General features: G+C 41.5%; 47 protein-coding genes, 1 non-coding gene and 1 pseudogene across 64 annotated transcripts; 28 read left to right on the forward strand and 21 right to left on the reverse strand.

Moving 5' to 3' along the window:
• The first annotated feature begins 15,686 nt into the window (after nucleotides 1-15,686).
• LOC122611996 lies at nucleotides 15,687-15,868 on the forward strand (annotated as a pseudogene).
• Nucleotides 15,869-16,064: 196 nt separating this feature from the next.
• On the reverse strand, nucleotides 16,065-19,671 carry LOC122618635 (actin-binding protein IPP-like). The gene is made up of 5 exons (XM_043795219.1): nucleotides 18,797-19,671; nucleotides 18,539-18,730; nucleotides 17,466-18,310; nucleotides 17,148-17,403; nucleotides 16,065-17,061 (listed from the first exon to the last, which is right to left on the reverse strand). The coding sequence occupies exons 1-5, from the start codon at nucleotides 19,259-19,261 to the stop codon at nucleotides 16,927-16,929; spliced, it is 1,893 nt and encodes a 630-aa protein (XP_043651154.1). The 5' UTR covers nucleotides 19,262-19,671; the 3' UTR covers nucleotides 16,065-16,926.
• A 236-nt stretch (nucleotides 19,672-19,907) lies between these two features.
• LOC122625989 (peptide chain release factor 1-like, mitochondrial) lies at nucleotides 19,908-21,268 on the forward strand. Its single transcript, XM_043806079.1, has one exon. It carries the CDS (start codon nucleotides 19,973-19,975, stop codon nucleotides 21,149-21,151), a length of 1,179 nt encoding a protein of 392 aa, XP_043662014.1. The 5' UTR covers nucleotides 19,908-19,972; the 3' UTR covers nucleotides 21,152-21,268.
• Nucleotides 21,269-21,332: 64 nt separating this feature from the next.
• Nucleotides 21,333-22,178, reverse strand: LOC122626200 (exosome complex component RRP41-like). The gene has a single exon (XM_043806369.1). The coding sequence runs from the start codon at nucleotides 22,097-22,099 to the stop codon at nucleotides 21,359-21,361; it is 741 nt and encodes a 246-aa protein (XP_043662304.1). The 5' UTR covers nucleotides 22,100-22,178; the 3' UTR covers nucleotides 21,333-21,358.
• Nucleotides 22,179-22,449: 271 nt separating this feature from the next.
• LOC122625873 lies at nucleotides 22,450-24,332 on the forward strand. Its single transcript, XM_043805919.1, has 4 exons — nucleotides 22,450-22,614; nucleotides 22,737-23,153; nucleotides 23,207-23,797; nucleotides 23,856-24,332. Exons 1-4 carry the CDS (start codon nucleotides 22,596-22,598, stop codon nucleotides 24,200-24,202), a joined length of 1,374 nt encoding a protein of 457 aa, XP_043661854.1. The 5' UTR covers nucleotides 22,450-22,595; the 3' UTR covers nucleotides 24,203-24,332.
• A 319-nt stretch (nucleotides 24,333-24,651) lies between these two features.
• Nucleotides 24,652-25,146, reverse strand: LOC122611452. The gene has a single exon (XM_043784556.1). The coding sequence runs from the start codon at nucleotides 25,144-25,146 to the stop codon at nucleotides 24,652-24,654; it is 495 nt and encodes a 164-aa protein (XP_043640491.1).
• A 2,647-nt stretch (nucleotides 25,147-27,793) lies between these two features.
• On the forward strand, nucleotides 27,794-28,348 carry LOC122611419 (protein lag-3-like). The gene has a single exon (XM_043784477.1). It carries the CDS (start codon nucleotides 27,794-27,796, stop codon nucleotides 28,346-28,348), a length of 555 nt encoding a protein of 184 aa, XP_043640412.1.
• A 1,135-nt stretch (nucleotides 28,349-29,483) lies between these two features.
• Nucleotides 29,484-30,513, forward strand: LOC122621366 (protein Mabiki-like). Its single transcript, XM_043799243.1, has 2 exons — nucleotides 29,484-29,544; nucleotides 29,744-30,513. The coding sequence occupies exons 1-2, from the start codon at nucleotides 29,484-29,486 to the stop codon at nucleotides 30,511-30,513; spliced, it is 831 nt and encodes a 276-aa protein (XP_043655178.1).
• Nucleotides 30,514-32,037: 1,524 nt separating this feature from the next.
• On the forward strand, nucleotides 32,038-33,056 carry LOC122623715 (proteasome subunit alpha type-1). The gene has a single exon (XM_043803029.1). The coding sequence runs from the start codon at nucleotides 32,107-32,109 to the stop codon at nucleotides 32,974-32,976; it is 870 nt and encodes a 289-aa protein (XP_043658964.1). The 5' UTR covers nucleotides 32,038-32,106; the 3' UTR covers nucleotides 32,977-33,056.
• Nucleotides 33,057-34,358: 1,302 nt separating this feature from the next.
• LOC122626403 (protein Mabiki) lies at nucleotides 34,359-36,285 on the reverse strand. Its single transcript, XM_043806651.1, has 2 exons — nucleotides 36,152-36,285; nucleotides 34,359-35,995 (listed from the first exon to the last, which is right to left on the reverse strand). The coding sequence occupies exon 2, from the start codon at nucleotides 34,977-34,979 to the stop codon at nucleotides 34,359-34,361; it is 621 nt and encodes a 206-aa protein (XP_043662586.1). The 5' UTR covers nucleotides 34,980-35,995; nucleotides 36,152-36,285.
• Nucleotides 36,286-36,981: 696 nt separating this feature from the next.
• LOC122623349 lies at nucleotides 36,982-39,735 on the forward strand. Its single transcript, XM_043802458.1, has 4 exons — nucleotides 36,982-37,220; nucleotides 38,743-39,123; nucleotides 39,269-39,415; nucleotides 39,475-39,735. The coding sequence occupies exons 1-4, from the start codon at nucleotides 37,115-37,117 to the stop codon at nucleotides 39,627-39,629; spliced, it is 789 nt and encodes a 262-aa protein (XP_043658393.1). The 5' UTR covers nucleotides 36,982-37,114; the 3' UTR covers nucleotides 39,630-39,735.
• An 883-nt stretch (nucleotides 39,736-40,618) lies between these two features.
• LOC122626099 (circadian clock-controlled protein daywake) lies at nucleotides 40,619-42,183 on the forward strand. The gene is made up of 4 exons (XM_043806224.1): nucleotides 40,619-40,777; nucleotides 40,831-41,205; nucleotides 41,260-41,406; nucleotides 41,947-42,183. The coding sequence occupies exons 1-4, from the start codon at nucleotides 40,699-40,701 to the stop codon at nucleotides 42,096-42,098; spliced, it is 753 nt and encodes a 250-aa protein (XP_043662159.1). The 5' UTR covers nucleotides 40,619-40,698; the 3' UTR covers nucleotides 42,099-42,183.
• A 961-nt stretch (nucleotides 42,184-43,144) lies between these two features.
• LOC122612000 lies at nucleotides 43,145-43,265 on the forward strand. Its single transcript, XR_006325573.1, has one exon. It is a non-coding gene; the product is annotated as a U5 spliceosomal RNA (small nuclear RNA).
• A 1,290-nt stretch (nucleotides 43,266-44,555) lies between these two features.
• LOC122626129 lies at nucleotides 44,556-48,745 on the forward strand. Its single transcript, XM_043806275.1, has 4 exons — nucleotides 44,556-45,207; nucleotides 47,673-48,089; nucleotides 48,154-48,303; nucleotides 48,362-48,745. Exons 1-4 carry the CDS (start codon nucleotides 44,991-44,993, stop codon nucleotides 48,511-48,513), a joined length of 936 nt encoding a protein of 311 aa, XP_043662210.1. The 5' UTR covers nucleotides 44,556-44,990; the 3' UTR covers nucleotides 48,514-48,745.
• A 2,014-nt stretch (nucleotides 48,746-50,759) lies between these two features.
• LOC122626419 (transmembrane protease serine 9) lies at nucleotides 50,760-56,256 on the forward strand. The gene is made up of 5 exons (XM_043806675.1): nucleotides 50,760-50,970; nucleotides 54,331-55,459; nucleotides 55,515-55,650; nucleotides 55,745-56,041; nucleotides 56,101-56,256. Exons 1-5 carry the CDS (start codon nucleotides 50,760-50,762, stop codon nucleotides 56,254-56,256), a joined length of 1,929 nt encoding a protein of 642 aa, XP_043662610.1.
• Nucleotides 56,257-56,381: 125 nt separating this feature from the next.
• On the forward strand, nucleotides 56,382-57,539 carry LOC122626427 (N-alpha-acetyltransferase 20). 2 transcript variants are annotated; one of them, XM_043806685.1, is made up of 2 exons: nucleotides 56,382-56,434; nucleotides 56,511-57,539. In XM_043806685.1, exon 2 carries the CDS (start codon nucleotides 56,617-56,619, stop codon nucleotides 57,229-57,231), a length of 615 nt encoding a protein of 204 aa, XP_043662620.1. In that variant the 5' UTR covers nucleotides 56,382-56,434; nucleotides 56,511-56,616; the 3' UTR covers nucleotides 57,232-57,539. The 2 variants fall into 2 exon arrangements, with proteins under 2 accessions (XP_043662620.1, XP_043662621.1); XM_043806686.1 differs by having other exon boundaries at nucleotides 56,395-56,523; nucleotides 56,587-57,539.
• A 363-nt stretch (nucleotides 57,540-57,902) lies between these two features.
• On the reverse strand, nucleotides 57,903-58,643 carry LOC122626500 (N-alpha-acetyltransferase 20). Of its 2 annotated transcripts, XM_043806784.1 has the most exons (2): nucleotides 58,549-58,643; nucleotides 57,903-58,486 (listed from the first exon to the last, which is right to left on the reverse strand). In XM_043806784.1, the coding sequence occupies exon 2, from the start codon at nucleotides 58,374-58,376 to the stop codon at nucleotides 58,053-58,055; it is 324 nt and encodes a 107-aa protein (XP_043662719.1). In that variant the 5' UTR covers nucleotides 58,377-58,486; nucleotides 58,549-58,643; the 3' UTR covers nucleotides 57,903-58,052. The 2 variants fall into 2 exon arrangements, with proteins under 2 accessions (XP_043662719.1, XP_043662718.1); XM_043806783.1 differs by having other exon boundaries at nucleotides 57,903-58,592.
• Nucleotides 58,644-59,987: 1,344 nt separating this feature from the next.
• On the forward strand, nucleotides 59,988-83,335 carry LOC122611566 (polyglutamine-repeat protein pqn-41). 6 transcript variants are annotated; one of them, XM_043784740.1, is made up of 11 exons: nucleotides 59,988-60,141; nucleotides 60,475-60,665; nucleotides 70,511-71,178; nucleotides 71,441-72,243; nucleotides 72,846-73,340; nucleotides 73,649-73,715; nucleotides 73,979-74,186; nucleotides 74,989-75,278; nucleotides 75,645-75,689; nucleotides 75,794-75,928; nucleotides 82,753-83,330. In XM_043784740.1, exons 2-11 carry the CDS (start codon nucleotides 60,655-60,657, stop codon nucleotides 82,773-82,775), a joined length of 2,745 nt encoding a protein of 914 aa, XP_043640675.1. In that variant the 5' UTR covers nucleotides 59,988-60,141; nucleotides 60,475-60,654; the 3' UTR covers nucleotides 82,776-83,330. The 6 variants fall into 6 exon arrangements, with proteins under 6 accessions (XP_043640675.1, XP_043640677.1, XP_043640672.1 ...); XM_043784742.1 differs by lacking the exons at nucleotides 59,988-60,141; nucleotides 60,475-60,665; nucleotides 82,753-83,330 and adding exons at nucleotides 66,733-67,183; nucleotides 76,438-81,754 and having other exon boundaries at nucleotides 74,027-74,186; XM_043784737.1 differs by lacking the exons at nucleotides 59,988-60,141; nucleotides 60,475-60,665 and adding an exon at nucleotides 66,849-67,183 and having other exon boundaries at nucleotides 82,753-83,334.
• On the reverse strand, nucleotides 64,227-65,140 carry LOC122611568. The gene is made up of 2 exons (XM_043784744.1): nucleotides 65,004-65,140; nucleotides 64,227-64,946 (listed from the first exon to the last, which is right to left on the reverse strand). The coding sequence occupies exons 1-2, from the start codon at nucleotides 65,004-65,006 to the stop codon at nucleotides 64,311-64,313; spliced, it is 639 nt and encodes a 212-aa protein (XP_043640679.1). The 5' UTR covers nucleotides 65,007-65,140; the 3' UTR covers nucleotides 64,227-64,310.
• A 202-nt stretch (nucleotides 83,336-83,537) lies between the features above and the next one.
• Nucleotides 83,538-85,882, reverse strand: LOC122611567 (DNA fragmentation factor subunit beta). The gene is made up of 3 exons (XM_043784743.1): nucleotides 85,553-85,882; nucleotides 85,084-85,207; nucleotides 83,538-85,029 (listed from the first exon to the last, which is right to left on the reverse strand). Exons 1-3 carry the CDS (start codon nucleotides 85,790-85,792, stop codon nucleotides 84,041-84,043), a joined length of 1,353 nt encoding a protein of 450 aa, XP_043640678.1. The 5' UTR covers nucleotides 85,793-85,882; the 3' UTR covers nucleotides 83,538-84,040.
• A 305-nt stretch (nucleotides 85,883-86,187) lies between these two features.
• On the forward strand, nucleotides 86,188-88,973 carry LOC122619263 (UV radiation resistance-associated gene protein). 3 transcript variants are annotated; one of them, XM_043796091.1, is made up of 6 exons: nucleotides 86,188-86,213; nucleotides 86,265-86,707; nucleotides 86,766-87,633; nucleotides 87,696-88,018; nucleotides 88,072-88,482; nucleotides 88,600-88,973. In XM_043796091.1, the coding sequence occupies exons 2-6, from the start codon at nucleotides 86,334-86,336 to the stop codon at nucleotides 88,712-88,714; spliced, it is 2,091 nt and encodes a 696-aa protein (XP_043652026.1). In that variant the 5' UTR covers nucleotides 86,188-86,213; nucleotides 86,265-86,333; the 3' UTR covers nucleotides 88,715-88,973. The 3 variants fall into 3 exon arrangements, with proteins under 3 accessions (XP_043652026.1, XP_043652035.1, XP_043652017.1); XM_043796100.1 differs by having other exon boundaries at nucleotides 86,189-86,707; nucleotides 86,769-87,633; XM_043796082.1 differs by having other exon boundaries at nucleotides 86,190-86,707.
• A 461-nt stretch (nucleotides 88,974-89,434) lies between these two features.
• Nucleotides 89,435-108,635, forward strand: LOC122611880 (probable phospholipid-transporting ATPase IIB). 2 transcript variants are annotated; one of them, XM_043785256.1, is made up of 6 exons: nucleotides 89,435-90,708; nucleotides 104,618-105,455; nucleotides 105,533-106,307; nucleotides 106,368-107,712; nucleotides 107,776-107,849; nucleotides 107,905-108,635. In XM_043785256.1, the coding sequence occupies exons 1-6, from the start codon at nucleotides 90,104-90,106 to the stop codon at nucleotides 108,036-108,038; spliced, it is 3,771 nt and encodes a 1,256-aa protein (XP_043641191.1). In that variant the 5' UTR covers nucleotides 89,435-90,103; the 3' UTR covers nucleotides 108,039-108,635. The 2 variants fall into 2 exon arrangements, with proteins under 2 accessions (XP_043641191.1, XP_043641192.1); XM_043785257.1 differs by lacking the exon at nucleotides 89,435-90,708 and adding an exon at nucleotides 95,964-96,335.
• On the forward strand, nucleotides 92,469-92,902 carry LOC122611881 (translation machinery-associated protein 7 homolog). The gene has a single exon (XM_043785258.1). It carries the CDS (start codon nucleotides 92,570-92,572, stop codon nucleotides 92,762-92,764), a length of 195 nt encoding a protein of 64 aa, XP_043641193.1. The 5' UTR covers nucleotides 92,469-92,569; the 3' UTR covers nucleotides 92,765-92,902.
• Nucleotides 108,636-108,763: 128 nt separating the features above from the next.
• On the reverse strand, nucleotides 108,764-148,895 carry LOC122621461. The gene is made up of 6 exons (XM_043799358.1): nucleotides 148,806-148,895; nucleotides 116,755-117,227; nucleotides 115,497-116,649; nucleotides 115,037-115,400; nucleotides 112,664-112,844; nucleotides 108,764-112,598 (listed from the first exon to the last, which is right to left on the reverse strand). Exons 1-6 carry the CDS (start codon nucleotides 148,893-148,895, stop codon nucleotides 111,881-111,883), a joined length of 2,979 nt encoding a protein of 992 aa, XP_043655293.1. The 3' UTR covers nucleotides 108,764-111,880.
• LOC122625940 lies at nucleotides 113,022-113,878 on the reverse strand. Its single transcript, XM_043806001.1, has one exon. The coding sequence runs from the start codon at nucleotides 113,876-113,878 to the stop codon at nucleotides 113,102-113,104; it is 777 nt and encodes a 258-aa protein (XP_043661936.1). The 3' UTR covers nucleotides 113,022-113,101.
• On the forward strand, nucleotides 113,964-114,926 carry LOC122625939. The gene has a single exon (XM_043806000.1). It carries the CDS (start codon nucleotides 113,964-113,966, stop codon nucleotides 114,807-114,809), a length of 846 nt encoding a protein of 281 aa, XP_043661935.1. The 3' UTR covers nucleotides 114,810-114,926.
• Nucleotides 148,896-156,097: 7,202 nt separating the features above from the next.
• LOC122622512 lies at nucleotides 156,098-157,232 on the forward strand. The gene has a single exon (XM_043800997.1). It carries the CDS (start codon nucleotides 156,123-156,125, stop codon nucleotides 157,146-157,148), a length of 1,026 nt encoding a protein of 341 aa, XP_043656932.1. The 5' UTR covers nucleotides 156,098-156,122; the 3' UTR covers nucleotides 157,149-157,232.
• Nucleotides 157,233-159,055: 1,823 nt separating this feature from the next.
• Nucleotides 159,056-163,674, reverse strand: LOC122625884. The gene is made up of 8 exons (XM_043805932.1): nucleotides 163,303-163,674; nucleotides 162,890-163,009; nucleotides 162,451-162,538; nucleotides 161,943-162,346; nucleotides 161,058-161,761; nucleotides 160,817-160,987; nucleotides 160,600-160,753; nucleotides 159,056-160,537 (listed from the first exon to the last, which is right to left on the reverse strand). Exons 1-8 carry the CDS (start codon nucleotides 163,672-163,674, stop codon nucleotides 159,986-159,988), a joined length of 2,565 nt encoding a protein of 854 aa, XP_043661867.1. The 3' UTR covers nucleotides 159,056-159,985.
• A 5,666-nt stretch (nucleotides 163,675-169,340) lies between these two features.
• Nucleotides 169,341-171,035, reverse strand: LOC122626007 (phenoloxidase-activating factor 2). Its single transcript, XM_043806103.1, has 2 exons — nucleotides 170,784-171,035; nucleotides 169,341-170,324 (listed from the first exon to the last, which is right to left on the reverse strand). Exons 1-2 carry the CDS (start codon nucleotides 170,997-170,999, stop codon nucleotides 169,473-169,475), a joined length of 1,068 nt encoding a protein of 355 aa, XP_043662038.1. The 5' UTR covers nucleotides 171,000-171,035; the 3' UTR covers nucleotides 169,341-169,472.
• A 2,899-nt stretch (nucleotides 171,036-173,934) lies between these two features.
• Nucleotides 173,935-176,686, reverse strand: LOC122611569 (ribosomal RNA processing protein 1 homolog). Its single transcript, XM_043784749.1, has one exon. It carries the CDS (start codon nucleotides 176,555-176,557, stop codon nucleotides 174,467-174,469), a length of 2,091 nt encoding a protein of 696 aa, XP_043640684.1. The 5' UTR covers nucleotides 176,558-176,686; the 3' UTR covers nucleotides 173,935-174,466.
• A 218-nt stretch (nucleotides 176,687-176,904) lies between these two features.
• On the forward strand, nucleotides 176,905-177,880 carry LOC122611576 (glutaredoxin 3). The gene is made up of 3 exons (XM_043784760.1): nucleotides 176,905-177,208; nucleotides 177,271-177,533; nucleotides 177,594-177,880. Exons 1-3 carry the CDS (start codon nucleotides 176,999-177,001, stop codon nucleotides 177,769-177,771), a joined length of 651 nt encoding a protein of 216 aa, XP_043640695.1. The 5' UTR covers nucleotides 176,905-176,998; the 3' UTR covers nucleotides 177,772-177,880.
• Nucleotides 177,881-178,026: 146 nt separating this feature from the next.
• On the forward strand, nucleotides 178,027-179,387 carry LOC122625779 (immunoglobulin-binding protein 1). The gene is made up of 2 exons (XM_043805833.1): nucleotides 178,027-178,253; nucleotides 178,317-179,387. The coding sequence occupies exons 1-2, from the start codon at nucleotides 178,131-178,133 to the stop codon at nucleotides 179,334-179,336; spliced, it is 1,143 nt and encodes a 380-aa protein (XP_043661768.1). The 5' UTR covers nucleotides 178,027-178,130; the 3' UTR covers nucleotides 179,337-179,387.
• A 301-nt stretch (nucleotides 179,388-179,688) lies between these two features.
• Nucleotides 179,689-180,386, forward strand: LOC122622044 (DET1- and DDB1-associated protein 1). Of its 2 annotated transcripts, none has more exons than XM_043800172.1 (2): nucleotides 179,689-179,847; nucleotides 179,911-180,386. In XM_043800172.1, exon 2 carries the CDS (start codon nucleotides 179,926-179,928, stop codon nucleotides 180,253-180,255), a length of 330 nt encoding a protein of 109 aa, XP_043656107.1. In that variant the 5' UTR covers nucleotides 179,689-179,847; nucleotides 179,911-179,925; the 3' UTR covers nucleotides 180,256-180,386. The 2 variants fall into 2 exon arrangements, with proteins under 2 accessions (XP_043656107.1, XP_043656114.1); XM_043800179.1 differs by having other exon boundaries at nucleotides 179,702-179,842.
• Nucleotides 180,387-180,795: 409 nt separating this feature from the next.
• Nucleotides 180,796-181,546, reverse strand: LOC122622039 (NADH dehydrogenase [ubiquinone] 1 beta subcomplex subunit 9). The gene is made up of 3 exons (XM_043800159.1): nucleotides 181,334-181,546; nucleotides 181,116-181,255; nucleotides 180,796-181,059 (listed from the first exon to the last, which is right to left on the reverse strand). The coding sequence occupies exons 1-3, from the start codon at nucleotides 181,429-181,431 to the stop codon at nucleotides 180,863-180,865; spliced, it is 435 nt and encodes a 144-aa protein (XP_043656094.1). The 5' UTR covers nucleotides 181,432-181,546; the 3' UTR covers nucleotides 180,796-180,862.
• Nucleotides 181,547-181,844: 298 nt separating this feature from the next.
• LOC122620668 (transcription factor TFIIIB component B'' homolog) lies at nucleotides 181,845-184,295 on the reverse strand. The gene is made up of 3 exons (XM_043798256.1): nucleotides 183,171-184,295; nucleotides 182,784-183,112; nucleotides 181,845-182,729 (listed from the first exon to the last, which is right to left on the reverse strand). Exons 1-3 carry the CDS (start codon nucleotides 184,171-184,173, stop codon nucleotides 181,974-181,976), a joined length of 2,088 nt encoding a protein of 695 aa, XP_043654191.1. The 5' UTR covers nucleotides 184,174-184,295; the 3' UTR covers nucleotides 181,845-181,973.
• A 253-nt stretch (nucleotides 184,296-184,548) lies between these two features.
• Nucleotides 184,549-186,630, forward strand: LOC122611916 (stAR-related lipid transfer protein 7, mitochondrial). The gene is made up of 2 exons (XM_043785375.1): nucleotides 184,549-185,671; nucleotides 185,734-186,630. The coding sequence occupies exons 1-2, from the start codon at nucleotides 185,024-185,026 to the stop codon at nucleotides 186,361-186,363; spliced, it is 1,278 nt and encodes a 425-aa protein (XP_043641310.1). The 5' UTR covers nucleotides 184,549-185,023; the 3' UTR covers nucleotides 186,364-186,630.
• A 442-nt stretch (nucleotides 186,631-187,072) lies between these two features.
• On the reverse strand, nucleotides 187,073-189,079 carry LOC122611854 (protein disulfide-isomerase A5). The gene is made up of 3 exons (XM_043785249.1): nucleotides 188,256-189,079; nucleotides 187,588-188,199; nucleotides 187,073-187,533 (listed from the first exon to the last, which is right to left on the reverse strand). The coding sequence occupies exons 1-3, from the start codon at nucleotides 188,911-188,913 to the stop codon at nucleotides 187,271-187,273; spliced, it is 1,533 nt and encodes a 510-aa protein (XP_043641184.1). The 5' UTR covers nucleotides 188,914-189,079; the 3' UTR covers nucleotides 187,073-187,270.
• A 402-nt stretch (nucleotides 189,080-189,481) lies between these two features.
• On the forward strand, nucleotides 189,482-192,961 carry LOC122613187 (coatomer subunit beta'). The gene is made up of 4 exons (XM_043787240.1): nucleotides 189,482-189,950; nucleotides 190,072-190,691; nucleotides 190,755-191,337; nucleotides 191,563-192,961. The coding sequence occupies exons 1-4, from the start codon at nucleotides 189,596-189,598 to the stop codon at nucleotides 192,747-192,749; spliced, it is 2,745 nt and encodes a 914-aa protein (XP_043643175.1). The 5' UTR covers nucleotides 189,482-189,595; the 3' UTR covers nucleotides 192,750-192,961.
• A 483-nt stretch (nucleotides 192,962-193,444) lies between these two features.
• Nucleotides 193,445-196,666, forward strand: LOC122611623 (interferon-inducible double-stranded RNA-dependent protein kinase activator A homolog). Of its 5 annotated transcripts, none has more exons than XM_043784840.1 (5): nucleotides 193,445-193,604; nucleotides 193,722-194,490; nucleotides 194,556-194,841; nucleotides 195,619-195,756; nucleotides 196,044-196,666. In XM_043784840.1, exons 2-5 carry the CDS (start codon nucleotides 193,766-193,768, stop codon nucleotides 196,290-196,292), a joined length of 1,398 nt encoding a protein of 465 aa, XP_043640775.1. In that variant the 5' UTR covers nucleotides 193,445-193,604; nucleotides 193,722-193,765; the 3' UTR covers nucleotides 196,293-196,666. The 5 variants fall into 5 exon arrangements, with proteins under 5 accessions (XP_043640775.1, XP_043640783.1, XP_043640793.1 ...); XM_043784848.1 differs by having other exon boundaries at nucleotides 196,047-196,666; XM_043784858.1 differs by lacking the exon at nucleotides 195,619-195,756.
• Nucleotides 196,667-196,952: 286 nt separating this feature from the next.
• Nucleotides 196,953-198,430, reverse strand: LOC122626075 (inhibitor of growth protein 5). 2 transcript variants are annotated; one of them, XM_043806197.1, is made up of 5 exons: nucleotides 198,277-198,430; nucleotides 197,857-198,213; nucleotides 197,631-197,791; nucleotides 197,199-197,357; nucleotides 196,953-197,134 (listed from the first exon to the last, which is right to left on the reverse strand). In XM_043806197.1, the coding sequence occupies exons 1-5, from the start codon at nucleotides 198,311-198,313 to the stop codon at nucleotides 197,033-197,035; spliced, it is 816 nt and encodes a 271-aa protein (XP_043662132.1). In that variant the 5' UTR covers nucleotides 198,314-198,430; the 3' UTR covers nucleotides 196,953-197,032. The 2 variants fall into 2 exon arrangements, with proteins under 2 accessions (XP_043662132.1, XP_043662131.1); XM_043806196.1 differs by having other exon boundaries at nucleotides 197,589-197,791.
• Nucleotides 198,431-198,694: 264 nt separating this feature from the next.
• Nucleotides 198,695-204,905, forward strand: LOC122618900 (general transcription factor 3C polypeptide 1). The gene is made up of 7 exons (XM_043795529.1): nucleotides 198,695-198,831; nucleotides 198,890-199,442; nucleotides 199,497-200,232; nucleotides 200,297-201,316; nucleotides 201,375-202,376; nucleotides 202,435-203,801; nucleotides 203,868-204,905. The coding sequence occupies exons 1-7, from the start codon at nucleotides 198,747-198,749 to the stop codon at nucleotides 204,823-204,825; spliced, it is 5,721 nt and encodes a 1,906-aa protein (XP_043651464.1). The 5' UTR covers nucleotides 198,695-198,746; the 3' UTR covers nucleotides 204,826-204,905.
• Nucleotides 204,906-205,227: 322 nt separating this feature from the next.
• LOC122620158 (60S ribosomal protein L24) lies at nucleotides 205,228-206,243 on the reverse strand. The gene is made up of 3 exons (XM_043797492.1): nucleotides 206,165-206,243; nucleotides 205,974-206,049; nucleotides 205,228-205,908 (listed from the first exon to the last, which is right to left on the reverse strand). Exons 1-3 carry the CDS (start codon nucleotides 206,167-206,169, stop codon nucleotides 205,522-205,524), a joined length of 468 nt encoding a protein of 155 aa, XP_043653427.1. The 5' UTR covers nucleotides 206,170-206,243; the 3' UTR covers nucleotides 205,228-205,521.
• Nucleotides 206,244-206,563: 320 nt separating this feature from the next.
• On the reverse strand, nucleotides 206,564-207,355 carry LOC122626422 (membrane-associated progesterone receptor component 1). Its single transcript, XM_043806678.1, has one exon. The coding sequence runs from the start codon at nucleotides 207,255-207,257 to the stop codon at nucleotides 206,646-206,648; it is 612 nt and encodes a 203-aa protein (XP_043662613.1). The 5' UTR covers nucleotides 207,258-207,355; the 3' UTR covers nucleotides 206,564-206,645.
• Nucleotides 207,356-207,546: 191 nt separating this feature from the next.
• Nucleotides 207,547-209,753, reverse strand: LOC122625630 (dynein intermediate chain 3, ciliary). Its single transcript, XM_043805729.1, has 2 exons — nucleotides 208,055-209,753; nucleotides 207,547-207,991 (listed from the first exon to the last, which is right to left on the reverse strand). Exons 1-2 carry the CDS (start codon nucleotides 209,600-209,602, stop codon nucleotides 207,650-207,652), a joined length of 1,890 nt encoding a protein of 629 aa, XP_043661664.1. The 5' UTR covers nucleotides 209,603-209,753; the 3' UTR covers nucleotides 207,547-207,649.
• A 433-nt stretch (nucleotides 209,754-210,186) lies between these two features.
• On the forward strand, nucleotides 210,187-217,411 carry LOC122613938. Its single transcript, XM_043788370.1, has 7 exons — nucleotides 210,187-210,326; nucleotides 210,403-210,860; nucleotides 214,502-214,633; nucleotides 214,753-215,168; nucleotides 215,230-215,302; nucleotides 215,697-216,989; nucleotides 217,052-217,411. The coding sequence occupies exons 2-7, from the start codon at nucleotides 210,405-210,407 to the stop codon at nucleotides 217,178-217,180; spliced, it is 2,499 nt and encodes an 832-aa protein (XP_043644305.1). The 5' UTR covers nucleotides 210,187-210,326; nucleotides 210,403-210,404; the 3' UTR covers nucleotides 217,181-217,411.
• A 348-nt stretch (nucleotides 217,412-217,759) lies between these two features.
• Nucleotides 217,760-218,268, reverse strand: LOC122626192 (vitelline membrane protein Vm34Ca). Its single transcript, XM_043806356.1, has one exon. The coding sequence runs from the start codon at nucleotides 218,205-218,207 to the stop codon at nucleotides 217,848-217,850; it is 360 nt and encodes a 119-aa protein (XP_043662291.1). The 5' UTR covers nucleotides 218,208-218,268; the 3' UTR covers nucleotides 217,760-217,847.
• A 1,044-nt stretch (nucleotides 218,269-219,312) lies between these two features.
• LOC122624691 (FAD synthase) lies at nucleotides 219,313-220,445 on the forward strand. The gene has a single exon (XM_043804368.1). It carries the CDS (start codon nucleotides 219,408-219,410, stop codon nucleotides 220,176-220,178), a length of 771 nt encoding a protein of 256 aa, XP_043660303.1. The 5' UTR covers nucleotides 219,313-219,407; the 3' UTR covers nucleotides 220,179-220,445.
• A 254-nt stretch (nucleotides 220,446-220,699) lies between these two features.
• Nucleotides 220,700-221,692, reverse strand: LOC122624701. Its single transcript, XM_043804379.1, has 2 exons — nucleotides 221,406-221,692; nucleotides 220,700-221,349 (listed from the first exon to the last, which is right to left on the reverse strand). The coding sequence occupies exons 1-2, from the start codon at nucleotides 221,498-221,500 to the stop codon at nucleotides 220,809-220,811; spliced, it is 636 nt and encodes a 211-aa protein (XP_043660314.1). The 5' UTR covers nucleotides 221,501-221,692; the 3' UTR covers nucleotides 220,700-220,808.
• A 5,896-nt stretch (nucleotides 221,693-227,588) lies between these two features.
• On the forward strand, nucleotides 227,589-230,279 carry LOC122626743. The gene is made up of 2 exons (XM_043807115.1): nucleotides 227,589-227,936; nucleotides 230,161-230,279. The coding sequence occupies exon 1, from the start codon at nucleotides 227,589-227,591 to the stop codon at nucleotides 227,817-227,819; it is 231 nt and encodes a 76-aa protein (XP_043663050.1). The 3' UTR covers nucleotides 227,820-227,936; nucleotides 230,161-230,279.
• Nucleotides 230,280-241,646: the final 11,367 nt, after the last annotated feature.

The following is a 241,646-nucleotide window of genomic DNA, read 5'->3' on the forward strand; positions in this document are numbered from 1 at the left end:
TAAAAATAAAATTCATTTTTTTTTGTAAACACAGTTTGATTGGAAATTTAATTACGAATTTAACGAGATATGACATTCCATATTTGGACCCATATTTCGAATGTTTTGATCAAAATACTGATATTTAAATCGCAAAAAAACGGAAAATCGATTTTCGGACAAAATCCAAAAATCATCATCAAAAATTGGAAAAAATTAAAAAAAAATAATTTTTTTTTTGGTAAACACAGTTTGATTGAAATTTAATTTCGAATTCAACGAGATAGACATTCCATATTTGACCCATATTTCGAATGTTCTGATCAAATACTGATATTTAAATCGCAAAAAAACAGAAAATCGATTTTGGACAAAATCCAAAAATCATCATCAAAAATTGAAAAAATTAAAAAAAAATGATTTTTTTTTGTAAACACAGTTTGATTGGAAATTTAATTACGAATTCAACGAGATATGACATTCCATATTTGGACATATATTTCGAATGTTCTGATCAAAATACTGAAATTTAAATCGCAAAAAAACAGAAAATCGATTTTCGGACAAAATCCAAAAATCATCATCAAAAATTGGAAAAAATTAAAAAAAAAAATTTTTTTTTTTTTAAACACAGTTTGATTGGAAATTTAATTACGAATTCAACGAGATATGACATTCCATATTTGGACCCATATTTCGAATGTTCTGATCAAAATACTGATATTTAAATCGCAAAAAAACAGAAAATCGATTTTCGGACAAAATCCAAAAATCATCATCAAAAATTGGAAAAAATTAAAAAAAAATTAATTTTTTTTTTGTAATCACAGTTCAATTGGAAATTTAATTACGAATTCAACCAGATATGACATTCCATATTTGGAACAATATTTCGAATGTTCTGATCTAAATACTGATATTTAAATCGCAAAAAAACGGAAAATCAATTTTCGGTCAAAATTCAAAAATCATCATCAAAAATTGGAAAAAATTTGAAAAAAAAAAATTTTTTTTGTAAACATTTTTGAATTTAATTCGAATTCAGAGATATCAATAATATTCGAATGTTCTGATCAAAATACTGATATTTAAATCGCAAAAAAAAGAAAATCGATTTTTGGACAAAATCCAAAAATCATCATCAAAAATTGGAAAAAATTAAAAAAAAATTAATTTTTTTTTGTTAACACAGTTTGATTGGAAATTTAATTACGAATTCAACGAGATATGACATTCCATATTTGGACCCATATTTCGAATGTTCTGATCAAAATACTGATATTTAAATCGGAAAAAAACAGAAAATCGATTTTTGGACAAAATCCAAAAATCATCATCAAAAATTGGAAAAAATTAAAAAAAAAAAATGGATTTTTTTTTTGTAAACACAGTTTGATTGGAAATTTAATTACGAATTCAACGAGATATGACATTCCATATTTGGACCCATATTTCGAATGTTCTGATCAAAATACTGATATTTAAATCGCATAAAAACAGAAAATCGATTTTTGGACAAAATCCAACAATCATCATCAAAAATTGGAAAAAATTGAAATAAAAATAATTTTTTTTTTGTAAACACAGTTTTATTCGAAATTTAATTTCGAATTCAACGAGATATGACATTCCATATTTGGACCCATATTTCGAATGTTCTGATCAAAATACTGATATTTAAATCGCAAAAAACAGAAAATCGATTTTTGGACAAAATCCAAAAATCATCATCAAAAATTGGAAAAAATTAAAAAAAAAAAATCTTTTTTTTTTGTAAACACAGTTTGATTAGAAATTTAATTTCGAATTCAACGAGATATGACATTCCATATTTGGACCCATATTTCGAATGTTCTGATCAAAATACTGATATTTAAATCGCAAAAAAACAGAAAATCGATTTTTGGACAAAATCCAAAAATCATCATCAAAAATTGGAAAAAATTAAAAAAAAATTAATTTTTTTTTGTAAACACAGTTTTATTCGAAATTTAATTTCGAATTCAACGAGATATGACATTCCATATTTGGACCCATATTTCGAATGTTCTGATCAAAATACTGATATTTAAATCGCATAAAAACAGAAAATCGATTTTTGGACAAAATCCAAAAATCATCATCAAAAATTGGAAAAAATTAAAAAAAAATTAATTTTTTTTTGTAAACACAGTTTGATTGGAAATTTAATTACGAATTCAACGAGATATGACATTCCATATTTGGACCCATATTTCGAATGTTCTGATCAAAATACTGATATTTAAATCGCAAAAAAACAGAAAATCGATTTTCGGACAAAATCCAAAAATCATCATCAAAAATTGGAAAAAATTAAAAAAAAAATTTTTTTTGTAAACACAGTTTATTGAAATTTAATTACGAATTCAACAGATATGACATCCATATTGGACCCATATTTCGAATGTTCTGATCAAAATACTGATATTTAAATCGCAAAAAAACAGAAAATCGATTTTTGGACAAAATCCAAAAATCATCATCAAAAATTGGAAAAAATTAAAAAAAAAATTTTTTTTTTTGAAACACAGTTTGATTGAAATTTAATTACGAATTCAACGAGATATGACATTCCATATTTGGACCCATATTTCGAATGTTCTGATCAAATACTGATATTTAAATCGCAAAAAAACAGAAAATCGATTTTCGGACAAAATCCAAAAATCATCATCAAAAATTGGAAAAAATTAAAAAAAAAAATTTTTTTTGTAAACACAGTTTGATTCGAAATTTAATTCGAATTCAACGAGATATGACATTCCATATTTGGACCCATATTTCGAATGTTCTGATCAAAATACTGATATTTAAATCGCAAAAAACAGAAAATCGATTTTTGGACAAAATCCAAAAATCATCATCAAAAATTGGAAAAAATTAAAAAAAAAATCTTTTTTTTTGTAAACACAGTTTGATTGAAATTTAATTACGAATTCAACGAGATATGACATTCCATATTTGGACCCATATTCGAATGTTCTGATCAAAATACTGATATTTAAATCGCAAAAAACAGAAAATCGATTTTTGGACAAAATCCAAAAATCATCATCAAAAATTGGAAAAAATTAAAAAAAAAATTTTTTTTTTGTAAACACAGTTTGATTGAAATTTAATTACGAATTCAACGAGATATGACATTCCATATTTGGACCCATATTTCGAATGTTCTGATCAAAATACTGATATTTAAATCGCAAAAAACAGAAAATCGATTTTGGACAAAATCCAAAAATCATCATCAAAAATTGGAAAAAATTAAAAAAAAAAATTTTTTTTTGTAAACACAGTTTGATTGGAAATTTAATTACGAATTCAACGAATATGACATTCCATATTGGACCCATATTTCGAATGTTCTGATCAAAATACTGATATTTAAATCGCAAAAAACAGAAAATCGATTTTTGGACAAAATCCAAAATCATCATCAAAAATTGGAAAAAATTAAAAAAAAAATTTTTTTTTTGTAAACACAGTTTGATTGAAATTTAATTACGAATTCAACGAGATATGACATTCCATATTTGGACCATATTTCGAATGTTCTGATCAAAATACTGATATTTAAATCGCAAAAAACAGAAAATCGATTTTCGGACAAAATCCAAAAATCATCATCAAAAATTGGAAAAAATTAAAAAAAAAAATTTTTTTTTGTAAACACAGTTTGATTGAAATTTAATTACGAATTCAACGAGATATGACATTCCATATTTGGACCCATATTTCGAATGTTCTGATCAAAATACTGATATTTAAATCGCAAAAAAACAGAAAATCGATTTTCGGACAAAATCCAAAAATCATCATCAAAAATTGGAAAAAATTAAAAAAAAAAATTTTTTTTTGGTAAACACAGTTTGATTCGAAATTTAATTCGAATTCAACGAGATATGACATTCCATATTTGGACCCATATTTCGAATGTTCTGATCAAAATACTGATATTTAAATCGCAAAAAAACAGAAAATCGATTTTCGGACAAAATCCAAAAATCATCATCAAAAATTGGAAAAAATTTAAAAAAAAAACATTTTTTTTGGTAAACACAGTTTGATTGAAATTTAATTTCGAATTCAACGAGATATGACATTCCATATTTGGACCATATTTCGAATGTTCTGATCAAAATACTGATATTTAAATCGCAAAAAAACAGAAAATCGATTTTCGGACAAAATCCAAAAATCATCATCAAAAATTGGAAAAAATTAAAAAAAAAATTTTTTTTTTGTAAACACAGTTTGATTGAAATTTAATTACGAATTCAACGAGATATAACATTCCATATTTGGACCCATATTTCGAATTTTCTGATCAAAATACTGATATTTAAATCGCATAAAAAAAGAAAATCGATTTTTGGACAAAATCCAAAAATCATCATCAAAAATTGGAAAAAAATAAAAAAAAAAATTGAATTTTTTTTTGTAAACACAGTTTGATTGGAAATTTAATTACGAATTCAACGAGATATGACATTCCATATTTGGACCCATATTTCGAATGTTCTGATCAAAATACTGATATTTAAATCGCAAAAAAACAGAAAATCGATTTTTGGAAAAAATCCAAAAATCATCATCAAAAATTGGAAAAAATTAAAAAAAAATGGATTTTTTTTTGTAAACACAGTTTGATTGGAATTTAATTACGAATTCAACGAGATATGACATTCCATATTTGGACCCATATTTCGAATGTTCTGATCAAAATACTGATATTTAAATCGCAAAAAAACAGAAAATCGATTTTCGGACAAAATCCAAAAATCATCATCAAAAATTGGAAAAAATTAAAAAAAAAACATTTTTTTTGGTAAACACAGTTTGATTGAAATTTAATTCGAATTCAACGAGATATGACATTCCATATTTGGACCCATATTTCGAATGTTCTGATCAAAATACTGATATTTAAATCGCAAAAAAACAGAAAATCGATTTTCGGACAAAATCCAAAAATCATCATCAAAAATTGGAAAAAATTAAAAAAAAAATTTTTTTTTGGTAAACACAGTTTGATTGAAATTTAATTACGAATTCAACGAGATATGACATTCCATATTTGGACCCATATTTCGAATGTTCTGATCAAAATACTGATATTTAAATCGCAAAAAAACAGAAAATCGATTTTCGGACAAAATCCAAAATCATCATCAAAAATTGGAAAAAATTAAAAAAAAAAATTTTTTTTGTAAACACAGTTTGATTGAAATTTAATTCGAATTCAACGAGATATGACATTCCATATTTGGACATATTTCGAATGTTCTGATCAAATACTGATTTTAAATCGCAAAAAAACAGAAAATCGATTTTCGGACAAAATCCAAAAATCATCATCAAAAATTGGAAAAAATTTAAAAAAAAAATTTTTTTTGTAAACAAGTTTGATTCGAAATTTAATTTCGAATTCAACGAGATATGACATTCCATATTGGACCCATATTTCGAATGTTCTGATCAAAATACTGATATTTAAATCGCAAAAAACAGAAAATCGATTTTGGACAAAATCCAAAAATCATCATCAAAAATTGGAAAAAATTAAAAAAAAAATTTTTTTTTTGTAAACACAGTTTGATTAGAAATTAATTACGAATTCAACGAGATATGACATTCCATATTTGGACCCATATTTCGAATGTTCTGATCAAAATACTGATATTTAAATCGCAAAAAAACAGAAAATCGATTTTGGACAAAATCCAAAAATCATCATCAAAAATTGGAAAAAATTAAAAAAAAATCTTTTTTTTTGTAAACACAGTTTGATTGAAATTTAATTACGAATTCAACGAGATATGACATTCCATATTTGGACCCATATTTCGAATGTTCTGATCAAAATACTGATATTTAAATCGCAAAAAAACAGAAAATCGATTTTCGGACAAAATCCAAAAATCATCATCAAAAATTGGAAAAAATTAAAAAAAAAACATTTTTTTTTGGTAAACACAGTTTGATTGAAATTTAATTTCGAATTCAACGAGATATGACATTCCATATTTGGACCCATATTTCGAATGTTCTGATCAAAATACTGATATTTAAATCGCAAAAAACAGAAAATCGATTTTGGACAAAATCCAAAAATCATCATCAAAAATTGGAAAAAATTAAAAAAAAAAATTTTTTTTTTGTAAACACAGTTTGATTGAAATTAATACGAATTCAACGAGATATGACATTCCATATTTGGACCCATATTTCGAATGTTCTGATCAAAATACTGATATTTAAATCGCAAAAAACAGAAAATCGATTTTTGGACAAAATCCAAAAATCATCATCAAAAATTGGAAAAAATTAAAAAAAATAATTTTTTTTTGTAAACACAGTTTGATTGAAATTAATTACGAATTCAACGAGATATGACATTCCATATTTGGACCCATATTTCGAATGTTCTGATCAAAATACTGATATTTAAATCGCAAAAAAACAGAAAATCGATTTTTGGACAAAATCCAAAAATCATCATCAAAAATTGGAAAAAATTAATAAAAAAAATTTTTTTTTTGTAAAACACAGTTTGATTGAAATTTAATTACGAATTCAACGAGATATGACATTCCATATTTGGACCCATATTTCGAATGTTCTGATCAAAATACTGATATTTAAATCGCAAAAAAACAGAAAATCGATTTTCGGACAAAATCCAAAAATCATCATCAAAAATTGGAAAAAATTAAAAAAAAAACATTTTTTTTGTAAACACAGTTTGATTCGAAATTTAATTCGAATTCAACGAGATATGACATTCCATATTTGGACCCATATTTCGAATGTTCTGATCAAAATACTGATATTTAAATCGCAAAAAACAGAAAATCGATTTTTGGACAAAATCCAAAAATCATCATCAAAAATTGGAAAAAATTAAAAAAAAAATTTTTTTTTTGTAAACACAGTTTGATTAGAAATTAATACGAATTCAACGAGATATGACATTCCATATTTGGACCCATATTTCGAATGTTCTGATCAAAATACTGATATTTAAATCGCAAAAAACAGAAAATCGATTTTCGGACAAAATCCAAAAATCATCATCAAAAATTGGAAAAAATTAAAAAAAAAATCTTTTTTTTTTGTAAACACAGTTTGATTAGAAATTAATTAGGAATTCAACGAGATATGACATTCCATATTTGGACCCATATTTCGAATGTTCTGATCAAAATACTGATATTTAAATCGCAAAAAAACAGAAAATCGATTTTTGGACCAAATCCAAAAATCATCATCAAAAATTGGAAAAAATTAAAAAAAAAAAATCTTTTTTTTTTGTAAACACAGTTTGATTAGAAATTTAATTGCGAATTCAACGAGATATGACATTCCATATTTGGACCCATATTTCGAATGTTCTGATCAAAATACTGATATTTAAATCGCAAAAAAACAGAAAACCAATTTTCGGACAAAATCCAAAAATCATCATCAAAAATTGGAAAAAATTGAAATAAAAATAATTTTTTTTTTGTAAACACAGTTTTATTCGAAATTTAATTTCGAATTCAACGAGATATGACATTCCATATTTGGACCCATATTTCGAATGTTCTGATCAAAATACTGATATTTAAATCGCAAAAAACAGAAAATCGATTTTTGGACAAAATCCAAAAATCATCATCAAAAATTGGAAAAAATTAATAAAAAAAAATCTTTTTTTTTGTAAACACAGTTTGATTAGAAATTTAATTACGAATTCAACGAGATATGACATTCCATATTTGGACCCATATTTCGAATGTTCTGATCAAAATACTGATATTTAAATCGGAAAAAAACAGAAAATCGATTTTTGGACAAAATCCAAAAATCATCATCAAAAATTGGAAAAAATTAAAAAAAAATTAATTTTTTTTTTGTAAACACAGTTTGATTGGAAATTTAATTGCGAATTCAACGAGATATGACATTCCATATTTGGACCCATATTTCGAATGTTCTGATCAAAATACTGATATTTAAATCGGAAAAAACAGAAAATCGATTTTTGGACAAAATCCAAAAATCATCATCAAAAATTGGAAAAAATTAAAAAAAAAATTTTTTTGTAAACACAGTTTGATTGAAATTTAATTACGAATTCAACGAGATATGACATTCCATATTTGGACCATATTTCGAATGTTCTGATCAAAATACTGATATTTAAATCGCAAAAAAACAGAAAATCGATTTTGGACAAAATCCAAAAATCATCATCAAAAATTGGAAAAAATTAAAAAAAAAATCTTTTTTTTTGTAAACACAGTTTGATTGAAATTTAATTCGAATTCAACGAGATATGACATTCCATATTTGGACCCATATTTCGAATGTTCTGATCAAAATACTGATATTTAAATCGCAAAAAAACAGAAAATCGATTTTGGACAAAATCCAAAAATCATCATCAAAAATTGGAAAAAATTAAAAAAAAAATTTTTTTTGGTAAACACAGTTTGATTAGAAATTTAATTGCGAATTCAACGAGATATGACATTCCATATTTGGACCCATATTTCGAATGTTCTGATTAAAATACTGATATTTAAATCGCAAAAAAACAGAAAATCGATTTTTAGACAAAATCCAAAAATCATCATCAAAAATTGGAAAACATTAATAACGAGATTCAACGAGATATGACATTCCATATTTGGACCCATATTTCGAATGTTCTGATCAAAATACTGATATTTAAATGGGAAAAAAACAGAAAATCGATTTTTGGACAAAATCCAAAAGTCATCATCAAAAATTGGAAAAAATTAATTTTTTTTTTGTAAACACAGTTTGATTGGAAATTTAATTACGAATTCAACGAGATATGACATTCCATATTTGGACCCATATTTCGAATGTTCTGATCAAAATACTGATATTTAAATCGGAAAAAAACAGAAAATCGAGTTTGGACAAAATCCAAAAATCATCATCAAAAATTGGAAAAAATTAAAAAAAAAATTTTTTTTTGTAAACACAGTTTGATTAGAAATTTAATTCGAATTCAACGAGATATGACATTCCATATTTGGACCCATATTTCGAATGTTCTGATCAAAATACTGATATTTAAATCGGAAAAAAACAGAAAATCGAGTTTGGACAAAATCCAAAAATCATCATCAAAAATTGGAAAAAATTAAAAAAAAAAATAAATTTTTTTTTGTAAACACAGTTTGATTAGAAATTTAATTACGAATTCAACGAGATATAACATTCCATATTTGGACCCATATTTCAAATGTTCTGGTCAAAATACTAATATTTAAATCGCACAAAAACAGAAAATCGATTTTCGGACAAAATCATCCTCAAAAATTGGAAAAAATTAAAAAAAAAATTCTTTTTTTTTTTGTAAACACAGTTTGATTGGAAATTTAATTACGAATTCAACGAGATATGACATTCCATATTTGGACCCATATTTCGAATGTTCTGATCAAAATACTGATATTTAAATCGCAAAAAAACAGAAAATCGATTTTTGGACAAAATCCAAAAATCATCCTCAAAAATTGGAAAAAATTAAAAAAAAAATTCTTTTTTTTTTTGTAAACACAGTTTGATTGGAAATTTAATTACGAATTCAACGAGATATGACATTCCATATTTGGACCCATATTTCGAATGTTCTGATCAAAATACTGATATTTAAATCGGAAAAAACAGAAAATCGATTTTTGGACAAAATCCAAAAATCATCATCAAAAATTGGAAAAAATTAAAAAAAAATTAATTTTTTTTTTGTAAACACAGTTTGATTGGAAATTTAATTACGAATTCAACGAGATATGACATTCCATATTTGGACCCATATTTCGAATGTTCTGATCAAAATACTGATATTTAAATCGGAAAAAAACAGAAAATCGATATTTGGACAAAATCCAAAAATCATCATCAAAAATTGGAAAAAATTAAAAAAAAATTTTTTTTTTGTAAACACAGTTTGATTGAAATTTAATTACGAATTCAACGAGATATGACATTCCATATTTGGACCCATATTTCGAATGTTCTGATCAAAATACTGATATTTAAATCGCAAAAAAACAGAAAATCGATTTTGGACAAAATCCAAAATCATCATCAAAAATTGGAAAAAATTAAAAAAAAAAATTTTTTTTTGTAACACAGTTTGATTGGAAATTTAATTACGAATTCAACGAGATATGACATTCCATATTTGGACCCATATTTCGAATGTTCTGATCAAAATACTGATATTTAAATCGCAAAAAAACAGAAAATCGATTTTCGGACAAAATCCAAAATCATCATCAAAATTGGAAAAAATTAAAAAAAAAATTTTTTTTGGTAAACACAGTTTGATTGGAAATTTAATTACGAATTCAACGAGATATGACATTCCATATTTGGATCCATATTTCGAATGTTCTTATCAAAATACTGATATTTAAATCGCAAAAAAACAGAAAATCGATTTTCGGACAAAATCCAAAAATCATCATCAAAAATTGGAAAAAATTAAAAAAAAAATGCAATTTTTTTTTGGTAAACACAGTTTGATTGGAAATTTAATTACGAATTCAACGAGATATGACATTCCATATTTGGATCCATATTTCGAATGTTCTTATCAAAATACTGATATTTAAATCGCAAAAAAACAGAAAATCGATTTTCGGACAAAATCCAAAAATCATCATCAAAAATTGGAAAAAATTAAAAAAAAAATGCAATTTTTTTTTGGTAAACACAGTTTGATTGGAAATTTAATTACGAATTCAACGAGATATGACATTCCATATTTGGATCCATATTTCGAATGTTCTTATCAAAATACTGATATTTAAATCGCAAAAAAAAGAAAATCGATTTTGGACAAAATCCAAAAATCATCATCAAAAATTGGAAAAAATTAAAAAAAAAATCATTTTTTTTGTAAACACAGTTTGATTGGAAATTTAATTACGAATTCAACGAGATATGACATTCCATATTTGGACCCATATTTCGAATGTTCTGATCAAAATACTGATATTTAAATCGCAAAAAACAGAAAATCGATTTTGGACAAAATCCAAAAATCATCATCAAAAATTGGAAAAAATTAAAAAAAATTATTTTTTTTTGTAAACACAGTTTGATTGGAAATTTAATTACGAATTCAACGAGATATGACATTCCATATTTGGACCATATTTCGAATGTTCTGATCAAAATACTGATATTTAAATCGCAAAAAAAAAAAAATCGATTTTTGGACAAAATCCAAAAATCATCATCAAAAATTGGAAAAAATTAAAAAAAAAATTTTTTTTTTTTTAAACACAGTTTGATTGGAAATTTAATTACGAATTCAACGAGATATGACATTCCATATTTGGACTCATATTTCGAATGTTCTTATCAAAATACTGATATTTAAATCGCAAAAAACAAAAATCGATTTTGGACAAAATCCAAAATCATCATCAAAAATTGGAAAAAATTAAAAAAAAATTTTTTTTGTAAACAGTTTGATTGGAAATTTAATTACGAATTCACGAGATATGACATTCCATATTGGACCCATATTTCGAATGTTCTGATCAAATACTGATATTTAAATCGCAAAAAACAGAAAATCGATTTTTGGACAAAATCCAAAATCATCATCAAAAATTGGAAAAAAATAAAAAAAATAATTTTTTTTTTGTAAACACAGTTTGATTGGAAATTTAATTACGAATTCAACGAGATATGACATTCCATATTTGGACCATATTTCGAATGTTCTGATCAAAATACTGATATTTAAATCGCAAAAAAACAGAAAATCGATTTTCGGACAAAATCCAAAAATCATCATCAAAAATTGGAAAAAATTAAAAAAAATATTTTTTTTGTAAACACAGTTTGATTGGAAATTTAATTACGAATTCAACGAGATATGACATTCCATATTTGGACCATATTTCGAATGTTCTGATCAAAATACTGATATTTAAATCGCAAAAAAACAGAAAATCGATTTTTGGACAAAATCCAAAAATCATCATCAAAATTGGAAAAAATTAAAAAAAAATTAATTTTTTTTTGTAAACACAGTTCGATTGGAAATTTAATTACGAATTCAACGAGATATGACATTCCATATTTGGAACCATATTTCGAATGTTCTGATCAAAATACTGATATTTAAATCGCAAAAAAACAAAAAATCGATTTTGGACAAAATCCAAAATCATCATCAAAAATTGGAAAAAAATTAAAAAAAAATTTTTTTTTGTAAACACAGTTTGATTGGAAATTTAATTACGAATTCAACGAGATATGACATTCCATATTTGGACCCATATTTCGAATGTTCTGATCAAAATACTGATTTTAAATCGCAAAAAAACAGAAAATCGATTTTCGGACAAAATCCAAAATCATCATCAAAAATTGGAAAAAAAAAAAAAAAATTTTTTTTGTAAACACAGTTTGATTGAAATTTAATTCGAATTCAACGAGATATGACATTCCATATTTGACCATATTTCGAATGTTCTGATCAAAATACTGATATTTAAATCGCAAAAAACAAAAATCGATTTTGGACCAAAATCCAAAAATCATCATCAAAAAATGGAAAAAATTAAAAAAAAAATTTTTTTTTTTTGAAACACAGTTTGATTGGAAATTTAATTACGAATTCAACGAGATATGACATTCCATATTTGACCCATATTTCGAATGTTCTGATCAAAATACTGATATTTAAATCGCAAAAAACAGAAAATCATTTTGGACAAATCCAAAAATCATCATCAAAAATTGGAAAAAAATTAAAAAAAAATTTTTTTTTGTAAACACAGTTTGATTGGAAATTTAATTACGAATTCAACGAGATATGACATTCCATATTTGGACCATATTTCGAATGTTCTGATCAAAATACTGATATTTAAATCGCAAAAAACAAAAATCGATTTTGGCAATCAAAATCATCAAAAATTGGAAAAATTAAAAAAAATATTTTTTTTGTAAACACAGTTTGATTGGAAATTTAATTACGAATTCAACGAGATATGACATTCCATATTTGGACCCATATTTCGAATGTTCTGATCAAAATACTGATATTTAAATCGCAAAAAAACAGAAAATCGATTTTGGACAAAATCCAAAATCATCATCAAAAATTGGAAAAATTAAAAAAAAATTTTTTTTTTTTAAACACAGTTGATTGGAAATTAATTACGAATTCAACGAGATATGACATTCCATATTTGGACCATATTTCGAATGTTCTGAACAAAATACTATATTAAATGAAAAAAAAAAAAAAATCAATTTAAATCCAAAATATGCATATAAAGTTCGAAAAAATATTGGTAAACACAGTTTGATTGGAAATTTAATCAATTAACGAGATATACATTCCATATTTGGACCATATTCGAATGTTCTGATCAAATACTATATAAATCGCAAAAACAGAAAATCGATTTTGGACAAAATCCAAAAATCATCATCAAAAATTGGAAAAAATAAAAAAAAAAATTATTTTTTTTTTGTAAACACAGTTTGATTGGAATTTAATTACGAATTCAACGAGATATGACATTCCATATTTGGACCATATTTCGAATGTTCTGATCAAAATACTGATATTTAAATCGCAAAAAAACAGAAAATCGATTTTCGGACAAAATCCAAAAATCATCATCAAAATTGGAAAAATTAAAAAATCATTTTTTTTGTAAACACAGTTGATTGGAAATTTAATTACGAATTCAACGAGATATGACATTCCATATTTGGACCATATTTCGAATGTTCTGATCAAATACTGATATTTAATCGCAAAAAAACAGAAAATCTTTTTCGGCCAAATCAAAATCATCAGCAAAAATTGAAAAAAAAAATTCATTTTTTTGGTAACACAGTTTGATTGAATTTAATTACGAATTCACGAGATATGACATTCCATATTGGACCCATATTTCGAATGTTCTGATCAAAATACTGATATTAATCGAAAAAAACAGAAATCAATTTCGGACAAATCCAAAAATCATCATCAAAATTGGAATAAATTTAAAAAAAATAATTTTTTTTGGTAAACACAGTTCGTTGGAATGAATTGATTCACGAGTATGATTCCATAGAACATATTGCATGTTCAAAATACTGATATTTAATCGCAAAACGGAAATAATTTTGGCAATCCTTCATAATCAAAAATGGAAAATTAAATTATTTTTTTCCGATACAATCCGGATTGACTCTATTCCGAATTACAGTATCGACGATTCCAGATTTGGCAATATCTCAATAGTTTCTGGCCATCAAAATACTGATATTAATCGACCAAATGAAAACGAAATATCGGACGAAGGTCGGTCCAAATCAATACGCTAATTCCAGTCCAGTGAACGACATTCATCCTGAACCAGTAGTGAAATAACATTGATACACAGCCGCATAGCACATGACTGGCGGTTTATCCACAGAGCCCGACTGGGAGTCCTCCCAGTTAACGGAGCGATCCGATGGGGCAGCGGCGACAAGCGCTGCCGGATCTGTGGATATCAGCTGAAGAGCATTCCACACGTGTTGTGCCACTGCATGCACCACTGAAACGCAATGCAGCAGAGGCACAGCGCGGTGATGGAACGCCTCGCCAAGGCTGGTTCACGGCCGGGGACCCCCAGGGTGAACCTCAGGCCGGACCTGGTATGGCGCGACGAACGGAGCAGAAAAATCGTCATAGTTAACGTGACTGTTCCGTTCGAGAACGGGGCTGAAGCGTTTGATAACGCGAGGGGCGAGAAGGGAGAAAAATACCGCCCCCTAGCTGAAGCCCTGCGCGCCTGGCATACCATGTAAAACTGGAGGCATTCATTGACGGAGCCTTAGGCTCGTGAGACCCCAGGAACGAAAGGGTCCATAAGACTTTGGGTGTCTCCAAGTTTTATGTTGGCCTGATGCGCAGACTGATGATGGCCGACACCATCAGGTGGTCCCGGGACATTTATGTGGAGCCTGTATCCGGGTTCAGGCAGCTGCCATGGCTCCCTCATTAGCCAAAAATACTTAAGATGGAGTCCCTACCAATTAAGCAACAATTGAATAAATACTGTACAACAAGCAATGACAAATTTCAACATTCATAAGTGTGGCCGTGGCAGCTTTTGCGGTTTGTGGGCGTTAGGGTGGGCGTGGCATAAATATTTTTTGGCAAACCGATGAAATTAAGGAGACTAACCAAAAATGAAAATATCCAAACATTTTTCAAAAGTGTGGCGTGGCAGTTTTAGGCGGTTGTGGCGTTAGAGGTGGCGGCAACAGATCGACAACTTGCGCTGCCTTCTCGGAGACTGAGCTAATCTCAACTTTATTGTAGTTCCTGAATCTCGACGTTATGACGGACGACGACGGACGGACAGACCGCCAGCAGATCGACTCGGCTACTGATACCTGATCAAGATATTATACTTTATATGGTCGGAACGCTTCCTTCTGCTGTTACATACTTTTCAACGAATCTAGTATTCCCCTAACTAAGAATAATAAGAATATATGAATAAAACACCAATATAATAAATATAATAAAATTTAAAAAAAAAGTTGAAACAATAGTAAGCAAATTAAGACCTTGAAACAAGAATAAAAGTTGACAAAAAAATTAATTAACAAAAAAACACTAAACGCTCACCCGGCCTGCCCCAAACATTCATTGGCCGTATTATGGCTCATTTCCTATATCTGTTCTTATCAGATTAACATCTGAGAGTTCCTCCATTGGAGGACAACAAATGTTTTGGAATCAGACGGAGTGCTAGGAGCTTGCTCCACCTCTGTCGCGGGTTGTCCCGGTATTGCAGTACCGCCGGGATTCGGCCCAACTGAATAATACATCTAAACATCTTATAATGAACAGAAATAGGCTAAACAGTTATTAAAAACAACTTTAAATTAGTTTGTAGTAACCGGCATTCCGACTATAAGTAGTCAAGTCTCAGGCATGGAATAATTTTGTCTAAAATATAAACACTTTTGTTAAGAACAAATATTTCCTATTAAAGCTGTTCCGAGGAAAAATGTCGTTTTTGGTTGTTAGTTAATAATTCGTATATTTATTTCGATAATACACCTATTATGAATACAGTTCGCATCTTTGAATGTTTGTATTAATTTGCTTTGGTACAGTTAGGGACACTTTCTTATCTTTAAGCCATTTTATTAAAAGTAACGAAAAACTTGTTACGATAATTTAGATTTTGGTAAAACAATAATTAATTAGAAACAACTTTAAAACAGTAATAATCACTGACACATACGTTCTATAAAATTGCATTCATATAAATATTCGAGCATTAGGGATAAAATACTGTTGGGATGGAATTAGTCGAATTAACATCCAGATAAGGAAACGTCCCTAATGTCTATACTTAATACAAAGTTCAGTGGAGATTTCGCTCTTTTCAAGGGCGCCTCAAACATTGTTCCTAACACTCTGGTCAGCATTCAACAATTAAAGTAGATAATTCATTTGAAAATAAACAAATAATTGATTCAAATAATGTTCAGCAATTACGATACGTTAAATTTGTTGTTTTCAAAGTGAATGCTTTGGTTTTCGGTGTTTGGTTTCGCTTTTATAAAGGACAACTCCAACTACGGAACAATCTGAGGCTGGCTGCTTCCATCGTGGCTAACTATTAGCATGTGTACTAACTGGTGAATAGCTGCGCTATGCTCCCACATACAACATCAACCGTAACAACGCGCTCACATATCTTTGGCAAGTGACCACTACGTTCAATTGAATCGAAAAAAGGGAAGAGATTTGTGATGTGTGTAACGTATACAATGTCAAAGAGCTACAGTTAAAGAGTGTTTTTCGCGCGTGTTTTCTTAAAACGACGACAGATTTCGTGTTTGACCATCTCGAACCAGTCCGAGGTCCTAAACAACCACTGCTCCGGCCTCCGAACGACTAACTGGTAGATCGGGACAGTTCTTCCAGGTGTCCGAAAGCGGATCATAACACTCGACAGCATTGATAGTCACTTGGGCTCGGTAAAAGTTAACCTCACAGGGCTGCAATACGGCGCAGAAATAATGATTATGAACGAAATAATTAGAAAAACTGGCTCCAATTGAATTATATGTATATATCTCGTTACCTGATCACCGCCAGCTACATAGAGTAGGCCATCGGCGGCGGCCACGGCAGGAATGGCTCTGGGCACGTTTAGTGCACAAACTGTAGTCCACTTATCCTCGTCAAAGCTGTAGCGTTCCACGGAGCTGAGAATGTCCTGGCTGATGCTACTGCCTCCTACCACATACAAGTACCGATCCAGAACGGCCACACCCATTTGACAGCGTGCTGTTTGCATGCGGGCCAGCTCGGTCCACTCTTTTGTCACTGGATTGAAGCTGCAATGGATTTTTATAAAGTATATTACTACGAATATACATATATATATATGGTTAAATACCTGATTAAATCCGGCAGATGACGGGTTGTAGTTGTGCAGCCACCCACAATGTAAATGAGACCCTCGAAACTGACCACACCCATGCTGAATCTGGGCTGCGGCATGCTGCCCATTAATTTCCAGAGATCCTGCTCCGGATCATAGCACTCCATGGAGCCACCGATGTCGTCGCCAATCCAACCGCCCACGGCAAAAAGATTTCCGCCCATGGTGCACAGACCGAACTCGCAGCGCGGCACAATCATCGGTGCAATCGGTTGCCAAACATCGTTCTGTGGATCATAGACCTCTCCATTGGCCAGAATCTGCGACCCGCGCTCTCCTCCTACTACATAGATCTTGCCATTCAATGCGGATACACCTGGCAGGATGCGTCCCACCTCCATGGGCGCCGTTTCAGTCCACTCGCGCCGGAATATATCGAATTTGGCCACCGTCTCGAAGATGCAGTCGGCCGAGTTCCAGGTTCGTGGCGTGTCCCGGTGAGATCCACCAATGATATATATATTTTTCTTGGCCAGCTGGCGTGGACAGACCCGTAGCGGCACCAATTGTCCGCGCTTTGACGCAATGTCCCGGCAAATGGAGCGCAGGGCTATCTTCACCGACATGTCGCGACAGTCGTCCTTAAGAGCCTTGTCGATCACCTTCACCGGAACAAGGGCCATGCGCACGTGGGACAGGACATCGAAGACGTAGCAGCGACGCTGCGTCACGTCGTGCTTAATCCAGCGAAGTGCCGCCTGGAACACCTGCGACTCGGAGTCCACACGCAACAGCTCCGAATTCAGTAGCTGCGAAAGTAGGGTCTGTGGCGTTTCTAGGAACTCATCCTCAAGCGTTATCTATAAGAATAAAAGAATTTATTCAATTAATATAGGAATTTACATTTTCGGCTATTATATATGTATATAATTATAGTTATTATAAGAATATTTTTATAATTTTTCTATTTGAATATTTTTGAGTGGTTGCCATTAAAATATAAACATGTTCAAATGCTGATTCTATGACCTCCTTTTCATTTGGGCGGTACACCTACAAATCAAGCCTTTCAAGTGCCTCAAACTCACCGCTGGGAAATTGGCGTGGACAAAGTTCAGTGCACTCTTGGCCAACGACTCGCAGTTGTGGGCCTCGGCGAAGCGTAAAATGCCCAGGGCATTGGAGGCGTGCAGCTCGCGGCAGAGGAACTCGCAGCACCCGTCGACCACCTCGTTCAGCTGCAGCATGTCGGCGGCGGCCAGAAGCTCCTGGACATTGGACTGAAGCAACAAAGGGGGGATTAGGAATTGGGGGCGAATGAGCTTCGACAAAGAATATGGGCTTACCTGGGTGATTTCGCAGCGACCCGTGTAGATGAAGTCAAGCAGGATGTGCAGGATATCGCCGTCGATTGTGTGCAGCACCACGGATTTTTGCTTGACCTCATTTAACCCGAGCTCGGGTCGAAACATGGCCTCGAAGTAGGCACTGGCTGCACTCAGGACAGCCCGGTGGGCACTCAATGTGGCCATTCCGGCGATGATCTCCACGTCGCAGAAACGCGACTGCTCGCGCAGTTGATTGAGATTGGAGAGCACCTTGAACGGATACTGGGCGTTGCAGTAGGAGGGCAGGTTTGTGCGATGGCTGGCCGCTGTGGCTCCCAGACCCGATCCAGATCCCAGATTTTGGCCAAAGAAGTCACCATCGCTGCCGCCGGTGGGGTTCTGATTGGCGTTCTGATTGGTATTTGCATTCGGACTGGGATTGCCATTGTATTCGTGTATCTGGTATGTTTTCAACGGTGGCATTTCGTCAACTGTTAGGTTTTTACTTCCCGGCGATCTTGAATCGGATATCGCCTTAATAAATGCACTTTTCGGGGGCGACAGCACAGCTCAGACTCTTCGCAGTCAATTGTTTGGCTTAATTAAACTTAATTGCTGCACTCTGCGCTCACTTCACCCTTTTTTGTTGCTGCTGTTGTTGTTGTCGCAGTCCGTTCATTTTTCTCCAATCAGAAGGCGAGCACACACACACACCCACCATGCAATACAAATGACTGCAGGCAAATGGTTAGCATTTCACAAATTAAAACAACCGAAGTCCGCTACTAAGACACCTAATTCTCCATTAAGATGAACTAGTAGTTTTAATATTTACAAACTGGCATATTTCTTTTAACTTTTCAATGCACTTTTGTATGTAGCTGGAACTTAAATCGATGTTTTTACGTACTATCGATGTTGATAGCAATTGGGCCAGCTCACCTATCGATAAGTTGTAACAGTTTTTTGAAAAACACAAAATATTCATAGGCTAATTTCTTATTAAGAAAGTGAATATTTCGGAAACTTTTTAATATGCTGACTTTATTCTAGATTCATATACAAACTTCTAAATATAACAAACATTTATCGATAATAATCGCTGCTTTAATCTTTGGTCCACCTCTTGTTGTTATTCAATTATTTGTTTTTTTTTCCAATATTTTCAATAATTTTCAATGAAAAACTGACAAAATGATGTCTCGTAAACTGCTAAACTTCCGCCTGGGATATCTGGCACGTCGCTGGGCCAGCACAGATCCGCTGAGCATTCAGAACGAGAAGCTACAGGCGTATTTGGAGTCCCTCCGCCAGGAATACTACGCCGTGCGAGTCAACGCCGCCGGAAACAGTAAATCCTACGCCCGTCTCGCCCAGCTGGAGGGCGTTGTCAGTGCCCTGGAGCAGCGACGCGTCCTGGAGCGCCACATTACCAGCGCCAAGGACATGGAAGCGGAGAAGGACGAGGATATGCGGGAGCTGATGCGTGAGGAGAACGAAGTCTATGTGGATCTACTGGGCAAGCAGGATCAGGCCTTACTGCAGGAGCTGCTTACGCTCTCTGATGATGAGCAGTATCCGGCTCTCATCTTCGGGCTGAATGCCGGCGCAGGTGGCCAGGAGGCAATGCTATTTGCCCAGGAATTGTACGAAATGTATACCGGCTACTTTGAGCACATGGGCTGGGATTGGGAGGAGTTTGCCAGCGAGAGCACGGACATCGGTGGTCTGCGGCACGCCAGTCTGATGGTGATCGGTGAAGATGCCTTCCGTTGGTTGCGCTTTGAGGCTGGAGTTCATCGCGTGCAGCGGGTGCCGGCCACCGAAAAGTCTGGTCGCATGCACACCAGCACCGCCTCGATTACCGTGATTCCCCGGCCCGCCGACATCCAAGTGCACATCGCTGAGAAGGATCTGAAGATCGAGACGAAGCGAGCGAGTGGAGCTGGTGGACAGCACGTGAACACCACCGACTCGGCTGTGCGAATTGTCCATCTGCCCACAGGTCTTGCTGTGGAGGCGCAATCGGAGCGCTCCCAGCTCAAGAACCGGGAGCTGGCCATGAAGCGTCTGCGGTCGCGGCTTGTGCAACAGCAGTTGGAGAGCGTTGAGGCTAGCAAGATGGCCACCAAGAAGGCGCAACAGGGGAGTCTCAACCGCAATGAGAAGATCCGTACCTACAATTTCGTCCAGGATCGGATCACGGATCATCGAATTCAAGGCGGCACGCTGCACAACCTCGATGGCTTCCTGAAGGGTGGCGATCAACTGAGTGGACTCATAGAGAAGTTGCAACTGGAACATCGGAAGGAACGACTAAAGGAGCTTTTGGAAACGTGGGAGCCTCCAAAGGAAGCCATTAAGGAAAACTAGAGCTATGTACTGTCGCTTGTTACTACATCTATACGACTGTTTTAGAAGTTAATTGTAATTGTCGCAACTAAAAGGAATTAAAAAAACACTTTGCCTAAGAGCAGGGTTGAAACACTATTTGATTTCTAACTTCTGGTTCTATTTTACTATAAAGGTTGTAATTTAATTGAAAAACTCCATGTTTGGAATAGACACGATTACTTTATTTCAACAAACTTTCGCAAAGTCAGAGGCACTACCCATGTGCAGAAGGTGCTCCTTGACTGCCGCCTCCAGAATGTCCCGGATCTCGCGGCAACCGGCCATAGCAGTCTCGATGACGGTTTCCAAATGGTCGATGTGGAACCGCTCGCTCATCTCCAGAAAGGCGATCTTCTCGGCGGTGGGCAAGGCAGCCACGGTTAGCTTCGGACCGCCGGATACCTCCTCAAAGTGCGAGATGTCTGTGAGCGGGATGTTCGATTTGCTCAGGGAGGCGGTGCAGGCGACAATGAACTCGTTGAGGCAGATTCCAGCATCAATTAGCGCCAGAGTGGCTGCATTCAGAGCCACCGCATAGTTGGCTCCGTCGGCCTGGAGCACCTCCACGTAGATGTCTATCTGGGAGCGGGGATACAGCTCCGATTTAATGGCGGCACTTAGCGCCTGTTGCAGGAACATCTTGAACTCCAGGGATTTGCGATCCCCGCGCGGTCTATTCTTGCGCTCCGCTGTGGAGAAGGTGGCCTGACTGTACTGGCAGTTGATGATGGACTCCGTCTGCTTGCCCTTGGCCTGGTGTGGTCCGTAGACGGCAGCCAGAACCTTGGTGTTTCCCTGCTCCATGTAAGCACTTCCATCCGGTTGCTCGAAGACCCCCAGTTTACACTTGATGCGGCGCAGTTCATGTGGACGTCGTCCGTCCAGACGGAGACCCTGCTCACTGAGCAGCTCGTATTTGCCAGCCATATTTTATAACTTTTAAAATACGATTATGTTGAATATAAATAAATATCACACGTGCGGTGCGCTTTGTTTACAATTTTAACAGCAGTGTAAAAGTACAAAAAATACCGACAGTGTTAGAAAATATACCAATATATCAACTCGATTAAAATTTGACATTGTAAATATGTAAGAGTGATTTCATAAAAAGTAAAATTTTTCCAAATTTTACTACATTATGGCTCGATATACAAATTTAATAGCCATTTTTTGTTTAAATTGTATTTTAATTGTGCTTTGATTACCCCTTCTACAAACTTTTCACACTTAACAACACTGACATATGCTTTAATCGATATATCCGATAACACCGTACCGATAGTTGGTAGGAAAAAGTGGTAACCCTAAAATATATAAATAGCTGCGAGTGCAAAAAAAACTGAATTTATGGGAATAAAATAGATAAATATTAGCTGAATCGTGTACGAAACCGTGCTTGCCAGCACCAAAAATAAGAACAATGTCCAAGTCAAGCGCAGGTGGGTCTAAAACACCGCGAAAACTGCAAAAACTGAACAGACGCTTCCGGGTGCAAAACAAAAATAGCGACCCAAAATATCACACACTTTTAAAATAATCGACTTACTACCGGAATTTACAGCACGCTGGGTAAAATTCTTCAATGCGGCGGGCATCCCATCTCCTGCGGCCGCCGGCTACGCCCACGTCTTCGTGGAGAACCGCATCCAGGACGACATGCTGTTGGATCTTAACAAGGAGTATCTCCGGGAAATGGGCATTACCTTGATGGGTGATATAATTGCCATCCTGCGGCACTCAAAGACCGTCTGCGAACAGAATGCCCGAGATCAGGTTCTTACCACGGATGTGGTTCAACCAGCTGCCCGTCCGGTATCGCCAAAACCCAAAACGCCGGTTGCAACTCCCAAAGCAAAGGTATCACCGCCTGCAAAACCGGCAAGACGGGTGCTTCCGGAGCACGAGGGCAAGTACAAGGTGACACTGCCATCTGGAACCACCGAGCGCAGCAAACAGATCTTGGCCAAGCGGGAGAAGCGTAAGATCATGAATCTCCAAACAAGCTCAAAATTGTAATATTTCTTCTTTTAGTTTACTCCGATCGCGTGAGCAGCTCCAAAAAGTCTGATTTATTTTCGCGCCTGCATGCCGACGACGAGGCCCAGGAGGGCATTGTCTCCAGTTCTGGCGAGAGCAGCGTCCGCGTGCACATCAGCGGCGTATCAAAGACAGCGGCCACCTCCAGCAACAATTCGGTCTTCGCCCGACTCGGTGGCAAGCAGGGCGCTCTTTCGGGGGATTTCACCACGACCAGGGAAATTAAATCGATACTTAAAAACACACACCGTTCGGTAGGAGGAGGCGGAGGAGATGTTACCAAGAACTCGCCCATTGTGAAGGCCAAGAAGGTGGCCGCTGTGCCGCAGCAAAAAGTCATGCTTGTTCACAAAGTGCCTCTTAAAAAAGGCGACGATGACGACGACAGCATGGACGATCTCGGCAGCGACGAGGAGGACTACACGACTAGCGATGGTGAAGGGGAAGACTTCGATATGGGAGCCGGTGAAAAGATTGTTAAGTTCGCCTCCACAGCGGAGGTTCGGGAAATCGCTCCCGAAGCGGCCTACAAAAATAGGCACGGCAAAAATTTTGCGAATAACATCAAATCGAGGCTTGGAATTGGTATTTTTGCGTCAAAGACTTTGTGCCACAGTCAATTAACTTATATCATGTATTTTAGTATCCAAACTTCATGCCACCAAGAAGACCTACAACCTAAAGGCATCGCCTGCAAAGAAGCCACAGGCTCGTCTCAGCCCTGTTAAGGGCAAAACCATACGGATGCGTAGCGACGAGCTGTTGACCCGGCAGGACATGATGCCCGTTCACAAAAGGCTTGGAAATAACTCGACCTCCGCTCCTCTAAGAGCACCACCAGCTCCACCACATCGACAGCAGCGTCCTGAGCCGCAAAAGAAGAAATATGTTCCGCCAAGGCGCCATAACAGCATGAATGCTGGTCATAGCAAGCAGCGAGATCAATCCGGCTCTGTATTTGACCGCCTTGGCTTCAATAACTCTATGTAAAGTATAAGTAATGTGTCCCTCAGAAATTGTTTTAAGTTCAATTAACTTTGCCAGTAAATGTTTGAATTCAAATAGAAATTGGCTTAAACTGTATGAAATGTGCAAGAAATGGAAGGCTTGTTGATCATAATTGAACTCAAATTCTATCAGGTGAGCTCTTCAACAGTAAGCATTCGATTCGATTTAACGCACGAAATGTTATTGGAAGAGCTGCTGAAAGAGGTTTTCGGGAATTCTAGACTAGCATCCACCTTCAGAACACAAAACAAATTGATTAGCTTTATGATGAAAAACATATTTATTTCGATTAAAAGTAATTTTATCTACAATTACGCTACGATTTCGCTTCGGTTTATATTGTACAATTTATCCGCGGTCACTTAAAGGTCTATATCACTGGTTGCTAGGCAAATCACTCCGTTTTGAATGTATTTATGTGCGCATCAAGCTTATTGCTGCAGCAGAGCCTGGAGGGCCTGGCGCCATTCCAGTGGCCAGGTGTTGGCATCCGGATTGATGTTGAGCAGTTGGCGCATCTGGAGCACGGCGCGTTGCTTTTGAAGCATGTAGGCGTATGCCTGGTGATTGATGACCGGTGAATGGGTGACCGGAACCTGGGTGACAGGAACTTGGGAGACAGGAAGCGGATGTTGCTGGAGCTGGGGTGGTGTGGTGGGTGGCGTGGGAGGCAATGAGTGATAATGGTGCAATGGTTGCTGCTGCTGGAGAACCTCCCGCTCCGTCTCCTGGCGCCGCTTGCGTGGTGTATTTTCGCTTAGGGCGTATGGCCGGAAAAGGGGCGTGGCGTTAGCTGTGGGGACGATATCCTTGGAGCTCTTCTTGCCGAACTTCTTGTGCGTATATCCCGCGGTTTTGAACTTCTTGTGGGTGTAGCTCTCGCCGACTTCCGACTCGTTGTGGTAATCCATGTTCGAAGGTGCCATGATTGGAGTTTCAAGATCTGGTGGTTTTAGTTGTGCTGCTTATAGAGGTGTTTTCACGACGGCTGTTAAGGCTCGACTATGCTCCTGCTGCTGCGCAATCTGGCTTTTATACTCCCGGGATCAGGAGTCCTACCTGAAAATACTATCATTAAGAGCGAGCATGCGCCCTGTTTATGGGAAAATCTTCGTTGACAAAAGGTTGGCATTGTCGTAAGGAGAAGAAAAGGATTTCGGCAACACCCATACTACCTGTGTCCATTGCCGACTACCTGCTCATCCGAAAGTCCTTTGTAATTAATTTTTCATTTGCTGCAGCGCGCTGCTCGCACCTTCTATTGTGTCTGCCTAGTCCGTTCGGTTTTTCTAGGAAATTTTCCTGAAGTCTTTCACGAGAACCGTCGTCTACCTCTGAATCTGGCCAGCGCCTGCGCTTGCCACTCTTTGATGCTGGCCAAGTTGGCTGGACGCTTCAGAATCTGGATTCTTATCTCGCTTACCGCTAATCTGCCTCATTAAGTTCTCGTCCAGGGTATCCGGGGATACCTTTACCTTCGGAAAAATGCCAGCCGTTGCTTAGTCACAATGGTTATTGAATGGAAATTTATTGGGATTTTCCCGAATCGATGGATGCGCGGCCGTCCTAGTCTGTTCATGGAATTTCTTGCGCATTCTTAGATTCTTTTTAGAGTACTCTCAAGACTTAAGAAGTTGCATACCACTTATTTACTTAGAGATCATTCACGGCGATATAGTATTGCGCAGATCAGTTTTGTCTTTTTGTTAATAGTTGAGTCATATTCATGGAAACACAACCGATTTTAATCATGGACCGGGTTTTAATGGTTCCGGGTTTTAATGGTTTAATAGTGATAAAACCATTGATAAATTATTAAATTAATATAACTAATTTTAATTACGGTACGGTTTAATAATGTTTATGAAACATTTCTATGATTATTATTTAAGTGTTACACTATTTCAATGTAGACAACAAAGATTGCTAAATTGTTGAACTTAAAGAAATTAATTAACCTTTAAATTAAACAACCAATCTTACCCAAATGTCATTAAAAAGTTTATGATATATGTATGTACATCATTTATATACATATATATTTTAATGTTTCGAACTTTGAGAAAAAGTTATTTGATGTAATTCGCACTTTCTTTAATTTAATAGTATATTATGCTAGTTATACCTTAAAATAAATACAAATAGTTATGTGGGGTTTAAAAATATATGTATGTATATACCTAATTTATCGTGTTTGCTTATATACAGTACATTTTTGCAATAATTTGGGATTTAATTTATTCTCCTAAAATTATCGGTAAAATAGTGTATCTATGCAAAAGATTGAAACGTTACTATCATACAAAGTTAAAGGTATTCCGGCTCATACAAATTTTAATAATCTATTAAGGCATTTCTTGATATTTTACAGGAAAAAGAAAACTCTTTATGGCTAAAATTTCCCATCGCTGAACAGATACGCCTCAGAGTGATATATGGGAATCTATTTTCCCATGCACCATCCTGTTAATTCAATATTATATAAGGTAACATTTAATTGTGTCATTGGTGAAAGCACTTCCTGGTAGGATATTATAGCTCTTTCTAAGGTCATTCCCCTTCAAAGAATGAACAACACCTTCGAGGAGCCAATGCAATCGATTCTCCTCGTTCCAGAACAGATGAAAATTGATCAATATAATAAAAGGAAACAATCAAACAATACGACAATCTTTCACTGTAATACTTCAGCCGAACAAATAACCAACTCCCACTCCGCTGCCGCTTATTGACTTTGGGATTCCTTGAGGGCTGGTCTCAAGCCCACCTGAAATAAATCCGCTTAGGCGGAGGAACAGTGAAATGTGAGAACTATCCCTATATATAGGAGTATATACATACGAGTATATTCGTTCCCTGACTGCATAAATCAATGGACAAAGGGCCATTGAATGAAACGGAAAAATCCGACATAATGCCACAGACACGAAACCAGAGAGCAGAAGGAGCATTCAGTAATTGCCGGTTTTCTAGGATCTGTGCCGGGAGATCCAGAAACTGCGAGATGGTTTTTCAGCTGGCCAAGCTGAAAGTCATAAATGCTTGTTTTTCGGATCGAGCATTGAAAACTGCTGCATGTCTGCTATTCAGGTGCTACAAAGAAGGCCGAAACAAAAGCGGGTCGGCAGACAGCCTGGACGAATTGAGCGCCAGGATTAGAGATTACAAAGATCCTACACAGAGATCCCTTCTCTGGCCCGGCCCGACAACAGGTAATTCCGTCGAAAATCGTCGGCCATGTAAACAGACTAGGCAAGGACAACAACTGGTTTATGACACCCTCGAGAGGATTGCCAGCCTGCGGATTAGGGACTCCCTGTTCCCGATTCAGGTAACAGCAACCGATTAGTTCTGGTCTCGTTTTTAGCGAATGAATGAAATGCGTTGGGGAAATACCTGATCCGTTATCGATCCCCAGGTACGTGATGGGAAAATCTTGGGCATTTGGCTGCGCCGTTTTGTGGGAGGCTCTGCAATTACCTAATGTTGCATAAAACGGATGACCAGGAGGAGGGGCAGCACAGTCGTCCCAAAGACAGCAAAGCGAACACCACTCCTTGATAGCAATCTAAAATGGATAGCTACAACCACAAGAAATTCACTGGCGCTCTGAAGCGAAAGCGCAGCATGGATGCGGACTCCGATGACGATGTGGTCTTCATCATGGAGCAGCCGGTCCAACGCACTCCAGAGCAGCCACAGCCCAAGCGACGCTTCTTCCGCCCCTGGACGGATGAGTCCCCGGAAAAGGAGCAGCCACAGCCGCCCCGTAAGATTGTGGCTGCATCCACACCTCCGCCACCGCAAGTGGATGCCACCTACCACGCCAACATGGTGCGCAACCACCACAAGCGCCGCCAGCGCAGTCCGCAGGAGCAACTGCGTCGGGATCGCAACACCTTGGCCAGCCTGCGCCACCGCCGCTCCCAGCAGCAACAGCAGCAGCTCATCGAACAGCAGTACCTGACCAGTCGCATCCAGCACGAGGCCAATCTGCAGCAGCAGATCCGCCTCAGCCTATACTACGTGCGCTTCCTGCAGCAGGCGATGGCCTCCACGGAGCCACTGCCTCCCACGCAGCCACGGCACATGATGCCCCGCCAACAGACCACCACCCAGCATCCTTGAGGGGTGGACATGGTGCTTAGACTTGGCGCTGCTCCAAGCGCTCTAAATTATTGTAAACGCTGAATAGCCTTGTGATTACTTTTAAAGTTTAATTTATTTATCTGGTTGACTAAACAATAAACACAAAAATTGTTATCGAAATAACTTGTTCTATACATTCATTGGGACTAGAGGAATTTTACTCCAGATTTTGGAAATTCCTGACTTTTCAGTTTGGGTCTAACTGATCAAATCCCTATCTATATGTTGGGTTTTTTCCTAAGTAGTATCATTCGCTTTCGTTTGATGTGCTAAAATAATGAAACGATTGATCTGAAAACAATGGATTGTATGCATTGAATCTTAAGTGGCAGTGTGATTTTACTTTTCCGTCGTTTAACATCGTGAGCATTTATTCTAGACCAAAATTTAGCGGAAGCATCATCTGATAAAGTTACCGCATTAGGTTTTTCTGCCATTACATTACATTAAATACATTTTATGTAATTAATTTCTTGGGACTTCAATTTGCATTGCTAATTTAAGTGTGAAGTAATTCTAGTGATTCATGCCCAGACTAAAGTGAGGATTGAATCGATATGGCACGAGTGACATATTGTGGGAAACACGGAATAAAATTACGATTTATTTCAGGTGGATTTAATTATTTAATTTATAAACAAATCCGCATAACGAACGAACTAAGTGCTTGGAAAATAATTAAAACATGGTGACAATAAGATCCGCCTTTATATTTAAATAAAATGAAATCATCATCATTGCTACTGAAATAGTACGAGAAAAAGTCATAAAATACTATTTAAATTCTACATTATTTCTAGGACAGTTTTTTAAACAAATTTATTATATATAGATATGTATGTACTATATAAAGCCCATGTAGATCAATTTAGTAATACCATTGTTGTTAAAATATAATTCATTTAATGAAATAATAGAACATTTACCTCTCAAGACTTCCATTAATGTAATTCCTCCTCCATAAACATAAATCGCATCTGGCAGCAGACTTAAAAAATCCATGACATATTCTTCTAACCGCCAAGCAGGTCATTTAATGCACTGTCATTCTACAGGAAAAGTGTTTGGAAAAGGACCCTCGAGAATTTCCAGGGAATTAAAACAAAGTGTGCTGATGAACCAGGAGCCAAAGGCCCTGGACCACACACGCTGGCACAACAAATTGTGTCATGCAGGTCAATAAAAAATATATATTGTCTGCATAACAGTTGTTCGGTCCACAATTTTCCTGTTCCGGTGGCCACATTTGTGCGATAGTACAGGTAATCCACAAAAAAGGATAACGAGGCAATCCTGCGATGGCAATTAGCGCTGTGATAGAGCAGGTCATAAAATATGCAGCTTAATCCAGGACGACGATTACCTAATGCGGAGTGGATGCGCTAATCCCTTTGTTGACAGACCCAAAACAAATGGATTTCCCTATGTGGCTACCTGTGTCGCCTACCTACTGTGCATATAACCAGGATATCAATCTGGAAGCCAATCATTCAGCAAGCGATCGTCCAACGAGTCACATCATCACCACCACATCTCTATTGGAGTCATATCAGCCAAATAAAACCATGGAGAACTCAGCTATCTACACCCACAAGAAGTTTGCCGTCAGCAAGCGGAAACGGGATGTGGACCACGACAAGGAGAACCTAACTCAGGAGTCGGAGCAGCCGATCTTGAAGCGCCGCCAGACACAGGGCTTCTTCCGACCCTGGTTGGATAATGAGCAAAACCAGCAGAGGGAGAAGGAGACGACACCGATGGCCAAACCCAGTGGCCCAGGATCCTCGGTCAGCCAGTACCGCGCCAACATGGTGCGCCGCAGTCAGACCCATCGCCAGCGAAGCCCCAAGGAGCAGATGCGTCGGGATCGAAACACCCTGGCCTGCCTCCTCAGCCGGCGGGCCAAGCAGGCCCAGGAGGAGCAAGTGGGTCAGCAGTACGAGCAGTACCGGAGCCACCATGCCGCCATGCTGGAGCAGCAGGTGCGCCTGAGCCTCTACTACCGCCACATCCTCCAGCAGGCGGTGTTCCAGCGCGCCATCAATCCCGCACCAGGTCACATCCTGCCGCAGCAGCAACAGCAGTTCCTCCAGCAGATGGCCCTCTCCCAGCAGATGCTCATCTTTGGTGGCCAGCACTGCTGAGCTGCCTATTATCATAATCAGCGACTATGGATAGCCCAATCATGTGATTTAGTTTATTAAGCCCTAATTATTAATATTTATTGTTGACCTTGAAATAAATCAAAAATGATACATTTAACTTAAATTACCAGTTTTGTTGTGGGGGTTATCACTTGGAAACTTCGCAATTTAATCGTAAATTTTTATTGAACCTATTAATAGGTCAGGGGATCGCAGCTATGAATTATATATAATTCTATTTTATACTTGAACAAGAATCAGTTTTAATGTGCAAGTTGAAGAACTTTTATTTACCCCTTGAATTGAAAAACCATTATTGGATAATAAAACCATTACAATTTATATTTGAATAATATTATTATTACTTGAATAATAATATTATTATTACTCTTCTGATTAAACATCAAACCAAATTGGGATTAATTTAGATATAATTATAGATTAAATACCAAAAGAACTACTACATAAATTATGATATCTGCTATCCTATAACCTTTTTGGTAGAAGGGGCTGTACTGAAAGCACATTCTGCAATTTTTTGGTTGGCTGACCACTGAGTGAATGACTCATCGAAGCATTGACAGATTTTTCCTAGAAACAATTTACCCAAAGCCACTACCCAGCAAAGTTCAACTAATTGTAGTCTCGCTAAATTTCATGGCGTTCTCATTTTGAGGCGGCTTCGTCAAGGTTCAGGCCCGCCACAAAGAACCATATTTTGGACTGGCCAAGCTTTTGGCAGCGCCTTCAACGCGGTTGGTTAATATTGACAGAGATCGGATGTGGGAATACGGAGATATAGTCAAAGTCCAAGCAAAGCTTCAAGTTCAATTGGCCAGTGAGACTGGGTGTTGCAAGCGCACAAAGTTTTGCTCAAAGCGCAGAAATGCAATTTTCAATGTTAGGCCAGTTGGAAAACAGCAAAAGGCAGCCACAAAAACTCGACAATTAACTGAAATTGATGTTTGGCTGCATGGTACAAGTGCAAAGTGGTTTACTGGGTTGTTGGAGCCGCGACGGAAATATGTTCACCACTTGCAAGCACTTTGCGCCATAGGAAGTCGGACCACCACAGCCGCTACACACAGCCAAGTACTATCAATGAAAATTAAAAGTAATTAACTGCGCTCGCAGCGATTGCGCAAGCGCCAAAGAGCTAATTATGTGCAGGGGACTTCCCCGGCAGCATGAATACTCGACTTAATCAAAGCTCTTATTTCTCACTCACAGCCCGATGCAGTTGGCTGCTTTTCAGGCGGGTGTACTCAATGACGAGCATCAGCTCGTCCATGCCTCTTTGTTTTCTCCATCTGATCAATTGAACTTCCTCATAAACCGTTGATTTTCTACTTGGTTAGGCATTATGCAAGTTTAGTAGAGTGAAAGCATGTTGAGTTTGCAATTGCCTTTTCTTGGGTATCCATTAAAGCCCTTTTATGGTGACCTAATTCTTTAAAATGAATTATAAATAAAATAGGTACTTTTATTGCATCGAAAGTGAGATCAGTTTTCCAAATACTTTTAACTCAAGCTAGATAAATTTCCAAACAATTTTACTTAAATAATTCAAGGAATTTGTTCACACTTTTAGCCATGTTCCGGAATCAGTACGACAGCGACACGACCACGTGGAGTCCGCAGGGTCGCCTCTTCCAGGTGGAGTACGCCATGGAGGCCGTGAAACAGGGAGCAGCCACCGTGGGACTGAAGAGCAGCGACTACGCCGTGCTGGCCGCCCTGTGCCGCACCTCCAAGGAGACGGACACGCTCCAGCGAAAGATCATGCCGGTGGACGGGCACGTGGGCATGTCCATAGCAGGACTCACTGCGGATGCCCGCGTGGTGTGCCAGTACTTGAGGACGGAGTGCATGGCATACCGGCACTCCTACGATGCGGAGTTTCCGATCCGCCGCTTGGTGGCCAATCTGGGTAACAAGCTGCAGGCCACCACCCAGCGGTATGATCGGCGTCCCTATGGCGTGGGCATGCTGGTGGCTGGCTATGATGAGCAGGGACCGCACATCTTCCAGGTGATGCCCACGGCCAATGTGCTCAACTGCAAGGCCATGGCCATTGGATCCCGTTCGCAGAGTGCCCGCACCTATTTGGAGCGCAATATGGAGAGCTTTGCGGGCTGTGACAAGGATGAACTCATATGTCATGCGATTCAGGCCATTCGGGGATCCTTGGGACACGATGATACCGAAAACCTTACCACAAATGTGGCCATTGTGGGCAAGGATTTGCCGTTCAAAATGTTTACGGATGCCGAGAACCAGTACTATCTGAACATCGTCAAGGCTCTGGACCCGCCTTTGGAGGCGGAGCAGGAAGCTCTATCCGAGGAGGGAATGAGCGATGACGACATGATGGACCACGGACCGAGTGGCAGTGGAGTGCCGGCCAATGATGCAACTGACGTGAACACCAATGCGTCCACAGGTGGCAATGATGCACGCTAATGGAAGCGGGCACTCCCACATAGTATACCAAATTTGTTGTTTCGTTAATAATGTTATTAAAGTTTATATTGTGTTTTATATTACTGCTGTTTCGTATTATATTCTGAATTAGTTATAGTAGTGTGTATAGCCTATATGTATATAGTGATTTTGCCTGTAGCTTTAAATTACCTAATCGGATTTAGGTAATAGGAGCACTATATCACTTGCCATTCCTATTAATACATTAAAATTTTCCACAGGGGTTAGGGGTTATGCAAGTGAAAGCCTTTAGCGTGACCAATTCGATTACTATGGATTGGAAAATGTCGTAGCCGCGACTAGCTAAAGTGTTTAGCTTAACTTTAAGTGCGACAATGACAGGTGAGTGATAGACGGGAATAGGAGTAGTTAACTTTTAAGCCCACGTTCCCGTAGCTGCGGTTTCGATCGGTTCACTGCTGCGCTGCCAGTGGTTTGACCAGGGTGCAGGGTTAATACCCAGTGAACTTTATCCGACTGGCTGCCCAGTCCGTCGATATCTCACATTGCTCAATGGGGCAATTGTCCATAGGGTTACCAATAACGATTGGCCCAAGAACCGGCTAATTGCCCATGACACTTAGCGAACGGCCTTTGCAAAAAAGTTTTTATTGGCCAGTTCCGATGACTCCGCGGCGAAATAGGTACGGAAAGTCATATCAACGTCATTGTCGGCTACCGATAAGCATTCAATCCCAAGACTGCCGATCTTATCCGGATAATGTATTAAAACAGTGCTGATACCCACATTTAACCAATTTCAAATTGAAATTGATTTTATAGTTTTAAATTTTGGAAAAGGAAATAATTTTAAAGCTAACATTTTCTTGATTTCAGTAGAAAGCCGAGCACAATATGATGGTGAGACTAAAATCCATTTAACATCCATTCTTTTTTCCTTTGATGGATGAGCAATTAGTGGTTGATCCAAATGATAAGTAATGATTGCTCTTAAAGACTGTGACTGTAATTATAACTTAATCTTTATGCGATTATTTGAAGGAAGATTCAAAATCATGCAAAGCAAAAGGAGAAGCGTTTTTCTTTGCAAAAATTATGGTCATTGACTTTGAGCATTGCACTTTCTTTAAAAAACTATTTTAAAAGACAGCTGAAGAAAAGTTATGAGATGAAGGATGTTTGAGTTGCCCACGATACAAAATCGATTAACGTTAAAAATTAAATATTGCCAATTTTATTTATTAAGAAGTTCCTGCTTAACCTTTAAAAGCTTAACCTTATGCTATATGATACATTTCCTAGCATTACAAGTTCTTAAAGAAGCTTAACCACTTACTAGAATAACAGCATTAAACTAATACTTAACTATATAGTACAATCCACAAAAGAGGTAGGCGTGTCTACGCATTCTCCTGCTTAATGCCGCCGATCAGGTAGTCGATGCTAAAGTTCCTTTTGGTATTCTCCTCCGGAGCTCTCCTGGAGGAGACCAGCGGGTGGTCTTCCTGCTTGACCAGCTGCTTGAGGTGATTCAGATAGACCCTGGCGCGCAGACTCTGCTCGGCGATCTTGAGGTGCTCCACGGAGCACTCCTTGTACTGCTGTTCGATCTGCAGGTCATCGAACTTCTTCTTCCGCCGACTCATCCTGCAGGCAATGGTGTTCTTGTTGCGGCGCTCCTGATCCTTCGGCGAGCGCTCCTTCTTGGGGAATTTCCGCACCATGTTGACGTGGTACTTGAAGATGTCTTGGATGGCCTCGGTTATGATGGGACTGGCTGAGTGGTAGGACACGCTGGAGGATGAGGATCCCAAACGACGGCGCTTCGGCAGCGGAGGAAAGTCAGCATCCTGGTCGCTGAATCCCAAACTGAGGGACTGGTTTGCCTCATCGAACGGACTCCGACTGGTGCAGGGTGTGCCGCTCCGCGAGATTAGCTCCTCCTTGAGGAGCAAATCGCAATTCTCGGTCTTGCGAGCCATGTCGAACTTTTTGTGGCGGTAGATGTGATGGTGCTCCATTGTATGATGCGGTATGGTATGGTTTGGTGAGTGTGTTCTTCTCGAAGTCTCTCGATTGAGTGCTGTCCTGTGGCCTGGCACACTAGCTTATATGGCGAAAGCCTTATCTGCCGCTTCTCGTAATCCCCCCCAAGTTTTATAACTTTGTTTACACAAATCGACGCGGAATTTTCTTTTTGCAAAACGAAAACAAGATCATAAACCCGCAAGATTTGCCTGCGCACGCTTTCATGCCACCCAATCCCAATCCCAAACTCAAATCCAAACCCAACCCATCCCATCCCAGCCCACTTACCTACTCGTAAGCCCGCCCGTTGGGCATCCCTATCTGCTGGTCATGTTTATTCTTGCGTGCGTTCTGCTGGCATCTTTAGAATTTCAGATACAATACAATCCGAGTTTTTCCGGATCAGTAGGTGGCGAAACGCGCGCCCATCGATTGTCTGGTTCATTCAATTCGTGTTTGTTCCTCTTTGAAATCTATTATCTGCTGTGTTTTTCAATGTCGCCGCCTTTTGTAAAAGTCATACATGTGTTTTTGGGCTACTCTTGTTCAATTCAATTTTTGCTCTATTCCAAAAGTGTTTTGCGGCCTCATTTGTCCAACTCCTTTGGTGCCCTGCTGCTGATAAGGTGTGTGTGGCACTGATCTTTTGTTCTCCAATTGTTTCTTTTTTTTTAGATATCGGTTCTTGGAACTCGGAGTGCCATTTTTGGGTTTGCGCTTTAATGCCGGAGATGACGATAAGATGACGTCTATTTGGGGTTGCAAAAGGGCACATTCTTGTAGACAGTCTACGTCTGCTGATAAGGCGCGTTTATCTCTTTTGTGCCAGGTCACTTGATAGATCTTAAAACGCTCCTGGAGATTTTCTATTCGAACATTGGCCTACGCTAAATAAGCTACTTATTTGATTGTCAATTTAGAACTGAGGTTTTTCGTCTGACTCATTTCCAGCCCTTTAAGCTTTGACGCACGTGACTAAGTATTTGCTAATCAAGCACTGCAAATATTGCTGAAAGGTGCAAAAAAGAGAATTAGCATCACAGCTGTTAACACGGCCACGCTTGACATCTATTGCTTGATTTATACTATCATTACTTTGTAAAGACGAGTGTGAGGGAAATGGGCAGTAAAAGGCTTTGCGTTTTCATTTTTAAGGCATACATACCCATTGTATATTTTACTAGGCCACGACATGTGAGCAAGTTGAATGAAAACTCAGTTAAATATAATAGGTTCTCACTTATCAAAGTGAATGTTTAGGCTTGGAAGCACAGCAAGAATGGTTTTCATTTGAGCATTCATAGCCTATAAATTGATACAATAAAGAATAGTTTTTATTATTATAGCCTTATAAATTGATACAGTAATCTTTGAAAGAATTTAAAAGCCTTTCATTTTCTAAAATCTTAGTTGTGTAATATCGCACGATATGGCAACAAACCCAAGCGCCCGAGACAGCTAATTAAGTGGTACCTTTTAATTAGCCGCCTGGGACCAAGATCTCCACAAGCATCTCCACAACCATATCCATCACCAAGTCGAGGAAGCATCCAAAGCGAGTCGGATCGCCTGGGACAGCTGCCGGTAGTTGGTAGGCGGTTATGTGATGGGTAAGTCGGGTCGCACTGGGGTCGCGATAAGTCAAATCGGATGGCTGGGTGGCTTCCCCTTCACGACTTTACGGGGGAATTTAATAATGTCGTTTGTATTTCACTACTGTCTGCTGTATACTGTCTACTGTCGACTGTCTATTGACTTTTGCATTTGCTTTGTTTTCTACAGCTGCGACGGCGATTAGTTCCAAGCTATTTTTGCTATCCACCCACCGCCCACCGCCCGCCTACCGCTCCGCCCCCAAATCCCTATCATTTGCTAATGCCGAGCATCTGTGTTTGTGCCTCTTTTTTATTTTGCGTTTGCCTTTGCAATTTCGATTTGATTGGATTTGTTTTGTTTTCTTCCCATAAATAAAAGCCAGCCACCCATCGTAGCTCTCAGACGTTGATTCGCATTTGCATCGGTCAGGCAGGGCTATCTATCGGTTGTTGAATAACTTCACCGAACGAAAAGTCAATTGAACCATCATTTGATCCAACTTAACAAATTATATATTAAACAAACTATCCAAATGGCTCGTATCCTTGGCGCTGTTGCTCTAATTCTGATGGCGGGCTCGTGTTTGGCAGCGGATATAGAATTGCCACCAGTTGAGTTCAAGCCAGTTCGAGAAATACGTGAGTGTCATTATAAGTGAAAAATAAAACTCGATAATTAAATTAAGAAATAAGGAAAACACAATAATTGCATGGAAATTAAAAACTTGCATTTAAAGTGCATTTAAACAAAATACGTGTTAAAGTAAAAGAGGAACAACATACATTAATTTCAAACCCATATTCTAGAAAAACCTTTTATTAAGGTACTACCAAAAGTGGTAAAGATTTCTTTCACAATTTTTAATATAGATTTGAGTTGCTCATTTATAATTAAAAATTAGAATTATAATTAAGTTCTACAAAATATTTCAAATTTGCTTCCAACAATTTAAAATGTACAAATTGTTAGTTCGACACTTTAGTAAACTCTTGCTATGCAGTCGTTTGGTGATTGGTGATTATCAGTTAAATAGAAAATTCGAAACATACAAATTGACTTCGTGATAGCAATAATCATGTGAAGCACGCAACTGTGTGTGAATTTTATAACAAAGCAATTCAAGCATCTGACAGTCAAAGTTTGAACCCAGATATTCCTAAAACAATAGCATTGCACAACGTTAGATGATACATTGCCTATATATTGCATTGCCTTAAAAACCAAAATCCTCTTCTTTTCACTAAATGATAATAAGACATTTAATAGCTTGGCAGACCATTTTAAGGATTTTTTTATTGATCATGAAGCCTGTTTCGTAAAACTCAATATGGAAATGAGATAGATAAAATTAAATTTTTATTCTCCGCATCGCAACAGAATAATAAACGGAATATTATATAGAAAAGACTTTGCTAAAGAAATATAACCTATGCCAAAGTAACACGTGATGTGCAGAAATTATGAAATGAAGTGAGCTTTAATTCTCAAGACATTTTTTATGAATTCAACAAAAAAACTATATCTAAATATAGTTCTTTGGCATACTGACTTCAGCGCAGACAGACCATGACAAACATAAAATGTAGATTGTCATGCTGATAGGTATTGTCTTCAAACAGTTTTGGCCAGAAATAAACACATAGCCATTTGAATTACCTCAGGCCACAATTGCACATGTGATTTTTATACGATATTGCCGACCGCGTCACTTGCTGTTGTAGATTTAAATATTGCTTTTTTATGGGAGAAGTTAAAAATATACGACAAGTTCGCCGCTTAAGTCTTTTGTCCGGACTTGTAACTTCCGCCGGCAGAATACACTTCGCCCAAGGTAGACCAATAGGGAAATTGCCGAGACGAACTTGAAACTCGAAAACAGACAGAACAAAACTCTTTAATTATATGCAGGAATTTTCACTCAACCCGCTGACAAAATCAAATCTAATCAACAAATTAATTGCGCATGACGTTGACAATTATGTGAGCAGCGAAACGTTTAAGCGAACTGAAAATTCTCGGCTAGGAAAATGTCACGTTCTGATCATAGGCACATCGATCGTACGCGATATGGCTAACGTGTTTTATGCTGAACTAAATATGTCAAGGTCCATGCTCACCAATTAACTTTTGTTTGTTTGCTTGGCATTCGGCACTCGGCAGCCGGGGATATTCCGACCTGTCGCGAGGGTGATATCAACATCAGCGAGTGCATCAAGCAGGGCCTCCAGCAGATAACGCCACGTATGAAGTACGGCATCAGCGAGCTGAACATCCCGCCCCTCGATCCCTTCGAGATGGGGAAGAGCTCCTACAGCTACACCTCCGGCCTGCTCCAGGGACGGATCTCCATGAAGGACGTCGTGGTCCACGGCCTCAGCGAGAACATCGTGGACAAGGTCAACTTCCGGCTGAAGGATGGGCGCGTGCGCATGGAGATCCTCTCGCACGTGCCCCAAATGTTCGTCGAGGGCTTCTACAAGGCGGACATCAAGCTCAACGACCTCAAGCTGAACCCAAAGGGCGCCTTCAACATTACCATGAGTGAGTAACTCAGAAGAACACATGTAGCTGCACCAAAGTGGTGACTTGTAAATAATTATAAAGTCATGTAAAGATTGGCCAGACACATTGTTGTTAATATTATTTAATTATTATTTTGTTTTTGCTTGGCTTATTTCTTCCGCAGCTGATGTCGCGATGAGGGCGAGACCCGTTGGCGAGCTCTACGAGCGTGATGGCCACACCTATCTGCGCCTGACCAAACTGGAGACTGAGCCCAAGGTGGGTGACCTGAAATTCTACGCCAATGGACTAGTGCCCGATCCCGTGCTGAGTAAGTAATAGTCAACCAGCTATGTTATAATACTTACTAACTGCTATGCTATTGTTCAGACGATGTCATCCTGGACTTTATCAATCAGTACTGGCGCCAGCTCTATGAGGCCATGCTTCCCGAGACATTGGCCACCTGGCAGCCCCTGATCTTGAAGTCCACCAATGACTTCTTTGCTGCACTACCATTTGATATGCTTGTTACCAAGAATTGAGATACCTAACTTTAATATTGATTTACTATTTATATCCTGCGGATTCATCTGTTCTACTCAAGGTGTTAACATAGTTCGTACCGAAATAAAGATACTATTACCTAAATATGCAGTTTATAATTTGCTAGTTTATAACTGATCAAATATTTAAAGAAGTTTCTGATTCTTTTTTATGTTTGCCCTTTTATTTAATTCTCTTGTTTTTATAGAAATATTTGCTTGAGTTATGTGAAAGGTCGTACTCACTCTAAACAATAAATCATGCATCAATTTACATGTCATGATCAATTAAACAGGGCTTGAGTTGCAGACTGAAAGTAGGGTTGCTATACTAGTCACATTAAAAGTAATAAATTGAAATGTTTTATTAGTTTATAGGTAGTTGGAAATCGAACTATCGAACTCCCAATGGATGGAAACCTATTGGATCGAATAATCGTAATGACTGAGTAATTATCCTACAGGCAATAACTCAAGACACTAATGGTTTTAATTGTATAACTCTTCACACGGCATTCAATGGCTTTAAAAAATGAATTTAACTTAAAGCTTTTCAGAATATAATAGATCTTATTTTACTTTCTAGCTATAATGTATTGCGAAGTTCATAGCACAACTAACTTCAAATATGACTAACTTAATGACGAAACTTCTTTAAGCTCAATTCAGCAGCCCTTCAATGTCAATGTCACCAATAAATAGCCAAAATCGGCAGCCCATTATTAGTATACGTACTAGGCAATTAGTAAATAAATTTATGGCAAATCATCGTTGCCATTTACTGTAGTACCTTCAATATATTTTTCCATTTAATAATACGACATTATAAATCAGGCAGACCGAGCCGGTTTGGCATTCAGTCAAAGTCTAGCTGCTTGCCGACTAATGTTTCTGATTTACAAGTAAAATATACTAAGCTAGATTCTAACTTGCATTGTGTCGTAGTCTGCTGATTTGGAGAATAAAATAGCTCGACTTGCAGTCTGGGAGCTTCAGTTGTAGTTTAACGTTCTAGCAGTAGGTTGAAAGTCAGATTCGAGTCCCAAAAAGGATATAGTTTAGTAGTAGAATGTATTATATTATTGGATTGCTCAGCCTGCTGGCCTTGGGAGCGAGTGCGGCTCCTACGGATAAAAACTACTTTGCTGGTAGGAATATCATATATTATTATGCGCTTTTTCTAAAACATTTCGCCTTGAAGATTTGCCAAAGTGCTCGACTGAGGAGAATCAGCTGGGGGAGTGCGTCAAGCAGATATTTAACACACTGACTCCGCGCCTCAAAGACGGCAATCCAGAGCTGAGAATCGAGCCCTACGAACCTTTGCACCTCAACCGAACCAGCTTCCAATACACCAGTGGCAATGTTAATGGTCGGATCACCATTCGGAATGCCAATATCTACGGCTTCTCCGCCAATCGGGCCAAAGAGGTGTCCGTGAAACTCAATGGCGACAAGGTGAAACTCCGTCTGGTCACCGAAATGCCCAAGTTGAACATTGTGGGCAGCTATAAGGCCGACATGCAGGTGAATCAGCTGCAGCTGAAGCCCAAGGGTGAATTCAACGTAACGCTCAGTAAGTAAATTAGTGTGTCTCTTTTTTGGTGATTACTTATCAATCCGCTTGCAGTGGATGTGGAGGCCACAACGTTGACCGATGGTGAGATCTACGAGAAGGATGGCCATCGGTATTTCCGAATGAAGAATATCGAAACGAAGCCAAAGATTCGGGATCTGGTCATCAAGGCAAACGGAATATTTGCAGATCCAGAACTGGGTGAGTTTAAATTTGTTGTTTAAGGCAAAAAATGATTAATACTTAACTAAATACGGTGGCTACACATGGGTCATTTGTAAATGTAACTTTTAAAGTGTTTTAGAACATGTTGAATAGTACAGAAAACGATGCCTTATTGTTTACTCGTGCATACATAAATAGTTAATTACTGTAAATACGTAAGCACTTCGCATTAGTTATAAGTCCTACGTCAATGAAAGTAGCAATTGATTCCGCATTAATACAATTACCGCTTAATTAACTAGAATATATATTAAAAGATCTACAAAGCAATAGTAAAACTTTAAAAGGTACATTCCAAACCTTTTTGTTAGTTGCCGTATTTATGTATTTAATCAAGCTAACTTCATTTTCGTGTATGACTTATGTGCATACATACATATGTATATACAGATACAGTACAGATTGACATTAAGTCTAACCTATTAAACTAAAGGCAAACCAGTTTAAATGCTATACGCACTGTTTTCTGTGTACTCAACACACTTTTTTTAAGCTGGTGATTATTTTTCGTTACAGATCAAATAGCTCTGAATGTGGCTAATCAGTATTGGCGCGATATCTACGGCATAATGCTGCCTGAGACCCGACAGTATTGGCAACCCCTTTTGTTGCGAATGTTCAACGAGGCATTCGAACTGGTTCCCATCGACCAGTTTCTCAAGGAGTAGCTCAATTAGCCGATGGATTCAACTTGTGATGATTGTTGTTTAATAGAAAATAAATTGTTCCATTAGGTGCTATTAAATGATAAAATTTGTTTAAATTGAAAAACATTTATTCTAGGCGCCAGTTTGAATTCCTCATTGTGAGCTACAATAATTAAGCGCGGTTTTATTGAATTTTTCATGCCCTAGTTGAGCGCAAGTGTAACACATTTTTTACCGCTGTGTGGCCCAATGATAATGGCGTTAATAGGTTAAGTGCGCACCCCGACCTTTGACCTTGGCTTCAATTGTGGAGTAGCCACTGCGCGGTGCAATTGAGCAAGACCCAAGCGCCACTGGCCACTATCTGTGAACTTGAATTTAGTGGGAAATTTGAAATTTATTATTCAGTTGGGCCGAAATCCCGGCGGTACTGCAATACGGGGCCAGCGACAGAGGTGGACCAAACACCCAGGGCAGCGATAAACGGGAACATCGCCAAGATAGAAGCTTGACTTCGTGCTACGAAGAGGTGCCACCTTGCGGGCCCCGCTGCGTCATCTGGATACAGTCATAAAAAAACACATTAAAAAATGGCTGTATCTGCCGCAGAGGGCGAGCGCGGAGGTAGTATACACCCCGCTGAAGAAAGGTGGAGCGGGCATACTACCTTCATCTATCTTGGCTGATATTCTAACCATCGCCCAGGCTCACCGCATGATGTCCTGCCCTGGTGAGGTCGTCTCCCCTTTGATCTTAGCCATAAGGCCGAGAAGCGATAAATTCAATCGCAAAACGCACAGCGTTTCCATGAGCAAACAGCCAGAACCGAATGGGAATTATAAATGTGAAAGTATAAAGTAATCATACTTTCTATTGCCTATTTTAGGGGTTTGGGGTTCGTTACTACCTACAGGTAGTCCCGTTTCAGGTAGTCGCTTAAGATCGAATGAGGAAAGTCCCTACCATAAACATACTTTAGGGGTTGTTTCGTTTAACAAATAGCGTTATGATTCCCAACATGTTCAAGCACGTTCTGAATGGTAATGTAGGTAATTGGAGGTGAAAAGTCACTCTGGTTTCTCTTCAATTGTCGAATAAATCTTTCGCCTTTTACTAAAGATTTCCGTGGAGAGGAACACTCTAATGAGTCTAAAATAATTTTTTGTAGTGCCCGGTGACTTCGGTTGCTGGGCCATATGTAATACATTATAAAAGTACAAAACCTGTTAGTATGGACTTCTCTACTAAGGTTACCAAAAATGTGATGAAATTTTACTCGACTCAAGTTTGTACCGTAGACGGCGCTAAATGTGCCATAAATCAGCTTATTATATTGCAGTCAATTATATATTCTTAATGTCTATGGTGACTGGATTGTTTCGTGATGTGCATGCAAAACAGAAGCCAAATGTATAGAAAAAATCAACACGCGACTGTCGTCTGTCCAAAAACAAGACCATCATATTAAGTGGGTGGGTGTTTTTATATTTTAATTGTATACATTTGGAATAGAATTTGTGCAAAACTCGGAACATTGCTTCCGTAGCAAAGTTCATCATTGCAGAGTTCTGATTGTAGGCAAAATCTAGGCAGTCTCGTACTTGCACAGCTAAATTTTCGAAGATGTCACGTACTAGACTACCTTGAACATCGATTTGTACACCCACAAAGTCGCAGGTTCATGAATAATTTTATGTGGCATAAAGCTGCAAAGATTTACAACTGACCCACATTTTACATGAACACCTCAGAGGGCCTCACTGCCAAACAGCGACTCAAACTTAATACGTGCCTTGCACTTTGACTGAAAACAGGGATTGGAGACTCTGGAATGGGAAAACGTCTTGTCAGTTTCCTCATTGTTGGCTGTATTTGACAGATTTGTGGGAACAATCAGGTGGATGCATTCAAATGGTATGGTGAGTGGTTCCTCTATAAAGTATGCATGAATTATAACCCTTGCAAAAAACTTTGTCTATAAAAATCGTACATCATTTAGCAAAAAAAAAGGAAGAATTAAAAGAAAAAAAACAACTAAAAAAATTAATTTAAAATGTATAGGTTTTTTAATTTGCAAATAAAGCTTACCACGTATAAATACAATACAGAAATAAAAATAAATAAATAATAAGATTTAAAAGAAAATTAAATACCGCTTAAAAAATACGTGTTTCAAGTAGACCTTCTAAAATACTTTTTTTCAAAAGGCAGTCAATAAAAACATCGTAATTGTGGCTCTCAAACTGCGTTTTTGTGGTTCTTTTAAAAAAGCTTTTTTTGGCCGAGATGAGCTTTTGAGTTCGGCTTTCGATTTGGCTTCGGCAGAGACGGCCTAAAGCCTTCAAAACGACCGATTTTGTTGGGGCTTACAGCTGCATGTTGTTGCTGTTTGCTTTGGCTTCGGCAGCGGCTTGGAAAAACTTTTGAACGAGCACAAAATTCGGGCAGCTTGAAAACTATAAATAAACGTGCGATTTATGCAGCGCTCATTTCAAGATTTGCAAGCCACGGGCCGTCAGCTCAAAAAATTCGTTAGTCCATTTTCTGCGGATAAGTTTGGCAATTAGCTGGCTGAGATTGTGTGCATTTCAGTGCCCGTGTGTGCAGCAATTGCAGCAACAATTGCAGTTAACCGAGAAAACCGAAAAGCCAACAAAAAAGCAACTGTAAAAAGCGCTCGTGAAGAAATAAAAGTGAAGCCGGTTTGCAAAAATTACGCAAATAAAAAATCCAAAAACCAAAAAAGGAAAAACGGAGACAAGAAAATTACCGTCTGTACCGTATTCGTGTGTTAAATCAAGTCACACGAAAATAGTCAAATAGAAAGACTCAGTCCAGTAATCAATCGAAACGAGTTTGCATCGCCCCATTGTGCAGAGGAAATCGGAAAGCAACAGCCAGCCAGTCCCAAAAATGCAATTGCCTTGCATCTCGCTCACTATTTTGGCCGCCTTGGCACTCGGAAGTGGCTATGCGGCCACGCTGCCAACCTCCGCACCCAGTGTTTTCAGCTCCGATCCCAAACTGAATTCAAATTCCAACCCCGTCGAGGAGTTGGCGGCGGAGTCTTCGAGCTTTTCCAGCAGCGATGTGGCTTTGCCCTCCAGTTCAATCGATTTTTCCGATGCAGGTAAAGTTACTTATGCAAGCGTACAAAGGAACTTGATAGTCAAACAAAAAGTCACTCCCTTCCCACGCCCTCAAATAGATAGGCACGTAATTAATGCAGCTTAAGTCAACGAGTTCGTTGTCTAAGTCTTTCGTTTGCTAAATGCAATTTGCCGTCGTCGACTGCAGTGTGTTGTCCAAACAAAATATCATGGTGCATATTATCATCATGAAACCTTGCATATCGCATTTTTTATGTGTACTGTGATCGAGGTAAAAATGTTCAAATATTGTTTTTTACGACATTTTGCCTATCATATTGCAAATGTATTGCCTTTATTTTAATAATTCTAAATAATTTACACTTGTGACATATATAAAAAAAAGACATAAGCCAAAAATGTTTGCTCAATTAATTTTATAACGTCAAAGTTTGGCCACTAGACAGGCAATATATTGCTAAGAAATTCGGATTAAAATGTGTTTACAATATGTGTTAGCCAAATACCTAAAAGTACAAAACTTTGTTTGCAAATGAGTTCTGAAATCTTTCTGTAATATCTAACTTCCTGTTTTCAAAAGGTTATTCATTAGCTTTCTTTACTTCACGGACAATATGATTTTTTATTTTAAATTCAGCACAGACCGTGTCCGGTGTGCCTTCCATGCCAATCTGTGGCGATTACTCATTGTAAAAAGTTTACCTTCTTGAAATGTTTACCTGTATTGCGCATACACTCGACACCATGTTTATAGGCCTGTGACCTTCAAAATTAGGAAAAGTACTGCCATCGTAAAAGATGTTTTAATGGGCTTTGCAAAGAGCGAAGTCCAGGCTATGGAAATGAAATTGCAATAGAAATTAGCAAGTGTATTTGCAGTAAAATCTTTTTATTTATTTCGCCTTTTAACGCTTTTGAAATGGCAAGTGGAATATGTAAAATAAAGCGACAAGCAAGTCATCGCCTGTGCCACTTGAACTTGACACACTTACACATGATTTTTGTGGTAAAAGTTATCAAGCTGAGGCGCAAATCATTAGGTAAATAGAAATTGTGACGCAAGTTGGTCCGAGTTATAAATGCAGAATAAACACGAGATAATGCAGGCTATGAAATATTGCCAATTACATTAATTTAATCAAGCACGAGGTGTTGGCTACTGCATGTGAGTGTGTATCTGTGTGTGTTGTTTGCGCTCTTGCGAAAAGAGTTCAGCGTCAACAAAAGCAAAAACGAGGCTTAAATCCGATCCGAAACCGGCTGCCGTCTACCGCCGAGCTGACATAAAGCGAAAAGCTGAAAAACTGACCTACATCAATGCGTAAGCGGCGCTGCTGGGCTTGTGCCAAACTGAAAGCTGTAATTGTAACTTGTCTCTAATTGCGCAAAGAAAACCGCCAGCAGCGGGTACTAAAAACTCGGCGAGCGCAAATTTATTGACATTTGCCTGAGCAAACAAAGGACTTAGGCAACGAACTTGAGTTCGACCCAACCCTTTTCTGCCACCTCTTGTTTTCGACATTTCGGGTTCGGATTTGCTTTATGCCATAACAGCTCACCTTTGACATTGAACTTGTCAGGCGAAACTGGGGAAAAATGTTTAAAACAAAACAGTGGGAAATTTCGGAGCACTCAAGCCAAATGACTTAATTGGGCTGTTCACGTGCGTAATTTGACTTTAAATTAACCAAAGCTTGTCTCATTCTTCAAATTCTTAATTACACGTCTTCAATTCGTGTTCATATATTTTGGATTTATACTTGCCTTGCCAAAAAACATTAAAATAATTGCTTTCCGCTTGTCGTTAGAAGGAGAAGATAAAAACAATTACTGGCGTGACTAAATATCGTTCCAAGTAAAATTTAATTTTAACAACTCGTTGTTAAACTTCCTTAGCTTCATTAAGATAAAGCATTTAAGTCTAAGTGTAGCTTAAAGGTGGATTTGCATCTTAGGTATTTTATATGTTTTCCTAAATTATACTCACACTAAAAAAAAGGGCTTGCATAATAACGCCCCAAATGGAGAACTCTTTAAGTTAAGTTTCTAATATTAACTAGTGAAATGCTTTATTGCTTGGCATCGGACCACAAATAATAATCGTTTCTCATCCTTCCTTTAGTTGTTTATCTTGTTAGTTAAAGAAAGAATATTGAGATGCACATTTCTGACTTACAAGAGCAAAAAGTTCATAAATGATTTATTTTTTATTTAATTGCTTATAAAACCCTAAAATGCGTTTTCTTATCAGAGAGGTCAGTGTCACCATGACACAAACCCCATTCGTATATGACTCGTGGCGACAGGGACACGTGAACTTCGTCACGCCTTGCTGGCATTAAAAGCGAAAACTTTAGTAAATAATAATAGTTATTATTTCCCCTGTGGTCAGATACTTTTGCTATGGCTCGACGAACTTTACAACCTAAGTTAACAATGACTTAACCGACTAGTGAACTAATCTCGCATCACTTTCGCCTTCCAGTTGCACCAGCGGTGGCTACTCTGTCCAGTGGCTCGAATGAGGTGACACCCTGTAGCTTGAGCTCTTCGGATCTGAACGAGTGCATTCGAGGCTTGATCCAGTCATTTGCGCCCAGGTTGAGATATCAGGGAGTGCCGGAGTTCAATATGGACTCGATTGATCCGTATTTCTACAAGCGGGGCATCTTTCGGTACACCAACGATGGCATCCAGGGCGGACTCCTGATCAAGAACATGGAGATCTACGGCATCAGCCAGTTGCAGGTGAACAGTGTTGCAGCCAATTTCACCGAGAACGGCTTCATAATTAAGTTGGGCGTTGAACTGCCGCAACTGAAGGCCGGTGGACACTTCAAGGCGGACGTGAAGTTCGGAGGACTGCGTCTGGTGCCCAAGGGGCCCTTCAACATCACCATAGGTGAGTGCCGGTTTGAAAAGTAAGTTCAGTGGAGCATGTGTCTGATACTTTCGCATTCCCCCAGACAACATCAAGGCCACCATTCTGACCGATGGCCACATCGAACAGCTGCCCAGTGGTCAGCAGCGTCTCAGCTTACATCGCCTGAATGCCAATGTCAATATCGGCGATGCCAAGGTGGTGGCCAATGGCATCTTCTCCGATCGCAACCTGAGTAAGACCTCTACTTTCCCTTTATCATCATTAAGCTGATAGAATTTGTAAACTCCTAGATGCCATGATTCTCAATCTGGTCAACGAGAATCTGCCGGAGATCACTCGCGTCGGAATTCCCGCCACCCGCGAACAATGGGCTCCCATTCTGATTGCCCACATCAACGAGTTCTTCGCCAAGGTACCCATCGAAAAATTCCTGGTTCAATGATGCACTGGGCGCGTCCTAAAGGAACACTTAGCTCCTAGTTAGTTTAAGCCTAATGTTAGCGACTACAAATTTATCTTAAGCGCTGTTTCCAAATAATTTTCTATGCACAAACGATTTGGCCAATCATTTGGAATGATTTGAAACATAACCAATTTGTATTTATTTATGTCATCCATTCTGAACAAAGATAGAAGTTATGTGAAAATTTTAAAATAAATGCTCTTTACAAAAATATGTCCTTTCTATAATTATTTGGATATCCCGAACTTTAGCTGTTTTTATAATTAATAAATTTTATAAAGCTTTTGCAAGTTATTTTTACCCGGTTTATCTTATCGACCCTGAAAGTATACTCTTTGCGATTATCCGCGTTTTTACTTACATTTGACAGGTAAATTTTATGTATTTTACCTGCAGATCTACTTATTAAGTAAGTTATATTTGACATGTGTTTCTTAAAACTTCGTTATTATTGACGTGATTTGTTATAAATATTTATTCTAAAAAAATGGGGTATTTTCTTTTGCTTTATTGCAAATACAGGGAAGTGAAGAAATAACTTTTAAATTTATAGCAACCAAAAATATACTTTGCCAAAAAATAAAACTAAGCTAATTAATAAAGTATGAACAGCTCCAATTGCAAAGAGGGTCATTGAACATTGAGTGGCCGATGTTCCCTTGTCAGAACATCCAATTGTATGTGACTGAAGATGCTGAGAAATGCACACTCGACCGATACCAATCCCACTGGAGAGCCTTTCAAAAACAATATTCAACAGTCCCACTTGTCGATCAATCAAAGGTGCGAATGTGCCTCAAGGCTTCCAATTACCGACAGTTAGTTGGCAAAATATTGAAACACAATTATCCCGCAAAGGTCCAGGCCGTGACACTTAACTTTCCATCGATCAATATATGGAGCTTGGGTCGAGTGCTTTTTTATTAAAAAGATCTGGCTGATTCTTAGGAAACAATTGACTTAATTTGTGATGCTTCTAACACCTAAGGCGCCGCCCAAACTCAGCGCTAATAATAAGATGAAAACCAATACCTGATCAGTGCTGATTATTTTTAAATCCTGAGACAAGAGGTATCCTCCGTACAACCGGTAAAATGCTCGCTAAACGTCGTAAACTTTGCTATGTTATATACTAAAAACACTTACATCAGTCGACGAATTCAAACGGGTCTACTTCTCACCTGGTGGAAAATGAAGATCCCGATGCATTATGCACCTTGGAATTTAAATGGAAACTTAATCCAGTCATGCAGTGAGAGATTAAAATGGTATGTTATCTAAATTGTTATGGAAAATCTTGTTTCAATTATAGAATATGTTGTTCATAAATTTGAAAATAATAAAAAGACAAATAATTATAATTCTTATGCTGGTAATCAAAAGAAACAAATCAATGATACAAACATTATAACATTTTATTATTATTAGTCCTATATTATGGATTTTGTTGATACTGTTAAATTTTTTTTCATGCATATTAATGGCCAACTGAGCCAGAACGAGAAGATGCAACCGCATCTGGATTTTTCTTTTAATAGTATGCAGTCGCGCAACTTCCCGGCGGCTGTTCAGTCTGATTTGGTGTGTGTTCCGGATTGGATTCGGGATCGGGATCGGTATCGGGATCGGAACCGGGTTAGAAGACAGACTGCCTGGTGGGCAATGGAAATGGAGGCGTTGCTGGAACTAGTTTACTCGTAGTTTGGTGACCAGCGTCGCGTGTGCATTAGAAGGCGGCCCAATAAGTCGGCCAAAAGTGATCCGGCGAAAGAAACGCGTTCATAATTGACATTTCTGCTGCTCCGGCCACAACATTTCTGCCGACGTCGCTGCCTCCGTCGTCGTTTTGGCAACGGAGCTGTTAACCAATCCCCAGAACCTCTGTTGGCTCAGAAGCGATCGGACCTTCGAGCCAAAAAGACGGTCCTGTCCGTCTAACGCACGAGTACTTCAAGTCAAGAATCGAGTATCGAGTACCGAGTACCGCGATCCAGAGCAAGTCCGAGTCCAACTCCGAGAATTTCGTCTTCGGGATCGTAGTCGTGGTCAGGTGAATGCCATCGGGGCAACGTGCCTGGCATTCCAGAAGAGATATATATTCTGAGTCGCGATTCGTGTTGGCGGTTCTTAATACAATATAGCAGTCAATTTATATATGGTCTGCTCCGTTCAAAACGAAAACAAATTGGGAAGATATAACCGCAGCGAAAGCAACAAATATCAAAATGTTTGCATTTTTGCCAGTTTTATTACTTTGTGTGCATTTGCTGCATTTTAAAATCATCTCGGGAGCAGATCTCCCATCCGTTTCGGGAGGGGCACTAGCTCCAGCTCCTGTGTGGCCAAATGGTGAAATAAACGCGGCGCCCGAGGCAGGATTCTTTAAAGCCAATGCCAATGCCACAGCTGAGGAAAATCTAGGGGGAACGGTGGTGGGTAAGTGATATGACTGGATTCAAGGAATGCGAACAGAAGCACAAGTCGGTTGAAATGTAATCGAAAGACTTAAGACACAAACGTTGAATCTTTTGTATTGCTAACGCTCCAAAAAAATGTGTTTACCAGTAATATATATTTATATATATTTGTATAAACATAACAATTTTTTCAAATTATAAAGTTTTGAAAACAGATACAACCTACAAATCTTTTTCTTCGCTTTTACAAATGTTGAACAATAGGAACTATGCAATTTCTATAACCCTTAAATTTTTTAATTTTCTGTGTAAACCGGATAATATCTTTTTAAGAACATTAAGTCCTTATTTCGTATTTCGTATTCCCTAATCCCTAATTTGTTGTATTACATTTCGTTTAATAGCCTAAAAATTATTATTGGAATAGAATATATAGTTTCAATATATATAGTCACTCTTCGAAATACGTCACTATTATAAAATGAGGTTCAACGACACCGAAATAACACTTTTCTGATTCGACAGTAGAATTTATGCGCGGCACGCACCAAGCATTACTTGTATGACCTTCAGAAATCTATAAATCGCTTAAGGTTTGAGGGGAAAATGCGACATTTGGCTCTACGAGTGAGTGTACTCAACTTTTTTTCCTTTATCCCCACATAGATGGCTTGTCGCTGGGCCCTCCCTTTTAGGCCAGGTAAAAAAATTTTTCTATTGAAAAAACAACGGGAACTCATGGGGGAGTGAATATTGAGATCAGCTTCGTCGTTTGTCGATCGTGTTCAGTCGCCTGTCAATGCCCCCGCCAATCTATTCTCGTTTATTTACGGCCAACAATTAGACAATTAGACAGCACTTTTGATGGAGAGGCGTGATCTGTGGTGATGTCTTTTCGGGGCGACGACATAAGCCTATTAATTGGGATGCCCCGCAGATTGGGCCATAAACGAATGCCATATAAAAGGCAATAAGCCGACACCTTTCGCGGACTCAACAAGCCATATTCATTAAAAATTAATTTTATTTGCATTTCGTTCACATTGCTCGATTGGAATCGCGATAAATATTCTTTATATGACCGTTGGTCACATAAAATTTACAGCCTCCATAAAGTAGAACTCCAGCTCGACTTCTCTGGCATCCTGCGTCGGAATTCAGGTTTTCAGTAGCACATGAGCTGTAACGGTCTCGCAGACCTTGAACTTGTAACTTGCCCCTGATTCTTAGTTAACGCTTTGCAAGTCTTTTGCATCAAGTGTTAACGATTTGCACCGAAAACCAGTTGAACTTCGGTTTGGGTGTGTTTCGAGGATCATTCAAGTTATAAGAACTTGAAAGAAGCAGTCAGGTGTTACTTATGTAGCTAGGTTAAAGTAATAATAAATTACTGTTCTTCAAAACTTCAACAGTTAGCTTGGTCTAATATATTCCTAAATAAATGTAATATTGTAAAAAAATGCAAAACCTAATCTGCCTTCTTAATAATTTCATAAAACATATCTAGTTACTCATTTGCTTCAATTGGTACATCTCACTTCGCTAAATTTTCTTGTATATAAAGTGTAAGTCCTACATAAACTGCTCTAGTTCTTTTTAAAAAAATATGCAATTCTTTTTGCGCAACATTTATGTATATTTAATTATTTTTATAAGAAGTATAAACATTCTCAGATTTTTCAGACGTGATAAGTGTGTCGAATTCAAAGCAGGACCTCCGATCAATCAAAGGGGATTTGTTGCCTCTGACAGCTTGTCATAACAATTAAAAAAGAATCAAAGTAATGTCGAGTAAGCTATAAACAAAAAAACACCAATTTTTAACGATATTTGGGGCAAATGAGTAATATTTTGGTGACTTTCTTTGGGGATCCACACAAACATAGGCTTCATTTTACAATTCCTTTTAAGTGAGTCACGACTGGCTTAGCACTTTTGGCTGGTTGTAGGATTTATATTGTTAAATGAAACCATTTTTCAGAAAACCAAAAATATATGCATATTCATTACCGATGCGTATCACGACCTGAACGTATTCTTCATTACGACTTGTGTCAGTAAAGCAAGAGCCACGTGCAGATTTCTTAGACTTTCCAGTGACAAATTGCTTTTATGCTCGATTTAGAATCAATAAAACTTACACCCCAACGAAAGCATTAAGGTTTTTTAAAGCCTGTCAACAAGATCGTTTAAATTAATCGCCACAAAAGCAAATAGCTCGTTAGGAATAAAGTCCCAAGATAAGCTGAGCATACCGCTTATTTAGTCAAATTTTATGCGCTGCCGAGCCATTCGAAGTTCGAACTATATTTGTGGGCCAGAAGCTGACCAAAACATGCGTAATAAATTAAAAATATGGCAAATTCATGCTAAATAGCAACAACAATCTCTCTACGATAAAATCAGAGAATAGCCGGCGACCTGAACAAAGGCCTAGACCAATTTTAAGAAGCCGCCAACGAACATGACAAATATATGACAATTGACAGTAGAAAGTTGCCGCAGTGGGGGGCAAGTTCAGCATCTGTGAAATGGCACAGCAATTGTCATTCCGTGTGGAAAGAGCTTAAGTTTATTGTCAATATTCTGGCCAGCGAAATATGTCAAAATATTGAGTAATCACTCTCGACTGGCGGAGAAGCGTGGTGGACCCAAAACTCGAAACGTGAACGAATGTTAAGCAAATATTGGCTTGGTCTTTTCTCCACTCATATCTGTTTTTTGTTATTTGGGTGCTTTGTCAATAGCGCGACAGATTGGCCAAAAAATGGGTTGTAAAGTACCATAGTTTTGGTTAGACAATTGCGTATGTAGCTCAAATCTTTTCAGGGGTCAACAAACTCTGATCTCGAGTGCCCCTAGAAACGATCAGCAGTTCGCCAAGTGCCACATTTATTTTCCAAATATAGAACGATTACTTCATTTATGTTACACCCGAAACTTACACATTTATTTAGGTCAAGCACAAATTATAAATTATTTTATAAGTAAATTAATTTAAAATGCATTTAGTAAAAATGTGATATATTTTTTAAAATTATGACATTAATATATTACGACTTTAGAGGTTAACGTTTTTCATATATTATTCACGACTTAAATTGGAAAATTTCCGTTTAGATATTTATAGCCTCGCTACTAATTACGTTTTTGTAATTTGAGAAATTTCCTTTAGTTACCAAAAATGGAATACGTTATTAGTACATATGTATGTACATATATTATATATAAAATATTTAGAAAACTCTAAGGTTTCTACGTTCTTGAGTTTTTAAATTCTTTTTCTATGCATTAAATTTCGTATTTTTTTTTAGATTCTTTTAATCATTTATAATCTTATTTTATGTATTGCATTTCTGAACCCTCTTTTTTCCTGCAGATCTTGATCCTGCCTCATCGCCAAATCTTAATCGCCAGCGACGCCAGTTCTTCTTCGATCCGAACATTTTGCTATGGCAAGGAGCTCTCGGAGCCTCGGGCGTTTCTGGTGGCTGGGGTCCTGGCGAGGGATCCAAGTGCTTGACATCCCGAGGCCAACCAGGTGTGTGTGTGCGCATCGATGGGTGTCGCCAGTACTACAGGCTGGCCCGTCAGTTATCCTTCTTCACCCTGCGGCAGTGGCCACAGTCGAATGGCCTTGGCCTGAACGGCAATATGTGCAACTTCTTCGATCTGCTGGGAAGGGTTAACAATGGCATTTGCTGCACGGATATTGATGCCAACAGTTTTGGGGTGTTTCCACTGCCTGGAACGACGACCACGACTACGGAGAAGCCTTCAGTGGTGGCTGACGAGGAGGACAGGGAACATCTGATTCCCGAGGGAGAAGTGGAGGGTGAATATCCTGCGGATGCTCCTCGACCGGAGGAGCCCATTGACAATGGGAACAGTGTGGAGGATATGCCGGACTTCCAGGACGTCAACACGATTGAGGGTAATCCCCCAGAAGCAGATCCAAAACCAGAAGCAGAACCGGCAGTGGAACCAGTGGAGCAGCCTGTTCCCACCCAGCCAGCGTCTACCATTAATCCCTACCAGTGGCCCTTTGGCTCCTTTGCGGGCGGCCAGTGGCCACCAGCGCTGCCAACCCATCCACCCACAACGGGGGGTTGGCCACCGCCGCTGCCCACCCATCCGCCGAACCACCATTATCCCACGCACCCCACCACAGGCGGCGTTCCAAGCACCAAGCGCACCACTCCAAGGCCCACAAGCCCCACCAGACCGACAACCACCAGGCGACCCACTTATCCTGGTTATCCCTCGCCGGTTACAACCACGACAACTACGAGGCGTCCTGTGAGCGGAACTAGTCCGGAGGGACTCCCGCTGCAGTGCGGCAATAAGAACCCAGTGACGCCCGACCAGGAGCGGATTGTTGGCGGCATCAATGCCGGTCCACACGAATTTCCCTGGATAGCTGTGCTCTTCAAGTCGGGAAAGCAGTTCTGCGGCGGCAGTCTTATTACCAATAGCCACATCCTCACCGCAGCTCACTGTGTGGCACGGTGAGAAAAAGTCAGAGTCCTTAAAGAATATCATTGAAACCTTTTGCTGTTTCAGCATGACCTCGTGGGATGTGGCGGCCTTGACAGCCAATCTGGGTGACTACAACATCGGCACGGACTTTGAGGTGCAGCATGTGTCGCGCAGGATCAAGCGTCTTGTGCGCCACAAGGGTTTCGAATTCAGCACCTTGGTAAGTGAACCTACTCTATCTTACTAATCTATCCTCTGAGTTTAGTAATGATCTACATTGAATTCAAATGACAAACGGGTTAACTCTTTCCCAGCACAACGACGTGGCCGTACTGACGCTGAGTGAACCGGTGCCCTTCACCAGGGAGATCCAACCGATCTGTCTGCCCACCTCGCCCTCGCAGCAATCCCGATCGTACAGTGGCCAAGTGGCCACCGTGGCCGGCTGGGGAAGTCTTCGGGAGAATGGTCCTCAGCCCTCCATCCTGCAGAAGGTGGACATTCCCATCTGGACAAATTCCGAGTGTGCCAGAAAGTATGGACGTGCCGCACCTGGTGGAATCATTGAGTCGATGATATGCGCTGGTCAGGCAGCCAAGGATTCCTGCAGTGTAAGTGAAGACATATATCACATTAGTCAGCAGGATTCTCCGACTGATTATATATACAGGGCGACTCTGGCGGACCCATGGTCATCAATGATGGTGGACGATACACGCAGGTGGGAATCGTGTCCTGGGGCATTGGCTGCGGCAAGGGTCAATATCCTGGCGTCTACACTCGTGTCACTTCGCTGCTGCCCTGGATCTACAAGAACATTAAATAAATATAGGATTCCGATTAGTCTAAGACGTGATATGCTGCAATATATTAAGAGCGACCGATTTAATAAAATGTCAACATTATTGTAGACCTAGACTTTTGAAATGCCTAAAAGTATGCCGGGTTTTTGTGTCAAGTTGTCTTCTTTTCAAGAGCAATAAGAAGAAATAGTGTAAAAGCTCGTAAGTTGTCGGCGATTTCAAGATCTTTCAGAATCTCCAAGATACTCACGAGTTTGAATTGTATTTTATACAATAGGGCTAGTGTATTGGTACATAAATTGTAAGTGAGAGATATACATTGCACATTAACAAAGTAATTTTAATCAAAAAAGGAACATCATTTTATTAAATATCTGCGAGTCATGACTGCTTCGCGACTGTTTGTTCTCGAAGATATGTTCAAGTTTAACCATATTGTGATGGACCCCTTGGTGGAAGTGTACTCCTTGCCGTTCCTAATTCCCAAGATTCTGGAGTCTCCCGAACTGGTTATTGCGGCAGAGGCTCCTGGCAACCGTCTCATCGGCTTCATCCTGGGGACACGGGTCGAGGATGCGGCTGAATTTTTAAGAGACGGAAAGCATATGAGCTGGAGTCATGGACACATCTCTGCTCTGGCTGTGGCCCATGATTATCGAAAACAGGGATTGGCCACTCGGCTCTTAGCAACTGTTAGGGATTTGATGGATCGTCAGAGGGGCTTTTATGTAGATCTATTTGTGCGGGAGAAGAATACGAATGCCATTGGGCTCTACGAGTCCCTGGGCTATGTGAAATATCGCTGGATGCCTCAGTTTTATGCCGACGACCATGGATATGAAATGCGACTGCCCCTGTCCCGCGATGTGGATAGGAAGTCCCTAGAGGGAATTATGATTAACAAACTCTTCAGTTTCGGCAATAAGCTGTACTATCTACTGATGCTGTACATATTCGGAATTGCCAGTATAATTATTGGGGCCAAAATGGTGGAATAGGCAATGGTAGCTGCACAAAACTATTCAACTTTATTTGGCATCAAAATATATACATAAATTAAACCATTTAGGAAACATCCAGAAAAAGTTCATTGCACTCGCCCGCCATCATTCAACTAAAAGTTTGACCAAATCGCTGAAAGTAAAAAATGAAGACCAGAAAATGTATGTCAGAAAGCATATGGAAACAAGATTTGTTTATATGACAACATTGAACCAGAATTTTCAAATGCTCTGCGTTTCAAGTTGCGCAAAATGGCAAATTGTGAGAATCATTGCGCGTGTTTCAGACACATGCCCCAGCCAGACTACACTTTATATTTAAATATATACATTTTCTAATTTGTTTGCTTTTGAGAAATGTAGCTAATAAAAAAGACAACAACGAAAGCCTTGACCATCTCGAAACGGAAATTTGCAATTGAATTTGGTTGGCAAACGACACGAACATCAATGCGTTTGGGTTAAAGAACATATATATGTACATATATGCATTGCCAACATTAGAGTGGACCTTAGCTAACAGTGGGGAATGAAGTTTTTTATTTAATTAACTTAACGAGATGCTAAAAAAATATTTGTCTAACCTCGTAGTAGCAACGTAATATGGCGTATGAGTGATAACCGAAAGAGTCATTCTATGTACTATGTATTCTATGGACTGATGTCCACCCTACTTAACATTTTTCTCTATTTCGACCTATAGTTCGGCTCTGTGCGTCAACGGAAATTGATCTTCCTTTCAAAAAATCCACCTCAATGGATGTTCTTTAATTAGCTTTGCAATCCAAAAAAAACTTTTAATTTATTCTGAAGGCGCCCTATTGAACCTCCATAGGGCGGCGAACGTACTTTCTCAATTCGTAGGCACTTTCCGGCATCGGGTCATCCGGATAATAGTCCGCGAATGTTTGCCGATGAGCATAGCCCATGGAGGTGTACAACTGATAGGCAGCCTGATTGCTGGTTCGCATAAAGAGGTTGACGTAGGAAGCTCCTTTGAGGTCTGAGACCATAAAGAAGTAATCCATGAGAGCTGTGGCCAGTCCAAGGCGTCGATACTCGGGTGACACAGTCAGTGCTGCCACATGACCATAGGGTTCCTGGGTTTTCTTGACCTGATACTGGCCGAATATGTAGCCCATGGGTCTGCCATCAGGACCTGGAGCTTCGGCCACCTGGGAAAGTCCTGGAAACTGCGAGAGGTGCTTCACAAAGAAGGTCAGGCTGTAGACCTCGGTGAGAGCATCGAAAACTAAGGAGTTAATTTTGAACAAATCATCAAATCGCATTTCCCGAAAGCTAGTCATCACTTACAACAAATTTGATCATACACAGAATGTAGTTTTACTCTTTTTTAGATAACTTATAAATTGACAAACTAGTGGCCTGCTTCATCTCTTTACTATATCCATTCATTGCCAGGGTTATTCGTTGGGGTTATGGACCACACCCGATAAACATAATCAAGCCGGACAGTCGAAAGTCTTCGCACACGAGAATCGAAAATTATTTCTCGATCTTCTAATGAATGAGGTTAATGTTCGAGGCACTCGTTGGTTGACTCAGCGCCCTGTGCGCTTTTCAAAGATCTATTTATACGATTTAATGGCGCATTTTGCACAAAAATAAATAAAAGTACAAACCGATATTTGTCTTTATACTATGTATGCCTACATTTATATGCAAGCCCACATTATCTTGGTAAAGAGGCACGGTCTATTTATAATCGAGAGGCATCATCCCAGTTTGTTATGCTTTTCCATTTCCCCTGGACAGGTGGTCCAGTCGGGAACTTGTAAATATAAATGTAAAATGCTAGCGCTAAAAATGAAAATCGTCTAAACGTCTGAAGAAAAATGATTTGCTAATTCCCCAGCATCGCTCTTTTCCCTTGTTTAGAATACATACATTAACATCTACACACTGGCTCGTTTCGTTCAGCGGTCTTTTTGTGTTATTTATTTTTCAAGCATATGTGATTTATAATGATTTATCATAAGATTTGGCTAGCAGACGCGACCAGAACGAACAAATGGAATCATTCACATTGCGTAGCGGCTCTTTTGTTTGTTTTTTCCGAGCCAACTCTTTATGGGTGGAATATTGAAATTTCAGATTGCAGTTTCTTATTTTCTGCTCTATCACTCAATAAATTTATAGAAGGTCTATAGGTTGATTTATGTCTAAAAATAGACAAACTTTATAAAATTTAAATTTCAATCAATATTTAACAAGTGGAATTTCTATACCTTGCCAAAACATTACAAAACTATGGACATTGTTTAAGAAATTGTTCCTAATTCAATCAATAAAAGTGCACTGCCGATCAAAATCTTAGAGTCAGTCAAGTGTGATGTGTGGGAGTATCAGTAATTTATTTAAGTGCATTGCGCATTAACTCGCCGATGATCGGCCCTGGGTGTAAATACATTATTAGAATTATTGTGTGGATCGGAAAAGAGGAAAACAATAAGTACAAACGTCCGCGGGCTTTCTCAACTTTTAGGTTTCTTTCATTTAAATAAACTCAAAATTCATCGAATTTTCCGAGCAGACGCACTTTACACATGCTCACAAGTACGCACACAATCGCACTGTGACCACTACAAGCACACGAAAATAGACACGGACATGACCGATGGTCGAATAGAATATGTACTGAATAAGAAGGAGCATTTATTTCGAAATGTGAAATGTGCTTTTCGACTTTTCGGCCGAGAAAATTTCGTGTGCGAATTCAGTGCGACTTGGGCTGCTAACTTGAACGCGTTGCAAACGAGAAAACCATCCGAAATAAAGAAATTTTCAACTAGAAACTAACACATAGATATATCTATACCATCTAGCTGGGCTGTCTATATATACGAATATATATAGATATAGATACGAGTATTTTCTCTGGCAAAAGTGAGCAATGCGTCGTGCCGCGTTTTATAAATAGCAAATTACAAAATATCGAAAAGAACGTTGGTGAAAAGGGTTTCATAGTTTTGAAACAGTGCAAAACCCAAAACTCGTAGCCATACTAACTAGTTTCTATGCATATATGTACATATGATAATCGACACGATATTGAACACATATATTATATGCATATGTATGTACTTATGGGAAAAACTATTTCCGAGTGGATCGCTTGTGTCCGTGCCGCAAATTATATAAGAACGCGTGATTTTTAATGCAAAATCATTTTCGATTTAATATTCATAATTTAATAATAATTTTCCATACATTTTTCAGTGTTTTTGTGTGCATAGGCGTCGTTTGCAAAATCTTTTCGTAGAACTTGCGTGCGTTTGGCGAAAACCAACGCCTACGACCAAATCTAAATATCGCGATTTCTTCCGACTGGCGGCTGTGTGTAGGCGTGGTGTAAAAGTGTTTTGAAGTTGAACTTGAAATACAGAAAAAGCGGCTGAAATGAGTTCTGGGTAAGTTTAAAATGTGGTGCAAGTTAAAGTTACTTTAGTGCTAAGAGAAAGCAGAAAACATTGTTGCAGTATCGAATATTTTTAAAAAGCAACAAAAAACGGACTTATTTTATAACTATTTACCATAATATTTCTATATTTTCTCAAAAACTAATAAAAAGTACGCCCGATTTTTGCCGGGGAAAATCCAATGGGCACCACAATACATAAAACAGATGTAGATATTTAAAGCAGAATTCAAAATATTAGTGCTGACTTGGGAAAAAAAAGTTAAAACTAAAATTTCGCTCGTTTCAATATTTTATTTTCCCACTCACTTTTAAAGACAAACTAAGCATTATGTTTAAATTATTGGAGATATTTAAAATCTTTTCAAATACATTTGTGGGCTTGTGTTTTTACAACCGTTGGCTTTGTGAGTCTTTTAGGCACTTTGCCCACCACTATTATTCTGACCACAGCTGTATGGGCCTATACTTATCTATAGTCTGAACATCTTTATGATCTCCGCTACAATTAAGGTTCACACATGAGTTTTGAAGGCCATCGATGGCCTACGCCCACGCCCACACTCGAATCTCTTTATAATTCTTTTTTTTTTTGGCTGGCCCCATGTTGCACGCGCTTTTTGGCAGGCGACACTTTCGGTGTTTTTCCCTGCTGTTCTTAGCGAATTAATTAATTAAATTTCCCATTTTTCTACAACATCTCACTCGGACCCTGTGCTTTTGCACAGTTTTGTGTTTTAGACTCGGCAGCAGCTGTCTTTTGGCTTTGTCTAGAAGCATTTGGCACACGTGTTGGGTATTTGGACGGCTGACGGCATTCACCGGAAGTTTCCTTCGGAGCCACGCACATCATAAAACACATTCACAAGAACCTTTCAAAACAAAAAGCTAGGAATTTGGCATAAAATGCATTTGTTTTATTTTTTGCTCGTTCCTCAGACAGCAGATTTTTTTGCATTTCGCTGTTGACGTTGATGTGTGGCGCATAAATTTTCGGCACCCACGGAAATCCGCGATAATATATTGACAAAATTGGGTCAAGCATCAAGAAAAAATAAGAAGCACTAGGACCTCTATATGAATATTAAATTTCGGACTTTCTTAATTTTCATTGTTTATATTTTCCTCTCTGAAGTTTTGGTCTTAAATGAATTACGTATTGTCTTATAACAAGCTGCCTAGACGAAAGGCAATTTTCCACCGCCTGACTTTTGTCAAAACATCAAGTATACGCCACGTTTAACATATAAATGAAATTTATATCTTGTAAGACAGCCATTCAAAGACTATACGTACTTACAAATTTTACGTGTGAACTTGGAATAAATATTGACCATGTACACGTATTTAAAGTGTTAATGTTTATTTTAGTTTAAATTTTTTTTCGCATTATAATGCCTGAGACTGTGATGCATTACCAGACATGACTTTGATTTTTGTCAACGACAATTATTTTCACACTTCTTTGTCGGTTTATTTTTCACTTTTGTTGATTGCGTAAATCAGGTGTGAGTTTATTTATTTTATACATTTTTGCATTTGTAAAATTCGTAAACAGATTTCTTGTCCCAAGTTCAAGTTGGTCGCAGTTGACCGTGAAATTTGTATGCGGAATAGGGTACTAAACTCAAAGGAAGATTCCCAAGTGGATAAGGCACAAGAAATAAAACCACACCCATATGACAGTTCAACAGCATTGGGAATTGATTATTGGACAGCGATGTGAATGTACCTAGATCGTTCCCATGATAGTTGACTCAATGATTCACTTTGCCTTTATGACTCTGAATAAAAATTGATTGATGGGATAATCACAATAAATGTGCAGACGTATGTAGCTCACTAAAGACGCCTTTTCATAGACCAAATATTTTTTTAAGACCTCAGAACATTGGCTATTTTTAAGATATGTGTACTTAAAATATTCCCAATTTATAATTATATTAAAAATTGTTTCCAGGAATTTTGTAAGAACTAAATCCATTTCTAAACTTAATGCTCAGATTTTTCCAGGATTTTTATTATTTATTTGTTTTCACGGAAAATGGTTTAGATGTGCGTGATTTATTTCTTCACACTTTCTCCACAAACAAAAATCGATTTTCATGGCTGGTTTATTTTTTGAATTTTTACAAATCAATAACATGGCAATTTTTCAGCCAGCACCAATTCGAGCTGCAGGAAAATTTTGAAAAATCGAAAAAAGGCGCTGGCTGGATTTTGCTGCCTATCTGACCAAAAACGAGCGACGATGAATGACGACATGTGGTCATGTCGTTATAGGAAAAATATACAGAAATTCGCGTTTGTATGCGCATATACTCGTATGTACATACATATATTCCGCAAGACAACTGAATGAGAAATATTACCGCCAACGATTGTGCAACGGGCTTTTGGGGCAGAGTCTGCGTTTCGCTTTCACCTGGGATCGCTGACGTTGACCCAGGCCAGATTAATATAAATAATTGCGAGTACCGACCAGACCCAAGCCAAAACCCAAACTCCAACCCAATCGCAAACCCAACGGCTCCCTGTCTGATGTGCTCATGTCATGCAATCAACGCAGCTAAATGACAAATGCAAAACGAGTTGCACACTCAAGTGGCCGTAGAAAGTGATGAATGGCTTCCCTGATTGCGTTTGTTTTTCTTTCATTTTTTTCTCGTACGTAAATTTTTTTTCCCGTCGTTCAGATAGTTTTTCAAGGTCAGATACAACAAAAAAGCCAGAAATATCATAGTTTTACACACGCTCGTGCCTTCGGTGGTGGGTGCTGATGGGGAAAAGCTACTTTATTAGATTATCCATCTTTGTTTTTCCTTTTACTTTTCCCGAGCGATCGTTTTGTATTTAATGGGGTATAAATTTTGTTCGTTTTATGTTCGCAAAATTAAGTTTCTTATAAATAGCATCGCATCTTTGTATTTGTTTTTTGCGTCTCTTTAATTTCACTATAGTTTGGGCTAATTTATGAGATTGTTCACCAGACCAACAGGCGTTGATCTAAGCATTTGCAGTTGAATATAGTATTTAATTATTTAATGATTTTTTTTTTAAATATATTTTAATGATTTCAAATAATTATTTATCCAAATCGAAGCTCCTGAAACAGCAATAACATAATTTAACAAGTGAAAAAATTTAAATGAAACTGAAACACAAAATTCGTTTAATAATAAGGGTATATTGTTTACAAACCGAATGAGTTTTGAATCGCGGTTGCATTTAAGGAAAATCTGACAAGTGGGTCACTGTATGAAACGAAAGTGAAAAGAGAAAATAAAACGAAATTGTTCTTCGAAAAGAGCACGGCAACATTTAACACATAATTAAAAATCCCATTCTTCACGGTCAGAAGAAATGACTCTAGTATTTTCCACCATCAGAGGCCTGTGGCTAACTAATTAGATGCCCTCATGATTGATGTCTGCACAAAACCAAATATCTCTGTCTGACCCAGTTTCTGGGCAGCCAAAGCAAAAATATTGAATGAATAGGGAAACCAATTTTACTGTCAGTTCTTTGAGGAAAGAATATTATTGACAGCCACTCGAATTTCAAGTGTGCGTCAATTGGCGGCGCAGCACTTAAGTGTTTATTGAACCAAATGAGTCACTCAATCGGACACCTTTTGCTAGGCGTCCACTTCGAAGAGGTCGGGTTCACCGTGTAGGACGATCTTGACGAAGATCCTCCGCTGCTTTCCGGAGAGGCATAGCTCCCGGATGTCCGTGGCCGTGTAGAGGAGGTAGTCCGTGTTGCAATACAGCCGATCCTCGCTGTCCTTCAATGGGCTGTCCAGGGAATTGCGCAGGCAACGCAATCCGTGCTTCTCGTGGGCGTGGGACCCGTCGAGGAGGGTTACATGGGCACTCACCAGCCGGGAGGCCACGGGACTCACCAGGTAGAATATGTAGGCCTGTTCCGTGTTCAGGACAGGAGGACTCACATAAAGCATCAGTATAATGGGCAATTGGTGGACAATCTGCAGATCCGGAGTAACCGCAAAACTGAGACCCGTCTTCGGGGATCCGCCATAGGCTATGACTCCCATTGAATGATTCCGACCCGGTGTCAATTTATCCAGCTCCACTTCGTACTGCTTCGGCACGTCTTCGCCGATCTCGATCATCGAGTCCTGCGGATTGTGCCGCATCAGCAGATGGGCCAGCATCTCGAGTGGCGACATCTGCGACTGGCACTTGGTCACTGGACACATCAGCGGGATTCCGTAGAGCGCCTCCAGATTCAAATGGGCGAACCGGTTGTTCTTGTTGGGATTGTAAGGAATGATTAAGCTGCTTTCCATGCTGTTGTTTTAACTTACCATATTTGCGGAGCTGTATACGTTATATGTCACTAAGTTATATTTAGGAAATGGAACTGGGAAATCAATGATGTCTCGATTGTAAAATCTAGGGAATGCCAGTGACTTGAAATTAAACTTTTGTCTAATGAATGTAAAACTTTTCTACATTTATAATAATAATTTACTTAAAATGTATCCAATATATACATATTTAAAGTCAACTATTCGAAATTCCCAAATGTGTACATATATGATTCACTTGACAAATTAAAGCTACAGCTCGGACATGGCTAAAACTATATAATGGGATGAAATGAAAGTAGATGACCAGAACTATCCACAATAATCGTTTGCCGATGTTGTCTCTTGACTTTCCCCTTCTTTGTGGCATTTTAAGTTTTTTACTTCGTACAAATTGTGGATGTCGAGCGGCAAAAGAAAATTATTTTAGCCCAGTCATTCCGCGTTTTAAATTCCTTAACGCTTTCTTGCCAATTATTATTTAACTGAGCAACTACAACAAAGCAGTCGCAATAAATAAAAATAAAACTGGAAAAAACAGCAGAGGAGATAAAAACTTATTTGTCTGTCAAGGCTAGTGGGCCACATTTCCGCAGATGCTTGTTCAAATGAGTTAATTAGAGCAAACCGAGTGCGCAGATTCGATAAAGAAATCCCCCGAACTAAAGATAATGCCGAAGTGGAAGATACCCGTTCTTTCGATTTGTTTTAATCGTGAAAAGCGACAGAAGTAATAAGCAGACGACATGACAGTAGAGTGAAAACAATTAGCAGCACGATAACAGATGTAGATACAGCCGAAAGATACGAGCCACAGATAAACGAAAGCGTCGCAAAGTCTTTTCGGCGTTTAGCTGGAAATTTGTCGCCATCATCGAACTGCATTGACAGACAAATAAATTGCTCTACAGTCCGCGTGCCAGTCGGCCGTTTGTCAAGCGATCGGTTTTCCTTTTGAGGCACCACCAATACCACCAATACCAGCAAACCCACTGGAAATGTATCTGCAACAAGTTGCCGAACAACCCGACTCAGATGTGCCGTCCAACCTCTGGCGAATCGAACCCGACTTCAATGCGCCTCGAGAGTCCGCTGCGATCAGTCGCCCAGTGCGCTCCTCAGATACAGCTTCACAGATACAGATACAAGCGAACCTACGAGATACTTTTTGTGCGCAGCGCGTGTGTTTTCAATTTAATACTTAGTGAGTGAGTGATTAAAGTCGGATATTATCAGAAAGGCCAGGCAAATGCCATCCTAATTTGGAGCAACTTTATCTCATGCCTAAAAATAATTCAACTGCGTAAGCGTATCTCTGCGAGACGGAAAACAGCTGGTCCACATAGTGATTCTGCTATAGGTTCCCCCAAAAATTTCAGTGATTCTTCTGCGCCGAAGTGAGTCAGCAGGCCATTTGCCGGCTGTCCCTTGTCAAAAAAGGTTAAATTCAATTCCCACAATCGATCGTTGAGTCATTCGACCACCTAGGCTCCAATGCAGCACCTTTGTTTGCATGTCCGCTGATCGGCCAAATGTAAATCGCTTGTACAACCCATTGTACTTGGCTGCTTGAATTGTAACTCTTTGTTCGTACTGATAAGGGCACTTGTAACCTGGCAAATGGGTTGCAAATATTTTCATTGCAATTGTTTAACTTCTAATGCGACTCAAAACAGATCTAGACAGCAAAGAAAGCAGAGGGGAAAAAATAAATAACTATTTTGTATCTATAAATGAAGAGCTGATGTGGATTAGCCTTTCTTAAAACCGATTTGTCTGGACACATTCGCAGATAGAGCTCCATTTGAATGAGAGTCGACTCATTTCCGCGCTATGCAAGTGTAATTCAAAGGCCAAATTCAGATAAAATAGTGAACAACAAAATAAAGTAAAGTAAAAGTATAAAAACAAGTAAATAAGAGTCCGCGAGCAATGGCCACCTCAACGCTGCAATCTCCGTCGCCGTCGCCATCAACCGCCTCCGTCTCGGCCAAGAATCCGCAGCTGAAGCGCGTCGTCTACTCCAAGTACCGGGAACTACTCGGTTCTTATAATGATAAGGCCAATGCCATCATCGACACTCTGCCCGCATATATGGTTCGTCAGGATCGCGGATTTCAGCTAAGTTCGGAGCTGCCCGTGAACGGGGATGCCAATCGGAACGGCCTGGAATCGTCGTAAGTCCGCTATATCTATATATACATATATATAGATAAATATGGCTAACTTGGCTAAAGCTAAAATGCCAAGGCAAGAGGCATTTCCAAGTAAATATTTATCGCTAGATTAGCTCAACTGCGGAATGTGGGCGGCTGGACGGAGCACCCTGTACTCCCGATCTGCCGATCTGCGACTTCAGGTCCCAGCTATTTATAGCCAAGACGGGCGGACAATGACTATCATTATGTCATGTTGCATGTGGCAGCTTTCAAGTTCTTACCTCTTCTTCTACTTCTGCTGGCTGCCCTTGATCTTGAAATATGCGCGGCCAGCTGCAACTGCAGATTCTTCTAGGCAACGAGTTGGCTTTTACTACAGGGTAGTAGGGGATATGATGGAACTAGACCAAAAAATATCAAAAATATTTTATATATATTCAAAATGCAGCAAATGCATGTTATAAATGAAAATGACCATTTGAAAAAAAGTATTTTTGGAAAGAATGTCACATATTGTGATTGGGTGAAATTATACAAAAGCAGTCATATTCCAAAAGATAACTTACTTAGCAATAAGATCATATACGATATATAACCATATAAGGGATACCAACGAGTCCATCAGTCAGATTTCCAGTGCTTTTCAGAAGACATCACCCGTATCTTGTGGATCCACCCGGTTCCCAGTTAGTTGCAAATGCCTTCAGATACATTTTTGCACGCTCATTTGCATGCGAAAAGGCAAAATTAAAGTCAAACACACTACAGCAAATTAGAAAAGTGAAAATGCGAATCGCACAGATGTTTTTCCCTCATTTAAATTTGAAATTTTGATTTTTTTGTTAACATCGCATGTTTTTAACTCACGCATGAACAGCTGCGAGTAGAGGATTTCTGCTATTTTACATTTATTTTTGGCAAATCATAAAGCCCAGTCATTAGTCAGTAAAATGGATTTACATTTATTTATAGAAATGTATGTTTATTTAAGGCAAAGTGCGAGTGCATCGTATTTGCATATGATTCACAGAGAATATAAGTAAACTTGTGCCAGTTAATTAGTCATGTTGCATTATGATCACAGACGAACCTTGTATGCTAGTTGTTTGGTTGTGTACTTGGTTATTTCTTCCCGGTTCCTCTAAAGTTTTTCCTGGTGCTCTGACATTTTAATTGCCAAATCTGTCAGCGGCTAGCAAACAGTTGGTGGTCTTGTCTTGTGGTCAATTGCTTCTTACCCGCATCCCCAAGTACCAAGTACTGACGCCATGTACCCGCCAATTGACGTCACCAGGCGACATCTGTGATTTTAGCGCGTGTATCTTTAAGTTTTTAACGATTCTTTTGTTTTCAAAAATTTTGGCAACCAATTTTTTAGTTCATTGTGCGTGACGATCATTGAAATCGAGTGAAATGAATGGGAATTTACATTGCTTTGGGGTTCAGGAAATGTTTAGTACATTAAACTGACATTTTTCCAGGCTTGTCACGGCGTTTAATAACTTTTTTAAGCCAGCCCAATATGGCAGCGCGCTAATGTTTAATACAGAAAAACAGTTAACAAAACGGTTGTGTAAGCTGCATTTCCTACTCGGCCATAAACACCCCGATCGAGTCAATAAACGGCGAATAGACCGATCTGAACTGAACGACCTCTCAATTTTGGGCACGCCTCGACAATTATGGAAGCAGTTGATGCTATTAATTCGCACATAATCAATGGCAAGTTCAACAAAAAGTGTCCCAACCTGACTGGGCATTTGTATCCATAGTTTTGTTTTCCACCATGCCGTCTATAAGGAGCTGACGGCATTTCTTCGACCATCCCAAATATGGGGGTAATTAAAGATTTATTTTGTTTCGATTCGATTCGATTTAAATGCGATTTTCTGTCAGTAACCGCAGGAAGTTACGTCATTTGCATTTGACTTTGATGCACGCGCTCCAATTTGCATGTAAGCCAGTTGTGGGTGAGTTTCGCAACCGTTTTCCCACACAACTTGGCCTTCGCATTTGCGGTTTCCAGGGTAGGGTGCTTTGTTTAGTGGGTTTATTTCTTTATAATTTGGCGAGACCGCAGACTTTTGGCCGTGTCAACTTTATGGAACAACTGCCAGGCATCACCAGACATCACCTGTTCCTGTTCGCCTGACCCACTTGGATGCCAATCGGCGACATCATCCACGCACACCAAGCCCATGTCAAACGAGCCTGACAACTTTTCAGAACCCGATCCCGAACTCCATCACTTTCTTTCGGCATAAACGGGCTTTCTGGTCGAGCCACCGTTAACGAGAACGTATGTTGTCGCCGAACATCTTCGATTTTCGCTTTTAATTAGCGAATTGTAAACGTTTAACGCATTTCAAATAAGCAAATTATGCGGAGAAAATTCGCAGCTGACTGGGAAGTGGGATGCTCGTACATGAAGACATACTCAACGGGACTGGGAAAGTGCAAATGAGAAATTTTCACAAGTCTAAGTAGGCATTAAGTAGGCAGTAGTTGCGATAAAAATTAATAATAAAAACGATAATAAAAACATATCCGTAGATCTGTTATTAAAAGGGATTAAGCTACTCTAATTGTTTGTTTGTCTTACGAATTTATTATATTGAAACTAATTCAGCCAATTCAATAGACCTCTCAATGGCTGTGATACCACAATAACTTCTCACTTTCAACCTTTCAAATTTGGCACTTCATCGGTCGTCTCACCTTTTATGGTCGGTCGTCCGTAACAACTTGAACTCACTTTCCCCCTTGATCGTTAAAAAATCAAAACATTGGCTCGTTGAACTATCGATGAGCGACTAATGAGTCGCAGCAGCGGCAAAGAAAGGAAAACAATACAAGAGCGAAACAATAAATTAGAAAGATTTAACAAAAATTATGATAAATAGCCCCAACAAATTGGAGAGGAAGTCAGATTAGCATGACTGCTGGGTTGCGAAAAAATAATACAACGTTACCTAAAAGATTAAAGTATTGTTAATGCATATACCTTTATGAAAGCTTTTGGATTGTGTTTATTAAAAATTACCATAATCCAACGGACTTATCGTTATCAGAAATATCGTATTTCCTTTTTCTTTGTTATAATTAATAAGATTATGAAGATTAATAGTGTGTACAGAATATATCTTACTAACAAATATTAAAAAAAATATTATGTTTTCGAAACGAAGATAATCTTGATTAATTAATCTTTTTTAATCAACAAATATTGCAGAGATATCTTTCAATTTTCGAGGCACTGGCTGAAGAATAATAATCTAGGTTATTTTTAAACATATATTGAAATATCAAGTGGTTCACAGAGATTTGAACATTGTTTTCCTGCAGGTATGGACAGCGCGGAGGAGGCGGATCCGGAAACGGAGGCTACGAGGCGCCCGCATGCGTGCAGAACGCGATGATGACAAAAGACAAGAAGCCCTTCACCTACACGCCCGGCGGCATCGATCTCTCCCAGATCCGCTCGGAGCGGATGGCCAAGCGGTTGGCGCGCAATGCCCAATCGGAAGGAGCCACCGGAGCCGCCCAACAGAACAGACCCGCCCAGCCACAGTCGCCAGGTGGTGCAGCCAGTTCGATCGGAGCCGCTGCCATGGGCATGCCGTTCCAGGTGCTGCCGCCGCCACCACCGCCGCCGCAACCACAGTCGGGTAAGAATGGCACCCAAGGTGCTAGCGCCGCACCCCCACCACCACCCCCACAACAACCCAGCACATTAGCGCCACCCACTGGCCGCCTGAGTGCCCCCGGCTCCCCGGCTACGGCGCGCAAGTCGCCAACTCCACAGCGTTTTGAGCCGCCGCCACTGGGATTCCGGCCGGAGATCAAGATACCGCCCAATCCCATGGCTGCTCTCCGCAAGGTGGCGCCGCCCGTGGAGAAGAACACGTTCTGGAAGGACGAGTACATTAAGGACCGCTCCAAGAGCCCCCTGCCCGAGGTGGCAACTGGCGCGAATGGAGGATATAGCAGCACGTCGTCCGATGCCGTTGATGGTGAGCAGAGCCCCCAAGGATTTGGCTCGCTTTACTTTTTGGGTGGTTTTGGTTCTGCTACTGATCCCGATACGACTCATCACACATCGCCAGCTCTTACTAAGCGGTTGAGGTTGCTTCTTCTAAAAGCCCCATTCGACTAACCAGACATCCAAAAGGCCTTACAAATAGGCTTACAATCCTCCCACTAACTGCACTAATACACTGATGGCATTTATAGGGACGTGTGGTTAACGAATTCTATTTCTTCTGTTAAATTTAGGTCCAAGACCATCGGCAGCTAGCGTTGAGAGCAGCTATAGTCCTTACACACCGACGCAGCAAGTGCCGCCCGTGGCCAAGAGTCCACCGGTGCAATATCAACAGCCAACGCCACCGGCAACACCGCCGCAACAGCAGCAGCAGCTGCAGCAGCAGCAACTGCCACAGCCGGAGCAGCCATCTGCAACACGTTCGGAGTTCCGCAGTGTGGCCATGCCCACATCGCCAGCGGTGAACGTCTACACACGTCAGACGGACAGTCCGAGATCGCCTTTCGAGCCGCAGCAGCAGCAACTGCAGCAGCAACCACAGCGATCCACTGAGAGCCCCTTCCGGTTTGCACAGCAGCAACTGCAACAGCAACAGTCACCGCAACAACGTCCACCAGCAGCGATATCGCCGCTGGCTCAGGTGCAGCAGCAACAGCAACAGCAGCAGCAACAGCTCCAGCAACTGCAGCAACAGCAGTTCCAGCAGCAACAACTGCAGCAGCAGCTCCAGCAGCAACAGCAACAGCAGCAGCAATTGCAGCAACAACAGCTCCAGCAGCAACAACTGCAGCAGCAGCAGCAACAGGCAGCTCAATCAGTACCATGGCGCACTCAACGCGCTCAGCCTGGAGCACAACAGCAACAGGAATCGCATCCGCAACCCATCTACAACAATGTTCAGCAGCAACAAAGATCTCGCGATGTCTTCAGTCCGGCAAGGAATGAAACACCGGCAGCAAACACGTTCAATTCACAGCAGCAACAGCAGAACTTTGGCACTCAGCAAAACCAATTTGGCGGAGCAGCAAAGCCGGTGAGTGATCTATCAAATATTATATGATTATTTATTTTACTCTTTTTAAAAGCGGCTGCTCTAGATCTGCAAAGCAACTTTTCTTAACATTTAAATTGACCCACTTATGTTTGTGTTATTTCCATATCGAATTGACCTTTAACTATATTACTCATACGCCATTGAGCATCATTGTGCAAGCCTATGAGTGGCCTATGAGTAATTCCTAAGTATACCGGACGCTGCTAATTTGGCAAATACCAATATACATGTTAAGTAATATTAAATATATTCACGCTGATACAATGCAAATAAATGGAACGCCTAAAATCACTGGTAATCTCTTTTCGCGGAAGCACATTAGGATATTTTTAAACCAAAATCTTTGAGAGAGAATGCGCGAATCACGCATGAAAATGAGCATTGAATGCATTTACCAAGTGCAGCGTCTAAAATTAGGCACAAGCAAAGGCCAAACACGAATTTTGAACTTGAGGAAACTGGCGAGCGCGAAATGTAATGGGGAAATATATAAACCAGATAAAACATGTTAAGAAAGTATTAGTGATTAACAAATGCTAACTAAATGATTTATTATTTTTCCCCTGATTCTGAATGTATAGACCAACGTTGGATCGCTTTACATAGCTCCATTGGCTCAGCCCACTGAACCGCAGGCCCAACGAATCCTTTTGCAACAGCAGCAGCAGTCATCTGCTCGGGATTCTCCGATGCTCCAGCTTCCACAGCAGCAGCAGCAGCAGCCACAGAACAACCAACCGATGCGATGGCTCAGCTCACAGCCGGCCAGCAAGGAGCAGGCTCCTTGGGCTCGTCCCGAGGAGAACGGCAACGTCCTGCCCTCCACCTTGCGTCAGACCACCCCGGCACCGCAGCCCCAAGTCGTACCTCAATCGCAGCCACAGCAGCAGCAGCAGACATCCTTCTACCAGCCGCAGTTGGTCCAAGGTAATGGCTACGGACCAACGCCGATTACTGCCGCTCCCATCAGTCTGCAGAACTTCGGATCAAATCCACAGCCTGGAGGACTGCGTTTGCAGATCAACTTAAACACCAATGGCAACAGCAGCAATAACACAAATCAAAGTGCTCCACGGGTGAGTTTAATACCAAAAAATTTTGGTAAATAATTAAAAGGGCTTAATAAACAAGTTGAGATCAAGCTGCATATATAGTTTGGTTTTTTGATATTGATACTGATTATGTTGGAGAAGCCAGAGGCTTATCAAGACGTGCCCTGCATCCGACGAGCTCATGCAGGCACATGGTGTATTGCAATCATATATCACTCGATAATGTTGCTAGAAATGTATGGGAAAAGTAAACAGTGCACAAGTAGAAAAAACTAAGCCGCTTTTATATGTTCAGTTTGTTTAATTTTATATATAATTACATTTATTTTTAGGAGCGTATCATACCGATAACTCTTGAGCAGACGCCGACGTATGCCGCAGCCCAGCCCAACTTTGGTGGTAAGTGTTCAAGACAGCATTTTGCTTTAATGTTTTGTACAATATGTGTGGCGCTTTCCTAAAACCCGTAAATGTTTGTGACTAATACCCTACGTAGTTTATTCCCACCCCAAACCCTCCGAAACTCCCGTGCACTCTCCACTCCAAAGGAATGACTTTCACCCGTGTATGATTTTCCCAAACCCCCGCTCTCGTCCAAATGTGTAACTCTCCAACTTTTACATCAACGTGTGTCTATGTATACTCTTTCTTTCCCACGAAAGCGCCTGCAGGTCACATAATACGCTCAGCTAATCAATTTGTCGATCAAGGTTACCAGAACTACCCACCTCAAGCCCAGCGAGTCCTGTCGCCCAGTCAGCCATCGAGTACGAGTATCAACACCAATGGGAATGCCACCCGGCTAATCCCGATAGCCATCGAGGGAGGACGCGGTGGTCCAGTTTCCCAGTCGCCAGTGCTGCTGCAAAAGTAAGTCAGCTTTTGTTTGCGGAGGATTTTCCCTTCCGTCGGCTATCCTTGTGCTTTACCAACACCAAACAATTGGCCCGCACTAATGCGATTTAATTCTGTGCTTTTCTACCAACTAAAACAACCAACAACTACTTAGTGGCAATTACAATTTGTATGTGCACCAGTGTCCGCTCGAGGCGGAGATCCTCTACAGAAAGAATCGGCTCAGGTAGTACGAGAGCACTGTGCCCACCAGAGTATATTGAACCACATCAATACCTCATGCCATGCATTCTTCTATATGTTATAATCCCAAGTCGAAACTAAACGATTTTTTATATATTGATATATTAAACATAGGAAGAGATTCTGTTGCACTTTCCCTAAGAATATCAGTATCTTTGTGCCCAGTAGAAGCGATGTTTTTAAAAAGTTAATTCTTAAAGGTATCATCAAAGTTTAAAGTTTTTAAAATAAATGTCTTAATGAATTTTCCTTTAGAACTAAAGCGAATTAATTTCGTATCACAGCAATATGTATAAGTAGATTAAAAGTAAAATTGAGTAGCTATTTTCGCATCGTAGTAAACCTCATACATTACATTCGCTTTTCGCTTATAGTACAGTTCCGTACATTTATGCAAAATTTTACAAAAATTGGTTTCGTTACGTACCAATCATAAATCCAAGCCAAACCTAACCAATAATTCAAACGTTTCGTTCGCACCAAACAAAATTGTTGTAATTTGGTTAATTTCAGACATTTTCGATGGCATGCTAACCAACAACCTAACCTTACACACGCCTATATCTACTTGCAGCGATCCACGCTCACCGCCCATCCAATCGAAATCGTTTAGAATTTTGCAAAAGATAACCGACACCGTGGACGACGGCAGCGGGAATGGCGATTTGCGGCAGGACTCGCGGCCGGACCTGCAGCAGACGCCCCAGGAGGCGGAGCTGCAGCGGCCGCAGTTCGCCCGCCAGATGAGCGCCCAGCAGGCCAGGAATAGTCCGACCATCGAGCAGATGCGACGCCTGCAAATCGGACAGGATCAGCCGAATAACAATCAGCAGTCGGGTACGCCACTCACTTGGTCCCCGCAAGGTGAGATCCGATAGGTTGTCCTCCTCATTGCTCCTCGCCCATCCTCAGATATCACATATTATACATAATACCGTATATATCGGTGGGTAAGAGTGTAGTTGTGGTGAAAGTTCGTAATCCTTGGGGAGTGTCCTTGGGTTCTTGGGAAACCTTCTACTAACACCTAAAACCTAAAACAGCTTTTAGCCACAGAAAACCTTCTGGTTTATAGAAACTAACCAGCTTACTGTGTCTGTCCTGACTAGATTCGCTAGAACTGGTGCTACGCCAAAATTAAGCAGCACTACTAAGTAGAAACCTAACTATAATATCGAATAATTCCTTCAATTAGTCGGCTTTAGTTTATAAAGTAAATGTTTATTTCAGGTAACGGCGTGTCAGCTCAAAACCGATTTACGCAACAACGATATGGTAAGAATTGAGTATGGTTACTTTTCAACACGATGAAAACACGCACACTTTAATACTTTAAGTAAAAACGAAAAAACCCAGATTAATTTATTGTTTTCCTATAGATACCCCCCAACAACAACAGCAATATGTGCCGCCAAGTGAACAGCAAGCTCCGGAACCCAAAAAATACACAGGCAGCGCTATACCCAGTCGATCATTCAAAATTCTACAGGCAATGACAACACCTGAAAATGCCGGTAAGTACAGATGTGCCAAGAAGCCAATGTGCCGACTGATACACTTGGAAAGATAAATCGTTTTCTGAAACTAAGTTACAAGTTACATTTAAAACCAATACATACATCAGACAAAAATCATGGCTGTATATATACTCAGAATCCATCGAGCATCACTAATCCCACTGATCACACGTTCACTCAGAAACAAGCACATGGAGCATTGCACCAAGGATCGTAATTTTTATAAAACCTTTTTTGAGAGATTTCACCTTTTTTGCTGAATGGTGTCCAGACACTAGATTGACCTAATCCCAATGGCTTTTGATATTAATTTTGAGCATCCCACACCATTTTGCTTATACTCATGCGCCATTTACTTGTACATAGCTCGCTTTACCATTTAACCAATCAGTTATTCAGATCGCAATTGATCGGATCAACCAACATTTTGTTCGCACTCTCACCGTGTCTATTTCTCTTTTTCTTCTTTTATATTTGATAACCGTGTACCACAAAACCGACCTCAGACCATAAAATTCACACCGAGCTGGACTCGGATTTGGAAAATGTTGAACTGAACGAATCCCCAAACAATAATAATAATAATAACAGTAACAACGGAAGTACTGAAAATAATAATAATCATAATAAGATTAACAGTAAAACCAATAAACGTCATAGCTACACATCATCCACATCCACCACCACACCCTCACCATCAACCTGCACAGATCCCACCACACATTCATCAAACTCATCTCTTAGTTCGGATAGCTCTTGTCCCCCACAGCCACCCCGATCGCAATCGGTTCCACCCCAGTACCCCTATGCCTTCGGGTATCCGTATCCATGGTACATGCCACCACCTCCACCAGTCAATGGTGAGGGAGCTCCCTGGCCATATCCCTATTCATATCCACCGCCACCACCACCACAATCGATGGATGGCAAGCAGGCAGAAGGATTTCCACCATATCCCTATTACTACCCATATTATCCGCCTCCCATGCCACCCTATGGACAACAACCTGGTGAGGTTCAAATACCACCCGGCTATCCTCAGTTTCATGCCATGCCACCATATGGTCACCCGTATCCCTATCCAGTGGCTCCCAGTTACAGCCAGAGCTCCACCGAAGAGAGCAGAGCCAGCAGTGTTCTACCGGATATAATCATCACTCCCAGCACCGATGATATACCCTCGCAGGTCATTATGAAGCATCACATCCGAGTGGAGCCACGAGAGCCACCAAAACGGGCGCACTCTGTGGAGATAGAGGAGCTGGTCAGCAAACCGAAGGCCCGAAATATTTGCACCAACAATCACGAGGTCATCGATGTGCTGAGCCAACGATTGGCCAATATCAACAAAATTGCCAGTGGAAACACCCAGGCCAATCTCTCCAAGCAGCTGCAGAAAAACTATGCAGGTGAGCAGGCCAAGGAACTGGGTGAGAGATCCCCCAGCGAAAATGCCTCCAACTCGGATAGCGAATCGGAGGAAGAGAGCAGCGATGACGAGGAGGATACCCCTAAGATGGGAGCTCGTCCCGCTCCCTTGCAGTCCATTAAGTCAGTGACAAATGTACAGGTGTACAAAGGTAAAACCCTGGAACAGCATTTGGACTCCGAGAGCAGCGATGATGAAGATGATGTGACTACAGCGGATGAAATGTACGATGAAGAGGAACAGATCGAGGAGGAGCAAGAAGGATTGGTCGAGGAAATGGAAGATGATTACATTGTAGAGGAGGACCTAAGTGTTATATACGAGGAAGAGAGCGAACTAGAACGCAGCAGTGAATATGCCAAGACAGTCATTCGAAAGGATGACTCCCGATCCACCATAGTTGATGATATTGAAAAGCAAATCGAAGAAAATGATGATGATGACGATGAGGACGAGGAGTCCAACTCGGTAACAGTTCGTTTGCCACTCCGCTTCTCCTTCAGTCGCAGTTCTAACGATGAAAACATTGCCACTGTGGAAGTCGGTAATACAACACAGATCGAAGAAAAGCAACCCAACATCGTAAGCTCGTTCAGTGTGGCCAAGGTCGAGAGTGATGATGAGGATGATGACTGTGAGGTCAGTGTGACCATCAGTTTGTCAAACTCTTCGCGCTCCAATTCGGTGGAGAAGGTTGCTCAACCCTATCGGCCCTCCAATGCATATCCTGTGGAGGATATAAGTACGCCCATCAAAACTAGTGAAGAAGACGTCTCCACTTCGTTCTCTCTTGGAATGCGAAACAAATTTATGGGTGAAACAATTGCCAATGATGTAACTAATAATATAGCCCCGGATCAAGCAAAACCAAAGAACGATGTTCCGGAAGTTGATAGCTCCCCAAAAGAGGAATTCGACTTCTTTGCCACTTTGATGGCCACGAAAATGCAGGCTCAGAAAATGATGGAGCAGTCCAAGAACTTTTGGAAAACCCCTGACTCTAAGCTAGTAGAAACGGAAGCTGAGAAGCCGAAACTTCGACCCAAGGAGAATATTCCTGAGGCCAAACCACCAAGACCCATTTCTGGTGACATGTCCAAGACTCAGGCTTCGCTGGAGGCAGCCAAGAATAGCTTCTGGTCCACCTTCGCTACGACATCAAAGGAAACCGAGACCAAAGCAGAGCCAGAAGATGCAGCTGAGGAAGTCGACTTCTGGGCAAGCATAGAAAAAAAGGAAACCACTGATAAGGAAGAAAAACAGTGGACCAAGAAAAAGAAGACCGTAACCTATACCCCTTTGAAAAAAGAGGCTGTAACTAGGGTGGAGCACTGGACAACAACGTTTAGGGCTCAGTTGGAATCGTTACCTATGCCCCAAAAAGCCGAGATACATTTTGTAGTTGAGGAAAGGCAAAAGGAAATCGAACAACCGCAAGAGGAGACTCAGGGAGAAGAAACGGATTTCTGGGGATTAGTAAATCAAGATAAGATGGAAAACACAGTCAGTGCAGCCTGGGAACGTACAGAATACAATTCCGAACCTCCTCAGGGAGTGACAGAACAACCCAACCAACCAGATGGAGACGTTGACTTCTGGGCCAACATGGAAACATCTAGTACTTACGAAGATGCAGAAAAGCCCAATGACATCACCTATGAACCCACAAAGTATCCTGCAGAGCCCCGCGAGGTGGACACTGATGAGGAGATTGACTTCTGGGCCGAGATAGAAGCCAGACGCAACCCAGCAGAAGATGACGACGAAGATGTCACTTTCCATAGGTCAGCTACTTTCTGGGCTCGCAAGGAACGACAAAATTCTATAGAGGAAACCCCTTACAAACCTGTGGAAATCAAAGCCTTCAGAGCAAAGTTACCCGATGAAGCAGCGGTTGAAATTGATGTATGGGCCACCCTAGAAGCAGCCAGAGGTCACGAGCCCGAAATTGTTGATCCCGCGGTGGAAGAGGAAAAGGTTCTTGCCGAGCAATTTGAGGAACTTGAACACGAGAGCTCAGAGGAGGAGGAGGAGGACGACTCGGAGGAAGAAAAGGAGGTGGAGCAGAAGCCTCGGGAAGAAGTCCAGGAAAGCAATCTCAGCCATATGGACACCATGTCCCTGGCCTCGATGCACGAGCCAGCAACAGTCTACACATGGGCCCCACCACCACAGGAAGCTGATGATAATGGGGATGAAACCGATTTCTGGGCGGACATGGAAAAGGAACGATCGAACAAAGAACAGTTCGAGGAGGCCGAACAGAAACGACACAACTACCGACAGGCCATGGCCTTCTTCAACACCTCGATCGATGGCCAGCAGTCGCCTCCGCAACAAAATGCCAGTCCCAATCGCAGCAGTGTTATCCTGGAAGTTGAAGAGCCACAAGAAGTTAACCTGGGACCACCTGGTGAGTACCAGTTAGTAGGCGAGGATGGCGTCATCGTAGAGGAGCATAAGCCGGCAATAACCGAATCCGAGGAAGAGGAGCGAGGTGCTGCAACTCCAACCAACATGGAGCCCCAACTACCAGAGGTCTATGTGGAGCCCGAGCCGGAAGTGAAGCGCCTTGTCAACGGACTTCCTGATCTTGCCGTGGAGAAGTTTAGCGAAACACCCAAGATATCGGTGCGTGACAGGATCAGTGCCTTTGAGGTGATTCCCTCGGCAACAAGCGATGGCGCCAAGGGATTAACCAAGCAATCCCTATCAGTGGATAGTGCCTATGGTAAGGGAACCCTCTCGCGAAACAGCAGCACTCAGCGTTCTGAGTCGGAGATCGAGGAAGACGACTCCGGGGTAACGGACATGAATCGTCATCTGTCTGAGACGGACACAGAGTCCGAGAGTTTTCCGGAGCTGCGCAAGATGACCAGCTACCAGCGGGCAGCCACACATTCCAGGCTCTTCAAGCTGTTGCAGGACGAAAACGATGTTCCGGAAGCGGGAGTGCAGCCCGCCGATGAATTTCAGTTTAAGCCCAGTCGCAGGAAGATTGTCCACAATGTGTCCATTACCAGGCGCCAAAATCCAGGAGCTCTGAATGATGCGGAGACCATGACGCAGCGCAGAGAACGACTTTCGCTGCCGCTTCGTAAGAATACGAGCATCGATGCGGACAATCCCTCGACCCCAAATAGTCCTGCCTCCCCCATTATGGGGCCGTCGACCAAGAACCAACGCGTGGTTAGCGATAAGTTGGTAAATGAATTGGTCCAGAGCCTGCTCCTCAAAAGCGACAGTTCGCACTTGAGAAATCTGCCCATGGAACGCCTTCAGGCGGCCGCCAAACAAGCCCTCGCTGAGGAAATGGACTCGGCGCAGGAGATCAGTTCGCTGGACAGCACGCCAGCTCCCACGCCCAAGCATGACAAGGAGTATTCCGACTACTACAACAGCTGGTGCGAGGCCAGTGGCAGTGGCGACGAGGTGTTGCCCTCCAAGAGCTTCCGTGCCCTGCAAGATCCACGACGCAGTCCTTGGACGGTGCGGTGTCCGCGAGTTCTCAGCTCCAAGACGATAAACCGGGACTTGGCCCGGGTTACAGAGTCACCGGAAATAGCCAATGGACGGGGCAGCAAAAGTCCCGAATGCTTTCGTCAGAACTCACACTCTCAGTCTCGGGAACGATCCGTGAGCAGTTGGCGAAGAGTTTAAGATACGGCAACGAATTGCCTTTTGTATATAACAGGGCGGGTCTATAGTCTTTAGCAGGGATGTGAGACCGGCTCAAATGGGAAATAGAATCTCTGGAAGGGAATCTAAGAATCGAACGAAATATTAAGCGAACTTAAATCGAAGCAGGGGATGTTTTTTAGCAACTCATTTCCTATTTCTGGTTACATATTCCAGTACCTAGGAAGTTAGGCTAAAAGCTAATCTCCAGAGCCGGATTTCACTCCCGAACTTCTCGTAAACTAAGAAACTTCTGCATTTGGCCGAAAGAGTCACTGCCTCTGGGAATGTGTGATATAAAAGAGCCAGCTTTGCATTTCTCATCTCAACATCATCCAACTACCATACACATTGTACATTATGAATATCGAATACACACAACACATTAATAAACTAAATCTAATTAAACATGTAAATAAACCAATTGAAACCAATGAAAGGAAATCGTTCATTCGTTCGTTCGTTTGTTACCTCAGTAAAGCGCAAAACCAAAAACCAACCAAAATCATTTTCTAAACTTACATGAGTATTTTAAAGTTTGTAAACCGTAACTCATGAAATCGAACCAAATAACAACCAGCATATAAAACTGAAAAAAAAACCTGAAAATCTATCAAGCGCCACAATAAACAACAATATAAAAACCAATTTCATCTCAACTCAATGATTTTGTAAAACTCGTTCAAAATCCTAAGGTACCTAAAATTGCAATTATTAAAAAATTACCCAAAACCAAGTTTTAACTAATTGAATGTTTTCATAATATTCCAAAAGTTGTCCTCTTTCTATACTATGTATTTACTTTTATTTTCGCCGCTGTTTGAATTTAATTTTGTGTGCCGTATTCTTTTTAATTTGTCTATAAAAATATTTGCGATCCTTGCGATTGAAGTCGAACAAATTAACTCAGGTTTGTATGCGCAAATAAAAACCAAATAATTGAAAGTAAATATTATGAGTAAACACATTACCCATTTCCCATTTATTATTGTTTAATGAACGCCAAATATTTTTGAAAATCCCTTTAATATCGCAAATATTTTTATTACACTATTGTAGTTCCTTCCCCAAATGCTTCCTAAAAACTTGAGCTTGGAGAGCAAACTCCACCTTGCAAAGAACAACGAATGAAGATTACCTTATTTGTTGTTGAGACCATAAATAAATATTATCGAAATAATGGAGTGGAAAAATATAAAGTGAAAAATTGTACAATATGACTTGTCGAAAACTCGTTCGTTACATTAACCATTCATGAGTTTACAAATGCATAATTAAATGTTTCTTTCTCTTATACTCGATTAACTTGTTTTATACACACAATAAGAAATAAATATTTTTAACAAACATTAATCGTTAACTTTAATAATGACAAGAATGGCTTTTACCCCAAAACTTAAATTGAATTGAACTGAATTGAATGAATAATACAAACAAAAGTTTAAAAAAAAAGGTGAAGTTTTCTCTCAAAATTGTTTTGGCTGCCTAGCACTTGCACTTCCTCAGTTGCTGCTTCAATATTTCTTATTTATTTTATATATTTTTTTTTATTTACTTTTGACGTTTACTTTATATGTAAGTCTGAACCTGAATAAGTGTTCATGGCCAAGTCAAGACTGGAAAGTTTTCACAATTTAGTGTTAGCTTTATTTGTTTGTCTCTACCACTTAAAATCATTTTGAGCTAACACTCTTCTTGGTTTAATCTTTTTCAGGACCTGGTCAATCGGATCTATAATTATTTCTCAACGCCATAGAAATCAATTATAGCAACTCAACAGCATCATACAGAAATCGAAACGAAACTGAAAATTAATCAGATTGCTTGTTATAGTTATCTAGTTAAAGTACCAGACACTCTAAGGATCGCCACAATCAAATAACTTGGGAACGGGAACAAGTTTTTAGTAAAATTTCTTTACACTAACAAACATCATTGTAACTGAAGAGAAGAGTTTTTTTTGTTGAACGCGATTTGGTAGCAGCACTAAAACCAAACAAAACACTTCTAACCCAACTACGAAGCAAATAGCGAAAGCGAATATATACTAATCCTAATAGTTAAGATGAACAATGCAGGTGCAATGAGGTAACAACGAAACGAAACAAAATACAAGAAATCGACTATGCTGATATGTATCCGGATAACACGAAAGCGCACATCAAACACGACTAATAATATATTAAACATTTTTGTTACTTGCGAACATTATTATTTCATTTATGAATATTCTCTTTTGTTTGTCATCAATATTTATTCTTTTACTCGGTTCGTATGCATACGAACTCTTTTCACATTTATTTGAATATTTTTATTTGATACTTAAATAAAATATATTTTGTGTTGTACAATTTTATATGCAGTAAACACTTTTAGTAAATAAAGAAGTAAAATCAAGAAACTTGTATTTGTCTGTATACAATATCGATGGAAATCAAACCGACGATTTGGCTCTTAAGTACATTGTCTATAAAATAAATAAATCACTATAAGAGGTGCAGAGAAGCCAAGTGTAGCAAAACCTTTTCATACTGTTACGTTTTAGTTTAAATTCGTTACACGAGTATACATACTTCATATATATTTTCATAATATTTTCATGTATTATAGTTTGGACTTGCTGATCGATGTGACGCCAACTCTAAATTCTCAGCTACTAGCGTTACAATCAACTAACTTTTAAATCTAGATTATATACCGATATTGCATAGTCACATAATTCTAATAGTTTGAAAAGCTATATCAACATTAAATGCATATAAGTATGTTAATAGTTTACGTATTAATATGTAAAAACCTTCAATAGTAGGTTTTTATAGTTGGCATCGAGATTATTTCCATTTGTACAACTTATCCCATATGAGATCAGCAATATAAAACGTTCAAAAACTGAATATACAGTATTTAAAAAAAGAGCAACCAAACTTGTAGATACATTTTGTAAAGTTATTGTGTACAATATTGCTTGGCTAGGTAACTTTTTAATATTTTTGACATACCATTTAAGAGGTTAAACTGTCCACTTGAACTTCCATCAGCTCTTGCACTATGCGATACTCATGACAGTCGGAGCACAGAAGGCGACCGTTTGAACGGTTTGAGCGCTGCACTTTTTCATGACACACAATGTGAACTAGTTTAAGGTTCTTTAGAGAGAATATTTCCAGAAAATACTCCAGTACTGAGATATCGACCACTTGCTTCTTATGAAGTGAACACTTTATCTGCGGATGACTCACAAGTTCTTCCACATTTGCCACAAGAGCGGGAAGTATTGTGCGGCCCAGTTCAATTTGATGGTCCAGATTCCAGACCTGAAACAAAATGAGATTCTCCCGCGAGGCGTACGGATTAATAGTGTGCTGCTTTGAGCAGCTGTTGCCATTCTCCGAGTAGGAACCCTGGCAATAGAAGTCACCCAAGTCGGAGCACAATGAAGTGGACCACTCGTCGAGGATGCAGTTTTCCTTTGTGTACTCCTTAATTACCTGCCTCAGTCTCTTGCTGGGTATTCTGACCGCGTCTGTTTCCTCCTCGCCCAAGTGCTGCTGCAGAAATTCATGCTTTTGCTGACAATTCCTGTCAAACATCATGGAGAAAAAGTCGCAACCGATGAGGAGGTATCGAAACTTCTCCAGCACAGCGTTTATCACTTGTCGGGCCTTGGCATTTTGGCGGTACAAGGGATTACGGGTCAGTTCCTCCTTGGCCTTATAGTAGTAGCCGCGCACACGTGTCTGGGCGCGCATGGCCATGGCTTCTTCCTTCGAGTGGAACCGCTCCTCGCCGCCTGCGAACCATTCCACGTGCTCGGCCTTCAAGCTGAGGTGGGCCTTGCTGTTATCCAGGACGCGACGTTGCTTTTGGTGTTCGTACTCCATTATCATGCGGCGGAACTTTTCCGGATGCTGTTCGATAAAGTCGTAAAAAATGTCGGCCACCTTCAGCAAAGGCGATTGCTGTCGCATCTTCTCAAACTCAAAATCGGCATCTAAAGGAAGACACATTAATTTGGGATGAGTTAAATATTTAAGGTGTAGCTCACCTGTTGTAATAACTGCATCCGGTCCAGAAACTATAAACAGCGTCTGGGCGGGTAGGCTTTTTAAATACTCATCGTCGGACACCTCGAATCCGTCAGAAGCCAAATATAAATGTAACTCGAGAAGCTAAAAGGTAGGAACGAATTATTTTTAATGCCCTTGACATGGCCCAATTATAACGAGGCCAGGTCGCTGGAGTGTGTTGCCCAATTTCTGGTTCAGTGGCCTTCAGATTGTTTTTGTTTTTTTGGTTTTGCCACGCAAGGACGCTCCACCAACAGGTGGTTAGGTCTACTAGATAGGACATGCGCATTGGCAGGTACTGTGGCATTGAAAGAGAGCAAACAAACGCGGAAGCCACTGCCAGGGACATGGCCTTGAAAATAACCAGGGCCAAGAACTTTCTTCCCCTACGTGGGTGGGTGTATATTTCGCGCTTCTACGCAGGGGATTTTCCTGGTTTTTCCTTACCGGGAACTTTCCGTTTGCCTTAGCTATCAGCATTTCCAGAGAATTGGCTCCGATTCCGTATTTTCTCGTCCGCTCGTTATCAGTAACCTTGTAGCCACGCATTTGAGTACCTTCTGTTCCATTGGATTCAGATGAGCTCACATCCTTGAGAGCTTCGCCTGCTGGCTGGCTGTTTTTCTTGTTACTGGAGCTGCTGCGTGTTGTCGGTGACATGATTGCACCTCTAATGTAGTTGAGCATCGTTGTGGCTCATAATATAATCAACTTTGGAATGTAGTAGTCCTCGCAGCAAGTTTCCTTTTCGGCGGACAAAGCAAAATAAACCATCAGAACCAGGCACCTTTCGCGCTTCTCAACACTAGATTCTCATTGAAAGATGTGTTTATCTGTGCTGCTATTGTAGCTATAAATAGCCAAATTGTAAAATATTAAGCTGTACAGTTTAAGGACTAATTGTTTGACGTGTTTTGTAATTTATGAAATAATTTTATTTATATTGATTATTTCATTTATTTATCGTTAAATTAAATTACATGTTAATTGGGTATAAAATAGAAAAAAGCCAAATTAGTAAAAAAAAAAGTTAAACAGTGTATTTGTCACCACTATTGTATGCCTTAGATGTTTTGCAGCACTTGTGCATCAAAAAACAGCTGTTCGGGTAATAATTTTTTTGTTAAAAGTTTCTGTGGAAAAACTATAACAAACTCAGTCTTAGTGTACCATGATCTGGGCTACCGGTTTCGCGTAATCCGCAGCTTGTCCGGATCCGCGTATAACGATGAATCTACGGCCGCGATGCCGCAAGTGGCTGCCACTGGCCACTCAGCAACTTCGACTGCGGAACCTCAACCGAATTCAAGGATTCAATATTGAGTTTGGACCGCAGGAAAAGTCGCTGGAGCTGGCGGAGCCGGATGATGTGCTCCTCTACTACACACTGCACACGGAAAGGGCCAGCGAGGCGTTCTACACCAGCGAGAAGCTGCCGCAGCGTCACCAACAGCAAAAGTGGGCGGAGATTTGTACGGACGACGAGGCCTGGCGGAAAACCAATGCGCAGTGTGTGTGCATCAAGGTGTGGAAGCACTATCCAGCGGAAAGAAGAGATGGCCAACCGCCTGAGGTTGAGCTTAGGAATAAGGAAGTGTGCGGGTAAATAGAAGACTGCTTGCAAATAAAACTGAGCTATCAACACACAATCTATTTTCAGAAGATCCCAGTTAACGCCCAGCAGGCTGCCACGCCCTCCCGAATTACTGTTCAGCTGGGGCGTCTACTTCTCCGGCCTTATACCTTTGTCACCCCTCACCCTGTCCCAGTGCGGACGAAATTGCTTAGTCTTTCAGTTGAATGGCGAGCAGTTTGCCTCCCCGTCGATGATAAGCGAGCAGGGTTTGCAGTCGCAGCTGCATTTGCACTACCAAAAGTATGCGGAGGAAGAGGAACTAGAAGAGCCGCAAGATGAGGGCATAAACTCGCCGGCTGTCAGTCGCAGTTCAAGTCCCGTGCTGCGAATGAGTACGATGCGCTATGCACAGCTGAAGTGCCAACGGCAGGAGATTCGGCGCAGCAACAATCTGGAAAAGCTTCTTACGCTACAACGTCTGCAACGATTGCATCAGCAGAAGAGGCGTCAAATGGCCGAGGTTTGCCGGGAAATTGCCCGCCTCAGTGTGCACTGTGTGACCAGAAACGAGCTGCGTTTGAAGCCGCGCACCACATCCTTGTCCGGCGACCACTCCGCCCATCAATACCATTCCATGGGCCGCGCCCTGAGCGTGTTGCTCGCCGAGCAGCAGCAGATAGCGCCCCTCACGCTTTATAACGCCCAGCAGCTAACGAGAAGGATCGAAGCGCTAAGCAGTCAACAACGACTACTGAAAGCGGAGCGGGAAACATTTCGCCAACGAAACGAGCGAGCCCGTCAACGTCTGGAGGAGATGAGAGAACAGCGGGAGGCACTGCAAAAGCAGCTCCATAGCCAGCGACATCGACTGGAAAAGGAACGCTTAGAGCTACGAACCTTGGCACCTCAACATCTGGAGCAGCGCGATCAAAGAAGACAAATAGTACGACAGGTGGGGGACTCGGAGTCTAATAACAATTAACAAGTATTAATTAACCTTTTTACCATTCTAAGGTGGAACGCCGAATGTCCACACTGGTGTTGGAGCTACAGGAGATCTACAACATCCAGAGCGTGGGCGGTCGCCAATTTAGCATCTGCGGCATCGCCTTCCCTCACATGGAGCAATACACGAGCGAGTCCCGTCAGGCGGCCAATGCACAGTTGCTGGATAACGTCTCGCCGCTGGCAGTGAGTGCGGCACTGGGCTATGTTGCCCATTTGGTGCAGATGCTAGCCATCATTATGGATCGACCGCTGAGGAACCGTATTCTGTACGAGCCATCGAAAGCAAGGATTGTGGATGATATCAAGGAGTTAACGTACACAACCAGGGAGTAAGTACTTCGACTAAATATTGCCCTTCGGTATCTTATTTGTTCCATTTCAGATTTCCTCTGTACACGCGCTCCATTTTGCCATCGCAGCAAACAAAGTATGCCATCTACCTTTTGCGCCAGAACGTTTCCCAGCTGTGCTTCGACATCACGGGCCAGTGCGATCTGCGAAACACCTTTGGCAATCTGCTGGAGCTATTCAGCACTCTTCGCTACATCGAACGAACGCAAAGGGATGAGGTCGACGAACGGGATGGAACTGCAGTTGGAGCTAGCGGTGGAGAAGCGCGCTTGGCAAATGGGTTGACTGCTCCGCACCTGTCGCAATCGCACTCTTCGGTCGACATGAATCATGTGCCACTGCCGACTGGCGTCAATGCGGTCAAGGATGCCCTGCTCCAGCAGCTGTTGCCGCCAGGCGTGAGTCAGGCACTGGCTATTGAAGGCTATGCGTCAACTCAACGGTAATATATTATATATATGTATATACATTTGGAGCCAAGCAGAAAAATTTACTGGAATCATATATTTATTAAATGGTATACAAACTGTAATAATAATATATTGTCATTTTCTTCCAGCATTTGCCGTTCGGTGGGCTCCTATTCAGATGGCGAGGATGAGTTTCGACCTCGACTGGAACATAACTATTCCAATTCGGACTCTAATATAACCCTGCAAACTGAGCGCAGCTGAGCTAGTGCAACCAAAAGTGTTATATTTCAAGCGTTTATATCCAACATCCAAGATAGCATGGTTTAGCGGCTCCACCTCATCGGGTATTTTGTATTGGTCGCGTATTGTATAATTTTAAATTATAAAAGTCAATGGTAAAGTATATGTCAGCGGCAGTCCATTGCGGTAATATTATTTTTAGTTGTTTAAGATCTCTGTGTAAATTCCCTTTTATTGTTTGTTTGCTAATATAAGCTACGAATAAACATTAAATATTTTATACACGCCAAAAACCTATTTAATGTGGATGCCAAATGTTACAAATACTTGGATAAGGATAAAGTTGAACAATGTCCAACCGCACAAAAAAAAATGGTTCCTATGCCATCTACCATTCTTTTTCGTATTTGTATAAAGCTGTGCCTAAAAATAAGTTATTAATTTTTTTAGCTTGAAAAGGATTTTTAAAATTATTAATGAATGTTTGAATGAAGCGCCAATTAGTGTTGCAAAGTGTGAAAAGCTGTTGCTGCTTTATCTTATAAAGCTTATAACTTTGGTATATGTTACTTACTTCATGCTGATGCATATTATGTGTATATAAATATGTTTAGTTTAATACAAAATGAAGTTATTTTTGCTTTAAACCCTTATTTATTAGTTTATAATAATACAACCAAGGCTGCGCTAGTGCTGCATAACGTTCCGTTCCCTTAACAGTAGTCTGTAAAGCCAGCTGATTACCATTTGGCCAAACTTATTTCGCTGGCAACTTGCTTCCGGGATTTGAATGTTTTTCGGGCTACATCCGGGCTATTAATAAATAAAAAATGTGCTGTCAAAGACCCAAATTAGGTCCAAACGAAGTGCGATAATCGATTTAATAATTCAGAACGCGAATAGCCTGCAATTCAACGTGCTAAATGTGGTGCATATGCATGTGTGTGTGTGGCCCGGGCCTTGGCCTTTTATTTATCGAATTCGTATCAATTAAATTAAAACGCTGAGCAATAGCAGGCAATTGGCATTTACGGTGACGATTTGGTAGCCGGCAACTGTAGCCACTGATAAGCGGACGACGGGGAATGCCTGTGATTTACGCGTATATAGTGTTTACCCTACATGTTTACCGCTCAAACAAAAAATAAAAGAATAAAACGCGGGTGTGATAAGGAGCAGCCGTCGTTTACACCTGAAAATTGCTCAATGGAAACGTGGCAATAAGACTAACTGAGTACCCAGCATTTAATTTATCTGAGATAATATCAGCTGATAGTGAGAGTAAACTGCATTTCTGGTGCTAATTAGTTCAATTCAGGCGCCAAAACTCTTCTTAACAGCTCTCTTAATCAAGACTTACTACTTTAAGCTGACTACGCTTGCTCTCTCTTAACCGCTCTTTGTTTGAAAATGGCTGAGAGCAATGTACCGCTACGAGACTTCGACGAAGAGAGCGAAACGGATTCGGAGACCGAATTGCTCATACGCCGCGATGTACCGAGCGGTAAACAGAACAACAACATTAGGGGGCGACGCAAAACCTCCATGGGCTACAGCGGCGTCGACGCCGACGCTGGCAGCTCTGCCGCCGGCGGCGGAGGCAGCTTTCTGGGCAATCTCTTCGGATCCAACAGTTTTGGCTCTGCCGCCGGCCAGATACGTTATAGAAATGAGCGGAGTCGCGAGCGCGCCAAACACTCAAACGGTAGCTACAGCAGCATTTCGAAACTGGCGCAATTAACGCACACGTCATCGGGCGTCGCGGGGGCGGGATCGATCGGTGGCGGTGGGGGTGGTAGCGGTAGCGGTAGTGGCACCGGCATTGGAGTAACCACCGCCGATGGTACTGCAGCAGCATCTGGAGGACCTGCAGCCACGGGGGATCTCAGCAATGGCGGTACGCACAGCACCACCATCGATCCGGAAAATGGCTCCTCCACGGTCTTCTACCAGCACAATCGGCGGAAAAGCAAGAGTCGCAGTCTCGGCAACGTCTGCAAGCTGTGCCTCTGCAGGTGAGTCTGCATTCGGTGCGATCCAGTCGTCACCCTCCGCCAACGCTGCGTATGCGCAATATTTCCATTTCACTGCTGCAAGAGTTGGCGGCGGGAATAATGCGAGAGTATATGGCGTTGCAACAGCTGTTCACTGGCCAGCAAAGCATCGGTAACTCCAGTGTTGCCACTAGGGAAAATGTTTAAATATTTCATATTTTAATAAATGTTTAAGATAGTGTCTGACATCTTTTTGTTATTACCAAAAAACAATGATATATAAAAAAATATATATAGAAATAAACGGTATTGTTTAATCTGTCACAATTAGACCTCGAATAAGGCCTTCAATTGTCAAATAAATTTGACTACTTTGTAGAAATATTATCTCTTAATACGAAATCTTTATTGCTTCGTGTGAATTTTTGCAATCTGTGTTTCCGTAATCCCCAATGAACTCAATAAATATATTTTTCAATTGTTGCCTTAGAAATTTCTCATAAAAGTCCGACAACAATAGGCATACAACAGTATGCCTCAAACTTCTATTAATAATTTCAATGTTTTTATTTTAAATATTTGGCATGAAGAAACGTTGTCCTTTCTATCTTTCTAAACATTCTTTCACTTTCGCAATTCAACAGTTTTATGGCCAACAAGTTGTTGTTTTGTTCCTGCCACTTGAAATATTTGTTTATTATTATTTGGCATGAGCCAAATCTTTGTAAGGTTTTTCGAACTGAGCAGCAGTGCGTCAAATTACGTTGCCTTGCAATTTGATGTTCTTTTTAATTTAGAACTTTTACGAAACACATTTCCAAGAAAATAAATTCTAGCTGAATGAAGATGTGTGCGCCACATACATACATATGTGTGACATACACACAATGAATGCAACTGTATATAAAAAATACATACATATATAACAGACATAGCATTTATAGCGATTCCAAGATATATTTTTAATTTACCTAATTAGAGAGGAAGCACGAGAGAACTTTTGAGAAAGGCCGCACATGCGAACAAGCAGCCACGTCTGTAAGTGGATCGTAGAAAGAAAATTAAAAACATTTCGGTTTCTGCGCGGCGACGGACTGTGCAAATCGATAAACGTGACGACTTCCAAGTCTGGGGGAAAGATTTCAACGAACGGAAAATAATAACAAAAACACGGCTATAAATAGTGGCCAAGACGAGCGACTTGGTTGGGTGACAAGGCATAAACGAAACGCAAACATTGCTATCCGTGCCCCCTACATTTGCTCCACACCCACTGAGCGTTTTTCTTGTTATTTTTTGTTTTGTTTTGGAGTACAAACTCTTGTTGCCGCAAAACTTTGGCCAAAAATATCACACACAACTCCACCCGTTAGCTGTGCATTTTTAATCGATGTTTGCCGTGTGACTTGGAACCCGATTGGTGGGCGCTTAAAAAGCGACTCAAGAAGTCAGAAGAAATGCTAAAAATTCGAAAACCAGTTTCTCAGCTGGTTTCGGCCCAACAATGTTGTATTCAAGGTTTCTAAAAAATACAAACGAGTTGCACAGAAGAAGTGAGTCGCTTTAGGGCTTTTATTTTGACTTTTTGGTCAGACACAAAAATTGAAAGTTTCTCTGCCGCGGCCTTTTTGTGGCTTATCAGAATCGGTCAATTTCAAATGATTGCTCGATAGATCCGCACAGGGATATGGTATTTTACATTTTTAAATGTTTTCTATGGCAATTCTTGATACATATGTATGTACATATACTCTCCAATTTTGACAAAGCGTACCCTTATGTGAAAATAGTTTTGTCACTTGAATGTCGGAAAAGTAAACATAGACAGACAGATACTGATATAGAAATCGACGAACGTGGGAAAAGCCAATAGCAAGTCAGAATGTCTGGTCGCGAGGGCGGTAAGAAGAAGCCTCTAAAGGCGCCAAAGAAGGACTCGAAGAATCTAGACGAGGAGGACATGGCCTTCAAGCAGAAGCAGAAGGAGCAGCAGAAGGCTCTGGAGGCAGCCAAGGCTGGTGCCTCCAAGAAGGGACCACTTGTTGGCGGCGGAATCAAAAAGTCGGGCAAAAAGTGATCATAGCCACGCCTTCATCTTCCTTCATATTCCTTAACTTGCTGGATCACTCCGTTTTATTGAAATCGCACCCAAGTGGATTAAAATCTACTAATTGTAACCTCAAAGAAATCAATATCATGTAATTGTCTTGCTGAATTACTTTCACATTATTGTACAGCATACAGCTTTCAATGTATTTATGAAATAATGTACAACTTTGGTGTATACTTGTCATCTCCACATTCAATGCTTCAATGTCATTTGCTGCTTTTTAAGTGCGTCTTTAACTCGTTATCGCCCTCTGACCACGAAAATATTTTGAGGCCTTTACAGATTCAACTTCGCTTCAAGGTTTTCTTACTCAAAGCCTAGCTTTTTCGGGGTGCTCGAAACTTTTCTCGGGTCTCTCGTTACATTTTGTTTGACGCTCAACTCCAATTGCCGTTTCGGTTATATGAGGCTCAAAGATTTCGACAGGCCGATTAGAATTGCAAAGTGAGGCGCCAGCGGTTCAGTTTGTTGGTGTTGTTGTTGTTGCCACGGTGGCCACTGTGGTGGAACCAGCTCGCCGCTTATTTTTCCCCTATTTACCAAAATATTCCATTACTCTATCAAGTAAAAGAGCTACTGATAACACTACGTTTTTGCGCTTTACATGAAAAGTTTTAGATTTACTTGGAAACGCTTATATGAATAAAATATTGGAAACTCTTTTAGAGTTCAGTGAGATTTGAACCTGTTCAATAACTCGCTAAAGACTCGAATCAATCACACTTAAGCTAATTGTAATTGCCACAACCGAAGCCATTACCAGCTGACAAAAAACTTTTCCCAAGCTTTTTTCACTTAGCCGCATGCAAATTAGTGCGCCACGCCCCCAACCCCCATGACCGCCCCCGTGGACGCCACGAACTGTCAATGGTAACGCCTAATGTTATTATTTTCTAGTCGCCGTTAGTTGTTTATCTAGTTGCGAATGCAAATGGCTGGGAACAGAAAAAGCCACGGCAAAAGGGGGCTTGAGCGGTGAAATGCCACAACGATTGACGCCCGCAACTTGGCCTGGCATTGTTTTCCACCCACCGGCAATGTGGGTTAATAACCAAAAGCCAGAAGGCAGAAGGCAGCGCAAGTCACACTATTCATGGCTCACCTCATTCCAATCCGGTTACCCGTGAAAGGGTATTGTACACGTGTAAACGTTCCACTCCCTCCCGAATAACCATATTTGCCTTTTTCCGCAATCGCTATACATATGTGCATATGGTATTTGTCTGCTGTTCAAAAATAATAATTATTTATCGCTGGATAAAGTTTCCATTCGTTTAAAGTTTCTTAAAATTTCCGGCATGTAAGCTCAAGATACTGGAACAAAATAATGAATGTTTCTGTTCAGTTTATCTAAAGCAACCGCTTGATTTAGAGAAAGAATACTTTTCAATATTTAAGGTTCCCAAGGCCTGATAAATACATCAAATCACAAGTATCAAGTAGCTGTAGGCAACTGTAACATTTTTTAAACACATTTCTGAGCCCTCAATGACTTACTTTTGAAAATGACTTACTTTCTAAACTATTTTCTTTGTGACTCACAACCGTTAAATGAAAATGGTTAAAGAAGTTTGAAGGAATGAGCAATGAGTAAAAGATAGGTTATGCATAAATTACACAAAACATATACTCAAGTACTTTGTTCAAAAGCCCACTGGAAATAACTATATCAGTGAAAAATGAAATTCCCCTTGACGGTTTCGTTACTTTTTATGCGTGGTAAATGTTTTATTTTTGGTAAATGTATTAATAAGACCTTGGACATGATCAACATGATTAATATTTTATGTAAAGTTTTGTTTCTTTTGTACTTGTATAATTTATCAGCTCCTACCAACCAAAGTATTATTTAGCAAATCTTTTATGGGTCAATGATAGCAAACTGCTATCAAGCGACAGACAACTGAACTGATAAAAAGACTTATCTAATACCTTCGTTTGAGGGATTTTCATTTGATGTACATAAAGGGTAAAAATAATTTGTCACGTGTAACCTATCTGGAAAAAGGTTATTCATAGCTCTACTAATTTTGTATGTCATAATAAAACGTTCGTAATTCAACTGTTTTCCAAAAAAAATCAAACTTAATTTGAAATGAAAGCAGTCTATTTTTATTTAGTTAAAGTATTGGTACAGAAAAATTACATTTTTAAACTGCTCAGTTGTAAAACTAAAACGGAAACATGGAATTTTGAAATTTAAAGAGCAGGAAAAGTGCACACTTGCACAAATCTCGATATTGGCAGCTGTTAAAATATATACATACTTAATAGGAAAGGCGGAAAACAATATTTGCTTGAGCAATACCGTGGAATCCAATGTGCCGAGGTCTACAAATCGTTTTGAAATTTCCAGTTAATTACTGAGAACGAGACGAATTGCGGCAATTGTTTGTTATGGCCACTGCAATTGTTGACGATTGCATTTCAATTTAGTGAGTATACAGGATGAGAGACCTCAGCTGAATCGCAGTTCGACAGATAAGCGACCCTCTATAAGGGAAAAATACATTAAAAACGCATCTAGGCGTATTTAACTAGCGTGACACACTTCGGGAATATGGCGGAACCCGAAGGCTCGGACAGTAAAAGCGCTGACTTTGAAGTGCAGCATGAGTCACACAGGTGAGCTAATTCTGCTGGCTCTTTTGTTATGTCTTTGGCTGCAGACTGGTCGTTGAACTTTCCCTTCAGCATTTTTGGCAACTTTTTCTTATGAGATCATGACATGAAATCGTCTGGCCAACGAATGTGTGTGTTATATTGACAAAACTTTGAAGCGCGCTTCTATTCGCACACGTCTAGCGCAAGCAGCCAAATAGAATGGTCATAAAGAAAAAAAAAACGTAGAAAAACCAGTTCGCTCGTGGGCAAACAAATAAGAGGAGCAGCACATCGCTAGTGCTGATCTAAGCAGCTGAAGCGTAGACGACTTGCAAGAGCTTATTTAATTAACATCCGAGTGCTAACGAAAGCGACGAGAAGACCTGTTGAGTGAGCAATAAATGTGTCATAAAGATCCCCACCCGTCAAACGGCTCATTTGAATTTGCCGCCCAAAGTACGCGCGTTGCCAGATTCGGGTAGCAAACACTAATGGCAGCTCTGGCAAATGACAACCATATAGTTGTCCCATTCCCCCTTATTGATTTCTGTAGAATCACAGAAACAGGGTTGTTAAACGCGCAGACGACGCAGTTTTCATACGGAATTTTCACTTTTGCATTTGTTTTGTGCATAAGAATTTTGCATAACGCACTTTTATTATTCGGAGTGCTTTCTGAATGCGTGTGCCATGAGCCGCGCCTGTGATAATGTGAAAAGGGTCGAAGGAAAACATCGAATTGAAGTGGCAGCTGCAACTGCTGAGAACAAAAGCTGCACAAGACTACATAAATAATTTCGGGAAAAACAAATAAGTGCGAATCTCGGACAGCAAAAATGGATGATGCTACCTCCCAAAACTCGGCTGCAACGCCCATGACGCGCGAGAACATTCCGTTGCTGAATCGCCAGCGAAATCGCTGGTATCTTTTTAGGTGTGAATCATAGACTTAATTGCCACAGTTTGCGGGGGATTTTGTTCCACTTTCTTATCTTTTTGTTACTGTGTACTTATTATTCATACTAAACATGCAGTATGAATATACATACATGACCTAAACTACAGTTAATCTCTTTCTAACCCAAAGCCAGGCTTTCCATCTCCCCTCGCACACTCTCTCCCACTCACTAACACCCACACTCGCATCTGCACACAAATTCATATACACCATAAGCGTTTATTGTTGTCTGAATTTTCACTTTTCTTTATTTTTCGAGTTTTTATTATCGATTTTCCACCCAAGGTCGTCTCCCGTATGAACGTGTATGTCTGTGGCTCACAGACTTTGTGATTGAAATTTTAATTCGCTGGGCAAAGCACTTGCCACCAAATAGGGATTTCCCATCAGAATATGAATATTATAGATTTAATAACTGTTAGGAGCGCCTTAAAAGGTTAACTGTTCGTGGGAATTCATCAAAATATGGAAATCAATGGCTAAAAAATTCAAATATATATAATTAAATACTCGCAATATTCATAAGTAAAAAAAATATAAATTTATTTTCACTGAATAATTACAATATTATTTTATGAGAAGAACACCGACCGATTTGAATTAGGTCTCAAACTGAACTCTAATAATTACTCTAATTTGATTGACGTTCAAGCCTCGGTGTCGAGCTTTTCTAATATGGACTTTAGACTTTAGGGTTCTGATCAAATGAAGAGAGAGCTTTTAAGTTGCTGACTTTAATTGTCTTTGCATTTCTCTTGGATTCAAGTGCATTCGCTCTTGGATACAAGTGCTCTTAGATTCTTATAATTTTGTTTATTGCAATCTAATACTTCTGTTTTTCGGGATTGCGAGTCCGAGCTTTGAACGTGGGAACGTGACGATGGTGCAAGGGCTTAAGCAAGGAATGTTTAAACTAGGGAACGGATGTTTAGTCTACCAGTGGGTGACTTATCAGGAGTTTGGGTTTTTCCACTCATGAGGATCATATGACAAACTTATTCTTATCTGGTATCTGTTGAGTAAATCCAGAGTAGTGTAGGGTGTGTTTGGGTGTACATGTTGTATGTGTGTTGTGTAGGCATGTGCTTAAGTCTTAGGGACTTATGGATATGTCACTCCCCCAATCATTGAATTTGGCCTGTCCTCAGGTCGTTAAATTTGGGTATATCGTAATATTGTTTTCTTGTTGAATTATTTCTTTGACATTAGTTTCAAGGTGCGGATGTTCTTCTTTTTGTTTACAATATTTAACAATGATTTTCTTAGGTATATTTTTAAACTTATATGCTAAATACAAAGTCAAACTAATTATCATGATGACAAAAGTTGTAATGCATATAATTTGGAAAAAGCTGTAATGTTTTACATGGAATTTTATCATTTCTCTTGTTTGTAAGTGATCTATTGGTTCTAAACGTGTTACATTGTTGGTGATATAAATCGTTTGTGTAAAATCTGCTAGATTATTAGAAATTAGGAATTCATCTATTTGCATGGTACAATTTTTAATTTTAATGATGTTGTTTCCTGATATTAATATTTTGTTGTTTGTACAATCTTGATGGACAATTGTTTCAGGAATATTCCATGTTAAAAGTATATTTGGCTCTATATAATTTATTTGGAAATTTCTATGGGTTTTAATGTATTTGCACTGAGTTTGCTCTTGTTTGATAAGTCCAACAATACATTTGTCGAATATTAATTTATCCGTATCTTTATGAAATACTTGGTTATTGAATATATAGAATTTATCAAATATTTGCTCGGTTAGAATATAATTATGTTCATCTGGGTACGGAACTATTTGAAATATCGGAACTTTAGTGACCTCGCTAGGAACGTGGGATATAATCAAAATTTCGTTCGTGTCTGTCTTGAGCCAAGTTGATGTTTTTATCTTTAGCATTTTCTCCGAATTTACGTGTTTCAAATAATCATGTTTTAGTAATTTTGGGTTAAAGATTCCTAATCTGGTTAATTGCATACCTAACTCGATATCTTCTATGTATTCTGTAGACTGCTGTAGGTTAAATATCAGTATCGCAATTTGTTGGTTCTGTTCTTTCTCCACCTTTAGCTTATTAATTATGTCTATACCGCTGTTGATTACATCGATAACCATGTTTAGATCATGGGTTTTCACGGAGTCTTCTGACATGTTATTAATTTTTTCCTCTAGCTCTTCCCTGTCGTCTTCATCTAATGTACCAAATAAGTATTTATATGCCTTCCCTACTACATTCAAAAGACCTCTTTTGTTTCGGCTAATAATTCTTAATCCATTTATTTCCCGTTTTAGTTTATCTACTAAATATGGTATCTGAGGTACATTGGGATAGTCGTTTGCTTCGGTTACTAGATTTTCGAAAATAAGCATTGTCTTTGTTATGTTTATACTCAAATAGTGGTATTCGTAGCTGGTTGGAATTTCCATCGCTCCGGTTTGGAATATAAGATATCCATTCTTCGCACTTATTGGGTTTACCTCGATATTGCTGCATTTGACCATGGTGATGAGTGGTAACATGCAACTAAGCATTATTAGAAATATGTTGTGTACTTGGTCTGGAATTATCGTATTTGCTCTTATTAATCTTTTTTTGTTTCTTAAATTTAGATTTATAATGAACGATTTTCCTGCCGCGGTTTGTTTCCTCAAAATGTTTACTGTCCACTTGTTCAATTGTTCCTGTCTTTTTAAATGGATTGGTGATTTTACTCTTTACGAGTGGAGCCTGTCTATATTTTATATCAACTTCAAAATCATGCCTATTCTTATTGAGATAATCGATCTTATCGATTTTGTTTTGTTGAACATTAAAGTCTGGACTGCCTGCATACAGAAAAATGTCTGCCGGAGATCGTTTGGTACTATTATGTTTAGTTTTATGATTATAGACGTATAAGATTGTTTCGAATCTCGTATACCTATCTTCAATATTTTGTTCACTACCGATGATTCTCAGCTTTTCATTTACGGTCTTGTGAAATCTTTCTATATCAGATACACCATTTTTGCTGGTTGTTACAGAAATTTGTACGCCTTCGGATCTTATCCAGTTTTGCAAAGCTATGCACATAAAAGCTGAATCTTTGTCCGCTTTAATTTCCTGAGGCTTTCCCATATCATTGAATATTTTAGTAATGGCTCTTTTCGCTTCTAGCCAATCTCTACTTTTTACTTCAACTAGTGAGGCAAATTTTGAATAAATATCAATACAAGATAAGAAGATCTGGTTTCCCGTGAGATAAAAATCTATCACGTATTTTTCCCTTGTGTTAAATATTTCTGGTGTTGTTTCATATGTCAATTTTGTGTCTCGATGTTCTGTTTTTGCCAGATTGCAGATTTCACATTCATTGATAATATTTTGAATTAGCTTTTGACTATCCGGGTAATAGTATTTTTCTTTAAACCAATTAATGGTTTTTTCTATACCTGGATGTAAAACTTCCTTATGTTTCTTTAAGATTAAATCCTTAAATTCCGCATAAGTTAATATATCAATTAGCTTCGTGGTACATCTCAATAGTTTTGTGAAATTGTTAGGGCTTATGATTTCGGTAAATGCCCTCTGGAAGATCAGAAAATCCTTATCATTAGGGAAGTAAATTGCGCTTTTCTTGGTGCACACATATTCCTTAATGAGAGTTTTGGCGAGTTCAAGTGTCATTTCTTTATAGATTATTTTAACCTTTAGTTTTTGAAAGAAGTGGCTTACACTTGTTGTATCACTGTCGCCTTTTTCTATCTCTATTTGTCTAGAGAAGAAATTGATTGGTCTCTCCGTTATGGATATATAATTTAAATTATCTTCATTAGCACTATGTATAGTTGCGTCTGCGCTGTTTGCGACTTCGCCAACCATGACTTCTTCTATCTTTGTGCGGGAAAGAGCATCCGCGACATAATTTTCTTTGCCTGGAAGATATTTTATTTTATAATCGAATTCATTAAGTTTGATTTTCCACCTTTGTAATTTCATGTTCGGCTCTTTGATATTATTGAGCCATACCAATGGCTTGTGATCACTCATTATTTCAAATGGCCTGCCGAATAGATATGACCTGAAATATTTTGTCGCCCAAACTATAGCTAACAATTCTTTTTCAATAGTAGCATAGTTGATTTCGTGTTCGTTCAGCGTTCTGCTGGCATAACAAACGGGCTTATGGTTCTGTGATAGCACTGCACCAATAGCTACATTACTCGCGTCAGTTGTTAGAGAAAAGGGCTTTGAAAAATCAGGGTAGATTAATATCGGATCTGAAGTTATCAAAACCTTTAGTCTTTCGAATGATTCGATGTAGTCTTTACATTTGATATCTATTACAGCACCTTTCTTTAGTTTGAGGGTCATGGGTTTGACTATCTTGGCAAAGTTAGGAATGAACTTGCGATAGAATCCACATAATCCCAAAAATGATTTTATCTGTTTAGGTGTCTTAGGTAACGGAAAATTTGTGATTGCATTAGTTTTGTTTGGGTTTGGTTTAATGCCATTTGTTGTGACTATATGTCCCAGGAATTCAGTTTCTTTTTTCATGAATTCACATTTGTCTAGCTGTAACTTCAAGTTGGCGTCTCTCAGTTTCTCAAAGACTTTCTTTAGAGATAAAATATGTTCCTCCAATGAAGTGGAGTAAATAATAATATCGTCCAAATAGACTAAACAATCTTTGTAGATCAAATCTTCCAAAAGATTATTCATACATCTCTGAAAAGTAGCTGGAGCATTTTTTAGTCCAAAAGGCATACGTGTATACTCATAATGCCCATGCTTAGTTGAAAAAGCAGTTTTTGCAATAGAATTTTCATCCATCTGGATTTGGTGAAAACCCTTAGCTAGATCAATGGTCGTAAAATATTGGCATCTACCCAATTTATCCAATATCTCATCCATTCGAGGAATGGGAAATTTGTCATTAACAGTTATCTCGTTGAGATTCCTGTAATCAACTACCAACCTAAATTTTTGTTTCCCAGAGGCGTCTGCCTTCTTGGGGACCACCCAAATAGGAGAACAATAAGGGGACTTCGATTTGCGAACGATTCCTTGTTCTATCATTTCTTTGATTTGTTTGTTGACTTCTTGGTCAACACTTTGGGGGTACTTATAAGGTTTACGGTATACTGGGTCCTCATGCTGAGTCTGGATGACATGTTTAATTGTACTTGTGAAGGTCAAATTTTCGCCTTCCTTGTACTGAATGTCTCTAAATTCGTATAGAACCTTCTTTAAACATTCAATTTCCTCCACATTTAGATGCTCGAGTCTATACTCATTACATTCGCGTAACTCATTGTTGATCGCGAAGTTGACTATATCGTTGTCAACGGACATGGGATCGAGATGTGTTACATCATTGTCCACTGTGTCACTAACAACTTTTGAAATGAGGCATTTTAGTAATGCGGTCTCCTTCTTCTGTTGTTGATGCTTTGGTTTAAGGCACTTAGGTGTGGTCTTAACCTTTTGCATATTTGGATTGATTTCCTCCACTGGAGCAGAATCATCCTTTTGCTGTGGGTCGAGGCATTTAGATGCGGTCTCGCCCTTCTTTTCTCCATACAAAAACTTAAAAATTCTTGAACCTAGAGTTACCGTCTCGTTATCATAATCGATCTTAGCTTTCGTATCTTCTAGATATTTTCGACCTAACAGGAAATCATAATTGTCGGAAAATTTGTGGATATAGAATTTCTGAACAGACGGACATACTGAAGTGGGCTTCATTATTATGCTTTTCTTTAATTTTATTGCCCCTTTAATGGTATACACTGTTAAATCTTCTTTTTGTTCTTCTAAATTTTCAAAATTTTCTCTTATGATATTGATTGATGAGCCTGTGTCGATCATTTTTTGTTATGATAACTTATTCGCACATGGGGACTGCTACGTCCTCCTGTGTTGCTTGAGTGTCCGAGGCAGTTTGATGAAAATTTACATCCATTCTGCTTTGGCCACTTTGACTCTCGCGTTGCCTTTTTATCGGCCGCTGACTGTTAGTATTATTTGAGGTTGAAGCTTGGAAATTAAGGGAATTGTTAAAAGGATTGTTTTGTTGGGCTTGTGTTAACTCCCTTCTAAACGTATTATAATTTCCCCTTTGACTAACCGGTATTAGATGAGTGGAATACTGATTTTGATTATTCGTAGGTTGATTCGGATTTCGAGGTTGCGTATTATTATTCTGATTCATTCCAGGATAATAATTGCTGTAATTGTGATTTCTATTATTGTAATATCTTTGATTATTGCTTTGACTATGATTTCCCCTGTTCCTGCGTCTGTTCCCTTCTGATCTATTAGAACGCTGATTTTCTGGACTGGCGTCATAGAGGCCAAGCTCCATTGAAGCTTGTTTTAATTTATAAATAGTATCGATATCTTTGCGTGCCAATGACATATAAATTCTATCCGGCAATTTTTGATCTATTACGGATTTAACAGTTCTTTTTAACATTTCAGTGTAATTTGATTTATCGACAGGGTCGCTTTCTAATTCTAGCTTATCAAACATAATCCAATATTGTGATTCGAGCTTCTCGATGAACTTACAGATGCTTCCGGGGTATGATGTATCCTCCAGTTGTCTTATTAGTGTTATGTAGGGCCTGTGGTCCTTGAATGCCATCGCCAGGGCCGTCTTTGTATCCAGCCATGTATTTACTCTTTCTTGGGTCACGACCTCCAATGCTGCATCCACTAGTAAGCGTTTTACTGCTCCGTAGATAACATGTGCCTGCCTGGCATCTTGGGTAAGGTATAGGTTAAGTAGCTGCTCAACCTGGTTGACAAACACAGACAGTTTGCCAGGTGTGCCATCGTAGTAGTTCAGTTCTTTAATTTGATTCAGTAATTGATTTAGGTGGGTTTCCGACAGTTGTGGAACTGCCATGGTGTATTTGTATAGGTTTCTTGATACACGGGGTTTATTTTAAATTTGGTTTTAAATTACGGAATTAAAAATTTGTAATTAATTTTGTTTCCGACCGCACGGGATTTTTTTAAAATTGTTTTGCAGATGTTACTGACCACACGGGATTTTTCTTGAATACTACTTTCACGTAGATTCTTTTGCGGATCTCAAAATAATTTTAGAATCACTGTGCTTAATTCGCCGATCCTGGATAGCTAGTTGTATAGCGTATCCTTCAATGGATCAGTACCGTACTAAAAGGACTCTTTATTTAACAGATCCTACCGACTGCGCCAATTAAATACTCGCAATATTCATAAGTAAAAAAAATATAAATTTATTTTCACTGAATAATTACAATATTATTTTATGAGAAGAACACCGACCGATTTGAATTAGGTCTCAAACTGAACTCTAATAATTACTCTAATTTGATTGACGTTCAAGCCTCGGTGTCGAGCTTTTCTAATATGGACTTTAGACTTTAGGGATCTGATCAAATGAAGAGAGAGCTTTTAAGTTGCTGACTTTAATTGTCTTTGCATTTCTCTTGGATTCAAGTGCATTCGCTCTTGGATACAAGTGCTCTTAGATTCTTATAATTTTGTTTATTGCAATCTAATACTTCTGTTTTTCGGGATTGCGAGTCCGAGCTTTGAACGTGGGAACGTGACGATGGTGCAAGGGCTTAAGCAAGGAATGTTTAAACTAGGGAACGGATGTTTAGTCTACCAGTGGGTGACTTATCAGGAGTTTGGGTTTTTCCACTCATGAGGATCATATGACAAACTTATTCTTATCTGGTATCTGTTGAGTAAATCCAGAGTAGTGTAGGGTGTGTTTGGGTGTACATGTTGTATGTGTGTTGTGTAGGCATGTGCTTAAGTCTTAGGGACTTATGGATATGTCACTATATATACAAATATATACATATATGTCTTTTAGATAATCAAAATTGTTATTAAAATATTTTTTGTATGACGTGACACATCATCATTTGGGATTTAAGTTCTATAGATTTAATTTAAATTACTAGAGTGATCTTTAGTGTTATAAAAACATTTGAATTAAATTTTTAGGGTTTGACTACGAAAGAATACTTTCGATTCGATTCTTCTTTTCGTTATGTTTCGAAGTATAAACAAAATTCTTTGTAAACCAATAAAGATCGAATGACTGACGCTTGAACCTCGTAGGCCCTGCTCGTTCTATAATTTTCGATAGTGAAATTAAGAGGGTGTATGATGACTGGAAATATTGGCCGGAAGGATGTTTCTGGCTCACACTCTTACCGAAGGCGGCGTGATACTGATCCTCGTCTGTCTTTACAGCTGCTGGCGAAAATGGTTCCGGCCACGGGAGCTGAGGGCCCGCACCGTAAATCTGGGACGGGTCAACACGGAGAAGTTCCCACCGAACGAGATCCGGAACCAGAAGTACAACTTCATCACCTTCCTGCCGCTGGTGCTGTTCGAGCAGTTTCGCTTCTTCCTCAACCTGTACTTCCTGCTGATGGCGCTGTCGCAGTTCATTCCGGACATCCGGATAGGCTACCCGTACACCTACTGGGGTCCGCTGGGCTTTGTCCTAATGGTCACCATTTGCCGAGAGGCGGTCGACGACCTGCGTCGCCATCAGCGGGATCACGAGGTCAACTCGCAGAAGTACAAGCGACTGTCGGCCACCAACGGCAGCGGCTACGAGATGGTACCAAGCTCCAAGCTGAAGGTCGGTGACGTTATAATCGTGGAAAAAAACGAGCGCGTGCCAGCGGATCTGATCCTGCTGCGCACCAGCGATCGCAGCGGATCGGTCTTCGTTCGTACGGACCAACTGGATGGCGAGACGGACTGGAAACCACGTCTCGCCGTTCCGTATACTCAGAAACTCAGTCGAGACTCGGAGCTACACAGCATCGATGCCAGTTTTTACGTAGAGAAGCCACAAAACGACATACACAGCTTCATCGCCACGTTCTGCATGGCAGATGGCAGCGAAGACACCGGTCTCAGTGTGGAGAACACCCTGTGGGCCAACACCGTCGTAGCCGCAGGAACAGCCACCGGAATTGTCATATACACTGGCTGCGAAACGCGCAGCGTGATGAATAACTCACAGCCAAGGTCCAAAGTGGGACTGCTAGACATGGAGATCAACGGACTGACTAAGGTGAGAACCAAATTACATTATTAATATTATCAAAAATGGAACGATTATTAAATTCCCAACTTATTTGTTTTTTACAGGTTTTGTTCTGCGCCGTGCTAGGACTGTCGCTAGTCATGATGATGCTTAAGGGTTTCGGCGGACCCTGGTACCGATACATGTTCCGCTTCGTTCTGCTCTTCTCTTACATCATTCCAATCAGTCTGCGTGTCAATTTGGACATGGGAAAGGCCTTCTACTCGTGGCAAATGCAAAACGACTCAAACATTCAGGGAACTGTAGTGAGATCGACCACCATACCCGAGGAATTGGGCCGCATCTCTTACGTATTGACCGACAAGACAGGCACACTCACACAAAACGAGATGGTTTTCAAGAAGATCCACTTGGGTATTGTATCGCACGATGCAGACACTTTCCATCACATTGGGCAGATGATACAGAAACTATCGGGAAACATTCTGCAGCAGCAGCAGGGTAGTTTATCCAGCTCAAGCAGCGGCGGAGACTCGACCAAGCCTATGATGTTTGGCAACAGGATGCGTCGCCCGGAGGGATGGAGGGAATGGGAGGCGGTGCGAGCACTGGCCCTATGCCACAATGTTACACCGGTGAGCGATGACGAGGACAACCGATCCGTGTCCACGGCATCGACCGTTACCGGCGGTAACAACTCGCCAACCAAGTCTGTGATAAACATCGAGGCACCTGGCAGTACGGACACAGAGCACCAGTATCAGGCTGCTTCTCCAGACGAGATTGCCCTAGTAAAGTGGACTGAGCAGGTGGGCTTAACCCTTATTGCCAGGGATCTCAACACGATGACGTTGCAGGTTAAGACCCCCAGCGAAGACAGTAAGTATTTCTATTAAACAAACATAATTAGAGGCTTATTTTGATCCTCCCTTTTTACAGATGACATTCTTCTGCACTATCAAATTTTGCAGCTTTTCCCCTTTACCAGCGAGAGCAAGCGCATGGGGATTATAGTGCGTGAGAGCAAAACGGGCCAGATAACGTTCTACCTGAAAGGTGCTGACGTGGTTATGTCTAGCATTGTGCAGTACAACGATTGGCTTAGCGAGGAGTCAGGGAACATGGCTAGGGAAGGTCTTCGCACTCTTGTTGTGGCTAAGAAGGTTCTCACCGAGGAACAGTATTCTGACTTTGAGACTCGCTACAATGCTGCACGACTCAGCATTACCGATCGTGTCGCAAAAGTGGCGGCAGTCACTGAATCCCTTGAGCGTGAGCTGGAACTGCTCTGTTTAACAGGAGTAGAGGATCGTCTGCAGGAGAACGTACGACCAACGCTGGAGCTGCTGCGCAATGCCGGAGTTCGCGTTTGGATGCTGACGGGCGACAAGCTGGAGACTGCGTGCTGTATAGCCAAGTCCTCACAGCTGATTGGCCGGAACCAGGGACTCCATGTTTTGCGTTCCGTTAAGACGCGTACCGATGCTCACCAGGAGCTGAACAGCTTCCGGCGTAAGCAGGGTCATGCATTGGTCATCTCAGGCGAATCCCTCGAGGTTTGCCTGCAGTATTACAGACCAGAGTTCCTGGAGCTGGCTACGGCCTCACCGGCCGTCGTCTGCTGCCGCTGCTCGCCAACCCAGAAAGCACAGGTGGTGGCCCTCATCCAAAAGCACACAGGCAAACGAACCTGTGCCGTGGGTGACGGTGGCAACGATGTTAGCATGATTCAGCAGGCGGACGCTGGAGTTGGAATTGAAGGACGCGAGGGAAGACAGGCCTCGCTGGCCGGCGATTTCAGCATTCCGCAGTTTTCGCACATTGCCAAGCTCCTGCTTATCCACGGTCGCAGGAGCTACAAGCGTTCGGCGGCCCTATCCCAGTTCGTTATCCACCGCGGCTTGATCATAACCACATTGCAGGCGGTCTTCTCAGCGGTTTTCTACCTCAGCTCGGTGGCCTTGTACCAGGGCTTTCTCATGGTCGGTTACTCGACGCTGTACACTATGTTCCCGGTGTTCTCATTGGTGCTGGATCAGGATATCACATCGGAGACAGCCGTCACATACCCGGAGCTTTACAAGGACTTGTCAAAAGGACGCAGTCTTAGTTACAAGACCTTCTTTATATGGGTACTCATCAGCATATACCAAGGCGGCGTTATTATGTACGGAGCACTAATACTCTTTGTGGACGAGTTTATCCACATTGTGGCGATCAGTTTCTCAGCATTAATCATGACGGAGCTCATCATGGTTGCTCTCACCGTGCGTACTTGGCATAGGTGAGTTTTGACAACCTTTTTTAAACTTTTCGTGTGTCATTAACGTTGCCCCTTTGTGCACAGGTTAATGGTGCTAGCGGAACTATTCAGTTTAGCGCTCTATCTCATTTCACTGGCCGTGTTACATGAGTATTTCGGTATGTAAAGCGTAATTTTTGCCATTCGTTTCATATAACATTATGTTCTTTTCAGACTGGGAGTTCATTTGGTCGTATGATTTTCTTTGGAAGGTTTCTCTCATAACGCTGGTCTCCTGCTTACCATTGTACATAATCAAGTTCTTGCGCAAGAAATGTTCGCCGCCCTCTTACTTGAAGCTCTCTTAGATGGCGGCCTGGCAAATGAATTAGAAATTACAAATTATCCTGACTATAATTTCCATTTAGTTCTGTTCACAATTGAAACTTCCTTTATTATTTACCAATTGATGCGTTGTTATTTTAACTTGGCAGCCATCCCACAACTGTTCTTTTTTTTGCCAATACCCGCACCAATCCCAAATATACGTGATATCAGGTTAAACTCCCCATCTTCGACACTACACTAATGGTATTTTTGTTTAATTCTTAAAGTTACACAAAATACAAAAGAAGAAGTGGTTCGATTATTGTAATTTAAATCAAACCGATTCTTATTTGTAAGCGTGAGGCGTAAAAGTTTTAATATGTCCTTCAGTTTTGTATACCTGTGTGTATTTGATTAATATTTAAGTCGCAAAAACCAAATTATGTTACTAATTATTTAAAGATAAAATAAATTAATAATAACTGTAACTATGACTAATAATGAAATCAATTACCATGGTATAAGAATTAAAACAAATTGTAAAACAAAAAATATAGATTTTGTATAAGGATTTAGAAATTGCATTGCATTGTGTAATAATAATTATAAATAAATATACATATATTAATTAATTAAAAGGGAAATTTGGTCCTTATTACTGGGGAGTTAACTTACAAGGAGGTCGTTTTTGAGATACGGTAAGAAAATCAAACAGCAAGCAGATATTTTTTGTATTGTACATTTTTTATTTACCATTTTGCTTGACATTTTGTTTCTGTTTATTACTAATTCACAATTCTTTGCTTGAAATACATAATAATTTTAATAATATATTTTATTATGCATGTACGCACATACAAACATACTTACGTACGTAAGTTAATGAATTTTGTGTTGTCTTTTGTCGGTAATATAATAGTTTAGCTTTTGCTATGCTCTTAAAATGCATGACATCCATTAGCGTTTACACTTTCATGGTTTTTCTAACAATTAATTATTTTCTTGTTTCGTTACTTGGTTGTTAATTGCTTAGCAAAACTTCGACTCATTATAGGTTGAAATGATGAAGCATTGGTTTACGATTTTGCTTAAATGCGCAGAAATACTTTTGAAGTAAACAATTTGGTTTGTATTTTATTTCCTCAAATTTCACAACATTGAAATTTTATTTCTTCATCAACACATGTAGTTTTTTAAGATTTATTCTTGGTGTGCTTTGTTATAACATTTTGATTTTCTTTGTATACTCGCAGCAACTTACTTGCCTTCCGCCAATACTGAATTCTGTTGAGCCTTTCGTGTACTACCTGGTGAGCAAACTCCTTGCCAAGAACTCAATTGAGCCGTTTAGTTCAACTTTTATGTCGGTGTATAAAAGTGTCGTCCATTCATTTTGGTTTCTTAAAGCTTTTCCATTTCCTCATTTGTTCAATCAACAATTTCAACTCTAATTCTCAACTTGGGTACAGAGAGCTGAGCTACATTTTGAAGGGTATGGGGATGTATATATTTGGGATAAATATTTTTGTAGACATATGCGCGTGTGTTGAAATCGGTTCTCATAATCTTTCACTTCTAATTTACTAAAAATCTACAAAATATAATATTTGAATTTTTCCTCTGTTAAATATATTCTGCATATACATACGTTATAGTGATTGTTTAACATTTTTACATTTTTTTATGCAAGTTTTACTTTCTTACTGTGGTTTAAATGTGTGGTTCTTGATGAGGTCAACTTTGATTTGTTTTATTTGAAACTTTTGCTTTTCATCTCTTTGAATATCTTTATATTTAGAATGATCTTCTCTAATTGTTGATATGTGTTTACTGTTCTATGTTGTGGCTAATATGAAATCTTGCGTTTTTCGTTTTATATTTTTACAATTCCAAAAAGATTTAACCGCTTCCTTTTACATGTTAATTCGGTTATATACTTTGTTATTCTGTTTTTTTTTTTTTGCTTTTTAATAATATTCAGTCTATATAAACATTCATTTATACATTTATGCTAAATTTTTGGAAAACAATTTGGGAAAAGCGTGCGAAACTGACATTTTGCAGTCCCTCAACCAAAACTGGTAAAACTTCTCTAAAAAGAAATTGGGTTAAAACAATGTGGAAATAAAAATACCTGAATACCTTGTGGATGATCTGTTTTATTTAGGAGAAAGTGTTTAATTTATGTAAATCTATCAAAAATTAATGGTTGTTTACTTTACCTCGCTATTATGTCTTACATCTTTATTCAATAATGTAGGTATAGTTTGGGCATGCTATTTGCTCTGCATTCGCTTCTGTATATTTATTTAAATATATTTGTTTATATTTGTTTTCTTGTTTTGCTTTAGCTTGTTAACACATTCCTCTTGACGAGTTTTATTCAATGCATTTGATTTTATTTGTATTTTCATTGCTGTTTCTGAATTTTTACTTAAGGTGGCTATACCTTTTCACGGGAACCGACATTTTCCTCACCAGATTCCTAAATTTTTGCTATGCATTTGAATATAGATAGAAGTCGATCAACATAAACGAAATCAACTATTTACATATACTCGTATAGGTTTCCGTCTGGTAATAAATCTAGTCACTGTTTTCAGTATTTGGTAGCTCTTCAAGTCACTCTTCAGGTTACTCGCAGAAACCAACAAAAGCAAGACGTCGGGTTTTTGTAGGGTACGTATTTGAATTCGAGTCAAAAGTAAAACGTTTTGCAATATACTTTTCAACATCGTATGCTAAAATATTAATTTTTGATATTGTTAATCGTAATACTTTACGTCGTGCTTTCTAGAATAAGGTTTATTAGAGTGTTCTAGCAGCGACTGAGCTTGCTGGGAAAATATTCATATAAAGAAACGTATTTTATGTTATCAATTCACTAATTACTAAGCAAACCAATGCCAAGCGTATCCTAAAATTAATGTTCTTTGCTCTACATACTCCTTGTTCGGCGCCGTTTAGCTCCTCTAAAAAAACTGCCAATTCTATTCGCCATCTGTGTGCTCAATAATCCAAGACTTTGAACAGAGCCCTTCCATCCCAATTCCAATTAAATCAACTATTAATTGTTTATCCCTCTGCCTCGGATGTTGATGCACGAACTGGCTTACACCTGCACCGATATATAAAATTTGTGTGGATAAATGGTTAACTTAGCTAATAAAAAAGTTCCTAACTTAAATCATTGTAGGCAGTATGTCAGTTTTTTGTTTTCTCGGTTCTCTCTAGCTGTGTGGTTCGTTTTGAGTTTGGGGCCGAAAATAATTGCTGACAGTGTGTTAATCTGTTAATTTGTTATTGAACACAATTGCTTGATTACGATAATTACGATCAATTAGATAACTGAGCTCCAAATAAAATACTGTGAGTTGTTTGCTTAATGTATATATCATGTTCAACTTAGTCCATTAAAACGTTTTAAACTGCTGGAACGACTTGCCGAAAAGATTACCATCCAAAAAAAGGTCTGAATACACTCGACGGTAATCCCCCGCATAAAGGAACAATTCTAATATTCTAAAACTTTGTCGTGCTATATATGCATGCATGCTATGCGGCACACTGAGAAGCGTCTACACATTTAAAAAGGATTGGCAAAGCTTTTACAAAATTACGAAACTACGGTTACAAACTACTTTGCCACAAAAAAAAGCAATACCATGTGCAATACTGATTTGAGCCCGATCAATCGATTTGGCCTGGCAGGTATTCGAAAACTAGACGTCTCGAAAGCAAATCTAAAAACTAACCACTGTGCTCATGCCAAGTGGCGCTCCTCCTCGCAGATGGCGCTGCGCGTCGCCTCGCACTGGGCACAGTGCTTCTCCAGAAACTTCATGGACAAGTGGAACGTATACCGGTGCCGGGTGCAACGCCTTTACATCTTGTACTCGACGATTTTGTTGGGGTTGAGGAACTGCTCCCGTTGCGACGCATCCAAGTGGGCTACGGTGCGCGTCAGTGCCGAGCCCGATCCCGATCCCGATCCCTGTCCCTGTCCCTGACCCGATCCTGCTCCAGCTCCAGCTGTTGATCCCGAAGAGGACTTGTGCTTGCCATCGCCTCCGCCACTGGTGCGCCCAGTGTCCGTGCCAATGGGCTGGTAGACGCCCTCGGCACTGATCACACCCACATTGACCCCGGCGACCACCGGCTGCTGCAGATATCCGGAGTACTGTGGCGGCAGCTGGTAATTGCCCGGCGGCTGCTGCTGCTGCTGTTGGTGGCTGCCCGCCCGTGGCTGCTCCGTGTGGGCAATCGGATACTGCTGCTGATGGGCGTACTCCTGGCTGCTGCCCACAGCGCCAGCGCCAGCCACCGAACCACCAGCTGCTCCTCCGCCACCGGCTGATCCTCCACCACCGCCGCCGCCCATGCGGGAACCGGAGTCATCGTTGAGGCCCTCACCCATTTCACCATCCCGATTGTGCCGTCCGCGGATGCACAGCTTGGTGAAGAGCCAGACTCGTCCGCGGTAAAGGAGGTAACAGCAGAAGTGAACGAAGAACGTGAAGATGATCGCACAGGCCGTCACTATAATCGCCTTGCCCGGCTTGGTCCAGTCCATCATCGGGTAGATGGCAGTTTGGTTTTTCCTGCAATCAAAAACAACATTAGCCTCCCATTTCTTTCAATCATATCCAGTGCGGATGGAAGTCACCTGTCTGTTCCGCCGGCCAAGAAATAGATTCCCGTGAATATGGCGTAGGCCAGGCCAATGCCAGTGGTGAAGTAGGCGTGGCTCATCTTGATCGGGTGCCCCACTATGGCCAAATCGATGAGCATTATAATCGTGTTGAGCACATGCACCATTATGTTCAGCGCATCTATCTTGTGGATTTCTGAAAGAATAACAATGGTTAATTATAGGATCAAATTGTTTAATGTATCGACAGACTATACAAAATATACGTATTTTTAAATGAAATGGTTATTTTAAGAACTGGAAAGTATAAGCGAGAAACAGCAAATTATCAACTGTTACAAAGTTTACTTTCTTTAAAGAGCTCGATATAAAATGCACATGTTCTTTTCGTATATTTATACAATACATCTTTTCAGAGTCTTCTTTTTCAGAGTTCTCCAATTTAGAAAATCCTTATTGCGAGTCCATGAACATATCCCATTGGCTCTTGATGGATCTGGCCAAAAACTTTTGATTTTCCGCCTGGCCGGCGTAGTAGAATTCAAACCCAACTTCATCGGCGGAGTCAAGGAAGATGTAGCAGGCGAGGAAGTCGAACAGGAGTATCGTGGAGCAGAGTGGCCTATCCAGGATGGGCGGCAAGTTCTCCCAATAGCCGGAGATGACCTGCGCCTGGAACACAATCAGTGGGCACATAAATTGCCAGAGCACAAAGTGAGTGGCTACTTCGTAGGAGTAAATCAGGTCAGGCACGTGGACACAAACGGCGACCATTAGGACGACGGAGAACACAACGAAAATGAACCAGGTGAGGAACAGGTAGGCTATTGCTGGGCAACCGGGAAGTAGAAAAGAGCCGACCAGCAGGAGCAGCGCCATCATGCCAAGAATCTCCAGGCTCAGGAGCAGGACGTGGCTCGTCTTCTGGCTCGAAAGAACGGACACCGTTCCCAGTGCCAGACAGGCTGCGATGCAGCAGCTGACTATCCAGTTGAATGGAAACTTCCGGCGCAGCCATGTCACGTTGACGTAGACGCACAGGCTGGCCAATCCGATGACAAAGAAGCAATAGGTGGCCACTACATCCGGAACCAGGGCATGTCGTCTGAACAGGCCCGGCAAGATGAGCAACCCAATGGCCAGGACAATGAACACTATGGCGATGCCGTAGATCCACTGGTACACCTTGAGACGGAGGCGCACGACGCCATCGCCTGGCTGATCACTCATCGATGTGGGGGATTTCCTCGTTTTCCGGTCGTTTCCCGGCGCCCGTGTCAAGTGTCAAAGGCGAGAGCTCGGCCTGACAGCCAGTATGTTAAGTGTAACCAGATCGGTATCAGCCCCAAATTTCAGCGTGCGATCCGTTGGATCCTATAGCTCCAAGAGCCATTTCGAGGATAATCCCAGTCAGCATGAAACCCAGTTTTCGGACAGGGACCGCTTTGTGGAGGTGGCCACCAGCATCACCCATATTCCAACGAGGCGGAACCCCTCTACCTGCATTTTCCGCACCTACGTCTGCCTGCTGTTGGTTGGCCAGGTGACCCTGGCCTCGCTGCAGTGGCTCGGATCCACGTACCGCTGGAGACCCGAGATGAGTGCGGCCAACCGCAGCCTGTCCGTTCTGCTGCTCCTGCTTTCGTGGATCAACATGACGCTGGCCTTCGTGGGCTTTCGGCGGCTGCAGTTCACCTTCCCACTCAATTGGATTGTCTTCGGGTGCATCTTCGAGAGCCTCACGCTGCTGGTGGTGTGTCTGCACATCCTCGAACAGGATCTCACCTGGCCATTTGTGCTCATTGGCATTGGCGTGCTGGTTGTCTATACGCTGCTGGGGCTGTGGGTTCCTGGATTCCTCACCGCCAACCTGTGGATCCTCGTCCTGGCGAGCATCGTGGTCTTCCTTGTCTCGGCAGTGGCTGTGGGCTTCCGCCTGGAGATGCGATACTACGTGCCCGCCAGCGTCTGTTTGGTGTTCTTCGGACCCTGGGCCATGTACAACTCCCAGAAACTCTTCCTGCGTCACAAGCGGTCTGGTTACTTAGCTCACCAGTACTTGGAGGCGTCCGCCAAGATGTTCATCAACTACGCCTTCACTGTGAGTGGCATTATATTTGCCCACCGCTTCTCAGTGGACACCTTGGATGCTCACAGTTAGGATATGAGTATGTAATTTTTGTAACTCTTTCGTAGTGCTTTGCTCAGTTAAATTAGGTGTCGCGAAATTTTTTGTAATTCCTTTATTAAATTTTCCCAGAAATAACATTGTGTACTGGAGAAAAATGTCAACTATAGAACAATGTATGTTTAAGAAATAAACTCTTCATACTTGTTTTCAAAGCACTTTTAGTTGAACTTTGGGGGCAAATAAAGTGGTTCTCTTACCGGGATTGTGGACCAGAAGCCAATAGCACATGGTGACGATGAAGGCGTAGACAGTGGCACAGGTGTAGAGCACCCAGTACAAGTGGTGCAGGCGACTCTTCTTCGCCTGCCGCACGATCTCGAAGTCCTCGCGCTCCACCATCATGCCCTGGGTCACTATCCAGGCGGCCAGCCAGGCCTGCACCGTGCAGAAGAGCAGTCCCCAGTGGGTCAGGTAGATCCACCACTTGGCGTAGTGGTGCTCAAAGTGCTCGTCCGTGCGCCCGATGTCCAGCAAGGAGCAGACCAGTGCCGCCAGGCAGGTGATGGCCGTTATCCATCGGTAGAACAGGTACACGATTCGCACCTGCGTGTTGCGTTGCCACTGAAAAGGGGGGAAGGTTATCAGATTGGCTAATCTTCTGGATAATCTATATAGAAAAGAAAACTAAACTTGGTATCAAGATTAAAAGTGACTCACCTGGCACAGATAAAAGTTGTGGCGATGCACATGGTCCGGGGTGAACTCCGGGAAGCAGCTGTTCCACAATTTGCTAACCATCATTCTCTGATTGCCCAGGCAGCTGCCCGCGTTGGTGGCGAATTGGTTGAAGCCCTCGCAGCTGTCCTGCGAAGGATATTGGTACGAGTGGTAGGACTGCTGCTGCAGTTGCTGCTGCGACGGCTGGAAGTGTTGATGTTGCTGTGGGAAGTTCGACTGATGCTGCTGGTGATGTTGCTGCTGCTGATGCTGCTGCTGATGTTGCTGCTGGTATTGGTAGGGCTGGTATCGCTGCTCCTCAAGGACACGCTGCGACTGACCACCACCACCCCGGCCGTCTGATCCCGCCGATCCTGCTCCTCCCGCTGCGGCTGAGCCGTGCTCCGTTTGGTACTCGTGTTGCGGCGGCGTCTTGTGGCTGTGCAGGCTGTCCCGGCCGCTGCCGCCGTAGGGATGTAGAAAATCCGGCAGGTCAAGGATGTGCGCCAGCTGCGTGGCAACCTCCTCGTCGTCCTCGTCCTCGTCCTCCTCCTGCAGATGGAAGAAGCGCAGTTCCTCGAGACTCGAGCAGTCCGTGGAGAGCAGTTCCTGCGGCAGGCACTCCTCGAGCAGATCCTCCTCGTCTTCAGTGGTGCTGGCGAAGCCAGGCAGATAGCCGTAGTTGTCGTAGGCGTCGTACCGCCTGCGGGGCGTGGCCTTGTAGCGATAGCCAGCTTGCAGCTCCTCCGCCGCACTCCCGTACTCCCGGAACGGCGAGGTGGAGACCGCTGATGCTGATGCTGAAGCGGCTGCTGCAACGGCCGCCGGAGTGGGCGGTACCGGGGGCGGAACGGTCCGTGTGCTCCGGCTGCTGAAGTAATAATCGGTGGCTACACTCGGCGCCGGTGGCGGTGGTGGTAAGGCTGCCGGAATGGCCAATGGTGGCAAGTAGCCGGGTGAACTTCCCGCCGAGGCTAACAGCGGTGTCGGCGAGGCATCGAAGTTGATTAGCGCCGCTGCCGGATAACCTCCGCCGGAGTATCCGCCCACGCTCCGGTACGGATACGGAGGATAGGCTGCGCTGGCCGATGCACCGCCGCTGCTGGTGGTTCCTATATAGATGTGCGCCGATGTGGACGGCAGATGGTACCAGCTGGAAAGGCAGAGGGGTGCAAATTATAAGCTATGCTGGCAAGGCTCTTTGGTATTACTATTTCTTTATGGGATTAGGATAGAGGTGAATGGGTTGTGATATTACCTGGCTAGGTTGCCGCTGCCCAGACCGAAGCCCAGGCCCAGTCCGAGACCCAGATCGGTGTTAGTGCTACCGCGACTGAAGTAGTAGCTGTACTGCTGCTGCTGTTGTTGCTGCTGTTGTTGCTGCTGCTGTTGCTGTTGTTGCTGCAGTTGCTGGTGCTGCAGCTGCAACTGCTGGGCCGCAAAGAGCTGCTGCTGCTGGGCGAACTGCTGATGCTGCTGATGGGGGGCTGCGTAGTCGGTGAGCCAACGTTGCCGCAGGCACGAGTAACTCTGCTGCAACTCACGCTCGAGTCGCTGCAGCAGCAATTGTTGCTGCAGCTGCTGTATCTGCAGTTGCTGCTGCTGCTGGGCTAGCAATTGCTGCTGCACGAGCTGCTGGTGCTGTTGCTGCTGCTGTTGTTGCTGCTGTTGGCCACTAATTGGCACCGCTCTAAAGTAAAACTGCGCGAAATCCAATGTGATGGCGTTCCTCTACAGCTTCGACGCGCGTCTACCGCATTCACGCTTGGCTATAGTTCGCGTCGCTCCCCCGCTGTTCCTGTTGCTGTTGCTGTTTTGTATCTCCTGTGTCCTTTGTGTCCTTTTGTGGCTTGTGCTCCTGCTGCAGTTGCAAGTGGCAAGACGTCTGAGCCTGTAAGTGGAGCAAGGCATTGAGGCATTGAGTCGAGTCGGCTGCTTTTCAAATGCGAGTGCATAATGCACTAATTAGGCTGGCGTTAAGCATACGCCGTGTGTACGCAGAAAAACAGGGGCTTGTGTGTAAATTAGTTTCTTGTTTATAATAAGTTTAAGCATTTTATACAAATCTGTACACTGTTCTAGTAATTTATGCTTACTTTCTGCAAAATAGCTAATCAAAAGACTGTAGGCCTCTCCGCTATATCCTATTATACAAGTTAATAAATATGAAATGGTTTTGAATAGGCTTAGTGCATCTTGTGTCTGCTTAATCCCGACTACGGATCCAGATGGTAACAGATAAAGGATGAAAAGTACGATTCACTGAGCACCCAGTTGGCGGCTGTGAAAGCGTTTCTTTGACATACCAATTTGCAGCCGTGCAACGTTCTCAGTTTTTGAGAAATTAAAACGAGCACAAAAAACGGAAAAACTGTGAGGTGGAATCCATGAAGGCAATTTCTCTGCAAGGATGTTCTCCACATTCGTTGAACATCTTAGAGGTCTAGAGGCATTCAAACGCATACTAGCGCCCTCTTGAGTGTTGAACTCTGTTGAACTTTTAAATTCAAGTTGCACTCTATGCTTGAGAAATTTTAATGACTTGGTTGGCATGAAGATTAGAAAAGATACAAATTGAAATTACTTCTGAATAATCCGTACATGTTTACTCATTTTCTTTAAGTACTAATATTATAAGAGAATTAAATTTGTGCACATAAAATGTGCCGCAATTCTCGCCTTATTATCGCCAAATGCCGCGGGCTTAGCTGTTTCCACGGCATTATCCTTTCGCTGCAGAAATTGCTGCTTAGCAACTGTGGGCGGGGCAATAAAATCAAATCAAATTGCGCGTGCCTCAGCAAAACGCAAAACGCAAAACGGCGACCAGGAAGCGCCGTTGTGGCAATTTCGGTTGCGTTGCTTTTCCGCTGCAGAATTGAGTTGCAGTTAGTTGAGATGTCTGCTTCGCGTGGGAAAATGTCGGGGAAACTGCAGGCAAAATTGCTGTGTGTGTGTCTCTCTGTGCCTGTGTGTGTGTGTGTGTGTGCATTTGTGCTTTTTGACGTCATCAGCAAATACTTTGCTACTGGCACTGGCACTGGCACTCGTTTTGTTGCTCTTGTTGTCGCTGTTTGCACAGCTGCCATGGGGCCGCATTTAGTTGTTGCCACTACCGCTGCCTGCAGCTGGTTGTTGCAACATTTACATTGGCAATTTGCTTGGAAAAGCACTTGCACCACCATCCTCCTTGTACCTACCAGCCATTCGTGGCACACACCCAACACACACAACACAGACGCCAACGGACCCACTTCCGGCCACAAGTCTGTGCTTTTGGCCTAAACCGAACTTCCGACATTTTCACCATGACCTGAACACCCTTTTGTAAGGCTGGTCCTACTCCAGGGAAAACCAGGGTGAATTCACTTTATAATATGCATTAATAAGAGTAAATAGATAATTTTATGCCAATAGATTTGATGTTATAATGTAACTAACCGGTTACCCTTGAACACGATAAATTCGTTTTTGTTGATTAATTAATATAAATAACTTTACATATACAAGACCAAGAAAGTATGCTGCATATTTATTCCTAAAAATCCAGATTGGTAAATGATGACATTGTCAATGTACGAAAGAGAATTTCCAGTGTCCTAAGTAAAACACATATGCGCTGACACAGCTTGTGTTTTTTGCTACTTTGTTTTAAATTCCACTTTTCCTGTGGAACAACTACGTTTAACTTGTGTGAAAACTTTTTCCTTTCATCACTTTAAGACTCCTCCGCATGATGGCAAAAACCAGAATGAGAAGATCCGAAAGAGAGCGAATAAAGTTTGGTTTAACATTTTGTTAAAGTCGTTTCGTTTCAATGGTTTTCCACCCTGACTGTTTATTTATAGCCCACTTGGCGGACAAAGTGCAGAAAAAAGTGTTCACTGGAATTTGACAATAGTTTTTGCAGCGGCAATTAGGGGAACGCAGTACGTTGCAGGTCATAAAGCCGAGAATGAATTACCCAACAAAGTTGCAATTGAAATGGAAATTGAAATTTAATGGCCTTTCACGGAGATCGCGCAGCATCCAACGTGGAGTCGTACTCCGGAGCGTGGGAATGGCTCAATAGACGGACAATTGTGTGCTTAAGCTGCATGATAAATTCACTGAAGTGAATTGCTTGCCCGGCAAACAAACACAACTCACACGTGCCGGACAACGTGTCGTATGCGCGATTCCGGACGGAGTGCACGCGTTGAAGGCGCTCAAAGAACTATGACATTAATGCTAATTAAATTAGGAAAACGTGCCAATGCATGATTCTTAGGTATACACAACGAAATCTGTAAAAACGGCATACACTTTAATTCGATAATATTTACCCATAGTCCTCGACAATAAATCTTCTTTCTTGGCTAGAGCCGAACTCAAGTAGCAATTATTAATTTTCGCATTTCCTGAAAAGTTTCCTCTAATCTTTGACTGGTATCCCCATAAGATCAGAGCAAGTTCCTTTTAGTTCAAAGTCGAATAAACAGCAATTCAGGCACATAACTTGCCAAGCACTTGAAGCCTTAGAAATTTACAGTATTTTTCCCAGAAGCAATTCACTTCCCTGTTCCACTGAAGTAAGCGAAAGTAAAGGAAAATTTGTTAATTTTAATTAAATTGCATTCTCCTCGCAGTGCCACTTTCATCTGACGCAGGATGCGAAGGATACGAAGGATATGAAGGATACTTTAAGCGAAACTCCCTCCAATATACGCACACTTGGCTGACTTGGAATTTCTGTTAATCAAACCCAGCGTTCAGCATGAGAACGCTTAATTGTATTATTACATAACTTTTATCCAACCAAATGGATCGGCAAGTGTGGGTGTGGGTGTGGACCAAGAATATGCCGCATTTTACTCGAGACACGAGTCGTGGCCAATTAATCCATGTGTTTGCCGAAATAAATCGATGCGGTCTCAAAGGATAATTAATGCGTCACCGGCATCCAGAAATCTGAACATGACAGCGCCAGGCGAATTTTATATATGCCATAACTTAAGTGCTCGATCCGTAGCATACATAATGTCATCCGATGTAAGTTCTCAACCACAATGAAACCAACGAGTTGCCAAATTCTTAAATCACAGAGTTAACGCACATTAAATACAAATAACTCGAGCAAATGTAAATACATTTCCCATATCCCAGTTCCATTTAAAAATTTATATTGCAACGAGATGCAGCTCATGTTGCATGAATATTGCAGTTAGCGTTAACTAAATGTCAGGTTATAATTTCCTAGAATTAATCATGTAATTTATTAAACCAATTAGTGCTTTTCTGAGTGCATTTCCACTAAATTCAAACCAACTTTTCATGCGTATAGGCATTTCCTAGTATGACTTTGTGTTGCAAGCACAAGCCTTGCCATGCTAATATACATTTTAGGGCAGGTGGAACAGGAGGGTGATCCATTAGGACAGGATATGAGGATTTGGGGGGAGCGAGGAACGTGTCTGTGTAAACAGGAAGTGTTGCACCGCAGGCAATGTTGCAGTAAAATAGCCAGTCAAATAGGCACCCTGCCCCGTCCGCTGCACATCCCTCCGTCTAGCAGTTGGGATTTTGAAAAAATATTTGCGTACATGGAATTATGAGGGGCCATCATTTAATGAATGGCCTGCCACCTGTGCACGCTCTTAATGAGCTAGAGTAAGGACTGTGTTGCCAGGCGGATGTTAACTGCGGATGTTTGCCAACGTGTGCCATATAACATATGAGGGTAAGGAGCTTTTCAACTACGCTCTGGTTGCGTTGTTTTCGTTGATTATGTGTACAATGCACTGTACCTTGTCGTTATGCCACACAACATAAAATAGCAAATGTGGTTTACTCCGGGTTAGCTTTCCAAATTAAGTTCAAATAAACAGTGATACAAGATTGCATTTAAAAAGCCATTAACCGATATTAGGTTTATAATGCCTGTTGAAAATAGCACCATTTGCATTTTGGCTATTAGTGTTTATCCTGCTTGTGGCACACTCAAATAAATATTCGCACACAAAGCACTTGAAACCAATTGTCTGCAGGACTTTAAGCCAACATTAAGATTGGTTTCTTTCACCGAAAATTAATGGCCCGGCATTGGAATCTTGTTTATGGCATATATACACAAAATAGTTTGGCCAAAAGCCGAAAAAAGTCATAGCTGCCATAAATCAGAAAGAAAAAGTGAGTGAGCAAACTGGGGGCCAGCACGAATAATGCTGCCGCAGCATAGGAAAAGTTTGAAAAAGGGCTTCCAGAGGGGAAAAGCTGAGGAACTGGAGGTTCCACGACACATTTGTGGCTGGCTGACGGGGAATGAGAATGGAAATATATTTCCGCCAACGACAATCAGGTGAAATGCAAAGAGTGTCGAGGAAGTTGTCAAAACACTGAGATAACATTTTCTGCCCAGGACATTGATGGCCAACGAGCTGGAGAAGATGTGCTATATCCTGGCCCTAATTAAGGACGGGGTCCAACTTGTCTCTGTGGGTTTTAAAGCACTTTCATTTGTGCAGGAACTTTTCCATCCTGGCGGCTTCCGTAGGCTCCATCTTTATTTATTATGCCACAGCATCCGCGAGGGCAATATATTTTCCCTGCGCTTGCACTTTACACAATTTTCCCCCCAAAGCCCCTATCTGCATAATTTCAAGGATTTTTACCCAGAAGCCTTCAAAAGAAATTAATCTTGCCGACGCAAAAGCAACGAAAATTTACGAGGTACCTGGCCAAAGGTGAAAGCACATTTTTCCGCCAATAAACATTTGTACTCACAACCATTAATTGGGGTCTTAAATATACATGCTGCTTCAAGAGACACCAGTTTATCAACATGCCACGAAAACAAACCAGGAATAATCGATTTTAATCAATTTTAACTATTCCTGTCATTTAATTAACACATTAAAAACCTTGTTAGTGGCAAAGGGTTGGGCGGATTAGTAATTTGAAAAACTCGGCCAGCGAGGTAAACAATTGAGAAATCCCAGTAATTGAAAGGGATCCGAACAACAAAACCCTGTGGCACAAAGGCCGCTAGTGGTAAAAACAATTGCTTCCCAGCCTTGCCCCTGCCAGCTAACTTTTTGCAGTCACTGTGCAACACACTACACATATGACCAATCAGTTTTTATTACATGTTCGAATAACCCTGTTTTTATGGTCAATATGATACGGTAACATGTAGGAAAGCAAACTATAATCACAGCATGCTGCTTTGAGTGGTAATTGTATTACGGCCTTTTGGCCATTAATTTATTTAAATATAATGCCAGTTAACTTATTATATGTGTGGTCATTATCCGGCAAAATCCCATCCCACCTTCCTAGTGAACTGTGAACCCATTAACTTCCACTTATCGTAAATCTGCTGTTCGTGGTTGACATTCTTGAAAAATCATGCAGCGCTGCCCTGCAATATTGCAAAATGGTTGAATGCCACAAATGGGTGAAAAACCCAACTTTGCATGCAGGTCACCCATCGACCCTTCCTCCTGCTACGGACCACCATAAATCACATAAATGTGTGGCCGCATCAGCGGCATTCGCAGAAAAACGTAAAAGTAAGTGTAAAACAGGCGAAACAACGACGGCAGCTCAATATCAGCATCAACTTTTAGTTCAATTAAGCGTAGCATTGATGGCTTTCCAGAACCGAGGGCTCCCTTAATTTATAGCTTCCACAAGAGGAATTTTCATCATACGGTGCACCGTAAAAATTGGCTGGAAATTTTTAATTCTTAAATGTCCAGTTAGCCACCAATCCCATTACAGCCAGCCAATAAGCCACAATTGCTTAAAAGTCAGTATATAAAACCATGATATTGGTATACCTTTGAACATGAACGACACTTGACAATTTATTATTCCTCGAATCTCATCAACCAGCTCTTTTTACTTATGCACGGCATAAAAATGCAATACTGCTGTCATCTGCACTCATCAATAAAGCTTATAAATGCACACGAAAATGGGATTAAAATAAAAATCAGCAATGTAGATTTTCCAGGCGTGGAAAACACATAAATTGCAGCTATATAAGGGCTATTTAAGGCAAACAGCAAAATTCAAAAACGAAAATCAGTTAAATTCATAAAAAAAGAAGGATTTTTTACTAAAATCGTAGCTGGGGACGCAGTGCAAAAACCACAAGCATAACAAATGCATAGCAGAAACTGAAAAGAGGTCGAAACGGGCAAAAACATTGGACAGAAAACACAGGCGGATGAACACGGGTCGGAAAATGCTGCAAATGCGTTCGTTCGCTGCGAATCAATATGGATCCGGAACGGGGGAAGGGTGCGGGGAATCAACAATAACAACATACTGAATAACGTCAAACTAGACCATGAAAACGGGGGAAATTCCAATGAAAAGATACCTGCCACGCACTCAAAAAAAATATTACAGGTATTAGCATGTCAACAGGGTCAGAAAATAGTGTGCACAACCCAAACAATTCAATGTGTATAACGTTTAGTAACGAATTTACTGGGAAATTTTGTAGATGAATATATGACAGCCTCACAGTTAAATGGATTAAGTGTTCGCCTCAGTGTAAAACCCAGGGAAAAGTATACGCCCCGTTGCACGTGATGCACCTAAAAGTATGCAACGCTCCTCCTGCAGCAGCCCAGTGCTCTCTGGAAACCTGCGGTTTTGGTTTTTATTATTTGAAATTTCTCCATTTGCCGCTTAGAGCCAAAACACAAAATCGCACCACGTTGACCGCAATTAAAGCGAAATGCACAGATGATGAAGGCTTAGGGGCGAAAGTGGGGCAGGTGGAAGCATTTTTTCTACCTTGCTGGCCGGCGACAAAGAAACTTCCCCGAAGAGCCCGAACAGACAGTGCGCATCCATTTTGACAGTTGAGTGGGAATTCAGCACAAGAAATTCACTGTCAGCCAGAAATGAATAAGGCTTTTCGCTTGAATTTATTTCACTGTTCGCAAGAAATTAAAAGACAAAGGTAGCCACCAGGAAATGGGAGGACAATTGTGGCCGTAGCCTTAGGAGGACTTGTATTCCTCGACTTGGAGGCATGTCTACCTTAGAAGACGAGCTAAGGCACAATAAACGGATACTTTAATGTTGTATACGAGTATAATCTCAAAAAAGTTTCATTAGGAAAATGTTTTTTAAACATTTGCTTTCATAGAATATTGATAAGATTTTGAGGACTTAATAACTTAACTTACTTTATAACATTTTGTTGCAAAAACTATACGAACTTTTTAGCTTTGTAGTTAAGATTACCAGCGAATGCCCAATGGTTATTTTATCAATATATTCTCTTGTCACCGAAGAAGTCCCGCACCCAATGACCGCAATGATCCGCTTCGAAATTCATGAAAAGGGAGGAATTGCACAGAATACAATTAGTGTGTGATAAATAGTCTCAGAAGACAACTGTCCCCTTGAGACATTTGATGCAATGCCAACAGGGGGCAACAAACATGATATATCTAAGTTCATCTATTGAAAGTCATTGTGCTGCACTAACTACCGACAGATGGCTGCACTTTCAGTCCTTCGGACTGCCAGCCATGTGGTTAGGGCCCCTTGGGCGACCATCAGACCCCCAGACCCCCAGACCACCAGAGCAGCAGGCCAGCAGACTACCAAGCCGACCACCAACCCATCGGTCCTTCATCTGACATATTGTGTGAGTCGAGTCAGCTGCTCGGCCTATTTGGCATTTTGCTAGACGACATTTCTGAGCCCTGGATGCGAGTAGTTTGGGCTGCAATTAAAATTGTTAACCCTTGTGTAAAATCGCATTGGGCTGGGCTGCTGTTCTTGTGGGCCAAGATCTGGCAGCTGTCGCCTCTTTCGGCTAAAACTTGCAATTTATGGCATAAATAATTAAGTATAGGCAATTTGGTGGTGACGAGCAAATATAGAGCAGTTACTAACCCAAATGGAACGAGGCTAACGTAGGTTATTGACATTGGCTCCATGTGAAATGTGGCCATGACTTAAAGCGGTGCGGTTTCCTGTGGCCAACGACCATCCTGTGGGTCCTGCAGTTGATGGGAAACACATCAGTTTTCCCGGAATGCCAATAAAGCTTCCTTGGCCATTTCGATTCACAGATAAAATGTTCAATGATGTTACCACTCACTTCTTGTGAGTGAGGGAATTTATATGTACATACGCGTAAATACGAATTTATGCTTGTGATTGTCGCCTTTATCGGGGCATAAAAACTGCAGCAGCCAATTTGGGCACATCTCAAGTTTGAACTGGAACATGTGTCATCCCATCGGCTGCAATGCCCGGAAATCGACAAGTAGCCTTAAGAACATGCAAATGGATTGCAAAAAGCTTTAGGAACTCTGGCTCTCCAAGGCGAAAGGCGAAAATTGTCAACGGCTTGTCGGCGCCTAAATGTATGGCATGAATTTGTGTGCGCCCGCATATTTGCAGATTTCGCTGGGAAACTTTTGCCTTCGGTTCACAACCTTCGAATTTTCGCGAAGGAAAAGTTTTGCTGGCAGGGCCCCTAAAAAATACAAAAACATATCCCCAGTTTGTCTGCCAAACAATTGGCAAATATTTATAGTCTAATTGTGAGTGCGATTGAGATTGTACAAATACGCTCTCTCTTAGAGCCTCCAGCCCACACCTTTGTGCACCGATATCCTGGGACCCACTTTGTGGCGGAAAGCACAAAGAAGTCTTCAATTTAGTCCTCTAAAGGATGTGCAGTGGGTCGCGTTGGGTTGGTTTTGTTCGGGTGGAGGACAGGGCAGGTCGGGTCGGGTTGGGCCGGGTCGCATTCGCAATCTCCGATCCCAACCGGAGGTCGCATACTCATACATTTATGTATGCATTCAGATATCTATACGTCCATATCGAAGGCGCGCCTTTTGTGCTTCTGACACTTGTCAAAGCTATAGGAATTTCGAAATAAACAATGTAGGTATCAGTCGACAGTGCACAGTGTGCTAAACTAGTTGAAAAAGGGATTTCCACTTGACTTCACATTCGATTCGAATGGCCTGCACTTGTAATCCGGTGGGATTCCTCACTTATCGGTGACAAAATAAATGAAAAGAGTTTCAAACACTTGAAACTTGAGATTTGGGAATTCAAGAGGACCAGCCAATTATTCTGGTGCAAAAAAGCATCCGAATCAATTTACAGCATTTATGAAGGTAGATTTTCCAATTTAACTTAACTTTCTTAGATATTTATTGTTACTAAAAATGCAAGTCAAATCAATTTAAAAGGAACGCCTCTTTTGATCTTTGGCCCACTGTATTTTCCCACGACTCGAGCTTGTACATCCTAATGGTGTGTATACATATACGAGGAGACGGTTTGTTGAGCAGCTGCTGGTTGCAAAGGACATGGGGTACCAACACCACTGCACACCAGCACTCACACACACCCACACACTCAGAAGGCGAGGGCCCCCAACTGTCATAAACTAGGATTATGTTGCATAAGCCTGCTTCCTCCTGCTTCATTGTTATTGTTGTCGTGAATGGAACTGAGATGCCTACACAGTTTAAGGCAGAAAAAGCTCTGTTGCTCCAAAGCCGATAATTAGATTTTGGTTGAAAATTGATGGGTATGTGTCATTCGGCGCCGAGGCCGCACTGCAAAGTCCTCGTAAACTAATTGCTGCCTATCGACCTAGCCGATTCCCTTCCCTTCCGTTTGAAAAGCCAATTAGAACGGCCGACATTTGTTAGTCAAAGCTTAAATGCGTAATTTGATCCATTTGGCAAGATAAAATTTGCCGGCCCAGTGGCAAGGACAAGCGAGGCGAACTTTCCACTTCCATTTCCATTACCGCCTCGACCGCCTCGACTGCCTGGAACTAAATCAAATTTTCCCGTGCACGGCTAAAACGACAGCTTCCGGGGGCCGCATAATCAATAAGTTCGCTTGTGTGGCCTCTGTGTTCTCGGCATCCAGTTCTCAGTTCTCAGCTCTGTGGGCACGGGCACGGGCACAATGGCGAAAGTTCGACTTGCTGCTTCATTAAATTTAATTTATAAACTTGCCATAAGCACTAAATCACTGTGCAGCATCTGGAGGAGGGGCCATTCCAGTGCCAGGAGATACTCGTTGCTGACTGCTGGCTGCGTCTCCGCTGCGTTGGCACACGCAGCAGTTCCTTGTGGAACTGCATAAAATGGCGACCAGTGGCCAAAATGGCGGTCCATAAACATCCGGTCTCCACTTGCTCAACCTCTTCCTCTTCCCCTTGCCGTTTGCGTTTGCGTTTTTGTTTCTGCAGCTGCTGACCGTTATTTACATGGCAACAAAATGGCTGAAGGAAAGGGGGCGACAAAATAAAAACCCAAAATATGATCATATTTATGCAAAAGAACCCAAGGCTGCGAGGAATGGAGCACTTGACAAACAATCGACGAATATTTGCGAAAAGTTTGCAGATAGAGAAGTTTCATCCGCAAATTCTCACGCTCAAAAAAGGCAATAAAAATCGGGTATTCTACTTGGAGACTTTTGACTATCTTTCAGCAATAGTTTTATATCTATTTATTGATTCGACTTGTGCTAAGGTAATCGTAAAATGAAAGAAGGAACTTAAATAGGACAAAGAAATCAATGGATGAATGGCACCAAAGCCTAACACACAAAACTACAAAAACATCGGAATCAAGTATAAAAGGGCTAGCATTTGTTTAATGTTTTTGTTGAAGCTGTCTAAGTCGACATTTAAGCCATTTGTTTGTTGTTGACATTTTCGTGCTTTTTCGCCTTTTCCTCTTTTTGCTCAAGCATTTCCGCTTGGCGCTAAAATGTGTGCTACATTTTTTTGTTCACCCCACACACACACACAAACACACGCGCTCAAATACACACTCTTTGCTGCCTGTTTTTGTCAGAGGCCGTCTATAAGAAACGACAATTTATAAGACCACGCCCCCAAATGACGTGGCCCCGCCTTTATTTTTCCCATTCTGCGTGTGACAAGCGCGTGTGTCGAGTGATTTCTGTGCGAACTGACTTCTGATAATCGGAATTAGTCGGCTACGATTCCACTGGCCAACTGTGCGTGGATGGACCTGTTGGGGGCTTTAATTAAGTTGCTTCACCGCAAGGACGTGATCTTAGTACAAGAGTCTGTAACAACTCTCCAGAATTTTCCACTCTTAATTGTCCTGTTCATAGCAAAACTGAATGAAGATATTCCAAAATGAAATTTATGCCCAGACCTTACAAAAAGAATCTGAAAATTAAACAAAAAAAATTCTATTTGCTTTTATTATTATGATACGAGGATGCATTCATTTCAGATATTTCTTTAGAAAGTTCGCACAATTGGCAATAATTGCCTGGAAAATGTATGGAATGCAGTTTTTTGGTAAATTGACACACTATTTTAAAGCTCATGCATCATCTGCCCTCTAGTTGTTTTTAAAAGGGGTGGAGATTATACTAAATAGAGATAATAGAGTTATGAAAGGGGGAATTTATGGGTGCGTAAATGCTTGCGACAATCAAAACTTAATCTGTCTGTTTGGCCCATCTGAAGATAATCAGGGCCTAAATCAGCAGCGTTTGAGAGGCATTCAGACAGCGAGGCGCCCACTAAAAGTGGCATAAGAGCCATTCCGCGAAGCCCTTCGACTCGGCCCATTGAACCATAATAACAGGTGAGAGACAATTGGCGCCATCCAAAAGGCGGTCCTTTGAATTATGTTAAGTGGACGAGTGTCTCTGCAATTCTGTCCATGCCATTCTGCTCAATTGTGTTTATTTGCGCGAACTGCGCCCAATGGCAGATGACAAAAAGCAAAAAGACGCTTGACCTTATGGCGCTAAAGGCAAGTCCTGAGTGCCCACTCACACAGGACGAAGGCGATGTGTCGCCAGCGAAAAATTCGTTACTCGCAGTGCGAAGTGCCACGCCCTCGGCCTGGCCTCCGCCCACTTTCCCAGGCTCATAATGATGAGATTCTTTTCTCTCCCTCTCGCTCTCTAGCTCTGTCTTCTTGCGTCTGTCTTTTTCGCAACAACAGCGAAAATTTTCAATGTTGTACGCGAAATTGTTGACAAAGTTTGCCTCAAGGCAAACACAATGCCAAAGTGGGCTGGGAAGTCTCAGTTTCAAGGCAGCACCACCCAACCACCCACGCCCCTCGTTGGCAACATAAAAATAAAATTACACAAGAAATTAAATTAGCGCAAATAGGAGCGCACTGCAAAGGAAAAAAAGGAAAATTAAAATTTACTTGCCGTAAAAACGACTGTTGTGACACTCGAAACGACGCAAGGGGGATGGGCGAAAGACAAACAGCGGCCAACAAACGAAAACAATAAATTAAATTCAGAGCAGCAGGGCCATAAGCGTCAAAGGCGACTAAGTGCTCCGAGTGGCAGGCTCAAGGATCTGCAATGCCACCTCCTCCAGCCGCTCCTCCAGCACACCCTCCACCTCTAACCAGTACCCCGTCCAGTCAGACGTCTCGCTATCAACATCAAGCCTCCACCTTCGACTCAAGTAGCCTCATAATAAACAGGCAAGTGCAACAGTGACGCATTTCCAGTCGGCGCCAGTGAAATCCTCCCAAGCATCGCCCAAGTGCGGCGATGGATCATTTTGTGCGAATGGATATGGAACAATTGGGCCCAGATGAGCGACAGGTGGACAACTCAAGCGCCCAACCTGAACAGGTTCGAAACACAGTACATTTTGGTTGTTCAGTTTGATGGCAAACATAGCTAGCTTAGCCTAGAAATACATGTGGGTATGAAATGAAACACTTGGAATTAAGTTTAAAAATTGAATAATATATTGAAAATAATATCAAGAAATGTATCATTTTGTAGTTGATTTTAATTCCGTATAAAATGGACAAATCGATCGAAATGTTAAAGAAAATTAAGAAATGTTACTTCAAAATTGTGCAACAAAATGTCATGCACATAGGCATTAGTTTAGATCTAAAGCTACCTCTCGGGCGCTCTATAAAATATTTGAATTAAAGCCATTATTTTAATTGCTTTTCCTTCGCTTATTCAGCCTCCAGGTCAGTCCGAGCAGCTTGACAGCAAATTTGCAAATGGATTTCAGTGGGCTATTTTTGGCAAATGTTGCATACCCCGGGGAAAGTTGCTGCGAAGGACAAGCGACTGCAGCGACCCCTTTCTCCCACTGCCCTGGCCATATGTAAATCGTGCCATTTTTGCGCTTTACGTATATCAATTTAAAATGCAATTCGAATAGCGACAGCTATGTGGCTGCAAACTGGCAGTGGGACTTGTGGCGTGGGAGGATATGAGCCAGTTTATCCTTGATGGTTGCACTGTGTGTTCTGATGAGCGGACGTGGCTGGAGCTGGGGCCGTGCCAGCTAAATGAAACAGTGCGTCAAATATTAGCCATTCGGGGCAAAAGTTTTGCGAAACTGCATCGAAATGCGGCAAAAGCCGCAGCGCAGTAGGCGGGCGAAATTTGTACAGGCGCCCACATGAGCCGAACCAGATGCAGATACGTAGTGTGTAAATGCAACTGTCTAAATACCCAGCTATCTTCTTGTGCTCACAGTTACCCAGGGGACAAGTTGTCCGAGCTGGTTTATCTGGCAGCCAGCTACCTTTTCCGAACACCTCCGCCAAAAATCACACATCCCCCGTTCGGACTAGAAAAAATTGACAGGTGATTCAAGTGTTGTTTGTGAAATATTCACCAAAATATTTGCCAAATTTTAGTCGAGAGAGCGTGCAAAGATTCCTGAAAGTATTCTCCACACCAACATGACCAATTGAAAATAAATCGTGCAAATACCAAAAAGCAGCAGTTATTTGCACACAAAGAAGTTATCAACAAATTTTCTTCGACACACATTCGAGTTTTCTGTTATACCAGCTTTTTATTTTATAACCAAATTACGCACTGTTTATATGCAACATGTTTTTTATAAAAATTAAGTCCAATTTAAATTATTAATTCCGCATAGTCACCATCTATATCTAGGTGCACCATCAGTGCTGCAGCCAAGTTATAAGTGCTGGCCTGGCAACCTGAATTACGCGATCCAACCGCGCTCTGAAAGCTAATTAAATTTGCAAAGGCCCGCCAGCATTAACTATTTTCCATCAGCCAACATTATGATGCACACACACCACGCCGCGAGGCAAACAATATGGGCCACAATTCAAATTTAAAGCCGGGTACACGCAAATACAAGTCAATAAAGGTTCAATGCCTACTCATACCCATAACCAAACAAACCTGTTTCATTATTTAAGCAATTTTTTTGTGCAAACATGCGGTGGCGTCGAAAAGATACGTATAAATATAAATTGAAGCGAAATGTAAACGAATTCCGAAGCGAGCCAAAATCTCTGATGGGAGTGATGAGAATGATGGGCTGATGGGCTGACGACTTTAAGCCGCCCAGAATGTTGCCTACATTTCGGGCTGCTGCGCAATCAATCATGGCCGAAATCAATTTTAACGAAAGAAGGCGAACGAAAACACACCCATGCTGGTTGAAGTGCGTAGTGGCGTAGTTCGCCGAATGACATCCTTGCCGGGGATCCATGGATTCGTGTATCCATGGCGATGCCCTTGGTGCTGTCTATTTTGCCAGCTGCTGAAGGTGAAGCAGTTGCAGACGGGGTATCAGCAGCAGCAGAAACACAAACAATGCTCATTAAAATTGGCAAATCATGTGGAAAATGTGTAAATAGCAATTACACAACCCCCCAGTGCGCACACTGCGTATGCGTAATACTGACTTTGTTTACTTCGCCGCTGTTAATTAGAAATATGCGCAGAACCACTTGCAAAACAATCGCATGGATTAATTTGAATATTTTTGTAGTGCTCTACCTCGACATGTTTTCGATCCTTTTCCCTTATCTAACTATGAGATTGAAGTGAAATGATATGTTTGTATTATAACCACTTTTAAGTGTTTAATTAACCATTGGAAATAATGTCAAAGACTATCATTAGGTTTATAAATGTTCGATTAAGATATGTATGTTTTATTGTAATGCATTATTTTATAGCTCAGATAAGCACATTTCACATTTCTAGCCTTATAACAAATCATTTCTATTTTATGCATTTTCAAAACACGTTCTATAATGCAACTCAGCCATTTGCCTAAATTATTACCTTCTTAATTGCCGAAACGGAATGGAATTCATTTGAAAATGATGGGCTCCTCTGGGCAATTTTTAATTACTCCTATTTGGGATGCAAAAAGATAAAGGAAAATGAAAGTCACCTCCAATGATTGATGGCCTATCGAGCGGCCTTGTTGGGCTGGCGAAATTTGCATTAGGCACGTCGGTCATTTCAGGCTTGATTGCCCGAGAAAAGTATGTATTTGGGGTGGAGTAAAAAGTTTGTTTTAAATTATGGTCAATTATAAAACGGCACATTAGCTTCGAATTATTTGGGCCATTTAAACGCTTGACTGCAACTCGTAATAGGCATGTGGAGTTTGGGTGCTCGAGGTGTAATTATCAGTGATGAGGTGGCTTGCAGGTAGCTACCGATTAGTTTATTGAAGCTAAAATTGATTTGCGGTTTTGCCGTGCCTTTGCAGCATACTTATGTTTAAATCAACATTTAACTCATCCTGAAGCCAAAAGCTAGATTCAAGGTATAACCACCGCTAGGTGGCGCCTGTGTATACTAGCGACAGCATTCGCTTTAAAGTAGGAAGTGGGAGTAAGTTTAAATAAGTTAGTCCGAGTGCTTGACTACAGCGTTTTCTCTTGTCTTAGAAATAACATTACTTTGCTGCCCTGGGGATAAAATGGTTAGCAATTTGTATCACTTGAAAATTCCCCAGAATTCCAGTGTATTGTACTGGGGTATTTCGTTTCCAACGAAGCACACCAAATCCCCCAGTTCTACGCAGTTGATTTTTATGCTCCATTGAAGCGCTTAAGTCGTTCCTACACCTAGTCGGCAATTAATTTGGCGCAACTCTCGAAGGGAAGCAGGGCTTTTAGTACCGCCTGCAGCGGGCGGGTGGCCCGAAAATCAATGCCACATGTTAAATATCGTGGGAAAAACACAAATACCGGCGACGGCGCTTGGGGGCGTGGCAGTTGGAGGGTTAAATGTTGAATGAGGACAGCAGGCAGTGCGAAACATAATGAACATTGTTGTCGCACTTCCTGTCTCTCAGTTCAGTGCCCGTTCTTCTGGCCGTGCTCGCTGGGTCATAAAAGATGGAAATACTTCAGGCACACAAAAGCACAAAAGCCAGCAGCATTGACGGAAAGTCAACATATCCACCGAAAAAGGACGAGCACACTGCCTGGTGGGCCGTTAAGTGTGCAATATTTATTTTGTATAAAACGCGTGCCACGAATAACAACGGCGGGCGAAGCGAAGCCATTAAATGGAACGCAAAGGTGGAGACTAATGCTTTCACTCCACGAAAGGATGTTTTTTCCTGCGGTCATGAACTTTGGGCCAGTTAAAGAGTTGGCCCCGCCACTTGGAGGGACTTCATAAAATCCTCTTTTCTTTCAATAATATATTATAATATTTATTTTTGGACTATGAAACATTTGTACAAGCAGCATAATTCCAGCCAATAAATTTAAAGGGTATTATTTCTGCAAGACACGCACCGCATTTCGCATTGTTTTGCGATGTGCGACTGCGCTGCAACATTAATTGAAATATTCATGCCAGATTTCCTGCTGAAGTTTATTTTTAGCCTGGCAAGGGACTGGTAATATTTTTTCTGTAGTTAATTATTCATTTGCAGACTGAATAATATTTCGTGTTGCAGTCGAGGCTCTTACCAAAGCTAGTCAACTGAAACTGATAATCTGCCAAAAATAATAACCTGTTTTTTCGTGCGATTTACTAACTGCTAACGCACAGTTATTATTGTTTTCAAAAATGTATATTTGTTTATCTCAACTGCCAATCCAAGCGAAACACATCGCTTATTTTTTAGAAAACAAAAACATTGGTTTTGGTTGTTTACAGAAATGCAAAATCGCATTTAATAATTTATTCGTATGGTTCACCGCATTTGCAACTTAAACATATTATGGCCATTTTTTCCCCTAATTGCCACATATTTTTGTAAATTTAAATGTTACATTTAATGGTTCTTAATGTGCTTAGAAATTAAAAGATATTAGGAAATTGTGTTGTTCACTGCTACTGAACAACTTAAACAAGACTTAAAAACCTTAAATAGGTAGGAGTAAAATGGAAAAAGTAGCTTATATAACTAACAGTTGAAACCCTTAAAAAGGTAGGAGTAAGAATGGAAAAGAATGGAAAGAATATATATTCATACCAATGAAAATATCATTTCCCACCAGCAGTTAGGTCCGCATACCATATGTGCCAGACATAAATAAAATCCTGCAAATCATTCAATTAACTTGGAAACCTTTTCGGTTAATTGAAATTCGGGCGCTGATCGCACGCACTTGATAATGGCCAGGGAACATTTTCCCACAATTTTGATTGCAATTTGTATGCCATTTGTCAATATCAACAGATAATTCAATATATATTTAATTGACTCAATTGAATCAGTTGGCTGCGCCCCTCATAAATTTCAAAATCAAACCAATTATGCAAACCGATCGATTGACCAAAGAGCCAAAGAGGTGATCGCAGTGGATGCATTGACTTTGAACTACCTATATTCATTGTGACATGAGGGGGCAATCATCCGCAGTGGATCAATTTTGGGTGGTGAAAGCATTGTGTCAATTGAAGGTGATGCTTGCCACAAGCGTATGCGATGCGAGATGCTTCATTTTGGGGCACGTTGATCAATCGAGCGATCGTGATCATGATCGCAGTCGTTTACTTGCCGCCTTGGTTCAATTAAATTGACCGTTCTGGTGACGTCGCACATGCAATAAACTCATCGGCGTGGGAGACCAGCCGCCTTCGGCGAGATCTCGATGGTCTTTAGTAGAGAAAGTGCCACTGCGTCAATACACACAAGTGATGCGTGTATTGCCGCGTGCCGCAAGGTCGACCAGATGTCAATTGGACCGCCGCACGTGAAAAGTGGAAAGTGGCAAGTGCGTGTGCAGCGCCCAAAGAACCAACCATAAATGAATGCAACGTGCAACGTGCTGCAATGCAGCCACCGCAGCCTCTGCTAGGAATTTATGCTCTCCGCTTAAATAATTCACGCGGTGTGGGCTCAAGGACATTGCCGCAAATAGCGAGAGCCCTCCGAAGTATGCAACGCCAGGAACACTCGCAGGATATACAGTATATATACGGTATGGAAGCCGAAAATAAAATGCCATTTTAATTTCATTGCACCGCGCTTCACTAATTTGTTGTGCTTTCTGTTTTAGTTCCCTGCCATTTCCACTCCTGCAACCGCATTTTACGAGAAAAAACAGACCAAAAATGTTAAAAGCACTGCCAAAACATCTCATTTTTATTTGTAGTCCATTAAAATGCATTAAGTGCATTGCTAGATTTGAAAAACTAAGGAAATGGGGACTTCTTTCTAGTGCGTTTTCACTCAAGCCGTCTTTTAAATTTGCCCACCAAACATTCTATTATGCGTATGCAGCTTTATATTAGATATATATGTATAAGTATATATATAAGTTTTCATTCTATGTGCTTCCCACTCTTTGAGTTTGTGAATACAATTTCTTCTTGCCAAAAGCCGTTTTAAAACACATACTTAAAACCCAATTAGGCTTCCTATTACCAAAATTCTTCCTGCTAGTTTGGCATTCATTTTTAATTTCGTTATTCCTGTTATACTGCAAAATTTCAGATAACAATTTGGCAGAAAAAAGAAGCGTTGTGCTCCGGGTAATTATGCGCTTATCTCTGCCTTCCATCCCCAACAAATTTTACCAAAGCCCGGTTTAATTTCATTAGGCATGCAAATCGCGCAGTTCTCGCCATCTGCCGATTGCGGCCAAGTTCTTTGAAAGAATTTCGAATAGGAATTTTCGATTGTTTCGCCGAAAAAAAACCAAACGGAAGTGCTTTTTACTGAAACTATAAGGAATTATAAATACCCTTTCTTCTTTCTGATCTATCTTTTTCTAAGCAAACTATTTTCAGTCAAGTTAGTTTTATCTGCCTTAAACAATGTGTGTAAAATGATGAAAATTACATTAAAAAAATTGAAAAATATAATCAAAATAGATATACTGTAAAATATATAAATATTTAAATACACATATTTTTGAACGCTTGATATGAAAACAAATATAAATATAAACTCAATGTTTCATATATTGACACGTTAAGTTTGTAAAATCAAACTGCCTCTGATGTCAAATATACCCACTCAGGCCCAAGGCAAACCTAAATTTGAGCAAAAATCTCATTAAAAGTTTTCGGCATTTCTGGTTCGTCTTTGTTGCGTCTCGAATTTGGCTCACAGCTATTAGGCATAATCAGCCAGAAGTCGCGTGCTAACCTGTCCAGGACTTTTGAGAGGGTTTATTGGTGGCCATTCAAGCGTGCGGGGAAAGGGACGCAAGTGCGGCACTGACAAAGGTTACCACATAACTTTATTTTTTATGTATTTTAATTTGTTTATTTTTTGGTCGGCAGCTGGCGACTGGGAAACGCGTGCAGCAAACAATTTTAGAAATTCGTCTAAAACGCAACATGCTTATTAAACTAATTAGAAACCCTTGAAGGTATTGTTTGTGGTTGTTTCAGGATATGAAAAAGGTGGTTGGTTTTTTACTGATCCAAAAACGTGATCAGGAAATCATATGCTTTCCTTCTAGAAACAATTTTAATACATATTTAAAGAGACTCTAAAGGTGATTCGCAGTTGGTGTACAAATTTTAATTATGTACATATATGGTACTTTTGATGACTCCTCACTTGTATAAAATATATCAATATTTAAGGTAAAAGCTTAATGGCAAATATAAAATAAATTCATAAAAAATGTTTATGTATTAAATTAAATACTTATGTATTTTATTATATTTTCTGATGAAAGTGTCTTTTAAAAAGGTTTTGGAATTTAAACTGTGTAATTTGTTTGTTTTGATCTTGTGTGAGGGGAAGCTTAAAAAGTAAGTACAATAGAAAGAGGAAACAAAACACAATTTCCCGAAAGTTTTATAAAACAAAATAAGAGAAACACACCAACAAACCCATTCAAATTGTTTTTAAACTTGTGCGGCTGCAAGTCGACGATGTGCGATGGGCGAGAGTGATAATTTTAAAATTCAGCCGAGGAAGAGGCGCAGGGAAAGGGGATCGGAAAGGGTGCTCCTAATTCCCTCGGCTGCTGGATGCTGGGTGCTGGGTGCACATGCCCCTGACATTTAAGCTTGGTACGAGCCACTGGCTACAGGACGAGCTGGAGGAGCAGGGCGAGCAAGAACAACAACGTGCCACCGTTTGAGGCAGCCAATGTCAGAGAACGCCACTCGCTGATTGGCTGCGCCCGCTGCATGCTGCATGCTGCAATCGGAATTGTTTTTCGCTTGGCCTGGCCCGTGTTTTCGTTACGTCCTGCTGGATTGGGACTTGTCCAGGACTTGTCAAATTCTCACCTGGACTTTTGGCGCTACATTTGATTGAAGACTGACGTCTGTCGCTCCGCTGCTGAATGGATTTTCCACTAACTGCTCACACAATCGAATCACTTTGCATTTTGTTTGTAAATGGCGCTTTTTGCGGTACAACTTTGCCCGTTTTGGGTCACACACACTCGAACATTCGGGAGTATCCTTTTTTATTTGATTTCGGTGCAGGTGTAATTGCTGAGTGTTTGCATTAGTTTTCACCAAAGATTTCCAGGTAATAATCACGGACCACAAAATTTCCAAGCTCTCGATTTTCTGTCGAGTCCAGAGTCTGTCGCCCAACTGAAATTGTCGAGCGAGTCGGCAACGTAGAAAAGCAGAAAAGCTGCCTCACTTTCGTGCCTGTGTGTTGGTGCGCGAGAGCGGGTGTGAGAGTCGCTTGCGTGTGTATTGGTGCCAGGAGCCACGTGAACGTGCGTCAGCTGTGCTGGGCCAAAAACCAGCATAATTGCCTCTTCGAGACGCTCTCAAAGCTCGGCTCTCCGAGCTTCACGTCACCTGATGTGGCGTCACTTGATTCTATTTGTTTTCGTGTTGTTGTTTGTTGCAAAAAGCCGGTTTTCCTCCCCGTCAAACGAGGGTCCTGGTGCAAGGAGTCACATCAGGACTCACTCGGGCTGCAACAACAATTCGCAGGGTAAGTCCGCGTAACGCGACTTCACTTCCAGGCAGGTGGGCTCACAAGTGATGGATGAATCATTTGTCGGTGGCGGGTATTTTGTGCGAATTGCCGAAAATCGATTCAGGGCGGCATACTGAAAGGGATAGAGACCTCAATTGATTTTGAGGTGTTTCAAAAACCACAGAAATAATAATTTAATTCAGGGTCACATTTACTTTTTAAAACATGTTGGTTCAAGATTTGCCTATTTACATGTCCCGACTTTCTTTTATGTATTGTATTTGACTACTACAAATAAGATTTTTAGATCTTATAAATTGAATTAAAAATAAGTTTAATTAATAATAAGAATGTCGAAATATTTATAATAATATTTATATATTAGTGGTGCTGATAAGAATATTATAATATATATTTTATTTTTATATAAAATAGATCCAAATAAAAGAAATAAATTGAATCATCAAATAATTAGGGATCCGTTCAACCTTCTAGTCTTGAACAAGGATGACTGTGGAGCATCCTGCGACGCCTTGAGCCTCTTCCGTTCAGTTAGACACAGAGGCGTCAGCTCTCGCGAAGCCGAAAAGGACCCTCAATGGCAGTGCTCTCCGAATTTCCGGATGTCGCATTCTCTCGCGCCAAAGGATGCCGTGCACCTGCCTCAATGTGCGTGCTCAATGAAAAGCTTGGCCAAGAGAGGCAGCGAGCTCTTCGCTCCGAGAGTTGATGTAACCGAGCTTTTTTTTGGCTCGGACCATGCAGGACGCTTCCTGTATGTGTGAGTGTGTGTGTTTTTTTTTTGTAATTTTTTTTTGCTCACGGGGGGTGGCGCCTCGCTTTTGCGGCCGCTGAAGGCCGTCGCAATCACTTTTTATTAGGAAAGGTTAGTTGTGGTTGCTGCTGTTGTCGGTGGCCCGGTTGTCTGTTAAACAGACAAAAGCTGCGCGCTGTGCTTTTTGCGTGAGGCGTGGGCGTGGCACTCTGGCGGAGTTGCAACAACGAAACTTGCAACAGCGAAGAGGAACCAAGGAAATGTAATCACAATAGTCAAATAAAGCTGGCCAACAAAAGGATTGTTTACCCACCACCGGAGTCTGTAAATGAAAGTGAAAGTTGTGTACCCTTTTTGATAGGTGCTTTAACTTCTACTTAATTTCTAGGTTCAGCCGTTAATATTTGTGTTAATAAAACTAATAACTTAATAATTTGTATTAAATTAGTTAGAATTTAGCACTAAATTATATTTAAAATACAAAAAAATTAAAAGAAACATTTGTTTTCTACTAAAACATATGAAATTTGAATTATTTTAAGGGAATTATAAAAATATTTAAATGCTGTTTTGGAAGTTTCTAAATATTAACATGTTATAATAGTTTTCGTGTCGTAGCAGTAAATTCTTCTTTAATTCTTCTTCTGAAAATACAAGATGGTTCGATTTAAAATTTTTAGAAACGTAACAAGCATTTCTTCTACGTACACGTTGGACGTTTGAATAACTGAAGCTTTTTACACTGCTTGCCTGATTGGAAAAGCTCAAAAACGGTAACTTTGAAACTTTGACAGCTTTAGAAAAATGAAGCTCAAGGATTGAAGGTTTGTGGATGCTTTCTACATGTGCTTCCTAAAGCTTATACATGTTACTTTTCAGACATTTTTACAAATTGTATCAATTCAAACAATAGAAAATGCTGCAGTCGAGTTCCCCGACCAGCGATACTAGGTACTGGAAATGCAAACGAGAAATTTCAACATTTTTGGCAATAATGGCAGAAATTTTGGAAATATAACAAGAGAGAACGCTATAGTCGAGTTCCCCGACTATCTGATACCCGTTACTCAGAAAGTGCGCAGGAGAGTCTTCAACACTGACAGTTTTTGCGGTTTGTGGGCCTTAAAGTGGGCGTGGCAACATGAAACGACAAACTTGCGCTGCTTCTATGTCTCTGGAGTCTGCATGCTGAGTCTTAACTTTCTAGCTCTTATAGTTCTGAGATTCGACGTTCATACGACGACAGACAGACGACAGACAGACGACAGACAGACGACAGACAGACGGACGGACGGACAGACGACATGGTCAGATCGACTCGGCTATTGATCCTGATCAAGAATATATATACTTTATATGGTCGGAAACGCTTCCTTCTGCCTGTTACATACTTTTCAACGAATGTAGTATACCCCTTTACTCTACGAGTAATAATTTCAAAAAAAGTTTTTTAGACAAATCAATAGAAATTTACAAAACATATACAAAAAGTAAAACACATCACAATATTTTCATACCCGTTACTGTTAGAGCAAAAGGGTATACTAGATTCGTTGAAAAGTATGTAACATGCAGAAGGAAGCGTTCCCGACCATTTAAAGTATATATATTCTTGATCAGGATCAAAGCCGAGTCGATCTGGCCGTCTCTGTCTGTCCGTCCGTCTGTCTGTCCGTATGAACGTCGAGATCTCAGGAACTACAAAAGCTAGAAAGTTGAGATTAAGCATACAGACTCCAGAGACATATACGCAGCGCAAGTTTGTCGATTCCACGCATACCGCACACCACAGACCCCGCTCTCCGGACCCCGCACCCCTCACCTAGGACCACGCAGCCCAGACCCCGCAACCCGCAGCCCAGACCACGCACCCGCAGCCCAGTATTTAAAAATACATAAATTGTGCCTAAAATAATGAGGTAATTTAAGACAAACTGGTTTCCTGGTTATAGTTAGATAGATATACTTACTTTAATTCCTGAGCCAAGCGAATATTTGAAATATCCCCAAAAAAACAAATAGCCCTTATCCCTTATCCAATCGTATACCAATTAAACTTATATTAACTAACGAATTCTTTTTTTATAGCCTATGTTAAAAATCAATTGATCTGATTGAGCTCTATCATTGTGATACTTTAATCCGTTTATGTTCACGGGTGACAACAAGCCAAATATTAATTTAATACCATAATACTCAATTAATTGATATATATATCAGTATACCTACACTAGCCCACCGCTGTGAGGACACATTAATGTAAATTATTTTTAATTTGTCAAATGAGAAACACAAAAACGGAATGAAATTGTTCCTCGGTAATTTCCAGCTGAGTTTTTATTTCAAAAAACAAACGAAAATGTGGTTACACGTAGAATATTTGTTACTAAATAAAAGTACAAATGTCTCAAACTTTTACTATACCTCGATTTAGATATGTAGTTCCACATACATTGGATACAATTGGTAAACATTGTTAAAATTTAAGAAAACACAATAATGAATAGAATATTTTTATTATATATAACTGTTTTTTGTCAGCATTTGATTTATTTTTTTGTGTAAGCCGTTTGTGAAATATTAATAAACAGTAAAGCCATAATTTTTTCTGTGCGCCGCAAGATAAGTTCGACGTCAATTGGAGCTTGCCAATTTTTTTTTCATTCACATTTAAATTGTGTTTGCGGTAGTTAATTATGTTTTACAGCTAATGGCGAAATGTCAAAATAATTAAAATGCCCACAGCAGCTCGGCAGCGAAAACTGGACACTGACCAGCCGAAGGTGTATGTACATATTCGTAATATACTTGTATGTAGGATGTACATATATATATGGTATATATAGTACGAGTATTCAGGGCATAATTGACAAGCGGTTTTCAACTGTCAGCGGCGATTAAGGTGCAAAGCCGCTTAACGATAAATTAAATATAAATATGTGTGCTGTAAGTTACACCATTGTCACTCTAATTGACTTTGGTTCCAGCATTTGTTTAATAAAATTTAATAAGTTCGTTGATAAACTCTAGAATGGCTATGTAATATGTTTAGGGGCAAACGAAGCTAATGCATTTAACTGTCGGTTGGCAATGTATATACCATAATGAAGCGGTCCAACGTACGCAGCTCTAAATTGGAATGAGAAATTTATTATTAATAGGCAAATGCGACTAAAGCTGCGGAATTCGAAACGTTTTGTAATTAGCCAGTCGGAGTGATGCGCCCAAACATAAAGGGACACACGCAAAAAAGTTGGATAATTACACGGAACGAATACAAGTTTATAATTATATATTAAAATCTAATTAAATTAGCAGTCTGGTAGGCAATTGTCAAACCGGACAATTTTCTACGATTCGAAGGGAGAGGGCGAATAAATGCGTTTGCACCCATTGACCGGCAAAGAGGTCGAAATATTACGCGCCAATGACATCACATTCTGAAATGAGCATTTCAATAAATCACAGATGCAATTAAACCATTTCATTGCACTTCACGCTTCGCAGAAGGTAGATTTAAATTTTAGTGCATTTTTGTATTTTGGTTGTTAAGTATATGCCAAAATATTGCTAGTCTCATGTTTAGTTTTGCAAAGGTTATTAAACTTTTCAAGTGATTCTATTCCGTTAATCTAATTACGCTGAAAAGCATCCAACAGAAAGAAGAAACGTTTCCAATCCAATAAAGTATTTATATCCTTAATTAGGATCAATCCAAGTGCCCCGTCTGTCCGTCTGTCTGAATAGTCTACAGCCTAGCTGGTTGTACGTAAATTGCTGAATTCAGCAGTCAATATTTAAAGCATTTCGCTTACCATTTCGCTTGCGACAACTGAAGTTCTTTGGCTAATTGCCGTCAGAGTTCATTACCAATGCCCTCCAACTTTCTTAAGTGCCACATATGTTTGTGCATCTATGCCAGTCTCATTAGCATAGTGATATTGATTTTCTGGTTAACCATCAATCAACAAAACGTTAGACACACAGGCCCCAGATTGCTATGCAATTGAGGCTCCAAACCGCAGCACGCCATGCTCGAATGCCTTAAAGCGCCTGTTGGCATGCAGCAATTTATGTGCACATAACTTTGTGTGTGTAGGCGGCTCCAAGGATGCGTGGATGTGGATCCTCCGCCCAGAAGGGAGCTGCGCTGGAGGCAAAGCCAAATTCGTAGCTCAATGTCCTTGCGCGACCATTGGTTCTCGATAAACAATTATGCCAGAGCTTCGCACAGCCAACAGAATGCACAGAACGTCGAGAACAATTAACGTCTGCCCAGATGTCACTAATTAACTATTAAGCTGAATACCTACCATCCCACTCATAACACGTAAATATTACACACAAAACCCATAATGAACAGAGATTGAGTCTCTTGAATTCAACAATTGACTAGCGCACAATCGATTTAACTAAGTCAATGGCATATTTCACGCCTAAAACCATTTCCATTTTATTTAACAAAAATTGTTTATATATTTATTGGGTAAGTCTGCTAAATAACATCTCATTTGATTACAATTTTTATCAATCTTTGAAATTGGAATAATTAATGTTCGCACAAGTAAGAACGCATAATAGATAAATATCAATAAAATCTGAAATGGTTAAAAAATCATCAACAGTCAATCCTCTAGACTTGTTAAAAGCTTAGTAAATGGAGTAGTTTTTTATTAGCTGACTTATTCTTATGGTTATTGGAAATGGCTTTTGTTAGATAACAAGCTGAAACTTTCTTTTACGTAGTTTTCAAATTTCATCGAGGACTGCAAGTTCAATTTAAAGAATACCGAACAGATATGTGTAAAGTTGTTTATGCCACAAATATTTCCCACATAAGCGGCAAAATCGCTGAGAATAAGTTGCCACTGCAAAAGTGGCATCAGCAACTTGCATTGATTTCCACCCAGACGCACCCTGCCCTCCGGTTACTTAGAATCTGGATCTCTGAATTTCTGAATCCGCATCCCCATCTTCCGCCCAATTCTTCGAGTCAAAGACACAATCAAGTCGCCTGAACTTGGTATTGCATTCGTTGACTGACTTCCGCTCTATTTGCTGCGACAAAGTAATAGTAAAATTTCATACTTCCGCAGAATCTGTGTTATTCGTTGGTCCTTGCTTCACACGCAAAGTTCCTGCTTCTGCTTCTGGTTCTGGGGTTGGGGTTGGGGTTGGGGCCACGCCCACATTTTTGTGCCATCGACCGCCCTCTGGCTTCAGTCGCTTGTCGCATATTTTGTGCTCGCTCAATTATACGCTAAAATGAAGCTGCTTTTCAAGTCGCACCCGGAGGCCAACGTCAGTCCAACAGTCCAAGCCCGCTGCAATCCCCGACCATCCTCATCCTCAGCCGACCCATTTACCCTTCCCATCCAATCGCGACCCGGCACCCAGCAGGCAGCTCATCTCATCCCATTCCATTCCATCCCATGCAACCGAACTTCTTCGCATTCCAACTGCAGCCCTTACCCATGCGATTTAACTGTTCGGTTTTGTTGGCATTTCATTTAAGCGCAGCAGCATATTTTGTTGCCATTGTTTGCAATGCGTCCGCATCCGCATTCAGTTCGGGGAACACCCATACCATCTCCATTCCCATTCCCTTACAATCCCCTTGCCAATCTGAATCCCCAGGAGGAGCGACATGGCCTGGTCCGCTGTTTCGCAGCTTATTTGGCGCAGATTTGGCGGGAATGTAAATCAGTTATTGATAGCCCAAGTAATGAACGATTTGCATTTGCATTTGATCTTGGGGTTTCTGTTTTGCCATTGAAAAATTGTCAAAGACGATAAGTCTTGTGGTGAATCAAAAGGGCGTTGGATTTAAACTGAGAATATTATTTATATTCACAGCGCTTTTTGGAAATTTCACTCAGCGGCGGGCATTGATTAAAGCCGCTTAGGAAGCGCCTCAAATATATGGATAGTTACATGTTTATACATTCAAATTAAATTTCCTTGTAATGCTATTTACCAATATTTACAATTTAAAACTTGTATCGTTACTTATAAATAACCTTTAATCCTTGCTGCATTTTTGTAGCTTCGCCAAGGAGTAGCAATGCGTTACAAGTAAACTTTAATCCGGAATTGTTTACTATTAAGCATGCAGACTAGAGCTCGCCCTCAAGCTTATCTTGATGCTGCACCGAATACTTGGCAAATCCACCTGCACGAAAAACATCTCATTACGAAATCCACCAAGTCAGTTGTGCGGCAGGAGCGACACCTGCAACTGGAACATCAAAGAAATGTGTCAACTCAGACATGCTCTGTCCATGGAAAACGAGAACGCCAGCGAAAGTTTGCAGCGAAAACGATGCGCCAAAATTGGGCGCGGGGCAAAAAGCAGGATGCATGGCCATATGACGTATACGCCGTGTGTACTCACTCCTGGCTGCGGAAGAACAAAAAGCGAAGGAAGCGGAGACCCTTGACACGTGGACAGGTACAGGTACAGCTAGAGGGCAGGTAGAGGGAGTTGCGGGGCAGCAACTGACATTGAGTGTAATATGCCAAACACAAGCCAAAGCCAAAAACCTTCATGCCACCGCGTTCAACCGTTGCTTATGCGACGAGTGGAGAAAAAGGGGTAAAAACGTGTTGCACATTCGCCCTGGCAAAAACTTTAACTACTTTTTCGATTGTTTGTAAAATGCAAATGTGTCGCCTGCTCCCCACGAATCGCTCCCAACCAGGACAGGCTATATCCGCTATTCACACAATATTATTCCTTTTTTGCACGGCCTAGCACCTTTTTACATCCATTGTTTCTGCCAAGTGGGATAAATAATAATTTAACGTCACATGTACTGTGTTCTAGTCTTCTGCTTATTTGACATACATTATGTCACATGTGTTAAATATTTCCTTTAAAATGTTTACGCTCTTTATATCCTGTTTAAATTTATTTAGATATAAATAGTTTTTAAATACCCAAATATCTATTTCCTTATTGCCCTAATATCTAAAGAAAGGGAGAACATGCGATAAACATACTAATGCAAGAAAAATTCATGTACATTTTCTACTACCTAACATATTTTTTCTTTCCTAAGCCTTTTCCAGAGTGTCGAATATAGACGAAGCTAAAAAAGGAGGCGTCACTTAATTATGATCAGACTAAGACATGATGGCTCATCATGGCAACCATCTGAGTCGGCAGCAAACATCAATCAGTCTGCAGGCACTGAGCCGCACTGTCAATCGCTTTCCGCAGACAAGTAGGCAGCAATTTGCTCAAAGTTACATATATTCCTGCATATTCCTATATATACATGGCCAATCTATATATATACAACCGTATCTGCAGCACACAGACTAGTTCCCGCCAATTATGGCAGCTTTGATCATCAATCAAGGCGGCAAACGGCAAACGTTTGACCCCAAAGAACCAGACATTTAACCAGCCGAATCAGTTGGCCTCGAACTAATAGACCGCGGTCTCAAGGACTTGGGGGCACCGCCATCCCTACAGCGTGTGTGCAAATTTTTGACAGCTGCCAAACAAACGTTGCACATTATCAGCAATTGCTTTTAAATTGATTGATTTGCCTAGGCGAGGAGATGAGCGCCCACCGATGCCACCGCCGCCAAAGACGGCGACTGCCCACCAAATGGTTGTGTGTGAGCGTGGGAGTGCACATGCAAACATTGGCAGGACGTGCAGGACGAGCAGGACGTGCAGTCCTGCCACTGACGGAGCGACCTGATTGCATCCCACCCACAGAGACACCGAAACAGCGAACCACCACCACCACCCAAAAATGCACCGATTGCAGCCGCACCACTTCGCTCAAGCAGCTCTTGGCAAACAAAATATGATTGCTCGCAATTAGGCGCCACGAATTTTGGCAGGCTTCAAAACCGACCGCGCCAGTAACACCCACATTCCACTCACCACCCATCACCCACCAATTTCCCGAAACACCCGAGAGGCGCATTAAATAAGAAATTTTCAAAAATTTCCCCACAACACGCCAAAAACTAATTACCGCCGACTGACCCATGGCTGCACTTTATCGGCAGTCGAATGCTAATGAGGATGGGCTGCGAGTGAGGAGGTCCTGCCGAGGGAGTCTTGTGGTAGCTTTTTTGCGCCACCTGCCAGAATCCTGCCACAACAGCCAGACAAATATAATCCAATAGTTAATCGGGGTGTTTTAATCGAGCCGCTTTGATTTATCATTTGGTGCAGTACGCAATTAAACGAAATTATTTCTATATAATTTTTAATGACCAACACAATAAGCCGGAGGATTCTCTGGAGTTCCTTTTGTATATTTTAAATTGTTTGTATTTTCTAAATTACTAGGTATTTTACCGTTCATGCTGTATGGCTATAAATACTGCGTAACTTGTTTCAACTAGTAACTTAAGTTTATGATTTAATCACTGACTAGTGTCTTGAGTTCATCCGAATTCAGCCTAACGATTTCGGTTAATAGGCGATGATTTCTGGTGGCATTAACGCTGAAAAGGATGCAAGCCCTCAATGCTGGCACAACGCACTTTTAATCAACAAACTGTTGATGCAGCAGCGGCTTCATTCGGCTCAGAATTCAACGCCCACCGTTGCCACGCCCACAATGGGGGCAACACAATGCAGTAGGGCATCTGAAATTGCCAATTTTACCCTATCGACAGTTTTCGGAGCAATCAATTTCGATGCAAATGCACTTGCACTTGACGACTCAATGAATGAGGCAGGAGTCTTGCTGCCACTGGTGAATGGCCGCCGACTGAACAATCTTTGTAATCAACATGATTAAATGCTTTGATCTTGCTTCGTTGCCCTTGGAATTCCAAATAGTTCGATTGCTAGAACTTGGAGAATAAATTAAAATCACTAGGGTTTTAAATGCTTTAATGAAGGTGTTCCAAAATGTGCAACAAATAAACTTGAAATCTGAATGACAATTTTCCCATTTTTACTGAATACTTATAGCCTGCAGCAAGAACACAGAATTCAATTTTCCCACCATTATTCATTCATTATAATTTAGTATTTATTTTATCAATCAATAAACTCAATAATTCGATTTGTACTCAATAAAATGCTATTGACCATGGCAGCTCATCTAACTTACTCAGCATATGACTTTATGGCCACTGATTAAAATATTTTATAAGCCTATTAAAATACCGTAAAAAGAAAGCATTATACCCTTATTTATATTTAATTGTTTATTGCGTGGCCGGTGAAATATGACCGGTTCTGTCTGGCAGAGAACATGTACATGTACGTGTTCATGTTCGTGTGAATTGCATCAAACTTATGCGCATTCATTTCATGCCTCGTCCCATTCCGGCCAACATGATGCCGCTTAAATAGCGCTTTAACTTAATTTTTATTGTTGTCGTGATTTCAGGCCCTCCGCACCGCTCGCCAACCACCATCAGCATCACCCAGAGCATCACCATCCCCATCCTCGGCAGCATCATCATCGTCCGCGGAATGTGTGGATTGCATTTTTATTTTAATTAAAAAGTCGTCATCACAAAGCGAATCGGTCGAGACCATTCCGCGTTTCAAGTGGCCATCGTCCGATGCCAAATGTATTTACGGCTTCATTTTGTTCGATTGTTTGTTTCCCAGCTCTTTTGAGATCCATCCAGTGCGTTAGTCAATGGTCAGGCCTCTCCATTCGCATATTGATCAATTAAAGCGACTTCGGTCTATAAATCCTCATGATAAGTTCAAATATTCTTAAACTGATTACAGTGGGGAAAACGGAATTTAGTGCAGCTGGTGGAAAGAATTGTTGTTTCTCAAAGTACATTTATGATTTAACGCTTTAAAATAAATTGTTGCAAATTATTTAGAACCAAAGGTTTAGTCAATTAATGTGATATTTTAAAATAAATGAATCTCATTTACGAATATATTCCGACTTAAACATAACATTAAATTAAGACTCAACTCAAATAACACTGTAGCTCAACACCAACTCAAGTCCGAACTTCTTAACATTTAAACTCATTTTCTCTTAATTCAAGTAAAGAGCGGCATTTTTGGCTCAATGTTTGCAATTGAGCCTTTTTCGAGCAGTTCACTCCAAGTTGAGCTGAAACAAGGAGTTCTCCGTTTGCAACTGAACTCGGAAACCGAGCCGAGTAGATGATTTTCCACTCGACGCATTTTCCATACCGTTTCTGCATAACAGCTCGCATTGTGTTCTGTTTTTCCGCACTAACACTTGCACGTGCTGGAAAATTATGGCGCTCACACACACGTGTGCAATGCAGCACAATGAAGTGCATACATGGGTGAAGGTGAATAAAAAATTGTAGCAATTTGCAATGATTTATGATTTTGATAAATTCTCTTCGGGTGACTTTATTATTTTTCCTAATAATGATCTATGAATATGTGCGGATCTGTATATAGCAGGTATTAAGACCTGACGTCCAAAACCTTCAGGTTCGGGTGATCTAAAGGCTGAAGACTAAAAAATCCAACAAGGAATCTGCAAGGGTATAAAAAGAATCTTGTGCATTTCGCTCAAATATCGGTATAATTTAATATCCAGGTCGCGTATTTCTAATCAACCAATATCTCGTATCGCCAATATAAACATCAGACTTCGCAAAAGCGCAAAATGGGGAACAATAATAAATGCATATTCGTGTAATTACCTTGTCTGATAACCAAGTGAGTGGCTCGCCAAAAATATAACAAATTTATTGACGCAAAAGTTTGGCATGTCAGCAAAAAATATTCGAGGGCGCATATAAACAAGTGCAATAATAACAAAACGGACAGAAGCTAAAACACAAAACTACTGAAATATTTGAACTATAACCCTAGAAAACTTTCGGAAACACCAAGGGCAAAGCAAAAAATAAACTAAAATGAGAGTTCAACTTCAAAACTGAAGCCTGTACTTTAATTTAAATATTCAAATAATACTTTACTTACTTACTTTAAATACTAATTAGTATATATGGAATTTTTTGACAAATTTAAAATTTTTGGATATTTTTAAAAGGGTATGCAAATGCCGCTATAAAAACCCTGTCTAGTTCTAGGCGAAAATTACGATTTAAATAACGCAGTGCTAAATGGAAGCAACCCCAAACTAACAACGCGAAAAACACGCAAAATAGCCAAGCAAAAAACCAACAAACTGTCCAATTTTAAACCAAAAATATAATAACAATCATGGATTTGGGCAACCGAAAACGGGATGTTGCTGCCCTTACTTAAAACCTTTAAATTCAATCAATATCATGGACTTATAAAAATTTTTGGTTGATTAGTTTTCAATCCGTAAAACCAATTATTCAAAAGCTCGCATGATTCGATTGACAGAAAAAGCCGAGCACGAGACAAAAATTCATATGATTTACTGTAGTTCAACTAAAATTCGGATCCTCGCCAGGACATTTGGCATGTCAACATAATTGCCCCTAACTTTTCGCTTTCGCCATCCAAAGCCTTTCACCAACTACAGCAATTCGGGGTCCGGTGTTTTTCCAGTTTACATGGGCCAAATAATTTGGCTCGGACAAAGTTTGATTATATTTTTGGGGCCAAATAGTTTGTGCCAGGCGTTGTTTTTGGCTGCTTTCTGGCTGCTTTGTTTTGCGTTAGCTGCGTTGATTTATTCAGCACAATTAAATGCCAACGCAGTTGTCTGCGCTTGCTAATTTAATTAGCGGCTTTCATGGGTCTCCATTCTGAGAATACCACCATTCTGTTCATGGCCACCACGTCCGTTTGACAGTCGGATATTTTCGTAAGCAAATAAGCCATTTGGGCGATGTTGCCACATACTAAACGAGTCGATTTCAACATGTCACTCTCTATCGATTCTAAATCCTTTGATACGCATCCTGCACTCAGCAAGACATTAAGTCGTCTTTATACTTATATTATTATTTTTTAACCAGCTATTATTGTGTTGGTTTCATCTGAATATTAGGTTTCATCAAAATGGGTAAACAACTAGCAACAACTCTTGCTCTCGAGTATATGCATTTGCTACAAACGATGCCTTCGATTATGGCGAGTAATTTGAATTTCTGATTATTATTTCACTGTCTTACGAACGACATTATCGATCGCCTTGTCTTGCCTGTGTGTGCCCACTTTCCATTTTCAGCAGTTTAATGAACGAATTTCAATAGGCGGGTTGGGCCTACGGGGAAAATCATATATCCGGGAGATTTTTTAATATTAAGTCTCCACGCACACACACTATGCGTTTGCTTTTGTCACACACACTCGCAGGCTCACCCACACATCCAAAGGATTGCAAGGATGCACGCACCAAACGCCCACATGTGAAGGCCTATCGGAGGTCCTGCAGACTCGACAACCACGTCGGCTCAGCTGCCTGGACTCGTGGGCTGATTAAAACAGATTTATTGCCTTAAATGCAATTTACATAAAAATCAGACAATAAGTTCTGCAGAAAACGTTGGCAAACGGAAGGTTTTCGCTTCACCGGGGGAATATACTCGAGGCTCAGCCGAAAATTACTTCACTATACACATTCAATAAATAATTTCAATTTGAATATTTAATTCTCATATTCGTGGTTACATTGATTAATTAATCCCTCAAAATACTTTCATATGTGCTTTTGCATATATGGTTCAAACGCCACGTATGTAATCAATCAATTGATATATTGTATTATCTAACTATCATTTAATGACAGTTCTATTAATGGACATTACATTACATATGGAATCTGAAGAACCCATCAGGTCGCTGATATATCTAGACCTGCTTTACGGAACCGAAATTATAGATCCAATGATAGGACAAAAATCCCTATGACGTGTTGATAGCAAAGGGTACCTAGCAATATATCCTGTTTCAATCATTTAAGTAAAGTGAATAAATAAACTAAGCGTGCAGCCCCCAAAGTCCCCGCATCATTTGGAGTAGCAACATGATTACAGTTACTCTTAATTATATAAATTAGGTACGTTTCCCTCTTATTTAACGAATTAATTTACTCCCAGCTTTTGTGTCAGCAGATCGCTTGCCGAAATTCGCCTGGCCTGAAGGCAGGTGAATAAGGTGATGGCTCCTGCGGCTGGCCGCATATGTGGGCCAACTTAGTGGCAATAAGTTAAATTAGCATAAACTTAATTAGCATAAGAGTGCTGTGCCAACTGGGAGACTGTAGATAGAGAGACCAGGTGGGTGGTTCAGGTGGATGGTTCAGGTGGGCCTGGGATATGCACCGCCCAGTCCACCTCCCACTTTGCATATATTTCACAGCAAATCCGCAGCGCATTAAAAGAAAATACGTGGCAAAAAAAAAGAGTGCAGGTTGCTACATATAAAATAAAATGCACAGCAAAACAATGAAGGCAGCAGGAGCGAGCATTTTCGAGTCTGGGGATTGTGCCAATGAAGTAACGACCGCACACACAGATACCCATACAATGTTGCCCAGCTCTTAGGTCGGTGGTTTGGATTGCAGAATAGCAGGATGGCAGGATTTCAGTATGGTAGGATGGCAGGATGGCACTGCGCTAAGTGACTGCTGTTATACATTTAGCCGGGGCTGATGGGATTGTGCCGAGCGATACGGAGGAGCAGATATGGCCAGAGATACGTTTACAGTTGGAGTCGAGAGTGCGCCTCCTGGCCACCTCATGTGCTCGCATACGTGTACACTCGCCTCTGAACAAATGTACAAATGTACAAATGTACTCCAGTGGACTACTCTGCTGCCACCTGGCGCCTCCACCTGATCCCCAAAGCGTCCAGGAGCGCGACAAGATAAAAGCTGGCGCACTAAATCTGCTGCTATGTGCGCCACGGGACACAGTGGCCAACCTGCCACGGCAGCTCCCGTTCTCGCACTGCTCCTTTCGAGCGGGCCACGCTGCGTATGAGCAATGCTGTGCGCGTTAAGTATACGTATTTGTTTGTCCTAAAGGATTTGGAAAAGCGGCCCTCATCATGGTCGCCTGCATATGCAAAATAATGCGCTCGAAAATTTTCCACTCGTTGCACTCACTTAGAGCAATGGTATTTTAGGAAAATATGCAAGTGCACTCAGTGCTTTTATGCATTTCATTCTGATTTTCATGAAAAGTTATATTTATTGTGCTCTGTGAGCGAAGCAAGTGCACGGAATTGGGAAAATAAAATATTCTCGAACAAAGTGAAGAAAATATTGATCTATTTAAGCTGTATTAAGATGATTGGTCATACAAATAACTTTGAGAAGATTGTTCGGTTTATTTTAATCTCACATGTGCAAAAGCGAATTATCGAACTTTTATCATCCGTTTTTCGCTGAAGCTGCAATACATTTTGCAGCCCCCTGAAGCTCGATGGCCATCATTAATACAGCCATTATTTCGCATATTTTTTATTTTTTATTTATATATCTCCTTATCGGGGGCAGGCCTGAAAGGGGGCCAAGTTAATTTCAGAGAACACTTTACGTGCTGCAATTTGGAGCGCTTCAGTTGCATTCGGACCCGGGCCAGCAGCACATTTGGTAAGCAATAAATTGACCCGCCAGCCGACGCCATCATCTACTTTAAAAGCATTTGTTGCCACACCGCCTCGCCGCCGCAGCGCCACCACCCAAAACCAGTCGCCGCACCCCCAATCAGCAGCACTTGGAGCCATCCGCCGCCCTTTGACCTCCCAGAATCCCCTCCAGCTGCCAGAGCGCCGCACTCGAAGCGGCGACGACGCTAAAAAGATACCGGAAATGTTACAGGAAACAAAATGACTTAATGGCCGCGATTGCAACGGCATGGAATCGTTTCAGGCATCCTCCGCCTGATCCTGGTCCTTACATTCTCCTCCATGCTCCTTGGTCGATAGCCTGCTGGCATTCATGGAGGCTGCCGAGGTCAGCAGAAAGCATAAAGGACAGGTTATGGCACGGCCATGTGCTGAATGCCTGGATGCCCTGCTTCAGGTCGTCTTGTTTTATAAACATATTTTATTTCAATAAATCAGTGGTATTATTTTTAATAAATATCAAAGTGCTTAACCCTCTTTCAAGTTCCAGCAGAGTACAAGTACTTAGTAAAGTAAGGTATAGAGCTCAACAACTATTATACAACTACTAAGTGGATTCTACTCAATACTAAGTTGGATTCTCCCATCCTAATAAATACTTATTATGTGTTAGACAAATATATTATATTAAGGTCAAGAGATATGTGTAGAGTCATTACTGTGAGCCAGCATTTAAACTTATGCTACTCGGATAAATTGCTTTCCTGATATAAAGCCGAGCTCCCCACTCCACACGTGAAGTCCTTTGAATCGGGGCGATGATGAGCGTGATCCGCCAAAGGCAAGTTACTGCCCATTCGACCCGAGCGACCTCTTTATTTAAACAGGTAATTGCAATTGCGGCATCATTATCATAAGCTAAGCGGCACCGAATGCTATTGAAACGGTTTTGAGGTTTGAATTTCTTTTGAGGTGAAACATATTTCTAATTATATTAATTAAGCAAAGCGAGAATATGGCAAGTATGCAAGCCAATTAGTGGAAAATGCAAAATTAAATGTCTGTGCATTGAGGGGAAGGGTGGAGGGGTGGTTGGAAAAATACCAGGAAAAAATGGCAACCAGAAGACTGTGGGATAGCTACGCCATCCCATTGTCCTTGTCCATGGAGCACTTTGTTGGCCACTCCGGCAATAATTGCGTTGAGACATGTAAGCTTTTGTTTTGCAGTCGGGCGTGTGGCTGTGCGACAAAGTTAATGACAGCATAATTAAACAAAACTAACAGCAGACTAATAAAATGTTCATGGTGCATGTCGCTCAAGGCCTCGCCACATCACCACCCCATCACCTCACCACCCACTGTGCCGACTCCTTTCCATATCTCTGAATGTATATACTTGTATATGTATACACTCACCTGGCGAGCATTTCATGTCGGTGTGTGTCAACGTTTGTCAAGCAACAATTAAAGTCATAATAAAGGCATGCCGAAGACAATTATTATGTGTGCTCCCTGCCACGCCCCCCAAAAAGAACCTCCCAGTTCGGTTAGTAATGCATAAAGTCCGCCACAAAGGGTTCAACCTGAGCGTAAACACTCGCTCCTTTGTCTCGCAGGCATATAAATTTCAAAATTAAAGCAGAGTTTAACCTTTGTCCTTGTGCAAATGCAGGGTGGGATTATAACCAGCTGCGATTGTGTGTGGCCCGCATAAAGAGCCTTTAGTTTTAATGCACGCGAAATTGACTTATTTGATTTATTTTCATAGTTTAAGCCAAGTGGTTTTATTGTAAGCATGCTTTAAGGGGAGTGGATTTTAAAAAGCTATGTTTTATTAAAATTTACATTCGCGCTCTGGTTGCAATTCTCTTTATGAATTTCTGATTGAGTACTGCATTTTGCAGTGATTACAATACTACAAAATTGTGTGGCGTAGTAAATTTGGCTTATATTTTTTGTTCAACATACTAAGAGTACATTATACCATTACTAAGTTATTACTAAGTAATGCAACACGTTTTCGTTGAAGAAATGTGCCGAGAGCTTTCTTTGTAAAGTTATCCAACCAGCATGCACTATTCACTCATTGTGGAAAGCGGCTGATTAAATATTAACTAATTTAATAAAATGCCGCCCTGCTCCAATATTGAACTAGTCAGCGAACGTGTTTGCCCAAGCGCACGTAGCCGAGATATATAAAAGGTGCTCCAGGGTGCGGAATGATTAGGCTATCCGGCAACCGACGATGCATTCGACCAAGTCAGCGGTGTTCCTTCTCGCCTTGGCCATCAGCGCCAGCTGCGTGGTGGCCACACCGAATCTGGGATTCTTGGATGACGTTTTCGAAACCTTAAACAGAACTGGACAAGAAATCATCAGTGGGTTTGTGGATGCCACCAAGAATGGCACGGCCATAGCTGGCGAGTTCCTGGACAGCATAAGGAACTCCTCCATCCAGTACACCCACGAAACGGTGGAGTTTGCCCATAAAATCGCAAATGCTGTTCATATAGCCGCCACCGAGGGAATCATCGACTTCTCCGAGGCTCTGCGGGCTGCCATCGACAGAGTGCACCAGGAGATTGATCGGGTGAGAAACATCCTGCAGCGAAAGACACTTAAGGACGCCCTCGCAACACTGCAAACCATAAATGCCTCCGTAGCTGATCTGGAAATTGCCGTGAATAACCTCAATGATAGGATCGAGGAGAAGAAAGAACAGTATTCCCTCATAATCCAGGAGCAGTGGAGCCAGTGGGGTGACGCCCAATTGAAGCGAGTGGATGAGCAGACCAATGGAGTTGGCAACGAGGAGGCCGAGGAGATCCTTGATGAGCTGGTCTCCCGCTATTCCGGATATCTGCACAGCTGCATTGAGGAGTTGCAAGTGCAGCAGGCCACGTATGAGCAAAATGTCCATGAGGCCGTCGTGAAATACTACAATGCCACCAACAACCTGACCGCCCAGATCGAGCTCTGCGCCCAGTCCAACCTCAACTTCCTGTCCTGCCGCAGGGGCATCGAAAAGGCGATACGCGGACTCGCTTCAGCTCCCGCGGACCTGATCACCCTGAAGCTCCAAGGCATCCGACTGCTGGCCATCGGCCTGAACGCCAGTGGATGTGTGGGCCAGACCCTCGCCCAGCACGAGCTGGAGAAGCCCAACGTGGAGCGCGAGCTGGATGAGATCATCAAGCGGTACCAGGAGCAGCAGGACTCAACCGAAGACGACTCTAGCTCTGATGACGAAACGACCACCGTGAGTGAATAATCCTCGTAGAAATATCCACAAGATCGTATAATATTTAGGCAACGGGTAGAAGCAGCAAAATAAATTACTCTTAGTGCAACTAAATTAAAAATTGTTTTTCTTCATCGTGTTTCTTAATAAACTATGCCAATAATCTCAACAAATTGCATATCTGTTAACAAGACTTGAAATCGGACTCTGCCAGATAAAATTCACAATCCAGATACCGATTAACTTCATAAGTGATGCAACACATTTTCTGCGGTTGCTAACGCTTTCGACTCTCGATAAAATTACGGTGCAATATTGTCACATTAAGTTCTTCAGTTAAGGAACGACAGCTATTGCAATTTAAAGCCATATAGCTTCAGTAGATAAATTATTTAAGTGCATTTGAATATACCTTTAGATGGCAATTAAATAAGGGTGGTCACTAATATAGAAACGGGAAAATGAATCCAACTTGCACTCATAGCACATCCCCTCCTCACAAATGAACTGCGTGAATTCCCCTTAGAAGGACTTCCCCAGCAGTTATAATCGTAAATTGTGTTATACCAAAAGCAACGAAATGTACAAAACGAAAAAGCACATTTTCAACTTCTATAGAAATTAACTTTTGTGCTTTTGTATAGCAATACAGCGTTTATAGAATAAACACTTTGAGCCTTTATGCTTTTAGTTTCTCTAAGTACAAATGGCTTGGTTTGTATGACATATAACAGATTGGCCATAATATTCAAATTATACCTCAGTACAACCAGCATTCACGACTTCCGCAGCTGGTATAAACGTTCTCAAGTAAATTCTCAACTTCTATGAAAATGAACTATTGTGCTTTCCTAGAACAATGTAATTGAAAAAATGCACAACGCGTAGAACAGCGCGCTGCAGCGTTTATAAACACTCTAAACTTTTGTGCTTTAATATTTCTTAGTACAAATGTGGTGCTTTATATCACATATAACGATTCACCATAGTATTCAAATTACTAAAACCTCAGTAACAAAATGCATAACAATAAAGTACATTCTCAATTTCCTTGAAAATTAACTTTTGTGCTTTCCTAGAACAATGTAATTGAAAAAAAGCACAACGCGTAGTACAGCGTTTATAAACACTTTGAACTTTTGTGCTTTTATATTTCTTAGTAAAAATATGTTGCTTTATATTACATATAACAGAATCACCATAGTATTCAAATTATACCACAGTAAAACTAGCATTCAGGACATCCATAGCAGTTATAAACGTAAATTGTTGCCTACCAAAAGAAACAAAATGTATAACAATAATGTACTTTCTCAACTTCTATGAAAATAAACTTTCGTGCTTTTTTATAACAATGTAATTGAAAAAGCACACTACGCGAGTACAGCGTTTATAAACACTCTGAACTATTGTGCTTTGATATTTCTCAGTAAAAATATTTTTCTTTAAGCCACATATAACAGCATCGCCATAATAATCAAACTATACCTTGATACAACTAGCACACAGGACTTCTCAACTTCTATAAAAATTAACTTTTGTGCTTTCCTATAAAAATATAAAAGTAAAAAAACACAACAAGTGGTAAATCTCTTACAAGCGCTTTGTTCTTTTATGCTTTAAGATTTCTTAGTATAAATGTGTTGCTTTATATCACATATAACAGATTCACCATATTCATATTATAGCTCCGTACAACTAGCAATACATAATACATAACTAACATACAGCTGCGTGAATTGCATTTATAGCTTTTACGCCTAGTATAAAAAGGGTACGATTTCCCCTATATGACTTTACGAGGGGCACTAAATTAACCGCTTTAGAATAAATATTTGCCGAAATAAAACGCAAGTTTTCTATCTTAGTTTGCTTACTTGCAATTTTATTGACTTCATGTTTTTGAATAGATCTCTTTAGTATCTGAAAGTGTCCCTTAATACCTATAGACCACTAAATCTGTTTTCCGATTTCTGTTTATTTTTTACTTAATACTTATACTTTTTGTGCGCTAAGCCAAACAAAAAGTTTACGGATTTCGAAGCATTTGAAATTCGATTCAGTTTGTGATAATTCTTAACTTAGCATTCTGAGTTTCTGCCTCATGCACAAGCCAAAAGATAAGGACCAGTAAAGAAGTCCTAAGCTTTTTAGCCCACTAATGTAGAGACTAAGCGCATACCTCGAAGGAGTTTCTCCTTTGCTAATTGGTAATGTTGCTCTAACAGATACATATTCATTTTTTTGCATGCTTTTGCTTCAAGTTCATTTTTGTATACCTTATTGCTTATTCTACAACACGAAACAATGGCTTAGATTACATATGAATTTCGCATTAGGAATTTTCTGAATTTTGTTTAGGAATAATTTTGCATTAGGACTACCAAAATCGGGAAAACATATTTTCCAAATTAAAGAGAACAACCAAACAGTGATTAGTGATTATAATTTCGTAGCTGCTTCTAACTAGCATCGTTTGAGTATTATTTAAGTCTCACATCCCTTGTTTCATCGGGAAATTTTACAATAAATAACTAAAAATATTCCTTAGCACTCAGACATTATTTAAAGGAATTTTAAATAATTTTCGGAACAACCAACTTGATTTTCGCTGATATCATTGGCTTGAGATCATATTGCTACAATCTTATGATATTGCTTTGGTTCGTAGGTGCGTTCCTTTTATTTCTACGGTGAGCAAATGAACATACTTAAATCCCTAGGGTCAGTTAACTTGTTGAGCATTCTGATAATGGCCAAATTAAGTTGATGAACCGCACCGGAACACAACCAACTAAATCCTCAAACTAATTGGCACTCAAATGAACCAAAAGCCCCACTTAAATGTTTCCAGCAATGTCCCTATCTCATTGGTACTCCACCCTGGCCACGGGCACCCCCAAATCATTGATCTCGAAGACAATGAGCTTCCGTTTCTTGCGCACATTGGCCGATGGTATCGACAGCTTGGGTGTCGTCGAAGTCCTGGTCGTGGTCCTTGTGGGTGTGGTGACTGGGATGGATTGCTGCTGCTTCGTTGCCGCTCCTTTCGTTGTTGCCTTCGTCGTTGTTGTGGCTGTGGCTGTGGCCACTCCTTTGATTAAACTCTCATTCGTTGTTGCACCCAATTTTCTCTTTTGCTCCATCAATTTCGGATTATCCTTGTGCTTTTCCTGGGGCTTTTCTTTAGTCTTTTCGTTATTATTTTCCTTGGGTCTCTCCTTGGTCATTTCTATGGGTTTCTCCTGGGAATTCTCCTTGGTCTTGAGCAACGGTGGCAGAGCTGGTAGGTCGCAGCGCTGGCGCAGATGACGATACACTGCATCCACCCGCTGCACCAAGCGATTCACATACTTTGTGGTCGTTCGATCTACAATCGAAGGCGCCTTGATGCAGTCGTTGCCTCCGAACTCGCAGACCTGCACGGAATAATGAAATTATAAAATACATATTTATTTAACATTTAAGGCTATACACTGACCCGATAGTGCTGCAGAATGGCCTCCTTTGGCGGCACGTTGAGGGATCCCTTGCCAGGTGCAAATTCCCAAACGAAGTGGTTGCCTGCCTCAACAACTGCCTCCGGCTTACAGATGTACTTGGATCGTTGCTTCTGAGGGTGCAGTTTATATCGCCTGAGAAAGTTTAGATATCAGTATATATTATTCCTATTCCTTCTCCTTAAACGATTTATTTACCTTCGTGTCTTACGTTGAGTGACTAGATTGGCCCGTACTTTGGCCAGTTGGTCATTGCCACCCTCTATTCCAGAACTTGCCAGGCTGTCATCCGCGAACTGAAGATAGTAGAAAGCGTTCTGAAAGGAATAGGCTCCCGTGTTGCGATTGCGGAAGCGCTGATTCAGGGATCTGAATGAACCATAATAAACCATGCACCAGTTATTTGAGTTCGGAGTTTCCAAGTAAAAGTTCCACTCACCCAATGAGGTCATTTAACGTATCCGAGTAGCGCGGCACAATGAACTCGTCCAGATCCACCAAAGCCAGATACTTGTAGCGATACATGGTGCGGTAGAGGCAGTCGTTGAGGGCCGCAAAGAGACCTTCGGTTCGGATCTCCTTCTGGCTGCGCATGCGCAGATTCCACGGCAGGATGCTGACCGTGGGTCGCTGATAATGCGTCCTGAGAACACGGGGCGTGGCATTGTTGGCTGCCTCCGCTGGCGTCAGTGGCTCCAGATCGTGGGCGGTAAGATTTCCGGGCACCAGACCCTTTCGATAGCTTTCCAGGACGCAGGAGGCGTGGGGTCCCAAGGTGTGGTTGTAGAAGGTGAAGTGGGACACGCCCAGTAGGGCATAGAACTCCAAGTACTCCATCAGATACAGCGCCTGGTCGTAGTTGAAGTGCAAGGGCTTCACGCAGATGGCAATGCGGTCGGGTATGTTATCGCCACTCGGCGGAGGACGACCTACAGGCGATCCTTTTCTGACACTCGAATTTCGCGCCGGGCTCACCGCAAAGTCCGCATCCTGGTCGGTGTTCCGCAGGGTCAGCAAATTGCCCGGCGGAGCACGCAGGCGGGAAACCACACTCACGAAATGTGGAACTGCCAGGGGAGGAGTTCGTACTGGACACAGGATAAAACAGGCGCTGTATTTCAGATTCCAGTTCTCACGGATAATCTAGAATGTTAAATTGGTATTTGTATTATGAAATAACAACTTCTCATACCGAGAGAAATAGAAATAAATCTATATTCGGACTGCATTCTTTTGTATTTCAGTACAAGTCTATCAGTGCTAAAATATCAATTGAATTTCCGTGCGGTCGTGTGGAAAATGCGAAATAAAATTAAGGACTCACCTTGACGCGAGCCATCACAGTGGCCGAGGAATACTTGGCACGTGCCGAGGAGGAGCCCGCATCGGTGCCATTGCCAGAACTCGGTCCGTACCAGAATCGGCACCACACCCGCTCCGGGCCCCGCGTCTTGGTGGCGCCCACCACTCGCACCAGGCGAGCTCCCTCGCGCCGGTCGAAGTAGGCGGAGTAGACAAAGAATTTGAAGCGGGTGCCGTTGACAACCTGCCAGGCGCCGTCGGTGGGCCGTGTGCCAAACGGGAAGTGGGGCAGCGTCTCCTCCACCTTGTCCGGCAGCACCTGGCCCCAGGGTATGAGCGGTACATTCACGCCGAACGGACCTGCTCCACCTCCGCCACCATTGAGAAGCATTCCGGCCAGGCGCTGACCATCGGCGCCTGCGGCTTCTGTGAAATTGGAAAATGCATGAGACACGCGGCGTATACGTAATGTCCCATTGTCGCAGACATCTTCGGTGCCGTCACGCAGCCTTTTGTGCTGGGACTCTTACCTTGAATTTTCAATTTATTGTCGCGCAGCTGTACGAATCCTAATTTATTATCACTCAAAATGCTGGCATCCAGTAGATCGTAATCATCCTGCAATTTATTTAGTAATAAAATGAAATTATATGATATAAAATATATTTTTTTGGAAGCCTTTTACAAATGAATTATTTATACATTGGAAACTAATAAGATAGATTTCTTTGCGGTTTTACGGTGCAGTACACTTACTGTACGTACGTTAATTTCCTAATTTAAAAAATAAACCAAGCAAATTATACAACCAGCCAAATTCATTGGTTAGTTATTCCTTCCTTTCTCTTAAGCCTGCCAAACAGCACATTTTAATGTTCCCACCGCCTCTTCGGGAACCTAACGAACGAGTTGTCCGCTAAGCCGTCTCTGGGCTGTGGGCTCTGGGCTGATTTGCATAGTCCAACTTACCTTAACATTATCATAATCCGGCATCGAGTCGCCCATCCGTCCGCCCAGGCTGGCACCGCCCCCGCCGCCCGCCCTCATCGCCAACATGCCGCTGTGGGTGCGCTCGTCGATCATGAAGACCTGCGTGAAAAGGGGGGCGGAGAAAAGTCCTTTGGTCAATTTGAATTGCAAGTGGCTTTCGCAGTTTTGATTAAAATGGGTGGGCAAATTTACACTTGCAGCTTAAAGATGTTCATAATTTCAAGAGGATTTCTCTGTACCATGCCAATTTTGCACGAGAGTTTCCATTTAGTCGATTCGACTTGAAAAGGTTCTTTTCTTTTCGACGTCATAATACCAACATCATTTGTTTATAATAATTTAGTACGTATTGCATACATATTGCATATGGTGCAATGATAGCTTGCACCTACCTCCGTTAGAATGATTAAGCCAAAGACGGCGAAGAAGGTGATGACGATGAGGAAGCTCATGCCGGATCGTTCCCTGGTGCCCCACTGCTTCTTGCCCCGCTTCATGGTGGGGGTGAGGGATGTCCGTGCTCCGTGGTGGTGATGCTGGTGGTGATGATGCTGCTGCTTCTGTTGATGCGGCTGCAGCTGCTGCTGCTGCAGATGTTGCTGCTGCAAGTGGTGCTGATAGCAGGCGTGCGAGTGAGCCTGCTGTCCGTAGGCGGATTGGTAGTGGCCCAGCAGCTGGGACGTGGAGCTGGTGGAACCGACGGAGCCAACGGAGCCCCCCGGGGATTGCTGCTTGTACTGTGGGGGGCTCCGGCTATTCAGCATGTTGGAGTGCAGGGAGCGGGGGATTAGATTTCGGAATCAGGGCGATACTTTTCCCTATGTTTCGTATACTTTTTGAACACTCATGTGGAGTTTTTCATCTGTATGTTATGGCGTTTGCAACTTATATTATTCAATTTCTTTATGCTGGATGCATTTTAAGGTTTTCGAATTGTTTATTTGCGAACAAGCTAAGCAAAACAAAGTGGAAATAGAGAGCGGCTCTTTTCAGAGAGCGGAAAGGAAAAGCCGAGAGCAAACGGAGATTGCGCTCTCAGGACACTTTTCCTTGCTGGCCAATTGGAAAGGAAAAATCAATAAAATCTGTGCAAAGATTGGCTTGAATTATTTTTTAAAAAGCAGCTGGAGTCCTTAAAAATGCCAATTATACATCCATATCATACTTTTTCCAGGCGACTTTTGGATTCAGACGATTCTTTTATATTAGTTTCACATAGTGAGTGAAGTTTTAGCAATCACTTGGTTATCACCTTTTCAATGAAAATTTGATTGGCAAGTAACTTTGATTCTTTACCACTTAACGTTACACGCTCTGATAGTAACAATTTGAATTCTTGGTAGACACCGATTTTTGTGGTTTATTTATTATTTTTTGGCATTTAACTTAGCATTTTACTCGCGTCGACAACAGCAGGAAAACAATGCGGCACAGCTGAGAAGCTCAAGGCGAAGGACATGCGCACAGGACATGGGACGCCAACAGATGATACCGAACATTGCCAGATATTCACAAAACTTGCTATCATAATATTTATAATTTATTTTTTACACTAGAATTTATGCATGTACATTTAACAACACCCAGAGAACATGGAATTTTAAAGACATTTACAAACTATGTATTTTAATACTTTCGCTTTTTAGGGCGCTAATTCTAAAATCATTTTTTTTAATTTATAGACTAAATCTATTTTACTAAAGATTGTTTAGCGGTACTCGAATACTTTTTATGTCTAAATTTGATTTAAGAAACTTAGAGAACATACCTCAAAATGTAAGGAAATTTAATTCATTAATGGTCTTCTAAATTTGTAATAAATAATGATAAATGATGATATATAAGTGTAGGACACATTTTATAATTTTGCCTCAAGTGAATCAAAATCAAGAATAAAACCAAAAACACCTATATTAGGACAAAGATTCCGCAATTCAAAGGATTCCGTTTCCGGGGAAACTTTTCGACCAAGAATGGCTTTTGGACCCCTCCACATGTCGATTATTTCCGGCCCGGTCTGGACAAAAGAAATTAGCGGAAACAATAAAATTTGGCAAACTTCTGAAAACCAATAAATTCCAAGTGTTTGGAAATCAATTGGAACAAATTGCAACAGGCAGAAGCTACGAGAAGGAAAGAATGGCGAGTGGGAGTGAAATGTGTGCTGGGCCAAATGCATATCTACATATTGACTCTCATTCATGGCATTCCACTTTTCACTTTATATTTTTGCGAGGGAATTGCTGAGTTCGCAGGACGAATAACCAAAGAAAAAGGTGCTCAAGTGGCTGGGGCAAACAGTTTTGTTTGCTAAACTTTTGTCATTGAGTGCGTCCAACAATAGCAAAGCAATCGACAATACTGGCTGGGAAACTGAATTCGGGCTCAAAGCTTACCTTAAGTTTTCGGGGAGAACAAGCCAAATACTGTGGCAGAAAAATAAACATAAATTGAAGCCAAGTTAATTCTGAACAAACATGCAAAACATTACCAAGATAGACAGGCTAGACAAACTGTTTATGGTGAAATTCAAATTCTAATGGTGCAAGTAAGCAAATACGAGAGGAGGTAAGGAAAAGCATTCTATAATTAATTTCTTAATTAAATATCAGGAGAGGCATTGTTGGTCAGTTATTATGATGATTTACATATAATTGCGTAAATTGCCAAATAACAACAGTAAACAAATAGATTGGAAAGTAAAGCTGCAAGTAACTGGCAATAAATACACACAATACAAGCCCAAGAAATCCTCAACCATTGCAGCCACTCGAGAAGATCCAAACTTACAGTGCTGCACCTCAAGTGAGATTAAATAAAACTGCAGGGAAAATTGAAATGAAAATTTGGCAAGGCAAACACAAATTCGAGACAAGTTATAGCAGCATCTATGAGATACTCGCACCCCCCTGCCCGCCCTCCTCGGTTGCCAAAAAATATTTCATTTATACAGAAAGAGCTCGCTCGCCTGCATATATTTGCTGGCAAGTGGGAACTTTCACGTCGAAACGGCGCTGTGGCAGCTTAAGTTACTACACAGCCCTCTCAGACTCCTACTCCCAATCCCAATCCCACACAGACTCAGACTTCCACTCCCAATCTCACCGATATTGGCCAGGCGTAAGCAACTTAACTTTGATGAGTTTGCAAAGAGTTCCTAGGCAGGGGGAAAGGCAATAAGGTGTAGCGGACTTAACTTATCCACCTACTTGTGCGGTCGGGTGTGCTCAAAATGATGATTAAAATAACGAAAAGATGACTGTTCTGGGGCAGTTGAAGATATTAGCATGGAACTAATAAGGGCATAGGAGCATACTGCATTTGTACACATCTCAACAGTTCAACTATTATGTATAAGTAGCAGTTTGCCCATTTATTCTTGACGCTCTTTACTAATATTTTCAAGCTATTCGTATAAGTACGAGTATTACAAGCACTATATATTCTTTAAAATACACTAACCAAATTGCATTAGATTCTTTATTCAACCAAACCAACTTGGGGATGCACCAGCTGATATCCGCGAAGAAAGAGGACTAGCATGCTTCCAGGCATTTTATTAATTTCACTTCATTTGATGCTCTCGTTATCCTGGGCAGAGGATGAGGACAATGAAGTCTGGAAATGGCTGGCAGCACTGCGGGCGCACAACCGCCGGATGCGCGGGTTGTTTGGTAATTTCCTTAAAGGAAGTGCATGCAGTTGCAGGACCATAATAGGTTCCTCCCCGAGAACCATCCTTATCCTAGCCGCCGGCTGGAGCTGTCCGAAGTCTGTGTGCTGGCCAGTGTGTGTGGGATTGTCAGCCTTATTCCTGCCGGCGATCTGGGCGTGGAAAAAGATGTGTGGCCAAGAATTTGCTACTCACATTTCCGCAGCAATAAATGACCAGTCAGTGGCCGAGCTTTGAACGCTTTCCAGGGCCGTTTTTCAATTGATTAGGCACTTTCGTGGTTGACACCAAGCCACAAAATCTAGCAAAGATGACCACTATAATCGATGGCTTTGAAAATGTAAAACAAATCTAGAAGTTCACCTCTTTCAATAGTTTGCAGCTACAACTTTGCTAGCACTCTGGAAAAGTTTTACTTGATGAATGTGAACATAAGCTACTTGAAACAGGCTTGGTATACCTTGAAAGTTTTATGAAACAAATCTTTAAAATTAAACTTTTATATGCAATAACCATAAATCAATGTATTAATCATATATTTACTTAGAATTTATGGCTTATTCCTTGGAATAGTTCCATTTCTGTCAATAAATATCTATTTAATAGCACTACTCAGAATGAATAAAAGTAATCGCTTAGATATGAAGATATGAAGACAGCAATTTAAGTAAAGTGTGAAGCTATTGCAGTTTAGCACCACCTATTAAACGTTGAAGTTTTGGAATAAGTACATATTATGGCACTTGTGGCGATTGTGGAATGCAGGGAGTGCAGTGGCACCCCGAAGGATATTAGGTCCAGGATGAATCGGAAGCACAATTAGGCTGAGTGCCAGGGACGTGGGCCGTGGGCCGTGGGAAATGCCTCAAATATTCGCCCTAAATTAGAGCTCAAGCAGGAAGGGAAAACCATCAAATGCAGAGACCACAAGTCTGAGACGATTCCGACATAAATTCAATAGAACGATGGCAATAAGTGCATTAGCAGCATATTTCACAGATTGGCAGACACGTCGCTAGATGTGGTTCCGTGGCCAGTCGAGGAGCATTCAGGAATCGAGGAGCCAGCCAAGCACACCAGACCAGACCAGACCAAACCAGTCCAGACCATGCCAGGCCAGAGCAGAGCAGAACAGAACAGACCAAAAGCAGCCAGACGATGGCCAAGACCAAGCAGTAAGCCACAAATTGCATGAGATCATAAATATTTCAAGCATAAAGTACAAAATATGCAAAAGTTTCCTATTTTTCTTTAACGTTCTGTTCGCTTTGGCCATTGCCATTCCCATTGCCAATGCCACTGCATTCGGGTGCAGTGCAGCCAATTCATCCTTTTTAGCCGGACAAAGTTCACACATTCGGCCATCAACCAATTACATTTTCTAGCTAGGTTACCATTAAGATGGGTAATTTATTAATTGTCACCTTCTTTATTGGATAACAAGCATAATGAAACAGGTAAATATTTTCATTTAGATCAAATATATGCTGGAAAGTTATCGATACCAATATTATAATATTATCCAAAGACAGACAATGTTCCTTGAAATATGCTATATCAAAAGATTATAATCCCATTTTGTATATTTATAAGAAAATGTATTTTTACACATATAAAGGCGCCTTTTTGTCCATTTTTAAATAGCTGCTGGCTGCACCAACTGCGGCTGGTTGTGGACCATTGCACTTGGCCAGATACGAAGGACGTCAAACGGAGTAAGAAAAATATATTGCTAAATTCTCGCACAGGAAACGGCAGCAGTAGCAGCAGCAGCAACAGCCAGCGGGTGGACAGGACCTCTCCGTGGTCCCTGTTCCGTAGTTCGCCATCCTTCGTCCTTCGTCCACCGTCCACCGTCCGAGTGCAGGTCCAGTGTCCGCTGTCCGTTGTCCGGCACGTGCACTACGCCAAAATGGCCAACGGAAGTTCAAAAGAGCAAAGAGCATGTAACGATATTTCGGCTCCCTTTTCAGCCATTCCGCATGGCCCTGCGATTGCGGGCAACAAATTTGCAATAAGCAATTTTTCAATTTTCAATTTAGGCACCAGGGCGGGTGGACAAGGATATGCAAAGCGGCGGCCACATATCGCCCAGCCATAACTCAACGCGACTTGCCAAAATCGGATTCGGCCCAAAGGACAAATGAGAGTCCTGCGAGTGACCCAAACCGCCAGTCTGGCGTAAAGCGCTATTAATTAACAGCGCTTCTGTTTTAGCGATGAACTAAGCTTCCATCGAAAAGAAAGCCTTACTTAGGAATCCGCCGAGAAGGATATTCTAATACTTAATTTGGTTATTTTCCGCCATTGGTGACAAATCAGCAGAACAGCCAAACCAAGCCACATGATGCACTTCTTCGCAAATTTAAGAACTTTTCAGAACGAAGACGAAGTTCCTGTAGTTTGCAGCTCACTTTGTGCAAGACTTTTCCCTAGAGATTACATTGGCATTGACTGCGTGGAGCGAGAAACCCATCCGCAGGCAAAGAAGTTGGGTGCCCATGGAGGCCACTCGAAGAAGGAAACCCGAGTGAAGTGACAAGCCCCTTGCCGATGGCATTTATGGAGCAGTAAGAGGATTTTATATTGCATATCAGAGAAAAAACAATCTGGTCAGGAAAACCGCTCAAGTTCCAGCGAAAATAAATATTATTTCCATAAGTAAAATAAAGAAATTATTTAAAATAAATTAAAGAAATAGGAAAATTTCCAGATACGTTTGTTAACTTCTTATTTCTTATTTGTTATATTCTTCCTTATCTGTTTCTGCTGTCTGACTTTGAAAGATTTTCCTATTCATGTCTTGAAAAATGTATTTTTATTTATCACAAGAAATTAGCATTTTCCCTAATGAATTGCATATGCAGTATTGATTTCTCAGGAATCCGATTACACCATGTAGTGGCGAATGTCAAGATTGCGTTCCCGTAGCTTCAGATCGATCCACTGCCGGTACAACTTGACGTTCGTGTAAATTCCCAGAAGTTGCGGGCCATCGCAGCGAGCTGTCCGGGCCAAGAGACCGGCCAGGAGGAAGCGATCGTTGTGGCCGGAGAGAGGACACATCAGCGGCACTGCGGTCATGTCCACATCACCGCAGACGAAGTCGCCCTTGTCGCCACCGGCACACAGCAGGCTGTCATTGTGGGCGTGGCGTCGCCCCAAAAGGGAAAGTCGCAACTTGGTCCTGCATTGGTTGGGTGGCAGGACGTAGAGGGTCCATCGCTTGGGCAGGATTGCGGATCCCCCAAAATCGCCTCTCTGCCAACCGGACACATAGCACTGGCTATAATTGTACATCATTCGCGGAGGCGGCAGGCAGATGGGCTGTACATTAGGAGCCAGTTGGAAAGGTTTCTCCTTGTCCACCAGAAGGATCGCTATGTTGTGGGCGAGTGGCATTTGCGTGTAGTTGGGATGCACTAATAACTCAACCACCGATCTTTCCTGGTGCGGCTGGGGCTCCAGCTCCACGGCGGCATCCCATTCCCCGGCCAACACACGAACCTTCGTCGCGTCCGCATTCTGGACACAGTGCGCCGTGGTGATCACCGCCACCGGGGTGATAAGTGCTCCACTGCAGAGATAGGCATCCTCCCCGTAGACCGCCACCAACCAGGGAAACTCCCCGAACTTGGCCTCCTGCTGCTTATATCCCAGCGGTCGAAGGTAGTACCAGAGATCATGCCGCCCTCCACACGGGCAGCTCATCACCTCCTCAGGAACTTCCGGTGCCGGGAGCTGTTGGTATATAAGTATAAAAGTTTGACTATTAAACCCTTTTAATTCCATTAAATTCTTGCTATCAAAAGCTTGGCTGCTAGGAACTCAACAACAAAATGTTCAATGTTTTACTCGTAACAGGGGCAAAATATTTCATAAAAATTGAAATTTTCCACAAGCATAAAAAATTCTTTATTTTTTTGGCATCTGGTAGAGGAGAAAACACTCGAAACTTTTTTCGATAAATCGCTTTATTTTTTTGAATGGTTTTAAACCGTTTATCATTAAGTGTGGACGCAATTCAGAAAGCCAAACAGTTTATAATCTAAAAGGAATTAATGTTAAGTGCGTCGAATTAAGGATTGTTTTTTTGATTTTAATCCAATGCTATTTAAAGAATTTTTTGTAGTCAAGTGTTTTGGCACTGGCTTTCACAAAACCAAATGGAATATCTTAACCTTTTCGCTTTCTACTCACTGTGTCGTGAATATTGCAGCACTTCTCCATATAGTGGCAGTTCTCGTCCAAAGTCGTTCTACTGCGATCCTGATAGAATTTTCCGTCCACCAGTAAGCCCTCGTTGCACTGCTCGTATGGAACGCAGTGCTTTTCCGGTCCGCAGCCCTTGAATGCCGGTACCGAGGGCACTAGGGAGCCCAGAAGACATATCACCATAATCCGGTAGAAGCACATATCCGCGGATTCCGGTTCCGTCCCTGAACAGCTGCCTTTGCCTTGCACTTGAACTGCGCAACTGGGCGACCGATGGCTTTTATAGCCTCGCCAAAGTTCAAGTCGTACACCCCGATTTGATTGGGCAAAAAATAGATTGCGGTCCATTAAAGCGCTAAAAATAGTCCACATTGCGCTGCGAAAAAGGGGCTGGACCTGGGCAATTTAATAATGGGCTTAGGCTGCAATGCACTTAGAAAATATTTCTCCAGAATTCGTATTAAAAATTGTAAGAGCTCCGAAGTTCCGAATAATTACATACATTTATTGTGCAATAAAATACTTACCCGGTAGTGCAGGCTCTCCTTGGAGATACTTTGTAAAGTTGCCCATGGAAAGGGTATACATTCTATGCCCAATTACACAGATGTATCTAGCACTTTCCTTAGTCTGCCGCCACTTACACGTATCCATATCTATTACCGGGCTTTGCATTCGAATGCGACTGAAAGTGGGGGAGGATGCGGATCAGCTGTGCACTAGTTCACGGATTGCGTCATATCTTAATGTACAATCGTCGCCTAAGTGCACTTAAATTGAATAAAATTTCGACAAAGTTTAATACACCAGACATGCACATGCACACAACACTCAGAGGAAAATGAGGTGGCGACAAGATGGCTCGGGTTTTTCCGGGGAGAAGTCTGCAGTTTGCCTGCCATTCGATAGACAACACACAGCTTTCAGCATCTGGACAACTGTATATACATTCATTCATATATTTATATACATATGTATGTACATATATATTTGATGCACCGTCTTGTTTGGCTGAGATTTACGCAACTAAAGCAGATTGTCAACAGGAATGGTGAGGGATGAGATGGAACCGAGGACCCTGAGGTGGGCGAACAAGGATGCCAGGAGGAGAGTACATGCGTCAAATGTGTAGAAAGTTAACGTGTCCTGTGCCTGCTGGTCCTGTGCGAAACTTAATTTGTTCCATCGTGTTGCAACACTTCTGAACAGATGTTATCCTCGAGGAAATGAATCCTGTTATTGTTGCTGGCCGTCCACTTAAAACAGATTTATGAACATGTCACACCCTCTTCATTCGCCATCGATTCCCCCTGCGGTGGCAAATATTCAATTATTATGAAAATTTATTATTCAACCAATTGTGCTGTGCGGATCGGAAGTTCATTTTGCATGAATGGGATCAAAACTGTTTGTAAATTGTGCTGTGCATCCGTATGAATGTCTTTTAATACACCAATAATATGCCAACCGCAAAATGCCATCATCAAATATGATTCCTATTCAATTTGCAATCACAATTTAAATAGATAAAATATAACCAATTGCATTACCATTTTAATATATAACATTAATCGAATCCTTTTGGTGTGAACTAAATGCCAATCATAAACAAAAATGCAGAATTTAATGAAAATACTGTCTATATGAATGCCGTAAAAAAATCGGTGTTGTATTAAATATACGTCATTTAATATATGGCATGTTAAATTGTTAAATTAATTTTACTACTGGTCCTTAAAGCATTAATAAGTGCAACTAAAATAACACTCAGCTTAACATTTGAGCAATATTTCCGCAACTTTTCGAACTCATTCTCAGTCTCACTCAGGCAGTTAACAGTACACAGTTATTTGGCTCAACTGAGTATTTTTGTTGAGTGACTGAATTCAACTCTCTTAGTTGCATATTTCTCCCTTAAATGCAGTCTATTAAGCTCAACTACCATTGGAGTGAATATTTACAGAATGTTAAATGCAATCTCAAGACTCAAGCGCAGTTGTGAGTGAGTCAAACAGGTAGCTTTGAGTGGAACCGACTAAGCTCATTTGTGCAATGAGCTGGATTTTACTGAGTGGGTAGGTGTCCAAAAATTCTTTTCTGCAGTCGCTTTGTAGGGAACTAAAGATAGTCCATTCAAAATACATATAATATTATATAGATGATGCCTGAGGTGATACAACAACTTTTTTTGTGCAAATTTTAATTTATCAAATTTTTCAAGAATCTCGTAAGTCACATCGCCGCTGACATCGTTGATTGTGTAAGTGGTGCTGGACACATTTTTACTGTGAAATCAACAAAGCAAACATATTCTTACTCAGAAGGTTTTTTTGTCGTCAATAAACTACATTTTTTTCCAAATTCGAAAATAAACCCTGGTCAACCAAGCTCCGAAAAACAAAGTTCAGGTCAAAAAGTGTCTAAAAATGTTTTTTGTTATTTAATACTTAAGTCTATATAGGACCATTTTTTATGCTCTTTAAAAATTAATGCTAGATGATTAAAATCGGTTCAGTACTTTTTTTGTTATTACTTACACAACTGTAAAAAACATGGTTTCCAAAAGATTTCGTTAAAAGTTAACGGTTATGGAAACCTGGCTCGGCGTCAGTAAAAATATCAAAACATTTTTCAAAAGTGTCGGTGTGGCACCCCGCACCCTAGACCAGGGACCACGCATCAGGGACCCTAGACCCGAGACCTAAGACCCCGCATATGACTCCTTCACAGTCAATGTGGGCAACTGAAATGTAAATGATAATTCGCAAGGTTTGATGGTGGGTCATCGGCCTTGACCACCAGTGATAAGTTGGGCACTCCCCGATGGACATCGCCCTAGGAAAAATTGTTTATGTCTCTGAAAGCTGCATGCTTAATCTAGCTTTTATAGTTCCTGAGATCTCATACGGACGGACAGACGGACATGGCCAGCTCGACCCGGCTATTGATCCTGATCAAGAATACAAAAACATATATACTTTATATGGTCGGCAACGCTTTCTTCTGCGTGTTACACACTTTTCAACGAGTCTAGAACTCTACGAGTAACGAGTATAAAAATAAATATTTTTAAGTGTCTAAAGTTAGTTCCCACTTAATTTGACTGTTAGTAAATAATGACATTTAAGCTTTGTGATTCGTATTTAATTTTACATATACTACGTTTGCTTTTATTTCAATATCAACTCAGATCAGAGGATAGCTTGAACATAAAATGGCCTACAAGCAATAGTAATAGTAATTGTAACTACTAAAACATTAGGGGATTACATTTAGTACATGTCTTATGCGGATCTTATTTAAGTAGAAATTAGTAAACCTTACATTGTTTAGTCAAAGCATCGCACAATGCTACAAAAATGTCAACTATTTCGGAAAATTGAAATATTTAAGCATGGTAACAGTGCACTCCAAAGTAAACAAAGGGGCTCTAACATTTTAAAAGAGCAAAATATTGCATGAAAGCGTTCGTGTATGTATAGACGCGTTAAAAAACCAGCATAAGACATGCCTATCGTGGATGTGCTATCTTAATCTCCAAAGCCATGTCAGGAAGTAGGATGTGAAGTATGTGAAGCGCTCCCATCTTCGTCGTCCACCAGAGCACCAAGTCCAAGTTAATCTTCCTCATCCTGTCCCGATCCCAGTCGCAGCCACTAGACGCATCGTCACAGAGTGTCGTTAAACAGGCGCTTGGCCTTGAAGTTCGGATGAATCGGTCCCGGTAACACGTGTGGCTTAAGGGCACTCTTGCCGGGTAAACGTTCGGCGTCGTAGGGCACCTGCGGAGACAGCTTCAGCTGTCGGTAGTAATCGCTCTTGGGGTAGACGCAGTTGCTCTTGGTCACGATCCGCACACGCTTGGCACTGCCCGTTTGCGGAGTGGCAAACTGTATACGCGCAGGCTGCTTGGGTGTGGACTTCTGCAGCTTACTGTTGGCCTGCTTCAGTTGCAGTTTTCGAGAGGGAACAAAGATGTCCTGCTCACCGGCCTCTAAAGGGGCATCCCAGCCGTTGGCTGACTGCGGGGTAGTGGCATCATCATCATTACCGGCAGCTTTCGTTTTGGGTGTCGGCTTGGCCTTGGACGGCCCCTCTTCCTTGGTTGTGGGCGTGGGCTGCTCCACTGTCTTCAGCTTGGACTGCTCCTCCTTGGGCTTAGGGTGGTCAACTTTCTTGGTCTTCGCAGGCTCTTCCTTCTGTGCCTTGGAAGTCGTTTGCTCCTCTTTATTGGGCTTAGAGTGTTCCTTCTTGGGCTTAAGCTGGCTTTTCTTCTTCACCTTCGTCTGGTCATCTTTTTTCGGCTCGAGCGATTCTTCCTTTTTAGCTTTCTTCGACTTGGGCTTGGCCGCCGATGTATCGGTCTCTTTGACCTCTTCTACCACCCAGGCGTCGTTTATGCTGGAACGCACCTTTGCATTGTGATTCACCTTCTTCTGCAACTCAGGAGGCAGAGCCTTGCTAATAACCTCATCGTAGTTGTGCTCGTCCACCTCCTCAAAGTTTATGGACTGCAGTAGGCGTTTGCGCTTGGACTTGTTGAGCTTCTTTAGTTTTCTTCCAGTTCCAAAGACCTCGTCCTCCATCTTATCTAAGGCAGTCACTTTTTGCTCCACCATTTCCGACAGAGTTTGTCCCTCTACTTTTGGCATTGTCCTCACGCCCAGTGGGAACTCCCCTCCCTTGTAAGTCTCAAAGATCTGGATAATTTTGCGCAGTCCCTTGCGTCTCTTGCTGTTAAAATCGTTGGTGCGTAGCTGCGTCTGCAGTTCATCCAGAACGCAATCAGCGTTAAGCGGCAGCTCCGGCATGTGAACATCCACGTTACCCGCTCGCGGATCCAAGGATGTGGCCCGCGGCTGCTCCTCCTCAGCGTTGCCCTCGTCATCCTCCTCGTCAAATCCAGAATCTAGTTTCTCGATGTCATCAATAGAGGCGGTGGGGAAGCCCATCAGCTTCCAGGCATTGTACTTTTCGCTGTACTCTCGTCCCAAGTCGCTCTGGTACAGCAGATGATAGAGCACCCTTGTGCGGCACTGTGCCACCAGCTTGGCATCGCGTTGTGTAGCAATGTAGGTGACAAACGGACGCAAAAACAGATTGACCTGAGCAGCGGTGATCTCACCATCGGCCGCCTTGGCCAGCTCCTCAAAGAAAACATCTAGGTAGTGCATGGTCATGCCACGACTTTTGGGTTGCTCTGACAGCACGGAAAGTTGCATGCTGCTATTGAAGGCGTCGATCAGGTCCGACTCCCAGTTGTTCTGTTTGAGCAGTCTCAGTAGATATCGCACCATGCGGCGGGTGAGCATCAAAAACTTGTCCATTCGCCACTGGTCTATGCCAAAGTACTCCTGGCACATTGTGCGCATAAACGCACTAAAGTAGGCCAGACTGCAGGCCGTATTGCCGCCGAAGCTGTCCACCATTTGGGCCAACTGCTCGGCCAGCTCCTCCTGTACCAGCGGCTTGTCTGACATCCACATAGTGTAGTACAATCCCTTCCAGATGCGCATGAAGTCGTCCTCGTTGAAGGGGAAGGAGCTACCGGCCCGCGCCTTGAACCACTTGCGCAGAATGCGGATCTGGCGATTCCGCTCCACCACATCGTTGCAGGCAAGGGCACGAATGATTTTCACCTCCTGGGCAACCACCATCAACTCCTTGGCCACCTTCGGCTGCGTTGCCTCCTCCTCCTCTTCGACCTGGATTTCGGCCGCCTCGGCGTTGCGCTTAACTGGCTTCTTGCGCGTCACCATGGTCCGGCTAATTCAACTTTTAGTTGCGAAAAATAAGTGAGCTGTGTATATTGAATACAGTACGGCACGACCGCACGTGTTGCCGTTTGGTGCTGCCAGAAATTGAAACGACGTTTTCCCCAAATTTCGTCAAACAGCCCTGAATTGCCACACTGTGCTGAAAATGTCAACAGAAAATCAAGCTATTTGTAAGGAACTTATTTTCAAAACCTACGTGACTTTAATTCTCTAAATAGCTAATAAGAGTTAAGAAAATTTAAATTGTAAGTTTTGATTATTAATAAAATGTTATTAGTGTTTAGTTTTTAGCTTTTTATTTTATAGCTACCAGCACTGACTTCTTCCCCCATAGTGGCAACTCTCTTCCACAGCTGACAATTCGGTCTGCATTTTATACATTTTGCTTTTCCAGCAAATTTAGTTAAATAATTCAAAGAAAACATGCCCGTGGTGAACGTCTCGGCTGCCGAAGAGTACCAGAAGTACATTGATGCGGACAAGACGACCGTGGCGCTATTCGCCGCCGACTGGGCAGAGCAATGTGGTCAGGTAAAAGACGCGCTGGAGGAGCTGGCCAAGATTACTGGCGAAAAACTGCAGTTCATCAGCCTAAACGCTGAACAATTCCCGGAGATTTCCATGAAACATCAGGTACGCTCGATTTCCTTTTAAAAATCTAACAGAAGCACTAACATGATTTGCGATACCACCAGATCGAAGCCGTGCCCACAGTAATTTTCTTCGCCAAGGGCTCCGCCGTAGACCGCGTCGATGGTGTGGACATTGCCGCCATTAGCGCCAAGTCCAAAAAGTTGGCCGAAAGCGCTAGCAGCGCGGCGGCAACAGGACAAACGCTGGAGGAACGCCTAAAGGCCCTTATCAATACGGCTCCGCTGATGATCTTCATGAAGGGCGACCGAAATGGACCGCGATGCGGATTCTCCAAGCAGCTCATCGGCATTGTAAATGAAACAAAGTATGGAAACCGATCAGTCATTTTATCTTCCCGTTTATTAACGCAAATATACCTCGACAGCTTGCCGTACGAGACATTTGACATCCTCAGCGACGAAGAAGTGCGTCAGGGCCTGAAGACCTACTCAGACTGGCCCACATATCCCCAGGTGTACGTCAAGGGTGAACTTATCGGCGGACTGGACATTATCAAGGAACTGCTGGCGAACAATGAGCTCGAGTCCACGCTCAAGGGCTAATTCCATCGGATTGCATCTACTTCTACAGACACCTTAAACCAGAAACAAATTTTTTGCTAGATCCTTCGACTTTTTAATAGTTCAATAAAGGATTTTTGCTAAATTCGTATATTCTTTCTTTCAGAGAAATTTATTTGTTTCACCAAAATTTTTCTTACAAACTCATTTACAAGATATAAAGTATAGCTAGCATTTGGTTACAATAAATATTAATAAGCCAGCCCTGGTTTATCTGATATTTTGCATCCCTTCAATTAGAAAACAGCTGTTAAGCGTCGGCATCTTGCAAATATTTTTCGCAACATTATTTATATTATTGAAATTACTCATTAACTACGAAGTTATATCAATATCGTTAAATGGCTGAGGGTAATACCGCTGGCGGAGAGGACCAAAAGCTGTCGGACATATTTCTAAAGGGCTGGAACATATTCGACGAGCTAGAAGTTACCGATCTACCATTCAATGGCAGTGAATTTCAGGTGTGTAATATTGTTAATTTTTAAAACTAACACAATCATTTAGTCTCGTATAACAACATTTAGAACAAAGTAAAGACGGCAATGGGCCTGTTCGAGCAGGCCACGGTCATTGTGAACCAGGTTAGCATGTTCAGTGCGAATGAGTTGATCGACGAGGTGTCCACAGAATCGCTACCCTTCATGCTGCTCCCCTACTTCCTGGGCAAACTGACCACAAAGATCAACAGCCCCACTAGCACACACTCCTTGGAGCTGGGCGAGATTTACTTCAAGGACCACTTGCAACGCTGCCAGGAGTATGATCTCTGTGCAGCTCCCAAATCTCAGGTGGCTAAGACGGATAGCCAGGCGGAAAAAAGCGAGCAGCGCGAGCTGATGGAGGCAGCCTTCAATAGAAACGACAAAATAGCCCAGTATCGCCGGATGAAAGAGATTGACGAGTATATGGCCAGAATGCGCGATGCAGTCAAGAACAAAACGGCCGACGATGAGGATAAGCGCGTGTTTTTCCTCAAGTACTTGGACAAGAGCATAATAGACTCCAAGCAGGAATTGGAATCGTTGGGCGTAATGAAGCAGCTGGCTCAGATGCGCCTTGCCCGATTGGCTGGTGGAGAAGCTGACAACGAAATGGATTCGTTCCGTCCACCCAATCAGAATCAATCTTCTGCATCGTCCACCTCCCGCGGTCATGGTCACAGTCACGGACCAGGACATCATCACCATCATCAACAGGCCCCTAAGCCAAAGCCCCTACAGCCCTTCATTATAACACGTAATGCCACGCAGAAGGCGGTGTTTGGCTTGGGATACCCCAGTTTGCCCATTATGACTGTGGATGAGTTTTACCAGCAGCGCGTGGACGAGGGAATCTTTCCCGATGAGGAGAAGGTAGCCAAGATGAATCAAGCACAGGCCATCGCGGCCGCCCGCGATCCCAACGAGCAGGAGGACGAGGAGAAGGCCGTTGAGGAGTTGCAAGCGGAACAGGATGATCCCGAGTATATAGACCGCATGAGACGCATGGATGAGTACAAGGATGTGGTGCGTCGCGGGGACGGCAATCGTCATAACCGTAGTTAAGAAACTAAAAATTGATGTATTAGAACCCAATAAAATGGTTTAACCACAAGACTGGTTTTAAGTCAGTTTATTCAACAAATAATTCTAGGTTATTCTTTTTTTTTTAATCTTATATTTAGGAAAGCCGTTCGGACTTTCAATTGTTACCTCTAAGGATCAACTGTTGGTAAAAACTATATGGTTTCTTTAAGTGGAGAAATTTCAGAAAAATACTATATTTTACTGAATTGACAATAAATACCGTGAGCACAGTAAAAAAAAATGTTTTTATTTTTAATGAAAAACACAATTTTTTCAAATACACATACATATATTCAAATAGTTCCACCGTTGCAGTGTTGGTAGGCGTTCAGCTGTCATCGTGCATTTTGCAATACTGATTGTCACCACCCGTAACAAAAACAAAAATCTCGAACACAAGGCAATTTTTTGTAAATTGCTGCACAAAAGAAACACCAAACAAGAAGATTGTTCTCTCGAAATATTGATTATTAATCTTTTTTAAAGTAAGGTACGTAAAAATACAGTTCTTTCGTGTTAAAATCAAATGCCTAACTCTTTTCGTTTTCCGCAGCAACCTAAGAGCAGAATGTCCGTAAGAGACTTTATCAAGGGTCTGCCCATTCACGACTCGAGCAATTTCACCCACTTAAGCAATGAGCACGGGATTCGAACCTCGCAGAAACGGGCCTCCGTCTACCTGCCCACCGAGGACGAGCATTCTGAGCAGCTGATCGTGATGGACAAGCGATGTGTCCTGCTGCGCTACCTCACCCAGCAGTGGGACAAAAAGACGCTTCAGCGGAAGAGGGAGCACGGCGGCGAGTCAGGAAATGGCAACGGCAACAGCTCCACTCCCAACGGCAACAGCACCAACAGCAAAAAGCGCCCACGCTTAGATCCCAACGAGCTGAATTGAACGGCAGGACCTCAAACCAAGCACACGATGGACATCCCACACTGCACTCAAGACCCCGAGCATCGTCAGCACGAGCCACCCTTCATTTACACTCATATATATATTAAATGAAATACACTTAGTACAAAGGAGTTGCAGTCGAACAGTCCTTTCATGGTTTTGTAACCCGTTTTTCATCTGTATAAATCCGTGGCCTTTATTTTAATTTGAGGTGTACCCAAATTATCACAGCTAAGTGCTGTTTTCCTGGCCAACTATCTGCATACCTCTTTTTTTGCAAAGAACATCAATCGTATAAAAAGTTGAATAAAACATTTTGTTAATTTTGTTACTGCTAGTTCATGAACCATGGTATTTTTTGCAATTCTTTGTACTCATCTTAACATCTCCACAAGTTTGTAATTTAAAATGTAATTTGTAGCTAATCTGCCTAACCAACTATGTCCACTATTATTGTAAAGCCTACGGCTAGTAGGCAAACGTTTTGGGCGATGAAAGATCGACTGCATTCCAGTACAACACATTTATAATAGCACATACTGTGAGTTCCAATAGATTTACTTTTGATGACAACAATTGGATGTGATTTGACTACGGTACTCTAAGATTAGTGGTGTCCCAGGTCCTTGGGGTCGGGCTTGCCGTACTGCTTCTCCCACCAGGTCACAAACTCCTTCTTGCGCTGCTCCCGCTTGGCGAAGTACTCGGGGTACTGGGCCTTCTCCAGGGGATGCCAGTAGTCCAGCACCCAGTCGGGGGGAATCACCTCTCGTTCGAAGGCACAGCCACCGGCACTGTTGGCAACTACAATGATAACAGGTTAGGAACGCAGACATATGACCATCTTCCCGTTTGTTTACAGTTTCGGGGCTGGAAATGCTTCGTCTCGAAGAGCTCCCTTTGTCCACAGGCCAGGAGTCGGATGCCCTCGCCCAGATCCTTGGATCTGTTCTCGTCGAAGCGGGCACGCAGCTGCACAGCGCGGTAGCGGTAGACATTGCTGGCGGGCATTAAAAAACAACCAAGATGCACTTGCTCATTATATAATCTTTGGGAATTCGGCGGCGAATGCACTCACCGTCGGTCGTACCACGCCTCCAGGTTGCGCAGTGCCCGCTTGTACAGGCTGCACACCTGGCGCTTGTGCGAGACGATTGCCGAGGGAACTTGGGCCATCGTTTATGGCTAACTTGGTTAAATTGTATTAAATTGCTACCACAGCCGAGGCAACAACAACAACAGCTGTCAAAAGTTCAGTGCTCTAAAGCCCCGTGGCGAATATCAGTGTTGAGAAGCGAAAAATAATTTTAAAGAGCGACAACTCTGAACCGAATGTAAATTCAAAAGTTATTAAAACTTTTGCTTCATTTTTTTGAAATATTTTGAATCCCATTTGATTTTTATACAAAAGTTTCTTCATGTAAGAAACCGAAACGATACTGTGTTGAGTAGATACATATAACCAAAAACTTTTAATATTTAAATGATTTTGTTACCTTACATATTTATTTTATGTACCAAATCTGACAAAGCCATTATAAATTGTATATTTATATATTTTCAGGAATAGTTAAGAAGAAGTACTGACATTCCCATACTCGCATTTCCGTTTTAATTTGCAACGAACAAAGAAATACTTTTGTAAATACATCTAGCGAAATGCTTTAATAAATTATAACTGTTAACAAATACTCTTAGAATATAAATATAAAATGTTTTTAGTCCTCTAGCTGCATAACATTCATTATGCATTGAACAATATGCTCTGGTATTTTTAGCGGCGTTTCGCACAACTCGCCCGTCTTCTTGTCCAGCATGTAGATTTCGTTGAGCACCCGGTCCTCGTGCTCTGGATCCAAGGACGAGACGAGGGCCAAAGATCCTTCCGCGAGCTCGGCGAGAATTTGTTCGATATCCGGTTCGGTAGTGGACGGCGGAATGGGATCATCCGGCGTAATAACTTCATGACCATGATCTTGGTCTTCCATGAAGTTTATTAAATATGTTTCTGCCTTTCGATTGGGCGTGTCAGTTGTGAGCTCGACGTCGCTTACATAGCTTAGGGTACCATCATCCATATTGATCATAGTTTTATCACGTGGCTTGTTTACATCTACTTCATATTCCACCGGATCATCCATTAGAAGTCCATTGAGCTCAGCCTGCAGTTCTCCCCCTGTTGGTAAATGACTTCCTGTTTGTTCGGTTTTGATCGTTTTTTCCTGCTTAATGGCCGCCAGATCGGACTGACTCTCCGTTGTCGTTGGAACTGGAACCTTGGGAGACCGTCGCTTAGCCTTGGGCTTCTTTTTGGCAGGCGCACTCCCGTCGTTCTCATCAGTCTCCAATTCTTTTCGCCTTTTGGCCCAGGCCTGTTTACCGAGCTTTGTACTCGTTACGTTCTCGTTTTCGTAGACAACATCGCCATCGTTCAGGGCCCGGGATGCCTTGCTTTGCTGCTGTATTCTCGAACGCTGAAAGGGTATTACAATTGTAATGGAGTTTACAAGTTATTATAATTTATATACCTTTTTAGGGTTTCCCGGAAGAGCTCGTGCGATTTCCCTCCACTGACGATCATTTTCTTCGCGTTCGCGATCCTCCTCTTCCAGTTGATCCTTAAGCTCCTGTATGTTGAAGGCCTTTGGATAAAGTAGCGCCTTGTTAATCAGCTGCCCATTGGTCCGCTCTTCTTTTTTGTACTTCAGCTTTAGATCTCGACGCGAACGCGTTGGAAACATTTGGCACATCAGCGAGAAGTCCGTCCCGATAATCTGCAGGCTACGATAGAAACGTACGGTCTCATCGGAGGTCCAGTATGGCGTGCGCTTGTGTCGTTTGTAGAATCCATTATCACCTGCGAAGTGAAAATCAATCTGTTAAATATTCCTTTTTTTATCAACTCTGAGGCGCACCTGTTGTCTCGTCCATTAGGATTAAAGATGAGTTGGCTAGCACCTTGCGGGCCTCCACCTCGGCCGTGGTTTCGATTTCCAATGTTTTTTCATCAATAATCATCTCGCCATTGGCATCAAGCTTTAGCTGAGGCACTAACATAGCGGATGTGGACTCTCCCTTCGGCTCCAGTAGCTGACCCACTGAGGGCTTGGAATCATCGCTACCAGATTCATCCTTGATGGTCGTCACCGACTGTTTGGGCACCATGGGGTTGTTCTCCGGATTGTAGAAGATCATGTCCATCATCTTGAACGTGGACTTGTCGGGCACACCCTTATTGAAACGCGTTTCAAAGTCTCGCCGGGCATTTAACCGCTGTCCACCTTGATTTTGAGACTTATCATCGCCCTTTCTGTGCTTGCTGCCTCCCTCAGAATAGGTGGAACAGGTTGATTCTGTGCGAATGCGTCCCATGCCCGGACTGGCGGGCGGAAGGTATTTATAGGGGGATGGAGGCATAGGAGAGTGCACCTGCTGCTGCAGAGGAGTTCCCGACGAAGAACCGCTAAGGTAGCGCTCACGCCGCGTGGGCGTGGCTGGCGACTGATAGTCGCCGTCATAATCACTGGCCATCGGTGAGCCTACAAAACTGTTGCGTCGCTGGCCAAATACCGGGGTGGGTCGCACACGCTGTCGGGCTTGAGCCTTGCTCGGCGACATAGGGAAACCGTTCGTGGTCTTCTGCAAATCCATCTGAATGACATTGTCCTCGATGTCCGAGTGGAATACCTCTTCCAGTTGGCCAGCCGAGCTAGCGGGCATCTTGAAGGCGATTGCATCAGCCTCTAGTTCCATTTCCGCTGCAGGGGTCGATGCAACGGGCGGGGACTCAACCACTGCTGCCACCACCTCCTCCTCCTCATCCTCCTTTTTCGTCGTTGGGAGCTCCTCCTTGCGTGGCTTGCGTTTGATAAGCGACAGGTTGGCCGGAGCCTTGATGCGCTGTCGCCGCATGGACATCCTGCCTGGGTACTCTTAGGCTGCTTCCAGGCTCAACGGCAGTTTCACACATCAAATCGAATCAAAATCTGCGCAACAAAAACAATGCGGTCGCAACCACGAGTTTTCCAAGTGTTGTGTTGGATAACGCCTAAAGCCATTTACAGTGGGCTTAACAAGTAAATAAGTGGACAAAAATGTATACAAATTTAGTAACGGTTAATAATTTTTACAAAAACTATCGCTTACAGATAAGTTTGATAACCGTCTATAAGAATATTTCAACGACTAAAACATACAAATCGATTTAACTGGGTAACTAGAAAGCATGTCAAGTAAATTTATTCGCAGTGTCAGTTCTTAGACACTGAAATAATTTTAATATAAATTATGGCACAATTCACCAGTTTTACAACAAAAATTTGTATACAGTAAATATTTGGTTGAATTTAACATATTTTATTTGATTTCAGTGTTGCAGAAAAGTGTGATCACGGATCGCAGCTGTCACCTCTCAGCAGGCGCTTCGCCATTTTACAACACTTCTGCCTGTAACGGCACAACAACAGGAACAACAACAGCGTAATAACAACAGAAGCAGCAGACAAATTGCAAGCTGCACGTTTTTTTCTAATCGGTCAAACATGATAAGCCTGGCCAGAACATAACCCAGCTCTCGTGCAGTAAGGCTTCCGTCAAACCGATCGAGTGTGTCCTGGCTAGAAGTACTAAATTCCCCAAGTTTTGTGGCGACAAATGTGCCAAGTGTGCGGGCGCACAGTAATAGTGGAGGAGCATTAACAAAGTAGCCGCACTTTTGAGTAGGTTGTTATGCAAGCGGGCGGCCGACGGGCAAATTGAATTAGCCGGCATGCTGTTCAATCGATTTGTTCTGGCCATCAAGAACCAGTCCCGGGAAACTCTGCGCGCCTGGAGCTACCAATGCGAGTCGATCTTCGCCCAGCGCTCGCGCCGTATTCAGCAGTTGTTCAGTTTCTATCAGTCGGTGTATGGAACCCAGGGTCTGAAGCAGCTATGGCGCGCCTACTACCGCCGGGAGCTGCAGCCCCCGCTACGGGGAATGGTGATGAGTGCAGTGGGTCTGGTCGGGCTTAATATTAAGCGTCTGGGTAGCGATGGCTTCGATTGGAACAAGGAGCGCTTGGCCTTATCCAACTTTGATCTGTGCCGCAGGGATATTGAGTTCATCAACACCCTGCCCAACAATCAGCTGTGCGACCGCTGTCAGGCCAAGAAGATGAAATACTGCTACTGTCAGCTGGGCAACCAACGCTGCAAAAAGGGCCAATCCCAGCCGTCCACCAGCAAAGAGGCGGAGGCTGATGCGGACTCCAGCATTAGCAATTGTCTACGCCCGTTGGATCTTGATGCGCGCAATGCACCGGCCGGAACGGTACGCATTCAGGCCCAGGACGATCACAAATGGGAGCCGTACTTTAGCAAAAACGAGTTTAGCATTTGGCGGCGGCAGGAGCGGTCCTCGTTATACTCATACAAAGTAATAGGTGTTCACCTTAATGTTTTGTAAAACTGAATTTAATGCCCCCTTTTGGATTGCAGGTTTATGCTCGATTCGACGACATAACAGCCGACGATTTCCTCCACGTTCAAACTGATTTGGACTACCGCCGCCAATGGGACGACACGGCCCTAAGACTTGAACTCATCAGCGAGGATCCCGTCCCGGGCAGCAACTCGCATCTGATATACTGGGAGATGCAATGGCCACGACTGTTCGCCAACCGCGACTATGTCTATTGTCGCCGCTACATTAAGGACGACAACAAGAAGCTGATATTCATTTGCAACCGTGGAGCCACGCACAACACCTATCCGGCGTTGTCCGGAAAAGTTCGCGTCACTGACTATTGGAGTCTGATGGTCATCAAGCCATTTCGCGGTTTCCATGAGCCAGGCCTTCACTTTGTCCTCACGTACTTTGACGATCCGGGCATACCTATACCGCAGAATATTAAGTCCTGGGTTACTCAAAAACAAATGCCCGAGTTCCTCACCAAGATGTACGTGGCCACCAAAAACTATGCTTGCTCACGGGCCATCAAAATTAAGGACATGTTTCACGGATTCGCGCTTATCAATGACGAATATACAGCTAATGAGCATCGCGGCAGTTGGCTGGGCAGTTTGAGCCGGCGCAAGGTCAATAGTAAACCCGAAGCAGGTCGCTAAGTCATTTACCATTATAAACCTGGCTGCTCCCGCTACCACGGGCCTCCCTGCCCAATAAAGCCACGTATCAAACCATCCAAAAGCCCAGTTCCATCTTATGTTCATCCCTTCCTTCGACTTTAAAATCAGGCGAGAGAAATCGAAACCATTGAACAACAGAGCAAGTGTGCAATAGCTGGAAGTTTTGCTCTTAATATGAGTGCCACTTTGATGATAAACTTTAAAATAAATATATATCTAAATTAGCTATATAGCTAAACCAAACTATTTTAAGTTTAGAACTTGTTTTAAACGCAAATAGAAATTATTGAAATTAATTGTACAATAAAAGAAATGGAAATAGACACCCAGAGACTGAAGTCTACTAAAAAGCAATGCCTTGCATAACTATTGATATTTACGGCTTCAATTTTCATTCATGCATAACACTATCTACACCGGATAGAAAAACTCGATTATGTTTGGTTCATAACAAATAAACATGTTCTTCATTGGCCATGCTTATCAAATAATTGGCAAGGCATTATCATGAATTACTTTTGAAATTTGTCACCCGAACTTCAGCTGTTCTTATCGTAGACTGTATACAAATCATAGCGAATTAATTAAGGGGAATACGCTAATCTGAAATGTTATTTCCAATACTTATTTATAACTTTAATTGTTTTTTATTATTTTAGTTGAGGCTTTAGCGAATTGTAAATGAAATTATACTATCAGCTTTAACGTAATTTATTAGTATGCTATATAGTTACAAAATGCGCATACATTCTATAAAATATTCGATAGTCTAGACGACATTGAAGTTGATTGTTAACTGAACGGAACGAATACAGTTTATGGTAATACAATTAGTGAGATTGCAAAGTGGTGAGGAAGAAGCATCGTTACACTTGGCAACAGCGTATCACAGCTCTGTGCGGTCCGCTGAGCTCGGCGGGTTGTTCATATAGGCGATAAAGTCCTTGCTGGTGCGTCCGCCGTTGTAATCCAGCTTGGTTTTGAGGTAAGAGAAGTACAGAATGGTGGGATATCCGCGAACATTGTACTTTGCGCAAAGTGCGGCAAGCTTTGTGCAGTCGATGGCGACAAACGCTATCCGAGGATCATCCTGTAAGGCGGTGGCAGCCGCTGTGAACTCCGGCTTTGTGTGCTTACAGTGTCCACACCCTAAAGACGTTTAAATTTTAGTTTTTTTTTTCACAATCAAACGGCTAAACTTACAGGGAGCATAGAACATAACCAGCGCATGCTTTTTTCTCTTCAGCGTCGAAGTAAAGTTGTCGTCATCGAGAAATAGAACTTCCTTGCTGTCCTCATCCTCCTCCCAACTCTTCTCGGGTGGCGGAGGCGGTGGGGGCTCTTTAGGATCTCGCATGAATTCGACAATTTTCGATGCTTCGCGCACATTTACTTCAAACTTAAAGACGCCATTTGAGAAAAACTTAACAGTTGGATAGCCCTTGACTTTGTATTTTTCTGCGATTGACGGCTCCTTCGTTGCATCTAATGCGGCCAAAAGGCCGGGAATCTTTTTCTGCTTCATTTCCAGAGCGGCCTTTTCGTATTCAGGCTTCATGCGCTTACAGTGTCCGCACCAGGGTGCATAGAACATGACCAAGGCGGACTTTTCGTCCTTCAGAGCCGGCTCAAAACCCTGCGAGGTGAGGTGGACAATCTCCGAATTGGTATCCGCCGACCATTCGGGTTCCTTTGGCTTTGGCGTCGGCTTAGCATTTGGGTTGAGCATGAAAGATACCAAAGCATCCTTATTGTTCTCTCCCTCGTAAGTAAAGCGCAGCTTGCCATTTTCAAAGTAAATCAGGGTGGGAAAACCTTCAAAGGTATCGTTTAAGACTTTATGAGCAATATGTTTATTGTTTTTAACTTACCTGTTATGTTGAACATTTTGCGTATAGGAGCGTTTTCTTGTCGCTCCACATTCATTGCCGCCAGAATATACCCGCCCTTAGTCTTCAGCTCCGCTGCTGCTTTTCCGTAGTCCGGCTTCATTTTCTTGCAGAAGCCGCACCAGGGAACATAGAACATTACAAGCATGGGCCGGATGTCCTTACGTAGGTGTTTTGTAAAGGAAGCAGCGTCGCTGAAGTGCAGGACATCCTTTCCGGCTGGATCCTCCTCCCACGGCAGATCGCCGGAGGGATCACGCATAAAAGTGATCATAGAGCTGACACTCAGCTGGCGGTCGTAGTCCTTGTGGAAGTCGCCATCCTTATAGTGCTTGATGGCGTAAGGCTCCGGCGAGACCTTCAGCTTCTTGCACAGTTTCTTGCGATCCTGCTGGCCGCAATCCAGAAGCAACATTGTCCCGGTTCCCCGTACAGCCTCCGCCGCCTCCCGGAATACCTTTAATTCGGCAGCAGCAGCCTTTGCACTGGTCACATAGAGCGCGAGGACGTTGTTCTTGGTGCGCAACAGCTTCTTAAAGTCCTTATACTCCGCGATGTCATCCTGCACCGCTGAAGTTTTCGTTTTTGCGGCAACAAGTGCCACCAGCAGAAGAAAAACAAACTGACCGGTGATCCACATCAGGCGGCTTGTACTTTACAACTATAAATAACAGTTGACTTAACTGAAACTATATTAGTTAGTGCACCTCGGATAATTGCATGTTTAACACAACATTAAAGCGTCATTCTTATTTTACAAATCGAAAAACCGCAAGTAGAAGACGTGGACTAGTTCAGAAACCTATCGATAGCCAACTTTAAAGGAGATGGTAATAACAACATGGCTCAAAGTGCCGGCTATTCGAAAAACACCTGTCTCATCACCAGCCAGTACTGACGGTTGTCAAGTCTAGCTATAAAATAGCTTAAAAGTAATATTTAAGGAATATCACTTTATTAATATATTAAAATATAATAACTATAATAGAAACACCTAATTCTTAAATTACCTGCTTAAAAATATTAATGACGAACAGTTATTTATAAGCCAGTCAAAGCTGTTGATTTATTAACAATTAGCTTCATAATTTAACTGGAAATTAGTTTTTGTTAAATTAAAAATAGCTATATCCAAAGAGCTTGCGACTATCGATACACCGATAAGCAGCGCCTTTACGTGGCAGGCGACAACCCTATGCCAGCTCTGACACATTAACGAGGGGAAGAAGAAGAGCAGCGGAGGCAGCAAAAGAGTTTTTCTGGTCTCGCCGCAATTAATAAGTGTTTTCGCAGACAGCCGTAGTTTGCCCAAACCGTGGAAGATGCCTCTCAAACTAGACATCAAGCGTCGCCTGACGTCGCGCTCGGATCGGGTCAAGTGCGTTGATCTCCATCCGGCGGAGCCGTGGATGTTGTGCGCCCTGTACAATGGCCACGTACACATCATGAACTATGAGAATCAGCAAATGGTAAAGGACTTCGAGGTCTGCGACGTGCCTGTGCGCTCCGCCCGTTTTGTGGCACGCAAAAACTGGATCCTCACCGGCTCGGATGACATGCAGATCCGTGTGTTCAACTATAACACCCTGGAGAAGGTGCACTCGTTCGAGGCGCACTCGGACTACCTGCGCTGCATCGCGGTGCATCCCACACAGCCGCTGGTGCTGACCAGTAGTGGTAAGTGGACGGCGAGGTGGTGTGACTATCATTTCGTCACCCAATTAGTGTGTTTACCTTGTGCACCAGCTGGGAAGTATGCTTCGGTTTCGTGTCTTATTCCTGTTTCCCTTTTTTATAGATGACATGCTCATCAAGCTGTGGAATTGGGAAAAGATGTGGGCGTGCCAGCGTGTCTTCGAGGGCCACACCCACTATGTCATGCAGATCGTGTTCAACCCGAAGGACAACAACACTTTTGCCTCCGCCTCGCTGGATCGCACGGTGAAGGTGTGGCAGCTTGGCTCAAACTTTGCCAACTTTACGCTGGAAGGGCACGAAAAGGGTGTCAATTGTGTGGATTATTACCATGGCGGCGATAAGCCCTACTTGATTTCCGGTGCTGACGATCGCCTGGTCAAAATCTGGGATTACCAGAACAAGACCTGTGTGCAGACCTTGGAGGGACATGCTCAGAATATCTCAGCTGTCTGTTTCCACCCGGAATTGCCTATCGTATTGACTGGCTCGGAAGATGGCACGGTCCGTATTTGGCACTCTGGCACTTATCGTCTGGAGACCTGTCTTAACTATGGATTCGAGCGGGTGTGGACCATTTCCAGCATGCGCGGCACCAACAACGTGGCTCTAGGCTACGACGAGGGTTCCATCATCATTAAGGTGGGCCGCGAGGAGCCAGCAATGTCTATGGACGTGGTGGGAGGCAAGATCATTTGGGCCAAGCACTCTGAAATGCAGCAGGTTAATGAAACAATATACATTTACTTTAGACTTTATTTCTAACTCCGTTCATTCACTCTAAAGGTCAATCTGAAGACTATTGCTGATGGTACAGAGATCAAGGACGGTGAACGCTTGCCCGTGGCCGTCAAGGATATGGGCGCGTGCGAGATCTACCCGCAGACCATTGCTCACAATCCGAACGGACGTTTCGTCGTGGTATGCGGCGATGGCGAGTACATCATCTACACATCGATGGCCCTGAGAAATAAGGCTTTCGGGTCCGCACAAGAATTTGTCTGGGCCCTCGAGAGCAACGAGTACGCTATTAGGGAGAACAACGGCACCGTTCGACTGTTTCGCAACTTCAAGGAGCGTAAGAGTTTTACCCCAGAGTACGGAGCCGAGAGCATCTACGGTGGCTACTATTTCGGTGTAAAGACCTCCTCCGGATTGGCCTTCTATGACTGGGAGACATTGCAGCTGGTGAGGCGCATCGAGGTGCAGCCTAAGAATGTATTCTGGAACGAGAGTGGCAGTCTGGTCTGCTTGGCCACAGATGACTCCTACTTTGTCCTGGGAGTTGACACTGCCCAAGTTGCTAATGCCGTAGAGACCAAGGAGGGATTGGAAGATGATGGTGTGGAAAGCGCCTTCAATGTGTTGGGTAAGTTGATACCAATTATCTAATATCTTATCTTTAGAATACGTGTCTCAAACACGATATTTAATATGAGCATCAGCCTTTAATTTTTTAATTGAGTGTAAAATTTTACACCGTCTATTTCATAATGAAAGCAACTTTTTTAAAATTTAAATTAAAAACATGTTTTCAATTATCACCGGATATTAATTAAACTTAATTGTATTGTATTATTCATTTATGTTGCAGGCGAGGTTTCGGAGTGCGTAAAAACAGGCCTTTGGGTGGGAGACTGTTTCATCTATACAAACTCGGTGAACCGCATCAACTACTACGTGGGCGGTGAGATTGTGACCGTATCCCACTTGGACCGCACAATGTATCTGCTGGGCTACGTGCCCAAGGACAATCGTATTTACCTCGGTGATAAGGAGTTGAACGTAATCAGTTTCTGCCTGCAGCTGTCCGTGCTAGAGTACCAGACGGCGGTGATGCGAAGAGACTTTGAGCGCGCAGACGTTGTGCTGCCGACCATTCCCAAGGAGCACCGCACTCGGGTGGCACATTTTCTGGAGAAACAGGGTTTTAAGTCACAGGCTCTGCAAGTCTCTACCGATGCCGACCATAAGTTTGACTTGGCCTTACAGATCGGGGAATTGGAAATCGCTTTAAAACTAGCGCGAGAGTCGGAGAACTCTCAGAAGTGGTCCCAGCTGGCAGATGTGGCGGCAAGCAAGAACAACATGCCTCTGGTAAAAGAGTGCATGCAGAAGGCAAACGACTTCAGCGGTCTTTTGCTGCTCTCAACCGCTTCCGGCGATGCCCAGCTGCTTGAGGAGGTGGGTGCTGCCGGCTCGGCTCAGGGACGCCACAACCTAGCCTTCCTGTCGGCTTTCCTGCGTTCGGACGTGGAACGCTGCTTGGAGATTCTCATTGAGACAAATCGCTTGCCAGAGGCAGCGTTCTTTGCCCGCACCTACCTGCCCAGCCAGATGTCAAAGATCGTAGAGCTTTGGCGCGAGAAGCTTGGAAAGGTCAACGAAAAGGCGGGCCAGTCGCTGGCCGATCCGGCACAGTATACAAATCTCTTCCCTGGCCTGGGAGATGCGCTGCGAGTGGAGCAGCATTTGCAGGAGGAACGAGCTCGTAAGGCGCCGGCACGCCAGGCTGTGCATCTTCCTCTGAACAGCGAACGTCATCCTCTGCAAGAGCTGCTTGCCGCCGAGCAGGGTGGTGCCCTTCAGCAGTTGGAGGAGAAGGTGAAGCCAGCTTTCGTTCCCGCTCAAGCTGCTGTTGCTAGCAGCCAGGTGGCCGAGCCTACATCCGCTGCGGATGACGACGACGACCTGGACTTGGAAATAGATGGCATCACGTTGGATGATAACATTGATACGACAGATGTGAACCTGGATGACGACTTTCTTAGCGACGATTAGAACGGAAGATCAGAGCCAGATCTAGAATACCATTTAAACTATCGTTTACTGCTACGGGAGTCCCACATTTCGTGCATTTCGAGCCACAGAATTCCGCGCATACATTCACATTTGATTTGATTGAATGTTGTTTAAATATATATCTATTAATATTATGTACAACAGTAATGGAGCAAACACTGCAATAAATACTTATACAACAATTTCAAAAAGGGCGGGCTTTAAAAGGCATTCGATTTAAAAGGATTTCGATTGCATACCGATTTTATATCGATACCACTTAAAAATACCTTTATTTTTGTTAGTCTGATGATAGACTATAAAATAACTATTTTAAATAGTTAATAAGTATTCATGGTACACTTTGTTTTATATTTATACAGAATAATTATGTGTTTTTATTAATGTTTCTAGATTTTTGAGTGTAAGAACAAGTTTTTTTGTTTAGTTCTAATAAAAAAAAGGGGTGGTGCTGAAACTTGAGATATTTGTGTTGCCTAACGGTATACCTCAGACAAATGATAAAATGCAAAATACACTTTTTCCTTAAAATGTTGGTATGTCAGACGGACGTGGTCAGATCGATTCAAGAGTATATAATATACATATACTTAACGCTTCCATTTACCTGTTACGTACTTTTCAACGAATCTAGTATACCCATTTACTCTTCGAGTAGCGGGTATAATAAGTAGGCAATCCAAAAAAAGTCTGGCAACCACGACCATCAGTAACATACATACAATTCGTGTGTGCGTCTGGATTTTGCTGTATTTTTTATTTAAGAATGAATTATTAACTAGCCATTAATAAATTATTATTAAATAAAAAACAGTTAAAAACCGCGAATCAAGCGTGAGTACTTCCCGAAATTCGCCGAGAGCGTGAGCTGGAGTGGTCCACTTTTCGCCCGCTTTTCCGTCGGTGATGTATCGATTTTTTATCCAAATATTACCCCAAAATTTTAAATAGATACACACGGAGTCCTCCCAAAAACCGTGCGAAACAAGAACACCATGGACCAGGAGAACTTCCACGGGCACAGCTTGCCGCAGCAGCTACAGAACCTTCACATCCAGCAGCAGCAGGGTCCTCCGAATCCTGTCCAAACGGGATTTGCTCCACGGCGGCACTATGAGAACCTTGGCGGCCTGGGCAATGGCAATACCGTCAGTGGAAGTCCGGTAAAGGGTGCTCCTCTGGGGCAGCGACATGTAAAGATCAAGAAGGAGAAGGTATCCGCCCAGGTTGCGCAGCTGCCACAGCCGGGTCAGATGCAGCTGTTGGATGTCGGTGATCCCTCCCTAGCGGGCGGGTCGGGCTTACAAGGTGGAGCCGGCCTTATGGGCGGAATAATGCCCAGCGACGAGGCCTTGAAGTTCGTTAGCGAAACGGACGCCAATGGACTGGCCATGAAGACGCCCGTCAGCATTCTGCAGGAGTTGCTCAGTCGGCGCGGAATTACGCCGGGCTATGAGCTTGTCCAGATCGAGGGCGCCATACATGAGCCGACCTTCCGGTTTCGCGTGTCCTTTAAGGACAAGGATACGCCCTTTACGGCCATGGGTGCAGGACGCTCGAAAAAGGAGGCCAAGCATGCGGCGGCCCGTGCGCTCATCGACAAGCTGATCGGCGCGCAGCTGCCGGAATCGCCTAGCAGCTCCGCTGGTCCGTCGGTGACTGGGCTCACGGTCGCCGGAAGCGGCGGAGACGGCAACGCAAATGCCACGGGTGGAGGAGAGTGAGTTGTTGTGCTATTGATGTCCAACTCAACGTTCTCTACATCATTGTTATATCTCTTTGCAGTGCCGGCGACAAGATAGTCGGTAATCCTATTGGCTGGCTGCAGGAAATGTGCATGCAACGGCGATGGCCACCACCGTCGTATGAAACGGAAACGGAAGTGGGTCTGCCCCACGAGCGGCTCTTTACGATCGCCTGCTCGATACTTAACTACCGCGAGATGGGAAAAGGCAAGAGCAAGAAGATAGCCAAGCGCTTGGCAGCTCACCGCATGTGGATGCGGCTGCAGGAGACGCCCATCGATTCGGGCAAGATCAGCGACAGCATCTGCGGCGAGTTGGAGGGCGAAGTGAGTATCATTCAAGACAGCGATCGTTACGTGCAAATCTCTAAAGAATTTGAGTTGCTAGAGATCTAACCCAGTGGCACTTCTCTAATATTTTTTGTGCAAACCTTACGCATGCAATCACAGACTGTTTCCAATTTATTGGTTGCGGACTGTCTTAGTTTAAATATTTATGTAGAACATGTTAAAATTGATTTTATCAAATATATTTCACTATATTTACTTGTTGGTTAATTTTAAATGTAAGTGTAAAATCTTGTGCTCGTCCTTTCTAAAAGGCACTGTAGAACGTTTCGAGTAATCCCCATTTGTAAATATCCTTGTAAATTTGATCTATTTCACTCAAAATTATTTCAGAGTTTTCTTTGATCTTAGCTTTGATAAGTCCGCTTTAAATAAGTTCCTAGCTAAAGTTTTAACACTAAAAAACAGCCCTTTTATAATGTACAATCCGACGTTTATTATGGTCCTTGTTTTTATAATTACTAATTTTGACATAATTATACAAATAATTAACAAAATGCTTAGACCGGATTTTTATTTATGGTTTTAGTTAAGATACAATTTCTGGTTTATGTTGATTGTCCTACTCGCTCTAATTTCTGTATGATTTGATTTGATTGTTCCATGAAATTTTGGTTGTTTTATAGAACGAATTTGTAGATTACTTTTTCCACACAAAAGCGATATGTTTCAACTCACCATTGGCGTGGGTGATTTCAAATGTGTGCCAAATGCAATGGAGAAAAGAAACCAACAACTTTGCGCTCTTATTTACAGCCCCGCAGTAGCGAAAATTATTATGGTGAATTGAAAGATATCTCTGTGCCGACACTGACCACGCAGCACAGTAACAAAGTATCCCAGTTCCATAAGACCCTCAAAAATGCCACGGGCAAAAAACTGCTTAAGCTACAGGTAAATTTCACTCCAATACCTCACTTTATTCGATATCAATAAACTAAATCCAGGGTTTATCTATTCATCAAGAAAATATTCCAAAACAAAACCTCAAGTCTAATTTTTAAAAGTCAAGTTTTAATTTTAAAAGTTTATTTCAAAATTAAGTTTTGTACAATTTTGGCTTACTCACATTTCACTAGTATTATAATCAAAAATGATGTTGCTTGAAAGTTCAAATTTAGTTTATCTAATTCAGAAATGATTATCCAGACTATGCTAATTCGACGATGTTTTGTTTTCAGAAGACTTGCCTAAAGAGCAACAAGATCGATTACATCAAGCTGCTGGGCGAAATCGCTACCGAGAACCAGTTCGAGGTGACCTACGTTGACATAGAAGAGAAGACCTTCTCTGGCCAATTCCAGTGTCTGGTTCAGCTCTCCACGCTGCCCGTTGGCGTTTGCCACGGTAGCGGACCGACAGCCGCCGATGCCCAGCGGCATGCCGCCCAGAATGCCCTCGAGTACTTGAAGATCATGACCAAGAAGTAGGTCCAGCCAACTGCATAGCAAGATCTGAACGCACACTACGACCACGAGTATTTGATGCGAGCGATTACGGATACGAATGCACCAGTCTAATAGCTTTCTATACGGAGAACGCGAGCAAGCACCAGTTTTTGGCTCAATGCAGTGGCGATATTATTTATATTTTGTTTGTTTTTTTTTCACCGATTCCTTTGATTAGGCAGTTGAATTTGTTCACTATATATGTAAATGTTCATATATGTACTACACTTAACAACGTATGTATGTACGCTTGCATATACAGACAAGTGTGTAATCTATATTGGAATCTATTAGTCGCTTTAAAATTCTGTAAAACCCAAAGTCACATAAAAACCGAATAAATCCAATGAAACTAGCTAACTAGGTTAAGGTAGATTGCGGGTGGTTTGCGGAGGTAAAACGGCTTATGAATATAATCGGTATTTGGTAATCGCTAATTTTGCAGTTTTCTTTCATTCAATCGGGATATGTCTTAATTTTCTTTTTTTTGAAAACTTTGATATGTAAAATCGGATTAAAAGGGAATGAAAGGGAATTAATTAAAAAACTTTAGAAATATTCTTTAAGAACAGTTTCTTATATGCTGAAATATATCATGCTATTAAGCTTCAATTTAGGTAGAAAATAAATTGACAATGAAGGTACAGTTGCCGTGGCTTTATTTAAATAGGTAATTTTGTGCTTAACCTACTAGTATTCTAAATTATCATAGAGGATTGCATCTATTTCTTCTTTCGGTCCTGCGTACACTTGGGGCAGAACCACTTGCCTTTTGGCTTTGTGGTGAGGCCAACGCATGCGAAGTGGAACCACTCGATGGGACACTAAGAATGGTTGAGGGAAAACATTTACAACTGGGCACAGAGTACATAAAAATCGGATACTTACGTCGGGATTGTCGCAGCCAATCATCTCTCCATAGGATACCTGGTGGCATAGGCAATATGTGGGCTCATTGGGGTCGACGGGCATGTCCATAACGTCGCTGGGATGAGTGGCGGCCGTGTGGCAGGATTCCTTCTCAGAGTCATCAACCTCGACGGTTTTCTAATTGCATATGTAAAAAATGCGTAAGAATGGGTTTCGGGCGATAGTGGAGGCATGCAGATACATAAGTGAAAATGCAAACGGAATGGAAGACAATGGATAATGCAGGATTTCTATGGGGTAATCTACTAAAGAATAGAGTATTCTATATAGGGCCAACCAAACTGGGAATTTTTAAATAGTAAATACTAAAGTTCTAACAATGTATAGATGAGAATGTGGATGGTTTACCTTTTGTGCGCCCCCCTTGCGAGTTTCTTTTTCTTGATTTACCTTTGACTTTTTCTTTTTGGTACCTTGCCCGGCATTGCTGCTCGAATTAACACTGGAATTGGCGTTAGATTGGTTGTTGCCCCGCCCAGTTTCCTCATCTGAGGACGCGGACTTTTTCTTTTTGCCCGTCGTCTTGCTGTCCTTGGCCTTTTTGCGACCTTCTGTAAACAAAAATCGAAGGAAGGGTTCAGCTCATGGAAGAAGAGATACTTTGAAGGAGTCTTACTCTTGGCCACCACTTCCTCGGATTTGGCACGTGTGGATGAGGCCTTCTCTTGGATCTCGCCCTCGAAGCGAGCTAAATCGTTGTCCAGTCGCCGGATCTGCTTGTCCACTAGTTCGTAGGTCTGGATGGCCAGCTGCACCTTGTCGTCGCTGTACTCCTTGGCTTTTCCGAACAGCGCCTTGATGTCCTCCTGGCGCTCCCTCCTCTCCTCCTCGCTCATGGCGCCGTTCTCGCCCAGCTTTCGCATAAAGTCCTTGGCATGGCTATCTATGCTTTTCATCGCTGTTTGTGCTCGGTCATCCAGTTTTCGCATCAGCTTAAAATTTCTCTCCAGCTCCGTTGGCAGACTTTCCAATCCTGTTTGTAAATCGTGAATAATAGATGTTGTCGCGACATTTTCATGTTTCACTATATTCCTACCATCCAAATAGTTCTCTAGGTATATAGCCGAAGACATTTTAGGTGTATAATATGGTATTTAACAAAGAATTTAGAGTGTGTAAGCAAAACTCCAGCGTCTGTTTACGATAGCAACAGCTGTTTTTGTCGTACATGGGCTATTTAGAGATGACAACTCGCTCTCTAAATTGTCAAAGTAATCGATAACTTTACCGTGGTCTATAACAGAACGCATTAAATTTATGCAAATTTTTATTAATAACTTATAAGAAAAAATTAAATATTGCATAATGCTATTTACATTTTGGATCCTTGTGTGGACGTAATTGATAAAACTTTGAAAAACCAATATTAACGACTCAGCAACAGCTGGTTTGGTGCGTGTTTACTATTTAATGGTGGTTGGCAACTCTACCTATAGTAGACTACCAGTCAAAATCACACTTAATTGTTTTGATATCTCGTATTGAAGTTAAATCAAGTTTTTAAGAATGAGTGCCAGTTCCGGAGGATCCTGGATCCATGCCATCTATGATGAGGTAGCCCTCGAGGGTTTGGAGGGGGTGACATTGCCCTGTAAGTGACTTCCATGCCCTTTACACTTCAAGCCAAAGTTATTTGTTTATTTTCTTAGATCTCTGGGACCTGCTGGCCAGACGCTTGAAGTTTTTTCCCTCTCCCCTGCCTGACCGCATTCGGGATCAGACGTGGACCTTGCTGCTGCGCACTCCGTCCCACAAGATCGAGTTCTTTGAACTGCCGGCGGACAGACCACTAATGCCCTACTATGATCGCCTCAACGACATCGATGAGCAGCTGGGATTGCCAGTGGTGGCCGAGCAGTGTCCCTACATGTTGTTCCCGGCCGCGTATGTGCAAGAGGGCGACATCAAGGGTAACTGCAACGACTTCAAGACCCGCAAGCCAATCCCTTCCAGCGATCTGCTTTCTCTTAATGCCGCTCAAGCCACGGAACAGTGGGCCGGCAGGCTAGTAGTGGTGGCTTCCCAAGAGCTAAGGGAGACAGCGCTTACACCCGAAAGCCTCATGATGCCCAAGAATCTGCCACTGCCTAACTACATCTTCCTGGAGGCCATCGGGCGGTCTCGGTACAACGGACACACCACTGCAGGCCCTTGGTCTCTTATAAACTACAGCAAGGACACAGGAATTCTCTTCTATATTAAGTGAGTTTCAAGAGCTATAGTAATATTTTATACTAAAAACTACAATCTTTACAGAAACAAGTTGATAAATCTACAGCTCATTATTGCCCAGAACTATAACGAAATGAACAAGGGACGCATCCTGGTCTCTTCGCTGCTGATGCTACCGCGCTTTTACCGCATCTACAAGAACCACTCTCAGGAAAATCTTGAAAAGTTATACCTGGAAATAATGCGTACGCCAAGCCGCCAGGTACCCGTGACCGAAATAACCGAACTACTAGGCCGTCCTACCAATTTTAAGACGAAGAAGCTATTGGTGACCCACGCCTTTCGTAAGTTCTTCGAGACTAAGCAAGTGGAAAGGCCCGTTGCGCCACTGACCAAGTCGGGAAAGCAGTCCAAAGCAACCACACGTAAGGTGACAGTGATACAGCTGCGCAATCCAAATATGCAACTGAAGGACCTGTACAAGGATGACGAAAGCGACGAGAATCAGGTATCCGAGTTCTTGGATCTGGGCCACTGCTTTCTTGATATGCCTCCGGAGGAGGAAGTTTACCGCGCAGTGGCGAAATTCGGCAAACGGGGTCTTAATAGCAACGAGTTGTGCCACTACACTGGCATCAACGCCACCTCAATGCGACACTTTATTAAACGAGTGAAAAAACACGGCCTGGTAAAAGAGTACTCGGAGCAGGTGGGAAAGAGCCGCCAGTTCCGCTTTGTGGCCGTAGGACACTTGGGAGACCTTACAAAAGAGGACGAGATCAAGAAAAAGGCACTGGAGATTAGGTGTAAGGATGAGCCGGTAGGTATTGATATATTATAAAGCGGATTGTCCTTAAATTTGTACTTTTTATTTATATATCTAGAATATTACCGAAAGCACTGATGTTCTGCTGAAGGACTTACCCGAGATCGTGACGAATGCCCGACCCATAGCGTTTAAAATTAAGAAGACCCGAGCGGCCAATCAGACACAGCGCCAAGTTAATCGCCAGAAAATGATTGTGCGCCAGATCGACCAGAATTGTCTGGTGCCCCTGCCACGGGTGTTAAGGTCCCTCCAGGAAACGGAGCGGCAGGCCGGCTTTAAGGATAGCCTATGCCGCCGCTCTTTGATGCGCCTTCTGCGTCCTATGGTTGAGGAAAATGTTATAAACGTGTTCGAGATCACCCTCCACTACAATCAGCGCGTTCGCGTCTACCGCTTCGCCACGCACCCGAAGATCGGTCTTGACCACGCGGTCATGAAACGCGAGATTGTCAAGCTCAAGAGTAACTTCCACTTGATCACTGAGGAGCGCTTGAAACGCCCATCACAGATGCCTCCCAAGGAGCGCAAGGAATTACTCGCTCGTCGAAAACTGGCGCCGGAGCGTTCAAGTGTGGTCTTTAAGACGCAGGCACCCAAACTTCTGTTGGCGAGGACATTGCACGAGTTCCTCTACTACTTGCACCATGAGCTGTCGCCGGAACAGAAGTCCCTACCCATGACCTCCGAACTTGTGCAGCAATGGCAGAAGTCAGAACCGGCACTGCAACCGCGCCAGTTCTTCGACGAGTGGCAGGCGGATGAAGTAAAGGTCCAGCCCTACTCTGAGGACATAGGCTGGCGCACCTTTATACCGCCGTTGCCGCGCTACGTAGACAAACCATCTGGCTGGCTATACTTCATGGATGCCATGGACCGAATGCCGCTCTCTCTTTTTCTGCGCATCTGTCGCATCGAGCGTGAAGCCAGCGACGAGTTGCGTCTGCAGCTTCAGCATCCCATCCGCCAGCACTATCTGCTTTCCCAGCTCAAGCTGGAGACCATTGTGCCACGTCTGAAGTTGCAGCAGCTTTACGTGGGCACTCTGCGACTTCTCAACAATATGGGTTTGATACAGGTGGGAAATTGTAGTATTCTTTCGCTTAATTCCATTTATTAAAATTATTCGTATTTAGGTAAGCGAGCAAAAGTTAGGTCGTGACTCCCTGCACCGCTGGGTGTTCCTCAATCAGCGAACAAGTTTGCTGGATACGACTTCCAGCACTGAGCACAACTACATGCAAGTGAGCGCCGATCGCTCGTATACAAAGCTTAACTTTGAGTTCTCCAGCGTGGAACAACTGGGCAATTACTGGGCCAAGCTGCAGCACATCTGCATTTACACGAAGCTGGGATACCGCAAATCGTTAAGCACGCAGAGAAGTCTTCCGGCGCGTTTGAAAGTCCTGGTCTTCCAGCCTACGGTGGAGTTCAATCAGGCCGTTGAGCTTGACAACGGAACAGTTCCTGGAGATCACCTGGGAGCCGCTGGATTGAGCTCCCATTTGTTTGCCCACCAGTTCCGCCACTGGTCGTGGGTGCAGCGCCAGAATGGTGGAAAGTCAAATGCAGCAAGGGAAAAGGCAAAGAGGACAGTCCGGAAGCGAGCTGTAATTACGCGCCTAAAGATTGGTCCCCGACTAGCGGTACGCAAAGCACGCGAGCTATCTTCCGGCAAAACTTTAAAGAAGTCCTCCGGTCCCCGAGACGATATTGACCGGGATGCCCTGAGGAATATGCGAACATTGCGCGTCAAATGGGCGCCGGAGGAGGATCGTTTGCTAAAGATGGGCCGGGCCGTTTACATGTTCATTGATGCACCCACAATGACCTTGGCCTTGTGCGACTTGGCTGTTGTCTGTCGCGATTTGATTCGCCGCTGGCTGGGCATCTGCAACAAGACAACTCAGGCCTGCGTGCGCCGCGTTCAGTTTATGGTGAAGATGAAGCGCGACATACCGGACGTGCCCAGCTGGATCTACGCAATGCAAACGCAGCCACAGTTCAACACGGTGTACAACGAACGATTTCTGAGCCAGCTGAAGCGGGATTATCCCAATAAGACCGATTTTCAAAGCGCGCTGATGACTCACTTTGCCCTAATGATGGCCAAACTGCAGCGAATGATTGCGAAATCTGTAAGTTAAATAAAAGTAGCACTTGTTGTACATACTTTTTAATCTTTCTTGAATCCAGCAAGGTTCTGTTAGTCGCCAGTTCTTGCTGCCCGACTCCTTGGACGCCTTTGGCAGCCAACTACGCGAGTGTCGATCGGCGCACGAGGAGCAGCAACTGCTATTCCAGGACCCCGCTTCGGAGACGGATCTACAGGTGGCCGTAGCTCATGGCGTGTTGCACAGCAACATATGCTGCGCCAAGGACAAGACGCTGCTGAATCTGCAGACTTTTGAGATCTACAAGCACTTTTCCGAGGAGGTGCTCAACTCAGCCTTCAACAAAGCGCGTGCGGATTCGTTGCTAGTTGCGGTGAAGAGGCGAAACATTCAGTCGGCTGCCAGCCGCCAAATCTCTGGACCTGGTCATTTGCTGAGTTCAAAGTACAAGTACCGCCTGATCTACACCAAGCTGACGCACTTCCTCTACGACAGCTTCTTTGCATTGGACCAGAAGCTGCGGGCAGACCAGGAGCAACAGCTATCCTCGCCGCATTTCGGCCAACTCCTGGTGATGGGGGAGTGGTTGTCGGAAAACAGGCTACGTATTTCACTTCAGCTGCCCACAAATATCCTGACCGTGGACACCACCACCATGGGCAGGCAGAGTGGTTGCCACTCAGATCGAATTCTGGATCACTACAGCTGCATCTTCGACAACGCCCCGCAAACCGAGTACTCTAAGCGGTTGGAGGGCGAGTGCAGTGGACGCCAAGCGTCGCGTGTGCGTTTTCATCCGGCCAACCTGAGCTTTCGCCTCCCGACCAGTGCTTATAATCAGCTCTCCAAACTGCAGCTGCGTGCCATGCATTTCTTCTGTGCATTAGATGCCTTGGGTGAGGCCATCACTTTAAGCCAGTCGCGTTTGGAGCAGTTCGACTGCCCCTTCGCCAACTGCATTATGCGCAGTGGCAACTATTTAAACGCCGTCGAGCGGATTGCCCACGAGCAGCGACCCATTCTGCGGCAACTGGTGGCCGATGCTTTACCATCGCAGCAGTTCGTGCTGGAATCGCATCCAGCGGGGACACCCCTCACAGTGACCAACGCCAATCTTCTGCCGTTTGCCCAGCAACTGGAGGCGTTCTGGCGGCAAAGACAACGAACGACGGAGCTTAAGGATTTGGGTAAGACGCTGGAGGAACGAACCCAGCACAAGCTCACCGACTGGCGTTCCATTTGTGCTGAGCTGCTTGATGATGAGCCACATGCATGGGAGGCGGATCGCGTTCAGGAGTACGAACCTGCACTGAACAAGGAAGAGCGTGCTCGAGCGCAGGATGTGTTTGTAGTTCATCTCCCCACCATTGGAATAAAGGTTGTGGAACAGCCGGAAACCAAACAGACAATTGACAGCCTGCGTACTTCGGTTCTTGACAAGGTTCTTAAGTATGTCTTAACTAGAAACTTTCTCGAATTATTACCCTTAACCACTTTATTTTGGTTTACTTACAGAACTACCTACTGGCAGTACACGGAGAACAGCTTTGAAAGCCTTAGGCCTAAACTGCACGAGAGTGGATTCGATGACCGTGCCATCCGCCACATGGAGGACATACTTTGCCACATTGAAAAGCATTCACTCGGTGTGAAGGGCCTGGAGTTGAGGCGGATATTTCCCCTGGGAGATTTCCTGTTGGAAACTCTTCATCTACTAGCTGACCACAATCTAATCAAGCGAGTGGGCATAGTTAGTGTCATGTATGTTCACAAAAACCACATCTGCAACTGGGTGGTGCACACGTTTCACATCAAGAGATTGGAGCGAGAAAAAGTGCAGTCCATGGTGGCGGCGGCACCTGGAACACTCCTAGCCGTCGTTGGTCACAAGCGCAAACTGGAGGCTCAGGAGACGGCTAGCTCTGTTCCAGAAAAGAAAGTAAAACTCATGGAGCCACTCAGCACAGAGAGTGACAGTGACGAGGCGGGAGGATCTGCTGCTAAGCGGCCAAAAAGGATTACACGAAAGGAACCCTCCCTCGAAGTGGCTAATACCACTCTGGAAGCTTCACGGGATGCAATTGCCATGCGACCCCAGCCTTGGATCCGCGTAAATGCATCCCTCAATCGACGAGTTCTCGATCGCTGGCTGGGCGCCGTTCTCAGCGAGTGCATCTCTCGCGTCGGCTGCACCGTGCACAGCTTGTTTCTGAGGTTCTTGCACTTGGTGCCTGTGGACGTCATGTTCCTGCTGGAGCTTCTGCACGATCTCGGCTGCATACAACTAATGGAGATGCGACCCCACAAAGTGCACGTGGAATCGCTGCTGGATGATGAACACGAAGACGGTGATGAGCAGCCAGTCACGGAGCTCTACGATCCCATGCAGACCTACGTTCAAGTGCATGGCCACGCTATAGGCAGGCTCACCAACTTCATTGGCCTAAAAAAATACAGCACTGAATTTATCTAAAGATCGCTCATTGACTGTCAAGATTAGTTAAGGATGCACTAATATAATGACTTATCTCACATTGTAAGATCAAATTTCAAAGATTACTTTTTATAATATCTTTGATAGGTAAATATTTTCTATAAAATGATATATGTACCAATAAGTATTGTTGAAGAAATCGGAAAAAATAAACTATTTAAGTGATTATATCCTGGCCACCGTTTTAATTTTGTATAACGTTTCATACGTTGATAAATAATTTTTAGGCATGTTGAACACTTGTGGTTTTTGCTTCTAATAAAGTTATGTGTTAATCAGCAATTTTTGGATGTTAAATTAGATTTCGCGATCTTTGTTCTTTAAATCTGACTTTGGATATTCAAGTGATCCTGATGGGTCTGGAAAAATAAAAGTCTAGGCTTAAGTCTCAGCTATCATATGAAGGTATATATTTGCCTTTTTATAAATATGACAATTTAAAACTCCGGCATCTGTTCAAAACTGATGGGTAAAGTTAAGTTATTCATTAATGACGTACACAATATTCTTTTCTTGTGTAGTTTCCACACCGTAAGCCAAGCTTGATAAAAAACACGCGACAGATTTTTTTGGTCACCACGAATTCGCATTCGCGGCGTTTGTTTAATTTTCAATTCACGAGTGGTTCCTTAAATCCTGGACTAACTTTAGCACATCACTACCGGCGACAGGTGTTTACCGCTTGCCTCCGACGCGGGGAGCAGCCTTCTGCGTGACCTTGGCGGCCTTCTGCTTGGGCGCGGACTTCTTGGCGGGAGCGGGGGCAGCAGCCTTCTTGGCGGCCTTGACGGCACGCTTCTGCTCCTTGGCCACCTTGATGGCCTGGTCGCGCTGCGCCTTGCGCACCTCGGGCTTCATGTTGCGCTTAGCCAGGATCTCGGCCAGCGAGGCGCCGACGATGGCGCGCTGGAACTTCTGGGTGCGGCGAGTGCGCTTCTTGGAGGCCTCCTCCTCGATTCCCTTGCGGTGCTTCCGGCGGTACAGCACGGTCCACGTAACCTTGCGGGGATTGCGCTTCATCAGGTAGGAGCGCTCGCACTTCTTGTCCAGGAAGGTGAAGGACTGCAAGAGAAATCAAAGTTAATTATCCGTCCTCCATGGGTGGAGCATCTGCGCCGGAAACTTACCTTGCCATCGATCTTGACCATGGTCTTGCCATGACCGGGGTAGATTTTGTACCCGCTGAATGCGCACAAGCCAATTCTGCAAATACAAACATTCTCATTAGCAGGGGCACTGTTTACAATTGCTAAATTGGGGTTAGGAAATGCCGAATACCACAATTAACCGAGCATTTCAACGCTTTTCATTAACATACTTCATCTTGCTGGCGTAGAAACACGAAAAGAAAAGAAAACGGAAGTGGAAACGCAAAGCAGAGCCAAATTAGTGTGGCTGCCACGGTCGTACGAAAAGCCTTAAAAAATACCACCACGTGCCGGTGGCGTGCTGTTAACCGCGGGCTGTTACGCGCACAGAATTCAAACGATAAAATATGCAAGAGATTTCCTTTAAAGTTTTTAATTGTTATTTGGGTTTATAATATAGATTACTAAACCAAAAACCCCAAATCTTGCAAATAAAAATTAAAAAAAATTGGGAAGAAAAGTTCTATCTAACTTTTCTGCCCAGTCATTATTCGGTTATTTTTTAACTACAACGCGACTTACGTTTTTCTAAATTGTTCAATGCAATAATTTAGATTTCAAAATACAAGTAAACTTTTTCTGGGACCTTTATTCTTTTAATTATGGATACTACTCTTATTGGATCAATGCGCATATCATTTAGAAAGAAAGTCATATGTAATCCACCAGCGGAACAGCGGGCTCCAATTCCAAATCCGCCTCGTCCTCCTTAAGTTTTCCAACAAATGGGTACTTTTCCTTGTACTGCTGTTCCCACTCCCTCAAAGTGTTCATTTGGCTGTTTGAGAGGTCACTCAAGTAATCAAAATCCTCACTGGCATTCAAGTTCACCGGTAAATTGATCAAATGCCGCGAAATATCCCGACCGGCATAGTTTGGATTAACGCCATTTCGTCCATAATAGTGCACGGATCGCGACACATCGTAGATATTAAAGTTAACGGCCACCAGAATGCGACCATCCGCCCGGGTGCCGTCATATTCCCGAAGTTCCGGAACCGTAAAGTCCTGCCGCAGGGGCGGAAGATCCACATCCGCTTTCTCCTGACCATCATCCTCGCAGAAGTCGATTGGACCTGGTGCCTTGGCCTGATCCTGATCCTTACGATGTCGACCCAGACGTCGGCTAAGACTCGCCACCTTGTAGAACACGATGGTCGATATAATTATAAGGGTAACATTGATGGGCGTTTGTTTAATGGAATTGTAGAAGCTGGAGTACCAGCTGGTGGCGTGTTCCACGCCTTTGGAGTTGTCGGCCATCGTGTTGCTTCCAATTCCAGAGTCTGCGTTTAAGAAGTGAAAAAATTGTATGAAAACTCCTCTGACTGTATTGTACTGACTGCCCTTTGTTTTTTAAATTTACGTATTTAGCTTAGCCTCCTTTTTCAGAAAATTTTAATCAATTTATAGGATCCCTGAATATATCAAGTAAACGGGTGCCTCAACTACTAGGCTAGGCTAACGCTTTTGCGATATCTTCGGCCATGTGGATATTTTAATACTACATTCAAATTTTATAGTCAGTCATTAGAACTTAAAAGCTCTCGAATTTGTTATTCACAATGCTTTTATTGAAATGCATACATTGGTATATAATGCTGTAAGAAAGTGCTAGCTAAGGTGTAATAGGGAACTCAAAAATATAAATCCCCCTATTCCTGAGAGATGGGGTGGTTCGTTTCGAATACAGTGTGCTCCATGGCGAAAGTGCGCTTGGCTCGCTGTAAGGTGATGTTTTCCATGGCTTCGTTGAACTCCAGAAGAGCCTTGCTGAATTCCGCATCGCTCTCGATCATCCTAAGGAAGATGGTCGCTTCGTCCTCGGGCTTCGGCTCCATTTCCCGCTTGGCCTGACCCTTCTTCTTCTTGGCCTCCAGCTTTTCCCTGGACTTGCGCTCCTCCTCCAAGAAAATGGTGGTCAGGCGCTTCTTCAACTTCATCTCTTCCTCGCGAGCCTCCAGCAGTTTGCAGCGCTGTATCTCCCGTTCAAACATCTGCTCTTTGAAGAAGTAAATAAGAAAACATTGCCATCTTTGGAACGGATTACGACCACTCACCGACATCATGAGGGACTTCTCCTTGACGGTGGCAGTTCGCATACCCTCCTCCATGCGGAGCATCAGGCAATCTCCGTTGGCCAGGCTCACGGTTAGTATGCATCCATCCGGCTTGAATACCAGATGGGTGACGGCGTACTTGTATTTGATGGTGAGAATTGGTCGAGTGTGGGACATAAGCAGGTCCCAAAACTCCAAGTTGCCCTTGTCGTCACCAAGGCAGAACATCGAGCAGCGTCCCGTGCTCCAGGCACCGCTCAACACCTGGTTCGGCCGGCGGATGTAGAAGGTACTGGGGCAGTTCTTCACCTCCTCCGACCAGATCCGCACCCGCCAATCGCCCACCACCAGGAAATTCTTCACAAAGAACGGATTACGCATTACGCAGCGAATGGGACCGACAAAAAGTTGATAGGAGGCAACGATAGTCTCCTGCGGAGTCGCGCCCTTGCGATTGCCCACGAACAAGTAACCCATATCCGTACAGAAAATGTAGCGCACTGGGATGGTGTACTCGAACTCGAGGACAGTAACGCCATGTGCATTTTGGCGATTTTGAATGGAATTGGGGTCCGGTTCGGCCAGTATCTCATGCACCGGCATTAGAAGATTCCGGGTATCCCAGTACTTGATGGACCCATCCAACGATCCCGAGTAAAACTCTGTGTTGAGCTTCGAGTGCACCCAGCAGATGGCGGTGGTGGCCTCGCGATGACATGCCTCCAGGGGGCAAATGGTCTTGGGACCACCCTGGTTATCGGTTAGCCAGAAGCCAACCTGACCCTCTTGGAGTCCACCCACCATGTAATTCTCATCTCGCATGCACACCCTGGCGATCCGCACGACTCTCGTGGAATCGTAGTGGGCCACCGGTCGGGTGGCATCATCTATGTTCCAAACGTAGAATGCATGCGGATTATCGTTGCCAAAATCGGGCAGGGTGTTCAGCTGCTTTGTGTAGTTCGGTGTCAGGCTCTCTGAGTTGGTGAAAAATAGGAGAAACTGATTGGGGTCGTTGTTCAGCCATTCGCAAGTCTTCAGCTGACGCGATGGGATCCAGAGATCATGAAAGACATGAATAAGCCTGGCCGCGATTTTCATGCTGATCCCATGACCCAAATCGGCTGGTAGATCCAGAAAGAAGTCCTCGTAGATGTTGACTGCATTATTGGCCGAACTGATGTCCATTGCGTCGTGCATCAATTGGTTCACCTCGATGCCCCAGGAGTCATCGCGCTCGACTTTTTTGCGATAGCGCTGTGTGGACTCTTCATCCAAAATGTTCACCTCCTTGACGTTCCAGCCGCCTTCGTAGTGATTTAAGCCATGGGAATCCAGGGTCACGTTGTGGGTCAAAGCCGAGGAGGCGGCATACTGTTCGCTCAGCTGCGTCCGCTCGTTTATCGGATTGCGCAGGATGTACTTCAGGCGCAGACGTCCACTTGGCTGCACACTGAGGATCATCTCATTGCGGTCCGTGAAGAGGCACTGCCTCCCGAAGCGGCGGCGCTCTCGCGACAGGATGAACTGGTTGCCCAAGGTTCCCATTGCAATCGATTTAACAACTATCAAAAACTAAATAAGTGATTATTTTCGGAACGGTTGTGGGTATTGGTTTTCTTATAACGTCACTAGATACAAAACGAAGAAATTTTAACGTATTTCCTTCTTGAACAAATCTATGAAATTTAATGAAACCGAGCGGAGAGATATACTTTTATATCTGACTTATTTGTCTTGGAATACACTTTGAAAGTTTTTTGTACTACATTTTATAAAAGTATGTATATAAGTAATTATATTTTATAAAAGTATGTATATTTTGTAAAGTATAAACTTTTAAAGCTTAAAACTAATAAATATTATCAACTAGTAAATCAAAATTATGATAATAGGGACTCCACAGTCTGCAATAGTTGTTTTTACCTATTTAGCTTGTGGTTCTTGTAGCATTGTTAACTTTAATAATATTTTAATATATATTTTAAATTCAACGCTGTTAGTTAACAGTGAAATAACAGTTTCCGGTGTGTTATTTTACCGCAGTCGGGTGACCATTTTCTGGGCGCTGCAAAACGCGTTAGTGTGCCTGTTGCGGGAAGTAACAGGTAGCCAAGATGCGGTCACACCGCATTATTAGAACGCGGAAAACATTCAACTTTTTCGAAAGCAACGCGTAATTTACCCAATTAAATAGTGCGTAAATAATAGAGCAAGCTTTGTTGCGTTGGCATTGAATGTCCAAAAGCGAATTGGAGCAATTTGCACTATGGTGAGTTTCGGAGAATGCCAATTAGATCATGTACTTTGTCTATTTTAATGACGTTCTTCACAATCTGTTTATTTAGAAATGGATCTGCAAGAATTCCTTTCCCTGGAACGCCAGCAACTGCAGAAGGAGCGCCAGCGCCTGGCCACCCAAAATCCTTGCCCTGCCGCCCAGCTAGTGAAGTCCGACGACTTCAAAGTGCAATGTCGCAGGGCCAAGGAGTTTAAGGAGTGCACGGAGTCCAATGAACCCGCCACACAATCGCCTTCCTTGGCAACCGGCGGCCAAAACGAAGAACTTCACTTGGACTTGCACCTGGTTGGGGAGGAGGAGCAGCAGCATGGGGAGGAGAAGGAGCTTCCGGCAGAGCAGGGGGTTCTGCCTCCCAACCCCTCGAAGTCCACCAAGGAACTCGCGAATCAGCGCCAGCTGCTCGTCGGCAGCGCTCGTCCGTACAAGTCGCCAGATGCGTCGATGCGGCGCAATTTGGAGAACGAGCGACCGCTCAGTGAGAACCGCTTTCCAATCCGTCGGTCGGTAAGTGCACTGAAAGAAAATGCTATTGAATATAATTATATACATATAAGATAGAATCTCCTATACTACATAAGATAGTTTCTATTATACTATGTAAGATAGTTTCTCACTAAAATATAGATATTCGTTATAGATATTAACCAAAATATTTGGGGAAATGCTTTGCTGTTTGGTTTCAGTGCAGATCCTCTGAATCAGTGTTAAAGACTAAGCTCGAGAACGTGCGTTGCGCTTCACTGGCGCCTCTTACCGCATCGCATCGCCAATTTGTCTGGCGATTGGCCATAAATGTGCGAAATGGGTTTCTCTACGCCTCGTTGCGCTGCTCAATTATGTTCAAGCTTTTCCAAAACTACGTTTTTTGGAATTTTCGGCTCAGTTGCACAAAAGGTTTCACCGTGCTCTTAGCTTTAACTAAATGTCTGCGGACAATTTGGTGAGTTCTGGGCAATTAGAAAGCCTTAGGTTCAAAGAAAAATACATAGTGCTTTAAAATATATTGAAACTCATTTTGCTATTGGTTAAAGTGTACTATTGTACATATTTTCAAACAATTACAATTGAACTTTAGGGTTTCCACACTGATTCCTATAAATCTGTGCAAAATAACAACAATGAAAAAGATCTGCCACTTGTGAGTATTCATTAGTTCTGTTGATTTGAAAGCACCTGTATGCTTATGAGTATATTGCATTTGCAATTTAATAATTTATGTCAAAATTCCCATTTCAATTGCAAAACTTTAAGATTTTCATCGAGCCTTTATATAAACATGCTGAACTTTCCGGTTTTCACTTTTCAATTTGCATTATTTAAATGCCTTGAGTTCTCGGAGGGCTGCTAAATAATTGCTGGCCCAATCGCTCACCCTACCGTTTAGATTGCATAGCCTATTAGTTTGCAACCTACCGCGTGTGTGGTTTAGAGAGCAGCACAATTAGTTGGGCATTTTAATTATTCATATTATTTCGTTACACTTCTCCGTGTTTTGTTGCGTTTTGAGTGTGGCCTCGTTTCCTTCCGCTATCAATGTTGCATGGCCCGTTTCTAGTTGCTACTATTTTCTACTGTAGCAAGTCGATTCCGTGCTCCAGTTACCAACCATTTCGGCTCTTTGTGAACAGGCGACCATTCGCTTAATGAATTTGCTAGCACCGCTCTCAGTTGTTACTCGAAGCTCGTTTGTTGCGCTTGCTTTTGTTGACCTGAACTTGAAATCACCAAGTGCCAATTCGGTTCTCTATAGCAACATACCCTATAACCCACAAAATACACCTTTATGAGGTGAGGCGTGCCGCTGATTGCCGGCAAATCAAAACCAACGAACGGAACGCAATAAAAAGGCAGTCTAATTGACTTCATTTGCAAACCGGCGAGCGCCAGAAGTTAACCCAAAAATCAGAGTGACGTAAAGCAAATATTGAACGATTTCTAAAAATATACAAACTGACAAGTAAAATTTATATAGATGGTTATATATATTTTTGTTATATTTATGAAGGAATCAGTCTGTTGGACTGCTAGTTATAAAATAATATTTCTTCATGGATTGTCTACAAATATTTCCGACTTCTGCCTTTTACAATATGTTTGTGTATGCCCCAATAGGTTTAATTCGGCCGACTCATTTCCCTTTTCTAAGTGCATTGGTGTGAAAGTGCACAATTTGTATGTGTCAGACACGCCCATCTGCAACGGCGATGTGTTTTTATAACTTGCTAATAATAATGCATAGTAAAGTTATGAAGTATGAATTTAAAAGCAGCTCGACCACACAGTGGCTTTTAAATAAATGAAAGCCAAAGAAAGTAGTATACTCCAATATATTCTAGGAATAGTCATACTATTAAAGTCAAAAGGGCGCACGGAAACTCGACACCAATAGATGTTTACAAATGTGCTGTGAATAGAAGTCATGACCTGGACAAGGACGTGAGCAGACAAATGGTGATTAAAGAGGTTGTTAACGATCGTTAATCGTTATGACGTATTTTGAATTAAATTGAGGTCATCTGGTTCTAGAAGAATTAAAATAAAAATACCTTCAATACCTTCTGTTAAATGCCCTTGAACTTACAGAGATGCGTGACAAGTACAAAGGGAATCCATTCCCGTTCAGCTTTCATACGCATTTTCATTAATTTTCGCGCTTTTCGTACACAAACTACCTGGCACTTAGTTAACCCAATTTTGATGCGGCACGCAATCAGATCCGATGAATGGGCGTAGTAAGCTAGGTCGTTAAAGTTCGCCACCGTGGGTGCTTGAACTTTAAATAAGGTGGTTTTAAGTTTTCTTAACAAATTTTTGAATGACAATGTTTAAAAGATATTAAATGGTATAGGTTCCTTTATGAATTTTGTATACTATTTGCAAATAAGAAAATTGTTGTCAACGACTCATCAGCTCAATATGAAATTGTATCCCACTGTTTCTGCACTCTTGACTTCGGTTAATGGCACAAGAAAAGCTGAGCCTAGACTGACCACCTTTTCCACCACCTGAGATGAACTTCGTGAACTCGTAATTCGGATTCCTTCTTGCCACGACTTACTCTTCCAATTTGAAGTCTTCATTTTGATAGTTTCCTTGACCTGAATTACTGGAAAGCGTTGGCTTTAACAGCTTTCATCGCTGGCCTGAACGTTCTGCCAGCTATTAACTATCATATTCATAAATTGCACTTAATTATGCAACGCAAAACCGTTACTCGGATATCCTCGGACCCTTCAGGCACTTACGCGAAATGATGAAAACGTTAAAACCTACTTTAATTAAGGTGCACATCATCAGGGCTAATTGTGAGTGAAGCGTAGTAATGCATGCAGCTAATAAATTGAAGTGCAGGTTCCCTTCGACCGAAGGCACACCAGTGGGCTGAAACAGCTGGGTTTTGTTGATAACCTGGCGTGGAAAGACGTCTCAGCCGAGTGCTGAAGGCGCCTTCAGTCGTTTTACGAAGCGCCTCGTCCTTTATGTTATTATTTTTGTTACCCTTCACAAAATAAAGTATTTGTGGATGAAGGTAGCCAATCCAAACAAAGATGACAGCTCTCAAAATAGTTAAATGCTACAAAAAATTGATTTCAAGTTTTATATATTGTGCTCCACAAATAGAAAAAGAGTTCAGGATCAAATTAAATATAATATTATATCTGTATAGTATATCTGCATGTTTTATGTTTACTTACGAATGTATATTATGCTTATAAGACATGTAAATGAGTAGTAGTCTGGTCGACCCCTTGTCGTCAGTTGGATGTTTGTATTATATATAATTTTGTTGATGCCGTCGGTGCACGCGATTTGCGCCGTCGACGGCATACAAATTATGTGCAAAAATGGCAGTAGGCATTGTGGAGTGTTCGCTGGAGCAGCTCCTGGTGAAGTGCTGGTGCTGCTGACCCCAAAAGCAGAGAAAGAACGAAGCCAGAATAATTTGTGGCCCATGCCACATGTAAAAATGTATACGAGCTTCTTGCTGGTGGTTAGTGTCGCCGAAAGAAACACAGGGAATTAGAAACAAGCCATGGGTGCGATAAGGAATATGGGGATATATATATATATATACAGCCCGCCAAGGAGCCACTCACAAGTAAGGACGACGGCCCACTCACGTTCGTTTTCTCTCTCGCACGCAGGATGATATGGAGCAATGGGTTACGGACACATTTTATTCGTACTTCCCCGGCTTTAACAATGAAAATCAGAAGCGGCAAAATTATTTGCGTGAGCGACAGCGCGAGAACCAGCAGAACTTTCTCAAGCACCAGGTAAGCGTTTCAATATTACCATAAAAATAGTTTGATTGTGTGCCAACATTCATAACGCCAAACAGTGCTAGATTTACGAGCTTACAATAAAGGTATCTCTTGTTGTATTGTAATCCTAGATGCTCCATCCGCCGGTTAACAAGCATGTCAGAGCGGAACAACTGAGGAAGACATCTCAACCAGCTGCTGCTCCAGCACCAATCCGCTCCAGCCAATCCAGCACAAGCACCTCGAACCACAGCACAACGGATAAGACTGACCTAGAGTTAATTGTAAATAGTAATCCCAACTATGTGCCGCCCAAAATTCGGCCAGGCACAACACGTCAGAAACTCCTCCAGGATCTGGGACATGTGGAGCTGTCGAACATTGTAACAGGAGATGGTATTATGGAGCGCAACCTGCGGAGTGCCGAGCTGGAAACAGCACGTAAAAAGGATTACCAGCGGGATCTGATGCAGCAAATTGATGAAAAGCGTCGCTCCATAGAATTGCTAAGGGAAAAAGAGCGTCGACAGGAGGAGGCTTTGACCAGGTAATATTAAATACATTTTTCTTAGTTTATCTTAGTTCTTACTATGACTATTTTCCTACAGGCGACTGGAGGCACAATTGAAGACAATACAGTTGGAGGAGCAGTTGGAAAAAGAGCGCGTGCGAGCGGAAAGGGTAATATATCGTTTGATAAAACTGCTGTTGTTATTTAACATTGTAATAGTAAAAGTACTTATTCATTTCAAGTCGTAGTTTCTATAACACAGTATACATTTGTATTGAACGACCAGTTAAATTGTTAACCGTAGGACCTTGAGTTTATTTATATAACTAGCTTTAGATCACATATCAGAAAATTCGATTACGTGCTATTGTCGTTGATTGGTATTACCATTATTTTCATAAGCTTTTGGGCCCAAAATAAATGGTGAAGGTTATTAATTGTAATTGATAGAAATATTAGGGCCTCTGATTTCGTTTATCCACATCTAATGATACGCAATTACATTCGAGTCCAGCGTTATTAATTGAATAAAATTTCTCTTACTTTTGTTCACTATGCTGACAGGCTCGCATTGACTCGGAACAGAACCGCTTGATGCGCGAGCAATTGTTGGCCAAGCTGGAACAGGATGCCCAGTTGCTGCACGCCAAGGAGATCAACAATCTAGCTGATACGCCCAGGACGTCCCGCACTAAAGGCAAAAGCAATAACGCCACTAACATAAGCACAGATAGCAACACCAACCGGGTGTACAAATATTTTAGTAACTCTGCACATCACGAGTACAGACGCGGTCAGCCTTTACCGTCGGCCGTTGAGTTGGACTTTGAGGTGCCTCAAATGGCCAAAATCGAGCGCGAGTGCTTCCATCTGTGCGACAAGATTTGTCCGCTTTGCGATGAACCGCTGAAGAGCTACGAGAGCTGCTGTCTGCGATGCCAGCGGAAACTGGCTCTGAAGCTAAAGCAAAAGGAAACCAAGCAGATTGGAGAAAATGGGGCAAAACCTAGCGAAGACTCAGAGGAGAGTAAGGAGGAGCAAGATCAGGATGAGTTTCGGGAGGATGATCCCAATCATGACTGCCAGAACAGCTACGCCCTGGTGTGTCACAAGTGCGAGCGACTATACGCCATGTGCCCCCAGTGCCTGAGCAAAAGCGATGTGTGCCGTGCTTGCCAGCGGGAACGGAATGTTTGCATGAACTGTCGCCGAAATCTCTGCTCGTTTTGCCTGGAGGAAGTTGCCTGCGGCAGGGACACAGAGCGCACGCATGTTAATGACAAGGAATCCTTTGGAGATCCGCCCTCAAACAATTCATTTCATGTTCTGGAACTAAACTATGCTGTGCCTGCAGCTAAGGACACTACGGCGAGTAATCTGGCCGATGTATCGCCACCATATTCAGTTAACATAGCGCGAAACTCTGTATTCCATGCCGACTATAAGGCTACGCCGGTGAAGCCGTCTATCCTCGAACAACTGCCAGCGACTTCGGGTAGTGCCAACACCAGTTTCGAGCTGGATAGCGCCGATGAGCAGGCTGTGGAGCGGGTACGACGTCAGACGGATCAGCGGCTGTCCCGCTATCTCAAGAACTACGGCGATCTGGCCACCAAGCAGCACCAAAAGTTAAAGCAGTCGGAGTTGCATCGAAGCAAGAGCGAATCTCGTCATCGTGGCACTCAAACAACACCGCAGTCTTTGGCAAGGAGAGATGTTGTTCTTAGGGAGGCTGCTGGTCACAATCTATCGATGCCTCTGCTGCGCGAGATGCCCAAAATGACACGACAGGAGACAGGTGCACCCTTGGCTGAAAATGGACAGCGGAAGATTGAAAATCTAAAAAAGCGCTGGGAGGTAAGTGGATACCTTAATACCAAATATTAAATAATGAAACTTACACCTTGATTTAATTGCAGGTTCCTGCCGTGCAAAAGTTTACCGTTTCAACATCATCGCCTAAAATCCTAACTCAAGTGGGAGCCATCAGAAAACAGTTGCAGGCAGCGCGATTCTTCGATGATGAAGTTGATCCGGATGATTATTAAGGAGGTGTCAACCACTCTTTTTTAGAACAACGAAAATGATTGGATTGACTTCTCTTCTTATGCGAGCAAAACGAATTTAATTATTTTTGATGTCTTCACATTTGCCATTATTATTTCACACTAATTTCATTTTGAAAACAACTCATGTAGTTATAACTTTATAGTGAGCTGGTTCCAAGTGCTTCTGCTGTTTCATTCAGCGACTTTAATACATAAGCCATAAAGTTTGTTAACGTTTATTGTTCTTATTTTATTAACTACAAAGGTGTTAATTAGAAGAATTCAATATTAAAGACAAACTTACCAGAATTATTTAAAAAGTTGTTATATTTCAAAGAGTTATTTTTCAAGTATGAATTAATAAACCACTAATTTTTGGTAAAAAGCTAATAGCATACAGATTAATGAAGTTATTGAAATATATTCAGTCTCTGAAAACAGAAAGAACTTTAATCAATTGATTTTTCAGTGGTTTTCAGTTTAGTATTCTTGAGTTTTGTTGTATGCATTTAGTGCCTCAGTTCAACCATTGGTAATTGGTAGTCCCCCATATAAGTGATTAAATTGAAACAAATCGAGTTTTATGATTAAACATAAATATTTTTTTTTATTTTTTTAAGCATTGCAGTTGTCGTTGATCAGGTGTTAGTGGCATCTGTGGACCGTCCTACCACTGGATGGGCTGAGGGGCGTAGACGGGGGCGTACTGCGAGTAGGCACCGGCGGATCCGTAGCTGGGAGCTGGGGCGCTGCATGGCACTGGGGCCAGGTTGGGCTGGCAGCTGAACAGGTAGTTCTTGGGGCAGGGAGGAGCCGGGATCGAGACCGGAGCGGCGGCGTAGGATGGAGCAGCTGGGGCGGCGTAGGCCTGGGGAGCGGCAGCCGGAGCGGCGTAGGACGGAGCAGGAGCAGCGGCGGGCTTGCCGTAGCCACCACCGTAGGAGGAGCCGAGCATCTTGTCCTCCTTATCGGCGGCAACGAAAGCGGCCAGCAGGCAGATGGTGGAGACGATGGCGATGCACTTCATGTTGATTGGTTGATGATTTCTTAGACTGTTGGTAGCAGACTGCGATGCTTCTGCCTTCGACACTCGAGGTTTATATACCCGATGCAGTGCCATCAAAAGTGCAGAGGCAAGCACTGACCAAGTTTTCAGTTTAACCAACGACCCCTGGAAGTCGGCGTGAGTGGCGCTTTTTCTGCATGGCCAACAGAAAGCGAAAAGAACAAACATTTCCTCCACTTTTTTGGGCCACTGAACTTGTTGAGTAAACAAATTGTCGCATGCCAAAATTGTAAATTAATAAAACAACGGAAATAAAATTGGTTGAAGCACCAAGAATGAAATGTACTTTGCTTTGTGTTGAGCTATATAATTTTATTAAAATGTTTTAGACAATTTTTATTTAGGTTTATGAAACGTAATATGTAATAATTATATTATATGAAAATAAATAATTTATTACTAGCATATTCATTTAGTTCAATGGTCTGATTTTTTCTGGAGAATTTGTAATCGCGTGCCGAATATGCCTTGCATAGCAGAAAATATTCGTTTATGTTTATGCATAGCAACAATCGCTTCTGCATAAACCTTTCTTAAAAGTTCTTTCAAATCTGTTGATTAAGTAACCTTTTGCTTCATGACAGCAAATTTGTATTGATATATTATAATATTATTATCATTATAATATTTATATTATTATTATATATTATTATTATTATTATATTTTATTATATTATTATTATTATTTTATTTTATTTCTATTATATTATTTTATTTATATTATTATTATTAGAATATTTTATTATATTATTATGAACGAAACAATTGCTTTATTAATTTTTTTAATATGTACTTAGGTCAATTTTCTTTACCATGGTCTATATCTCAGTGCATAGTTAAGAATTGTATATTTTATTTTAAAACATTCTATTTCATGCAGTTCTTAAAAAGGTTTAAATATAACTGTTTTATGATCTCATAATTCTAAGCTAAATACAACATAAACAAGAAAGAAATGAAATATTTCTATAAGAACTCAAAGCTCTAAAAACCTCAACTTAAAGCCTATTGGCAATGTCAACACATCAAAGACTTGTGGCAGATATATTACGAATCTAGCAGTCATGAAATGCTTCATTTCATTTCAAAATTCGATGTAGCTTTTATATTTACATTTTCATACGAAAACCAAGCGCTTGAGTTAAATTTCATCTTGTCAAAATGAAACTCGCTTCGCAATTTTGGCACAAAGTCTGCCGTCATTATCATGCAAGCCGTGGGTTGTACGTTCCAACAGTTGAAAAGAGCGAATCGAATGACCAACTGAGGCACAAGCTCGAGCACTCTGAGGAGGTAATAAAACGGGCTATGACTTTGTATAAACCAAATGAGATGATGCTGTCCTTTAATGGTGGCAAGGATTGCACGGTCTTGCTGGATATTTTAGCCAGGATGACGTCACTGACGACCTCAATGCCCCTGGGAGCGGTTTACGTGAAGTCTGCAAATCCATTTGAGGAGCTTGAGACGTTTGTGGATAATTCTGTCCAGCGCTATGGACTACAACTAAGGATATACCAAGGAGCCCTTAAGGTTGCCTTCGAGCAGCTGATAGCCGAGGATTCCCAGGTGAAGGCAATCTTCCTTGGCTGCCGGCGCAGCGATCCCGAAGGCTTTGATCTATGCGATATGGCACCTACCAACAACGGATGGCCAGCGATGATGCGGATCTTCCCGCTGCTTGAGTGGAGCTACCACGACATTTGGAGCTACTTGCGCTCCAACAATCTGCCCTACTGCTGCCTCTACGATCGGGGCTACACATCATTAGGGGATCGCAGTTCAACCCGTCTTAATCCCAACCTGCTGTCTTACGACGAAAAGCTGGGCAAGATGACTTATCGGCCAGCCTACGAATTGGAGGATGTGCTCCTGGAGCGGATCAACCGGGATGGGCATGGCCAGGTCTCAGTCAGCGGAACCAAACAATAACCAGTGGCCAAAGTTCAGGTCAAGCTCAAAGTTTCCGGCTCTGCTCTTGACTTGATTTTCTTTTCATTTTTCCACCCCAATGTGAGACAAAGTGGAGCAGCAAGTGTCAGCTAACTGGGCCGACAATTCTTCGTCAAGACCCCATTTCACTTGTTCACATTTCGCTTATCAGACAATTTGAATAACTTGCACAAACCGGCCTAGCCCCTTATACCATACCACTTTTATCTACTGTATAAGAGAAATGCTAGTAAAAGTTCTTAAATATTTGATGAGAAATTTGCGAAAGCTTTTGCACCTAAAGCTCAGGAACTCTGTGGTCTTGGTTGCCGTAAAAAAGTATATTTTAACTTGTATTTAGTTATTTATTTGTATAGCTGTTTAATATTAGATTCATTGATACAATGTTAATCTATTTACCAAAATGTTATTTATTTTGTAAACTTTTTTTATTTTATTTTTATTATATATGTAAAGGTTAGTTTTTTAAGGCATTAACAATTTTAATAAATTTCAATAGATTCGTTGATATAATGATCGTCTATTTAGGAAAATGTAAACTTTTCTTTGCGAAATATTAATACATATTACATATTACAAAACCGAATATTGTGTCTTTAAACCTAGGGTTTACTTGGGCCCCTTTAAGAAGTAAACCAACTCATGTGTCGCTTGCGTTGGGCTTTTACTTGGCGTTGATGAAGTCGTGGTACTGGTTCCCTCGTCATCCACGAGGAGCAGTCGGTGATTGCGCCTATGGCATTCCTGCTTCTTGGACACCTTTTTCGCTTTCTCGATTTCATTACCATTGGAATACTCCTGGCTGGATGACTGTGCCTGTGGCGTGTACTCCAACAGATCACGATAAACTTTCCACAGACTCTGATCCTCGGAACGGTCCAGCCAGTTGAGCAGATCCTGAATGGTCTTATCATGTCGGTGGGCAACTTGCGAATTGAAGGGCGGATGCTTTCGAGTAGCGAACTGTGCCCGGTACACAGTTTTGTTGGTTTTCGGTGTAAGGCTGACGCGAAACCATTGCTGATCTTGCGGATCCTCACCCAGTAGGGCGTATTCAAAGTCCGGAGCTACCGAGGAAGTCTCCTGCAGGAGACCCAAACGATCAGTGGTGGACACCTCACTGTTGTTGGCTGTCGCTAACGGTTCTTGTCTACGAATGTTGCATTATTGTATGGTTTTATAGTGTGAAAAATTTGAGATATTTACCCCAATTGAGAGTATCTCAACTCGGTGGGTATGACTCTTCCACCGCTGGCCATCACACAAAAAATTAGTATTCCCATATACGGTTTGTTCCACATTTTGCCAATTTTCGCTGAGTGCGATGAAGTTTCTGAACTCACAGCGTTATATAGTGTTTATGCTTGGGCTTTGTCATCTTTTCCGGTTGCTTGGGAATCGTGTTCGGCGTACAAACCGGCATGTAAAAGTAGCTGAAATGATTTCGATTTGACAAGTGCTATTTCTCGGATAGCTAATACTGGTGATATACTGTCACGTTTGTGGTTTAAGTTACAATTTGGTTTGTCAAATGCTGCTTATTAATGATTTGTAATATTTTTTAGATAGCTTACATTAATGAAAGAAGATCATTGATTCTAAATGCTAAGCTTCTCACTTGTTATATTTTTCACACCTTTTTAAAGCAGAAAATATGTTTATTGTTTCTTCCTTTGTGTTACCAATACCTATTCTATATTATATATTATTCGTAGTCGTAACACCTTTTTTATATGGTGTCACATGTATCTAATAATTATAATTAATAACGAAATAAAGAGGTTTTTCCTTTTCCTCCTTGCGGTTAATAGGAATATTTGCCTTTTGAATTTATTCGGGGAAGTGCCACTTGGCCGAGTCACTTCCGGTGCGCTCCTTCCGTTTCCGCTTCTCTCTCGCAACAGCTGCCGCAGCATTGCCAGCATGGACGAATGTTATTATCAGTGAAATTGGCGACCTTTCCAATGTGGGTAAACTCTGAAGGATGTTAATCAACAAGGCTACTTTCACTTTAGCACACAGACGCCCCTCACCCCCCGCACCCTGTCGTCCTGCGGTGAGCGTGCGCCCGAGAGGCAACTTTCTCTCGCCCGTTTCTCAGCACTCTCTTTGGGTATTTCATCGCTCTCTGTGAGCCTTTTAACAGCAGCTGAGACGGCACAGCTGTTTGGCATTTTGCGCGCGCACTTTGCTAAAACAAAACGAAACGCATATCACACATACGCGCCGTGGTACGGCGAAGGCAACTCTCCTTGGGCTCGACAGGACTCGGAACCGTTTCGCACGCTCAGTAGACAATCTTTCCTCATTTCGTTAACACACTCACTCAGCACCTTTAAGCGAACCAATAATACAATACAGAAGAATTTCCCCAAAGCAACAAACAGCAACAGTAGCTAAATGAAATACCCAAAATACCCTAAAACGAATAGATAAATAAATACACATAAATAATTTTCCATTATAAAAGAAAAGAGCTTGATTAGATCCGTGTGTGGTTCGCCGACTAAAATATAATATTAACCAGCTATATTTAATCAAATCACATTCGATTGAACCGAATGTCGACGTGCGTGTCTAGTGCAAAAAGCTAAATCCCTCGCCTTTTTGTTGTGGCTGTCGTCGCCTGAAACTTTAAACGAAAGTATGTAAAAAAATGTATCTCTTATCAGGCGCTTCGTTTATGCGTGGCACTTTAATGGCAAACAGCCATAAATTGCCCGCTACAAGGCAGCCAACTGGCTTTAACCATTTTCTCCAATTTACTTTCTGTATCCTGTTTTATTTGAGCTATTCCTTGGACAACTTAGCCACTTATCAGTTGAGAAACGAACGCCATGGATTGTAGTTTGTGTGCAGGGTAATTGCTGTGCTCGGTATCTGATAACAATCACTTATTCCCATTGAAAGCCAATCGTTATTATAATTGATGGGTTGCCAACATCATGTGATGTCAGTGAGGGAATATTGTGAAAATGTACAGGACCTTGAATGGTCGGAATAGTGGTGTCAATAGTACTTTGCATTTAATTTGAATTGATTTGTTTTTTATTATAACAGAAAATCATTCAATTTAAAATAAACATTACATTCCCTTAAGCTTGTAGTTAGCTGTTATTTAAACCTACATTTTGAACAATTAAATTTACTTGAAGTTTCACCTTTTGTTCGGCATTATCTGTTATTTTTAATTTAATTAAATGTGTTTGGCCCATGTTCGTTGGATGGTTTGTTCGTTGCCTGCGTGTTCAAGTGGCGTGTAAAGTAATTTAGCAATCCAGCAAACTTTTCGGGGCGCTTAATTTTTAGCGCAAAACAAATAAGCAATTGCAAAAGGCACAGGGCAGAAGCGAACAAATGCGGACTGCGAAAGTCCTTCAGAATGAGCCGAGCGGAGTAGGGTTTCAGCCAGGTTAGTTAAGCGAAAGAAAAAGTTTGGCCTGGCCATTACTTTCACTTTTTCAGCGTTTCAGCTGTTCCCGTGCTTCGCCACTGCAATATTTTTGCCGTTGTCTAAGCCAACTTGGGGCTTCACCTTAGGTGTGTCTACAGCATGTATAGGTACGAGTATATATAAATATTATATATATACATTTTTTATATACTGGATATGTGCGCTCGGGTGAGGGTGCGCGAACTCGTCCTTCAATATTGCTGCTGTTAGATTTTCCTCATCAAAAGCCTTTAAAGCGTTTTATGAACCGTGCATTTGACTTACAACTTTCATAACTTTTTACTTTAATGTCTAGTAAATTGAGGGTGTGAAGTGCTTAGGCGACTAAGTTTGTTTACAAGTTTTCGCTTAGTCAACCCTCCAAAGCTTCAATTTTGTTATCCGATGTCAGCGTTAAAGGAATCTTATCTAAAGAGAAGGCTTGCCATTTGAAGTTAGTTTTTATAATTAACACAACTTTTGTTTGAAAATACAATCAAATAGAAAATACATTTTGAACATTTCAGTTCGAGTTTCTTAGTATCTAAAATTGTTGCTACAAATGCCTTTTTTACTCTTAATGTTAAATGAATATTGAGGTAACAAACTGGAGAATGATGTATATTGATTTTTATAGTTTTTGTTTACAAAAAATAGGTATATCCATATTGGTTAAATGTTATATTTAAAATCCCCTAACATTTTTCAATTTCTTTACTACGTGTGGGTGGGTGGGCAGGAATAAAAACTAGCTGTTGTGTGAGCTGAGCTATGGTAACTATAAAAAAAGGGCTACAACTCGCTTTGGAGTCGTAAATTGTTGATGTTGCTGTTGCCAGTTGCTGTTGTTGGTGGTCCCTCCCACCCTTGGTTGTTGTTCCTGTTGTTTTGGCCCTGCAGCTGGACTTGTAATGAATATAAAACTGCCTTTTAACTGCCTTGGCTGTAATCCTTCTCGTACCCTTGGCAGCTCGGTTTTTATTCGTGCCCGAGGGTTATGCGAATTCCTTTTCCTGAATTGTTTTACGATCTCCACCTAGAGGCATTTACTCAGCCAAATGGTCGTTCTTCAACAAGAAACTTGTTGAAGCAAAGTCAAATCAAACAATTGAATTGGAGGAAAAAAGCTGCTTGATTTTTGGCACACTATAAATTTGTGTATAATTTTGCGAATCTATTTTTCTCTCGCAGCTTTGAATAGAAAGGATTTCGACATTTCACTTTTGCGATTTTTTGCTCCAGTTCCTGTTTGGCAAGTCTCGTCGTTTTCTTTCGCCAAAGCAACCAGTGTTTTGTGTGAGATAAGCAGCTTGACCGTGGCCACAGCCATCCATAGGAAGTGGGTGTTGGCCTGGCCTGGGAATCGACTGGGAACGGGCAGGATGGGCAGGATGAGCAGGACATCCATGGCACAAGGACAGGCGAAAGCCGGAGCCTTGGCTATCCAGGCGACGGCACGTACGGAGCCGAGGCGTGCACTGCGAGATGATAATTCGTTGAATATCCAAGTCAGCCTCGAATTTATTCCGCATAACACCCGGAACGGATATAAGGGGAGGGGGGTGGGGGCTCTGGGAGTGCCAAGTGTTGAGCTGATATGCAAAACAGCTATATGTATTGCCATGGACCAATCCGAATAAAACCAAACCGCACTCTGTTTAGGTATATCGATGGATATTCTGCTCAGAGGAAGAGCAATTTTCGAGAATTCAAGGACGAAAACAGGAAATCCTTTAGTAAACCGTGAAGCGATTTCATTTTAAATATATGTGGGTAACATTTCTAGCCCAGTTTAAAGAGGTGGTTTTTGAACAAAGCAGTAAGTAGTTTAATAGTGCCGTATACATAAATCCTCTATATCTTTGCACTTAAGCCATGTCGTTTGCATTTAAAAAGGCTAGAATATGACTACAGCATACAGTAAATAATTGATATACTTGTTTAATAGTTTTTACACAATGCGGCTTACTGACTTGAAATGAACTCGTATTTATCAAGGCTGCTTTTGGCGTTAGCCCACATTGTGAGCAGTCATTTGGCCTCCATTATAGACTCATTGACAGACACTAAGCTGAAGGGATCAAATTAGTCATCTTGATGGGCTGTATATCCTATGCTCGTAATATATTCCGTTCTGTATGCCAAATAAGACAATAACTTCTGGCTTTAATGAGAGTGGCCAATGCCAAAGCCAAAGGCCAACGTGAATTTGTTTCAAAGTCGTTTGGTGGGCGTGTGAGCCGCGCAAGGATGTGGCTAAGAAGCTACGACGCTGCCACATATGCACGAGAGTGGGGGGTTGGTGGGTCGGTGGGTTTGGGCCAGGCCAACGCCTGAATGTCTCAGCGTGAAGTGAAATCTTTTAAAAAGCCTTGAAGTAGTCCGCTGCCAACTTTTCGACAAGACAGCTCTAAAAGTTCAAGTTAAGTGCAGCGGGCAATAGCAACAGCATACCAGCCAGCAGCTAGAAAACATGGCCAACAATCGACGTCGTAGGGCCTTCTATATACACTCCCCAACTGTTGTTGTTATAAACAAGAAGCCAGGAACTGGCCAAGTTGGCAACTCTCCGGACGCTCCTGCGCGCGCACATACACATTCCGTCGAGTCTGGAGAGCCAGAGAAGCCAGAAAGCCAGAACAGCCAGAAAACCGGAGAGCAAAGAGAGAGTTGTGTTCCCACAGGACCTGAGGACGCAGCTGCTTGCCATCCAGTGGCAAACCCATGTCCTTTAGTATACAAAACGGCAGCGAGCAAAGCGTTTGCCACTCGGCCAAAGTGAACGCAAAAACAGCGACAATTGGCACTGACAGCAGCCACAATATCAGCGCCAAAAGTTCGCGTCAAATGAAGTGAAAAGTGAAAGTTGCAAACTTGTGCAAAATTATACCCCAGCTTATGCCCAGGTGGGCATAGCCTGTCGCTCGGGCGCACGTGGCGTATGTGCGATATTCCCAGTGAGATTGAATTAAACACGTTTGTCTCCGCTCAGCTCGAAGGACTCCCTGGAGCATCCTCGCCCTTTGGCTAATAATTTATACGCCGCCATACGGTTCCGTAGATTGAAACTGGTGCTCGATTAAGTTACCAGCTGGGGAAACGAGGAGTTTCACGGCCAAGAAAAGTAAACGCTTACATTTCACAGAAATAATTGGTGGCTTTCGAATACCTATCGGTTTTCTCTATAATTAAAAAAATAAATGTTAACAGCGTAGAAATATATACAAATATTTTATTAAATTTATCAAGAAGTGATTTAAAAATTGTTTTTTTTTAGCAAGAGCCTTTAATTTAAAAACGGTTATTTGAGTAAAATTTTCAAATTGAATATTCTTGTAAAGTTGTAAAACACAATATTTTTAAAGTCGTTCTAAGTGTTGTGCTTTCCACAATAATAATACAACAAGCATCTTTAAGTATGCCATAAAATTGTTAAACATTCTTATGTTTTTTATCATCAATTTATTATTCGAAATAATCATCACAATAGTTATAAAATTCACTTGCTAAGCTAATAGAGAAATAGAAAATCATTTGCATTTTAATATTCCTAAAGTCACAAACTTGTGTGTCCTGGCGAAGACCTCTTCCTTGCTAATCATGGTCAGTGGTATGCTCCTTGTTATTTTCCTCAACGAGCAATCCTTGAATTTTCTTCCAGTTTAAGTTGGTGCTTCCATTTTATGTTTATTAACCTCTTGGTTATATTTGCAAGCAAATGTCTGATCAACTAACTTTAACTGAAGTTCTTCTTTGGTTTTTCATATATTTTATTGAAATGGCTACAGGAAAAGTTTGGCGGCCATGAAAACCCCTGGCTTTGATAACAAACTGCGCGTGTAAGCTGCAAAGGAAATGAGCACACAGGGAAAGCCATTGTGAAACTGTGAAAGTGTAATCAAATAAATTCCCTCGCAGAATAATCCGAGTAGCAGAATAAAGGTCAATCGTAGAAAATGTGCATAAAAACCTGCAAAGACATCAAATTCGGTGACAATAGCGACGGAGGCCATGAAGGTGGAGAGAATATAGTCATCCGCACATCCAAATCGGGCTACGAGCACTTCCAGCTTCAACTGCAGCTGCAAGCCAAGCAAAACAAACAAAAGCACAAAGGCTTTAAATTGCCCAACTTTAAGATTCTCATGTGTTGTTGCTACTTCATCATCATCGTGTTGATGATATGAGAACGGAATGAAACTCAATCTCCAACCAAAAATGCTCCAATTATATAGATAAATGCCAACATATTGAAACCGCAGAGGCGAACCAGTAATTATTGTTCAACTAAACTCATAAAAAAGGTAAAGATTTCTTGTTGCCTACTTCTGGGTGGATATAGTTTGTAAGTGGTATAATTTAACAATTGCGAAGTACACATTTATGTTTTTTATTACAAGTTTGAAACCTTTAAAGTACATTTTAACATGTGTTCCTTACGACTATATTGATTTCGTGAAGCGGTTTTATTATCAATAAACCATACAAAGTAGAAACAACTTGATTTTCTTGGCCACAGCAACGGCAAGGTCTTCTAAAAATAGTCACGCGTTTTAACATTTTTGACTAGTTAGCTGGGACCTACTCCACCATCTTTTTTCCTTATCGAATTATATCAATAGGCATTTTACGGGGCTGTTTGGTTTATTGAAATTAGCGCTAAATTGATTTATACCACAATATGTTACCGCCATCAATATAGGAATGGCTCACACAGTTCGCTTTTTGTTTGTGCCCTGGCTTTGTTTGCTTGGCTTGTACCCGCTGATTACTCATACGACGCGTGGCACATTTCATGAAAATTGATTTTACACTGCGACAAAGCTCGAAGTACACACACACCTCACCCCCTCCCCCGTGTGTGTGGGTTGAGTATGTGGTATGTGGTATTTGTTTTTATTCTGATTTTCAATTCACATTGCTGACCTACATTTTCGGTTTGCGTGGGTGAGGCTCTGGTATTTGGTGTATTATTGTTGGTTTTCGGGCCACAGGTTTCTGGAAAAAATAAGGAAAAAACAGCCAGGGGCTATAATTTATTCGTTTACTGCCAGGAAATTAATTAATCTGGGGAGCCACAATTTTTAAATATTCCCAATGAATAATTGAATGCGCCTTTAAAGTTTGACGAGTGTTTGAACGTTTTACGAATTATTTATTCAGCATTTGCAGTTTGAACGGTTTTTAAGGTGCATAAATATTTAAACGATATTTTTGCGGGACTCTATATATAGTTTTTGGTATAAAAAGAACTTCCATTTCCATTCATGGAACGTAGAGAGCCGGTTTCCTTTTTATATTTTGTAAAAGCATAAAGCCCAAGTCGGAAAAGTGTAATTCTACCTTAAATGATTTTCTTTTATTTTTATTCCTTTGTATGGTCGTAAGCAGCGTATTTACAGCAGAAGCAACTCGTAAATGGAGGCAGTCGTTATTGCGCTGATATTGTCAGCTTTGAATTTATTTTTATATTATCGGACTTTATGGCAACCGTAAACATGCAGTTCGGGTGCGTTCTTCGGCTCAAGGATTTTTACGCGAGTTTTAAATCCTTGAAGGAACATGCTTTACAGCTAGCATTCTTATGCTCGAATATATGTAAATATTTGCACCCATATGTCATGAGCTGAAGTGAATTTCGCAATTTTGTCGTTTGTGCCTGAAACGTGCAGTAAGTGGAAGAAATGGGATCTCAATCTCGTTTTTGGACAGCCTTTGGCACAGATGCTTCCATTTGGTAAAATAACAAAGAGTATTAACCAAACGAGATGAGACTGTGCGTAAAAAGAGTCACATTACTGCAAAATAATATGTGGAAATAATACGAATGGAAATGGTATTCATGCTAGGTTTGAAGTAGTCAAATATTATTTATCTCCCAATCTACAAATGTTCAATTACAGCAACAAACTTACCTTTCTAACTTTGGTTTTCTGTTTTTGTATTGATTTTATTTTGTTAAATTTTATAAAAATTAAGTTATATACCTCGTGTGTAGACTGGACAGACTGGCACACAAAGCCTTCCCGAAGTATCCTATAATGTTAGATAATTTACCTATTTGCACCCGAGTCAGATATATTTTTCCGATTCACTACCACTGTGCAGCACGAAACATTTTTATGAAAATGTACAGGCAAACACATGTGACTCGATATATATGTATATCATTTGTATGCGTAGCTAAACCCTTTATTACCCTTTATGTGCTTTTACACCAATTTACACACACACACACACTGACCACGTAAGCGTATCCTGTCAAAATGTTGTTGTAGCTGGTGTCTAGCCATTGTGCAATCAAATTGTTCGGTGGGCGTTGCTTTTGGGCTAGCTCCGCTTACGCATGCATTTACAACAAATTATACGAAGGGAATTGTTATTAATGCTTTTGGCAAGGTCACGGAATGGCTTTTTGGGAAATTAGATAAAGGGTTTTAGGTGGGTGGGTGCGAATGTGACTGAAATATAAAAAAGCGACTTCTGTAGCGTCCATATCTAATTTAGTTGTTCTTCTTTTACTTTCAGGTCTCATTCGAATGCTGTCTAAAGTATAAACCATCAGTTATTTCAATACATGTGTTAAAACAAATTAAATGAATTAAATATATATAAATATGTGTGTATAGTTCAATAACAAAGTTAAATATTTTCAAATCTAGCTTAAAGAGAGAGCATAAGCTAATGTTTTTGTGTGTGTGTAAAGTGCAATTGCTAAGCCATAATCATTGAAAAGTATATGTTTAACTCAAAGCAATCAATAATTCAATTAACCTGAGCTGCAATAATAAACACCTATATTCGGCAATGAAATCGACGAATGGCTCCAGCAAGTGGCATTATTTATGAAAATAATACCTTCGTGAAGTGAGTACAACTGATTTGTTATACTTTTTCAGTAGACCCAATCAATCCTGTTGTATAGCTAGTTTGGTGAAGGATTTAACAAGTCTTTCAAACTTAAAACATTTGATGGCCAAACTACTTAAGCTATAACACAATTAAAAGGACAAACCTCTTGGAAGACACATAGTTAGATATAATATTTAAAAGACTGTAGAACTAAAACTTTTTAAAATTTAATTATTAAATAAGTATTAGATAGTTTCATACGTATGCTCCATAGAAACAGTAGTGAATCACTCATTATTAGTTATTTCCCTTTGGCAAATAATAGCTGGCAAGTTGTCGGAATTCATTACAGTAGAGTTTAGCCACCTTGTCCACTAGTCGTATGCGTAATATGGGTTGGAACATCTATACTCCACCGAAAATGTTTGACAAACAACAATATTGAATGGCAGAGTAAATGTGTGGATTACGTTGACGGACATGCGAGAATTGTCCCAGGGCTGGGCAAACAGAGTGTTTCAAACAGAGAATCAGGTCGGGGAACCCATTTCTGTGATTGTGTGTCCTGTTTGCCTTTGCCAGCTTGCCCACAGTCAATAGCAAATGCAATTTTAAACAGTTCCTGGTAATTGCTTTATGGCACTCGAAGGAGTCACAAACAAATCAAACTGAAAAACAAGACAACAAAACGACTTTCGACGAAAGATTTATGCGAGTGCCCCAACGAACAGAGCAGACATTATAAAGTCGTAACGAAAGGCGCTCACTTGGCAATTTGGCTTATCAAAAAGCCAATAAATAATAAGCCAAAGAGCTTGTTGCACCCTACATGAAATGTAGATCACGATTGTGTAAGAAAAACTTGTTTTCGTTTTTGTTTCACATGTCGGCGAAACGAACGTTCTATAGTAATCGTAATAGTATAGTACTACGTGTGTGCCTGTCCACAGAACATGTTGACACATTTTATACATAAAAAATTCATCTAATTGGCAAAGTTTGCATATTTGATTTCACTAATGGAGGCCTGTCAACGGGTCGCCTGAAAGGAATGGGGCTGTGATTTAAGTACCTGGAAATCCATTGATTTTACCCATAATTTTAAACTGCCCGTTGCTTTCGGCGAGGTCAAGAGGTCAAATTGTCAGTGAAATGCCAAACTCTGTGGCATTTACGCACAGTTCCGTCTGTGAGCAGCAAGGTCGAGGTCCCCGTAATTCGAAATACTCACCAAAACTTGACGGACGCAGACCAAGTTTGCCTTTGTCAGAGAAGTGCGTTAATTAAGTAATTTGCCAGGTCACGCTCACCTGTCCTTAGCAGAATAGAACACACCTTTAATGACCGCCCCGACTGGGAAAAAATCGATTTGCGTTCTCTTTTCCATTTTCACTATGGAGCCACCAAATAAACGAGGTCTTTTCTTAAAATCGATGGGAATTTGGGCGCGCAATCATTTAACAAATGCTTTTTGGGTTATATCATAAAGGGAAAATGTGTGGAAATGATTATTAGACATTTTTAACAATGCCATTCTGTAGTGCTTTAAATTCTAAAATTTTAATTCTAAATGTACAAATCTATTCTTTTTTAACTCCTTGCTTTTTATGCAGTGCAAACTACGTTGATGCTTCCTCGTAGAAATTTGCATCTGTAATCTGAATTCGAAATTTTCATGAATGTTGAAAAGTTACCTAAAGCTAAGGAAGCGATTTATTTTTTTTGGCCTTAGCTCATTGCATTCGTTTTAGATCCTTCTTCGGTTGACTTGTGCCCAGGAAAAAGTGAAATACCTTTGCATTCTTTTCACCTGGCAAATGGAAAATGGCAAATTCCGCATTTTCCCTGACACAATTTCTGCTCCTCCGAATTCAATCCGCTTATTGCATTTTCTCGCATTTCCACCTTGCCTAAAATGTTTTGCATTAATTAAAATTGGCTTATGAGTGAGAAGGTGACTTGTGGTTGATTTCGGTTTGGGGCTTATTTCGGCGAAAGTCTCGAGTGTTTCTTGAGCGTACATAAATCAGACGCCACAACCACACATTTCGCACACAGCGAGGACATCGAGAACGCTTACATAATTTGTTAGGCGCGTCCAAGTCGCAGCCACTAAAAGCAATTTGCTGTAAAAGTAAATACGAAATCGTATTTCATGCCATGTCCCGACAGTCGAAAGACATATGCAAATCATTAGTGTAGTCCCTACTTAAGGACATTTTGGTTGAACATACTCGTATCCGTGTATACACTTCGTTGAAAACGATATTGAAAAGCGCAAGTTGGGTATACAAATATTCTACTAAACAAAATATTTTCTTATTGTTATAGCTTAAATTTTCCGGAGTACAAGAAAATGGGAAATTGTTTAGTTAGAGTTATACTTTTGATAAAAACAAAAAGCGTTTAATTCTGCTATTCAACTTTTAATTGTTACAAATAGTTTTATAGTTTCGGGTTTAACAGACTCCAGTTTTTGTAGCGTTATTTGGAATGTTAGCCGTTCCATTAAATTTTTAATGAACTGTACTTGGACGTCTATTACGATTAGAAATACTTACGAGTAGTAAGCTGCTTGTTTTGCTGCTGCTGCCCCCTTTCCTGCTCCCTGGCAAACTCGACGCCCAAGGCCGGAAACGGAAGTGTGCACATTGAGGAATGGCGCAAGGAGGAGCAGCAGACGCCAAGATCTTGAATGCGGTGAATGGGCCAAAGTAAGTAGTTGGCCTAGGGAATTTTGCCAACTTGCCGGGCACAGTGGAGGCCACTTAAATACCTGAAAAAGTTTTTCGCGCTTCCGCCGGAAATTGCCGAGGGCGGTAAGAAAAAAGAGTTTTCAGCTGATGGCTTTGTGGGTGGGTGTGTGCGTCTCTGTTCCATATCAAATCTTTTTCAAATGCACAGCGAGACAGCCAGGAAATGCTAAAGGAAATTCGTTTTCTTTTGAGACATGCGCCAGAAGGGGAAGATCTGGCTGGCTGGCAAAAACAAGGCGAGGAAAGTCCTTTGAGCGCCTGCTGCAAATATTGCACAAGTGCTCGCCACTCGTCGAGCTGCACAAACACAGTAAGCAAAACAGCAGCAATAGCAGCAACATCAGCAGCTCGGCAGCTCAGCGGGTAAAAAACAAAAGCAAAGCCAAAAGCAAGCTCGTTAAAATTACAAATAGAAGGCAAGTGGCAGAAAAGTGCGCTCAAGGACGCGTTGGCGTCTCCTCGCCCGCCCGTCACCCACCTACCCCCCAATCCGCCACCCACTTTCTAATCTTCACATGTGTGGCATTGTGTGGCAGTCATGCAAAGCGTTGTGGCAAGACGAGGCTGCATATGAACTTACTTGTATTCTTACTCGTATTCCCACTCGTATTCGTATTCGTACTCATACCCATACTCGTTTCATGGCATCAGAAACTTGCGCCTCAATTACGAACTGTTATGCTTCCCCCCAAAACTGGAGTCCTGCACCACCTGCGCCTCCAGATCCTGATTGTAGGGGGCGTGGCATGCGTGTTTACCCTTGCATTAGGCAGCCAGAAAGTTTTAGCTTTTGAGTAACCTTTTTGCCCGCCCTTGCTTGAACTGTTGCATTTCTGGTTTCTGGTTTAGCTGGTTGATATGGTTTCGGGTTGGCATTCGAAGGTCACTTCTGCCACTGACAGGACCTCCTGGTGGGCGGCCATCGGTTGTGTTTCACCGGCAGGACCAATTTGAAAGTCAAGTCAGCTTTCGAATGCCAGCTAGCCAAGTCCGAGCCACGCAAGGCCCAAGAAAAGGCTAAATGCAAATTAAAGATATGGCAAAATCGAGTTGGCTTGCTGGAAATTTCAAACAGCTCAGCGAGGTTTTGCTTCAGATCGATATGTCCTAGGTTTCTAGCCTTACTTTGGAGTTGTATTTAAATGTAAATTTAAATTTTTAGCAAAAAACATGCACCATCTTTAAATATATTAATAGCTTTAAAGTTGTACATGTTTGGGTTACCCATTGAAGATTTGATACCAAACTATGCATTATATTTCCCATTCTGTAATTTAATTCCAAAGTAGCTGTAAATAGCTAAGGTATTTTGTAACCATTTGATACAGTTACCACTAAAAGTTTTAAATTAAACCGTGGCAACTTTCAGTCCCTTTCCGCAGAAGAAAATCGTAGCGAACTTTTGTAAATATAACTTCAGCACAAATTTGTTTGGCAATGCGCTCAATTAGGCAGGAAATTAACTGCAGCCAAACCACAAACCCAACTTCCATCGATGCCATTGGCTTCGACTCGTGCCCCACCACGCCGGAATAAGCCCCAACTCCGGGCAGTAGACGCCTGGGATTTATGTCGACAAATTATGCACATTTATTTCAGCGTAAAAGCGAATGGCGAATTATGCAGTCGGAGTCGCAGGATAGACCCCAACCGGATTCCGTGCTCGCATCCGTATCCAAAATGGAGTCAGGAGCGAGAATACTCGTACAGTGCACATAATAAACTTATAATGCGTGACAGGATGCGTGTCGTCGGGTGCCAAGTGGTGCCGAATCCGGTCGAGTCCTGGCGTATCCTGGCGAAAGCCATAAGTGGTTACGCCCCATTTGGCAGCCCATGCATCTCCGTTTGGCCGCCCCATTTCCACACCACTCTCGATTTATGTGCATTGCATTTTTATTCAAATTTAATTGGTATTTGTTTATGGCCATAACAACAATGTCGCCGCTAATTTAATGGCATTGCGTATACGCACTACTCATCATGCAGGAATTTATGATCCATGCCATCCACAGCGTTGAAATGACACTCCAAATGGCCTTCGATCGAGTGGCGTCAACTCTGCTGGTCCAGTGGACAACTGTGTAAATGAAATGGCACTCATTTCCGCCTTCAACTCTCGCACAGAAGTGTGAAGTTCAAATATTTGTAGCACTCACAATTTCCATGGAATATGTATAGAAGCAATATCCTGGCTGGAAGTACCTAATTAACAAAGGTAGTTAAAACTTTACTCTTTTTTATCATGTGCAGTTTTGCAATTAAGACAAGGCGTGTGCAAATATTGGCGTTTTTGACTGCGGGCAATAAACCAGTCGCTCTCCTTTATTGTTCACATTTAAATAACTGAAATAAGAGGATTTAATTAAAGTTTTTCGCTTCAGAAAGAGTTATAAAACATGTGAATAAAACCGTGCTGACACTTAAAATTTAATTGTAGTGCAAAATAAAAGATAGCATGCGAATAATGTTTTGCACCAGCATACACTTATTTAAAAGAAAAACATATAACTGCTTAATTATTTCACGCTCCACCTCACACGTGTCTTCAGCTAATGGAGTGGTAAACAATACAAATATTTGAACACCACCCCGCTGTTGTTGCCCCGAGTGAATTAATCACTATCGCATGTGCCACATGATGTTCCCCTTGGTGTTGCCGGCGATGTTGCCGATGCGGCAGATAAGACATGCATTATGGCGATGTAGCAAATACGGCGGGGCACAGTGGCTCCGGGTCGCCTCCCGAATGACATAATCGACGCTGCAGTTTCCGCACTCCGGAGTCCGGACAGAATGAGTCCGGAACATTCAAGATGAAGGTGAATGGGTGGACGTGGGCGGTGCATGCATGGATATACAGGGATGTCGATGGCTGGATGTTCCTGTCGATGTGGATGTATTGCTGCTGCTGACGGGCGGCTTCCTGTTATGACGATGGGACACACAAGTGGCAGCTGATGAGTCTGAAAGGCTGGCAGTTGCAACCATTATAAAACAGCATGTTATGTGCTGGCAACAGAGGAAGGCAACAGAGGAAGTTGCCTCTGCGGAAAAGTTCCTAATTAGGCATTCGGTGTGGAGGGGCGGGAATAAGGATAAATTAAAGCTGCAAAGTTTCGCCATGTCGCTGCTAATCTCATTTCAAGTTGATCCTGCCGTTGATAATGCTAATTATAATGATTTGGCCGACGTTCATTAGGTTTTAGTTGGTGTATCTCATATTGAAAAGGCGTTTGGCAACTTATTATTATTTATTGCCAAAAAGTTTCTAAGCCCAATGAACAAAACTTTTCCACTAAGGTAAATAGCAGATAAGTCCTTAGGTATTTTCGTTGTATTTAAGCCTAAGGTTTCTGTCAGTGTGTTACATTTCTACAGAGTGATAATTATAATGTTATTCATGTCCTTGGATGCAGAACGCTCAGGGCTGTAATGATTTTTTTAAGTTCACTAAAGTGGTGAGCAATGATACCCTTTAATAGGTCATATAAGTAAAACATTTCATCGTTCACATATGATTTTCATTTAATGTTCAATTATAAACATTACTACAATCTTCTGCTGTAGCAAATGCATTTTAAATAAATCAATTGCATTTTAACAATCAAGTTATACAGATTAAATTTGAAAACATAAATAATGTGAATATCATGCATGCAAAGCTTTTAATAATTGAGTCTTTTAATTATAAATTATTCAGTGAAATTACGTGCCCATCTGCAATTCAAGCGCCGGCTCATTAGTTCGATTTTAAACCCAAAATAAATTAATCCGGGAAGAATGGCGCTTGCAAGATTTATTTGCTGCCTAATTTAGAAATACGGCTGCGTTGAAACTTAGTGAGATAGGCAATTCCACACCCTCCACTTGGGAAAAGTCAAATGTGAAATTATCGCAATGAGAATTTTGCGGTTCGCTGAATCGAATGATGCTGCAGCTAAACTGCATAAATTGAAGCATTTTGGGTAGCGCACCTTTTCCATCACGTCTCATTAATTTCCACTGCCATTCCAAGTGCACTTTTCCGTGTGCCGGGTGCCATGTGCCTTGTGGGCGTGGCCCTCCGTGTGGGCGGGCGGTTATAATTCATTGTATGTTTACTTTACACTCGAGCGCATCCAGAATGTGGAATGCAAAAGGGGGGCTTGCGGGGTTGTGGCGCTGCAGGATGGGCCACGCACCGATTTTCCTTCAACTTTTGCTCCGGCTTATGCAAATAAAAGTGCATAAAGATGCAGATGACTGAAAGCTGCACACACACATCTGCCAGCTTGAATATTTTATGCGCTGCAGTTGTTTTGGGCAATGGGGAAAAAGTAATCTCTACTTGAAAAGCCAACTTTGGGACAGTGCACGGTGGGCAACAAAGAATTCATCTTATGTTATTCGAAAATGTTCATTGTAAAAAGTTAGATACTTATTTTACCTTTTTTCAAAATTTCATATCCTAAAGTTACTACATTTAGTTATGAGAAAAATATATATATTTACTCACACTCTAAGTATTAATATTAAAGTCTTGGTTGTCCTAACTTTCTGAACCTATTTCAAAACCACAATGATAAAATGCTATTTTGTTCTTAATTAAAATGGTTGGAAAAGCATACAGAATATATATTTTAACAATAAACATTTCTTACACAGTATCCAAGTTCTAGGTTTGATAATGCTAAACAGTATGACCCATTTAAGCAACATTTTAAACTATATTTATGTAATGGCTGTGCTAAACTCTCCGCTTCAAGTTCCCAACTGCAATTGCATTAATTATCCACTGCTGACCATTGTCCTGAACATCTGGATAGTGTTTCCATCGTCAGTTTGGAGCAGCAGGAGCTGGACCTAAGCTTAAGCACAATATTATTATTATTACTTTCTGCCCGTCGAATTTTAAGCAAAAAGTTTATCCTTCGGATGGCCGGGGAGGAGCTAGTCCATGCAGTTGTTTAAACTTGGCCCCAAAATGGAAGAGAAAGGAGCTCCCCTCGACGAGAAGGGGAAAATAAAGAGCTGCAGGCGGGTGGAAGACTAGGATGGAGAACTCAACGGCCAGGCACTTGAAAAAGTTGAACTCATCCCCTTCTATCTCGTTTCCATCTTCGGGGCGCCACAGGTAGAGGAGAGCAGCATTCACATAGATACTCGGATACACAGATACAAATGTGTATGCGAATATATAGTATAAAAACTGCACTGTATGGAGCTGCCGCTGTGCGCTGTTTGCTGAACTCAACTTGCAACTTTGTTGCCCTGGCATTTCGTACTTTTTGCTATTTTTATAACGAAGAGATCAAGGGTATACCGGGTATACAAATTAAATATTTGTCGTGCCAGTTAGAGCAATTGCATTTGCAATTGGAAATAGAATATAATGTTAAAATCATATGATACCTTTTTTTTTAATTAAAATTAGATATCTATACTTTTATGAAAAAATTCATCTATTCACTAGTTATTCCATAATTTGTACATATAAAGTAAAACATTTTCTTAAAACTTAGAATGCAAACTATTTTCGTATTTAGCAGAAAATTAGCGGTATGTTACAGTCGAGTTCGGTAGTATTTTGCCATTGTGCGAATTTTTTATGTAGCTCTTCCTTTCGCTTTTCACTTTTCCGTCGAATTTGTTGCTGCTGCCTCTGTTGCAGTTGGATATTTCAGTATTTTGGCGTAGTTGCTTCATGGCCCGATGCATTCGAACACTTACGATGTCGCATGGCCTGCATCTGGTTCCAAAAATAAAATGAAAAAATGTCATCCAACATGTCAGGAAATTCAAGGAGAGCTGCATCTGCTTAATTTCTTTGAATTCTTGCACAAAGTTTCTAGCATTTGCGTTGTTTAATTTCTTCCATAGGATATTCGTACCCAGGGGGTTATTGTTTTGCTCCCTGGGTACTGTCTAATACTTAAGTTTTATTTTTGTAAAAGATTATTTACCAAGAGGTATTTCTCAAACGAAACTTTCAAAGAAATCCAGACACTGCATTTCCCAAAATGCCATACAAGCGTTTAATGTAGCGAACAAATTACGAAATGCAATCCTGCCAAGGCAAAGAAAAAATGAGATACAAGAACGAGATACGGGGAAAGTCGAAGACAAAGGACCACACATGTGGCTGACAATAATGTTGACGACATTTTCTGCTGTTGCACCCAACAATGGAGCAGCGGCCAACAAACTGGAACGACAGTCGCCAACGGGCCAGCACACAAACCCATGGATGCATTCCTCCGCCCTCGGCGTTTTGAAACCAGTTAGATGGAGCAACACCTACCACAAAAAAGGCGGCCTCAACCAAAATGATTATAAAGAAAATGTTGGGAAAGCCAAGACAAAAACAAAGAGACATACAAGAACCGGACGTGCCACGGTCACCATTTGTTGCCGCATTTTGACAATTTTGCCATTTAATGTGGCGCAAGCAGTAGCTCGTGGAGATGTGGATGCGGAGGGCAGGAAGATGGTTGCACCAGGATGCGCGCGTGTTGTGATGGGAGCATGACAGACGTGGCGTATACTCAACGCTGAACGCTAAGACACAATGGGAAATTATCTCATTGTAAAGTACAAATTGGAAAGAATTTTATTTGATTTATTATTTATCTGTTCGAGTGATGTCAGTTTTTATACTTTACTTAACCTGTTTTAAAGAGAGCGTTCGTCATTTAAAAATGTCTTATGTACTTTTATAGTCATAGATTCACTATTTCAGTGCCAATAAAACCATGAGAAGCAGCCCCAAAGGCACGCAGAATATCTGATAGTCTTGACAAATTTTCGGCTCAGTACCGAGAACAGATTTTCACTTGGCTCGATTCCCTTTTTGCATTTTCTATTACCCCGACTCACTCGACTTAAGTGCATAGTGTGTTGTACTGGGTACTAAGTCCCTAGTAAGAAAACAAATTGTATTTTCCCAGTTGTTTGCCAGCTCCCCCCTTTATACATAAAAATGGCCCAAATTGCGTATACGCAACGTTGCACATTTCAGTGAGGAGTCTAGACCGAATGTAAGGATGCCTTGCAATCCACTCGTACCGACAACTAACAAAACTGTACTGATTTGTTGCTAATAGTTGATCCTGCTTCCCATTCTTATTCCATTTCATTTATTCGATTTTTTTCTGCGGATGGGTTTGGATTTGATTTTTCAAGTACACACTAGCACAGAGCTACTGACACACAAAAGCCACTCATCTGCGGAATGGAAGAGGAAAATGTATTTGCGGTTGGCGAACTGCAAGGGAAGCACAATTTTCGATGTTTATGCTGCTGCTGTTCGCTTATTTATCGAGAGAGCTTAGCTGTTGTCGGGGTTCTGTGTGCATTTTGATTTAATTTGCAATGCGCTACTCAAAATGCATTTCCTTTTTGGCATGCAATTTGCCAAATGTCAAATAGGTTTGGGCCAATCTCAGCTGCATGGCTGCCAACACAATGGAAATGGCTGACATTTGACAGAGGATTTGGATCCTGTTCCTGCCATCACCAAAAACCACACACTTGTCCCCCACCGACCGAGATTGTGTGTGTGGATATGGCGTTAATTTGGTGTTGACTTTTATAAGATGTGACCCTTTGAATCATGATTCAGTCCAGCTCTGATTGATGTGACTTTTTAGCACGTCCTCTCACTACAAAACAAGGCAGAACAAGCCTCCAGTTTTTGGGGCCCAAAAGTCAAAAGTCAAGCGCCCTTTGTTTTCCACTGGCATTCACCAGCAGCCAGTTTGCTGTGCCACCCAAGGCCAGTTGGACTGATGCACTTGCATAGATAACCCGCATAATCGGATAATTGGATTTTATTTGATCGCTTTGTGGTGATTAAGTTTCATTAAATTCATACCTAAACTGTTTCAAAGCGGATGTACTCGTATTTTCTTTAATTCGCATTACTGTTTCGGAATGTGTTTATTTCCAATCGTTTAAAACTACAAATTATAATGTGATTAATATACATTTAAACACATTATGTGCATATCAAAAATTATATATTCAAATTATTTGGATTAACATATGTACATATATGATACGGTGGAAATGAAATATTAAAATATAATTTCGGACTTATTTTGTAACAAGCCAAGCCAAGTAATGTTAAACTAGACTCCAGTTAACTCAATGTGATAGTCTCAGCCTCCTAAGAGCTAAAACTAAACACTTCCACTGCCATCATCACAGCCTCATAAAAACAGAATGTGCGTTAGTCCATGTAGGCGGACAAAAAGGTGCACCCGCTGCCTATGCGTTTTGCGGACCACAGTGCGTATGCGTAATATGCAGATACGAGTGGCGCGGGAAGTCCTTTGCCATCGTTGGCTGCCGCTTGTGTAATTGGGCGTGTAATTGTGTTTGCCTTTTCACATTTAGTCGGGCCCAAAAAAGGTCATTTTGATG

Source organism: Drosophila teissieri, chromosome 2L, assembly GCF_016746235.2.
Source record: "Drosophila teissieri strain GT53w chromosome 2L, Prin_Dtei_1.1, whole genome shotgun sequence".
In the NCBI taxonomy this organism is placed as follows: domain Eukaryota; kingdom Metazoa; phylum Arthropoda; class Insecta; order Diptera; family Drosophilidae; genus Drosophila; species Drosophila teissieri.

Excerpts from the sequence above, each read along its gene's own strand:
- LOC122618635 (XM_043795219.1), bottom strand. The coding sequence starts at position 19,261 with ATGCCACCGTTGAAAACATACCAGATACACGAATACAATGGCAATCCC. Across the intron at positions 18,731-18,796 it reads GTCGCTGCGAAATCACCCAG|TCCAATGTCCAGGAGCTTCT; the intron begins GTAAGCCCATAT and ends TTGTTGCTTCAG. Across the intron at positions 17,062-17,147 it reads ATGTAGCTGGCGGTGATCAG|CCCTGTGAGGTTAACTTTTA; the intron begins GTAACGAGATAT and ends GCCGTATTGCAG.
- LOC122625989 (XM_043806079.1), top strand. The coding sequence starts at position 19,973 with ATGATGTCTCGTAAACTGCTAAACTTCCGCCTGGGATATCTGGCACGT.
- LOC122626200 (XM_043806369.1), bottom strand. The coding sequence starts at position 22,099 with ATGGCTGGCAAATACGAGCTGCTCAGTGAGCAGGGTCTCCGTCTGGAC.
- LOC122625873 (XM_043805919.1), top strand. Across the intron at positions 23,154-23,206 it reads CTTGGCCAAGCGGGAGAAGC|TTTACTCCGATCGCGTGAGC; the intron begins GTAAGATCATGA and ends TTCTTCTTTTAG. Across the intron at positions 23,798-23,855 it reads CAAATCGAGGCTTGGAATTG|TATCCAAACTTCATGCCACC; the intron begins GTATTTTTGCGT and ends CATGTATTTTAG.
- LOC122611452 (XM_043784556.1), bottom strand. The coding sequence starts at position 25,146 with ATGGCACCTTCGAACATGGATTACCACAACGAGTCGGAAGTCGGCGAG.
- LOC122611419 (XM_043784477.1), top strand. The coding sequence starts at position 27,794 with ATGGATAGCTACAACCACAAGAAATTCACTGGCGCTCTGAAGCGAAAG.
- LOC122621366 (XM_043799243.1), top strand. The coding sequence starts at position 29,484 with ATGAACCAGGAGCCAAAGGCCCTGGACCACACACGCTGGCACAACAAA. Across the intron at positions 29,545-29,743 it reads CAACAAATTGTGTCATGCAG|TGGATGCGCTAATCCCTTTG; the intron begins GTCAATAAAAAA and ends CCTAATGCGGAG.
- LOC122623715 (XM_043803029.1), top strand. The coding sequence starts at position 32,107 with ATGTTCCGGAATCAGTACGACAGCGACACGACCACGTGGAGTCCGCAG.
- LOC122626403 (XM_043806651.1), bottom strand. The coding sequence starts at position 34,979 with ATGGAGCACCATCACATCTACCGCCACAAAAAGTTCGACATGGCTCGC.
- LOC122623349 (XM_043802458.1), top strand. The coding sequence starts at position 37,115 with ATGGCTCGTATCCTTGGCGCTGTTGCTCTAATTCTGATGGCGGGCTCG. Across the intron at positions 37,221-38,742 it reads CAAGCCAGTTCGAGAAATAC|CCGGGGATATTCCGACCTGT; the intron begins GTGAGTGTCATT and ends GGCACTCGGCAG. Across the intron at positions 39,416-39,474 it reads AGTGCCCGATCCCGTGCTGA|ACGATGTCATCCTGGACTTT; the intron begins GTAAGTAATAGT and ends GCTATTGTTCAG.
- LOC122626099 (XM_043806224.1), top strand. The coding sequence starts at position 40,699 with ATGTATTATATTATTGGATTGCTCAGCCTGCTGGCCTTGGGAGCGAGT. Across the intron at positions 40,778-40,830 it reads GGATAAAAACTACTTTGCTG|ATTTGCCAAAGTGCTCGACT; the intron begins GTAGGAATATCA and ends TTCGCCTTGAAG. Across the intron at positions 41,407-41,946 it reads ATTTGCAGATCCAGAACTGG|ATCAAATAGCTCTGAATGTG; the intron begins GTGAGTTTAAAT and ends TTTTCGTTACAG.
- LOC122626129 (XM_043806275.1), top strand. The coding sequence starts at position 44,991 with ATGCAATTGCCTTGCATCTCGCTCACTATTTTGGCCGCCTTGGCACTC. Across the intron at positions 45,208-47,672 it reads AATCGATTTTTCCGATGCAG|TTGCACCAGCGGTGGCTACT; the intron begins GTAAAGTTACTT and ends TTCGCCTTCCAG. Across the intron at positions 48,090-48,153 it reads GCCCTTCAACATCACCATAG|ACAACATCAAGGCCACCATT; the intron begins GTGAGTGCCGGT and ends GCATTCCCCCAG.
- LOC122626419 (XM_043806675.1), top strand. The coding sequence starts at position 50,760 with ATGTTTGCATTTTTGCCAGTTTTATTACTTTGTGTGCATTTGCTGCAT. Across the intron at positions 50,971-54,330 it reads TCTAGGGGGAACGGTGGTGG|ATCTTGATCCTGCCTCATCG; the intron begins GTAAGTGATATG and ends TTTTTCCTGCAG. Across the intron at positions 56,042-56,100 it reads CAGCCAAGGATTCCTGCAGT|GGCGACTCTGGCGGACCCAT; the intron begins GTAAGTGAAGAC and ends TTATATATACAG.
- LOC122626427 (XM_043806685.1), top strand. The coding sequence starts at position 56,617 with ATGACTGCTTCGCGACTGTTTGTTCTCGAAGATATGTTCAAGTTTAAC.
- LOC122626500 (XM_043806783.1), bottom strand. The coding sequence starts at position 58,541 with ATGACTAGCTTTCGGGAAATGCGATTTGATGATTTGTTCAAAATTAAC.
- LOC122611566 (XM_043784742.1), top strand. The coding sequence starts at position 66,939 with ATGGCCACCTCAACGCTGCAATCTCCGTCGCCGTCGCCATCAACCGCC. Across the intron at positions 73,716-74,026 it reads AGCCCAGCCCAACTTTGGTG|GTTACCAGAACTACCCACCT; the intron begins GTAAGTGTTCAA and ends TTGTCGATCAAG. Across the intron at positions 74,187-74,988 it reads TCGCCAGTGCTGCTGCAAAA|CGATCCACGCTCACCGCCCA; the intron begins GTAAGTCAGCTT and ends ATCTACTTGCAG.
- LOC122611567 (XM_043784743.1), bottom strand. The coding sequence starts at position 85,792 with ATGCTCAACTACATTAGAGGTGCAATCATGTCACCGACAACACGCAGC. Across the intron at positions 85,208-85,552 it reads AGGCAAACGGAAAGTTCCCG|CTTCTCGAGTTACATTTATA; the intron begins GTAAGGAAAAAC and ends CCTACCTTTTAG. Across the intron at positions 85,030-85,083 it reads GGATGCAGTTATTACAACAG|ATGCCGATTTTGAGTTTGAG; the intron begins GTGAGCTACACC and ends GTCTTCCTTTAG.
- LOC122619263 (XM_043796091.1), top strand. The coding sequence starts at position 86,334 with ATGAATCTACGGCCGCGATGCCGCAAGTGGCTGCCACTGGCCACTCAG. Across the intron at positions 86,708-86,765 it reads AGGAATAAGGAAGTGTGCGG|AAGATCCCAGTTAACGCCCA; the intron begins GTAAATAGAAGA and ends ATCTATTTTCAG. Across the intron at positions 88,483-88,599 it reads GGCTATGCGTCAACTCAACG|CATTTGCCGTTCGGTGGGCT; the intron begins GTAATATATTAT and ends ATTTTCTTCCAG.
- LOC122611880 (XM_043785256.1), top strand. The coding sequence starts at position 90,104 with ATGGCTGAGAGCAATGTACCGCTACGAGACTTCGACGAAGAGAGCGAA. Across the intron at positions 90,709-104,617 it reads TGCAAGCTGTGCCTCTGCAG|CTGCTGGCGAAAATGGTTCC; the intron begins GTGAGTCTGCAT and ends CTGTCTTTACAG. Across the intron at positions 107,713-107,775 it reads ACCGTGCGTACTTGGCATAG|GTTAATGGTGCTAGCGGAAC; the intron begins GTGAGTTTTGAC and ends CTTTGTGCACAG.
- LOC122611881 (XM_043785258.1), top strand. The coding sequence starts at position 92,570 with ATGTCTGGTCGCGAGGGCGGTAAGAAGAAGCCTCTAAAGGCGCCAAAG.
- LOC122625940 (XM_043806001.1), bottom strand. The coding sequence starts at position 113,878 with ATGAGTGATCAGCCAGGCGATGGCGTCGTGCGCCTCCGTCTCAAGGTG.
- LOC122625939 (XM_043806000.1), top strand. The coding sequence starts at position 113,964 with ATGTTAAGTGTAACCAGATCGGTATCAGCCCCAAATTTCAGCGTGCGA.
- LOC122621461 (XM_043799358.1), bottom strand. The coding sequence starts at position 148,895 with ATGCAATCCACACATTCCGCGGACGATGATGATGCTGCCGAGGATGGG. Across the intron at positions 116,650-116,754 it reads GGCAGCGGCAACCTAGCCAG|CTGGTACCATCTGCCGTCCA; the intron begins GTAATATCACAA and ends CTGCCTTTCCAG. Across the intron at positions 115,401-115,496 it reads ACAACTTTTATCTGTGCCAG|TGGCAACGCAACACGCAGGT; the intron begins GTGAGTCACTTT and ends CCCCCTTTTCAG.
- LOC122622512 (XM_043800997.1), top strand. The coding sequence starts at position 156,123 with ATGCATTCGACCAAGTCAGCGGTGTTCCTTCTCGCCTTGGCCATCAGC.
- LOC122625884 (XM_043805932.1), bottom strand. The coding sequence starts at position 163,674 with ATGCTGAATAGCCGGAGCCCCCCACAGTACAAGCAGCAATCCCCGGGG. Across the intron at positions 161,762-161,942 it reads CTGTGATGGCTCGCGTCAAG|ATTATCCGTGAGAACTGGAA; the intron begins GTGAGTCCTTAA and ends TTAACATTCTAG. Across the intron at positions 160,754-160,816 it reads ACTCAACGTAAGACACGAAG|GCGATATAAACTGCACCCTC; the intron begins GTAAATAAATCG and ends AAACTTTCTCAG.
- LOC122626007 (XM_043806103.1), bottom strand. The coding sequence starts at position 170,999 with ATGTGCTTCTACCGGATTATGGTGATATGTCTTCTGGGCTCCCTAGTG. Across the intron at positions 170,325-170,783 it reads GCTGCAATATTCACGACACA|CTCCCGGCACCGGAAGTTCC; the intron begins GTGAGTAGAAAG and ends ATATACCAACAG.
- LOC122611569 (XM_043784749.1), bottom strand. The coding sequence starts at position 176,557 with ATGGTGACGCGCAAGAAGCCAGTTAAGCGCAACGCCGAGGCGGCCGAA.
- LOC122611576 (XM_043784760.1), top strand. The coding sequence starts at position 176,999 with ATGCCCGTGGTGAACGTCTCGGCTGCCGAAGAGTACCAGAAGTACATT. Across the intron at positions 177,209-177,270 it reads AGATTTCCATGAAACATCAG|ATCGAAGCCGTGCCCACAGT; the intron begins GTACGCTCGATT and ends CGATACCACCAG. Across the intron at positions 177,534-177,593 it reads GGCATTGTAAATGAAACAAA|CTTGCCGTACGAGACATTTG; the intron begins GTATGGAAACCG and ends ATACCTCGACAG.
- LOC122625779 (XM_043805833.1), top strand. The coding sequence starts at position 178,131 with ATGGCTGAGGGTAATACCGCTGGCGGAGAGGACCAAAAGCTGTCGGAC. Across the intron at positions 178,254-178,316 it reads TCAATGGCAGTGAATTTCAG|AACAAAGTAAAGACGGCAAT; the intron begins GTGTGTAATATT and ends AACAACATTTAG.
- LOC122622044 (XM_043800172.1), top strand. The coding sequence starts at position 179,926 with ATGTCCGTAAGAGACTTTATCAAGGGTCTGCCCATTCACGACTCGAGC.
- LOC122622039 (XM_043800159.1), bottom strand. The coding sequence starts at position 181,431 with ATGGCCCAAGTTCCCTCGGCAATCGTCTCGCACAAGCGCCAGGTGTGC. Across the intron at positions 181,256-181,333 it reads GAGGCGTGGTACGACCGACG|CAATGTCTACCGCTACCGCG; the intron begins GTGAGTGCATTC and ends AATGCCCGCCAG. Across the intron at positions 181,060-181,115 it reads GCATTTCCAGCCCCGAAACT|TTGCCAACAGTGCCGGTGGC; the intron begins GTAAACAAACGG and ends TTATCATTGTAG.
- LOC122620668 (XM_043798256.1), bottom strand. The coding sequence starts at position 184,173 with ATGTCCATGCGGCGACAGCGCATCAAGGCTCCGGCCAACCTGTCGCTT. Across the intron at positions 183,113-183,170 it reads CCTAATGGACGAGACAACAG|GTGATAATGGATTCTACAAA; the intron begins GTGCGCCTCAGA and ends TTCACTTCGCAG. Across the intron at positions 182,730-182,783 it reads TTCCGGGAAACCCTAAAAAG|CGTTCGAGAATACAGCAGCA; the intron begins GTATATAAATTA and ends ATACCCTTTCAG.
- LOC122611916 (XM_043785375.1), top strand. The coding sequence starts at position 185,024 with ATGCTGTTCAATCGATTTGTTCTGGCCATCAAGAACCAGTCCCGGGAA. Across the intron at positions 185,672-185,733 it reads CCTCGTTATACTCATACAAA|GTTTATGCTCGATTCGACGA; the intron begins GTAATAGGTGTT and ends TTTGGATTGCAG.
- LOC122611854 (XM_043785249.1), bottom strand. The coding sequence starts at position 188,913 with ATGTGGATCACCGGTCAGTTTGTTTTTCTTCTGCTGGTGGCACTTGTT. Across the intron at positions 188,200-188,255 it reads CAAAATGTTCAACATAACAG|GTTTTCCCACCCTGATTTAC; the intron begins GTAAGTTAAAAA and ends ATACCTTTGAAG. Across the intron at positions 187,534-187,587 it reads GGTTATGTTCTATGCTCCCT|GGTGTGGACACTGTAAGCAC; the intron begins GTAAGTTTAGCC and ends AAACGTCTTTAG.
- LOC122613187 (XM_043787240.1), top strand. The coding sequence starts at position 189,596 with ATGCCTCTCAAACTAGACATCAAGCGTCGCCTGACGTCGCGCTCGGAT. Across the intron at positions 189,951-190,071 it reads GCTGGTGCTGACCAGTAGTG|ATGACATGCTCATCAAGCTG; the intron begins GTAAGTGGACGG and ends CCTTTTTTATAG. Across the intron at positions 191,338-191,562 it reads AAGCGCCTTCAATGTGTTGG|GCGAGGTTTCGGAGTGCGTA; the intron begins GTAAGTTGATAC and ends TTTATGTTGCAG.
- LOC122611623 (XM_043784840.1), top strand. The coding sequence starts at position 193,766 with ATGGACCAGGAGAACTTCCACGGGCACAGCTTGCCGCAGCAGCTACAG. Across the intron at positions 194,491-194,555 it reads AATGCCACGGGTGGAGGAGA|TGCCGGCGACAAGATAGTCG; the intron begins GTGAGTTGTTGT and ends ATCTCTTTGCAG. Across the intron at positions 194,842-195,618 it reads GCGGCGAGTTGGAGGGCGAA|CCCCGCAGTAGCGAAAATTA; the intron begins GTGAGTATCATT and ends TCTTATTTACAG.
- LOC122626075 (XM_043806196.1), bottom strand. The coding sequence starts at position 198,313 with ATGTCTTCGGCTATATACCTAGAGAACTATTTGGATG. Across the intron at positions 197,792-197,856 it reads CGAGGAAGTGGTGGCCAAGA|AAGGTCGCAAAAAGGCCAAG; the intron begins GTAAGACTCCTT and ends TTTTGTTTACAG. Across the intron at positions 197,358-197,588 it reads GCAAGGGGGGCGCACAAAAG|AAAACCGTCGAGGTTGATGA; the intron begins GTAAACCATCCA and ends ATATGCAATTAG.
- LOC122618900 (XM_043795529.1), top strand. The coding sequence starts at position 198,747 with ATGAGTGCCAGTTCCGGAGGATCCTGGATCCATGCCATCTATGATGAG. Across the intron at positions 199,443-199,496 it reads GGAATTCTCTTCTATATTAA|AAACAAGTTGATAAATCTAC; the intron begins GTGAGTTTCAAG and ends CAATCTTTACAG. Across the intron at positions 203,802-203,867 it reads GTTCTTGACAAGGTTCTTAA|AACTACCTACTGGCAGTACA; the intron begins GTATGTCTTAAC and ends GTTTACTTACAG.
- LOC122620158 (XM_043797492.1), bottom strand. Across the intron at positions 205,909-205,973 it reads TGGTCAAGATCGATGGCAAG|TCCTTCACCTTCCTGGACAA; the intron begins GTAAGTTTCCGG and ends TTTCTCTTGCAG.
- LOC122626422 (XM_043806678.1), bottom strand. The coding sequence starts at position 207,257 with ATGGCCGACAACTCCAAAGGCGTGGAACACGCCACCAGCTGGTACTCC.
- LOC122625630 (XM_043805729.1), bottom strand. The coding sequence starts at position 209,602 with ATGGGAACCTTGGGCAACCAGTTCATCCTGTCGCGAGAGCGCCGCCGC. Across the intron at positions 207,992-208,054 it reads AGAAGTCCCTCATGATGTCG|ATGTTTGAACGGGAGATACA; the intron begins GTGAGTGGTCGT and ends TTCAAAGAGCAG.
- LOC122613938 (XM_043788370.1), top strand. The coding sequence starts at position 210,405 with ATGGATCTGCAAGAATTCCTTTCCCTGGAACGCCAGCAACTGCAGAAG. Across the intron at positions 215,169-215,229 it reads CAGGAGGAGGCTTTGACCAG|GCGACTGGAGGCACAATTGA; the intron begins GTAATATTAAAT and ends ATTTTCCTACAG. Across the intron at positions 216,990-217,051 it reads ATCTAAAAAAGCGCTGGGAG|GTTCCTGCCGTGCAAAAGTT; the intron begins GTAAGTGGATAC and ends ATTTAATTGCAG.
- LOC122626192 (XM_043806356.1), bottom strand. The coding sequence starts at position 218,207 with ATGAAGTGCATCGCCATCGTCTCCACCATCTGCCTGCTGGCCGCTTTC.
- LOC122624691 (XM_043804368.1), top strand. The coding sequence starts at position 219,408 with ATGAAACTCGCTTCGCAATTTTGGCACAAAGTCTGCCGTCATTATCAT.
- LOC122624701 (XM_043804379.1), bottom strand. The coding sequence starts at position 221,500 with ATGTGGAACAAACCGTATATGGGAATACTAATTTTTTGTGTGATGGCC. Across the intron at positions 221,350-221,405 it reads TTGAGATACTCTCAATTGGG|ACAAGAACCGTTAGCGACAG; the intron begins GTAAATATCTCA and ends CAACATTCGTAG.
- LOC122626743 (XM_043807115.1), top strand. The coding sequence starts at position 227,589 with ATGTGCATAAAAACCTGCAAAGACATCAAATTCGGTGACAATAGCGAC.